This window comes from Spermophilus citellus, assembly GCF_964194105.1.
Source record: "Spermophilus citellus genome assembly, chromosome: 6".
Taxonomy (NCBI): domain Eukaryota; kingdom Metazoa; phylum Chordata; class Mammalia; order Rodentia; family Sciuridae; genus Spermophilus; species Spermophilus citellus.
The window spans coordinates 7,868,266-8,142,985 of record NC_138187.1 but is presented as its reverse complement, the minus strand read 5'-3'; the positions used below and the strand labels follow the sequence as shown (position 1 = coordinate 8,142,985).

General features: G+C 53.7%; 15 protein-coding genes across 35 annotated transcripts in view; 6 read left to right on the top strand and 9 right to left on the bottom strand.

The window, feature by feature from the left end:
* Nucleotides 1–13,998: 13,998 nt before the first annotated feature.
* LOC308651693 (serine protease 29-like) lies at nt 13,999–16,099 on the bottom strand. The gene is made up of 6 exons (XM_081299112.1): nt 16,078–16,099; nt 15,921–15,981; nt 15,586–15,766; nt 15,144–15,409; nt 14,485–14,651; nt 13,999–14,411 (listed from the first exon to the last, which is right to left on the bottom strand). The coding sequence occupies exons 2-6, from the start codon at nt 15,979–15,981 to the stop codon at nt 14,247–14,249; spliced, it is 840 nt and encodes a 279-aa protein (XP_081155238.1). The 5' UTR covers nt 16,078–16,099; the 3' UTR covers nt 13,999–14,246.
* Nucleotides 16,100–24,444: 8,345 nt separating this feature from the next.
* LOC308651939 (mastin-like) lies at nt 24,445–26,029 on the bottom strand. Its single transcript, XM_081299527.1, has 5 exons — nt 25,913–26,029; nt 25,585–25,765; nt 25,093–25,367; nt 24,833–24,996; nt 24,445–24,727 (listed from the first exon to the last, which is right to left on the bottom strand). Exons 1-5 carry the CDS (start codon nt 25,971–25,973, stop codon nt 24,557–24,559), a joined length of 852 nt encoding a protein of 283 aa, XP_081155653.1. The 5' UTR covers nt 25,974–26,029; the 3' UTR covers nt 24,445–24,556.
* Nucleotides 26,030–49,575: 23,546 nt separating this feature from the next.
* Nucleotides 49,576–62,945, top strand: UBE2I (ubiquitin conjugating enzyme E2 I). Of its 3 annotated transcripts, none has more exons than XM_081300575.1 (7): nt 49,576–49,651; nt 54,515–54,591; nt 54,762–54,845; nt 56,106–56,178; nt 59,549–59,658; nt 59,755–59,834; nt 62,337–62,945. In XM_081300575.1, exons 2-7 carry the CDS (start codon nt 54,526–54,528, stop codon nt 62,398–62,400), a joined length of 477 nt encoding a protein of 158 aa, XP_081156701.1. In that variant the 5' UTR covers nt 49,576–49,651; nt 54,515–54,525; the 3' UTR covers nt 62,401–62,945. The 3 variants fall into 3 exon arrangements, with proteins under 3 accessions (XP_081156701.1, XP_081156702.1, XP_081156703.1); XM_081300576.1 differs by lacking the exon at nt 49,576–49,651 and adding an exon at nt 50,203–50,417; XM_081300577.1 differs by lacking the exon at nt 49,576–49,651 and adding an exon at nt 50,580–50,735.
* Nucleotides 62,946–69,502: 6,557 nt separating this feature from the next.
* Nucleotides 69,503–83,169, top strand: BAIAP3 (BAI1 associated protein 3). Its single transcript, XM_081297568.1, has 34 exons — nt 69,503–69,609; nt 74,292–74,431; nt 74,615–74,702; nt 74,893–74,973; nt 75,213–75,320; nt 75,757–75,816; nt 75,942–76,008; nt 76,094–76,289; nt 76,621–76,665; nt 76,772–76,849; nt 76,949–77,051; nt 77,274–77,381; nt 77,470–77,565; nt 77,673–77,776; nt 77,875–77,995; nt 78,466–78,590; nt 78,667–78,757; nt 78,887–78,943; nt 79,018–79,115; nt 79,219–79,270; nt 79,389–79,519; nt 79,691–79,814; nt 79,892–80,035; nt 80,122–80,214; nt 80,301–80,492; nt 80,579–80,647; nt 80,744–80,823; nt 80,900–81,008; nt 81,326–81,397; nt 81,531–81,611; nt 81,680–81,800; nt 81,870–81,993; nt 82,075–82,280; nt 82,357–83,169. Exons 2-34 carry the CDS (start codon nt 74,301–74,303, stop codon nt 82,458–82,460), a joined length of 3,459 nt encoding a protein of 1,152 aa, XP_081153694.1. The 5' UTR covers nt 69,503–69,609; nt 74,292–74,300; the 3' UTR covers nt 82,461–83,169.
* Nucleotides 83,170–83,308: 139 nt separating this feature from the next.
* On the bottom strand, nt 83,309–85,557 carry TSR3 (TSR3 ribosome maturation factor). The gene is made up of 6 exons (XM_081297584.1): nt 85,397–85,557; nt 85,102–85,315; nt 84,692–84,885; nt 84,039–84,215; nt 83,849–83,912; nt 83,309–83,623 (listed from the first exon to the last, which is right to left on the bottom strand). Exons 1-6 carry the CDS (start codon nt 85,506–85,508, stop codon nt 83,458–83,460), a joined length of 927 nt encoding a protein of 308 aa, XP_081153710.1. The 5' UTR covers nt 85,509–85,557; the 3' UTR covers nt 83,309–83,457.
* On the top strand, nt 85,516–96,439 carry GNPTG (N-acetylglucosamine-1-phosphate transferase subunit gamma). 2 transcript variants are annotated; one of them, XM_081297582.1, is made up of 11 exons: nt 85,604–85,715; nt 85,786–85,843; nt 85,925–85,992; nt 95,128–95,182; nt 95,253–95,336; nt 95,413–95,506; nt 95,579–95,693; nt 95,765–95,847; nt 95,917–96,048; nt 96,126–96,207; nt 96,291–96,439. In XM_081297582.1, the coding sequence occupies exons 1-11, from the start codon at nt 85,649–85,651 to the stop codon at nt 96,386–96,388; spliced, it is 936 nt and encodes a 311-aa protein (XP_081153708.1). In that variant the 5' UTR covers nt 85,604–85,648; the 3' UTR covers nt 96,389–96,439. The 2 variants fall into 2 exon arrangements, with proteins under 2 accessions (XP_081153709.1, XP_081153708.1); XM_081297583.1 differs by lacking the exons at nt 95,579–95,693; nt 95,765–95,847 and having other exon boundaries at nt 85,516–85,715.
* A 2,450-nt stretch (nt 96,440–98,889) lies between these two features.
* On the bottom strand, nt 98,890–135,713 carry UNKL (unk like zinc finger). 12 transcript variants are annotated; one of them, XM_081297569.1, is made up of 15 exons: nt 135,576–135,713; nt 134,229–134,438; nt 125,042–125,218; nt 124,026–124,159; nt 121,616–121,751; nt 120,192–120,309; nt 118,871–118,955; nt 117,879–117,964; nt 116,261–116,323; nt 110,262–110,439; nt 101,638–101,730; nt 101,248–101,475; nt 100,165–100,361; nt 99,809–100,063; nt 98,890–99,057 (listed from the first exon to the last, which is right to left on the bottom strand). In XM_081297569.1, exons 1-15 carry the CDS (start codon nt 135,656–135,658, stop codon nt 98,902–98,904), a joined length of 2,199 nt encoding a protein of 732 aa, XP_081153695.1. In that variant the 5' UTR covers nt 135,659–135,713; the 3' UTR covers nt 98,890–98,901. The 12 variants fall into 12 exon arrangements, with proteins under 12 accessions (XP_081153695.1, XP_081153704.1, XP_081153702.1 ...); XM_081297578.1 differs by having other exon boundaries at nt 134,229–134,335; nt 135,576–135,594; XM_081297576.1 differs by lacking the exon at nt 135,576–135,713 and adding an exon at nt 134,439–134,457 and having other exon boundaries at nt 134,229–134,335.
* A 4,537-nt stretch (nt 135,714–140,250) lies between these two features.
* UQCC4 (ubiquinol-cytochrome c reductase complex assembly factor 4) lies at nt 140,251–141,958 on the bottom strand. Its single transcript, XM_081298258.1, has 2 exons — nt 141,729–141,958; nt 140,251–141,645 (listed from the first exon to the last, which is right to left on the bottom strand). Exons 1-2 carry the CDS (start codon nt 141,758–141,760, stop codon nt 141,282–141,284), a joined length of 396 nt encoding a protein of 131 aa, XP_081154384.1. The 5' UTR covers nt 141,761–141,958; the 3' UTR covers nt 140,251–141,281.
* Nucleotides 141,959–149,292: 7,334 nt separating this feature from the next.
* PERCC1 (proline and glutamate rich with coiled coil 1) lies at nt 149,293–150,838 on the top strand. The gene has a single exon (XM_081299592.1). It carries the CDS (start codon nt 149,364–149,366, stop codon nt 150,156–150,158), a length of 795 nt encoding a protein of 264 aa, XP_081155718.1. The 5' UTR covers nt 149,293–149,363; the 3' UTR covers nt 150,159–150,838.
* Nucleotides 150,839–150,970: 132 nt separating this feature from the next.
* Nucleotides 150,971–158,729, bottom strand: CCDC154 (coiled-coil domain containing 154; the record flags this gene model as incomplete). Its single annotated transcript, XM_081300055.1, has 17 exons — nt 150,971–151,269; nt 151,390–151,577; nt 151,814–151,900; nt 152,041–152,158; nt 152,419–152,495; nt 152,655–152,774; nt 153,764–153,901; nt 153,996–154,122; nt 154,436–154,560; nt 154,634–154,762; nt 154,845–154,946; nt 156,573–156,696; nt 156,996–157,091; nt 157,385–157,431; nt 157,603–157,792; nt 157,877–158,037; nt 158,721–158,729. The coding sequence occupies 17 exons, from the start codon at nt 158,727–158,729 to the stop codon at nt 151,188–151,190; spliced, it is 1,920 nt and encodes a 639-aa protein (XP_081156181.1). The 3' UTR covers nt 150,971–151,187.
* On the bottom strand, nt 158,035–182,406 carry CLCN7 (chloride voltage-gated channel 7). 7 transcript variants are annotated; one of them, XM_081299587.1, is made up of 27 exons: nt 182,008–182,145; nt 178,588–178,624; nt 177,667–177,842; nt 176,112–176,183; nt 173,695–173,766; nt 173,495–173,560; nt 172,885–173,017; nt 172,512–172,621; nt 171,653–171,733; nt 170,608–170,670; nt 170,430–170,513; nt 169,430–169,523; nt 169,204–169,268; nt 168,798–168,914; nt 168,386–168,440; nt 167,665–167,725; nt 167,005–167,140; nt 166,168–166,261; nt 164,614–164,783; nt 163,205–163,256; nt 162,617–162,744; nt 162,379–162,464; nt 161,875–162,004; nt 161,355–161,414; nt 161,103–161,279; nt 160,791–160,871; nt 158,035–160,534 (listed from the first exon to the last, which is right to left on the bottom strand). In XM_081299587.1, exons 4-27 carry the CDS (start codon nt 176,148–176,150, stop codon nt 160,448–160,450), a joined length of 2,241 nt encoding a protein of 746 aa, XP_081155713.1. In that variant the 5' UTR covers nt 176,151–176,183; nt 177,667–177,842; nt 178,588–178,624; nt 182,008–182,145; the 3' UTR covers nt 158,035–160,447. The 7 variants fall into 7 exon arrangements, with proteins under 7 accessions (XP_081155713.1, XP_081155712.1, XP_081155714.1 ...); XM_081299586.1 differs by lacking the exon at nt 177,667–177,842; XM_081299588.1 differs by lacking the exon at nt 177,667–177,842 and having other exon boundaries at nt 176,112–176,150.
* A 1,194-nt stretch (nt 182,407–183,600) lies between these two features.
* PTX4 (pentraxin 4) lies at nt 183,601–190,773 on the bottom strand. The gene is made up of 3 exons (XM_081299591.1): nt 190,562–190,773; nt 189,174–189,831; nt 183,601–188,341 (listed from the first exon to the last, which is right to left on the bottom strand). The coding sequence occupies exons 1-3, from the start codon at nt 190,700–190,702 to the stop codon at nt 187,701–187,703; spliced, it is 1,440 nt and encodes a 479-aa protein (XP_081155717.1). The 5' UTR covers nt 190,703–190,773; the 3' UTR covers nt 183,601–187,700.
* Nucleotides 190,774–192,945: 2,172 nt separating this feature from the next.
* Nucleotides 192,946–207,247, top strand: TELO2 (telomere maintenance 2). The gene is made up of 20 exons (XM_081298524.1): nt 192,946–193,484; nt 194,439–194,716; nt 195,360–195,428; nt 195,944–196,091; nt 197,864–197,966; nt 199,765–199,833; nt 200,003–200,144; nt 200,220–200,356; nt 201,004–201,083; nt 201,240–201,341; nt 201,631–201,719; nt 201,864–201,961; nt 202,196–202,312; nt 202,538–202,609; nt 203,478–203,660; nt 204,114–204,205; nt 204,741–204,840; nt 205,136–205,200; nt 205,406–205,521; nt 206,797–207,247. The coding sequence occupies exons 1-20, from the start codon at nt 193,150–193,152 to the stop codon at nt 206,898–206,900; spliced, it is 2,499 nt and encodes an 832-aa protein (XP_081154650.1). The 5' UTR covers nt 192,946–193,149; the 3' UTR covers nt 206,901–207,247.
* Nucleotides 207,248–207,396: 149 nt separating this feature from the next.
* IFT140 (intraflagellar transport 140) overlaps nt 207,397–274,720 on the bottom strand; it is a 75,802-nt gene continuing 8,478 nt past the window's right edge. The window contains exons 5-30 of the mRNA XM_081298535.1: nt 274,644–274,720; nt 272,625–272,800; nt 270,698–270,789; nt 269,625–269,731; nt 269,099–269,244; nt 267,262–267,465; nt 266,805–266,877; nt 265,566–265,657; nt 263,118–263,245; nt 260,473–260,590; nt 255,438–255,568; nt 251,859–252,027; nt 250,447–250,578; nt 246,343–246,533; nt 218,312–218,489; nt 217,287–217,477; nt 216,768–216,863; nt 216,368–216,500; nt 216,154–216,297; nt 214,815–214,943; nt 214,463–214,645; nt 212,287–212,493; nt 211,845–212,057; nt 211,601–211,767; nt 209,926–210,067; nt 207,397–208,038 (exon numbers count right to left, since the gene is read on the bottom strand). The exon at nt 274,644–274,720 is cut by the window's right edge and continues 66 nt beyond it. Of these exons, the coding sequence (XP_081154661.1) occupies nt 207,844–208,038; nt 209,926–210,067; nt 211,601–211,767; nt 211,845–212,057; nt 212,287–212,493; nt 214,463–214,645; nt 214,815–214,943; nt 216,154–216,297; nt 216,368–216,500; nt 216,768–216,863; nt 217,287–217,477; nt 218,312–218,489; nt 246,343–246,533; nt 250,447–250,578; nt 251,859–252,027; nt 255,438–255,568; nt 260,473–260,590; nt 263,118–263,245; nt 265,566–265,657; nt 266,805–266,877; nt 267,262–267,465; nt 269,099–269,244; nt 269,625–269,731; nt 270,698–270,789; nt 272,625–272,800; nt 274,644–274,720 (3,814 nt within the window). The 3' untranslated portion in view covers nt 207,397–207,843. The remainder of the gene's footprint in view (nt 208,039–209,925; nt 210,068–211,600; nt 211,768–211,844; nt 212,058–212,286; nt 212,494–214,462; nt 214,646–214,814; nt 214,944–216,153; nt 216,298–216,367; nt 216,501–216,767; nt 216,864–217,286; nt 217,478–218,311; nt 218,490–246,342; nt 246,534–250,446; nt 250,579–251,858; nt 252,028–255,437; nt 255,569–260,472; nt 260,591–263,117; nt 263,246–265,565; nt 265,658–266,804; nt 266,878–267,261; nt 267,466–269,098; nt 269,245–269,624; nt 269,732–270,697; nt 270,790–272,624; nt 272,801–274,643) is intronic.
* On the top strand, nt 223,961–244,536 carry TMEM204 (transmembrane protein 204). The gene is made up of 3 exons (XM_081298529.1): nt 223,961–224,875; nt 233,223–233,378; nt 243,744–244,536. Exons 1-3 carry the CDS (start codon nt 224,596–224,598, stop codon nt 243,986–243,988), a joined length of 681 nt encoding a protein of 226 aa, XP_081154655.1. The 5' UTR covers nt 223,961–224,595; the 3' UTR covers nt 243,989–244,536.

Genomic DNA, 274,720 nt, shown 5'->3' with positions numbered 1-274,720 from the left:
GACAAGATGGGTAGAAAGCCAGGTGGGGTGAGGGGGACAGGACAGCAGGACAAGTAGGGGTGAGAAACCCACACTGCCTCGGGACGTGCAGTCGAGAGAGACCCAGGATGCAGAATATGTGAGGCAGAAAGCCAGAGGAGAGAAAGGGGATAAATACGGGGGTGTTTGAGGAGCAAATGGCCACAACTTTACATATTTGATGAAACTATAAACAAACAGATCTAACACTCTCAATGAACACCAAATAGAATACAATTAAAGAAAAACAGGCTGAGGCACATCACATAGGGCTGGAAATCAATGAAAGTCTTCAGAAACTGGCAGTCAGCAGACGGTTGGAAGCCATCGTCAAAGGACTACTAGAAGGAAATGAATTGTTGGCTTGCTGAAAGACCTTTGCCAGCACCTCCCGTCACCAAATTGTCAAAAGAAGTTCTGCAGGAGAAAGAAAACAAGAGGTGACAATCTAGACTCACACCAAGGAAAGTCCTGGAAGTGGAAATATCTGTAAAGGTGAAAGACATATTTCTCTGTCAAAAACTTAGTGATGGTGGCATGGGAGGCTGAGGCAGGAGGATCGCAAATTCAAAGCCAGCCTCAGCAAAACCAAGGTGCTAAGCAACTCAGTGAGACCCTGTCTCTAAAGAAAATACAAAATAGGGCTGGGGATGGGGCTCAGTGGTTGAGTGACCCTGAGTTCAATCCCTGGTACCCCCACCCCAAAAAATACCTAGTTCATGAGGGGCTAGGTGTGTAGCTCAGTGATAAAGCACTTGCCTAGCATGTGCAAGGCTCTGGGTTTGATCCCCAGCAACTCTCTCCCCCCCAAAATATAAAGATAATTGACAACTTAAAGTAACAACAAAAACAGGATAATGTGCTGGTTTTATGCCTAGAATTTAATTTTTTAAAAAAAAATCTGATAGAAATGATATTGACTTTCAAGTTTTGATTGATTGATTGTGGTACTGTGGATTGATCCAGAGCCTCACTCTTGCTAGGGCTTCCAAGATCATTTTCCAGTTAGTAGTGGATAATATTCAGAACTACAGCATTTTGAACCTGATGCGATGGCAAGCCTATAATCCTAGCAGCTTGGGAGGCTGAGGCTGGGCAATCATGAGTTCAAAGCCAGCCTCAGCAACTCAGCGAGACCCTGCCTCTAAATTAAAAAAAAAAAAAAAAGGCTGAGGATATGGCTCAATGGTTAAGCGCCCCTGGCTTCAACCCCCGGTACCAAAATTTTTTTTAAAAAATTAAAAAGTACATGGTCTGGGGCTGGGGCTCAGTGTTAGGGCACTCGCCTAGCATGCGTGAGGCACTGGGTTTGATCCTTAGCACCACATAAAAATAAAATAATAAAATAAAGATATTGTGCCTACCTATAACTAAAAAATAAATATTAAAAAAATAAATTTAAAAGTACAGCATTTTGTATTTCGTTATGCTCCATAGCCTTGCCAATCAGTCTGCGCCAGCGTCTGTGAGACCCTTCGGATTTTATATGCGCCAATCATGAGATTCACAGTTTGTGGTTTCTTCCGGAGCGACGCAGTTCCACCTGTCTCCACCAGAGGGAGAGCCGGGCCGTCAACGCTGGGCACGCGCTGGACGCAGCTGCGCAGGTGCACCTTTAGGCTCCCCTGCCACGACCAAGTTATGCCACTGACCCAGGTCTTTTGGCCTCGGCGATGCTGGGGGCCTTCCAGGACTGCTAAAGGGCGTGCGGGGGTGGATGAGACTGAACAGAAAGCACCGGGGTCGGTGGACCCTCCTACCCAGACCTTGGCAAATAACTGCACCTTCTCAGCCTTCGTTTCCCTCCAGAAAGAAGGCATTATTGGGCAGGGACTGAACTGCTGACAGAGCCCGGACAGGCCTAGGATGTGGCCCTTGCTCTATCTTTGCTCTGCAGGGAGGAGGATGGGGGGGGGTCATGCAAACCGGGATCAGGGGTTAGTAGTGTGGGAACTTCAAGCCAGGTTCTGTGCAGCCAGCACTTGGCCACCAGGACGCAGGAGGCCAGCAGCAGCAGCAGAAAGACCGGCAGGAAGAGCCCAGCCAGGAGAGGGGGCCAGGGGAGCCCTAGAATTCCCAGCCCCAAGGCCTCCAATTCTGGGGTGAGGATCCAGTTCACATGGAAATGTGGCTGTAGGCCCCAGGCTGGTAAGGATGGACACAGCCTTGCCCCAGCTGACCACGCCAGCCTGCAACCAGGTCCCATCTACCTGGCAGGCCAGCAGGCCTCCAGTTATCCTGGAGGGCAAAGCAGGGTGAAGGCCAGGGTTGTTAGTGGGGAGTCTTGCTGGACTCCAGGCCCCAAGCCCTCCACTGTGCCCTAGGCCCACCTGGCAGATTTATGCCAGCCCCCAGCACACAGCATGTCTGGCCTGAAGGTGCTGCCATCCATGCTGGGGTAGGCCTGTGTCCACCATGGAGGCCTCTGCCTCCTACAGGGTGTATGGGGGCCACAGAGGCTCTGGGGAGGGGCAGGTTCAGGAGAAGCTGGCCACCCCTGTAGTGGCAGAGTGGGGGAGGGGATCACTCCCCTCAAATCCTGCTCCCTTGTGGCCGGGTCCCACACTGGCTCTGGGTCAGACATGTGATGTGAGATGACCGACTGTAAGGCTGCAGGGATTACAGAGTTGGTGTTTGGTTCGGGACCTACATATCAATGCAGCCAGCAATCAAGAGAGACCAGCACACACCACCAACTACGTTCCACAGAAGAAAAGGATATCTTTCAACAGACATGACCACATCTACATGTCTGCACAGGGGACAGAGTCTCAACTACTGGTTCCTCACACCATAATTCACAGAGGATCATAGACCTAAAGTAACAAGCAAAGTCACACAGCACAAAAGAGAACCTCCCCTGCCTTAAGCGCAGAAGGGACTCAAAGCAGGAACCTAAGAAAAGGCTTGATAGGTCGGGCCACACCCAACTTGAAAACTAGGAAAACCAGAGGCCATCTGCAGCCCAGGAGCAAGGTACCAGTCCTGTGGAGGACAAAGGACTTGCACCCTTTGTCCTGGGGCCTACAGCCACATTCCTAGGTGAACTGGATCCTCACTCCAGAAAGCAGGGCATGAAAGGAAGAGGAAAGAAGAACTCTACAGCTCTGTGACAGGCAGCAGATCCTGCGGAGGCACAGTGAGGGGCACAAGCAGCCACCAGAAAGGCATGAAGATACCCTTCTGCAGGGAGCTGCAGGGGAAGTCACCAAGGGGTCCTGTCATATACCACCAAAATGGCTAGAGCTGTAACAAAGGGGAAGCCCTGCCTGCTTCTCCTCCTAGCCCCTTTCCTTGGAGTCAGTCCTGAGCCTCAGGTCGGGCAGTCCAGGGGAGCCACAGGGCCCAGAGTGAGGTCAGAGTCTGAGCAGGAGAGCCCTGGGGGAGGCAGGACTGCTGCTCATGGGGGAAGAATTAGGTGGGGGGCTGCCCAGGATGGAGAGGGGGCAGACCTGATGAGCCATGGGATAGGACCACGGCCTCAGGCATGGGTGACAGAGAGCTCGTGGCTTCCTGTGCAGACACGGTGAGGAGGGAGTGTGGGAATGCACATGTGCACACCTGCATGACCCCATACATGTCCCCTGAGAAGACTGAGAGCAGAGACACTCCAAGAGCAATGAGAAATACCCAACCCCTAGATTTTGGTTTCTAAATACAATCTACCACTGAAAGGAACTGGGTTTCCTGCAGAAATGTCCAGATCAGAGGAAGTAAAAAAAGAGCCGAAAGTCATCTTGTACAAGGAAATACTCCAAGAGAAATTGAGACCTGTGAAAAAGACCTAGAAGCTGTGCATGGTGATACACGCTGCTAACCTAGCTACTCAGGAGGCTGAAACAGAAAGGTCACAAGTTCAAGACTGGACTCAGCTACTTAGTGATGCCCTATCCCAAAACTTAAAAGATTTTAAAAGAGTTGGGGATATACCTCAGAGGTAGAGCACCCCATGCTCAATGTCTAGCAGTGAATAAAAAAAAGAAAAAAGACATGGAAGCCAATTTGTATGAGCCCCCAGAATCCCCAGATCTGACTGGCATACCACATTATAATTGGGAAAAAGAAACAAATTAAGATTTGAATAAGATAGGATGTCTCATGAGTCTGTGTGGTCATAAATAAATTAATTAAAATTCTGATGAGAAATCAGCTACTTACATAGTCTTAAATCTCCCCATGAAGTATGTATTAGTTACTAAGGGGAAAACAGTAAGGGGCCTGGCAGTCCCCCCTTATCCAGCAGTGAAAGTGGACAGCAGGCTGGACACCCTCAACAAGACGCAGCACTCAGTCCTACCTGTGATATTCTTGCCAAAAGCATAGAACTTCAGTCTACTCGTGAGAAAGCGTCAGATGGCCCAGCATGAGGGTGCCCTGCAAGGTGCTGGCCTGAACTTCTTAGAAGCCAGGGCTCAGGAGAGTCCAGGAGACAAAGGGCCATCTCTGTCAGCCGAGGAGCCACCTGATGTGCCCTGGGTTTTAGCAGGTCCTCTGCTCCTGCTGCCCTGGGGCAATGGGTAGACTTCCAGTGACAGTCAGGAGCCACCAGGATGCCTGTGACTGTCTCAGGGTTCAGGGGGCTTGGGGTGGTGCTTTGGGCAGGTACCTCTCCTTTAAAACCCGCCTGTCACTGGAGTTCTCAAATGGTCCAGAACTATGTTCCCAGAGGAGCTTGCAGCAACCCCGAGTCTGAGATTGAACCAAAGCCTGACAGGACCAAGTGTCAGGAATCAAGGAATGGCCAAACTGCCAGGGAGAGGGTGAAGAAGGACCAATCTCTCTGGAAACCTCAACAGTCGTTTTTGTGTATAAGCGAGCTCCTTACGTGGAACAGTGGAACCAGTGAACCTGCCTTCCCGGTTAGACATTTGCTAATGAGGAGAAATCGGCATGGATGACACCTGTCATTCAGAGGGAACAAGTCCAAGGGTTTAGTGCATTCACCATGGTCTGCAGCCACCTCCAGGAAACTTGCAAACATTTCCACCACCACCCCCGCCAGAAAAAGCAGACCCCGTCTCCCCACTCTCCTTCAGTCTGCCATCTCTGTGGGTTGACCTGTTCTGCACAATTCCCATGAGTGGTACGTGCCTGGGAGGAACTCAGACAGTTCATGTCTGGCCTTAACAGAAGGCTCTCAAGGTTTATGCACCACCTGACAGGTGTCAGGTGAGTCCCAGGGGACTCATTCACCACCTCCAGGAATTAGCCAGCCCTGAGGGGCAGTCTCCCAAATGCCAGAGCATCAGGAATGTGGGAAAGGGCATAGAGGCAGCCCAGCACCTGTGTTCCACCTTCTGGCCATGTTGATTTCTAGGTGTTTTAACCTTTTGGATGCCATTGTAAGTGGAATTTTCCTATTTTGGTCTGTAACGACTTTTATTTTTTTCTTTTTTGCATTGCTGGGGATCAACCCCAGACTTCATGCATGCCAGTCAGGCACCTGCCACTGAGCGGCCTCCCCAGCCCCTGCAGCAGCTACACTTTCAGAAACGAAGTTTCCCTGTGACTCAGCCATTCCACCCTAGGGAATTACCCAAGAGAAATAAAAATGTAGCTCGGGGAGAAGACTTAATAATGTTCACTTCAGCTTTATTGTAACAACCCAAGCAGGAAACACCAAAGCCCACCAGAAGGACACAGGTGGGTGAACCATGGTACATGCCTGGGAGGAACTACAGCAGGGAGGGGGACACGGACTGCCCTAGACAGTGGGGGCATTGGCTTTGAGGCTGGGGGAGGACCAGGCACAGGGCCAGTGCTCCCTGGAGAAAGCCCTCACAGAGGTGCAGGTCAACAGCACCCAAGCTGTTACACAGGGTGCTAGGACTGATCTGTGGAGCACAGGAGGGCTGGTGTCTTGTAGCAAGCTCAGGGAGGGGCTGGCATGGCCCCTGAGGTGCTGGACCAGGGGAGACTCAGGACAGCATACAGAGGGAGTGCTGCTATAAATAGACACACATCTCCTTCCCATGTGGCACTGACTACCTGTGCTCTGGTGGCAGAAGGCCAAGAGGCAGTGACACCCCCTAGCAGCAGGGGCACGTGGCCCAGTCTCTGTTTCCAGTGCCTTTACCACTGAAGGGAACCAGGGGATGGCTGGCCCTGGGCACCTGGCAGGAGATGCACAAGAGCCACGGCGTCTCGCACCAGATGCAAGAGACACTTTAAGACCAATCGAGCCCCTGAAGACAGGCCAAAACAACCAAGGCCACAGATGAAGGACTGCTGGGCCCTGACCCAAAGCTCAACGTTCATGAGTCCAAACAGATACAAATGTGTAACTGAATTAATAATCAAATTGGGAGAAAGAGCTCAGTCTCCCTCAGAATTCCACAAAGGGATGCTTCTCCAGAGGTGAGGCATGGCCACGCCTCACGGCTTCCTTCTGCACAGCACTGACCAGACTCACCTGGGGAGGCGAGCCGGCTCAGTGGACACACCTGGGCACTCTCTCCACCAGGTGAGCAAGATGGACTTCCACGGCCACATGTGCCCCTGATGCAGCTGAGGAGCAGGGAACTCACCCCTGTGGTCCTCCCCCAGGACCCACAATACCCCTATGAGAGAAACAGCTGGCAAAATCCTGACAGAGGACCTTCTATAAACCCCGTGACTACACTCTGCAAAACCCTCTGGGGCCAAGAGCAGGGAAGTCAGAAGCTGTCCTGTCTGGAGAAGCCTGAGGACAGGAAAAGGATATTCAGGGAAAAGTAATGAAATCCAAATCAACTATGGACTTTTGTTAAATAGTGTATCATATCACCTCATTGATTATAACAAATGAATCATTCCAATGTATGGTGTTAGTAACCGCAGAAATCAGACGCAGGGAGTATGAGTACCTTTTTCTATCGTTATAATTTTTCTATGAATCTAAATCTTTTCTAAAATAGTGTATTTGGGGTGGAAGGGAGAAAGTGCTAAGGAGTGGTATTGGCTAAATTATATCATTACATTATGTATTATGTGCATGTACAAATATATAACAACAAATCCCACCAGTGCTTACAACTATAATGCACCCATAAAAAGTGGGAAAAATAAAAATGAATTGATTAAAATGGTGTATTTTTAAAAAAAAAGAAATATGAAAATGCAGTCCAAGGCTCAGACCAAGCCTGCCAGAGACAGCTCTGGCCCTCTGAGCAGTGACCCATGGAAACCCACACTCGGCAATCACCCTTTGGCCACATCCGTTGCAGGTCCCATGGTCAACTGCAGATAAGATGGGCACAGGAAAGGCCCTTCCCAACCGTCCTCTCTCTGCCTGGGGCCTGATGACCTAACAGATTAGGGGACCTGGGCAGCACCCAGAAGTACTGAGTAACTGGGATTACAGGTGTGTAATCACATTGAGCACTTCTTTTTTTTTAAGATAGAGTGAGAGAGGAGAGAGAGAGAGAGAAAGATAGAGAGAGAGAGAATTTTTTAATATTTATTTTTTAGTTATCGGCGGACACAACATCTTTGTTTGTATGTGTGCTGAGGATCAAACCCGGGCCGCACGCATGCCAGGCGAGTGCGCTACCACTTGAGCCACATCCCCAGCCCCGGCACATTGAGCACTTCTTAAATTTTATTTTTCCTCATCTATTGACTCATTTATACCAGATTAGCAGGAACAGAGATGGCTCAATGACCAATCTTATGTGGCAGACTGGATTGGATACTGCAGCAGAAAAGGGGCATGAAAAGAAAAAGCACATGGGATCTGAATAACCTGGCTTGTCATGGAGCAATGGGTTGGTCCCCACCATCCGCACACCCTGGTCTGGCAGACGGCAGCACTGGGGCTACCTTCAGGACCCCAGCAGTGCATCTAGAAAGCACCGTACACAATGCTGCAATCAGCTGCAGGATTTGGGGTTTTCATGCAAACTGAAATTGCAGGGCCCTGGTTCAGAAAACGAAGGTGGATTTCTGAGTGGCGACCACAGGGCAGTCACCCAAGTGCAGGTCCCCCTTTGAAACCTGGAGAACTGGCTTTCAAGTCAGGCTTGGCTCCAAAATAGTGGACTGGCTCAACCCATGTTCCATGGGCCTGAGAAGACCCTGCAAGGTGGGGGCATGGCCAAGGCAATGGCCGCCCCCTCCCTGAACTCCTCTGTCAGATGAGAGGAAGCAGCACCTGTCACAGGGGTGCCAAGGGGACCAATGGGATGATGTTTCACAATAGCAGGACTGGGATCCAGGGGTGTCAAGGGCTCCTCAGACAACAGTGTGAAGGGGGACAGGGTCCCCAAGGATGGAGCTGGGAAAGGTGAGGGCCCTGAAGTCCCCTCCTGGGGGTCAGGTCTCAGTGGATCTGGCTCCCTGAACACCCTGCACCCCACCCTCACTGGGCAATGTTGTGGGGAGCCATTCTGACACGTGATTGGGTGACTCCCGTTAAGGGCCTGAGGCGCTCTGGCTATGTCGGAGCTATCCCGACCCTTTCCTGATGAGAGAGCCCATCCGTGTGGGGGTGTGCGTGACCACTGACCCTGGAGACCCAATCACTGACCCTGACCTTGGAGTGCAGCCCCCCCTCAACCTTCATTGGATGGAATTCTCCCCTGAATCTCTTGTCCCCCAAATAAAAGGCTACTCCCAGGCGTGTTCACTCTCTCTCTCTCCTGCTAGCCCAGAGTAATCCTCGCTGCCCTGCTGGGCGGCTAGAGGCGGGAACCAGGGAGGCGAGCCATCTGGGACCTAGCAATGTAAAATAAGGTACTGGTTGTGTGTTTTATTTCGATCTCTTCTAACTAACTTAATGCCTAGAACCTCATTAATGAAACCACTGTGCAGGCCGCGTGGTAGACAATGTGAGGCTGCTGGGTCCTGGGTATGGCAGCCTGGGCTGGGCACATCTAGACCTCACCCTGCTTCCCTGTGCTGTGCTGACCAGGTAGGTCCCACCCCCCACCCCAACGGCCAACTCCCAGGTGTGGTCCATCTGAGGAAGGCTGGGCCCCACCCAGCACACTCCCTTCCTCGCCATCCCAGCTCAGACCCTTACCATGCAGGTAAGCCTCGGCCAGGACCAGGTGCTGGTATGAGGGGGGGTGGGCTTGGGCCTCGCAGAGCCACAGCCTGATGCCATCAGAGGACTGCCACCCTGCCTCGGTTTCCCCACTCCTAAGAGGGGTCCTGCCCTGGGGTTCTTGGTGGGGCCCTCCAACCCCAGCCTGTGCATGGGGCTGGGGAGGGGGTGGGAAAGTCTCAGGCTGGGCCCGTGGCCCCTAATCAGCTCAGTCATCAGGCCCCAGCCAGAGAGGAAGCCCTGCGTGGTCTGGGCAGTTGGAGGGCTTTGCCCATCTGATATGTGGTGGAGTCATGGGACTTGAGGACGGATGTGAGGACATCCTGGAGGGCAGGTTTTCACGGAGTCCTGAGCTGTCTCCCCCAGGCTTCTGGGCCTCAGGAGGAGAACCCCAGAGGCTGGGCTCCCAGAGGCTCTCTGGCGATGTGTGAGCTGCAGGATCCAGGGAGGGCTTCCTGGAGAAGGTGGCAAGGACTCCATCCACTGCCTGGGTTTGCAGGGATGGCCGGGTCCCATCCTGTCCCTGTGTGGTCTGTGTCACTAAGCTTGTTCCCAGGGCTGTAGTGTCCACATGGAGATACAGGAGCAGGTGGGGCCTTTGGTGGAGCCCTGTTCTCCTCCTCCTCACTCCCTGCCCAGGGCACAGGTGTGTGGTTGTCCCCCACCACCCTACAGGTCCAGGGCTCACTGCCCACTGTCCCTGCAGTGGGCAGACACTTGGGCCTCAGCTCATGGCTTCCTGCTTCAAACAGAGAGAAGGTCAGGTCCTTCAGGCCTTTCATCTCCTTGGTACCATTCCGCTTTATCATGCTCTGTACAATTAGATCTCAGTTCTTCATGGCACAGGGTTGAAAGCATTTTGAAGTGTATATAAATTTTATGAAATTATTAAAACATTAAACAGGGGGAAATATTTGAACATTCACTAAAGTTATATAAATAGAAGATATAAACACGTGGTAAAATGCACAATACTGTTGGCCATGGCAAAAATGCAAATTACAAACACATGAGCTGAGCATGTGTGGTCTGTGTCACTAAGCTTGTTCCCAGGGCTGTAATCCCAACAATTTAAGAGGCTGAGGCAGGAGGATCTCAAGTGTGACGCCAGCCTCAGCAACTCAACAGGACCTGTCTAAAAATAAAATCTGTAAAGGACAGGGGATGTAGCTCAGCGGTAAAACGCTCCTGGTTCATCTCCAGTCAAAAGAGAGAGAGAGAGAGAGAGAGAGAGAGAGAGAGAGAGAAGAAAGAAGAAAAAGAAAGAAAAACAAACGGGTGGGATACACTGCATTTCCCCCCGGAAGTCCTGAAGCCACAGAGATTGCAGATCCCAGGTGCTGGCAAGGACACTGATCCCATCCACCACGGAGAGGGATGCACTCTCCGCAGTGCCTTCAAGGATAATTCGGAAACCACATAAATGCAAACCTGCTGTATGCCTTCGCAATTCCATTCGGTGTTTACCCAAGATAATTAAAACTTATGTTCCCACAAAAATGTTTACGGAAACTTTATTCATAAGAGCCTGAAGTGGAAACAAGCCAGATGTTCATCAGCTTGTGAATGGATCAGCAAATCCTGGCGATCCTTTCGGTGGAACAGCACTCTGCCACAACCCAAGGGCCAGGAACTCCTGCACGAGGCGCACAAGCTCAGAAGCAGTGCGCAGGAGTGAAGCCCGCAAGCCAGTGGTGGCCCAGGGCTGCCCGTAGGCAGGGAACCGCATGCGGAGAGGCGGGAGTCCCACCTTCACAGGGGTCTCCGGGTCCTCCTCCGGGTCCGCATCTGCAGGAAGACAGGAGGGCGAGGAGACTGGTCACTGCGCGGGGCGCACCCTGAAGCTTGGCCCGGGGAACTGCCGGTCACGCCCCCTTAACGCCATAGGGCCTGCGGCCAATCGTGGGCGCCCCCGTTGATGCCACCAGCCAATCAAGAGCGGCCAGGTGTGCGCGGGTCGTGTGGGCCTCAGGTGGGTGGGGTCCGCCCCCGCTGACCGGTGCGCGCTGGCTGCCAGGGTGGTCCTGGAGACCCTGGGGCTGCGCGACCGCGCTCGGCGCTGTCGTGGAGTTCATGGTCATCTGTAAGTGAAGTTCCGCGGGTTGGCGATGTGTGTGTGTGTGTGTGGGGGGGTTGGGCATGGCTCCTCTGAGCTCCTCTCCCCACTGCCGCACCCACTCCCGCCCCCCGCACGGGGCACAAACTGGGGGAGTCCAGTGTCCAAGAATGATGGGCATTAAAATAGCAAAACACCACGGAAAGAGCTACCCCGAAGAGCCGGGGCAAGCCTGTTAGTCTCAGCTACTCCAGCTGCTCGGGAGGTTGTCCTGACTCAAAAAAATTTTTTTAAAAACGGGGGGAGGCAGCTTTTTGCCCTTTAAGGAGTGGCATGCAAATTTCTTAGCCCATCCTTCCTAGGGCAGCAGAGGCTTGAGGAGCGGGCCCAGTGTACACCAGACCAACAGCGCACCCCTCTGGTCCTGCAGCCCCTGCTCTCGATCCAGTGAACAGGCCAGAAGCGTTTCCCAAGCATGTACTCTTCTCAGAACCCCCAACTGTGCTTCCATTCTAGCCCAGCTCTTTGCTCAGCAGGAGTCCCACAAACTTTACTTTTCTGCCCTTTGCCCTAAAGCAGTCTACTGGCCACACAGGAAAGGAACGGTGGGGTCGACACCCAGCAGGACGGAGCAGAGAAGGAGCCCCAGAGATGAGAGGTGTGGGAAGTTTGGGAGGGATCAGCCCCCAGAGAAGTGGTGAGGCAGAAGCACACCGTGTGGACTCAGAGCAGGTAGGCAGTGACCTGGCATACACTCCAGGACACTGAGACTTGGCACATCCCTGGCTGAAGCTCAGCATCACCACCTGTGCCCTGCACCTGTCCCTGAGTCAACAGACCAGAGGTCCCCATCATCATCCTAGAAGAAGAATAAGGAAGAACAGGGCTCAGGTGAAGGCTACAGAATAAGGTGCTCTCAGACTGAGGCTGAGGTGGGTGGGGAGCCCGGAAGGCTGGATACCAGGGAATGTGATGCATGGGGACCCCTTTGGAGTTCCAGTTGTGTGTGATGAACAGGCCAGGTCTCTGTCCTTGCTTGGTGGTGTGTGCTACACCCTTTGGGAGTCACCCATGTTCCCCTGTACCTAGCAGCACCTCCTCACACTCCCCCACGGCTGGCTCGGAATTCTGGGTTCATCCTTATAGTACTTATGGATTCCAGCTGCAGTCAGACAGTCCTAGGCACCAGGTTACCAAGGTGACAGGCAGAGTCTGCACCCTCCCTGAGCCAGTCCACGCCCTCCCCCCCAGCTGAAAACTAAAGCCTCTCAGGTCCCTGAGGATTAGGAGATGGGCTTGGCCAACCATGGCAAAGGTTCATCACCAATTCTCTGCTTCCACATCCCCACTGGCCTTAAAGTTTCAGTGACTCTCCCTGGCCCCACTGTGGATTGGGGGCTCGGTGGGCAGGGGGCTGCCCTTGCAGAAGCCTTATGGCCATGGAAGTAGCTAGCACACAGCATCTCCTTGGCTATGGGCTCACAGACATAAGTCTACACCTGCAGGCAATGATGTGCACATCTACTTCCTACAGCCTGTGGGGCTCAGGCAGAGCCTCTACAGCACAGAGTCAGCATCACAGAAGCAACCAGAGCCTGCTTTGGGAAGCAGCTGGCTGTACCTTCCCAGTGGGTTGCCTCCCCAGGGACCTGCAGCTGAGGGTCCTGGTAAGGAGGATACTGAGGACTGGTAGCCTGGATTGGCTGGACGAGGACACTGGAGGAGTTCAGAACAGAGAGAAGGCTGGGGTGTTCTCTGCTTTACTTTGGGGTGCATCCCTCTGGCCCTAGCCCCTTGCCTCTCACCTACCATTCTGCCTGATGTCCCACAAACGTCATCCAGTAGGGGATGACCAAGGGGAAGAAAGACCCCCTCACGGCCAGAGCGGTGAGCATGCTGGTACAGGAGAAGAGCACAGGTGCCTAGCTCAACAGCACCACGGCCTCCGCCTGGGATGAGTCTCTGTTGTAAGATGGCTGCTGACAGTCACACAGAGGGAGCCCTGAGGACTGTGGCACAGGACAGACACTCCCAGCTGATTACACAGGTCTGGAAGTTGACTGGGCTGTAGAGGAGGCCAGGTCTTGGGGCAGTGAGGACAACAAAGCTGTGCAGGGAGAGGAGAGCTTACCCCAGAGCCTTCATCTACAGGAGACTGTATGCTGCCCAACCCACGGATAAGCGTCTATCACTGGAACATGGTGGGTCCATCTCATTTGGGAGCCTTGTCCATAAAGAACCCAATGTGGTCAAAGAGACAGACTTCCAAGCAGAGAGAGAGGGTGGAGGGGGTGGGCACCTGCACAGCTGCTATTCAGCCCACTGAGGGCACCACCTCAGGAAGATGGTCATTCTCTTTGCCCCACTTTCCTCAGCTGGAAAGTGGGGTGCTGGTGCCTCCCCAGGACGCCTACCCCTAGGGAGCCCCCAGGGATGGTGGTCACCATCTCTCGTCTACCAAGAACATACCACAAAGGATTTGGCACCAACAGGAGTGGGACAGGGTGAATCAGGTGGCTCTTGGGACGAGCCAGTTATGTATTCCTTATTGCTTCTGCTAAGGGAGGCTGGCAGTACAGCTCAGGCTGAGAATGGTCATCCTGGGCGTGGAGGGCCTCCAAGTAGAATTCACCTTTCAATTGGGATGTTTTTTCTCCTTTACCTTTCCAGTGTGTTCTAAGACATTTTGCTCTTTAAAGTTTTTACTAGTTTCAGTGATTATCCAATAATAAAATCTTCTTCCCTAATTCAGAGGACTTGGGCACTTCTCTTCTTGAGAAAGAGCTGGATTGGGATAACCAGAGAGAAAGGGAGACTTTTTGCACGCACAAAATCCAGAATACAAATTTTCATAGTATCTTTATTCATCATGGCCACAAAGCATAAACAGCTCGAATGTCCTTCAACTGCTAGACACTAATCAGAATGCTGGAGCACAAGCCCCTCCCCAGGTCCTCTCATTAGAGAGACTGCACAGCAAGGCCAGGCCCCATCCTACCCATCACCCTGCTTGCTGATAGGAGTCAGGGAGGACCTGGGCACCATAGACTCAGGGGTGGGGACTGAGGCCAAAGCAGCACACTTGGGAGGTAAGCTGGCTTCTCCTTGGCTAGCTTGGCTGACCAGCAGAAGGCCAGTGGTCTGCCCTCAGGCGTACCTCCTCATCTGCTGCTGGATCCATGGCGTGAAGGACTGGACCCGAGCATAGACCCCAGGAATGTCACGGAGGGCACAGCCTTTGCCCCAGCTGACCACTCCCACCAAGCTCCAGGAGCCTGTCACCTTGCACACCAGGGGCCCTCCAGAGTCACCCTAGGAGGAAAAGGAGTCACTGGGTATTGGCCCCAAAGGTGAAATGGGGGTGGGCAGGTGGAAAAGGACTTACATAGCAGGCACTGCGGCCCTCGCTGCCCGCACACAGCATGTCATCCAAGATGATTCTCTGGTCCCTGTATCCGTGCCTGCTGGCGTTGTGGTACTGTTGCTCGCAGACTGCATTCTCCACCACCTGCACCTCCACCTGCTGCAGGCGGAAGGGTGGGGGCAGGGAGCCTAGGGGAGAAAAGGGAGGCTAGCAGCACAGGTGTGGCTAGACCCTACCCTTGCCCAAGCTGACCTGCCACGGCCACCTCCCTTCTGCATCCCTGGCCTCAGTTCCCTCCTGTCACACACTGTGTGGAGACACAGCTCATAGGGACCATGTCCACCTGAACCCTGGCACTCCACACAGGCACTCTACAGGCCTGCAATTGGGGCACCAGAGAGACGATGAGCAACGTGTTCTTCTGGTGTTTCAAAACCAAATGTTTCCCTTCTCAGAGCACTGAGCTCTGGGCTCAGGCTTTCCCTGTGCAGGTGCTGAGGCTCCCATGGAGACCGCGGTGGGTGGGAAACGAGGTGGGAGTGCCCTGGGTTCCTCGGCCACTCCCTGGATTCCCTCTGAAGCTGCAACCCAGAAACCCAGCACCACCCGGCCTCCAACAGTTCTCAGAGCAAGTGTAGGTCCCACGCAGAAACCCTTCCAGCCACACCCTCTGTATGTACCAAACATGCTGATAGCGCCCCAGCCAGTCACCCAGCACTGGTCCCTTGGGGTGACACTATCAGACGGGGAGGAGAGCCTGACGGGCTTGATGTTGGCAGAACACACTGCAGGTTTCACCAGACGCAGCAGGGCCACGTCTGAGCCCAAGAAGGCATTCACATAGTCATGGTGGACGATGACCCGGTTCACATGCAGCAGCTTCGTGTCCCCGTAGAGGAAAACATTCCCAGCCTGGACCCGGTAGGCTGATGGGTCAGCATCTTTCCTGGAGTTGGAGAGAAACCATGGAGGCAACTCACTCTAGGTCCCTCGGGGCATTGCAGAAGGCCAGCAGGCCTAGGAAGACAAAGTGGCCCCACATGTGCAGCCCAGGCCTTGCCCATACCCCCTGACTTAGCACCCCCATCCAACCCAGAGCCGGGTAGAAGGGAGGAGACTCACCGGCCAATGCAGTGGGCAGCAGTCAGCACCCACTGTGGGTGGATGAGGGAACCCCCACAGATGTGCACCCATGCAGCCCAGTGATAGCTGTAGACCCTCAAGCTGATCTGCCATGGCCACCTCCCCTGGGGCGCATTGTGGCCACCCACGATGCCCACCAGGTCGTTCTGTGAAACAGGTGCTAGAAGCAACAAGTGAAGGTCAGGGAGCCTGGTGCACACAGGCCAAGATCCCCAATTCGGGCCCGAACAGGCCGTGCACACGTCCCCAGATCCTGGGGACAGTGCTCAAAGGCGCCTTGAGGAAGGGACAGGGTCAAATGGGTCAGGACTCACCCGGGGTCCCAGCACTGGAAGTCCCCACCAAGAGAAGGGTCACAAACCACAGGCTCAGCATCTGCAGAGGACAGACACAGAGGGTACTGGGCTACCTGAGGCCAGGGGTAGAGCGGGCCAGGGCCAGCCACAGCAGTCTGCAGGGACAGCACCCTACCTTGCCAGGGCTCCTGGGCTCCCTCCTCCCTGGGCCTCTCTATCCTTTATCCTCCAGCCACAGGAAGTGGGCAGGGGGCTTGTCCAGTGCTCTGCTTGGAGGAGGGGCAGAGAGGAAGTGGCATTTGGCCTGAGATGCAAAAGGGGCTGGTGACCTAAACACAGGGTTCTAGGTCCTTGCCAGGGTCTGGGTCAGCCAGAGTCAGGATTACTCGGACCTCACCATGATCTTGGAAGAATGTCCCTAGAGGCTGGGGTGGGAGAAGGGCTGGTTGGCTCAGGGTTGGTGCTGAAAGAAGGGCCAGCACCTCCTGAGGTTGTTCAGCACCCCGGCAGGGGACAGGGTAGGTCAGCAGCCTTCCCCAGACATGGTGGCCAAGCTCCCTGGGCTGGGAGCATCTGGTCACAGGAGCCACGTCCTGGGGAGCTGCTGCTCAGGCTCCTCTGCTGGACCTCTGTCTTCTGGCACCTCTGTGCCAGGCCAGGCTCTGCTCCTGTCTGGGCTAGTGCAGACCAATCTCTCACCACCAATCTTTCCTGCTGGCCACGGGAAAGCCCAGCAGGCACACTGCCCAAGGCCCCTGAGGGACAGCCCCACATTCAGGGTCAGTCCTGAGGCCCCCATGCACCATCCCCCTGCATACTCCATGACAGACTGGACCTCTCTCTGAGTGGAAAGTCCCACTCTGTGGGGAGCCAGCAAGCTGGCCACCTCCTCTCTGGCCATCTCACCCAAGCCCTCAGGCCTCTGCACCCAGCAGGAACCAGCTCCTCCTTGCTCCCCCAGGTGACTGGGACAGAGATTCCTGTCCCTCTCATGACTGGCTGGCCCTGAGCTCCAGATGCAGGCAGGCCTCTAGGGTGGCTGGTGATGCAGGTCACAGTGGCTGTGAGTGACAGGGCTGGCAGTACCTTGGGAACAGGGATAGCTGCAGAGGGGACCGTGGAGACCCATAGCTGGACCAAGGGTCACCTTAGCAGGAGGCAGAGGGCCCTGCACAGGACTGGGTGATCCCCGAGAGCCCCATGACCATGACCTGGGCCTGGGGGCTCTGGGTCTTGGCTTGCAGAGACCCAAACTGAGCACGGTAGAACCATGCTGTTTCCAGGCAGGGTCTCTGCTGGAATTGGGGCAATGGAGTCCTGGCATCGAGGAGGTGGGGCCCTGGGGTGTCCAGGGAGGCTGAGCCCCACAGGCTATCAGAACCAGCTGGCAAGAACAGAGGAGGGAGAGGGGCACATGTTGGGGCCTCAGGAGAGGCCTGGAGGGAGCACCCAGCCACCCAGGCCCTCCTAAGGGCAGCTGCCACCAGTGGAAAAGGAAGTAGGGCCAGGGCTGTGCCCTTGGTGCCCTCCTGGGACAGTGTGGCCCCCCTAAACAGTGACACCAGGGCCATCTCCCTCAGAGAAACACTACACATTCTGCTTCTATTCCAGGCATGGGGCCTGGGCCACTCAGCATGGAGGGGTCCACCTGCGGCCCCCACTACTTGATCAAGACAGTGGTTAAGAATCGAGGACTGGGACAGGATATCTGGTCACCCTGATAGGGTCAGGACCAGGCTACCATGAGCACATTCAGCGATAGCATCAGAGAAAAAACCAGGGACCCGGGGGCTCCGGTTGTGTGACTGTTAGGACTGGGGCCAGAGGGGCTGTGGCCAGGATGCCTGGGCTCAGGTGAAGGATGTGGCCACCCAGGCAGTGTCGCAAGAAGGCTGCTTGGGCAAAAGGCTGGGCAGAGGGATCCAGCACAGGGGCACCAGTGTCTCTGAGCCGAGGGCTCTGAAGGCCTAAGGTCATGGAACCCAGCGAGTAAGGGCCTGGAGCCCAGCCTTGGAGGCCAGTTCAACCCCATCAGGATAAACCAGCTTCCTTGGCTAGAGCTGGGGTTTCCCAGGACCCGAGAGACTGTCCCTAGTGTTTCTGGGGTCCTTGGGACCATTTCCTGTGGCACATGGCGTGACAAGTCAGGGTGGGTGGTGTCCACTGCCCCTCTGGTGCCCCTCAGATGGGGACGACAGGCAGGATGCAGGGAGCTGGGGGTGGCTGCAGGTGCTGGAGCTGGCGTAGAGATGCCGCCCAGGCTCTGAGGAGGCCCACCACAGACAGCAGGGCCAGGTGGGGAGTTAGTGAGAGGCCGGGACAGGGTGTCCTCTGACAGCCTGGGCCTCTCCCAGAGCCAGCCGGCTCCCTGGGTGCTGTAACTGCTGTGGAGCCAGGGCCTGTGCGCCTGTCACTCAGGGTTCTACTCTGTACAATCTCTGTGATCTGTGACTGTGGGCATTGTTTCCTTCTCTTGTACCCTGAACTTTTCATGAAAGCCAGCCTCATCCCTGGCAGAAGTACAGAGGGAGGCCACGCCTCCTTCCCCTGCCAATCTCATTGAACACTTGTGTTTGACGGGCCCCTTTCTCATCAGAGCCCTGCGGCTAGTGCACCCTGGGAAAGGAGGTTTCCACCTTCCTGCCTCCACAGGACAGAGGGTTAGGAGCCCCAAGTGGCTGGCGCTCTTCTCCTGTCGGCTGCTCCCTTATTGAATACCTGAACTCTTTATATATTCTGGACACTATGTTCCTTCCCATGTATGGCTCATCCCCACGTGAGTCTTTGTGTTTCAGTTTTAGACTTAAAGGTGGTTAAAACCACCAATTCTTTCCTTTTATCTGTTTTTTGTTTGTTTGTTTTTGTTTTTGTTTTTGTTTCTTTGGTACCAGGGATTGAACCCAGGGACCCTCGGCCACTGAGCCACATCCCCAGCCCTGTTTTGTTTTTTAGTTAGAGACAGGGACTCACTGCGTTGCTTAGGGCCTCGCCGCTGCTGTCCTTTTATCATTTTTGGTTTTTTAATTCTTTCATTTTAATTTATTTTTTATTTTCTTTCCAGTGCTGAAGATTGAACTCAGGATCTCACACATGCCAGGCAAATGCTCTACCACTAAGCCACCCCGCTGGCCTAGGTTTTGTGCTCTTTTTAAAACAATCTAGGGATGTAATTCAGCATTGCATTGCTTGCCTACCATGCGCAAGGTCTTGGGTCTGATCCCCAACACTGAAAACAAACCAAAAAAATTATTTTTTGTTTACATGAAAACGAAGATAATTCATAATATCCCCCTGTAATGTTTTTTTGTTTGTTTATTTTTGTTTTTGCTTCCTTTTACAAAATAAGACCTTCAGTGTGGGAAGCACTGGCGAGTGACACTGGCCAAACTCCATCTTCCTAGTGTGTCATGTACAAATATGTAACAACAAATCCCAAGAACACGTACAACTGCAATGCACCGATAAAAAAGAGAAACTCTCAAAAAAACAAGAAATTCAGCAGGACTGGAGCCTGTGGCAGTGGGTGAAAGGAGTCCCATGAGGCTGTTTGTCTTCCACCCAGCTAAGCTCTCTGCGGTGCTGCTGGGGAGATGTGCCACCTTCATACGCCCAAGCGCCGTTCCTCTGGGAATTGCTGATGGGTGGGCTGCCTTCCTGAAAGCCTTCCTCCAGACCACCCTGGGTATCAGGGCCTCTACCTCAGAGCCAAGGGGACTGGGAGTTGTGCTTTCCACTTCAAACTGACTTGAGCGCGGTGTTGAGTTTACTTCCACAGCTGGCCTAACTAGCCCAACAGCACAGATGGAAACGGCTGGAAACAGGGCTCATACAGAGAGGCTGTTTCTGCTGGTGAGGCTGCAGAGCAGGGCTGAGAGGACGGATGCTCATTTTCATGTGAGCAGATAGGTTTGATTTCTTTCTTTTTTTCTTCTTTCTATTGAGGATTGATCCCAGGGGTTCTCTGAGCTAAAGCCCCAGGCCTTTTTATTTTTTAAATTTTGAGACATAGTCTTGCTAAATTGCTCAGGCTGGCCTAGAGATTGCAATAATCCTCCTGCCTCAGCCTCCTGGGTCACTGTGATTACAGGTGTGCACCACTGTACCTGGCCATACATTTTATTTTTTATGACACATGTAAAATTTATAGATCTTATAATGTACAATTTACAAATGTAAATTTTACAGATTTGAGTGAGCAAAAGCAACTTTCTTTAACAAATAGGGGAACAAATCCCATTGGTGATGACATTGTAACCAGAGTCATGTAACCCTGTGATTGGTTATAATCCCGGTAGTCACAACAGACATGCCATGTGCTCCTTGATCTCCATTCCTCAGCCTGTGAGAGGGCTGTGAGTATAGGCAAACACGCAGTATAAACTGTAGTCCTTGCCTCATGACCTCTTCCTGTCCAGAAGACAGCCCAGTGTTCTCTATATAACTTCAGCAGGACTGAGCCTGTGGCAGAAAAAAAGAAACAGCGGCTAGGGATGTAGGTCAGTAGTAGAATGTTTGTCCAGCATGCTGGAATCCTTGGGTTTGATCCCCAGTACCACAAAAAATAACAAGGAGATGCAGAGCAGGGCCAGCCAAGCATTTTTAATTCCTAAAGTTTTCATGCCAACCAAATACAATTTATTCAAAAATTCTCTTATCAAATTGAGTCTTATAACCAAAGATTAATTTTCTTTTTTAAAAAATATGAACTAATTGTTTTTGTTTGTTTGTTTATAGTTGTAAATGGACAGCATGCCTTTATTTGTTTAGTTTTTTTATGCAGTGCTAAGGATCAAACATAGTGCCTCACACATGCTAGGCAAGCGCTCTGCCACTGTAAGCCCCAGCCCCAGCCAGATTAATTCTCTTTTAATCAACAGTTTGGTGTAACAGTCTACTTGCACAAAGCTGCCCTAAACATGTAAAGACTCAGCTGTCACACTTTAGGAATAATCGGTAGCGATCCCTAATATCAGTAGCCCGGGACGCTGAGTCTCCCTGTCCATGGCCACCCACATGGGGCATAGTTAGGCCAAGTTGTCTGGCTGGCTGGCTCCTCTGTGAACCCTCGCCTGCTCTGCCAGACTTTTTTCCAGGTGGCATGCAGTCTCCTAGTTGGGAAAGCACTGTCAGTCCCTCTGCAGTGTCCCAGGCACCCTGGGAGGTCTAGGAAGACTGCTGCTTGGTCCCTGGCAAGGACAGCCTGGCCCCTTCCTGGCCTGGCCTACACCTTCCCCTGGTTTCTCAGCTGGCCTATAGTTCCAGGTCACCTGCCCCACGTAGGGCAGAGGCAAGGAGGTGGCAGGCCCTGAGGGTCCCTGGCCCAGAGGAAGGGCTACCTGCATTTCACCATTAAGTGGAACATTTGCTGCAGGCTTTGGTGACATCCTGCAAATTTGTCAAGACCTTATCTTTATCCAAATATGTAGTTGAATGTGTCGACCAAAATATTCCAATCCTTTTCCTCATCTGTTGGGTATATCCTATGCCATTTGCCTCTGCTCTGTCCCTTGGTAAATTGCACAATCAGTTCTCTCCTGTAAACCCCATGGTTGGGATCTTGATGGCACTCAGGTGGCCCAGTTGATTCAGAATGCCACCTGCACTCACCAGTGGTTTCCCGGAAGCCTCCTACCCAGCCCCAAGGTGTCTCCTATGCTGGGCTTGGGGCTGGCAGCTGGGCAGCAGATGAAGCTCTCTCCCTTGGGGCTGGGGAGTTTCCCAGGTCAGAGGTGCCCAAAGAGGGAAGCATAGAGGACCTTGCTGGAGCCGTCCCTCCCCAGAGACCAGCAGGAGGCCCCAGGTTATGAAGGGACAGGAGGGACACAGAGGTGAGCCCCCACAGCTAGGCAAGGGCAGAGCACAGGCGGTGGCATCTTCAGTGGGGCTCAGCCATCCCCCAGCCTCTGCTTGCCCCCACTCCACAGACCCTCGCACCCTAGGAGGGGTGGACAGCGAGTCACTCCTGTTGCTCAGGCAGTAGCCAGTGCCCTCAGGGGCCGACGCAGGGTCCCCACACGTGTTCCCACTGGCAGTGATCTTTGTCGAAGATCCTGACCTGTCAGGGCCACTCTCCTGAAGGTCAAGACCCCACGATGCCCACAAACCCCAACACTGGGCCCTGCCCAGAGCTCACCACTGACAGCTGCCCTGGTGCCTCCCAGGACCCAGGGTGAGCCCGCCAGCCACATGTGGGGTCACCACTCCTCCCAAACCAGTGCAGGCCTGGGGATGGGGACAGGTCCCAGGACAGCGGGAACATTGAATGGGGCCAGGACCCACAGGCACGGAACCCCAGGTGCAGGAGAGACAAGGACACAGTGCAAGTGGGGCCTGGTACCAGCCCTGGAAGCCTGGACAGCGGCATCCTCCACACAGAGCCACCAACAACCCCAGCCCCAGAGAGCCCCAGGGCCCAGACGAGCCACAAGGAGCCCAGAACACCAGAGGACGTGGGAAACAGGGCCCCATAGTGAGAGAGCCAGGTCTGTGTGAGCTGGAGCCAGGGACCCACTTCCTACACTCTTCCTGCCTCTCCAGGGGCACTAGACAACTGCCCTTGGAAGAAGAGGGCTTCCTGTCCCTTCAGCTGTCTCCTGGGGCCTAGGCAGCAAGGGCTGGTGAGATGTGAGGTGGGGGCCTACGGTTTGGAAATAAGCTTGGGCAGGTCTGCTCCTCAGAGCCCCAGTGGGCTCCACGGCTCTGGGGACAGGTCCTTGCCAGACACTGAAAAGGAGCTGAGGAACAAGGGCACTGCTGGCTGGCACCAGGATTCCTTGGTAGCCCTGCCTCCCCTGGCGATCCCATTCTTGCCATCCTGGGCCCTCGCCCAATTGTGAATACCTCCACCCCCACCCCAGGAATCCTGCACACAAGGCTCCCCCATTGGCCATGTCAAGTCACTGACCCACAAGCCAGAAAGTCCCCACAGGGGGATTCCCCAAACTTAGCACCAGCATTCAGTACCATTCTGCGGCAGACCCTGCCTCCAGGGCAAGAGCCTTGGACACCCATGTGTCATGTCCAAGGGTCCAGGAGGCCCAGACCTAATTGTGGACTCAGGTGCTCAGCAGCTTCTAGGGACATGTGTCTAGTTTTGCAACCTTAGAAGAGCTGGGCCCAGACACAGTGGCACGGGCCTGCTGTCCTGGGAGGCTCAGGCAGGAAGATCACAAGTTCAAGGCCAGACCCTGTCCCAAATTAAAATTTAAAAATAAAAAGGACTGGAAATGTAGCTCAGTGGTAGAGTGCTTGCCGAATATGTGCAAGGTCCTAGGTTCAATCCCCAGCACCACAAAAAGAAGAAAAAGACGTGGGGGTGGGGGTGGGGGTGAAATGAAAACTGTGGACTTTTTAAAATTTATTTGTTTTTTTAGCAGCTTTATTGAGATAAGACTCACACCATCCACCCACTTAGTGTGTAATGCGATGGGTTTCAGCACATTCGCAGGGCTGTGCAGCATCTCCAGGACTGATTTTATAGCATTCACCCCCCCCAAAAAAAAATGCCTGTGCCCTCCAACCCCCCACTAATCCCTACCCCTGGCAGCCACCCTCACTGTCTCTGTGGGCTTTTGAGCATTGCCCCACAAGGTCTTCTGAGACCCACTTCACTCGCTTGCTGGAGATCTGTGGGCTTTTACCTGCGTGGTCCCCTCCCAGTCCCAGGAAGTAGGGGAGGTCCCCCAACCTGAAAGCCAGCTCCCAAGCTTGGAGTCACCTCCTGGCTGAGGCTGTCCCAACCCCTGCTGTGGTCTCAGTGGCTTACTAACTCTGGGTCAGGGTCCAGGTGTCTAAGGACATTCTAGCAAGGGCCCCTTCCTGGCTCATAGACAGCACCTTCTTCTCCCATGTCCTTTAACGAGCTTCCTGGGGCACTAATTCCCTCTCTCCCTCCCCAGTGCTACCACACTGGGACTAGGGCTTCAGAATTCACTATGAACTTTGCAGGACTCAGCCATCAACCATGGGAGAGGGTTCCTCCCAGATGTCAGTGGGGACCCGACCCTCCCACTGAATTCAGCTAGATGCTGCCCAATGCAGACTCTGGGTAGGAGGTTGTAGAGTACCACAGTGAAGTCAGCATTCCCATCTTTAGAACTGGAATGGCTGCTTGGGTATCTTGACACCACTGGGTGGGGACTGCAGTGCCGGGTCGGGTAGGTCCTCCAAAGCCAAGCTCTGCCCAAACAGCCAAGTGGATGTGCAGCCCAGGACTGTTCCCACTGTGGGTCTGCCTCCCTTTGAAGACCAAGGATCACAATGTGAATTGAGGCTACCAGAGCCTTCCTCTTGCCAGCATTGTGGCCTTGGGAACACTGACCAAGGACGGCCACTCTGCTGGCTCACCATTGTCCACCTCTGGGCTCCAAGTCCAAACAGAGATCACTTAGACAATGCACATTTTAATGGGAGACAGCGTGAGCAGGAGGCCTGGGTCCTGCCACCCATCCACACCCACCACACTTTAAGAGACACCAGCTCAGAGCCCCTCTCTCCCGGGATTCAGGGAAGTCCAGGAAACTCTGGGCCAGGAGGGCAGGGGTCTCAGTGCTGAGAAGAGTGAGAAGTTAGGGAGAATGTAGAACTGGGGAGAAGCAGGGGCATCACAAGGAAGACTGGGGTCGCAACCATCGTATAGCCCTGTCCTGGCCTGTCTAGCATCCAGGAAACTGGGGGACATGGTGATGGATCCAGGACACGTAGCTCATCACACGGGTGTAAACCCCAGGTAGGTCGGCATGACCACAACTGTGGCCCCAGCTCACCACCCCAACCTGGATCCAAGTGCAGTTCCACAAGCAGACGAGGGGTCCTCCAGAGTCACCCTGTGGAGAGGCCAGACTCAGTACCTCCAAGACCCCCTGCCTGGAGTGCCTGGGTCCCCACTTCATTGACCACTTGAGGACAGAGACAGGGTGGGTGAGCCTCACCTTGCAGGAGTCCCGGCCCCTGCTGCCTGCACATAGCATGTCCTCCTTGATGACCCTCTCAGAGATGTCTGGGAAGGACATGTTCTGGTACTTCCGGTCACATTCCTGGCTCCCCACTATGGGGACCTCCACCTCCTGCAGGTGGTAGGGCTCAGGCAGTGGTGCTGTGGGGAGGAGCCAGGTGAGCACCTGGGGCTGGGGGCTCCCACCTCACCCCAGCAATGGAGATAGAATGGACACAAGGCCTCCCTGATACCCACTGTAGTCCTTGATGTTGCCCCAGCCAGTCACCCAGCATCGCTTCCTCGAGGAGACCCTCAGGGAGGCAGCCGGAAGGATGACGGGGTGCACCTGCTCAGACAGAGCCATGGGGACCTCCAGCCGCAGCAGGGCGATGTCCCCACCTCCACTGACAGACAGGCTCTCATTGTACTTGGGGTGGCGGACAATCTCAGCCACCTTTGCCAGTTGGTCATCTTCGTAGAGCCTCAGCTGCCCCACCTGCACCCTGAAAGCACAAGCCTCCAGCTCCCCCCTGGGAGAGGGGAGCAGGAGCCCCTCAGGGAGGCTGGCCAGACCCTCAGGGAAGCCAAGCTCTGCAGCAGCCCAGGAATCTGGCCACACCCTCGGGGCCAAGGCTTCCCTGCAGCCCAGGGAGGGGCCCCAGAAATCCTGCCTCCCACCCCTGGCCCCTTGGCCCCCTCCTGGTGCCCACCTGCACCCAGCAAAAGAAATGGGTGGGGCCCACTCACGGCTCAACACAGTGGGCAGCTGTCAGCACCCACTGAGGGTGGATGAGGGAGCCTCCGCAGATATGCTCCCACAGTCTCCTCCCCATGTTGTAGAACCTCAAGCTGACCTGCCACGGGAACCTCCTGGTTGAGACAGGGCAGCCCCCGACGATGTCCACCAGCTCCAGTCCTGGGCGGGGGTCTGGGGAGGCACGTGGAGGGGCTGTCAGGGACCAGACAAGGGTCTCCCCAGGGCTCAGGAGGCAGCAAGGAATGGTCCTGTGAGCCCTGGGGGTGGGGACGGGTCCTGGGGCGGGAAGGCATGGAGTAGGGTGGGGTTAGGACTCACCAGGGGTCAGGGGAGTGGAGCCCCCCAGGCAGGGGAGAACCAGGAGCAGCAGCCACAGCATCCTAGGGACCAGAGAGCTCCTGGGCCAGGAGTATTGAGGATGGACTGGGATGGCTGGGGCGGTCCTGCTCCCTCCTTGGGTGTCCCCTCAGGCCCCATTTATCCCTCTGCCACAGGATGTGGGCACTGGCACACCAGCCCTGTGGGGGAGGGGGTTGGGGGAGTGCTGTGGCCAAGCACTTCTCCAGAAGCTGGGGCCAGGTGGGGCAAGCCCTGGCATATGCCCTGCTCCCCTTGTAGCTGAAGGACACAGAGTGTGGGAGTGTGGCATTGGAAAGGGAGAGAAATACCGTGAAGGACAAGTCAGAGGTTGGCTCCTCAGGCACTGCCCTTCTGTCCTCAGTGGGGCTGCAGAAGGACCAGGGATACCCCAGCTGTGGTTGTCTCCTCCATAGCCTGGAGGGACTCCTAGCCATAAGCTCAGACACGGGCTGGGGACCTCAGCTAAGGAAAGGCTGTTGGAAGGCCTCCTTGTTATCCGGAGGTCTGTGGAAGGGTCTGTGTGGGTGGGAGGCCCAGGAAGGTGGGCCCTGGCATGCTGACCTCACAGTGACCTCCACATGCAGGTGAAGATGGAGGAAGAGGGGCCCAAGCTCTGTTTGCCACCTCCTTGGGGGCCACCTGGGCAGGACACTGACTGCAGCCAGGACCGGGACCCCTACCCCCCCACCCCTACCCCCCTCTGGCTTCCAGCACAGCTGGGTCCCTCCTGTGGGCTGAGCCAGGTGGTGGACAGCACTTAGGCTGGGGAGGCAGGACAGAGACTACACAGGAGGAGAGAGGCTAGGCCTGCCGAGACCCTCGGGGCATTCCCCAAACTTGGAGGGCTCAGGCCTGGGCCCCCAAAGAGTGACAGTCGTCTCCGATGCCTGATGCCTTCCTCAGGCCTCTCTGTGTCCCTAGGCTAAGGACTGTGTATGGTGGGTGGGTCTCTGGGGGACTGCTATGTCATGGTTCCTGATCAGAAAAAGGGAGCTGTGGGGTCTCCTGGTCTCCCCTCCCATGAACCTTCTGTGATCCCAAAGCCCTTGCAACCCTGGCTTAAGACACCCTGAATCTGCTTCTACAAGAGTCTGGGAATATGAGGACTTCTTGCCAGGTGTGTGGGGGTGTGCATTTGAGAGAAGACAGACCCTGAGAGGAAGGGAGGACATCTCTCCTGGTTCCCCAGGAGGCCGTGGGCTCTTCAGGTCCAGCATGGAGTAGTTCCTTGTTATGGGCCAAATTTTGCCCCCTGCCATTGGAAGACAGAGACACTTGTCTGACAGGTCTCTCTGGAGCCCCCTCCCATGCCTGCAGGTGACCCTGGTCCACTAAAGCCACACATCAAGTGGCTTTCAGCCTAGAAGGATCCCTAAATGTGGCAGCAGAACAGATGCCCCCTGTCTGCACACAGTGCCATGCCCCTGCAGGCTCTGGATCTCCACAGCCCCCAGGAACACTGGGGCTTCAGGCTGAGGACCCAGGCCATCGCCCTGTCCCCCGGACCCTGCCTGCCTAGGTGGCCACTCCTCCTCTTGGGCCTCAGACACTAAAGGGCTGACCACAGCACCCTATGGAAGGGACACTGCCTCCCCACACTGCCCACAAATTTCCATACCCACGAAGAGACCTGCGATCGGCATGGGACACTTGCAACAGGGGATGTACACTGTTAGCAGAGCAGCTTCAAATGCTGAGGAAGACACTTAGAGCCTGGTCTGTGCCTCCCCAGAACAGCGGCTCAAGCAGGAGGCAGCGCATTCTCAGGCAAAGCCAGTGTCAGACCCATGAGACAGCCAAATGAAAGGACGGTTTCAGAAAATGTTGCAAGAGATACAGTCAGCAAAGGAAATCAATGATTAAGGCAAAGGCCACTGTTATCTTCAGAAAACAGGTAGCGCCCAAGAAAAAGAGAAAGCCCTGCCCAGTAACCCAGCACCAACAGTCTAGATGGTATCCGTGTGGTGGAGGGGGAGGTCCACGCATGTATCCCTCCAGCACAGAGGCAGGGAGGGAAGAAAGTAAACACAGAAAATAAGTGAATTCTACAAAAGAATAAGTCAAGGGGGTGGGAGCAGCCTCCGTGGGTCAGTGGCTCTAACACAGTCCAAATGCAGCCCACAGATGCATACAAGAGAGGACCCCAAGTGCACTGTTTAGAAAGGAGAGACAAGGACAGGTGTTCACCAAGAGAGCATAAAAATGTTCAGAAATTGATTAATTGATTAATTAAATTAAAAAACTTGCTCCCATCAAAAACCACTTTAGAAGGCTAAGTGGGTGTGTGCCAGGCCCTGGGCTCCATCCCCAGCACCAGAAAACAAAGGAGCAAACAAAAGCACTGAAAGAAACGAAAGGATGCCTCCAGCTGCCCATGGAGAGAAGCCTCTGCCTCCCAGTGGCAGCCTGAGAGGGCTCCCTGGAACCCCACACACCCACACAACAGGCAAATCCAGAGGTTCAAACCTTGGTGTCCACTTCAAGGACACCCAGGAAACCCACCAGGCCATCAAGGGTATGCAGGTCCAGAAAGCCACCAAGTGTCCAAAAGATGTGACTTTGAACACACCCAGGTTGAGTCCTACAGGATCCAGGTAAATTCGCCCCCACAGGAGTCCCCTGCAACATGCAGGTAGGTGGGTGATCCTCAGTGAAAAGGAACAAATTGTTCTTCAACCAGGAGAAAAAGATCCTGGAAGAAGCCAGAGAAACAAAAACAAAAATAATAAATTAAAAATAAATAAATAAAATAATTAAATAAGTTTAGCATAAAATAAATGCAAATAGGGCTGGGGATGTGGCTCAAGCGGTAGCGTGCTCGCCTGGCATGCGTGCGGCCCGGGTTCGATCCTCAGCACCACATACCAACAAAGATGTTGTGTCCGCCGAGAACTAAAAAATAAATAAATATTTAAAAAATTCTAAAAATAAATGCACATAAAAGTTTAAAAAAAAGTATTAGAATCCTTGTAAGAAACTCCAAAATTAGAAAACAAAGACTCAGTTAAAGAAATGGTGCCCGACACTTCCTACAAAAGAAGTCAGAAATTGGCAAAACAAACCCTGAGAGTTCTGAGCATCAGTAGTCATGATACTCCAAGTTACCAGTGATGAGTCCTGCTCCCTCACGTGCTGAAGAAGAACATTAGAGAAGCAAGCCGAGGCAAGCACATAAGGCAGGGTTTATTTAAAAGGGGTCACATAGACTTCTCCTGGGAGGGAGAAGGGGGCCATAGCTGGTATCCTGGTATCCTAAGAAGTGAGAGTGTTCCGTTCTTTTATAAGTCCTAGGCTTCCTTTGTTCTCCTGCTCTCTTCCCCTTATCTCTCCTTCCTGCAAACTGGTCTAGACCCCAGGAGATGCTTGGTGGGATGGCCAAAAGGTGAGAAGTAGATGGGCTGCAGGGGCCAAGGTGGAGTGATGGGGCAGGAAGTAGGCATAATTAAAAACTCCTTGTAGGGAGGGACAGTCCCTGGAACAGGTTACCTTAGCCAGGGGTTGGAGCCAGGGGCTGATTTTCTTGATAAGGGTGGAGGGAGGGCTCTGCAGGAATTAACATTTCAATCCCTCCATTCTTTGGATCAGACCCTAGCCTATCTGCCTGTCTAATTCTGGCTTCAGCCACAGGACAGAGAGTTGAAGTGGGCACAAGCCTGTTAAATTGGTGGGTTAAGAAGCTGGCAACCCAGCCGGGCACAGTGGCTTGGGAGGCTGAGGCAGGAAAATATCAAGTTCAAACCCAGCCTCAGCAACTTATCGAGGCCCTAAGCAACTCAGTGAGACCCTGTCTCTAAATGAGATACAAAATAGGGCAGGGGATGTGGCTCAGTGGTCAAGTGCCCCTGAGTTCAATCCCTGGTACCCAAAGGGGGGGAAAAAAGAAATCTTATAAAGATCTCAGTAAGTGTGAAAAATTAATCATCAATTCACTATGTAAAATATAAAACTCAGTGAAAAGGAAAGAAAAAAAATTATTTGCCTGGTAAAAGATAACTATAAAAATCAGTCCTGGGGCGAGAACTGTGTCCATGCCTGTAATTCCAGTGACTCAGGAGGCTGAAGCAGGAGGATAACAAGTTGGAGGCCAGCCTCAGCACACAGCAGGCCCTGTCTCAAAAAATTTTTTAAAAAAGGTCTAGGGATGTAGCTTAGTGGCAGAGCACTCACCTAGCATGGATGAGGCCCTGGCTTCAACTCCCAGCATCACAAAAACAAATACAAAAGATAAAACCCAAGCCAGGCACAGTGGCACATGCCTGTAATCCCAGTGATTTGGGAGGCTGAGTCAGGAGGATCATGAGTTCAAAGCCAGCCTCAGCAAAAGCAAGGTGCTGAGCAACTCAGTGAGACCTTGTTTCAAATAAAATACAAAATTTGGCTGGGGAGATGGCTCAGTGGTGCTGAGATAAATCCCTAGCACCAGAAAAAAAGATAAATCCTAGAGGAATCATTATCCCAAATGGAGGTTTGGAAGCATCCTTTAAAAAGACAAAAGAGAGGACTAGGGCTGTAGCTCAGTTGGTAGAGTACTTGCTTTGTGTGCACAAGGCCCTTGTTTCTAAGCCCCAGCACCAAAAACAAAAAAGACAACACAGAGTTCCGTCTCTACTTTATTCAATGTTTTTAGAGTCCTAACAAGGGTAATGAAAAGAGAAAAAGGAATAAAAAGATTAGATTTGGAAAGAAGATTTTTAAAAGGCTGTCATCATCTTCTTACAGAAATCATGTTCAGCAAGAGACCAAGCACTGGGCTGAGGCTGGGGCTCAGCGGTAGAGCACTCGCCTACCACGTGCGAGGTGCTAGGTTCAACCCTCAGCACCACATAAAAATAAATAAATGAAGTAAAGATATTAAAAAAGAGAGAGAGAGAGAGAGAGAGAGACCAAGCACTGTTGACAAAACCTCTGTCCTCGTCCCTGATGCCAATAAAATAACAAGGACATGGTTTTGAGGGAAAGGAAGGTTTATAGTTTTGCTGGCAAAGGAGAAACACAGGGGACTCCTGTCTCAGACACTGTGATTCTGCCCATCAGTGTGAACAGGGGGCTCTCAAAGAGGTGACTCAAAGGCTACATTCCACTGTTCTCTGTCTGGAGGTGTAATTCACTTGTTAATTTGGGAGATAGTCATTTCTGAGATATTCTGGCGCCAACCCCAAAGTCTGGTGAGTGTGTGCTCAGGGACAGATAAATCTACCTAGGATGGGGAAGAAAGGTAATACTAAATCCACTGCGATTAAGGACAGGGAGTGATTAGGGAGAAGCAGGGAGAGAGGAAGAGAAAGAAACATGTTCATTTTAAAAATAAATAAAAACCGATGTGATTCTGCAATCTGAATATGGGGTAAAAATAGGAGTTCATAATCCACTTGAATCAAATGTATGAAATATGATGTCAAGAGCTTTGTAATGTTTTGAACAATTAATAATAAAAATAAATAAAAATAAAAATAAATAAATAAATAAATTGCAGTGGTGCACGCCTGTAATCCCAGTGATACCGCTGTTGACCGGTGACGAGTCCTTGCTTCCCCCGATGTTGAAGAATAACACCAAAGAAGCACGCCGAGGCAAGGTCAGAGTAGAAATTAGAAGTTTATTAAAGGACAGCAGAAAAGACTTCTCCCGGAGGAAGAAGGGGACCCAAGAGGTGGAATCCGTGGCAGTGCAGTTGTTTCTCCTTCTTATAGTTTTGGGGATGGAATGTAGGTTGGAAGGCCCGAGGGGTGGGACACTTCTTTGTGATGGGCTATCTTTAAGTTTGCTGGGGGCTGTTCATTAACACTTCTTTGAGGTGGACTTTGGCCTAGGGCCTTTTCGGGACTTCGTCAACATTCCATGAATTGTCCTGTGTTTTCCCTGAGTCATTCCCAGCATGGCCTCCATTTTAGATTTCACTCGGTATTAGACCCGATTTACCTAACTACACTGACTACCTAACTTTAAATCTGGCTTCACCAGTGGCGCCTGTAATCCAGCGGCTCAGGAGGCTGAGTCAAGAGGATGAGAATTCAAAGCCAGCCTCAGCAAAAGCAAAGTGCTAAGCAACTCAGTAAGACCCTGTCTCTAAATAAAATACAAACTGGGGCTGGGATGTGGCTCAGTGGTTGAGTGCCCCTGAGTTCAATCCCCAGTACCCCCCAAAAAATCAGTTGTAGTAGCAGAGCAGCAAGGGCTGCATTCAGAGTAAAAAGTGGACCATTGTTACAGCCTCAGAGGGTGCAGTTGGACACTGGGCTCGCCAGAGCAGTGGGTGGACTGCAGATCCAATGGACCCTCTGAATGCTCTGCTCTGCTGAGGATCCCTTCCAAGTGCCATGAGCATGTACAGGTCCCCAGACACACTGGGATTGAATTTGGGACCAATCTGAAGTCCAGCTTCCTATGATGCAAAGAATACAGAGTGGTGTGACTGGATATGTGGCTACTCATGGGCTCCCCAGCACAAAACGGAGGCCACACAAGAGACGCTCATATTGAAACCAGAATTAGACAGTCAGTGTAGATAGGTAAATCGAGTCAGGTCGGATCCAGGAGGCCAATTTTGAGTGAGTCTGGGATGTGGGAGACAGTCCCCTGTGGGATCTTATCAAGAACCTGCCCCAGCTCCAACCGGTTGCCCAGGTAACCTGTCCCAGGAATTCCCCCTCCCAACAGAAGCCATAAGGTTGTTAATGTGTCCTTGCCTACTCCATCCTGCCCTTCCCCCTTCAGCCCACCTGTTTCCCACCTTTTGGCCCTCCCACCTAGCACTCCTGAACCTAGTCAAGTAGGCAGGAAGGAGAAAGATTAGGGGGAACAGACAGGAGAACAAAGGAAGCCTAGGACATATAAAAAGAGTGGAACACCTCACTTCTTGGGATAACGGGATACCAGCTATGGCCCCCTTCTCCCTCGTGGGAGAAGTCTATGTGACCCCTTTTTAAATAAACCCTGCTTCATATGCTTGCCTTGGTATGCTTCTCTAATGTTCAAACTTCAACATGTGGGAAAGCAGGTATCAATATCCTGTGCTGGGCCCACCGCGGCCATTGGCCCCATCCTATGCTCCCTGGCCCTGCTGAGCCCAGCCTTGCAAACACAGGTTAATCAGACAAACATCAACCATGGGCATCACCATCCTGAGCCCCAGCCCCAGGCCTCCTTTGTACCACAGCAGGCCAAGGAGCCACGATGACCAGGAGACAGTCTAAGGGTAAGGGCAAGGACCCAGGAACTGGCTCAGGACCAAGAGCAGAAGCCTGGCCTTTCTCCTCCTGTTCTGCTCTTCCATTCAGAAAGTTTGGGGACAGTTAAAGAGAAGCGCCAGGAAAACAAGTGGTACTGCCATTTACCAGTGACCAGTCCTGCTCCCTCACATGTTGAAGTATAACATTAGAGAAGCACGCTGAGGCAAGCATATAAAGCAGGGTTTATTTAAAAAGGGGTCACATAGGGGCTGGGATTGTGGCTCAGAGGTAGAGCGCTCACCTAGCATGCTTGGGGCCCTGGGTCCAATCCTCAGCACCACATAAAAATAAATGAATTAAATAAAGGTATTGGGTCCAACTACCACTAAAAAAATAAATAAATATTTAAAAAAAAAACGGGGCTGGGGATGTGGCTCAAGTGGTAGCGCGCTCGCCTAGCATGTGCAGGACGCTGGGTTCTATCCTCAGCACCACATAAAAATAAAATAAAGATGTTGTGTCCACCGAAAACTAAAAAAATAAATATTAAAAAAATTCTCTCTCTCTCTCTCTCTCTCTCTCTCTCTCAAAAAAAAAAAAAAGGGGGGGGGTCCATCACATAGACTTCTCCTGGGAGGGAGAAGGGGGCCATAGTTGGTATCCCAAGAAGTGAGAGCAGTCTGTCTTTTTAAAGTCCTAGGCTTCCTTGGTTCTCCTGTCTCTTCCCCTTATCTCTCTCCTTCCTGTGTACTAGGCCCCGGAGATGCTTAGAGGCATGGCCAAAAGGTGAGAAGCAGAAGCAGATGGGCTGCAGGGGCCAAGCAGGATGGGGGAACAGGGTGCATTAATTAACAACTTTTATAACTTCCTTGGGACAGGTTCTTAGCAACAGGTTGGAGCAGGGGAAGTCTTTCTTGATTAGGGTGGAGGAAGGGCTCTGAAGACATTAATATTTCAATCCCGCTCCAATTTCCCGGACCCTAATTGGCCTCCTTGCTCACTGGATTTGCCTACCTATATTGACGACCTCTTTTAATTCCGCTTCACTGAGACAAGTTGTAAACCGCCATGCCTCCCTGCCTTCTCCCCCACAGCCCAGCAGGCTGGCTTGGCTTGAAGCTTCTTGTCACTAAGGCCATCTCCAGACCCAGGCTTCCCAGCAGGGAGCCCCATAGGCCTCCTGGACCCACTGCTTTGGGTGACCAGTGGACAATGGCACAGGTGTAGCTGGACACAAAGCCTAGGCCAGCAAAGGGGTGTTGGCTGGACAGGTTGACTAAGTGAGGGCATGTGGGCTGTGGCTGCAGATCCCAGGCATGGCCTACCCACACTGCCCCTCTCTGGTGGGAAAAGGCCTGGCTCTGAAGGAATTCAGCCCCTGCTTCCCTGAGAGACGGCATTAGGCCTGAGGCAGGGGCTGAGGGTTCAGATCACACTGGGATGTGCACACCACCACAGGGGCGCAGGGCACTCATGCTCAGGACCACATGGGAGGTCTCCCGTGGATTGTAGGGGTAGGAGCCCTGAGCCAGGGTTTCAGACAGCGGTGGCAGAACCAAGCACCCCGCTACCCACCCTGGAGGCTCTGCTTCCTTCCAAGGTCAAGAGCCACTGCACATGGATCACAGGAGGAGAAGCTGCAGTTGGAGTCAAGACACTGGTCACCTGGACCCACTTGCTGAGCTGAGCGCATCCTTGTGGCCCCATCTCAGTTCTGGCCCAAAGAAGCCTGGCTTGCCATGGTCAGGAGTGTGTGCAGCCCTGCAAGCCCACCCAGGGCCTCACTCCAGGCCATCCCTCATCGGCACAGAAGTCTCTGCAAGCTGCGCTGTACCCAGGAAGTCTGTGGACCTGGCTCCTATCAGCCACCATGGGGGCTATTCCCTTACCCAGGAGTGGGCAGAGGGGAGGGGGCAGAAGGGAAGCCACCAGCCAGGCTGATCTTCAGCAGCTCCTTTCCCTAGTGGAGCCCTGGACCTCCAGACGGGAGCACACGGGCCCAGGGCATCCTTAGCCCCCCTCTCAGCTCCATTCTGCCTCCCTTAAAGGGCCTGAGCTGAAGGACCCCCAGAGGATGGCCCCACATGGACAAATACACTCAGCCACAGGAAGAAGGCTTTGCAGTTTAATGTGATCCAAGGAGAGCAGAAGGCAGGAGACCCTGCAAGTCCTTCCCGGACACCACCTTTGGGGCCTCCCCTGCCTCTCTCCTGAGCACAGGAAGTAGACGAGGCTGAAGACAGTGCTGACATGGAGCAGGGGTGGGAAGGACAGCTGGGTGCTGGCTGGAACATGAGTGGCCTGAAGGAGCATCACCACAGAAGGCTGGGTCTCCTCTGCTAGGCAGATCTGGCCCATTTAAGGCCCCAGGAAAGCAGGGAACAGGGTGGTGGATCCAGGGCACCTAGTACTTACCTCAGGGAGGTTGTCATGACCACAGAGGTTCCCCCCCAGCTCACCCCCCCACCTGGACTCAGGTGCAGTTCTATGTGCAGATGCGGGGCCCCCTGGAGTCACCCTGTGGGGAGTGAGTCTGATGGATCCCAATTCCTGGGCCAGGAGGGGACAGAAGAGAGAATCTGGGGTCTCACCTGGCGAGGGCCACAGACCTGGGTCCCAGCCGTTAGCCTGTCGTTTTTGATAAACTGGTGAGGAGTGTGAAGGGAAGGCAAAGCCACAGCTCAGACCACAGCTCTTGTTCCCCTTGACCTTCTCCTTCACTTCTGGCAAGTGGAAGGGCAAGGGCAGGGGCTCTGCTGGGAGAAGCAGGGTGGGTCCCAAGTGGGGAGGCAGATGGCCTTGCTAGAGGCCCACAGAGGGGATGTACAATTGGCTCAGAGCTGGGTCTCCCCCACCTTCATCTGGGGGCGGAAGAAGAGCCTGTGGGCCTCTGGAGCAGCATCCTCTGGAGACCACCCTCAGGAAGGGGGGAGTCACCTAGGGCTCTCCCTGGGGTGCACATGGGTGGGAATGGGGCCAGTCACACATTCCCACACATATTCACTGCTGGGGGTCTGGGGCAAAGGACAACCTTCCCGAGTTTGGGGTTCTTTTCTACAAAGTAAGCAGCAGTATCACCAAAATAAGGTTGTGGGGAGTGAATCAGAAACACATCAAGTGCCCATTGAGGGGTTAGCAGTGCCCCAGAAGACATGTCCTCCTTCTCAGCCACAGTACTGTGGTTGCCACTATTTGGAAATAGGGTCTTTTCAGATTTCATTATGTTAAGATGAGTCACACTGTGGGAGGGTGGGGGACACAGGCAAGCAGGGTCATCTTGATGGAGATCAGGGGGCCGCAAGCCTGTTGGCCCCTGGATTGCCAACAACACCAGGCCCCCCCACCCTCCCCAACCCCCAAACCCCGCCAGATGTGAGAGAGCATGCTTCTGTACCAGCTGCAGCCCAGGATGCCCAGAGGTCTGCAGCCCAGCTCTGTATGCTGCTGCCACAGAGAGGATCCCAAAGACACACTGAGGGGGGATTTCTACTACAGCTACCTATACCCATGTCCCAACTGCCATCCCCACCTAAGCATCTCTTACCTTTTACTTTAGATTCTGCTATTGCCCCAGCAGGTCACCCAGCACATTGTCCCCTGGGAGACTCTCAGGGAGGCAGCCAGGAGGATGACCAGGTGCATCTGCTGGTCATGGGGACCTCCAAACACAGCAGGGCGATGTCCCCACCTCCACTGACAGACAGGCTCTCATTGTACTTGGGGTGGCGGACAATCTCAGCCACCTTTGCCAGCTGGTCATCTTCATAGAACCTCAGCTGCCCCACCTGCACCCTGAAGGCACAGCCTCCAGTTGCCCCCTGGGAGAGGGGAGCAGGAGCCCCTCAGGGAGGCTGGCCAGACCCTCAGGGAGGCCAAGCTCTGCAGCAGCCCAGGAATCTGACCACACCCTCAGGGCCAAGGCTTCCCTGCAGCCCAGGGAGGGGCCCCCAAAATCCTGCCTCCCACCCTTGGTCCCTTGGCCCCCTCCAGGTGCCCATCTATACCCAGCAAAGGAAATGGGTGGGGCCCACTCATGGCTCAACACAGTGGGCAGTTGTCAGCACTCACTGAGGGTGGATGAGGGTGCCGCAGTCAGGCTGGGAAAAATAACGGGGAGGTGACAAGCAACTTGAAGGTTGAAGCGGGAACTGCTTTATTGTAGAGGAACTCAGCGGGAACTGAGCGGGAACTCAAGGTAGAGGGAACCCTAGTTAGCGGGAACCCAAGTTAGTGGGAACCCAAGGTAGCGGGAACCGCTTTATTGCGGAACAGCAGAGGTGTATATATACCTAACTGATTACACACAGCTTGACTCAATTAGCATCATCTAGATACAGCAGTCAACCAATAAGGAATCCCCACCATCTTAATGGTCCATGACGTTGCCTCACAAAACACTCCTGCTGGCAAACTGCCAGGCGCCATCTTGACTTGATTTGCGGTCCCCAACATCCCCCCCCTTTTGTTTTATTAAACAACAAGTGTGTGGTTTAGGGACCGTGCCTGTCTTAGGTTGTCCAATACTACATATGGTCCTTACCAGTCATTGGATGGTCTGACCTCAAATCGTCAGCCTCCTGGCTTAGGTTGGTACCATTGTAATTGGATCTTACCCGTCTTTGACTACCGGCCCAATATATTTAGCGACCATAGTGGTTTACCATAAACAACCTGCCACAAGCAGAAAGAGGAGGATACAAAATGCCACGATACCAAACCATTGATGGCTCCAAGTAAGAAGCCCTTGGAAAAATTGTACCACCGATGACACTGTCAGCAAAGATACCCTGGTACTATTACAATTTGTTGTATCAATAGATTAGTTCATAATGCATATAAGTGATACATAGTCCAGGCAAGTTCTGTAAGCAGCTTAAAGCAGAGGAATCCATTAATATGTCTATTTCTTCTTAAAGTAAATCGACTCTTTGAGCATTACTTGTTGAGTTACATTATTCATTGATGCATCAGTTTATACAGTTTGTGTGATAGCTATCGCAGAAACTGCAGCAGCAGCAGCAGCAGAAACAGCAACAGCTGTGATGATGGTAGCTATAATTCTGAAGTCTCATTTGATTTTCAGTAATACTGAAAATTCTTCTATTTTTGTCTTAAAGTAGGAATTCTGGCAATAATGGCTAAAGAAAATTGTGTAGCATTCCAGCAGGCACTAAGAAAACAATTTTCTGAACAATTTAGTACATTATCCTGAATAAAATTATTAAATATAATGAAAAGGAAAGGTGAAAGTAAACAAACAGATCTGTTAACCTCCTTTTTTGTTCACATTTTAAAGACATCTTTACTTTCATCTGTTTACCTAATTTAAATTAAACTGTTTAAATCACATGAATAAAAAATATTTGGATCCATTTTTTTAAATTTTCCATGAGTGTTCCTCATAAGTGATATATGGACATACAGACATACAACACATAACACGAGTGTGCACACATAACACAATAGTAGAGGCCTTGTAGCTTTTCACAGGTGAAATCTCCATTGCAATGTTTAAAAACTCCACAGTTGATCAAAAAATAGAACAGATCAGAAAAACATTAACCTAGGTCTGTATGAGCTCAAAAAATAAAATTGAAAAAAGCATCCTGGCTACCACCTGGGTTTGACTCTTCTTTGGATATCTCATCCTTCTTCCTGTAACTTGCATATGGGTTTAAAGGTATTCCCACAAGTAAGCTTCAAGGTTTTTTACATTTGAAATAGGCCTCAATGGTGCTCATTATTCATTAGCCTCCAGGTGTGGGAGAACCTTTGTTGCAGATGTAAGGATAGCTAAACTGGAGTTCTGGATATCAGCTGTTATGGATTTGAGCCAAATCATCTTCTTTTTGGTCTGTAGAAATCGCTCTAGTTAGTCTCTCTGGAATCCAAATCGGCTGCTGTTCTCCCTGTGGAAACACACAAACAGACCCCCGGCTCCAGACAATCACTGTGTCAGGACCTTTAATGATAATAACTGTAAGCTGATGCAGCTGTGGTGAAAGCTGTAAAATACCAAAGCATCTGAAGGTAAATGCTATCACCATAATTGAAAACTGGAGTTCTGGATATCAGCTGTTATGGATTTGAGATGTTGCTAACCCTGCATTTATAAAGCTCAGAAGGCTTGAGAATGGCAGGTTGTCCCCCCCCCCTTTTTTTTTTTTATAAAGCAGGGCCAATCCTGAAGTGGACCCTGGGGGGAATTTCCTTTGGAGGCTCTTTTCCACCCTCTCGAGGAGGAAGGTGACAAGATCCTTGGTAGCTGTCCCCTGGCAACCTACGGCCCCGCGGAGTGTCCCAGACTCGAACTGCCACCGGGCCGACCAGGCTTGGGCTCATGGCAGTGGTGTCCTGCTCCCCAGGTGGGGGGGTGGGGAAGGGCTGGTGACCACTGCTGGCTGGAAAGTCCCTGCTGCGCCTCCACCGGCTTGCGCACGCGGCATCCACCTCGCCACGCACTTCACACACCCTCTGGTGAGGAAAAGTGGTTAGTAGCAGCCTTTTGTTGTAACTCCTTCCCTGATAGTCCATCCTCTTCTGAGCTTTCTTCCTCTTTCTGACTAAAGTTCCTGGGCTTTTATCAACGTATGCCCTAACTGTTCTGTTTTACTGGGGTGCCTCCTTCCTTCAGCAATTTACTTAACACCCTTTCGGTTTGATTTTTACTAACTTCTGATCCCATATTTCCGTAACAACACAACACACTAAGATAAAATGAAACAAAATAAAACAAAAACACACTGTATCAATTTTTCTATTTTCTTGAAATGGCCAGCCATCTTCTCGCCCTGTTTCCTCAGGGGCAAGCAGCTTTCCTCCTGTCCTATCTATTTCTAGGGACGGGCAGCTTACCTTGTCATTTACCCCCGAGTTCCCCGTACGGGCCACCATTTGCTGGGCAAAATAACTTGGAGGTGACAAGCAACTTGAAGGTTGAAGCGGGAACTGCTTTATTGCGGAGGAACTCAGCGGGAACTGAGCGGGAACTCAAGGTAGTGGGAACCGCTTTATTGCGGAACAGCAGAGGTATATATACCTAAGTGATTACACACAGCTTGACTCAATTAGCATCATCTAGATACAGCAGTCAGCCAATAAGGAATCCCCACCATCTTAATGGCTCGGTGGCATTGCCTCACAAACCACTCCTCCTGGCAAACTGTCAGGCACCATCTTGACTTGATTTGCGGTCCCCAACATGAGGGATTCTCCTCAGACGTGCTCCCACAGTCTCCTCCCCATGTTGTAGAACCTCAAGCTGACCTACCACGGGAACCTCCTGGTTGAGACAGGGCAGCCCCCGCTGGGCATACCAGCTCCAGTCCTGGGCGGGGGTCTGGGAAGGTACGTGGAGGTGCTGTCAGGGACCAGACAAGGGTCTCCCCAGGGCTCAGGAGGCAGCAAGGCTCCTGGAGACTGGATAATGCCCATGCAACTCTAGGAATGGTCCTGTGAGCCCTGGGGGTAGGGACGAGTCCTGGGGCGGGAAGGCATGGGATGGGGGTGGTTTGGGGACTCAAGGGGCCAGAGGAATGGAGCTCCCCAGGAAGGGGGGAGCCAGGAGCAGCAACCACAGCATCCTGGGTGAAGGGCCAGGCTGGGGCCAGAGAAGCACTGGCTCCCAGGGTCTGGGGCCCTCAGAGTAGGGCTGCTTCCTCACTAGACTGGTCCTTCTGCCACCTCCTCCTGGCAGCTCTGGGAGACATTTGTTTTTCATCAAAGGAAGTAGATGGGTGGAGCAGCCCCGGGGGAGGGTACTTTGGGGAACAAAGACAGCTCTGTATGAAGGAGACTGGGGGCAGCTGGGCTGCGGAGGAACCTAAAGGTTCCTGGAGGAGCCCAGCCTGCAGCACAGAGGTGCCTGAGCCGGAGAAGGTGGAAAGACTTGAGGAGGGGCCCTGTGCTCAGGGCCAGCCACGTTGACAAGGACGGCTCCTCCTGGTTCTGGTTCCGGGCCAGGCCCCTCCACATGGCCTGAGGTGCCCACTGTTCTTGGGAATAAAGGGTTTGCACTGGGGACCTTGAATCCTCCATGTCCCCCCAGCTGGCTGAGGCTGGGGCTTGAGGGAGTGGGGCCACAGCAGGAATCAGAGGAGCAAGGAGCAGTGTGGGTGCTATATCCCCTCTCTGGGATCCTTCCTGCCCTGGGGGGTGGGAATGACTCAGCCTGAAGCTGTCTGCAGCCTGAGGAATGAGGGCTCCAGGTCTAGGTTAATGAGTCCAAGACCTTGAAGCCCTATGTGTTCCTGTTCACCAGGGGCCCTCTGCTCCCTGCACTGGTGTCCCCAGAATGTTAAAATGCCACTGGATTTGACATGACTGTACTGGGCCACCCTGTGGAGACCCATCCTCACCAGTCATCAGCTCCCTCCTGAAAAACCAGCCTCTATCTCAGAGCAAAACTGTCCAAGGAAGGGACATGGCCTTTGTCCTTGGAAAAACCCACAGAGCACTCCTAAGCACATTCCCACCCTGCTAAGTTATTTATCTACAAATAACAGAGAGATCTGCTGCGCCAGGTGTCCCTGACTCAGTCAGGCTAGGTGGGGACCCATAGTAGCCCCCTAGCAGCCACCAATCAGCATGAGTCAGGGAAATACCTGGGATGCCAGATGACCCTCCCAGTAGTTTATGGTGGTTGATAACATATTGGGAAACCATGTAGTTCAGCACGTACACCCCTCTTGGCTCAAACCAATCAGTTCAAACGAATACCCCTTTTGTACTGACCAATCAACCCTACCCAACTTGTTCCCGCCAGTGAATGTGCTAATCATGTTTTAGAGTTGTTATTTGATTTTCCCGTGGTGTGTGATGATTTGCTATGATGTATGTGAAGTCCCTGCCCTCTCCAAAGAATGTATAAAACTGCTGCAAACCCTGGGCTCGGGGCCTCTCAGCATCACCAGTTGCTGTGTGTGCGTGCGGAGGACCGAGCTAGCTTGCAATAAACACCTCTTTGCTGCTTACATCGATCTTGGGTCTCTGGTGGTCTTTGGGGTTCCCGAATTCGAGCATAACACTCCAATTCCCCTGGCCTTGTTGGGCACAGCCTTGCAAACAGGTTAATCAGACAACGGTCAACTGTGGTTGCCACCAACCTGAGCCCCAGCCTGAGTCCTCCTGCAGGAGCGACATTGCATCACTACAGGGACAAGGAGCCCACAACCCCCAGGGAGACACTGTGGGACCCTTGCAGCTCCAGAATACAGGAAGACAGGGGGCCTGACTTGACTAAAGTGGGAGCCTGACTTTCTCTCCCTGTTGGGTCTTTAGCACCCTCCCTGCAGGCCAGGTTAAAATGGGGAATTTGGGATCAGTTAAGAGACCAGCCCTGGGAAAGCAGGGGGATGGTATTAACACCCAGCTGCCTCCCTAGCAGGCTGGCCCAGTTCCCCATGATACCACCGGTTATCCGTGACAGTGAAGTCCTGCTTCCCCACATGTTGAAGTTTGAACATTAGAGAAGCATGCCGAGGCAAACATATAAAGCAGGGATGATTTTAAAAGGGGTGAGGAAGAAGAAGGGGGCCATAGCTGGTATTCTGGTATCCCAAGAAGCAAGGTGTTCTGCCTTTTTCATATGTCCTAGACTTCCTGTGTTCTTCTGCCCTTCCCCTGTCTTTCTACTTCCTGCATACAGGACTAGGCTAGGCCCAGGAATGCTCGCAGGGATGGCCAAAAGGTGGGAACCCGGTGGGCTGAGGGGGGAAGGGCAGGATGTTGCAACCCGGGACACATTAACAACCTTTTAACTCCTTGTAAGGAGGGGCAATTCCTAGGACAGGTTACCTTGGCAGCAGATTGAAGCAGAGGCAGGTTCGTGATATGGGTGGAGGAAGGGCTCTGAAGGAATTAACATTTCAATCCCTCAGGGGGCAGTCTTCCTGGACTCACTCAAAATTGACCTCCTAGATCTGACCTGACTTGATTTATCTATCTATACTGACTGCCTGTCTAATTCTGGCTTCACCTGCATACCATCACCAGGAATAAGTCTTCAGGGGCCCTCAACCATGAACAACCTGCAAGACACAGTCCTTTGTCCAATGGCTGCAACCTGGGGAATTTATTTCATAACTAAAATCTCCCTTCCTTTGCAGCCCCTGGTCAGTGCTGCTTAGACCACTAGGTCTGGGTGTTCCCATTAAGGTTCCAAGGACAATTTTGCTGCTTAGGTTTACAAATGAGAAAAAGACATCATACCAAGGAGGTGGGGATTGGAGTGCCAAGGAGGTTGTGAGCACTCTGGGCTTACCCACAACCTGGCTGTGCCATTTGGGAAAATCTGCCTTCTCTGACCCACTGGTACACAAGAAGTGACAAGAAAGCAGTGAAGTGGTGAACTCCTACACCCCTTCACAGAGTTAGTTCAGCTTGAAAAGGCCAATGTTGATTTTTAGGAACTTTTAATGGAGTTGTTAAACAGAAGCCATGAGTGCAAATTAAACCACATCAACTTATAATTAAAAACATTCAATTGAAAAAGAGGCAAAATGGGCTGGGGTTGTGGCTCAGCAGTGGAGTGCTTGCCTTGCACCTGCGAGACCCTGGGTTCAATCCTCCGCACCACATAAAAATAAGTGAAATAAAGGTATTGTGTCCAACTACAACTAAAAAATAAATGTTAAAAAAGAGGCAAAAATACAATAGATTTTTTTATTCATTTATTTTTTGGTACTGGACCACTGAGCCACATCCCCAGCCCTAGTTTGTATTTTACTTAGAGACAGGGTCTCACTGAGTTGCTTAGTGCCTTTCCATTGCTGAGGCTGGCTGTGAAATCTCAATCCTCTTGCCTCAGCCTCCCTAGCTGCTGAGATTACAGACATGTGCCACCACGCCAGCAATAGATGAAAATTTAAAGTCATAGGAAGAAATTAACAGCAGGATGACTGTAGCAAAAGAGAGATAAGCAAAAAGAAAGATATGGCAGCACTTCCTCCTGCCTGCTGGTGTCCAGAAGAGAGAAAAGAAAAAAAAAATTTAATTAATGGATTCTCCTGTCCTGTTTCATATTTTTTATTTCTCTGGGAACAGTGGTTGCAGGACCAGGGAGTTTCTCTTCCTGGGGAAACAGGGAGCTAAGTGTATAGTCCTGTGGGGCCACTATAAGGACCCAACAGAGCTGGTCAGGTTCCTTTACTGGGTAGCAGAGGCCCTACCCAGCTACCACTGGCGACTTTGAAACTGCCTGGTATCATAGACTACTCTGGTCACAAGGACTTCCCAGGCCAAAGGTAGCCTTTGTGCTTTGCCTCAAAATTAATAGGGGCCACCAAGAGACGAATGGCCCTGCCAATATGGCAGCACTTCCTCCTGCCTGCTGGTGTCTGACAAAGGGAACTCAAAGTGCCCAGTATCTCTTGCATGTCCTTCCAAGGCTGTGGGGATAGGAAATCCATATAATGTAAACTTGTTGGTTCCTAGATTAGGACATGGACATACTTTTGGACAGCCACTGTTCCCATGATAGTGGAATAGGTACCATCATTCTGCTTGTGGACAAAGAGGCACAGTCACCTGAAAGAGAATTTAGCCACACTTGTGGATGTCGGCTACATCAGGTTCTCACCTGGGAGCACAACAGAGGAGGGGAAGGCAGCTGAGCTGACTCAGTACCACTTTGGAATGTGAGAAATTCTGAGCACTGTATCTCAACACTGGGAGCCTTTCCCTGGCTCCTTCCCTCTGGGTCTTGGGTCAGGTGGGACTGAGACACCAGTGAACCACCTCTCTTCCAGTGCTCCCTCTGTCTGTCCACCAGGGGTCCCTCCCCTTCTTCCACAGCCCAGCTGGCTGCCCAGCTCCCACTTCCCTCTCCAGGGCTACTCTCACCCCTGTCCCCTGTGTGGGACAGAGAGACACTGCAATACTGGAGCCCAAGTGTACAGATGGGACCATGGCCTGAGTCTGTAAGGGTGGTGCAAAGGTGGAAATTCACTTTCCATATTCATAAACCCATTTCCATTTTCTTTTTTTTTTTTTTTTTTTTTTTTTAACACAATGCCTTTATTTTTATGTGGTGCAGAGAATCGAACCCGGGTCGCACCCGTGCTAGGGGAGTGCTCTACCGCTGAGCCACAATCCCAGCCCCACCATTACCATTTCCATTTTCATTTCAAGCTTCTGGTCTAATCCAACCAACTCAGTCCACCCATCTTCAGTTAATGTCCAGTGAGACACTGGCTGGAAATCATTACTGACCACCCAACACGTGCCAGCTACTGCTCCTGGAACTGAGAGTACATTAATGTCCCTGCTTTCCTGGAGCTGAGAAGAGCATGGCCCAGAGAGCTGAGCCACCTGTCCCTCCCAAGGTTAACAAATGATCCAGACAGACTGCACCCCCCAAAGGGGGCACTGAGCGAGCATGTGTGCACACACACACTTATTTATTTATTTATTTATTTTTAAAGAGAGAGAGAGAGAGAGAGAGAGAGAGAGAGAGAGAGAGAATTTTAATATTTTATTTTTTAGTTATCAGCGGACACAACATCTTTGTTTGTATGTGGTGCTGAGGATCGAACCCGGGCCGCACGCATGCCAGGCGAGCGCGCTACCGCTGGAGCCACAACCCCAGCCCCGGCACATTGAACACTTCTTAAATTTTATTTTTCCTCATCTATTGACTCATTTATACCAGATTAGCAGGAACAGAGATGGCTCAATGACCAATCTTATGTGGCAGACTGGATTGGATACTGCAGCATGCCAGGCGAGCGCGCTACCGCTGAGCCACATCCCCAGCCCCATGCACACACGCATTTATCTGTGCAAAAGTATAAGCCATTTCTGTAGTCTCTTAAGTCCACCTAAGAAGCTTAAGTTTAAAATGTCGGCCTTGCAGGGAATCTACAACGCCTATAAATCGCGAGCCCAGGGTTACCTGCACTGCATCAGGGGAATAGGTGCGACCTGCAGCCACGCCCCGGCCCCGCCCCTCCCCAGGGCTGTGGCACAGCGCCCCCGTGTGATCAAGAAAAATGACTGCAGGTCCATGGCCGTTCACTGGAAATATTAGCTACTGGTCAGTGCCCGCGGCCTGTCCTCCGCGTCCCAACACGACCACAGCCCACTCTGCAGGTGCGGCTCCGGTCTCAGACACCCGGTGTCCTTGGAGGGGTCTTCGCTGGCTCGGCGCAGAGCTCCCAAGGCCCTGTCGGCCCCGTCGTCCACTCCAGCCCCACCTAGCCCGGATGAGGCCACCGGGGGCGGCAGAGAGCGGAAGCTGCAAGCATCCTCTGAGCATGACACGTGGGTGGTCATCAGGCACTGCTTTGCTAGCCCTCCCCAGGAGCCCTTGCCCAACTGGTCATTCGGTCCTGGAAAATGCCTCAAGCGGTTCCTTTGACAAATCTCCGTGGTTTCCTTCCCCTTGAGAGTATGTCTGCTCCTTTGCAGGCTCCTCTGTTGGGCTCTGGGTGCCGTCTGAGAGCCAAACGGACTGGCTCCTGGATGTCCCTTCATCCAAGCCTGGGCACCTGCACTGCGAGCCCACCCAGGTCTATGCTGTCAGCAGTGTCTCTCAGCACCCAGAACCCAGTGTGCCCCAAAAGAGCTCTGACCCTGGCCCCTGCAGACCTCGTTACCTCCATCCTCCAATGGCCCCACTGTCTGCTTTCCACCAAAGTACGGAGCCACCAGGCTGTCATTTGAGTAAGGGAGGGCATGCAGGTGGAGGGGACAACACAAGCAAATTCGAGGAGGTAGGAGTGGGCAGAAGTGCAGGGACCTGGGAGTCATCTGAGGGCTGCAGGAAAGAGGCTGGGCCAAGGCTCTGGCAGGGTACAGGGCTGTGGATGTACAGGGAAGGGACACATGCTTAGCCTTCTCCCATTCTCCTGAAGGAGCGCTGGGCAGCAAACTGTCCTCACCCCTAAAAGAACACAAACCCGGGCTTCGCCTGAGCTCAGTACTTGGGCAGGGAATGAATGAAAGGCTGGCCAGGTAGGAGCAGACAGGGGGTCACACCCCACACACCAGGATGCTCTTGGTCAGCTGAGGAGGATGCAAAGACGCACAGCTCTGAACCAGACAAAATCAGTGCCCAGGGCCTCCTGCAAGGGAGTGGAGGACCTCCCAACTCTTGCAGGTGACCCCTTTTCCTCTGCCGTGCCCCAGCCAGCCAGCTGTTTCTCACTCCAGCTTCTCAGTTCTCTGTTAGCCAAGAATGAACAGAACTAGAGACATCTGTGGGGGACACAGAGTCCAAGGCAGGACCACAGCCAGGTTCTGAGCACCCAGCCTGATCCTCACCATTCTTTAGCAACACTGGCGATTTGGCAGTTTATTTATTTTTTTTTTTTAAGGGGGGGAGAGAGAGAGAGAGAGAGAGAGAGAGAATTTTAATATTTATTTATTTATTTTTAGTTCTCGGTGGACACAACATCTTTGTATGTATGTGGTGCTGAGGATCGAACCCGGGCCACACGCATGCCAGGCGAGCACGCTACCGCTTGAGCCACATCCCCAGCCCAATTTGGCAGTTTAATAGTGATGAGCATGGTTGGGGGTAGGAGGGGATTAGGGCACAGAGTCCAGGGCAAACCGAGGGCACTCTGGACATTGTACCTGCTCTCTGGGCCCAGTGATACTTGTGATGAATGGGGAGGTCACTTGTCTCTACATGGAAGTAAGGGGATATTGCACCTTCAGCCTGGCCAGCCTCCCTGCTTAGGATGTTACAAGGACAGAGATAGAGGGCCCAGCCCACTGGGGTTAGAGGCTTCCCTCTGAGAGTTTAGGAGGGTGGGAAGGCACCATAGGGCCAGGGTCATAACTACCTGTTATATCTTCTGAAAGTTGGCCTGGCCAGGTGGGGCTGCAGGACAGGGGTGTAGCCCTCATGGGAGCAGGAGGATCTGGATCTGGCGTGGAGAGGGGCAATGTTGTTCTTGTGGGGCTGCAGCTCTGTGCATGTTCTGGATATTAATGTGTTATCAGATGACAACAGGTTTGCAAATGGATCCTCTCTGCACCATGTTTCTCATGCACCCATTTTTCATTTTGTTGAAATCCAATGTATCTAGCTTTGCCTGTTGCCTGGGCTTTCAGTGCCACATCCAAGAAATCACTGTGAATTGGGCTTTCCCATCTTCTTCCACTTTGAGCTGGTTTTTCCGTGTGGTGTGAGGTAAGGGTCCAATTTCACTCTCCTGGGGCTGGGATTGTGGCTCAGTGGTAGTGTGCTCACCTAGCAAGGGTGGGACCCGGGTTTGATCCTCAGCACCACATAAAAAAAATAATAAAGGCATTGTGTTGTGTCCATCTACACCAAAAAATAAATATTAAAAAAAAATTTCACACTCCTGCATGTGGATCTTCTTTGTTGAAGCCAGACCCTGCTCAGAACCCTGTGGGTGGGTGCAAAGCCCTGTCCCAGCTGCCTGGGAAGAAACACCCAGGGGAGGGGGTCCTGCCCCTCTTCCAGGCAGCCCACACTCACTGTGCCCCTCCCAAGGGGATTAGGCCAAGGGCAGGTGCAGCAGCTAGAACCCTCCCCAGGACTTTACACCCACTGATTTTGCACAAACTCCTCACATACACACCCCACTGATGTTTCCCCCAGTCAAGTCCCTTGTCCTCTGAGAATGTGTGTGCAGGGTACAGGTGTTCACCAAAGGCTTCTGGGCTGAGGATCCCATATCTAAGGTGGCCCCCTGCCCTCCTCCAGCCCAACACCCCTTCCTCCCTCCCACCAGTCCCCACATCCCTTGCAACATGAGGGTCTTTGGGCCTCACACCATTGTCCATAAGGAAAAGAGTTCTCTATGCTGTCTGGAACTCAGTAACCAGAGCTGAGGGCCAGTATCTCTTCTATCCCCTTACCACACACAGAATAGGAACCAGAGCCTTGACTTGCTTCTCCTGCTCCATAACATTCTATAGCTCCTCATGGACCACAGGATCAGGTCTAGGCCCTCCACAATCACTCACCATGTCCAGTCTACCTCCCCAAACTACATCCCTCATGACCCCTCCAAACCAACCCTGCCCTCTCTTTGACTACAGTTGGTGCTGGACCCTCACTTTCCCTCCAGAAAGCCCCACAGACACTAGCCCAGGACAGGCTCAAATGTGGTGCATGTTAGAAATGCAGGTCCACTCAGGCCCAAGGGCCCAGAGACTGGATGGGGTGTTGCAGTCAACCTGCTGAAGGGACAGTCCCCAGGCCAGGCCCATCCAGGGACCTAGCTCAGTCTGGGAGAGACTTGGAAGCCTTCCATTTGTCGGGGAGGGCAGGGAGCAGCCCCAACTCTCCTTCCAGCCCGGCAGAGACCCACAAGATCTACAGGATGGCTGGGAGCACAGGGGAGCCCTGCACAGATGGCTCATGAGAGCGAGCACTGGGCCAGAGGTGAACCAGCGGACAAGGGACCCGTGGTCCATGCCCTGGGAACTCTGGGGAAGGACGGAGAGGGATAGGGAAGGAGACCACGGGGAGGGAGGGAGAAGGGACGGGGATAGAGAAAGGAGAAGGAGAAGAGCAAGGAGAGACGGAAGAAAGGAAGAGAGTGAGCGAGTAAGTTAAGAGGGAAGACAGCGGGGAGGAAGGAGGCGGGAGTGAATGGAAGCAGCGGAGGCAGCCGCTCTCCGCTGTCCGGGAGCACATCTCCGTCTCAGCCATCCCAGGAGTCTGGTGCCGAGCTGATCCTGGCGGGGCTCAGACACTTGTCCCTACGGGCGTCCTGCGCCCAGCCGACTCCCAGGGGCCGGGATGTCCCGCACGCGGCGGCCGCCCATTGGACGTGAGCGGCTGGTCAGCAGAGCCACGGAAGGCTCGGGCGGACTCGAGGCGCGGGGCGGGAAGGGTCCCTGTGGACGCGCCCCACCACCCAAGGCACCGAGCTGCGCCCCTCCCCCACCCGGGGCAGACAGCGGGTTAGGGACCGTTCACACGTCTCCGCCCGTCGGTGTGCGCTTGTTCGGGCTTTTGTACGGGCTCAGCTCATTGGGTGGATTAGCGGAATGCCCCACCCATCGCCCCGAGCTGGCCAATTGCAAGGCATGTCACAGGGCGCTGAGCTCCGGGGATCGTCACCGTCCTGCGACGATTCGGGGGATACTTAGGCCTCAGCGGTCGTTGTCCCCCGGGTCCGGGCCCTGACCACAAGGAGACCTCCGAGGCCCGTGCCCCGGGAGGTGCCCGCCGGGCATCCGGGCAGCCCTTGGGGGTCTCGGCCTTCAGCTCCTCCCACGGCTCGCCGGTGTGTCCTCGAGTGGACGCACGCACTCCGAAGGGGAGTTTGCAGACGCTCCCTCGCGCCGGGGACGCGGCTCCTTTAAGGGTACGGGCGTCCGTGGCGCCGCCTGCCGAGAGAGGCGGCCCCTGCGCGGACTCCCCGTGCGGCCCCGGACGGCGGGAGCGCGGCGGCGGGGCGCGGGCGACAAGAGACGCGCGACGACAAGGGCGGTGCGGGGCGCGGGGCGGCGGCGGTGGCGCGCGGGGCAGGCGCGCGGCGGGCAGCCCGGCTCAGGCCCCGCCCCGCCCCGCCCGCCGGGGTCCTGCGCTCGGGGCTGCGCGCGGCGGGCGCGGAGGGAAGTCCCGAGACAAAGGGAACGCCGCCGCCTCTGCCGCCGCGACGCGCCGGGCCGCGGCCGCCCAGGTGAGCGCCGCCCGGCCCTGCCGCTGCCGCCGGCCCGCGCCCCCGTCGGCCGCTGAGTGCCGAGCCCGCCGCGGCCTCCCCGTCGGCGAACTCCCTCCCGCCGGGGCCTCCCTGTCCGCCACCTCCTTTCCCCGGCGGTCTCTCTGCCTCTCGGTCCGCGAACTCCCGACGCGGCCTCCTTGCCTCCTCGTCCGCGATCTTCCTCCAGATGCGGCCTCCTTCCCCCAGGTTGCGGCCTCCCGCAGCCGCCGGGGTCACGGGCCGCTGCCTCTCCCCGCCCACGGCCTCCTTCCCGCCCGCCCCGCGGTTCTGGGCCACCCGGGTTTGCGTCGCGGTCCACGGGGTGTGCTCTGACCCGACGTCCCGACATCAGACGAGCTGTAGTTTCCCGGCATCCCCCTTAGTATCCGCGGGGCTGCTGGACGGAGGTGGACACTGGTAGTTGGGTGAGCGGGACTCTGGTAAGGCCGTGGTCAGTGGGCCGCGTCGACCTGCGCACCTGGCGTTACAGCAGCTGCCTTGGTTTGTATCCTTGGAGCCAAAGCTTAGTTCCTCCCTCTGGGGGATTGCCGAACCTGTCTTTAGGGTTTTGTTGGTCATTCCTGTGTACTTTAGAGGATTGGTGCTGTAGCGAACCAACAGGAAGCTGGCATAGAGCCGAAATTTACGATGTGCTTCCATAGAGGTCCTCTTTCTGGGGTCTGGAGTGATGGGTGTCTGGCTCCTCTCGGGTTTTGGAACCTTGCTCCAGAAATAGCTTGGGTCCTGGGACAGATCTGATGTGGCTGGGCCTGAGGGGAGAGTGCATGGTGCATGCAGAAGTGCGTCTGGATGGAGAGCCGCCGCCAGAGGTTTCTCCGTGCATGTCATAGTACTACGAGCCCTTGTTACACGCGGGCAGGTGGAGTCTGGGGGAGGTAAGCACCTTACTCAGCCTGTAAGTAGCTCTGCATTCCCCGCAGTCCACTGTGAGAGCTCCAGGAGAGGTGAGGGCAGAGCTCTCATCTCCCCACACTGCATGGGTTTTGTGCCTTGCTTGGTCTTTGATAGTTCTGGGTTATTTTTGTCTTTGTCTCAGAAAACTTTCCTGCTCTATATAGTTAATAACATTTGCTGGTCATCAAGTGATGCTGTTAATTAGGGGAGACAGGTCTGAGTTTAAGTGGGAGTTTGAATGAACAGATTTGCTCTGTGACAGATTGGGTGCTTTCTCCTGGACACCAGGAGGCCAGCAGGAATGGAACTCCCTGTCTTGGGAACCAGGCCTCATTTGGGTCAGTAACTCCCGTGGGCCCACCCCCTGATGTCAGGGTGCTCTGGGGCAGAGGACATTAAAGAGGCAGCCAGGCCTTGGGAAGAAGCACAGCCAATCTCATTGGACCACCCCTCAATGTCTTCACACCAAAGACTATCACAGTTGGGTACTGGGATAGGTGCCTCTGTGGGTTCCTTTGTCCTGTCCTGGGAGCCAGAGAGGTGTCCTGTGATGGAGTCCTGGCAGCTGTCAGACCCTTGATTTGCTCCCACCATCCCTGCTCCTCCTCTGTCCCTCATGCCCTCCTAAGCAGGCAGCTCCCTGCTCTCTGACAGGTGCTCTCCATCTGTGTCTGTCTCCCCTTTGCTTACAAGAATGCCACTGCCACCCCAATCCTGAGTGTCCTGAAGGGGGAAATGTTCCATTGAGGGGGTGGGGGGCCTTTATGGCAGACCTAGCATCCATGGTTGTTCATAGACAGTATTGTCCTGTTCTGGAGGGAGGAGTTGGCATACAAGCACTCTGTGGTGGTGAAGGACAGTTCTGATTTGGGTCTGAGCCTGGTGTGCCTATTATAGATTTAATCTTGAGGCCAGGAAAGGTAGGAGCCTTCAACTATATGCTCTGGGCTCAGGTGTTGGAGCCAGTGGCCACTGTGGCCTCCTCTTGCCCTAGTGGCCTACCCTTCTTTCTTATGAGACCCAAGTGCACATGACCACTAAAAAATGCCTGTGCCCTATTGGTAGTTTGTGGTGACCCTAACCAGCTTCCTGAACCCTGGGCTCTTGGAGTGATGCTGAAGGCCACCTGGTGGCCTCTGGTGGCTCCCAACCCCGCTTCTCTGCCTATATGGTTAGAGTGTCAGAAGTCATCTAAGAACTGGGCTCAGTGATGCACACCTGTGATCCCAGCAACTCTGGAGGCTGATGCAGGAGGATTCTAAGTTCAAGGCCAGCTTAGGCAACTTAGGGAAACCTTGTCTTAAAGTAAAATTTTTAAAAAGGGATGTGGATGTGGCTCAGTGGTGAAATACCCTTGGGTTTAAAGTCTTCAGCAGCCCTCTCCCAATGCCACCTAAGACCCCAGTGTAGAACTCCACCCAGAGCTCAGTGGGCTTGCTTTCCAGGTGGTACTGCTTGTGGGGCCACATTAAGAACAGCTGTGCTCCAAGGGTAGTGAGGGGCTCCTGGTTATGTTGCTGGTGCAGCCAGTGGGGTTTGTGGCAGTGTGAGTGATTTGGGGGAGGTGGGAGGCTGCCTGGGCTTGTGCTGGGCAAAGGGTTTGATTGCTAAGATATTTGTGGCCTTGTGGGCAAAGTGGGTGGCCTGAGTTGAGGGCATCAGAGGAGGAGAGTGGAAGGTGGGGGCCAGCCAGAGGCTGCAGTGGGAAGCTCCTACCACAAATCAGGCTGGTTTGAGTTGAGACTGTGCCTTGGGCAGGGGTCTGTATGTCCTTTCTCAGTGCTTCACAGCTATGTTGAAGCTGGGCCCAGCCACAAGGGGACTTTGGGGTTGGCTTAGAGGGAGATGGGTGTTTTCAGCCCAGCACAATCCCACGAGTGGGTTGCTAAGGGCCAAGGTTCATCTCAATGTGGGCCTTTTCTCTCTAGGACAGGGGAGGCTGCTCTCCACCCCACCCCATGACCCTTAGTGTGGGCCATTTCGGGGAAATGCTCTGGTCTTGTGAGAGCATCGCTTAATGCTTTGGTATGTTTGGAGTGTTGGGCTCCCAATGGCTTTGAAGACCTTAGGTTCTAGTGTTCTGGCAAGCTTGGCAGTAGCTGAGTCCTGACTTGCGTGGTAGAGGAAGCAGGTGGCAGCCAGGTGGGGTCAGGGCCTTGGAGGCCCTGTGTGTCCTGGTGTGCTGCAGGACAGATGCTGAGCAGTACAGGCAAGCCCTCCCTTGGGACCATCTGTTGCACAGGGTCCTGGGGCAGACTTCCAGACAGGTAGTCAGCACACTTTTGGCAGGCAAGGCTGCAGGAGGGCAGGTAGACTGGCATGCTAAAATGGCTTGTCCTCTTGGCCAGGTCTGAGCTAAGCTGGGGTCCCAGCAGCCCCCCACATCTAGTGCATCATGAGGAGAGGGCCCCATCTCTGTACCATGAGTCTTCAGGTGATACTGTGGGTATCCCTGCCAACCCTACCATTTTCCTGGGAGTCCCAAAGTGGAATGGGGGACAGAAGGCAGGACCGGTATGCTCTGTGTCTGCTGGGGAGTGTGTGTCCTGTGGGCAGAGCACAGCTATGGCCTTAGACCTCTGTCTCTTTCCAAAAGTGCCCTGGGGAAGGGGCACAGCAATATTGCCCCACTTGCCCACCTAGTAGTGTCCTGGTGAATATGGAGAGTGTGATGCTGAGTATATTGGGGGTAGCTTGCAGAGGAGACATCCTGCTGGACTGGGTCAGAGCCTTGGTCAGTTGCTCCTTGGACATGGCTTGCCGACTCTGGCCAGTGTGCTGGGAGGTGCAGAGGACCTGAGGTTTGCTTTTGCTAACCCTGTGGTGTGTCTCGTCTATTGCAGGGACTTTGAACATGTCGGGGATCGCCCTCAGCAGACTCGCCCAGGAGAGAAAAGCTTGGAGGAAGGACCATCCTTTTGTAAGGACTCTGTTTCTCTGCTGCCCAGGGCACGGTCCTCATTGCCCTGAGGTCCCTGCATGTGGTCTTGTGGCCTGCTTGTGGCCACTGGGTGGGGTTTTGCAGTTGGTTTTTGTGCTGATGAGAAGGGCTCATGGTGCTGACCTGGTTCTGTGGCTGTTTTCTCTCAGGGCTTTGTGGCTGTCCCAACTAAGAACCCAGACGGCACGATGAACCTGATGAACTGGGAATGTGCTATCCCAGGAAAGAAGGGGGTAAGAGCTGCTTGAGGACTTGGTCCTGGTTTTTAGCAGGAGCAGAACTACCAGAAGGGACTCAGGTTTAGGTGTTCACCCTCTGTGAGGGCCCACAGCCCTCAGCATTGTGGGCCTGCCAGTCATATCCATAGCTCTGGCCTGGCCTCAGTCCAGAGGGGACATGAAATCAGAAGGAAGTAGCCACTGGCTAGGTTTGGAGTGGGCATAGCTGTGGGGAATGGTCAGACCCATTGGGTTGTGGGGAGCACAAAGAACCTCCTAGGGCATCATGTTGGAGGGCAGGCCCGGGGGCCAGGCCAGGGCCCATGTGAGAGCATGGTGAGGAGCTTCTGGGAGCTGGCTGAGCACTGGGCTCTGGCCCGTCCCTCAGGATGTGGTGAGGTACATGGGACCCCAAGGGCAGGATGAGCCCATCTCATGCATGCACTCCTGGAGTGTTCCCTCGCATGCAGAACTTGGGTGGTGGCCTCGGCTCATCTGGGTGTCCCTGAGCTCATTGTCTGCCCTCATTGTGTGTCAGAAGGAGATCTGAGTGTGAGGGCCTCCCATGACTCTAATGGCCATCCACACACACAGCACTTGTGAACCCCTGAGGTACTTGGACTGTGCCGGGGGTTGGGGGTACTTACCACCCAGATTTCGTCCCCTTGAGTTGAGCAAAGCTATCTCTAGTAGGACTTTGTTTTCCCGAACAGAGATGTGTTTGGTCCATTTGTGTGTGGCTCTCTTGAGTGGAACAGGTGGAATCCCCAGCCTTTGTTGAGAATGTCCCTTGCCCGTTGCGTTGGGGTAGGAGGTATACCCTGGTGCTCCCCATGATTCCAGGTTGGGAGGGGTTTCTGGCTGTGGGTCAGCACTACTAGTCCCTGTCCAGGCCAGATGTAAGGCAGGTGGCTTGAAGCATCTGAGGTTGGGAATGCAAGCTGCTGGGCCCAGATTCTCAGGGCTCAACACTGGGGATACAGCCATGCCCCCAGCTGCTCTGCACATGTCCTGCAGTACCTGAGCTCTTTGATGTCCTAGAGCAGCCCATGAGCTGTGGATCCTGACTTCTCTGAGGGCCCCTGCCTTCTGTAGAGCCCAGCTGCTGCCCTTGCTCCTTTCCAGCTCTCCCACGGGTTCAGAGCAAGTCTCCACAATGCCACTGAGGGTGTTGGGTCTCTGGCCCCCGGGAGCTGGTGAGATGAGGAAACCAGCCCTCCTGGGTCTGCCTGCTGCACACAAGCGGCACACCTAATCACGATCACTTCCCCACAGACTCCGTGGGAAGGAGGCTTGTTCAAGCTGCGGATGCTCTTCAAAGATGATTATCCATCCTCACCACCGAAATGTGAGTTCCTACAGAGACCTGTGGTTGTCTTCAGAGTCTTGGGCTGCCCGAGCCATGGTGGCTGCCACCCCGCCCCGGTGCTGTGGTGCAGTGTGGGAGGTCAAAGCAGCTCTGGTCGAGTCAGCCTAAGTCTCCTGTGCAGGTTGTAGATTTGAGTCTGTCCAGTCCTGGGGTGGAAAGTGCGTATGATCGGCTTAGTCTCTGATCCCAGCTGATCAGTGGGGAAGCTCCCAGGCCCGGACTGCCTGCACCCTCTGTGGCTGTCAGCTTTGAGGATCTTCACTTTGTGCCTACAGGCACTCCAGCCCTGGTGGGGACAGGCATACAACAAGACCAGGGCTCAGAATCGCACCCTAACCCAGTCTGCTGCCACCCAGCTATTGTCTATTAGGGTTCATGTGGCTGTCTGCAGCCTGAGTGACAGAGCACTCAAACTGCTGCTCAGAGAAGCCTGAGCTGAGTTTAAAATGGTGGCCACTGGAAAATTATCTGGATGCAGTTAGGCAAGACCTGGGCGGGGAGGGGTCATCAGTCCTGCTCCTGTGGCTAGATACCCATGTATAGCATGGCCAGTGGGTGCTGGGAAGAGCCCTGGCCCAGAGGGGAAGCTCTAGGTGTGAACTTTGCTGAGAGAAGTCTTCTACATTCTCATAGCCCCACAGGAAAGCTTCAAAATTAACTATTAACAGAACAGAAGTGGAGACTTAACTTTGTTTTAGGTTGTCTTCAGCCATTTGGATTCCTTTTGTTGGGCACAGTTACTTTGTAATGACTTCTTTTAATTAAGAGGGGAAAATACCTAAAAATGAGACAGACATAGCCATTTCGTTTGATACCCTGCTGCACAATCCAAGCAAATGCATCAAGGTGGGAAAAGTCCCCTAGGAGACCTGGGAAGAAGCATCCAGGTCACCAGCTGCTTGGGAGGGTTGCTGCCAAACAATTAACCTGCTGAAACCTATTTCCGTAGAATTGCAGCTCATGAATGTGTAAAACTAAGCCATCTGCAATAGCATCTGATGCCTTGAAGTGAATCCCACCAGGTGTGGTGAGGTCTCTAGCTGGAAACCAAGGCCTTTCTGGAAGAAGCAAAAGACAGCTAGACAGTCAGCAGGCTCTGCTGTGTGGCCCAGAGGGCTCAACTCTGGGAATGCAGCCACATCCCTGGCTGCTCTGCACATGTCATGCAGTCCCCAGAGTCCAGCAGGCTCAAAGTGCATATGGAAATGCAGAGGGCAGGAATGGTCAGGGCTCGTGCAGTCCTGGGGATGTCATGAGACCCAGGTTGAGGCTCTCAGGGCAGAGGGTACCCAGACCTGTCAATGGATGGGTCAGATGCCATTCATCAGATACTGAGACTTGCCTCAGGGCATGGAAGTCTACACTGGGACAGGTGTGAGGACAGGCAGGCAGACCCACAGAAGAGTGGGTGGACCAGAAAGGCCGTGTAGTGTGTTTTAGGTGTAGTGGGTCTGGCCTCAGGGATGACCAGTGGATAAGAGAGCTGTCTCCTTTGTGGATGACCCTGCCTGCTTCACAGCGCCAGCAGAAGGGGAGGCAAGGAGGCACAGAGGCCGTCTTCTGATCAGGGATCAGCGAGAGCACCCAGGAAAGCACAGAACACTGGCCCTTGGGGATCAGCCAGCTGGACTGGCCTGAAGACTCTTCATCAGGAGATACAGGGAGAGGAGCAAACCCCAGAGAAGATGGGACAGGGCAGCTTGGTAGAGCTTGCCTAGCATGGTTGAGGCCCTGGGTTTCATCCCCATTGCTGCAAGGTCCTGTGAGAAAGAAAAGAGAAGAACTCTACAGGTCACAAAGAAGGCAAACCACCACGAGGTGGAGCAGGCCCTTCACAGAAGAGCTGTCCAGAGCTGTCTAGTTGGCCAGTCCATACAGGGAAATCCAGCTGCTCATCACCGGAGAGGAGAGGCAGCATCTTGGTTGGATGTTGCTGTCTTATAGAAAAGGGCAGATGCGGCAAGGTGCCGGGCAGTAAGATACCTCACGTGCTTGTTTGAGAGCTTCTCTTTGGAAGGCTGTCTGCCACGACCATTGGAGCTAAACCTGGATACTCCGTGTTGGAGGATACCCAGGAGCGTGTGTATTCACAGAGGGAGGCCTTAGGAGACCCAGGCAGTCCCATCTGTAATAACCAGAGCTGGAGATGGGCCAGGTGTGCATTGGTAGTGGCATGGAGGGGCTATTAACCTTGCACACAGGGCTATATCCTCTCTGTAGGATTCAACAACAGGCCCTGCTCCTTGTGAGTTAAAAGTCAGGAGGACAACTGCTGAGTTTGGAGGGAAGCCAACCAGGGGCAGGGGGCTGGTATTCGTGGTGTGCATTCTTTCTCCATGCAAGTTGTTGATAGAAGTAATGAGGTTGGTAAATCAGATTAAATTAAAATTAGGCATTTAGTTTGCAATAAGGTACATTAAAGGAGCAGGAAGGCAAGCCCACAGGGTTCCCAAGACATAGGGGTGAGGAAGGTCTGTGTCCAGAGTGTGTGAGGAGGTCCTGCCAGGCAGTGGGAGGTGGAACAAGAACTCAGGAGCAGCCAGCGAATGGCGACCCAAGAAAGGGGCTCTGCCTCTGCAGCTCAGGGGAGAGGCAAAGGGGCACCCAGAGGCCTGGTATTGGCAACTCCTGTTGGTGCTGCCCTGGCCCTGTGCACACCAGAGTTCACGCCCAGCACAGCAGCCTTACTCAGTGGAGCATCACAAACCTTCTCTGCAGCCTACCGCCTCCATAGCCCCACCTGCTCACGTGCACTGTGGCCGAAGGCAGAAGGCCCAGGAAGCCACCTGCAGGCAGGAGCAGCCTGGCTGGCGAGCAGCATTGGGAGGGTACCCGCTGCGTTCCTGGGTGCTGGTGGGTTGCTTCTCTCCAGCGACTGACCAGGCTGCACTTGCACTCTGGGTGTGGTCAAATCATAAAACACAGAAAACCAGAAGCAGGTTGCCCAGAGGAAAGATGAGACGCCCTGGAGCGCCACAACCAGCAGGCTTTCCTCTTCCCTGTTTTGGGGGTGTGGCGGGGGGTTGAAGAAAATGGGGAGAGCTCCAGCTGTCCACCCTCACCTGCTACTGCGCCTCTTCACTCCACACCTTCCCAAGTCCTCTCTGGAGGGGGCCCTGGGCTGAGCTGGCCTGGCCCGCTCCTGGCTGTCTGCTGTCCCTGGAGTTCCTGCCCTGGGAGAGATGTCACATTCTTCAGGCCCGGTTTCTGAGAAGGAAATGTGTGTGCTGCACTCCCGTCCTCTCCTGGCCTCGCTTCTCTCCCTGAAAGGCCCAGCACCAGGGAGGAGGGTGGTGGAGAAGCTAAGAGTTGCCTCTCAACAGTGATTCCTTCCTTCCCCCTCATCCAGGTAAATTTGAGCCACCGCTGTTTCACCCAAATGTGTACCCTTCTGGTACTGTGTGTCTGTCCATTCTGGAGGAGGACAAGGACTGGAGGCCAGCCATCACGATCAAGCAGGTATGTGGGCTGGCCGGGCCTGTTGGGCTCATCCTGGCAAAGACCACCTGTCTAGCCACTGAACGCACTGTGACCTCTTGTTTTTGTCTCGCACAGATCTTATTAGGAATACAGGAACTTCTAAATGAACCAAATATCCAAGACCCCGCTCAAGCAGAGGCCTACACGATTTACTGGTTAGTAGTAACTGGCCTGCTGGCTGCAGGCCTTCCCTGAAGTGCAGTCCAGGCCGTCTGTCGGAAGGAGAGCCAGGTGCTGCCGGCAGCCCAGGGTGGTGCCACAGAGGGGAGGATGGGATGGCCACTCGGGGTGGCTAGGTCTACGCGCAGGGTGTGGCATGTGTCCGTTGCCAGCCCTGTTGATGGCTGAGCTGCATGTGCAGGGGCCGTCGGGAGGGAGCACAGCAACCAGGGCTGGTGGGGCCAGGCACTGCTCGGCCTGGAGGCAGGCGCTAGAGTGGGGTGGCATGAGCTTCTGTGGGCCTGTGAGACAGTGTCTCCTAGCACAGCACACCCCGTCACTGTCGCAGCTCCTCTGGGGATTGTGTCCCAGCGCAGGGGAGCTGCTCAGTGACAGCCTCGCACAGTCCTGGCCTCCACCACGTTTTCCTGTGGTGCTGTCATGGTGGGGTCCCTGGGTCCTGCCTTGTCTGCTGAGGGTTCAGGGCCTGGTGTGATTGGGTCCGCCAGCAAGAAAGACCTTTGCCCTCAGCAGGGGCCACGTTTCTGGTGTCTAGGGCCCCCTGGCCCCTGAGGGCTCCATCCACAGTCTCAGACCCCCAGCTGGTCTAGCATGGGCACCCTCACCAAGGGGAACGGAGTGGAGGGCTTTCTGAGAGCAGCATCCCCCTGTGTCCCTCTTGCCTGGGACCCAGAGGGGCTCTGACCCCTATCACTAGTAGTCTGTTCCTTCCAAGGGTATTTCCTGAATTGGAGCTGGTCAGGAGGGGAAGGTGCTGGTTCTTGAGAAATGTGCTTCTCCCTGGGTGTATGGCCAGGTGCTATGTGTCTCCCTCCCTGGTGGCCTCCAGGCAGTGCCCTGGAGCCTCTGGGATGGCCTCTGTCAGTTTGTGCTGCCACTGTCAACAAGCCCAGCTGTCTGGCTGTAGCTGGCCTCTTGCTGGTGGAGGGTGCGTGCCTGTTGTGGGTGCGCTGCGTGTCCCTTCCATGGAGGCCTGCAGCTGTGCTGTGTGGCCCCGTGTCCTGTGTCCCTGGGGCTCGTGCTGCTGGCTTGCTGTGTGCGCTTTCTCTCACCTGAGCAAGGTCTCTGTGACACCGTCCACCCCAAAAGCACCTTTGGCGAAATGTCCTGAAAGTTTCAGGTCCCTTCCCAGGTTCCAGCAGGCTGGCTTGCTGGGCAGGGGCCTCATCACCCAGCCTCTCTTGGTGAACAGCAGAGCAGGTGAGGGCGCCTGGTGGGTCCTGCACTGCTGGGCTGCTGCCCTGGGCCCATCACCTTCCTATTGAACTGTTCCCCATCCCACACCCAGGACTGGCATGCACATCCTCATTTTCTGCCCTTGCCTGCGCTGGTGCTGGGCATTGGGCCTTTCTGGTTGGCCCTGCCGCGAGAGCCTGTCATCAACCCTGGGGATGTCTCAAAGCCTTGGGCCTGAACTGCGTGCAGGCTGGGGGCTGGCTCAGGCCAAGAGCAGGGCTGGGAAGAGCTCCAGACCTGTTTCTTGGGGAGCACCCTGGAAGCTCACTCACTCAGACACAGCTGGCGTGGCATGGGGTCTCAAATCAGCTCCCAGTGTTATGAGATTGCTAAGATCCCTGTCCCTAGGAGTCCAGCTTCACAAATGTCGCCAGGGTCACACTACTTCCTGATGTGGGGTTGTCTGCCTGGCCAGCCAGTTTTGCCCAAGTGGGTCATGCAGGATGGCCCGTGTCCTGGGCTGCTCCAGCACTCTGCACAAGGCTACCTCCTGCACCTTTGTCTGAGCCGAGAGCTACATGGAAAGCCCACCAGAAGCTCGTGTCTAGTTTTAGAAATGAGGAGCAAAAACTAGTGCTTAGCAGTCTCTTGACCACAATTTTTAATGCTATCTAATAATTGCAAACATCTGATTAAGGTACAGTGGAACTATAATCCCTGCTGCTTGGGAGGCCGAGGTGGGAGGATCACTTGGGCCTGGAGTTCAAGGCTATATGCAGTGTGCTCATCTGGTGTATGTAGTAAGCTCAGCATCAATGTGGTGATGTTCCCCAAGTGGGGGACCACCAGGCTGCCCATGCTGGTCAGTAATGGGGTTGCACTTGTGAGCAACTACTGCACTCTTCAGAAAAGGAAGAGAAAACTGAATTTGGCACAGATTACTATGTTGCAGGCCACCTGCCCCCACCCCTCCTGCAGCCCTCATTGCCTGTGGGGCCTCTCTGCCTACTGCATGGAGGTCCGGTTGGCTGTGGAGTCTCCACATGGAGGTTGCTGCTTCTCCCTTCTTGATGGCCTCCTTCCCTGCTCCCACCCTCCATCCAGGAGCTAGTGTGGGTTCCCCACCCAGCTCCCCTGCCTCTGCAGCCTTCCCGCCTTCTGCCACAAGGCTGCACCCCACTGCTGCCCTGCAGTGGCTTGGTGGGTGCTGGCTTCTCCAGGCAGCCTGAGTGGCCCTCCAGCCTGGGAGGTGGGCCACACTGTTGCCTTCTAACTTATCTCTTCTCTTTTGACCTCCTCAGCCAAAACAGAGTGGAATATGAGAAAAGGGTTCGAGCACAAGCCAAGAAGTTTGCACCCTCATAGACGGCGACCCTGTGGCACCGCAAAAGGAAGGGATTGGTTTGGCAAGAACTTGTTTACACCTTTTGCAAATCTCAAGTCACTCGTGCAGTTACCGGTCGCCTGGGAGGGTTGGGCGGGCGCCATCTTCCATTTCCGCCACTGGCATACAGTTCTCAATTCGCTGAATTGCCCCAGTTTTTCATACAGGGTCTCTTCCTTCAGTCTTTTGTATTTTTGATTGTTATGTAAAACTTGCTTTTATTTTAATATTGATGTCAGTATTTCAACTGCTGTAAAATTATAAACTTTTATACTTGGGTAAGCCCCTAGGAGCTAGTTCCTTTGCTCGGATGCAGGCATGCTTCACCGTTCAGAGCTGTCCCGGCCTCCAGCGGGCTGTGTGGAAGTCCCTGTCCCTCCCTCCCACACCCTTCTCTCAGAACCTGGCTGTTGCTAATGCGCCTCCTATCCAAAGTCAGCAGCGTCTCGACCCGCACCTCTTCCTTTGTGTTTATATGGCGTTTGTCTGTGTTGCTGTTTAGAGTAAATAAACTGTTTATATAAAGGCTCTGTTGCACTATCATCATTACAGGGAGAGGGCACCTGGTGTGCCCAGCCTCCCCAGCCAGTGGCTGCGCCCTTGCTCAGGCCCCTGGCACTATCTTGTCCTGTTGTTTGGATAGGACTATGTGGGGTCTGTCCAAGGTTCCATCCTCCTGTCCCTGGATCTTTGGGCCCTGGAGTGCAGACCTGGTGAAGTCGGAGTCGTGTCCAGACCCTTGTAAAGTGTTCCCACCCAAAGCTGGTGCCTGTGCAGCTGCAGCCAGCAAGGAGGACACAGTGGCTCAGTCCAGCTGCGATCAGCATCTGCCCTTCCCAACTGATTGTGACTGCTGTGGCCCCCCCAGGAGGCAGCCTCAAGCCATGGCCCTCCTGTGCCCCAGCTTGCATCTAGCCTGGCAGCCTGACGGGCCCTTGGCCTGGGTGTGTCTTGTCACAGGAAGCCCTGAGGTGCTGCTGTCCACTGATCCTACAGGAACTGGAGCCACCAGTGAGGAGGAGCTGCTCCCCAACCATGACCTTGAGCTGCCTGGCAGGGCTAGTCAAGCAAGCCCTTCAGGACAGGGAGATGCAGCAGGCAGAGATGGCCCATTGTCCTGCTCTGAGATCTGGCTGAGGCCTGCAGCCACTCTGCCCTCCCACCTGGAAGACCAAGTGCATCCACGAAGAGGGCAGGGCCAGTGCATTGGGGGACCCCCAGAACCTAAGGAACAGGTGAAAGGAGTGGGCCCTGGAACTGGAGTCCTCAGGTTGGCAGTTAATGAGACAGAGGGCCTTGCCAGGGGAATTCCGCTCCCTCATTTGTAGCCTGCTCCTGGAATGTCATTTTGTAACAACTGACTACATTTAGTTATAGTTACACATGTATATGGTTAATATATGGAAATTCAATATATTTTATAGTATTCTAAAGTAACTGATGTTTCTGGCAAATTGTAGTGACTTTGGCTATGAAATGTTCCTTCTGTACCACGGTCCTTGGCTTAACAAAGATGTGACGCGTAACATGAGAACATGCAATGTGATAACTGTGTTCACCTGAGGGAGGAGGGTGTTCCCAGCATGAGGCCCATGCTAGTAAGGAATCGTGGGCAACAGACTAACCACTGTATCCAAGAATCTTCGAATTAAAGCATTTCCACAAACTGTGGCCCTCTGATTGTCCTTTCCTGCCCTGACCCATCCCCTTGGGCTTTAAAGCCTCTTAGGCAGACTCTCCTCCTCCTCAGGGCCCTGTTCTGATCTTTCACCCTGCCCAGCAGGGCCCCCAACGGCCTCCAGCCCCCAGAATCAGACCTCAGCAGCCAGTGATGTCACTCAAGCCAAGGTGGATGCCCTGTGTCCCCATGTCTCTCCACACTGTTCTGGGCCCTGAGACCTAGAATTTTGAGCTGTTCCCCTGCTGCCTGGAGTGGGTCTCGGAGAGGGCACACCAAACTTTATAGGTTCCCATGTGTGCAGGGGAGAGCTCTCAGTTCAGACCATGACAGGGCTTCTGGGACTCTGGTGTGTCCAGGACTGGCCGTGCAAGGAGGGATTCCTGCAGGCAGGCCATTGTGAGTGCAGACAGAGCTGGCCCCCGGGCACTTCCTAGGGGAAACTGACCGTAGACAGGACAGGAATTTGGGCCATGGCATCCTGTTTGGACCTCCATCTCTAGCCCGTGGGACTTGGGGTCAGCCAGGCTATGGGAGGCACAGAGATCCTGACCACAGCACATGGCTGCTGCCCAGGACTTAGGTAGGGTCTGCTATGGTCCCCTTTGCCTTCTTTTTTTTTTTTTTTTTTAAGAGAGAGAGGGAGAGAGAGAAAGAGAATTTTAATATTTATTTTTTAGTTATCGGCGGACACAACATCTTTCTTTGTATGTGGTGCTGAGAATCGAACCCGGGCCGCACGCATGCCAGGTGAGCGCGCTACCGCTTGAGACACATCCCCAGCCCCCCCTTTGCCTTCTTGAGCTGTCTAACCGAAGCCTTGGTCCAGTTATCATGCCTGTCCCCATAGACATAGCCCCAGGCCACCTGGGCTCCCTCGGCAGCCTCTGAGCTGCTGACAGCAGGCCTCCAGCCCAGGGGTCTCCATGGCAACAAGCTGCCAGGTTGGAGGGCCCAGCACTGACTTGGACCTGCTGGAACCAGTCTGAGCCAGCCACAGCAGGGAGGGGCCTGAGAAGCTCTGGATTTGGGGACCTGTTCCCTGCAGCTGGTCCTCAGCTTGCCCCTGACACTGGGCGGGCTAGGGACTTCCACAGGGCAAGGAACCCCTCTGGAGGCCTCCAGATACTGCTGACCCCTCTGAGGAAGCCACCAGGCCATGGTGGTGACCCTGGCTTTGGACCATTGATGGGAAAGGACTGGAGCCAATGGCCCTATCCATTCTGCCTGTCTGCTGGCCTGACCCAAAGGTTGTTTGTCCAGAGGCTGCCATATCTGAGCTCTTGTGGGGAAGAGACAAGACTCCTGGATGCGTGGGATAGGCTTATCTCACGGGGCCTTGCCCTTCCAGGCCAAGCCATCTATGTCTTTCCTTCAGGATGCCCCCTCTGATGAAAGACAGGCTTCCACGCCCTTAAAAGGGTCCTCCCTTTGGGCAGGATAAAGGCTCCCGCAGCCCATGTTCTGCATAGGATGATGGGCATGGAGGAGCCCAGTGCACAGGTGCCATGTTCAGCTCTGTCTCCTGTCTCCTCATCCTCTGCCCCTTTGGGTCCCAATAAAGAGCTGAATGCAGGAATGAGCTCTTCCTGGGAAGCAGCACTGCTTGCAAGCAGGCACCAGGATCTCATGCTCCACAGGCCCTCTGCTGCAGGGCCTCACAGGCACTCTGTCCAGAAACACCCTTTGTTTTTCAGTTGACAGGGTCCTGTGCTGGTCTGCTTCTCTTCCCCCACCCAGGGCTCCTCACAAACTGCAGACCCACCGTGATACCAAGACCTGAGAATGCCCACTGAGCTTCTGATATGGACCCCGGTGACCCCCAGCCCAGGAGATAGCACCTTGGGCAAAAGGCCAGGACTGGGCCAGACCACCACACAGCCACCCCTTTTCTGCAATCTTCAGGATCCTCCAGCCCCACAACAGCTAGGGACCTCTGTCTATAACCCAAGGTTCTTGGTGCCCCACTTTCCCTGCCTCTGACCCTGAAGGGAGGGGACAGTGGAAGAAGCTTTAACTGTGGGAGCTGTGCCTGTAATTCCAAGGGATGCCACCAGAGGGTGTCCCTGTGATAATTAGCAGGTCACTTGGACTTTGAGAAGCCCTCATGGGTACCCTTCAGCATCCATGGAGCAGGCAGGTGAGCCTGGTGCTTTTTTTCCATGAGCCTGGTGCTTTTCTCACACTGCCTCAGCCTTTCCAGCCTGAGACACTGAGCGTGCACACAGCCAGGCTTGTAAGTGGTCTACAGGAGCAAACCTCGGCTTCTGCGAGGATTCTTGGGGCAGTAATGGCGTCTAGGCAGGGTGTGCCCCTTGGCCCAACACACCTGCATGGAGGCCGTCCTGCACCTGCATGGCCTCTCTCTGCCCCCCACCTCAGAGCACAGCAGCTGTAGGCACTGGTCTGAGAGCAGGAGAGCAGGGTCTGGGGCCCAGGCACAAGGAGAGTGGGGACTTGCCTTCCTGTCCTCTTTCTCAGCCACCAGACAACACAAGGATGAGCTTCCACCCCCAACCACAGAGTTGGGAACTGAGTGGGACTCTGCAGTTCCTATCCCACCTGCTGGGGGCGGGGAGACTCCAGCAGACACAGGCCTACCAAGATCCCCCAGTAGCCTCAGGGGTGTAGCTGTTAACTCTTTTTACAGACAAGGGTAACAGAGGCACCAGGCAGTGGAGAAGGTACTGGAGCAGGAGTATCAGGGCCAGGTCCATCTGACCTGGTCTCAGACCCCATCAGGGTAGAATGAAGGAATAGGTCACTGAATGGGATGTCACTTATCCATTCAACACCCTGCTAAACTAATCTGTGGAGGGAAGAGCCCTGGGGGTGATGATTATCACTTGCTTTTACATACGGGGGATTGAACCCTGGGACATTCTACCACTGAGTACATCCCTAGCCCTTTTGTCCCTTTTTAATTTTTTTTATTTTGAGACAGGTTCTCACTAAATTGCTTAGGGCTTCCAGAATTTATTTATTTATTTATTTTTTGGTGCAAGGGATTGAACCCAGGGGAGCTCAACTACTGAGCTGCATCTGCAGCCCTTTTTTGTATTAGAGACAGGGTCTAGCTAAGTTGCTGAAGCAGGTTTGAATTTGAAATTTGAAATCCTACTGCCTCAGCCTCTAGAGTCGCTAGGATTACAGGTATGCACCATCGCACCCAGCAATTCCTTTGGACATTTTTTGGGGAGGTACCAGGGATTGAACTCAGAAGCACTCAACTATTGAGCCATATCCCCAGCCCTATTTTGAATTTTATTTAGAGGCAGGGTCTCACTGAGTTGCTTAGTGCCTCACTAAATTGCTGAGGCTGGCTTTGAACTTGTGATCCTCCTGTCTCAGCCTCCTAAACCACTGGGATTACAGGAGTGTGCCACCGCACCTAGCTCCTTTGGATTTTTGATCCATTTGCCTCAGCCTCCGAGTTGGTGGTGTTACTGATGCACGATACTACTCCTGGTCTGGGGATTTATCTTATCCTGGGGGAACTGAGACCCAGCCCTGAGTTTGGGACCTCGCCTATTGTTGTGGCCTCAGAGAAACCCCTTCCTATGTCTGGACCTCAGTTTCCCTGTCTGTAGAAGAATGAGGTCTCCAAAGGTCCACCTAGCCCTGCAGAAAGGAGGTTAGTCTGAAGGGCTAGAGGCCCTGCAGTGGCCCTGCTAGGCCCCCTCCCTGGCAGTCGGTAGGTGCCCCCCCCAACTTCCTGTTTACAGCCACTGCAGTCTCATCCCTTCACCCCAAAGCCATTATGATCACCATGACAACCAGACCTGTTTGTTCCAACAAGTTAGCAGAAACTGACGTCAGACTGCAGGGGTGGGGGCACCAGTTCCAGATCCTGGGAGGGAGGTCAGTGCCCCCACACCAACTCCCTCCCCTGCTGAGGACCAGCTGGGGGCACAAGGCTCAGACCCCTCCCCTGCTCACCTGACATCCCTGACCCAAGCAGTTGGTGCATTTCCGAGTTCCCCTGCCATCCCCCATTTGCCTGGCTAGGCTGGGTAAGGATGGAGGCAGGGCCTGGGGCTAAGGGCCCTAAAGGAGAACCACCTTGCCATCCCTCAGACAGGCACAGAGGGCTGGGCACAGATGTGAGTTGGGATCCAGAAGTCCAGATAGATGGCAATGTCCCTAGACAAGGGGCAAAACCACCTATATCTTCCCTGGACTGGGGAACTGTAGCCAGGCTGACCTCTCCTCAGGAGCCCACTTCAGTGACCAGTTATGAGGACCATTGGACAGTCAGGTCAGGGAAGGCTCAGCTATCTGCAACTGTCCACCACTTGCCCCAAGGTCCATTCTGGAGGCCAGTCCCAGCCTTCCCTCAGCTTGGCCACCGCAGCCTTCCCAGAGGGGCCATCTTTGCGGATAGGTCTGAGCTGCACAGGCTCCAGCTCTGCCTCCCTGCTCCTCACCCTGCTGGAGGCCCGCTGTTGGGGACTGGCCCTTTGGTAAAAGCTGGACCCCCAGCAGTAAGTTTACCAGTGTCCTGCCAAGCTCAGGGCTAGGTCCCACAGGCCTCCTGTGCCCCTCCAAGTCCAAGCCCCTCTGGGCAGCTCCCTAACGTGACTCCTGGACCTACAGCATGAGGAAACTTATCAGACATGCAGACCCTCTTCCCCAGCAGTGAGCCAGAAGCCCTGGGCTGGTCCAGCAATGGAAGGAGCCCTCCAGGGATCATGTGTGGTGTGCTCAGGTTTGAGAACAGCTGTCTGGAGGCTGAGTGGGAAACCCTGCCCAGAGAGGGACCAGGAGGGTGGGCAGGGAAGAGCACATCAGGGTCCAGCAGGCCCTGATCACCAAGGCCTTCAACCTGGATCTCCCACCCGCACAGCAACCAGGTTTATCGCCTGCAGAGACCCCTTCCGCAGAGTGGACTACACCTCTGAGAAAGAGCGGTCCGGCCCGCAGTGGCGAGGTCCCCAGACCCAAGTCCACTAGGGGCCTGGGCTTGGGTGTGTGTGGGTAGGGCAGCACTAGGCTGGGAGTGTGCTTCTGGAGATGGCCATGCAGCCCTTCCAGAAAAGTCTGTGCTGTTCCTGGTGCGTCAGTTGGGTTTCTGCGACTCTGGCTTTCCTGGGGCCCAGGGAGGAGACCCTGCCGACAGCCCCCCTTTATGCTGCCAACCACCTGAGGGGAAGGCGAGGGCGGCCAAGCGGGTGTCCATACACAGCACGGAGCCGGCTTCTTCTCCGCACCCACCTGTGGGTTGATTGACAGCCCCGCACCCTGGGTAGGTCTCCCAAGCAGGCCTAGAGACACAGGGACCACAGCTCAGCCCCCAGGCGCGGGGGCGGGAGGGGCGGGCCTGGAGCAGCAAGCTAGGCTCCTGGTCAGGCCCCGCCCCCGCCCGCGCCCCCCGCCCGCGCTGCGCGTCCGCACCGCAGTGCTCAGTCTCCGGCGCGCACGGCTGTGAGCGGTCGCTGTGCCTCGCGGTCCCCAGCCCGTACGAGAGCAGTGTCCGCAGGAGCCTCCCCGCGGCCCTGCGCCCTGGCCCACGGTGAGTGCCACAGGCTCGCGCCCGGTGCCGTCGGGCTGCGGTCTGGGCTCAGCCCCACACACACCCTGGCGGGCAGACAGTCCGCCCCCTCGGGCACAGGGATCGCGCGGGGAGCCTCAGAGGCTGGGTCAACGGAAAGGTAGCAAAGAAGCGCCCTCGGCCCTGGGGACACTGAGGTCGAATATGTCGGAGGGGCGGGTCGCGGGGCAGTGTTTCTCCAGCTGCTAGCACGGGCCCTGCCATCGGAGCGCGCAGTCTGGGGCGCGGTGGCGGGGTCCGCACTGCGGTGCGCGGGGGAGGGGAGCAGCGCCGCACCTCCGGCTGGGGCACGGGAGCCCGCCACCTGCGGTCCCGCCTGCCAGTCCCCTGGCGACCCACTTCGACCCCGGGGGCCCCCTCCTCAGTGGAGGCCAAAGATGGGGGCGGGGCCGAGGACCCAGGAGATGTTTCGCACGTTTCCCAGCCACCCTCCCTTGCACGCTGCGCTCCCCAGCGCCTAGTCCCTCCCGCCCTGGGAATACCCTCGTGGGACCCATGCCCCCGAAAATCCCTTCCAGTGCCAGCTGCGCCCTACCCCTCCCTCGCCTCTAGGGAATTTCAGTCCCACAGCTGAGGGCTTTTGCCTGGATTGGGGTCTGCAGAACAGCTGGTAAAATATCACACACCACACCTGTCCCAAAGTCAGGCTCTGATTGCTCACTTTCCAGTAGAAGAGAGACCCCAATAGAACTGGGGAGCAGGGCTCCTACAGATACCCACACCCGGAACACCCCCCAAAAGTGAGGGAGACAGGTAAGTAAGAGGGGGCCTTAGAGAATAAGGAGGTGCCAGGTTCAGACTCTGCCGCTCATGTGGGAGTGCCCCAGCCCTGTTCTGCTGGTCTCAGGTCTAGCCCCTGCAGAGCTTGTTCAAGAGCAAACCCCTTCCAAGGATTAGATTGGGATAAGAACCCGGGAACAGCATTTGTAGCAGGCACTGCCTGGCCAGTGCAGGGAGACTGCTTAGGGACAGGGGGGACCCTGGAGACCCAGGAATCCATGGACACCTGGAGAGGGTCCAAGGAGGTCTGGAGAGGAAGATGGGAAACCAAGAGAGAAGACCAAGGTGGAGGGTGTGGTAAGTCAACACGTGAGACAGACATCTTTCTTCGTGACCCACACACACCAGCAAACACCCTGAACACTCTCCAGGGGGCCCAAATGTACTAAGAGTGCACCCCATCTCCTTCCAGTGCTCCTAAGGTGTTTATGATGTACTGGGGACCAGGAAGGCCTTTGGGGCTCAGCTGCCCCCACTCATGGCCTCATTGCCAATAGGCCCCAAATGGCCTAGCAAGGACAGGTTGGCCTCAGAGTCCTGGGTTTGAATCCTGTCTCTGGACAAGTTGCTGTAGCCCCAGCCCCGAGCTGTCACACAGACCAGTGCCACCCTGCAGTTCTCTCCTGCAGCCAGGGCTCAGTGTGGGCTGCTAGGGTTGGCACAGTCCAGAGCTGGGGTAGCAGAACCTTGGCCTCCCTGGCTTTGCTCACTGCCCTGGGGGCCAGTCATGGGCAAGGGATGTGGCCATGCTCGGCTCTGTGACGCTGTCCAAGCGGACATACAGTGAGATGGAGGTAGAGTCACATCTGGGCCTACCAGAGAGTTGGGGGTCCCTGCACCTGGCTTACCCTGCCAGGACTGACGGAGGCCCACAGGCAGCCAGTGCCTCTGGTGCTATCACCAAGGGGAGGCAGTCGCGTGCTCACTGGTCATGGCAGTGTGCATGAGGTCCCTCCCGGGGGGTGCGTGGTCACAGCCTCGTTGGCAGGTGGCTCCCAGGGCCTGGACGGCTGGGTCATCACGGTTACCAGCTGCCCAGTCAGGCAGCACAGGGTTGCCACCTTGCACGGACACTGATGCTGAGATTCTGCCCTGTTCTAGCAACAGGCTAGGCAGGAGGCAGCTGATCCTCAGCCTCAGGATATGCCAGCTTAGTGCTTGGATGCCTGAGCAAACCTCAGGCCTTCACCTGCTGTCTCTGGGACCTTGGGTGGGTTCCTAAGCCCCACACCTCAGACTGCCCATCTGAGACAAGGGAGACTTGGCACGCCTCTCTAGGCTGCCTGGAGTCTAAACAGGTAAGGTGTCCAGGGCCCAGTGTGGGAGGGGGCGTGTGACCCTCCTTTCTGCCCTGAATGTTTCTGTTCTCACCAGGATGCCCCTCGAGCCTGTGGCTCAGGCTGCTTGGCTCCTGCGTCATGTTTGTCTCTGGCCTGCAAGCCCCCAGTGCCTGTCACACAGCTGCTGCTGGCGGTTGCCCTGGCAACAGCTCAGGAAGCAGCAGCTCAGCTGGCTTTGGGGTTCAGGGGGGGCCATCTTCTCCACTCAATTGGAGAGGAAAGGGGCTGTGACTCACGGCCCCCTGGGGACCTCCAGACTAGCTGCAGGTGTGTCAGCTTTAGGAAGCGTCCTGCCTGAGCCCCCCAACATTTAGGGGAGGGCATCAGGGGGCACCAATAGGTTTGAAGGCAGTGAGGCCTCATTTCTGGCCCCCAAGTGCAGCCCCTTCATAGGGAACCCTGCTTGGAGTGTCAGGGAGCAGGATGAAGTGTGGTCGAGGGTGTTGGCCTGAGCTGGTGGGCACAGGCCAGGATGGAGCCTCCCACCAGAGGCAGCTCCATGGGCAGCAGGAACCTGTTGAGTGTGCAGCCAGGTGTGCTGGGCTGCTCCTGATTGAGCTTACCATTCTAAGGTGGAGCCAGCCTGAATGGGAGCTGGCCTGCACAGGCTGCCTGCCCCTGAGGTCTTGGGGAAAGAGTGAAACCCACTGGTCCATTTCTTGTTTTGTGAGATGGAAATTAAGGTCCCCCTTTGCAAGGGCTGACATGTCTGGGTTGATGAGTGAGCATCAGAGAGACCCAGACAGTAAGTGCAAAGGCCCAGTAGTGGACTGAGTGGGCCCCTGTAAACCTGAGGCCTTTGGGCTGGGACAGGGAGCCTGAGAGGGGGTTCTGTGGGATGGGGATGGCCTGGTAGAAAGACAGTTTTCCTTAGGGGAGAGGGGATCTCCCCGCAACTCTGTGGGGAAGACACAAGCCCTGACCCAGGACAGAGGTGGGCCCTGGGCTTGGGGGTGCAGTGGGAGGGGGCTCTGGGAGCCACAGTGCACCAGCTGCTGTCCTTACCTCTGACTTGGGGTCTGCAGGGGAAACAGCCCCCACCAAAAGGGAGATGCAGGTGTGACGTCAGCTGAGCCTTCCTCCCTGACACGGTGGGTGGGGCCTGTGTCCTCCAAGCACATGTGGTGGGATCCAGGGTGCGCCACCTGGAAGGGAGGGCATCCTTCCTAATTTCCTATCCTAGAGCCATGGTGTCCCCTTTGCATCCCAGCCCTAGGCAGATGTGCTCATGTGGTCCCCACCCTGGCCCAGCTTTGGAGTAGAGTGACAGGGAGTAGGCTGGGCTTTCCAGAGGGGACAGGACAGGATCTTCCTCCTGGGCCTAGGGCCACTCTTCCTCCTCTGAGCTGTTCCTGATGTCCATGTAGGATACAGTAGAGTGATTCAGTTGATAAGGACGGACAGAGAGGGGAGCGGAGGGGCCAGCACCCTGAAGCTTCTCCTGTCTGGTCTGCATGCAACGTGCTTTCATGGGATTGATTGACAGACTGCAGTATTGGAGATTGAATCCAACAGCACTCTTACCATGAGCTACATCCCCCACACCTTTTAAAATTAAAAAAAAAAAATCTTTAAAAATTTTTTTAGTTGTAGATGGATACATTACCTTTATTTTATTTATTTATTTTTACATGGTACTGAGAATTGAACCCAGTGCCTCACACATGCTAGGCAAGGGCTCTACCACTAAGCCACAACCCCAGCCCCTAAAATTTTAAAAATTTTCAGTCAAGGTCTAGCTAGGTTGTTGAGGCTGGCCTTGAACTTGTGATACTCCTGCCTTAGTCTCCAGGTAGCTGGGATTGCAGGGTGTGCCACCATGCCCATCTCTTGTTATTTTGACTGTGGGAAACAAGCTCCGCTTTGTGGGGATATTTCCCCCTCCGGTTTTCTAAGCAGCCTGGGGGAAGGATAGGGCATTTCCCTCTGCTATTCTTGATGGATAAGGAATCCCAAGCACCCCCTCCTGATCAACCCCCTCCTGTCCACCCCACCTTGGACTTGTGGGCAGAAGACCCAGGCTATAAGCCCCTTGGCTCTCCAGGCCCATCTCACCTGTGCTCTTCTGTGGCACCAGGGTGATTTTCTGGCCTCTGCAGAGGGCCTGGGTAACAGCTGTCTGCCTAGCCCTGAGTGGGGCTGGGGGAGCTTGGCATCACTCCGCTGTATCTCGGTCCTCTTGAGGAGACCCCAGAGACAAGGACCCCTGCCCTAGACATGGCTGTGCAGAACATCCCCTGTGAAGGTCCAGCAGCTCCAGATGGAACGCCAGTTCTGAGCTGGGCACCTCTACCACCTTTGATGGCATCTGCTCCCACATCCTCAGAGCCACCCTGCAGAGGACACAGACCTTAGTTGGTTACCTGGAAGGAGTCCATGAAGCCCTTGGGGCCCTACCAGACTCCAAAGTGGAGAGCAGGCTCCCAGGCCTCTGCCATCCCTTCTGTTCTCCTTCCCACGCCTCCCTTGGGTGACCTCTGTAAAGTGGATGACCTAGGACTGTGGCCACACTCTCTGCTGCAGGTCCCCACCATGTCAACCTTACTGGAGATCAAGAGCAGCGTGCTCAGGCAGGTGCAGGTGTGCCCGTCCTTCCGCCGCAAGACGGAACAGGAGCCCGCAAGCACCAGTGTGGACCTGCAGGAGCCTGCCACAGGGGCCTGGTGGGTGCCCAGGGACAGACCCCTGCCAAGGGCCTTCCCACCCGGGTGGGAAGCAGGGACACAGGAAGTCTGAAGTCGAGGCTGTGGGCATCACTAGGCCCCGTCCTCTGTGTGGGCCCCTTGAGTAGTGGGGCACAGGGCCAGCACCTCCTGGAGCCAAAGCTGACCTGGCCTTTCTCCCAGGAAACCTGGGGATGGCGTGGAGTTCTTTGCCCACATGCGTCTCATCCTGAAGAAGGGGGAAGGCAGACAGGGCCTGCCGTGCCCTGAGGTGAGGACACCCTCCTGTAGGGGCCTGGGTGCTGCAGCCCCGCCCAGCATGGGACCTCTGCTTCCTGTGCCCTGTCCACCTCTGGTCTCCACTCTCCTCTCACTCCTTCCTCTGGAGTACCCCTGTCCAGCAGTGGTGGTGGATGCAGGCCCTGCGTGCCCCCAGACCATCACCCATGCACCCCTCGCAGGTCCTCTTACGCAGTGGCTCACCAGCCCCAGCTGAGCCTGTGGACTCCAACCGTGGCCTGAGAGCCCTGACCCAGGAGGAGGTAAGGGAGTGCTGGTCCGGCCCCAGGGGGCTCTGACTCCTGTTCTTAGGTTAGAGCGCCCAGGGTTTCAGGACAGGCTGACAACAGAGATGGATGGGACGGACAGGTGAACAGAGGGGCCAGCAGGTACAAAAGTCCTGAGGAAGGGGCTCTGCTGGGCCAGTGGGAGGAGCTGCCTGGGGTGAGGGGCTGGGCTTACAGGGAGTGGACAGCAGGGCCTGAAGTTTAGCACTGTGCAGGTGGAGATGCTGTATGAGGAGGCCCTGTATACAGTCCTCCACCGGGCAGGCACCATGAGTCCTGACCAGGTGGATGATGAAGAAGTCCTTCTGGCCTACCTTCAGCAGGTGAGCCAGCTGCCCTGCCCCCACCCCACCCATCACCTGACTGTAGACAGAATGCACCCCACACCTGCATGAGCAAGCAGGTGTAATGGGCATGTGTGAGCAGACACACAGGCTGGCAGACCTACCCAGCAGGAGGGAGGGGCAGTCACAAAGAAGGTCAGATGGGACAGACAGATGCACAGAGGGTGAACCAATGGATGGACAGCACACCACAACTCTATTTCTTCCCCTGTCCTGGCCATACAGACCTCACTGCCACATGCCCACAGTGCTTCCTGTTAGGCGCCGGGACAGGGTGGGCAGGCCCACTCCCAACCCCTGCATTGTGAGGTGCAAGGTGGTCATTTCTGACTCTCACGCACCTGAGGCCCCAGAGTCGTAGCCAGCCTCTCCTCAGGGCTCACCTGGGCCCCTCCCACCTGTTTACCACCCACAGGTGTTTGGCACCAACCCAGATCAGCATGCTGAGGCCATTGAGCGTGTGAAAAAGGCCAAGGTAAGGCTGTGGCCTTCCTGGGTGGAATGACGAGCTGCTGCAGCCTGCGGCAGGCTCAGGGGCGGGTTGATGCTCACACTGGGCTGCCTAGCCCTTTGGGGCTCTCAGCGTCCCTCTGTCCACAGGCCCCCACGTATGCCCTGAAAGTTTCTGTCATGCGTGCCAAGAACCTTCTGGCCAAAGACCCCAACGGTGAGTTAGGGCCCCTAGCCATGCCCAGGTCTGCTTGAGCCACGGAGGGTGGGCACGGCACGGGGCTGAGCCTGCTGTGTCTCAGGCTTCAGCGACCCCTATTGCATGCTGGGCATCTTGCCGGCCTCGGGCACTCCTCGAGAGCAGAGTGGGCAGAAGGAGCAGCGCTTCAGCTTCCGTAAGGGCAGTAAGCGCAGCGGCCCGCTGCCAGCCAAGTGCATCCAGGTCACCGAGGTCAAGAGCAGCACTCTGAACCCCGTCTGGAAGGAGCACTTCCTGTTGTAAGGCCCCCACCCCACAGGTGGCCACGTGTCCTGAGGATGATGGCTCACATGGTCCCCATCTCAGTGCTGTCCCAGGCAATTCAAAGGGGTTGGGGTGCTGATTGCATGCCTCACATTCTGGTTACATTCCAGAGGAGGGAACACAGGCCCAGAGAGGGGCATCAAGCCCCCATGGCCACACAGCTAATAACAGTGCAGAGGCAGATTTGAGAAGCTGTTTGGAGAGCAGGACCTCGTGGCCACTCCCTGCTGCCCCTAAACTTGCCTTCAGTCCAGCTCTGGCAGAGGCTCACCCAGGACCCTCACCTGCATCTCTCTGTCCCCACAGTGAGATTGAGGATGTCAGCACTGACCAGCTGCACTTGGACATCTGGTACTGGGCCTGAGTCCTACAGGGGAGTGGGTGGCTCTGGTTGGGGAGGGAGTTGGGGGCTTCTGACCTGGGCTGGGAGTGCCAGACAAGCCATGCTGTCCTCCAGGGACCACGATGATGATGTGTCCCTGGCAGAAGCATGCAGGAAGCTGAATGAAGTAATTGGCCTGAAGGGCATGAGCAGGTATGGGATGGGGGCCTTGCACCCTTGAGTCACAGGTGGGACCTGCAGTGGGAACTGGCTCCTGGGGCCACTGGCCTGAGCCCACCCAGTCCTGCCCAGGTACTTCAAGCAGATTGTTAAGTCAGCCCGAGCGAATGGCACGGCAGGGCCCACCGAGGACCACACGGATGACTTCCTGGGGTGCCTCAACATCCCAGTGCGGGTACGAACACCTGCCACGTGCATGGGGGCTCTTGCAGTGGCCATGACCTTTGACCCCCAAGGGCTTCCCACTCTCCTTGGGCTGCAGGGAGGGGCTGCCTGAAGTGCCTCTTGCCTTTGGGCACCCCTGAGCCCTCCCACATTCTCCCCAGGGTTCCATGGGTCTGTGGGGGTGGGCATGGGGGAGAGTTCCCTAGGCCTGACACCCCCCCACACCCCATAGGAGGTGCCCGTGGCTGGAGCAGACCGCTGGTTCAAGCTGGAACCACGTTCCAGTGCCTCCCGTGTGCAGGGGGATTGTCACCTGGTCCTCAGGCTGATCACCACGCAGGTGGGGTCCCGAAGAAGCCCTGCCCTGCACCCCTGCCCCCTGCCCACCGGGCTGGGGCAGAGCTGGTGACAGGCAGGCTCTGTTCCAGAGGGATACCATCATGAGCCAGCGTGGGAGATTCGGCTTCTTGTCCTACCTGTTGCTGCTCAGCCGTGTGCTGCGGTTCGAGCATCGCGTGGAGGAGGTAGTGGACACCTCTGGGAGCCTGGGGCAGCTGGACCAGGTGTCAGAGCAGGGGATGGTGGTGGAGGGTATCTTGGGCCTCTGCCCACCCTCCACCTTTGCTCCCAGCCCAATTCAAGCAGCTGGCATGGCGAGCTCAGCGGGCCTGGGACCACCATGCTCTGTCTGCACGGAGCCCAGAGCAACCTGTCCCCCTTGCAGCTGGCTGTACTGTGAGTGGGCTCTGCAGGCCATGGGTGGGAGTGGGCGGGCGGGCTGTGAGTGGGCAGGGCTGGGCAGATGCCTCTGACTATGGGCTGGGCCCCTGCAGGCACTGGCAAGTCAGCAGCCGCCACCATCAGACCCGCACTCTCGACTACGGCTACCTTCTGGGGCTGCTGGAGGACATGCAGGCACACTGGGAGGAGGCACCCCTGCTACCCCAGGAGCAGGTGGGCACAGCAGGGGCCTGCTTACTGTTGGCCATGTCCGTGCTGGGGGCTAGTCCTGCTCTGCCCTCCTGAGCTTAAAGACAGAGGGACCAGGCCCTTGTGTGGGACAATGCACACTGTACACAGAGGAGGTGGCAGGCTGCACTGGAGTGACCTGGGAAGGAGGCTCCGGGGCAGACTGGGCTGTGGGCAACAGCAGGAGAGCATGGGCACTGGCAGGACAGGGCACAGGGGACAGCAGATGCAGGGGCCCAGGGGTCTTTGGTGTAGTGTGTGGGGTGCTGAGACCAGGACAGGCCAGCAGGGGAGACCACTCTGGGGGAGACCAATGGACAGCATTTCTAGGACAGAACCAGTAGGTGGGGGAACACTGCTGGCCAAGGCAGGGAAGGAGATCCCCAGCATCAGTGAGCAGGGCTACCAGCACTATTTCCAGCTTCTTTAGCTCTGAAGACACCCCCTTCCCCCAGGAGGAGAGTCTGGCCGACAGCTTTTCTGCTTTCTCTGAGTTCGGGCTGCGACTGCTGCGCCAGCTCCGGGATTACTTCCCTGCCACCAACAGCACAGCCGTCTACAGACTGGAGCTGCTGCTGAAGTGGGTGCAGCTGTGAGCAGGGGTGGGGTGGGGTGGGTGCTGGCTGGGCCCCCGTGAGTGTGCTGTCCTTGCCCAGGTGTCTGGACAAGCTGCAGCTCTTCCAGCCCTCCTTTGAGATCTGCCCCTTTGAGACGGAGCTGAACATGGACATCGCTGCTGCCCTGAAGGTGTGTTTGGACCTGCCTGGGCTCTCCATGGGCCCTGCCCAGCCCAGCCCTGCTTGGACTTGCTGGTCCATGGCCCCTTGCCATCTCCTTTCTCTCCAACCCATGCTGCCTTGCTGGCGACGCTTGCAGAGGGGCAACCGTGAGTGGTACGACAGGCTCCTGAGTGCCAAGAGTCCTCGAGAGCTGGTGAGGATCCAGGCGGCCTTGGTTGTGGTGGGCACAGGGGCTGGGAGATCAGTGCAAACCAGGCTTCTTTGCAGCCAGGACCACAGCGCCTGGCCGGGCTTGTCGAACTGGCAGACATCATCTATGAGGACCTGCAGGCCTGCTATGGCATCTACGCCAGCCTTTTCCATGGGTAGGCCCTGTCCTGAGTGCTGATACTGGCTGGGTACAGGGCAGGGTGGGGGCTGGCTGGCCCCGCTGGTGGGGAGCAGGTGACTGAGTTCTGTCCTTTGTAGCATCCTCAAGGTGGACTTCTTCACCCTTACTTTCCGGCAGCTGGAGCGTCTGGTGAGGAGGGTCCTCAACCCTGGGTGCCCACTGGCTGTGGGGAGTGGGGAGAGACCTCTGGCTGGGCAGGGCTCTAGTTTCCCTGATGGCAGAGGCATGATCCTGCCATCTTGGGCAGGTGGCCGAGGAGGCATGGGTGCTGACGGAGGAGCTGAGCCCCAAGATGACCCTACAAGTGGCCTCGGGGCTCTTTGAGCTCTACCTGACCCTGGCTGACATCCAGCACTTCTGGAGCTACATCCCCGGCCGGTGGGTGCCTCAACACCTGTGCCCCTGGCTCCTCTGGATAGGCTCTGGGACCTGAGATCAGGGCTCTGTGAAGGAGGCTCTCCCAGATGCCCACTTTGGGGCTCTGAACCTGGAACCTGCTGGGCTGGGGAGTCTGCATCAGGGCAAGTGCTGAGTGAGTTCCCACTGCAGAGACAGTCGCTCCCTGGCGCTGGCCGGCATCCACACCCCATTCCTGCCTGCTGTGAAGCTCTGGCTGCAGGTGCTGCGGGACCAGTCCAAGTGGCGCCTTCAGGGAGCTGTGGATGTGGACACGGTAAGTGTTTGCTCCACCAGAGCACACGGGGGCTCGTCCCATGTCCCCTGCCACTCAGCCCTCCTCCTGCCTTCCAGCTGGAGCCTGTGGATGCCTCGTCCAGGCACAGCAGCTCTGCAGCTACTGCCAGCCTCTGCTTCAGCCACATCCAGGAGCTCTGGGTCCGGCTGGCATGGCCTGACCCTGCCCAGGCCCAGGGGCTGGGCACCCAGCTTAGCCAGGTTTGTCTGCTGGGGTGAGGGGAGCAGGCTATGAGGATATCAGGGCAGAGGAGGGGTCCTGAGTGCCAGCCTGCCTCCCGTCCCAGGACCTGTGTGAGGCTGCCCTCTTCTACACTGAGCTGCTGCGGAAGAAGGTGGATGCCCAGCCTGGAGCTGCTGGCGAGGCTGTGAGTGAGCCGGTGAGTGGCTGGTGGGACAGGTGAGGCCCTGTGGTGGCTGGGTGGGGCCACCTACTGAAGCCACCTGCCTGGCCACTCCTCCCCAGCTCTGTGTGGTGCTCAACAACGTGGAGCTCGTGCGCAGGGCCTCAGGGCAGGCACTGAGGGGCCTGGCATGGCCCGAGGGGGCCTTGGGGCTGGAGGGGGTGCTTCCCCGCCCCCTGCTCAGCTGCATACAGGCCCTGGAGGAGGACCTGCATCGGGAGGCCCACACTGTGACGGCACACCTGACCTCCAAGGTGGGCAGCGTGGCAGAGCCTGGCATTGGGTGTGGAGGCTGTCCCTGGCATCCCCACCCTCATGCTGAGCATTGCCCTCCCCTCAGATGGTGGCTGACATTCGGAAGTACGTGCAACACATCAGCCTCTCCCCTGACTCTATTCAGAATGATGAGGTGCGTGCCAGCCTGGGCAGGAGGCTGTGAGTGTATGTGTGCTTGGGGTGGGTTAGGGTCCAGGCTCAGGCCAGCCCTGAGGACCCCTGCCCACAGGCTGTGGCTCCACTCATGAAGTACCTGGACGAGAAACTGGCCTTGCTGAATGCCTCGCTGGTGAAGGAGAACCTGAGCAGGTTTGCTGGGCAGGTGGGCAGGTTGGGCAGGTGGGATGGGGCATTCCAGGTACTCATCTAGGCTGTGTGCCTGCAGGGTGCTGGAGGCCCTCTGGGAGCTGCTGCTGCAGGCCATTCTGCAGGCGCTGGGCGCCAACAGTGATGTCTCTGCGGACTTCTACGGGCGCTTCCACTTCACATTGGAGGTAGGGCCATGAGGAGCTCCCCAGGGCCCTCCTCTGATTGGGCCCCTGCTGGGACACCCAGCCTCTGCCTGGCTTCTCCTGTTCCCCACTGGGCAGCACTTCTTCCCCACAGCCTAGCTGCCCAGCAGCACCTGGGCCACCTGTTACAACAGAGTCTGGCCTCAGATGCTGGCATTTTCCCTGGTCTCCTGGGACTTCTTGTCCATCCCAGGTGTGATGAGTGGCTCTGCCAAGGTGCCCAAGACCCACCTACTGGGGCTCCACACTCAATCAGGCCAGACCCCCTGATGTATCTCCCTCTTTTTTCTCTGCCTCAGGCTCTTGTCAGTTTTTTCCACGCTGAGGGCCAGGGCCTGCCCCTGGAGAGCCTGAGGGATGGAAGCTACAAGGTGAGGCCCAACCCCTCTGGGGGCCACCACATTCAGCCTACTGCCCCACGGTAGGCCCTGTCCTAGTGCATGAAGCCAGGGGGCCATGAGGGCAGTAGCCTATGTGGCCAGTCACCAGCACCCCTCCTCACAGAGGCTGGAGGAAGAGCTGCGTCTGCACAAGTGCTCCACCCGGGAATGCATTGAGCAGTTCTACCTGGACAAGCTCAAGCAGGTAGGATGGCGGCCATCTGTGTGGCCTTTGCCTGGCTCCCTAGCCCTGCTTACTGGCCTTTCCCGCAGAGGTCGCTGGAGCAGAACCGGTTTGGCCGCCTGAGTGTCCGCTGCCATTACGAGGCAGCCGAGCAGCGGCTGGCCGTGGAGGTGCTGCATGCTGCAGACCTGCTCCCCTTGGACGCTAATGGTCAGGTGCAGCGGTGGCTGGGGGGGGGGGGCCTGGGGCTGGGGGCTTGCTGACGGCTGTGCCCCACAGGCCTGAGCGACCCCTTCGTGATCGTGGAACTGGGCCCACCTCATCTCTTCCCACTGGTCCGCAGCCAGAGGACCCAGGTCAAGGCCCGGACATTGCACCCAGTGTTCGACGAGCTCTTCCACTTGTGAGTGCCCATCCTGTCCCTTGTGCCTATCCCAGCCTGGCCCACAGGTCCATGGCTGGCTCTTGACTGCCTCCTCTGCAGTTCTGTGCCCGCAGAAGCATGCCGCCACCGTGGGGCCTGTGTGCTGTTCACTGTCATGGACCATGACTGGCTATCCACCAATGACTTTGCTGGGGAGGCTGCCCTCAGCCTGGGCAGTGTCAGTGGCATTGCGAGGCCCCAGGTGGGAGCGGGCTCGAGGGCTGGGCAGCCCATCACCCTGCACCTGCGACGGCCCAGAGCCCAGGGTGAGTGAGCGTGGGGTGGTGGTGGGGACACAGGGCAGTGGGCCTGGCTCCCACATGCCCTCTTGTCCACTTGCAGTGAGGTCAGCACTGAGGATGCTGGAAGGTCGCACCAATAAGGAGGCACAAGAGTTCGTCAAGAAGCTCAAGGAACTGGAGAAGTGCATGGAGGCTGACCCCTGAACACTCCGCTGCCCCCCATATGCCACATTGTGCAGCCAGGCCTCACTGAGGCCCTCAACTGCCATAGCTGACTCTATATGGCTTCCATCTGCCCTGGCTATGTCCCTTTGGTGTGTGCTATGAACCCCTTGTGCCCCAGTACATCCCACCCTGAACACAAGCTAACTTGGAAGGACTGGCCAGCAGCTACATCCTGGATGCAGAGATTACAATGGGCCTGGTCATTAGGTGGGCAGCTCCCTAGTCTCAGTAGAACCTTGCTCCCCATGGCCATGAGGCAGTCTGGAGACACTCTAGGTAGTCAGAACTAGAAAAGACATACTAGTATGAGAGGGTGGGGGCCAGGGATGCTGCTCAATACCCTCCAGTGCACTCACTGGTCAGCCCCCAAACAAAGAATGGTCTGTCCCCAACTGGCATGGTGGGCTAGGGTCCAGGCTGACCCTAGCCTGGAGGGTCCTCTCAGAGGAAGGTCTACCCTATCTCTCCCAGGAAGAGTAAGGCCCCCACAGGTTGAGTCAAGTTTAGAGGACCCAAGCTTTGGAGGACAGTAGCTGCCAGGGCTGATAAGTAGAGGGTAGGGTGCCAGCCCTCACCCACAGATGAACAGAGAAGTCTGTGGAAAATCATGTGGGATTCCAGACCCCACCTGGCTCCTGGGCCTGGCAGGAGGTATATGTCACCAGTGATAGGAGGGTGACAGGGAAGTCAGGGGTTCTGCATCAGCTGGTCAGCTGTCCTTCCCTGCAACACATGCATGACCACATCACTTATCCCATGGCCCAGTCTCTCACAAGCAGTCCCCCAACCCCAGGCTAAGTGCGAAGAACCAGACTCACACCAGGGGCTACTTCTCAACCTGTAGTTTCATTGAGAGTATCTCAAGCAAGGTTATTCCCATGTGGAGAGGAGCACAACGCTGCCAGGCCTGGCTGTCCCCACATTCCTGGACTTTGTTATCACACAGCTTCAACAATGTATGTGGTATCTACAATTCTCAGTCTCTCTGCTGTTTCTTGATTTCTTTCCAAGTCTCAATTGGGGTCCTGGCCTCAGTCCTTGGTTCTGAAGTCTCCTCCTCTGGAGAGCAGCTACTGCCTCCTTCATCCTCAGCAGGCCCCTGGTCTTCAGACTCGCTGCTGTCATCTATATCTATGGGCAGCCTGGAAGGGAAGAATGTGTCCCCTCGTGGTGGCACCTAAGGCACTCCTCACTTAGCCCTCACCCTTCATGCACTCATCCCTGGGCTGAGGGCACATTTCTCTTAGGCCCTGCCCTCTCTAGGCCAGATCCTCCCCAGCAGACTTGCACTGTGTTCTGCAGTTATCACCCAGGGGTTGCTTAGGACACCATCCTCACATACAGGAGCAGTAGAGGTCAAGACCTACCGGGTGCTGGTCACAGGCCTGTTGAGGTTTGCAAACTCTCGCCCTGAGTCCACATCAAAGGGGTCTAAACCAAGGGAGGAAAGAAAAGAAAGTGACCTCTGAGTGAGCTCTTGAGACCCTAGGCTTTTCAGAAGAACGTGCAGGTCTGGAGGGCCTCCCGCAGAGGGCACCCACCTACGTCAGGCCTCACCAATTTCCTCCTCCTGGGGAGTATGCTTGGCACTGGCCAAGTACTCCTGCTCTGCCTGTAGCACCTCCTCTGGTCCACTGCAGGCTGCATATGTGTCCAGGAGTTGGCGGTTCAGGTCCAAGAAACCCTTGCCCCACTTAAACTTCTGCAGTAAGATGACGGCAAGATCTGAAAAGCCTAACAGCATAGGAAACAAGACCCAGAGATGTCAGCAATCCTTCTAGGGAATGTGTCCTCCTCACCCCAACTGCTGGGTGCAGCTGCCATCCCAGAGAGCTGATGGTTGCCAAACTACAGTCCTGACTGTCCCCCGCCCAATCTCCTTGCCTGTCCCTCTCCTGAGAAACATTCTCATCAATTCTGTCCCCAGGTCTCATGGGTCTCCATCTGGGCTTCTCCTTGGACCACAAATTCCCTGAGAATGCTGAGAAGAAAGTTTCTCAGGACAGTGCTGCCTGTGACAGTGAGGACACCTCACTTGCCTTCTGTTTAACTCCACAAGGCCAAGCCTCCAAGCCTGTTGGGGACTGAAACCCTGGGCTGTCCTAATGTCCTCCCTGTACACCCCTCACACTTCTCCAGGGGTCTGATGGGAGAAAATACCATTCTGGGAGCAGAGGCCACTAGGCTGTCAGGACAGGCCTGAAACTCACCCAGGATGCAGAAGGCAGCAGCAAAAGCTTCCACGCAGGAAAGTCTGCAGGGCCGGCCATAGTTTACAGGGTTGGCAGCCACCAGGTAGGGAAGCAGCCGCAAGTGGCTCCCTCGCATCTTCCCAAAGGGTGTCTCATCCAACCTGGCCCAGGAGCAGTCTACGACTGCAACCCCAGACTGTGCCACCAGCTGTCTGCCAGGAACAGTATAGGCTAAGTTCTGGGGGTTGGCACCACTTTGGTGATGGCCCCCTAAGTGAGGTATACCCCTGGAACTTGGCCTCCCAAGGGATAGGGAGCGTCCTTTCTTTACCCCAGACACTGGCAAAGGGCTACCTGGGCAAGCTTTTAAGGCAGTACCTGGAGAAAACTTATTTCCCCTCGCCAGTCCCCAGGTCTCCCCCGCTTACCTGTCTGCGGGGGACACATACTGGGTGCCCATGGGGCTGAGAACCAGGCCGCCGAACCTCTGGCCCAGGCGCAGACAGCGCACCAGGCCCAGCCGGGCCAGCTTGCGGCCGGTGCAACGCCGGGGGTCGCAGTGGCCCAGCTCCCACATAGCCAGTGCGCAGGGCAGCGCCGCCGGGCCCGCGCCGCCCTCGACCTCCTTGGGCTCCACGGACGCTGCGCAGGGAGAAGAGCGTCCCGGGCCTTAGCGCGGGCTCCAGGGCGCCCCGACCCCCTCTCCCTCCCCCTCGCACTCACCCCGCAAAGCCGCGTCCACCTCCTTGGCGAAGGCCTCCAGGGAGTGGCCCGGGCGACGCCGCGCGTGGGCGCCCTCGACCCCCGGTCCGCGAACCGCTTTCCTGCGCCCCATGACGGGTGCCGCGCCGACACCACCCGGCCCTGGGCAACTGCGCACGCGCCGGTGCCGCTTCGATCCGGTCGCTCTGGCGACGCCACTTCCGGCCCCGCCCCCACGCGGGCCGCCAGTGTCATGTGAAGCGCGGCGGAGCCATGGCGGCCGGAGTGGCCGGCGTGCTGCTGCTGTTGCTGCTGTTGCTCCTCGGGCTCGCGGCGCGCGGTCAGTGGTCCTCCGTCCCCGGCGGCCGCGCGCCCCGCCCCGCGCCCGCTCACTGCCTTCCTCCCCGCAGGGCCCGCGCCAGCGGCTGCGGCCAAGATGAAGGTGGTGGAGGAGCCCAACGCCTTCGGGTGAGCGCCCGGCGGGCGAGCGGGCGAGCGGGCGAGCGATGCGGGCGCGCGGCGGGCGGCCCTGACCTGCTATTCCCCTAGGCTCAACAATCCGTTCCTGCCCCAGACCAACCGCCTGCAGCCCAAGCGGGAGCCGTCGCCGCTCTCTGGTGAGTGCAGGGCGACGGGCGGCCTCGAACTCGGGCTCTGCGTCCGCTGGTCCAGAGCGTTCTTGCGCGGGGTTGGGTTCCCCGCTGGCCTCGTCCTTCCCCTCCCTTCCCTGGAGGCGGCGCTGTTAGCGCTTTGGTGTGTGTCTTTCCACAGGCGTCCCCGTGCCTTCATTCCGATAGTGCACACGTACAACTTTACGTAGTAAGGTTTTGCGATTTTGCTCTTTTTAAAGTCTTTTAACAGTAGTACTATAGGAGTATTTGGCTGATGTGTCGTGGTCGCCGTCACTCACTGTATGTCTTCATGGTGATGGGTATAAGTTTTCTTTTCACTTGCTGTTTGGGTAGTCTAAACCTTGGTAGGCTTGCAGGAATTCAGGTGGTTTACATTTTTGATCGTTAGAAATAGTCCCACGCAGAACTTCCTTGTCTCAGGACAGTGCTACCTGTGACAGTGAGGACATCTCACTTGCCTTCTGTTCAGCTCCACAAGGCCAAGCCTTCAAGCCAGTTGGGGACTGAAACCCTGGGCTGTTCTGATGGCCTCCTTGTACACTCCTCATACTTCTCCAGGGGTCTGCTGGGAGAAAACAGAAACCCAAGGATTTTGTTGTTGAACACCTGTGTGTGTCAGGACCTGTGCTGGGATAGCAGAAGTAAACAGCACATACCAGTGCTTGTTCTCATGGAGCTGGCCTTGCAAGTAGGGTGCAGGATGGGCAGTAGACAGGAAGTAAGAAAGACTGTATAGAATGGGCATGGAAAATGCCATGTGGGTGGGGAGCACTGTTTTAATCAGCGTTTTCTTCACTGTGACCAAAATGCCCTACAAGAACAACTTAGAGTAGAGAAAACTTATTTGGGGCTCATGGCTCCAGAGATCTTAGTCCATACATGGCTGACTCTAGCACTGTGGACCCTGGTGAGGTAGGACATAATGGGGGAAGTACCCAGTGGAAGAAAGCTGCTCAGCTAAGGTGAGGTCAGGAAGCAGAAGCAAGGTTGAAGAAAGATGCACCCTTCCAGGACATGCCCCCCAGGGGATTGAACTCAGGGCCTTGGGTGCTAGGCAAGAGCTACATTCGCAGCTTTATTATAACCACTTTTAAGTGAGCAGGTTCAGCAGCATTAGGTCCATCAGGTTGCTGTGTAGCCATAACCACCTCCATTTCCAGGACTTTCTCATACTCCCAGCCAGAAACTGCCCATCAAACACTAACTCCCCACCTAGCCCTGGCAGTCATTCTGCTGTCTGTGAATTTGATCACTGTAGGTACCTTGTGAGTGGTGGCATACCTGTAATTTGTGTCCTTTTATGTCTGACATATTGCATTCCAGCATCATGTTCTCAAGGTTTGTATTTTTAATTTTTCTATTGTTGTTTTTTTTTTGGTGCTGGGGAGAGAACCCAGGGCCTTACATATGCTAAACACATGCTCTACCACTGAGTTACATCCCCAGCCCCCCCCCTTTTTTTTTAAAGAGAAAGTGAGAGAGAGAGAGAGAATTTTAATATTTATTTTTTAGTTTTCGGTGGACACAACATCTTTGTTTGTATGTGGTGCTGAGGATCAAACCTGGGCCGCACGCATGCCAGGCAAGCGCGCTACCGCTTGAGCCACATCCCCAGTCCCCCAGCCCCTTTTTTATTTGTACATGGAATCATATTGAGCTGACCAGGCTGGCCACAGACTTGGGATCCTGCTGCCTCAGTCTCCCTTGTAATTGACATTAGAGGCATGTGTCACTGTGCACAGCTTGGTTTGCAAATCTTTTCTCCTGTTCTGTGGATTACCTTATATTTGGTTGTGGGGTGTTTTTATTTGTTTTGGTACTGGGGATGGAACCCAGAGACCCACTTATTCTAGCCTAGAGCTCTATCACTGAGCTACAGCCCCAGCATGAATTGCTTTTTTTCTCTGCTGAGTATTTTGCTGCCTTCTCCCTTTCTAACAAGCCATTGTATACCATAATTTTTCCCATGTTTCCAGAGGATGGCCTTTGGGGTTTGCGTGTAGACTGGTGCTGCAGGTTCTGCTGTAGTGGGGCTTGGTCTGTGCAGCTGCCTAGGTGTGCTCCAGAAGATGTTCTGGAGGCAAATTGCTGGCCCAAGAGTGCCTTCATGGAGCTTTTGCCGTGGATACACTGCCCTCCACAGAAGCTGTGCCATGTCCATACCCTCTAAAAGAGAGTGGCAACACTGTGCTCCACCTATACAACTCCCGGCCACAGGTTTGCCAGACAGCAGCCAGAAACACCATGGCTCTGTGTGCATGTGCAGACATGTGCACACAGTCATTCCATTTTGTTCTACTTGAGTTTCCATTAATTTAGTGTTTTCTGGGAATTCTGTGTTAGGGACTGTGCCACTTCATTTGGATGTAAGTTACATAATTTTTCCTAGTTCATCAATCTTTTCATTTTGTTATGTGGTGTTCTTTTTCCAGAATAGATTTTTCTGTAGCTGTGTAGTCAGATGTGTGCACTTTAATTTTTTCTTGCATTGACATTCCTTCAACATATGGCATGTGTGTGTGTTTTAATTGTTTTCTCTTTGACTATAAACCTAGAGCCAGTGCATTGGCAACATGGCACCCCACATACCCCCTTATGACTTATCTTATTAAAATAAACATATTTATTTTAGTTATAGGCTGACACAATACCTTTATTTTATTTTTATGTGGTGCTGAGGATTGAACCCAGTGCCTCATGCATGCTAGGTGAGAGCTCTACCTCTGAACCACAACTTCAGCCCAAGGAAGGAGAGAATTAGGCTGAAACGGAAATACATGTGGTCATTGCTGGTGGGCTTGGAGGTCTCAGAAGGAAAGCAGCAGGATATACTGAGGAGGAAGGGGACCCGGGAGCACAGGGGCCAGGGTCCCTACCAACTTTAGGAGCCTTGTGCCCCAGCTCAGCAACAAGATGGGCAGGGGCTGTTGAGGGGATGATCTGGAACTGCTGTGGTGTGGAGAGGCAGATGGGGCACAGCAGATGAGCATGACACTAAGGAATTTGCCTTGGTTTGGTGTTGGTGGGCAGGAGTGGGGGCTGGGAAAGATTAGGTGTTGGCAGGGCCTGACCTTGGATCTGGGGAGGGGGCAAGGCAGAAGCAAGTGGCTGGGAGGATGGCTGAAGGAGCCTTAGAAGTGGGGCCTCTCACTAGGATGGGGTGCCCAAGGCTGGGGGCCAGGCCATGAGCTTGGTTTTGCTCAGGGTGGGGGATATTCATGAAGGAGTTGTGAGTGGGTCCAGTGGGCAGAGTTGTTCAGGAATCCTCGGTGGGTAGGTGGTGGATGTGGGGGAAGTCCCAGCTATGGTTCTTGGAAGGGGGCTGTGGAGAGGAGGAGGAGATGGGTGCTCAGGTGTGGGCAGGCAGGTGTCAGCCAGGCCTGGTGCACTCGGGGGCGTCTTCAGACCGTTCATGCTGTGCACAAGTCAGTGCCCACTCCCTCGCAGCTCCACTGTCTGGACGAGCACCTTATGCTCTAGATGCCGGGGATACTGCTGCTGTGGACATAGTGTGCTGCCGTCCCAGCCTCTGCTTCCAGCCCCACCGCAGTGGATGTGCTGAATTCTGTGGTGACTGTTCAGCTTTCTGAAAGACTGCCAAACTTTTCAGCAGTTCCCACATGCAGCTCAGATGCCAGTTCCTCCACATGCTTACCAGCATTTGCTGCTAGCCGTCCTAACCCCAAAGTAGTTTCCCATTGGGGTGGGTTTTTGGTACTGGGGATTGAACCCAGAGGTGCTCTACCCCTGAGCTACATCTCCAGCTCCTTTTTTGAGCAAGGTCTTGCTAAGTTGTCAAGGTTGGCCTAGAACCTGGCTCTTCCTGCCTCAGCCTCCAGAGTGGGTGGTTAGAGGGGTGCACTGCTACCGGGGTTGCACATCCGCCTGGGTTTTAGTGGTGAGCACCTTCTCATGTGCCTGTGGGTAGTCTGTGTGGCTCCATCAGAGGAGTGGCTCTCCAGTCTTGCTGGTCTTTAAATTGGTGGTTTTATTGCTGTTATTCTTCATGTCAAGCTCTTGTCAGGTGGTTTGAAGGTGTCCCCTCCCACTCCATGGCTGGCCCTTCACGTTTCCTCATACCCTTCCCGTTGGGGCTGGTCAGAGCCCAGAGCCTAGCATGTGCCTGGTGCACGTCCGGACAGGCCCCCGATGCCCGCTTCTCCTTCTCGGGTCTGTTGGCCTGACTCTGCTGCTATCATCTGTTTTCAGTGCCAGGTCCAGGAAGTCCCTGTCGAGCGTCCCCATCTTCTTCCAGGAGCGTAGTTTTAACCTCGTGGATCCGTCTAGAGCTAGTGTCTATAGATGTTGTGAAGGTCCACCTTCATTTAGTGCATGGACACCTACCTTCCTAGTGTGCCTCAGAGGGCTTGTCCTTCCAGCTGAGTGGCCTTGGCCCCTTTTCAGACGATTTGGCTGTATGTCCAGGTCCCTTTCTGGCTTACCTGTTCCACACTGTCATATATATGGTTTGTGTGTGTATATATACACACACACACACACACACACACACACACACACACACATTTAGTTACACATAGACACAATCCTTATTTTGTTAACTTATTTTTAATGTGGTGCCTAGGATCAAACCCAGAGCCTCGCATGTGCTAGGTGAGTTCTCTGCCACTGAGCCATAGCCTCTCCACACTGTCTTGATGTCACTTAGGGGGAGGTCTTCCAACTTGGTTTTTCTTTCAAGATTTTTTTTTTTAAGATTCTATATGAATTTTAGAATGGATATTTCTGCAAAGAAGCCATTAGGATTTTGATAGGAATTACATTAAATCTATATTCTGTTTGAGTAGTGTCATTTTTATTTATTTTATTTTTTTTAGTTGTACCCAGACACAATACCTTTGTTTTACTTATTTTATGTGGTGCTGAGGATGGAACCCAGTGCCTTGCACGTGCTAGGTGAGTGCTCTACCACTGAGACCCAACCCCAGTAGTGTCATTTTAGAAACATTAAATCAGGCCAGGTACAGTTTCTGAGGCAGGAGGATGGTGAGTTTAAAAGTCAGCCCTCAGCAATATAGCAAGACCCTGTCTCTAAATAAAGTATAAAAAAGGTCTGGGCAGCTGGGGCTGTGGCTCAGTGGTGGAGAGCTCACCTAGCATGCATGAGGCTCGGGGTTCCATCCTCAGCACCACATAAAAATAAAATGTATCCACTTAAAACTAAAAAATAGCTCAGGAGTAGAGCACCAGTGTTTTCCATGCATGTCTTTAGTTTCTTTTAGCAACATTTTGCAATTTTGGGTATACTTTTTTTTTCCCCTCCTCTCCTGGAGGGTATTATTTCTGAATCCCTCCCCTGAATGTTTTGATGCTGTTATAAATGGACTTGGATGGCTCAGTGCAGCTTTGCTCATGTCCACCAGCCCTGGTCAGGCATGTTTGTTTTGGTTGAGGTTTTTGTGCAGTACTGGGATTAAGCCCAGGCATGCTCCACCATCAAGCTGTATCCCCAGCCCCTTTTTGAGACAGGGCATCTCTAAATTGTGCAGCCTGGACTCAAACTTGCCTCCTCCTGACTCAGCCTGTGAGCAGCTGGGAATACAGATGCATACCATTAGGCTGGCCGGGCAAGTTTTGCTGACACCTAAGGTTTCTTCCTGGAAGCTGTGGCATCTGCAAGCAGGACACTTCACCCCCGTCCTCCCTCCACTCAGCTGCTCTACTAAGGAGCACCAGGGTAGGGCAGTGCTCAGAGCTCCTCATTCTGCTCCTGGTCTTAAGGAGCTTTCAGCCCTTCACCCTGTCAGCTGGGGTGTGTGTCCCCGTCTTTCTCAGGAAGTTCCTTCCATTACCCCTATATTTTCAATTGGGAAAGCATATTAGATTTTGTTAAGTACTTTCACTGTATCAGTTTTAAGTCACGGTTTCCCTTCACTCTGTTAAATGTGGTATGTTACACTGATTTTCCCCGTGTTGAGAGGAAGGTGACTTCACAGTGTATAATCCTTTAACATACTGGATTCAGTTTGCCAGTGTCTTGTGTGGTGCTGAGGCATGACAAACCCAGCTGCACACATGAGGCACATGCTCTACCACTGACTTACATAGTTTTGAGACAGGTCTTGCTGTCTTGTCCAGTTGGCCCCAGACTCCTACCTTAGCCTCCCACATGGCTCAGACTACAGATGTGAGCCACTCTACCTGGCTGGTTTCCTAGGGCCCCCACACCCCCCAGGTTTTAGCGTAAGCATACATTCAACATGTTGTTTTGCAGTTTGACATTTGGCATGATGTTTGCTCTGGCTGGAAATACAGGCCGTGCAGAGGGTTAGGAACTGTTTTAGAAGTCTGGTCACCTATCTCCTTACCAGCCAGGGTGTCCCCAGTGCGGTCCCCTGGGTTGGTGTATGCTGCTGTGTTACTGTCTAGAGTATCCTCTCACACAACCCTGTTCTGTTTGTGCATTTGGTAGCATAGCTCAACTTCCACTTCTGGTTTGAAGGATTTGAGGCTTCCCTTTGTTTCATTCTAGCTAAAGCTTTGTCAATTTTGTTGACTTTTCCAAAAGAACTAACTTTTGGTTTATTTTTTGTATTTCACTTAGCTCTGCTTTGATCTTTATTATTTCCTTCCCTTTGCTTCCTTTTTTTTTTTTTTTAATATTTTTTCTTAGTTCTCGGCGGACACAACATCTTCGTTTGTATGTGGTGCTGAGGATCGAACCCGGGCCGCACGCACGCTAGGCGAGCGCGCTACCACTTAAGCTACATCCCCAGCCCCTCCCTTTGCTTCCTGAGGATTTAATTTGCTTTTCTTTTTCTAATTGCTCTAGGCATGTGAAGACAGTATGAGGGGTTTTTGTTTTGTTTTTGGTACCAGGGATTGAACCCAGGGTGTGCTCAGCCACTGAACCACATCCCCAGCCCTTTCCTATCTTTCCTTTATCTTATCCTTTCCTATCAGGGTCTCACTGAGTTGCTAAGGCTGGCTTTGAACTTGCAATCCTCCTGCGCCGCTGGGATCATAGGCCTGTGCCAATGTGCCTGGCTCACTTTGCTTTCTGGCCGAAGCTCTGCAGTTGTCTCTGACTTACTACTTCTGCCACATCCCATAGGTGCCTCCTGTAGGTTCTGGTGTCTTTGTTCATCTCATCTTCTGTGACCCACTGCATAAGAATGTGCTGACGGTTTTCAGTGGGGATAGCAAAGTGGTCTAGTGGGTGTCTAGCACATCTCAGGCAAACCCGGCACTGGAGAGGAAGCAGCGTTGACTGTCCAGCCTTCTGCTCTTGATTTCTAGTTGCAGTCCAAGTGGAATAGCGCTGGCTTTATGGTGGGACATGCAGCTTGTTCTTGAAAAACTGTGTGCACACAGCTGAGGTCCACTGGTTCACAGTGTGGTTCACGTCCCTTAGAAGTGGAATATTGCTGGGTGTTGTGCTACATGCCTGTCATCCCTTGGAAGGCTGGGGAAGGAGGATTGCAAATTCAAGGCCAACCTCAACAACTGTCTCAAAATAAGCAAAAGGACTGGGGCTACGTCACAGCTCCAAGGTCAGGGCCCAGTACCTCCCTGCAAGAAAAATAAAGGTAGAAGAATGGTGTCTCCAAGCCTGATGGTGGAACTCTGCCTCCCCATTGTCCCACCAGCCCCAGCGCCACAGCTTGGCGAGCTAACTCTGGGTCCACATGCAGTGTCGTTTAGCAGTTTCTGAGGTAGTCAGTGCAACCACCCAGCTCCATGTCTTCCCCATCCCTGCACTTTCAATCTATTTGTCTTTGGAGCTAAAAAAGTCTCTTAAGGCATCAAAGCTCCAGAATATATGCTTGAGTCCAATCTTCAGCACCCCACCAAAAGAGGGTGGGGACATTCCTAGAGAAGCAGCACCCTGGGGTTTTGTTATTAGTTGACCCACCTTAGCAGAAATGCCACATGGAACCTGTTGGCTGGAAGTAGAGGCCCTGGCCAGTAGCTGGTGAAGGCTGAAGTCCTCCACTAGAGGTAGGCACACGGGCAAACAGGCCCAGGCTGTCCTCTCTCTGGTTTGTATAATTAGAAAACAAATGCATAAAAACTAATTATACGTCTGTGAGCATAAGTCGAGACGTGAGCTGTAACATAGGTGGCTGAGCCGGGCCTGATGGACGTGTGCAAGAGTAGCTCCTGTTTGTAAGTAAGGTTGAGTTTGTGCAAATTCAAGTCAGATTTATAGCCGTATGTGGTGCACACCTATGATTCCAGTGACTTGGGAAACTGAGGCAAGAGGATTCTAAGTTTGAGGTTAGCCTCGGCAGCTTACAAAGACCCTGTGTCAAAATGAAAAATAAGTGCTGAGGATGTAGCTCAGTGATAGAGCACCTTTGGGTTTAATCCCCAGGACCAAAACAGTGGATGTGTATGACTCAAGGGTGTTCTATGTAGCCTCCATGGTAGTGATAAAATGTGTCGCTATAGGCTAACACAGTGGTGCACACACACATCCCTGCTGCTCTGGAGGCTGAGGCAGGAAGACCACTGGAGCCCAGGAGTGGGAGATCCTGTCTGGCGGGAGAGGCCACTGCTGCAGCACCTAAGAAATGAGGGACAGAAAGCCAGCTGTGCACCTTAGTTGCTTTCTCCTTTTTGGCAGCAACTTCTCGCCAAGATGCAGTTCCTTGTGCACAGAGGGAACCCAGGATGAAGGGGCACACACTACTACTTAGCCACACCCCAGCCCATTCCATTTTCTTCTGGTAGAATTTTCTGTTAGGTGGTCTTTTTCCTGTTTCTTTGTATGCCTCGTGATTTCTGTTGTTGAAAATTGGTCCTTTGAGAAAGCTCTGCCCATCTCTGTGGACTGGTCCTCCTATCTTCCTGAGCCTGCACCTGCCCTTCAAGTCCTGCACACCAAGGCTTGTTTCCCAGTCCTACCTGGTGTCTCTTTGGGCTGCCACGGGCGTACGGTCCCTGCTAAGAGTGGCGTTGGGCACAGCACAGCCCTGCTGTCTCTACAGGGATGTGGACACCACAGAACCTGTGTGGCGGGCCTAATGGTGCTTTTTGTTGGTGGCAACCTGGAGGCTGTCCCTGGCTCTATGGGGAAAGGAGATTGGTGCTTGCTGGTCCCCTGGCTTGGTGGGTGTCGGATCTGTGCTGGACTCACATAGCCCTCTCCTCTTCCAGGGCCTACGCATCTCTTCAGACTCTCTGGCAAGTGCTTCAGCCTGGTGGAGTCCACGTGAGTATGGGCAGGCCTGCAGGGGGTGGGTGTTGCAGACCCGAGGATCCCGAACCCCCTCTGCCCCCAGGTATAAGTATGAATTCTGCCCATTCCACAACGTGACCCAGCATGAGCAGACCTTCCGCTGGAACGCCTACAGTGGGATCCTCGGGTGAGCAAGGCAGAGGATGGGGGGGCTCTGCCCTGCCCTGTCCCCACCCCTGCCTCACATGCTCCCTCCTCCCCAGCATCTGGCAGGAGTGGGAGATCACCAACAACACCTTCACAGGCATGTGGATGCGGGACGGTGACTCCTGCCGCTCCCGGAGCCGGCAGAGCAAGGTGGGGCTTGAGTGGGTACCCCGGTAGAGGGCCTAGTTCTCCCTCAGCCACCCACTGAGGTTCCCTCCCCAGGTGGAGCTTACCTGTGGGAAGAGCAACCGACTGGCCCATGTGTCTGAGCCAAGCACCTGCATCTATGCGTTGACCTTTGAGACCCCCCTTGTCTGCCACCCCCATTCTTTGTTAGGTAGGACTCAGGATGGGGGCTGGGCTGGGGCATGGGGACTCGGCTGAGCCTGGCTTCTGTTGGGTTCTCAGTGTACCCGACCCTGCCAGAGGCCCTGCAGCAGCGGTGGGGACAGGTGGAGCAGGAACTGGCTGATGACCTGATCACCCCACAGGTGAGTGAGGCTCAGCGGGGCCCCCTGCTGGCCCCCAGTCGGTGCTCCATCTCTTTCCTCCACCTTCAGGGCTATGAGAAATCGCTGAGGGCACTTTTTGAGGATGCTGGCTACTTAAAGGGTCCAGGAGAAAAGGAACCCACCCAGCAAGAAGGAGGGACAACAGGCCTGGGGTTTGAGACCCTGGACAACTGCAAGAAGGTAGAGAGAAAGGGCAGGGTTCCTAGTCTTGGTGTCTCCCATGGGGGTCTCACCTGTTACTGGAACTCTTGTTCCAGGCACACTCAGAACTGTCAAAGGAGATAAAGAGGCTTGCCAGTCTGCTGAGCCAGCACCACATCCCCCACGCCAAGCCCACAGGTCAGCCAGGACCAGGGCCCCCAGCCTGACTCAGGTCTGCTGCCCGTGGGGCAGGACCTGACCTCCTGCCTGGTGTCTTGCAGAAACCTCCCACTCTGAGCACCTGGGCCAGCACTCTCCCACAGATGGGGTCTCAGAGCAGCTGAGAGGTGATCCAGGACTGCGTGGGAACACCTCCTGACCTGGGCAGCCACATGGGCAGGAGGAGACAGTGCAGAGCCTCTGTGTCCTGCAGCAGGCAGGCAGAGCCCTGGAGCCCACCTATGCAGGGAAGATGAGGCTCCCCTGGGCCTATCCACCAGGCAGAGGCACCCATGACGACCTGCTGGCCAGGCATTGTGCTCAGAAACACAGACAAAATAAAGATTCAAAGTTTTAATTAATTCCCATACTGATAAAAATAATTCCATGAGTTCTGTAAACCATTGCATATAGTGTAAAAAAATTTAAACAGATGTTAACAACTTTAAATGGTCCTCTACAAGTAAATGATCACACATTATAAATACGACCTTCTGGGTTAGGATAATCCGACTCAGCACATTCAGCTAAGTGCTGGACACACCACCCCATGGCTAGTCAGTCAGTGTGGGACACTGATTGAACACTAGAGGGTGACAGACATCAGGAACACCAGCACAGAGTCACCACAGGGCTTCAGCACCCCTAGCCCAGGACCCCACTGCCATCACCTGCCCACGGGACCCTGAGCCTCCCCAACTGCTGTGCTCTTGGGCGCCCAGAATAGATCAGTGGGTAGCATCCTGGGATCCTGCACTGCTGACCCACTCCTGGGCAATTCTTGTTGCATACCTATTTCCAGTGCCCTCCTGATTCCAGAAGAGCCAGTGCACAGAGGCCAGCACCATTGCTGTCCTAGCTGTTGCCTTGTGGCCCCTCACCTCTGCCACCATCCCAACCCCAGAAGCAGCACTGGAGACTCACTGGAACACTGGCCAAATTCCACAAAAAGAGCTGGCCGGAGTAGCTTATTACAGATAAACCATTAAAAACAGCTGAGTTTTAGGTCTATGATTTGAAAATGTTTAGGCTAGACACCAGTAATAAATTTTGTCCTGTTATCTCCAAAAAGACCAAAGGCCCAAAATGGAAACAAGTGCATAAATATTAACAAAAATAAACAGCAAAAACAGTAGCACAAAATATATGTAATGTCTAGGTACTGAGCTAACAGGTCATCACTGATAAGAAACAGGAGCGCCACTAACCCACGTCCATAGGTACCTTCTGTAGTGGACTAGCTGTGGGACGTCACGGATTCACTTCCTTTGAAATGACAATCTATTGGTTTGTCTTATATTAGAAATTGCTTTTTAAATAGTCTACTGTATTAAATACATTCTAATTTGGTCACTGATAAAAATGTTTACCTAGTCACTTTGCACTTTAGAAAATGCTACTTAAAGTCTTTGGCAAAGCCCTGGGAGGAGGCACCCAGCCCACAGTGCACCTGACAGATGTCCCTCTGCTCACCCAGGTGAGGTCTGCAAACATGGCAGACTTCTCTTCTCTCCCCAGGCACCTCAGACTGTTCTTAGCAGCATTCCTGCCACAGTCTGAGGCCAGGCTGCCTGGCACCACTGTGGCCCCAGGAGCTGATGAGCAGGGGCAGCATGGCAGAGCTGGGGCCCCGGGCCGCGGAGGCACCTTGCTGGTCACATGGATGAGCTCTAATCACAACTGACGTACAACTCAATTGACTGTCACCAATGCCATCACCCTGGCCACCATGCACTGCCATTGCAGTCTCTTGAATCAGGTCAGCAGGAGTTGCGGGCAGTTGCAGTGTGGGAGGTGCAGGTTTCCCAATTCAAGAAGAACCAGGGTGCCCCAGACATCTGAGAAGCTCCACGGGAACACAGCTGTCTACAGCATGGATCTGAGAGTCCTAACATCTACCCCTTCTGGTGCACACTCCTGAGACCACATTGGCCCTCAGAGCCTCCAGGAGAAGACAAAAACCAAAGGAACCGATTCCTTCACTTGTTGTGCAAGGCACAGGCACTTAAAGGGGCCCGAGTGCTTGGGGTCTATTCTGTGCCAGAACAAAGCCAGCTGCACATGCCCTGCACACTTCGGGAAAGAGCTCCTTAGGTAAAGTCGAGAACATCCAAACGCACATCTCAATAATTACTCTGCTTATAAATACTATGTTTGCACTGATTTGAAAATGTAAAATCCTAGGTTGGCGTTACTACTAGATAAATGTTCATTTCATAAGTAGTTCAGAATAAGAAATCTAATATATTCACCACACTATGAGTTGACAGCAACTGATGGGAAAGTTCAAGTTCACAGTACACATAAAGCTTCATGTTATCATATATTAAAAAACATGGACCTAGAAAGCAGCTTATAAGATTTAAAACTAAATTCCTCGGTTTACAAAGTGCTTTGAAGAGACCCCCCAGTGGCCTGACCACTGCAGCATCAGGACCGTGGCACCGAACCTGCTCTGTTCACCAGCCTCCACGGTGCTTACCACGGGGACAGGAAGTGGGTTCTGCGGTGCTTTAGGGTTTGGAGAATACCTTGAAGACGCCAGTGGGACGTGGTAGGTGATAAAAGTGCCACAAAGGCCACTGGTAGCAACAGGCATGGACTCGCGTCGTGACTGTGGCACTCTGCAGTCTCTGCACCCATGCCCTGGAGGGAACGAGGCCCCACCTCTGGTCACCAGGGAAGGGGCTGACCCTCACAGCAGGGGCACTCAGGCGCACTGGCTGCACACGGCTCGCACAGGACACGGTGCTGGCAGGGCCGTAAGACGGTGCTAGGGGCCTGCTCCTGGCAGGCCACACACTGCTTGGCCTGGAGCTGGAGGATCACCTGTGGAGAAGGCACGGCTGGTTCAGCCTAAGGCCACCTGCCCAGTGGGCCCAGGGTCTTCCAGGCAGAGGGCAGCATCCCAGGAAGACACAGCAGCTGCGGCTTCAGGATCAGAGGTGCCCAGAACATCAGGGCTGAGTGGACACCTGGCCAGGGGCCCCACAAAGGGGAGCCGCCAGCCGGTCCTGAGCCACTTACAGCTACAGGGGAGGGACTGGCTAGGACGACGACTGGGCCCAGGTGCAGCAGCTTGGTATTCAGTATGTGGGCCAAGCAGGACCCTTGACCAAGCGGGTGCAGCCAGACTGGTGCAAGCTGTGGCCTTGGCCACGGTTGGAGGGTGAGGGGAAAGCAGGGCTACAGAACCTGCCAGAGGCTCCACAAGATGACCTGGTGTGAAAGGGGCTTCCAGCCACGCTGAATGGGTGAGTTCTATGCTATGCCAAAAAGGCAGGATAAAAGGTGGGGCCCAGGGACCTGGTGTGATCACTCCTAGGAACGGCCCAGACAGTTCCCATTGCCCCGTGAGGTGGACAGGCCCACCTTCTCCATGGAGGGCACAGCCTCCTGCTTGCCGGCAGGAAGAAACAGGGGAAGAGCATGAAGGTGAAGGACAGGGGCCAGCCTGGCGGGAAAGGAGGTACCCAGGGCGGTGGGGGGGGAGGGACAGAAGTAGCACCAGACCCTCGCCAGGCAGGCCCCCATCCCTCCAAGAACACAGCTCCTGGCACTGCCACACCCCAGCACTCACCCCGTCAACAGCTTCCAAGTCCAGGCGCAGCTGGCTCTGCAGGGAGTGCAGCTTGGGCAGAGGGATGGCACCCACGTCACCACAGCCTCGCAGCCCGGGCAATGAGGACAGGCCCAGGCCCTCGAGCTCTTCCTGCAGCCGCTGGACCTGGGCCTCCACCTCCTCCTTCCTCCGCAGGGCCAGCTGCCGGTCGCTGTCCGCCATGCGAGCCCGCTCCTGAGCCTCCCGAGCCTCTCGCTGCCACGCGTCACAGGCCTGAAACCCAAGGATGGTTGGAGGCAGCAGGGTGAGCTCTGCCCAGGTGCCCACTGCCTCGCCCACATGGCTGGGCCCCGCCCAAGTGCCTACTGCCTCACCTGCTTCACCTGCTGCCATGACTCCTCCCACTGCCTGATCTTCCTCTTGGCCTCGTCCAGCTGCCGCCTGACCCGGGCCAGCTCCGCACTGTGTGGACTTGCACTTGAGGCAGGGACAGTGTTCAGGATGGGGGATGGACTGGGAGAGAAGCTGCCAGAGACAAAGTCCCAGATGCTCCCAGGAACACCATTCAGACCTGGTATGGAGACAATGGTGCTGTGCAGAGACCTGGGAGGTTCTGTGTGTGCTCCTGCCCTCATGGAGCCCAGTTCCAGGACTAGCTCCCCCAGGGGAGGTTCCACCAGCTCAGGATAGGTTCTGGAACTGGCACAGGCCACAGTGCTGGTCACACCAGGCCTTTCCAGCAGGCCTGCTTCCCAACCCCTTGGGGAGTCTTTTTGTGGAATTGGGGGTTGAACCCAGGGCCTTAGTATGCTCAGCAAGAGCTCTGCCACTGAGGCACAGCCCCATCCCTTGGGAGACGAGACAGGAAAGGAACTTAGTTCAGGGCTCCTGTGGACAGCATATGGGGCAGCCATTCTCCAAACACTCCATGTGCAGACCTGACCAAGGAGCTTCTATTTTCCTGGGCCACATATGCTACTCGTGTGACATCAGAAAGGGGGACCAAGCCACTTAGACACCCACGCTCTACTTTGAGACCCAGACAGGAGAATCCCGGAGGATGAGGCCAGCCTGAACAACATGGCGAGACCTCATCTCAAACTGTGTTCTTTTAAAATGTGGCAGTCCACAGGACACATCTCTCTTCATGGAGAGGCGAGGGGGTGCTGTTCCCAGGGCTGTTGTCAGGGACCCACCTCCTAGGGACTCAATCCCAGCTCTGCAGCAGACCTCCACCACCGGGGACAGCAGGTCCCTCCTGAGTGAGCCCACCCACTGGCACACAGCCCACGCAAGCAGCTACCAGCGCACCACGCTGGTTTACTCTCCTGCACGGTGTGGGTCGAGCATGGCACTGCCCCCTCCAGGCAGGTGAGGTGCCCTGTGGTCAAGAGCACCTGAGACATACTCCAAGCACCAGAGGCAGCGGGAGTGATGGTGGGGAAGGGGGCACTCACCTAAAGAGCTGTAGGACGAGGCTGCGGAGCCCAGCATGGCCGGCTCTGACCTGAGGGGCAGCGGCTGCTGGGGGGGCGTCATGGCCGAGGAGACAAGTGGCCCTGGCAGCGACTGGGAGAGTGAGCTGAGCGGGGAGGTGGACAGGGATGAGGATGACTGCAGGGATGGTGAGCGAGGTAGGGAGCCCGGGATGGTGACTGGTGCGGAGCCTGCCAGCGGCCTGGGACCTGACAAAGGAGGCCAAGTAAGCGCCAGGGAGGTGCTGCCCTGTCAGGAGGCTGTGACTGTGGCAAACCCCACCCTCACCCAGGCCCGCCAAAGGTCAGGAGGCCCCAAGCCAGGTGGATTCTGCAGGTGTGGCAAGGGCAGCTGCAGCTCAGTGTGCCCACCTGACAATCCAAGGTCACAGGGATCCTGCTCGTCCAGGTCTTTATCTAGAGAAGCGATGTTGACGTCACTGAGACGCAGGTCTAAGGCAGAACCTGTGAGACCAGACCACGTCACTCACAGAACCTTTGTGCCAATGCAGGGATTCACCCTGCCCGCCCTGGAGCAAGACCCAGAGCCCAAGGGCTGCTGGGGGCTGGGCGCCAGTGGCCAGCAGGGCTCATGCTCTCCTCCAGAGCCCAGGCCCTCAGGATAAGGATGCTCCAGCCCCCACACCCAGCTCCTGCCCTCCCGATCCTGCCTCAAATCTGACCAAGTAAAGATTCAACTTGGAGAGGATCTCCAGGAGGGGGAACTTAAGGCTGATGGCTGCGCGGTGGCCAGGACCCTACACAGGACTGTGGCAGACTGGTGTCCTAGGGGCAGAAGCTGCCCTTGCCACCAACCCAGCGGGCAGGGGCAAGGCTGTTAGCTGTCCTCCTCTGATGCTCCAAGGCCTGCCTGTTAATGGAACTGAGGCACCAACACTAGCAGGGTGTCTGGCCCTCTCCTGTAGGACGGAGTGCCCTGATGCAGGACCACTGACCCCAGAAACAGCCTGCCCTATGCCAGGGCTCAGCCCCTCCCTCCCTGCCTCCAGGGCTGTGGCCTCCTCCAAGGTCCAGCGGCTGCCTCAGTGGCTGGATCAGGTCACTGGCTGAGGTACCACATCTGACTCCCAAGACTGCAGCACATGCAGCACGAGTGGGTGCATCTGGAGGGCTGGCCCTGGGGTCTGACAGCCTTTGCTGCCACCAGAGGGGGCCACCAGGACACACCCACAGAGCAGCATCACTGTCCCAGCAGTCACAGCCAAGTCCACAGAAGAGGTCTGCAGGGAACAGGGCACACAGTGGTCTCGTGGGCACCTTCCTCCTGGTTTATTCTAGGGTCCTATGGGGCCTCGGCTGTGTGGCCCAACCTGTACCCCTGTTGGCTGCAGGACCCCTCAGTCCCCACTAACACCGAATCCCACTCTGCAGCCACAAGCCACCCCTAACTGCCTGCCCTGAAGGGCCCCCAACCCTCCTCTCCACAGTGAGGTGACAACCTGGGAACCCTCATCACACCTGCCTGTGGGCACCACTAGGGCAACACACGGCTCGTGGAGTCATCACCTCAGCCCACCCCTCCAGCGGCCTGGTGCAGGTGTCATCAAGTCCCCTGGGCGTGTCCAACAGTGACATCACATATTATACCCAGAGTAAACAGTGCCTGGTAGAGGACAAGAGGCGGCTACCAACCAACCACAACCCCAGGTCCCCAATGGGCCTGGATCCAACACAGAGCTGGATGGGCCCAAGTGTGGCCAGGATTCTTGGGGAGGCGTGTCCATTCAGAAGGGCCAGTAGATGCCTATTCTATGCACAGGGTCATCCCAAGAACCATGGGGGAGGTGAGCCCAAAACAAGGCTGGGAATGTCTAAAATGCTGGACTCAGGAGTCACATGGAAGACGGATGACCCACACAGGGACAGAATACCCACAGAATAAGAGATGCCATCCCCACCACCAGCAGGTGCTGCTGGAGTCCCAGCTGCACCCAAGACTGGGCATGGGCTCGGGGCAGGGAGACTTGGGGTCCATCCCTGAGGCAGCTCACTGTCCCTCTGTCATTGCTGGTATCCACTTCTCATCCCTCGGCACAGTGGGCACAGGTCAGCCCCCATGAGGCCCACATGAGCCAGCCACAGAGCACCCCTCACTTGATGCCTGGTACCCAGGAGCCCCACAAAGAGGTGGCCAAACGCTGCCAAGTCCAAGCAGCACACAGACCTTATGCCTCGACACTGGCCTGTGGCGGACCCAGCATGGCCAGAAGTTCCCTCCTGTGTTTGTGAACCTGTCTCTACATCCCTAAGCAGAGCACAGGGCTTGGCTCACACGCAGCCGTGCTGCAAGAAACTGTTCCCTTGGATTCTGCTTTGAGAACTGTCAGGGCACTGAGGCATAGCTCAGTCACCTGGAAGAAAACTGTCCTCACCACCCTACCACAATGCCAATGAGCCAGAACTATGGTGATCAGGGACCTCATGTCTCAGGGAGGCCTTGTGAGTGGAGGCAGAGGCTGGCCTCCAGCCAAGACCCGGCCACTCTCATGGGAGGGCCACTGGCAGGACAGGTCTAGGACTTCGAATGTCTCATCCAGAGATGGAGGGGCAAGATGCAGGAGGGGCAATGCAGCCCGGGCTTCCACCTTGCTGCCCTGAGGGCCACAGCAGAGGACAGGCATGTTGAGACAGACTGCCTGCAGAGGCCAGAGTAGGGCATGGAGGGCACTGGCCAGAGGCAGCTCCAGGGCGCCACACATCTCCCTGATCAACAGGTCTGTTGCCTCCTGGACGTTTCCCTATGGTGGATACACCTCTGAGCTGTGTTTCTGGGGTTCTTCTGCTCTACAGGGAAAAAGGGCTATTGGTGTCCCGGCCTCAGGTGAGCAGAGGGCCACATACAGGGCTCCCAGCCACAGGAACATGACCTCCCACAGTCCAGAGGCCGCCAGTCCAAAGTCAAGGTGTGGGCGAAGTCTGGGGGTAGGGCTCCTCCTACCTCTTCAGCTCCTGAGGGCTTAGGTAGTCCTGGGCTTATGGCCACAGAGCTCCAGTCTCTGCTCCACCCCCAGCCTCTCCTGAATGTCTGCACCCACATATCCTCTAAGGATGCTAGTGACCATGTCAGGGTCCCCTCTAGTCTCTTTTCTTGAACTCCGACATCTGCAAAACCCCATTTCTAAATTATGCCACACTCACAGGCACTGGGGCTTAGGACTGGCCATGTCTTTTTGGGAGTCACAACCCAACCTTTACTTGGTGACACTGCTCAACTATGTTCTCCTTCACAGACCCCAGCCCAACGCTCCCTCCACCCACGGATCTCTCTCTGTCCCATGCTGTGAGCTCACACCAGGACCAGCTGAACCCCACAGATCCTTCTGCGCTTCCTTGACCAGGCCACCCCAGTCTTCCCTGAGCCTCTCTGTTCATTTCTGCCCCCCAACTGCTCCCCGCCCTGCAGCCATGTGCAGTGGCCCCTTTACACTGCCACCAGGGCCTAATCCTCCTGCCCACCTCTGGCAAGAGCAACCCCCTCTGCAGAGCTTCCTCACCCCGAGGGCCCACCTCCACATTTCCACCCTCTCCTGCAGCCTGGTCCACACCCAACACAGTGGCTTCTCTAGCCCTAACCCCCAACGCCCTGGACAGTCCCCAGCATGGGTGGGGGCTCCTACCAGGTAAGGCCTGGGGTCTCTGCAGCACCACTGCCATGACTCCTCAGGGGTCTCCAGAGAGCGGGTGCACTGCAGGTCCTAAGGGCTATACCAGCCCAGCCCTGTGGGAATCCTGAGGCACTCCTCCCTCCACCCAAACCAGCCAGGCCAGACTTCACATGGTCAGCTCTGCAGCTGCTCCGAGCCTGCAACCCACAGGGTGACTTGACTTGTTTTTGGTACTGGGGACCAAACCCTGGAGCACTTTACCACTGAACTACATTCCATCCCTTCTTACTTCGAGACACGGTCTTGCCCAGGCTGGCCTCAAACTTGGGATCCTTCTAGATCAGTCTCCTAAGTGGGATCACAGGCGTGCACGACCATGCCCAGCTCTGGGATGACCTTTCTGTGGTGAAACCCATCACATCCCAGAGTCCCAACTTTCTAGAAAGAACAGAGCCTGAGCCTAAGCCCCTTAGTGTGTTGGTCCAGGCATTCCATGGCCCCTCCCTTGATTTTCCACCCTGCTCCCTGTTGAGGGCAGCACCAAACTCAGCTTTACTTAGGAAGAACCACCCCCTAGTCCTAGATCTGCTCAGCATCCAAAACTGCATGGGATGCCCTTGCTTCCATTTCTGCATGCAGCCCACAACAGCACTGGCTGGAGTGGGCAGGTAGAGGACAAGTGCCCGATCCTTCACAGAGCACACCTGCCTGCCCCCATCTCTCATACCCCAGATGCTGGTAGCCTGGTGGTAGCTTCTGCACCTGAAATCCTGAGATGAGGTGAAAGAGGTCCTGTTGCCCACCCCCATGCTTTACACACCCCCACCCCACCCCCACAGAATTCCAGAAACTTTGATGAACTAAGGCACAAAGGAATGGATGGGGGCTTTCTTCCCCATGAATGATTGAATTGGCCCGGCCCCTCCATGACTCAGCAGGAGGGTGCTGGGCCCCCAGCTCTCAGCAGGTAACAGAAGAGCCAAACTGGGACAGCCCTCAGCTGCAGTCTAGCTTAGGGAAAGGGTCACCAGCTGACCGGACAGATCCCAGGGGGCCTGTTCAATCCATGGCCTCCACTGCTTCTTGGAAACTGCTCAGAGCAGCTTGGAGGACACTACCTGGCTAGCGTCCTCAGCAGTCCCACTCTTGCCTTGCCTCTGCTCCCAAGGTCAGACCCACATGGAACATTCTTAAGAACTGACTTTTAAAGACACTGGAACTCCAGGTGAACCTGATGGCAGAAGCCCTGTGAAGCCTGTGTGAGCCACCTGACCCAGAACCAACCTGCTAAACCGCCAGGAGCCGCCTGGGTGCAAGAAGAAGTCAGCAGAAAGCTGCTGAGTAATGGCTCTGGCACCGGCTGTTCCAGAGATGACACAGCATTCACAAGGCACTGCGGGGGGCCCCCCAGGGGCAGGGACAACAGGGACGAGCCACTTAGACCACGCAGTGCTAAAGGCAGAAGGGGGAACCTCCGAAGCTCCAGGTTGCTCCCAGCACCATCTTGGTTAAGCGCAGGCGGCAGACATTTCCGACTAAGGGATGAAGGAGCCCCAGGCAAGCGCTCACCTGCAGCTGAGCTGCAGCGCAGAGCAACGCGCAGCAGGTCAGGCACGCCTGGGAGAAGGGGTGCAGGCTGGTCCCGGGAGGGCGGAAGGACCCCGGGGACGCGGCCCCTACAGAAGCATCCCAGCAGAGACAGGCTTCCGAAGTGGAGACACATGTGTGTACCTCGTCACGCAGCCCCAGGGAAACCTGGCCCTGACCTCGCGGCTCACTCCTGGTCCAGAGACGTGGACCCTACGAGGTGCACCAGGGTGGGGATGCGCACCTGAGAGATACGCCCGTGGAGAAGGGGACGCACCTGGGAAGGAAAGCGCGTCCCGAGAGGAGGAAACGCGCGGGGGGGGGATGGTGGCCGGGGAGAAGGACGGGCACGCGGTGGCGAAGAGGGGGACGCGCACCTGGGGAGACGAGGAGCAGCAGCCTGACGGTGCGGAGACGACGGGCACCCGAGGTCCGCCGCCGATGCTGACTCACCGTCCACGGTCGCCCCGCGCCGCCGCCGCCGCCCATTCAAACCCGGCCCGCGCCCCGCCCCGCGCCCACGTGATGGCCCCGCCCCCACGGCGACCCTGCGCCCACGTGACGGCCCGCCCCCACTCGCTCCGCAGCACCTGGCGAGCAGGTGCGCGTGAACGGGCGCTCGCGGGGCACGCCCCGTTCTGCGGAGGCCGCGGAGGCCACGGCGGCCTGGGAGCCCAGCGCCTGCCCCGGGGTACACCTGGCCCGCGCGAACCCCACGGGCCGCCCGTCCTTGCTCCTCGCTCCCGGTGCACTGCCTGCTCTCAGCGGTTCTGATCCGAGGCCTATTCATGCGGAGAGTGAAATCTACCCGGCGGCAGGGCCAGCGCCAGACCCCAAACAGGCCATCTGAAAGCAGCAGTCACTCCATAGCTCCTCGTTCCTTTCCCTTTCCTTAACGCGCCACGTGCTTTGAATGAAACCGCCACGGGAAAAAGCCATCCAGCCCACGCTCTTGGTCCCCAAACCCTCGAGAGCAGCGACCGGTACCACCGAACACAGGAAGGGTCTCAGCGTTTTGGGCAGGGGCAGCCTCTCCTGGGCCAAGGCAGCTGAGGATTGGCTACCTTCCAAGACTAGCTCTTGTCAAGGTGCAGCAGCACTGAGACCTGGGGTGGTGGTCAGAGGAACAGTGGAAGCGGCACTGGGGAGTAAAAGCTCACTGTAGAGCAAGCACCAAAACGGCGCCAGAGTCAAGATGGGCCTTGAGGAAACACTATCTGCCTCCTTACCTGTGGGTGGTGATTCAGAGACCCTGTGCCAACCTGAGGCCACTACAGGGGTGATGAGGTGGAGCAGACTGAGGCTGAACCCAATGACCAAAAACACACACCTGCCAATCCAAAGTGCTCAGTAGGGCCACCTCTCTGCCCTTTGAAAGTACATGGACACTGGTGCCATTTTTTACTCAGGTGATCAGCCTCATATGTGGCCTCCATCATCTGGGAGGGAGGATTTAATTTTCCCAAATATTTGCTGTTTTGGTCAAATTTTACCATTACTCCTTTTACACTGGGGATCATAGACTTTATTTTTAAAATGGAATTTGTGCTTATCTATTTTTAAAATCCCTGAAACATGCCACTTACGCCAATAGGTTTTTGGCTAGTTTTTTAAGTGGGGGAAAAGAACCCCCACATGCATGTGCCCCGCATCCTCTTCTAGACAAAGAAATCTAATTTCCTTGACATGACTGCCCACACTGAACAGCCCACTGTCTCAGGAGTCTCAGGAGTGTGGAGCAGGAACACTCAACGCAGACTGCTCCTCTTGAACTACTTGGCTCCCTCGAAGGGGAAAGGCTGTGTCAGGAGCCAGAGCCTCCTGGGACCTCAGCCTGTGTTGTGTTCTGTCATCTTGCAGATTTTGACCTCCTGCCTCATGGCTGACCTCCCAACTTCTGATGGGGACATGTACAGTGAGGGTGCAGCTCAAGGAAGCCCCGGGTCGTGTACCATGGCAACTCCACATGAACCATGATGTGAGCATCTTCGTGGTTCAAGAGCAACATGTTTGACCCCAAGATGGAGGTCAAAAGCAAACACAGGTGGGTTTGCTTCTGCTCAGAAGAAAACACTTGGCTGCCACCAGAGGTAACACAGCTCTAAGGAATGCCCGCTGACTGGAGCTTACTGTTGCATGGAGGGCCCAGGAGTACAGGGTTCCACACCCCTGGTCTGACCAGTGGGGGCAGAAGCCATTCCTGGCCTTGGAGCTGTGCAATCCACAGGGCACTGGGCCAGCCTGCTGGGGCCCTCACGGAAGGCAACATTGTAGCAGGCCCTCCCAGAACCAGTCCAGAGCATGCTACCTGCTGAGGATGCTAGGCCTGGGAGCCTCTGCCTCCTGCCCAGACTCAGCAGCAGGGGCTGCTGCCTGTGGCTTCATGGGGCTGGGATGAGTCCTGAATTCCAGAAGGTTCTTCAGCAGATGAAGCCAACCCACAACAGAGACCACATAGGATTACCAGGGTTGCTGGGATGATGTGCTGGCCACAGGACATCCTGGTGACATGGAAAAGGGACCCTTGGAAGGGCCAGACCCTACCCCAAGTGAATGCAGGGTGGGAAGGCCCAGCCTCTGTGAGGCAGTGCAGGTTCCAAGAAACTGGGGTGCCCAGCAGAGCCGCGTGGGCCCGAGGACAGGGGGCTTAGCAGGACACTTGCCAGCAGGCTTCCCCTGTGGGCACCATGCAAGGCAGGATCGTCTCCACTGTGCCTCTGGGGTCCACGGTCTGTGACCCAAGTGGCAGTTGGAAGGTTCCCTCTTTGTTGCCATGAGGGCATCATCCCTAATCTTCCCACCAAATGGAGCCACAGTGGGGCTGGTGTTTACGGGGGTGGTAACTGAAACGCTTCGGCCATAGTGACTGCTGTCCCTCTGGGTAAGACACATCTCAGGGCAGGCCACCTGGCCAGCCTGTGCATCCACGTGGGACCTCAACACAGGCACACAAGTGGTCTAGCTCTGCTTCCCCAGCGGGTCTGTGCTGGCCCATGCTCAAGGGTTGGTGTCCTCCCAGTGCCAAGCCCTCCTCCCTCCTAGCCTGATAGGAAAGGAGGGTCTGGCATGCTCCAGATCCCCCACCATGGCTTGGGCTGGGCCTGCGCCAGAGCCAACCAGGGACAGAGGACTCAGATCACCACAATCACCATCCTTCCCTCTGTCCCTCACTGTTGGGACAAAGACATAGGCTGGAGCCAGTTGGGCACTGGACATCATGAGAAGCAGGGACTCAGAGCATCCCAGTGTCACTCTCCATGGATGCACCACAGTCCATTCAACCAGCCCTGGCCCCAACCAGCCCTGGCCCCGACCCTGGGCAACAGCTCACCCTCTGGCTCTGCACCCTGTGTCCAGGCTCTGGGCTCCGGTTGGGCCTCTGACATTCACCCATTCACTTCCACCACATCAGCCATCAGTCCCCAGACCCCAGTGCTTCAGTTGGCCACGACCTCCCCCAAGCTGGGGCTGAGGCACTGGGAGCTTGTGTGCTGGCTGCAGACCTTGTCCTGGCTCCCCTCCCTACTACTGGCACTGCCCGCCTCAGCTGCCCTCCTAGCCACATGCCAGTGCTCATTTCTCTGCAATCTGCAGCAGCCCAGGGCTGGAAGGCACCGTCTGCTCTGGCCCTTTGGTGGCCGCTGGGGCTGAGGTGATGGGCTCCTCCAAAGCCCACAGCACCTCAGCCTCAGGGAGCTGGGGGCCTCTACAGAGAGGCTCCCTGGCCTGTGGACGAGGTGCTGGGCGAGGGGCCTGGAGAGAAGAGCAAAGGTCTGCACTTACCTAGGACTGCCTCCACGGTGCTGCCGGCGGGGTCCAGCGGGAGGGCGCGGGCAGGGAGGGCGGGCACAGCGGTGGGGGAAGAGCTACCTGAGCCAGTGCTGGATGCCAGGCTGGACGCCACACTGGAGCTTACGCTGGGGGCCAGCGGGTGAACCACTGCAAACACAGCGAGGTGGTTCTGTTCAAAAACACACAAACAACATGAGCAGGAGCCGCACGTGACATCAGACAGCCTCGGTGCACTCCTCTTGCCAGAGCGAGAAGTGAGGGGTGGGCTCTTCCAGCTGTGCACTGTGCACCCCAGTGTTCCCCGCAGGCAGCAAACACACCCAGAGCATGTCTGCTGACTCCTCTGCAGGAAATGATGCTTCAAAGAAGCCTACAGGTGGGCCTAGCTCCAGCAGGTGCAGAAGCAGTGGAGGCCAGGCTGGGGGGCCACCCCTCCCCACTCTCATGGCCTGGGCCTGCATGCATGCAGGATAATGCCTGGGGATGTAAATAGAGAGCCATGTGCACCATCCTGTGACCTCTTCCCCTGAGAAAGGGAGACCCAGCCAAGCCACAGCCATTAGATGGGTAGAAGGTAAAAAGCACACCACCAGGCACCTGGCCACACAGAGAACACTCCACGTAAGACAAGACGCCATGATGAGGACCAAGCAGAGTGCAAGGCTGTGTCCACTACAGTGGCCACAGACCCCGGCCACGTCAGGGCCAGTCACACCGACCCTCTGCAGTTAGAACCCAATGCAGCCGGGACTTTGCTTCAAAATAGCAGGAAAAGTTACCAGGTGGTGGTGCAACAGCTCAGATCACAGGGGGTTTCATTAGCTAAGACAAGCCTGCTAGGTGCAGTGGCCAGCTGTAATCCCAGTGACTTGGGAAGCTGAGGCAGGAGAATCACAAGTTCAAGGCCAGCCTCAGCAACTTAGCGGGACCTGGTCTCGAAATTACAAAATAACAATAATAATAAAGGGCTGGGGATGTGGCTTCGTGGTTATGCACAACTGGGTTCCATCCCTCCCTCGTTATGTAAGAAAGAGAGAAAAGTAAAAGAAAAACCACAAAGGCTGGGGGCAGCTGCGCGGTAGAACACTTGCCCCACTTGAGGGGCCCAAGAGGCCCATGTTGCTGAGCCTGCTGGGAGCAGGGAAGTACCTGCTGACTCCAAGCCCTGCGAGATGCCAGGAGACCGCCCCACCCACAAGAACACCCACACCTGTCCTCTTCCCAAAGCAGCAGTGTCAAGGGCAGGGTCCCCTCAACAGGACTCAACAGCAGGCTGGGGCCAGGGAGTAGCTGCCAAGGGATCCCTCCTCCTCACATGGGCTTTATCTGCTGGTTTTTTGTTTGTTTTTTGTGGTGCAATACACACAGTGCAAGATCTGCCACCCTGACTGTTCCACATGCACCCTGTGGTGGTGTCACTGCACTGCTGAGCACCCTGCACACCCCCGCCCAGCTGCAGCTCGCCCCCAAAACCCTGACTGGGGTTCCCATCGCCCACCTCCCCTCTTCTTCCTGCCCCCAGGCACAGCTGCCCGAAGACCTCAGGTTCCAAGGCTGACTTATTTCACTCAGCATGACGTCCTTCTGAGACTGAGGTGTCCACCCAAATTCCCTGTGGACACCCCCAAGGCAACTACTAGCCTGTGAAGAGTAGCTAGGTGAGATGAGGGTATGGGGCGCCCCTGCACAACTGTCCTGATGAGAGAGGCAGGGCCTCAGGATGCACACACAATGGAGATGGGATCTTGGACTTCAGAGCAGTAAGGAAATTAACATCTGTCATCTAAAGCAACCTGTGTGGGCTGGGGATGTGGCTCAAGTGGTAGCGCGCTCGCCTGGCATGCATGCATGCGGCCCGGGTTCGATCCTCAGCACCACATACAAACAAAGATGTTGTGTCCACCGATAACTAAAAAATAAATATTAAAAATTCTCTCTCTCTCTCTCTCTCTAAAAAAAAAAAAAAGATTTTCTCTTAAAATAAACATAAAAAAAAATAAAGCAACCCGTGTGTTGTATTTTGTTATGACAGGCCAAGCTAATTCCATCTCTCAACTTCATCCATATTTCCTCCCTTTTGAAGGCTGAATAATATTCCACTGTATGGACAGACCACATTTTACTCATCCACCAGCAGATGCTGGAGTCATCTCCACATCTTGGTCCATGTGGACAGTGCTGCTGTGGACGTGGGTGTGGATGCCATGCCAGCCCTGCTCTTGCTCTTCTGGGTGCATGCTCATGGGGAACTGCAGCTCATGCATCTCCACCTTTAATATCTGAGGACCCTGTGCCATTTCCCAGTGGCTGCACCATAGCACACCCCCAGTCCCCCCGAGTCCCTGACCCCACAAGGCTGAGCACCTTGCCACATGCTTCCAGGCCAGTGTCTTTCCTGGGGAAACATATGCTCAGGTCCTTGGCTGACATGTTACTCAGGCTGTTGTTTCTGTTGCTGTGAAGCTGCTTCCTGTGGCCCTCATCCAGTCCACATCTGGGGATGTGCCCTGCCCCTGGGGTTGCTTTCTGGTGGACAGTCCTTTTGTGCACAAAAGCTCTTCCACTCTGATGACACCTACACCACTCTGTGCTCACTGGTGCTTCTGGGGTCACATCTGAGGAGCCACTCTTAACCCCAGGGTTGGAAGCTTCTCCATTCACTTCTGGGTCCTGTCAGGCTACAGAGGAGCAATGCCCACCGGGGCTGAGCTGGATGGTGACTTGAGGTGACTCTCTGAAGAGCCTGCATGTTAGCTAGGAAACGAGTCTGTGAGGAGCTTAGGGTCGCAAGCCTGACGTGTGTGCTGCCTCCCAGGGCTGCGGAGACGGCGTGCAGGCTCAGCCCCCACCACAGAGATGCAGACCCCACAGCCTCTGGGATACGAATCTGAGTCCCCAAGTGGGTCCTGGCACATCACTGGCAGTATCTCAGAAGTCTGCATGGAATGTCAGCAGAGGCCCTGTGGATGCAGCTGCTGGGTGGTCACACCTTGATTCCACAGTGACACCAGGTCATTGTGCTCTGTGCATCCTGCATGCCAGCATGGCTACAGTACAGGCCCATGGACAAGGGGTTTTTGAGGCTGCAGGTGGCACTGCCCAGGCAAGGAGGTGTCAGGAAGGGGGATGGCAACTGGGGAGTGGGCTGGACAAAGAGCTCCCCTGAGCCCTACCCAAACAGATGGCTGAGGCCCCAGAAACTGATGGGGGCAGGGACATAAGGACTTGCATGAAACACAGAGGAGACAGGGGTCACAGGGAGGAAAACGCCTTCCCAGCCGTGGCAGGGCTGATGTGGACAGGCATCCAGGGAGCCACAGTCCATGCTGTCCACCTGAGAGTCTCAGAGGCTGACCTAGGGGCCATTGACACTCTAGCCTTTCTGTGACCAGAGGCCCCACAACAGCTTAGAGACTGCCATGCTGCCTGAGGCCCCTGTGGGAACCCCCTCCTGTCTGGCAGCTCTGGGCAGGCACAGAGTGGGACTCTGGGTGCAGGTGAGAGATGGCACAGGGGCACCCATGCCACACAGCTGTCCAGGCCAGGCCGCTGGGCCCAAACAAGCAGGAAGAGCCGCTGGGCCCTGCCCGCTTCCGACGACACAGCCCAGAGAGCGGCAGCTGGACCCAGAGCAGTGACCTTGAGGGTCTTCCTGCCCAAGCCTGGGGCTGGTGTGAGAGCTGGCCCCAGCCCGGCTCCCCCAGGACCTAAGATAGAGGAGTGTGGGCTTGTTGACTGCATTTACTGGCAACATTTCACATTTCAGATTCTTAATGCCATGTTGATTTTACTCTGCTTTTTAAAAAATCACAATATAACTAAATTAAGTCGTATTTTACTTTCAACTGTCCTGCTAATTTTTGTAAATGTGGTTCAGAGCTTCCCTTTAGCTAGTAAGTAATGAAGCACAGGGGACCTCAGAGATCCAAACACTGTGTGCTGAGCTCCAGATGCCGCTATGAAGCAAAGTCCCAGAAAGGCCCCAAGTCACGGCGAAGTCACAGGAAATTTTGTTTCCCCAGCGCACATATAGTTATGTTTATGCTGTACTGGAGTCCACTGAATATATGATGGACATATAAAAAACACCATGGTTGGGGGCTGTGGCTGTGGCTCAGTGGTAGAGTGCTCACCTGGCATGCTGAAGCCCCTGGATTTAAACCTCAGCACCACATAAAAATAAATAAATTAAATAAAGGTATTCTGTCCATCTATATCTAAAACATATACATTAAAACAAAACAAAACACTATAGCCGGGCACAGTGGCACATGCCTGTCATCCCAGCAACTTGGGAGGCTGAGGCTGGAGAATTGTGAGTTCAAGGCTAGCCTCAGCGATTTATTGAGATACTGTCTCAGAGTAAGAAATAAAAAGGGCTGGGGATGTGGTTCCCGGTTAAGTACCCTAGGTTCAACCCTGAGAGCAAAAACAAAAACAAAAACAAAAAAAAAAAACAACCAACAAATGAATCAAGGTATTTACTTTCATTCAAAAAAATATCCAAAGAGGAAAAAGGAATAGAAGGTGGGGGGGGTGAATCTCATGAAAATCAAAGGGAGATCAGCAGAGGAAAGGGACCAAGAGGTGGAGGGAGGAGGGAGGGTGAGTGCTGGGGAGTGGTACTGCCAAACTGTTACATTGTGTCCCATGTGCATGTAGGAACATGCAACAACAAATCCCAGCAGTATACACAGAACCTGCGCAACAAGGCTGGAGGGGTGGGGGGCGCAGAGACCCATGCCTGCCAGCCAGGTCCTCCAGGCCGAGGCAGAGGATCACGAGTCCCAGGCCAGCCTGGTTTAGAAAGACCATCTCAAAATAAAAGTGCCGGGATGTGGCTCAGTGCTAAAGCACCCAACTTCAACTCTCAGTATCCCCAAGAAAAAGAAAAATACCTGATGGCTAAAAAATGCTCGCGGTCCATCTGAGCTGTGGGAAGAGGGTGCCGGCCAGCCACTGCACAGGAGTGCAGGCAGCGGGCCAGCGTGCACCTCCCACGGCTGCTTCAGAGGGCATCAGGGCCAAGGAGGAAGACATGCCTCGCTGAGGACCAAGCCAAGGCACACAGGCAGGAAACGGAGCGGCCACCAGCTGCCCTGGGCCACAAAGAACTCAGAGGCCAGGCTACCCTAGAACCCCCCCACAGCGCCCACTGCTATCTCACAGTAAAGGAGACCACGTCCCTGAGTCCTCAGGAGGTGGTGTCAGGAAATGTCCCTTCAGCACAAGCAACTGGGTCTGAACCAACGTCAGCTGTGCAGGAGAGGCCTGGGGCTAAGGACACCAAGGCCCGCCACAGCCTCCCGAGGAGGGCGAGAGGAACTTCAGGGGACACACTGACAGGTGCCCCAGGCGGAAAAGTCCCTAGGAGGGGCCCAGGTCTGCTCCCAGGGACCAAGCCAGGCCTGTGAGGGCAGAGCGTGGCTGAATGGCGAACCCCAGCTCCATACTCAGGAGTCCTAGCTCCCAGGAATCTGCACGTGACCTGCTAACAGGGTCATTATTAGGGTAAGGTGAAGCCATATGGGGGGCCCTAGTCCTCATGTATTGGGGTTCTAATGAGAGAGGATCAGGAAACAGGCACACACAGAGGGTCAAGTGCACGAGGACATGGACAGTGTCCCCAAGCCCAGGAAGAGGGCTCAGCAGGAAGCAGCCAGCCCGTGCCTTGCCCTCGGACTCAAGCCTCCAGCCTTCAGCTTCCAGGACTGAGAGTCCTAAAGTTCTGTAGCATGGGCTGCTCCATCTGTGGTGCTCTGTCACTTTGTCACATGCTGCAACTGACTGATACCAAGGGGCTCTGATGGCACCTGATTCCCCCAACAGAAAATGTCAGGGGGTTTGGTGGTGGTGTTTTCAAGCTACCATACAAATGTTTTTAAACAGCAAATCAAAGGCCACATAGAGACAGATAAGAAGAAAATTCTAGAACAGACATTAACCAGTGAGCAAACAAACTGACTGCCGCGTGCACCCTCAGGCTGTACCTGCTTGCTCTCGGGCTCCCCGGCTTTCTGACTGCCTTCGGTAAGCAGGTCTCTGCGCTTTGGCTGCAACAGAAAAGCCCTGGTGTGGGAAAGGCAGGGAGGGAGCAAGGACTGAAACAGACACAAATGTAAGATTCACTGGGGGTTTGAAAATGCCAGCTCTCAAAGCCTGGTGGGGCAGAAAGGCTCTCTGGAACCCCAGGGACTCCAAGGGCTAGGCCACAGAGCTGTGCCGTAAAGGGCCGAGTTTTTACAGCCCCAAATGAAGAACAGGGGCTGGGGGTGGAGCTCAGGGATACGGCGCCCCTCGGTTCCATTCCCTGCACTGGTGGTAGGAGGAGAAAGATGCTGTGGTGCTGGACCCCAAGACCTTTGGGGTCTGCCTCGTGCAAGGGGTGCTGGGTCTGACCCTACACAGGAGGATAGGTGTTGACCACGATCAGCCCAGCTATGCTTCCGGAGGGCACCTGTGGTGGGCATTTGAGGCAGCCCTGCAGAGGCCTGCCATGGCCACTGTCTCTGGGGGGAGGGCTTCACAGCACCATGACATAGCTAAAGTAAGGCCATATGTATGGGAGTGCTGGTAGCAGCCCAGGCCCCAAAGCACAGACCATGCAGGAGACACTGACTTCCAACCCTCCTTGCAGGTGGAGATCCCTGCTGCCCAAGATGGGTGCTTACACTCCAGGGAGGGGCCCCAGGTCCTCCCTCAATGTGCGCGACCTGTAGACCCCAGTGCAGGAGAAGGTACTAGAGGCCATGATGGAGGGTGACCCCCAAGCTCACCCACAGACCCCTCTGCAGCTCAGCTCAGGGGGAAGTCGTAGTACCTGCGGGGTAGACATCGCTAGGATGGGGTGTGGCGCAGGGCTTGCAGAGGATCAGGCACCCAGGGTCCACCCACATTCCGCACTCTGGAAAGCCGGCCACTCATGTGTGCCAAGCAGAGCAGCGTAACTGAGCGAGCTGGGGGGTTCCCACATCCCAGCAGGTCTCGGAAGCCAGCGGCAGGTTTTGCTCTATTTTTTTTTAATGCAGTGCTAGGGACAGAACCCAGGCCCTCCACGGGCTAGGCCAGCCTCTATCTGAGCTGTACCTGGATCATCTTCACTGTTTTTTTTTGGTGCTAAGAACTGAACCCAGAGCTTCATGCATGCTAGGCAAGAGCCCTACTGCTGAGCCACTCCCAGGCCTTTCTGCTCTATTTATGAGACTGGGTTTTAATCCTGTACTGACTGTAGGTGGCCACCACGGGGTCTGTCCTCCACAGACTGCAGCGGTTTCTCTCTAGGTAGAAGACCCCCTTCATACAACACCCAGGACACTGCGGTGATGGGGCGAGATGCCACCCCAGACCACACAGTTTGCTAAAGATCTCCCCCCACCCAGGCTCCTGATGGCACCCATGGGGCTACGCAGAGACCAGAGAGGGTGGGCCTGCTAAGGACGGCCACAGCCAGGCGGCTTGCCCTGCCAGCCCAGGCGAGCGTGTGGGCAGGAGAAGCCACCAACTCCCTGGGCTTTCAGCCACATGGCCCAGATATCATGTCCATCTCTATCCCCAACAGTTCAATTGCACCCAACGACATGAGGCCTTCTCCCAGTGCCATCCACTTACATTTCCAGGCTGGCCACTGTGGGCCAAGGTGCTGTGGGTGGAGTTGAGATCGCGGCAGCCCCAGCCGCTTGCGGTCCCAAGGGTCTCTGCCAAGAAAGAGGAGCAGCGGGCACTGAGGAGCTGCTGGCTGCACACTCCACACACATGGGGTGATGGGCTCCCGTGAGGTAAGGCTGAATGCACACTGGTCAGTAGCAACCATCCTCCTACAGGATGGACAGCAAGACAGCAACAGGCCCTGCCCTCGGGCCTCAGGCCTTTAAGGATGTTAACACCAAAGGAACAGGTGGGAACAGGGGTGGAAGGGGCTCAGTGGCAGGTGCCTGGGTTGAGCCCAGAAACGTAGAGACACAGACACAACTGGGCTCCTGTACAGCGTTGCTGCCCCACCTTATGCCAATCACCTTAAGTGTCACTAAATCTTTAGAAAAACTAAACCAGGCGAGCTGGAGATGTAGCTCTGTGACAGAGCACTTGCCTAGCATGCTGGAGGCCTGCGTTCAACCCCGAGAACCGCAGAAAACAACACACAAGAGCGAACAAGAAGAGCTGCCAAGCCCAGGGTCTCCTGAGGTTGGGGTGGACAGACACCCTTTCCACAAGGACACAGCCACTGAGCCCCAGCAGCACGGTAGGCTCAGGGCAAGGTGCAGGGAAGCGGTGAACAGCAGTGCATGGTAAAAGGACCTGGCTCCCCAGGAGGCAGCTGGGGGCCCAGCAGGCCTGGAGACGGGGAACCTCCTGGGCTTCTCATAGTGCCCACCAGCAGCAGCGCAGAAGACAGGGTGCTGGGCTCACACAGTGCTGACTGGCTTCCACCCTGGGAACCTGAGTGGGCGCCTCCACATGCCCCCAGCCCCCGACCCAGTGCTGAGCCCCGCTTTGCTTCTGCAGGCCTCGAGCTTGCTCTGGAAGGCCTGAAACTCCAGCAAGGCCCCGGGAGCCTTGGCACGTGCGTGTGCAGCCCCAGCTGTCCTCAGCTGTGTACTCACTGTCAACGTGTGCAAAAGCGCAGAAAGGACCCCTTGGGCAATAGCCGGTCTGGCGCATGTCATTGCATTTGGTAGATTTGTAGATCTAGAAAACAAAGCATTGAGGCTGGACTAGATCTGGGCTTCCGTGAGACCAGAGCTGACACCATCACAGCACAAAGGAGACTCCAGATCACACCATGACGATGCCCAGGGCAGGTGTGGATGCCCGGCTATGTTTTAGATCTGGAATTTCCCCAAGGCCACATGTTAGAAGGTGTGGTCCCCAGAGAGGTGCTGCTGGCAGGAGGTAGAACCTGGGACGGGGTCTGGTGGGAGGTCCTCAGCTCCCCCCACTTGGCCTCTGGGTGAGTGGTTTTGCTTGGCCATGGCTCCCATTGGCATGCTGCCCACTACTGGGCCCCGATTAGGCTACATCTCCAAAGCTGACAGAATAAACCTTTCCTCTCTAGTGACAGAAGCTGACATCCTTGGTCCTGAAGCCCCTCCTCCTTGAGAGCTTTCACAGGGGTGTGTGCCTGCAAGGCCTTTCTTGTGACCCTGTCTGCTAAATCTCAGGCAGATGGCACTGCACTTGATGTGTCCTGTGAGGGACCCAAGCTCAGTTCCTGGAAGGCAGTAGGTGTTTCCACTCCAGACCCATGGCCGCCTCGCTCAGCTGAGTCTCACCCTCAGGGCTGGGGGCAACACAGGGTCCTATGCTGCTGCTCAGGGAAGGAAAGGGACTGGCAATGCCCACCCATTGCCCTTTTGCTCCCCAGCCTGCCTGCACTCCCAGTTTCAGGGCCCTGAAGGGTTCTTCTTAACACAGACGCAAGTGTGCTCTGCTTGGCAACGGGGCAGCAAGGGTGAATCAGCAGGCCAGGGCCAAACACCCCTGAGGGACTCCAAAGGCCATGTCCTGCCCACTTAGGTGACCTCCACATCCCTGGGGATGGGCCGAGCTGGGCAGGTCACTCACCCAGGATTCAGGGTGCAGCCGTGGGCCTGTGGGCCCTGTGGATCTTTCTTGACTGATTTTAATTTATTTTTTTTAACATCTTTATTTATTTTTATGTGGTGCTGAGTATCAAACCCCGTGCCTCACACATGCAAGGCGGGCGCTCTACCACTGAGCTACAGCTCCAGCCCCTTAATCCGTGTTCTTAAGAAGCATACTGTGGACCAACAGGCTCTCTGAGTCTTGGGCCCTTCCAGTGAGTCACAAACCCAAGGGTAGTCTCAGGGACCCCAGAGGCAGCCAGAGGGGAGTCGCCCCACCTCTCCCTTCCCAGGCCATGGATGACCCTAGCCAGGGGGCAGGCCCTGCCCTGGCACCTACCTCCGGGTGGAACTGCTGCTCCGTGCGGGAATGGCAATACTGGCAGCTGTCCCCACCATCGCACCGTGAGGGCTCCCCCCACTCGTCCCCATGCTTGACACTGGGGCAGGGTGTGGACCTGGAGACAAGGGCAGTCACTGGAGGACATGTCTCCTGGGCGGAGGGCAGAGTGTCCCTGCAATGCTTCTGCCCTGCTTTGGGACAGAGGAAATCAGGAAAAGTACCAACCTGAAGCCAGTAAGGAGGACGGGAGCCTGTCCACTCCCCACGGAATCCCACCAAGCCAGCATGAAAGGCCCGGGAAGTTGCTGGGCCAGCTCATGCCGCTGCTCCAGAGTGGAGTCTCAGAATTTTATATATATATATATATTTTTTTTTTCTAGTTGTTGATAGACCTTTATTTTATATATTTATATGAGGTGCTGAGAATCAAACCCAGTGCCTCACACATGCTGGGCAAGTGCTCTGCCATGAGCTACAACCCCAGCCCCCGAGTCTTGAGAATTTTGATCCCTCCACTTGAAAATCCTAAGCAAACAGCTAAGGTACCAGGGCCTCGCCCCCTGGAGCGCCCTCTGGTCAGCGCACCTCACTGCTACTTACTTGGACTTAATGGAAAACTCCCACCGGAGACCTTTCCTTTTTTCTTTCATGACCTCCACCCCTCCCACGAGGGGATGCACAGTTTCTCAGGAGGGCAGGCGGCCAAAGCTTAGGATGGCCGCTCTGTGGCTCTATGTTCAAGTCCCTCTCTGAGCTACTGGGGAAGAGCAACGAACCATAAGCCAACCCCCTCTCTCTCCTGGGCATGCAGGGGCACCGACTATCACCAGAGGGCACTCTGCAGAAAGAGGCTGAACATGGGCAATGGGGCTGGAGGCAGGCCCAGGAAGGTTCAGCGGCCCAGACGCCCGTGGGGCCAGGAGTGGGGAAGGCACTGGGAGGGCGGCTGGAAGAAGGCAGCCTGGCCTGGAAAGACAGTAGGGCCGCCCGGTGCCCAGGTCCAGGTGGGACCCAAGCTCACAGGCAGGCCAGGGCAGGGGGGCGCTAGGCCAGCCTCAAGGACCCAGCGCTCTGACTGCCAGCCCTGAGGCAGAACCCACCTCCTGGGCCTCCATCCTGCCTCCAACGAGCCCCACCTCAAGACATCTTCCTCTCCCAAGGGCTGAAGCTGCTGCACGCACCCTCACTGCAGGCACTCCCAGAGTGGGAGCAGTGAGGAGGCAACCCACCCCCCACAGAGCAACAGGTGACAGCAGGGACAGAGAGGATCGGCCACATGCCCCTGTACCTGCGCAGGGTGGCGAGGGGCCCAGACACTGGGAGCAGCTGGGCTTGACACAGGATGCACGTGCACCTGAAGGGCCCCAACAGGTGCGACACCTGCAAAACAGGCCAGCGTCCTTGGGCCTGGCCTGGCTCACCTGTACTGGAACCTCCTGGGGTTCCGCCGGCGGTCCCTGCTGTTGTGGTAATGTGGGCAGGCATAGCCCTGGCGGCACAGGCGTGGTGGCTTAGGGCACTGCTCAGTCTTGTAGCTGCCCAGCACAAAGTTGGTGTCTGAAACACAGACGCACAGATCCCTGGCCCCACGTGCCCACAGCAACACGAGCACAACAGCAAGGTAGCCAAGTGGCCCATGTGTCCATCCACGTGACGGAACATCACTCAGCCACAAGGAGCCAGACACCGACACCCATGCAAGGAGAATGTCCAAGGACACGGAGGGGGAGAAGCCAGCTGTGGGGCCACACTGAGACCCCATGCATAAAGGTGCACAGAACAGGGAAACGCAGAGGCAGACACATGACCGGCTGCCCCAGCTAGGGAGGGCAGGAGGGTCTGTAGCAGGCCTAGGATTCCAAGTGAGGGGAATTGTTCAAAGCGGACAGAAGTGATGGTCATGGGAATGTGCTAAGAACAACTGACGTGGGCCCTTTGAAATGCTGCTGTTAGCCCTAACACGAACCCAGCTCAGGTGCCAGGATGTGCTGGCCTGTGGGTATGGCGGCCGTGGGAGGCGATCCACTCTGCGGCCGGCAGTTGGGCAGGGAGCACAGGGAAAATGTGGACCTAAAACTGCTCTAAGAAATAACATGTACTTTTTTAAAAAAACGATCGAGTTTATGGCATGCAAATTTTATCTCAAAGGAAAAAAAAAAAGCCAGGAGTCATTTAAAAGCAGTAAGTGCTGGGTGAAGGTTTCTGGAAGCCACCTCCTCTCTCTCCTTCCTCCTGCTTAGCCTGAGTCTCTCCCACTGGAGTCCAGCCTATCCAACAGCCATGTGGGGCCCATCACCTCCCACCCAAGGGACTAGACTAGGTGTCCACTTGGAGTTGGAGTCAGGGTTCTGCCCACAGGGCAGCTGACAGCAGAACACAAAAGGAACCAGGCAAGCAGACCCAGGCATGGCTTCAGGCCACAGCCTGGCCCCCAGAGCTCAGTTCCAGCATCCATCTCTGATCTGGGGACAGACTTGTGCAGGAATACCTTTGGGACACAGAGGAGGGTCTCTGGGATGCAGAGCAGGTATCCCTGCTCCCTGCCCAATATCCTCAATGTGCCCTGAGGCCACAGCCTGTCAGCACTGCCCTTGAATTAAAGAGGGAGCTGAACCCACAAAGTCCAGGGGGAGGGAAGCTACAGGGAGGAGGCAGAGTTGGGAGGGGATCAGGAAAAGCCTCCACAATACAGTTACTGATTTACCCCTGGACTCACAGCAGCGAGCCACTTGCTCCTCCAGGGAAGAAATGCATGTGGAGGAAGAGAACCCGCACTGCAGCTCCAGAGCATCAGCCACGCACAGGAAGCTTCGGCTGCGCAAGGGGGAGGACTGTCAGAACTCAAGGAGACTCGGCTGCCAGCAGGAGCAAGGCATGCCTGTCATCCCAACTATTCAGAGGCTGAGGCAAGAGGATCACAAATTCAGGGCAGCCTCAGCTGGCCTGTGGGTATGGCGGCAAGGCCCTGTCTCAAAATAAAATAAAAATGGCTGCAGGGAGACTGAGGCTGTGGCTCAGTGGTAGAGCGCTTGCTGGGCACGTCTGAGGCACTGGGTTCAATCCTCAGCACCATATAAAAATAAATAAATTAATTAAAAGTATTATGTCCACCTACAACTAAAAAAAAAAGAAAAGAAAAGAAAAAAGGGCTGAGAGTGTAGCACCATGGTAGCGTGCTCCTGGGTTCCATCTCTAGTGCCAAAATAAATGGAGGAACTTCACTACCCATATTACATGTTGGAACAGGCAGACCCTGGGAGAGAGAGGTGCAGGCTGGTGGTGCCAGGGCTGGAGGCGGCAGGCTCATGGGCATGCACCTCCAGGTGACGAGAACATCCTGGAACTAAAGGGTAGTGGCACAACACTGTGAGTGCACTAAATGCCACTTTATTTTTTTAATTATTTTTTGTGGCTCTGAGGATGGAAACGGCCTCACACATGCTAGGTAAACACCCTGCCACTGAGCTGCAGCCCAGCCCTGAACTGCTCACTTTCAAATGGTGAGGTGGAGCTCCAGTCCTGCGTTCTCAATCCTTATCCTATGTGGATTCTAGGTCTGAGGCAGAGCATGAGTAAGAAGAGCCTGGGGTACAGCATCAGAAAGCAATGAAGATACCAATGTTCAAAGTGTTGTGTTAAAGACGTCAGGAGAAATTGAACAAGCTCCCACTGGCCAAAATTGGGGCAATCTGCATATTAATAAAGATAACTAATCAGACTGAAATGCATTATAAAAAATTATATATATATGTATAATTCACCCTGTATGTCACCTTACAAACACAAATGAACCAAGCAGGTCCCAAGTGGAAGGCAGCAGCAAGGGCTTACCTTGCCACCGGGGGTCCTCTCCCAGGATCTTTTCAATCATGGCCTGGCTGGCCAAGACCCCAGGCTGCAGATCAGGCACGCCATCCCCACTGCCAGGCTGACCATTCTGCAGGGCTTCCTGGGCCTGCAGCTCCCTGTAACCAACAGCACAGTGGTCACAGCTCTGCAGCATCCCAAGCCCTTTCATGGGGAGAGGAAGGCAAGAGAATGCTCAGCTCCAGAATCACTGGGCTGCCACTCCATGCATTCTGCCTCTGGACCATTCAGGATGGGGTCGCCACAGCCTTGGGGCTGCTCTCTCCTGGGATGACAATAGTCCCAACCCAAATCCTAACCACACAAAGGCTGTGCTTTGTTTAGGAAGGACTTGCCAGCAACTCAGGAGGCTGAGGCAGGAGGATTGCTAGTTTGAGGCCAGCCTGGGCAACTTACCAAGACCCTGTCTCACAATAAAAAACAAGGGCTGGGGTTGTGCCTCAGTGATAGAGCACTTGCCTAGCATGTGTGAGGCCCTGAGTTTGATTCTCTTTTTTTTAAATTTTATTTATTTATTCATTTTAGTTATTGATGGACCTTGATTTTTTTTTATTTATATATGGTGCTGAGAATCGAACCCAGTGCCTCACACATTCGAGGCAAGCGCTTTACCACTGAGCCACAACCCCAGCCCCTGGGTTTGATTCTCAATACCACATATAAATAAATAAAGATCCACTGACAACTAAAAAAATTTTTTTTTAAATAAAAAAAACAAAATGGGCTGGAGATGCAGCTCAGAGCATTCCTGGGTTCAATCCCTAGTACCAAAGGGATTACTAACAAAGGGAGGACTGGCTTTCCTGCAGCAGCCCACACACAAGTGTGAGTTTACGACCTGTCTGCTGAGCACCATGGGATACAGAGGGAAACACCAAGTCTGAAGAGAAGAGCAATTTTCTCATAAACTGGGCTTCAGAAAGAGAGGCTTTGGGCCAGTGATGCTGGAAGCAACAGAAAGGTGAGCTGGTCTCACTCACCTGATGTCACACACGGGCGGCCGCAGGTCCAGGGGGCCATGTGCAAAAGCACAATGCAACCCGTTTTTCACACAGTGGCCGCGCGCGTCCGTCTCGTGGATACATGTGCCCGTCTTGTAGTAGCGCAGGTGGTACTTGCGTTCTGTGTCCCCCGTTGTTCTATGCAGGTAAGGACACCTGGAAGCAGAGGGGCAAGCACTCCGTGTGGCTCCTGTGGGCTGGAGACAACCTGAGCCTCGCTGCCACCTTGTTCAACACCTGGGAGCAGCTGACTCCGTTCTCCTCCAGGCAGACATCTGGTCTGACTGCAAGGAGCTGTGTTCTGGAATGAGCACCTGCTTTCCTATTTTGGGATCCTTCCCTTCAGCACTCCCTTGTGGCAAAACCCTTGGTTATGCACAGAAGAGCAAGTTGAATTTCCATGAAAAGCATCCTTCTTAGTTTTTTTTTTTGTTTTTTGTTTTTGTACTGGGGATTGAACTCAGGGGCACTCGACTACTGAACCACATCCCCAGCCTTATTTTCTATTTTCTTTAGAGATAGGGTCTCACTGAGTTGCTTACTGCCTCGCCATTGCTGAGGCTGATTCTGAACTCTCTATCCTCCTGCCTCAGCCTCCCGAGCTGATGGGATGACAGGCGTGTGCCACCACGTCCGGCTCCTTCTTAGCTTTTAGATGAATTCTTTACACTTGAGTTTGCACCTTGCACTCAGGTCATGTCATTTCCCTGACCAGTCATACTGAGAATGGTGGTGGCCTGTGTCCCGGCTCCTGTGCCTTTGGGACTCCAAGATGGAGAGAGGAAAGGGGCCTAGGGAGAAACACAGGGCCCAGCACATGGCAGGGAAGAGGCTCCATGGGAGCCAGGCTGGGAGGGAAGCAGGGGAGTGCAGATGGGGTGATGCCATACATCCCTCATGGCCACACAGCAGGTCTGGGACTACATGCAACAGGCAGCTCCTGCAGCAGGACAGGGTGTGGGAATGGGGTTCACACTGAAGGGGTGGAGCAGGAGCAGAGATGATCTGGAAGGTTCCAGCATTTGTGACGCACAGGGGCTTTGGGCACCTCCAGGTTGGTCCCACCAGAACAGCTTTGCAAACAGGAGAGGAGAGGGAACATGCGAAGGACCTGCTTCCCTCCCAGCCTGGCTCCCGCGGGGCCTTCCCTGACATGACTAGGCCCTGTGCTTCTCCCCAGTGGCCTGAGGAGCAAGGCAGAGAAAGCAGGGGTCCTCATCACAAGCACCCAAATTTAAGGACAAGGATTTTCACCTCTCACTATTGTCCATGTCTACCTTGCCAGGGACAGAGCTGCAGGCCTGAGTGTGGCAGGGGACACCTTGTCTAACCCTCTATGCTACAGGATGAGAAATGGCAGCTTGGCGTTCATGTGCTGCTGCAGGCCCGAGGTGGGGGGCGGCCAGCCCTGCTGTGCCGATGGCAGCAGGCCAGGCACAGCATCAGCCTGCAGTGTGAGCTGGCACCACACCAGCCACACCCCTTCCTGGTTCTCATAGGTCACTGCTCAGGGCACTGTTTCTGCACCACACCATTGCTATGGCAACCACAGCACTGGCTGAGGCCTCCCCTCCCCAGCACAGAGGGGCTCCCACTACCTGGCACTACCCTCTGCTGGGCCAGCACCTCTGCTCCTTGCACCACTTCAAAGCTTGAGCTGACCTTAAGGGTTGTTTTGTGTTTTTTTGGTTTTGGTACTGGAGATTAAACCCAGGAGTGCTCCACCTCTGAACTACATATTGAAACAAGTTGCTGCTGAATTGCCAAGGCTGGCCTCAAATTTGAGTCCTCCTGCCTCAACCTCCCAAGTTGTTGGGATACAGGCCTGTGCTACTTTGCCTAACTTGAGCTTAAGCTTATTTATTTATTTATTTTAAGTGGTTTTACTTATTTATTTTTGTGGTGCTGGGGACTGAACCCAGGTCCTTGTGTATATGAGGCAAGCATTCTACCAACTGAGCTGTATCCCCATCTGACCTTTATTTTTTTTTTTAAAGAGAGAGAGAGAGAGGAGAGAGAGTGAGAGATAATTTTTTTTTAATATTTATTTTTTAGTTCTCGGTGGACACAACATCTTTGTTTGTATGTGGTGCTGAGGATCGAACCCGGGCCGCACGCATGCGAGGCGAGCGCGCTACCGCTTGAGCCACATCCCCAGCCCCCCATCTGACCTTTAATGTAAAGAAAATACCTTGGCCCCAGGGATATCTAAGAAGCAAGAAGGGGGTTGGGGCTGAGGGGGCTGGGGCTGGGGCGGCTTAGTGGCAGTGCACTTGCCTAGCATGTGTGAAGCATTGGGTTCGATCCTCAGCACCACATAAATAATAAAGGTCCACTGACACCTAAAAAATATTAAAAAACAACAACCACCACAAAAAGATGGAAGAGTGGCCCCCTGCTCCCTGGACAACCAGGGAGGAGAAGGAGGGAGCCCCTGGTGTCCTGGTGACAGGTGTGATCTCAATCCCACTCAAAATTGACCAGACTGTGGTTAAAACAGCTGCTGATGTCATGGCACTGTGGTGCCACCAGACATAGCTCAGCCACCATGCTCTGGACCATGATCCAGCTCAGGAGGAACAGGGACTCCAGCCAAGTCTCCAGGAGCACAGCAAACAGCCCACTTCCTTCAAAAAACTCTCACCTAGAACAAGGGTGGGTTCCCGGACCCACCCAGCGAGTCTGATCAAGCACAGGGAGGCTTCAGCTCAAGCCAGTGTGTGCCACACTCCCCAGAGGGCCCGCCAATCAGAACTTCCCAGGAACTGTGCGAGAGAGCCACCGGGCTTTGAGGGACCCGGTGAAGTACGGTGCCCCAGCCTTTAGGAGCACAAGCACAGCTGGCAGCTAAAACACAGCACACAACACCAAGGGGCAGTGGCAAGAAAAGCAGAGGCACAGACAGGAGGAGGAATGGCCTCCCAGCAGCTGCCGAAGGCAAGCCTTGGGAGAGCTGGGGCATCTCAGACCTGCCCTTCCTCTCGAACGCTGGGCAACAGGGTCCTGGGATAAGCCCATGCCCCACACTCCCCCAGCCTCCAGCTTCCAGGGGCTGCTCTTCTCAGTGGGTCAGGGACCTCTCACCAGCCACAGCCCTGCAGCAAGCCCACCTTTGCCCCAGATCCCACAGATCTGATTAGGGAAGGATGTTCCCCCCCACCCCTCACATTTTTGTGTGGGTTCTTTGGACCTAGGAACCCAATTAAAATAAGAGCCGATTAACCAGAGAAAAGCATATGAGTTTTATTAATGTGTACACGGGATCTTCACAGGAGAGGCTAGTCTGAAAAAATTGCCAGAACACATGCTTCTGCATTTTTCAGACAGAAAATGCATGCATGGAGGAAAGAGAGCACAAATGGGTCTCTGGATGGGGTGGGAAAACTCTAGGGATGCTACTGAGGGACACAGGGTATGGAAGCTCCTGGAAGGTGGGGGCTACTTTGAGCGTGTTTATTCAGAACCATCGAAGCAGGACCCTGACCTTTGGTCTCCAGTGCTCAAGGCAGTTTTCTGGCTTTGGCATGAGAAGGACACCCCTCACCAGCATGTCTTTATGGCAGTGTAGTTAGGAAAGACAGTCCTAACAGTCTTTTCTGGTCACTGTGGCTCAAGAGACTTTAGCTCCAATCAACCAACCTAACATCAACTGGGCATGTCCTGAGATGGCACCACCTTACCTCCCCAGCACCCTCTCTGCACCTGCCATGCTGAGCCCCAGCTTCCTCCAGCTCTGCTCCACTCAGGGTAGGAGGAACTGGAGCACTGTCACTCAGAGGCTCCACACTTCAGCCTCAGGAGCTTTATTACAGATCCCAGCTAAGGTGGCTCCTTGTAATTCCCTTAAGCCAAAGGACTGTGTTTCTTCTCTTAAACATTACATTTATGGTTGGGCCTGCCCTTGGCTTCCTCATTTACACAACCATGGCTCATAGTCACCTGCAGGGCATGCAGCTCTCATCTAAGCCTCAGGTCCTGTGACTTGTCACATGAAACACAAAAAGGTCTCTCCATAGAAACACTAGGTGCAAGACAAGTATGGTAAGAGCCCCAATAGTAGGTCTTTCTTAGAAACTCAGAAAGTAGCAAGGACCTCTCACCAGTTCCTGTAAAATTACACGTGTGAATTCCAGTCTACTCAGAGCCAAGGCTCACCTAGACAAGGCACCCCTGTTCCAGATCCCCAAAAGTCAAACCAGGGGAGCCTGGGGAGGGCTACACTGCAGGGCGAGTGAGAAGAGAAGGCCACTCCACTGCAGGAGCCCCCAAACAGGAGGCAGACCTGTGTGCCAACAGCAAAAGTTGAGCTCCACTGGCTGGTTGAGCCCAATTTTTATTGAAAACAGGAAAAACTGAAGGTGCTCTAGTGGTCCACACCCCTAGGGACAATGGCAAGAGAAAGGTTAACAAAAGGAAGAGGGTTACTTTGTACCTTGCAATAGCTGGGGACTATCTGAGTTTTTTCAAACTACAATGGATCTCTGGAGGAGCCCCTCAGTTCCTTTGCTAATTATATAGATCAGAACCAAAAATTATTCAAAAGCAAAAAACAAAGCTGGGACTGTGGCTCAGTGGCAGAGCACTTGCCTAGCATGCATGAGGCACTGGGTTCGATCCTCAGCACCACATAAACATAAACAAATAAAACAAAGGCATTCTGTCCATCTACAATTACAAAAAAAAAAAAAAAAGATAAAAAAGCAAAAAGCAAAAAAAGCCAGGAATAGTAGCACTGCCCTTTAATATCAGTGAGTTGGAAGGCTGAAGCAGGAAAATGGCAAGTTCCATGAAGCCAGTGGTGGCAACTTGGTGAGACCCTCTGTTAAAAAATAAAAAGGACTGGGGATAGCTGGGCACTGTGGCACACACCTGTAATCCCAGCACCTGGAGAGGCTGAGACAGGAGGATCATGAGTTCAAAGCCAGCCTCAGCAACTTTGCAAGGCACTTATCAACTCAGCGAGAAGCTGTCTCTAATAAAATATTTTAAAAGAGCAAGGGATGTGGCTAAGTGGTAGAGAGCTTGCCTAGCATGCACGAGGCACTGGGTTCTATCCCAGCGCCACATACAAAAACTAAATAAACAAAATAAAGGTATTGTGTCCATATACAAATAAAAATATATTTAAAAAATAATTAAAAAAAAAGGACTAGGGATGTGGCTCAGTTGTAGAATGTAGTTCAATCTTCAGTATGGTAAAAAATAAAAAATGCACCCGCCATTCACCGAAGCGTGCCCACGTGTTCTCGTGCAGGTAGGAGGTGCCAACCACCGTGGGCTCCAGTGTGAAAACCCGCGTGCGGAGTAGAAGCAGCTCGGGACTGGGGGCCAGGCGCTTGGGCCAAGGCCCAGCTTGCCGGCTGTAGCTGTGGCCAGACCCCAGAAACTTCCGCAAAAGAGGCGTTTTCCTTATAGTCCGCGCAACACCTGTACATGGGGGCGCGCGGTGGGAACGCAGACCCCTCGCCAGAACTCGCGCCCCACGGTTCCCGGCCCCACAGCCCACGCGGTCCTCGCGCCACTGGGAGGCTGGTTCCCACGGGGGTGGGGCGTCAGTACACGTGACCCGGGACGGCCAACCATGGCCCGCGCAGGGAAAGGGGCGTGTCCGCCAGAACAAAGGGGATGTAGACCTTTCAGAGGGGCTGCAGGGTCAAAAGCAGGCTGGTGCTGGGTGGTGACTGTGGGAGAGCCCAAGGGTGGTCCCTATGAAGAGGGTCGTGAGAAGAGAGGCGACAATAAGGGAGTGACTGGTGACAGCAGGAGTGACGGAGGTGGGTGCCCACGAGGGGTATGTGGAAGGACACTCCAGGCACCATTGAGGGATGACAGGGAGGAGTAAAAGAGGGTGACCACTGAGAAAAGGGGGTGATGGTGGAGGTGATGGTGGGAGTGCCAAAAGAGGAGGGATAACTGAGAAGTGACAGCAGAACTGCCAATCAAGTGACAACTGGAGTGCCAGCCCTCCTGGGGTTCCCATCCCTCTCTTGCCCCAAGGTGTGCTCAGACAGTGTCAAGAACACTTACTTTGCCTGACACGAGCTGAGGGGTCTTTGCTTTTTGATGCATATTCATGTTTTTAAAATAATAGGTTGGGTGGGGCACAGTGTCCGAGCACTTGTAATCCCAGCGACTCAAGAGGCAGGATGATCAAAAGTTCGAGGCCAGCCTCAGCAACCTAGCAGGACCCTCGGCAACTTGGCAAGATCCTGTCTCAAAATAAAAAATGAGAAACAGCTGGGGATGTAGTTCAGTGGTAAAGTGCCCCTGAGTTCAGTCCCCAGTACTGAAAAAAGTAATAGGTTAGTAATACATATGCCCAAGATAGAAATTTCAAGAACTAATGATCTGAAATAAAAGAAAAGCCCCACCCTTTCTCTGAAAGGTACTATCTATTTACAATTTCCATGGCAACCTTATGAAACCAGAATATGTAATTCAGTGAGATAAACTGTCTATTCCATGTGTGCAGGGATGAGAAAGTCCCTCTGCTGTGGATGGAGCAGTAATTACTAAGGAGAGAGTCCCAGGGGAGGCAGCCTGTCAAACACTCTGGAAGGGATAAAGCAAGTCATTTCATGTACTCAACAAAAATTAGAAACAAAACCTTTAATAAAACACACAGAATGCATCCAACACATCAAACCAGCATCCTAGTCCCACTTCTGTGTCTCAGTGATAAACTTCAAGCCATTTCAGTTGAATATTAATGCATCTGCAATAAGTGCATGTCATCAAATTACTCTTTGAGCACAGCTAATGTTGACAACTTCTTGATAGGTGTCCACTGCAGCACTGTTCATTCCAGTAAGAACTAGACACCACCCAAATGCCCAGAAAAAGACTGAATTAACACTAAGATATCCAAGATCTGGAAACCAAAACTGCTGGTAAAAGGGCACTCTGGGATGGGGATGTAACTCAGTAATACAGCACTTGCCTAGTGTGCACAAGTACCTCAGTAGCGCACACATACCACACATACATATACACACAAAGGGGGGCTTTTTTACATTAAAACCATCACCAGGAAATAAAATCAAGGAGTTCCCAGGCCTGATTTTTGGATGGAGTCAGACAAGCCAGGTACTGACCTGGTCTTTGCACTCCAGTAGATACCAGTTCCAGGCTCAGGCATTAGCGCCCCAAAGAGACCAGGAGAGCTGGGCAATTAGAAACTGAGCCTAGGCCTTAGACAGAAAGTCACCTATTTTCTAAAGGCATATTTGCAGGAAGCAGCTGCTCAAAAAGCAATTAAATAAAACAGTTCTAGAAGAACACCATCTAAACTAGGTGGAGCCAGATACTCTAGCAGGTTAACAGCAACTGTTTAATGACCTGGTGTTCCACTAAAAAACATTCAGCCAGTGTTAAAGAATTTATGAGGGCTGGGATGTGGCTCAGTGGTGGAGCACTTGCCTGGCACGTGTGAGGCACTGGGTTTAATCCTCAGCTTCACATTAAATGAATAAATAAATGGTATTGTATCCATCTACAACTAAAAATATTTTTTTAAAAAAGTTTATGAGGGCTGGTGATATAGCTTAGTTGGTAGAATGCTTACCTCGCATGCACAAGGCCCTGGGTTCAATCCCCAGCACCACACACACACACACACACACAAAAAAAAAAAAAAAAAAAAAAAAAAACAGTTTATGAGATGATCACCATATATCAAGTTTACTCTCTAGGTGGGTGAGGGGGCACACACCTGTAATCCCAGCAGAGGGAGGCAGGAGGATTGAAGGTTAGAGGCCAGCCTCAGCAATTTAGTGAGACCCTACCTCAAAATAAAAATAAAAAAATAAATAAGGCTAGGGATGTACCTCAATGGTAAAGTGCCCCTGGGTTCAATCCCCAGTTAATTTTTTTTTTAACTTCCTGGAGCCTGGTGCTGTAGTACACACCTTAATCCCAGCAATTCAGAAGGCTGAGGCAGGATGATTCTGGGGTCTGGAAATGTGGTTCAGTGGTAGAATGCCTAATGTGAGACCCTGGGTTAGTTCCCCAGCACTTGGCGGGAGCAGGGAGTGTTCCTAGGCAGCTTAGCCAGATCCTGTCTCAAAATAAAATTTTAAGAAAGGGTTTGCCTAGCATGTGCAAGGCCCTGGGTTCAAGTCCCAGTATAACGCACACTGAAGTTTACTTTCTAGTCACTGGAAGTAACTATTTTTTTTTTAAATAAAGGGAAACAGATAACACATGGGTCTCTGTGTTGTACCATGAGAGCTATCATCAAAAGAGGGGCACCCCAAAAATCAAAACCCTTCAAAGGGTCAGGAGATGCAGTCTTCAAGACTGACTGTCACCTCACCTACAGTCAGGAATGGACCACCCCTTGCCTTCCCCAAACAAAAGAAGGCCACACCTTCTAATACCACCTTAAACCCTCATGGGAACATACCACCTGGCTTGGACTTTCCCTATTTCCCTATTTCAAAATAAAGACATTTGTTAATAACACCATTAGGAAAGGCATTAAAAAAATCAATCCAAACAAACTCTGATTTCTTTAACTTTCAAACTGTTACATAAACAACAGTCTGCAAATAAAATAATTTCCTATTAACTTTTTAAAAATTAAAGTACCCATGTAACCATGTGATACAAGCCTGTATCCTAAGGACTCAAGAGGCTGAGGCAGGAGGATCCCAAATTGGAGGGCAGCCTCAGCAACTTGGTGAGACCCAGCCTCAAAATAAAATAAAAAGGTCTGGGGAGGTAGCTCAGTGATAGAGCACCTGGGTTCAATCCTTAGCACCATTTAGGCACATACAAAAACTAAGCATGTAAAAGGTAAGAAAGGAAACATTCCCCACACCTTCTACAGTGTGAGCAAACATTCTGACACACTCTGACCTAAAGCAACTACTCAAAATGATCCCAAACCTCAAAGCCACATCTACTGTGGGGTGATCCTAAGGAAGGAATGTGGAGAATGGGGAGGAAATCAAGAAGGAGAAGTGAAGCGGATTCAGTTTGAACTATATGAGTCATACCTAAAATGCGCAGGATGCCTCCCCAACTGACCCAAACCCACCCCAACACTGGAAGACTTCAGGGTAAACTCCTCCAAAGGTACCAGGCGCTGAACAGAACCTGGGTGCCTGCTGACAGCACGTCCAGGCCATGTCCAGGCCCGCAGTGCCCACGTGGGCCCACTTACTCGTCACCGTCGGGGCACAGGCCGGTGGCCTCGTCATACTTCGAGCAGTACACATCAGGGCTGTAGTTGAAGGTGCCATCGCGCCTGCGGAGTGGTCTGCGCCGACGCTGATTTAGGAAATGCCAATGGAAACAGGTGAACGGCCTGTGCTGGCCACACTTGTGCTGTACAAACAGGGAGCACTGCTCCGTCCTAAACTCCTTTAGATACCTGGAAAGACAAACAGCGTTGCGGTCGCCGGTGGGCGGCCCCACGGACTCGTGGACAGGGGCAGGTTCCTTGCCTGGTTGGGGGTGGTGCCACGACCCTCACTGGGCGCCCAGATTCCCACCACGTCTCAGAGCTCAGATGATCCCAGGCGGCCCAACCCGCCTGGGCGCGAACTCTCCGACCCCAGGCACAACTCGCAGATGCAACAGAGAGGATCCCCGCATCCCCATCCAGCTCGGTTCTGAACCCGAGGTGCAGTGGTCCATCCCAGTCACAACACGCCCCACACCCATTCCCCGCCCCCCAGGCCTATATGACTCCAGGTGACTGAACACGGGGGGGGGGGGGGGGGGGGCGTTCCCGGGCCCCAGGCGCCAACTCCCAAACCCCAAACGCGGTTCCAATCCCAGGCGCAAAGCCCCTGACTCGTAGCCCAGCTGACCCCAGAGAAGCGTACCCTAGCCCCGCCTGGGAAGGTTCTCCAGTCCCAGGCACGGTCCCCAGAACACAGGCGCGACTTCCCAGACCCACACACAGTCCTCCATCCTCAACCCTAGGCACGCCTCCCCGTTCAGATTCCAGATGGCCCCCAGGCGCTACTCCCCAGACACCAGGCGAAGCTGCCCATCACTAGTGCAGATGCGACCTTCAGCATTAGGTGCCACACGGCGATCTCAGAGCCGAGATGCCCACTGCGACCCCAGGCGCGGCCTTCAGCCAACAATCCAGGGACCACCCCAAATCCTGGGCGCCGCCTCTCGATTTCTGTCAGCGGCAGCCTGCGTGCAGACAGTCGTGCGCCCATCCAGAGCCCTGGAGCGCCTCAGCACCCTAACCCAGGCCCTATTCCCCGATCCCCAGCCAGCGACGCGTGGACCCCGAGCGCAGGCGTGCGCCCCCGCCCCGGCCAGGGACCACCCCAGGCCCCGGGCGCCGCCTCTCCTCTCGGGCGCCGGCGCTCGAGTGTGGACCGCCGCAGTCCCTTAGTTCAATGCCGCCGGCCAGGCGGCGGGGGCGCGGGCGGCGGGCGCACCTCGGTGGCGACACCCAGGCCCGGCCGGGCGCGCGCGGACCGCTCCCTGCGCCTCGGCGGCGCGCCAGCATCCAGACGGCGCGGGCGGGGGCCTGGGCACTGACCTGTAGTGGGTCGGCTTCTCGGTCTGCGGGGGGGACCCGCTCAGCGCCGCCGCCGCCGCCGCCGCTTTCGAAACCGACGGCATTTTCAGTCAAAACAATGCAGAGCGCATGCGCCGCGCCGGCGCCCCCGCCCCCGGATCTCCCCCCCGCACTGAGCCCCCCGCGCCCCCAGCCGTGCCGGCCCCGCCCAGGCCCCGCCCCGGTCCGCCCGCAGCGGGTCGCGCCCCCGCACACCGACCCCTGCACGCGCACGCAGCTGTGGCGGTACCTGAGATCTCACCGTCGGTCGGGGCAGATCCGGGGCTTGGCTGGGGCGCCAGGGGAGCGACGGGGACGCGGGGACTGCTCGCGGACATGGCTCCTTTTAGCAGGAAAAGGTTTAAAACCACAGCGTGGCGATGGTCGCCCCTGCGACATACTGGAGATTTTGGAATTGTGTACTTTAAATGGATGAACTGAATCATACATGAATTTCATCTCAGTAGAGCTGCTTCCTAAAACAGGAATGCAAGAAGCTGGCAATCAAGGGGCAGATGCGCACAGGATGAGCAGGGATGCATCGGCGGCGGGTCAGAGGGCCCAGGTGGGAGAGTTCAGGAGGGAGAGCCCAGGGTTGCGATACATTGATTCGTAAATACACGTCGTGAGACATTTTATATGCAAGATAAAACAGGGAAGCACCCTTGGCAGGTGGGTCGCTTGGGTTTCTTACTGAACAGCAAACTCTATGCTGGCGACTTGTCCAGAAAGGAAATAGCTCGAGGGCAAAGGGTCCTGACCCTCTGGAAACTAATGTACTCCATTTCTGGGAACAGTGATCTATATGTAAACAACATCAGAATCAGACACCGAATAACATACAAATATAATTTGTCCAAGTATGTAAGTTATTTTTTGAAATGCTAATAACACAGTAAATTAAAATTTATCACATGCTGGTAACTTTTTTCTTTTGGTACCAGGTATGGAACTCAGAGGCACTGAACCACTCAGCCACATCCCCAGCCCTATTTTGTATTTTATTTAAAGACAGGGTCTCACTCTCACTGAGTTGCTTAGTGCCTCACTGTTGCTGAGGCTGGTTCTGAACTTCCGATCCTCCTGTCTCAGCCTTCCCGGTCGTTGGGATTACAGGTATGTGCCACTGCACCGGGCAATATCTTTTTTTTTTTTTTTATATATATTTATTTTGGGGGCTGGGGATGTGGCTCAAGTGGTAGCGCACTCACCTGGCATGCGTGCGGCCCGGGTTCGATCCTCAGCACCACATACCAACAAAGATGTTGTGTCCCCCGAGAACTAAAAAATAAATATTAAAAATTCTCTCTCTCTCTCCTCTCTCACTCTCTCTTTAAAAAAAATATATATATATATATATTTTTTTTTTGGGGGGGGGCTGGGGATGTGGCTCAAGTGGTAGCGCGCTCGCCTGGCATGCTGCGTGCGCCCGGGTTTGATCCTCAGCACCACATACAAACAAAGATGTTGTGTCCGCCAAAAACTGAAAAATAAATATCAAAAGTTCTCTCTCTCTCTCTCTCCTCTCTCTTTAAAAAAAAAATGTTAAATATTTATTTTTGGGCTGGGGATGTGGCTCAAGCGGTAGCGCTCTCACCTGGCATGCGTCCGGCCTGGGTTCCATCCTCAGCACCACATACAAACAAAGATGTTGTGTCCGCCGAAAACTAAAATAAATAAATAAATAAATATCAAAAATTCTCTCTCTCAAAAAAAAAAAAATGCTTTAATATTTATTTTTATGTGGTGCTGAGGATTGAACCCAGTGCCGCTAGGTGAGTACTCTACCACTGGGCCACAAACTCAGACCAAGAAAACTTTTTTTTTTTTTTTAGTTTTTTGCAGACACAACATATCTATTTGTATGTGGTGCTGAGGATCGAACCCAGGCCGCACTCATGCCAGGCAAGCGAGATAACCGCTTGAGCCACATCCCCAGCCCAAGAAAACTTTTTTATATGTTCACTTTTCTAAATGAATTATTAACTCTACAAACTTTACATATAAAGTTTAATCTTGAATGAAATTAAGTGGTTTAAAAAAATCAAGAACACATGTTAAAAGCAAATCAAGGCAGGTACGGTGGCGCTTGCCTGTAATCCAAGAGTCTTAGGACCTATCAGCAGTTTTGTGAGGCCCTGCCTCTAAATAAAAATATTTAAAAAGGGCTGGGGATGTGGCTTAGTGGTAAGTGCCCCTGGTTTCAATCCTTAGTACAAAAAAAAAAAAAAAAAAGTAAGTCAAGCAGAATGAAGCATGCAAGGCCCAAGGATTCCTCAGAGGAACAAACATCTTGCAGTTTGTGAACATGCACAGATGAAAATATCTGGGGTAACTCTAAGCCCTCAAACTTAAGGGCAAAACCTGAGGAGCCTAGGAAGGTAAACTAAGAAGCACACATACAGCCAGAAAAAGGAACTTTGTTGAATGAAGGTCCCTCCTGGAGAAGACATCTTCTTGAAAGACATCAAAGAAAATTGATAGGTTACAACACCAATAGTATTTCCCATGCTTTTGAAGAATATTCTTTAAAATCTGGGATGGTGACATATTTACACATAAAGTAACACTAGGGGTTTTTGAGACAGAATCTTGCTAAATTACTGAGGCTGAATTTGCAATTCTCCTGCCTCAGCCTCTGGAGTTTCTGGAATTACAGATGTGCATCACCATGCCCAGCCACCAGGGTTTTATTGTGAATGTAGTATCCCTTTTTTTTTTTTTTTTTTTTTTGCGATGGGGAGGGGAGCAAATGCACAGCACTACCAGGATTTTCCAACATTACTTATTGCCTAGCAGCTTACATGACGTGGCCATTTAGTCAACCTCCTCTCCCTTGAAAATAAAACTTTTTCCAGGAATGGGAATTGAACCCAAGGCCCTCTGCATACAAGGCAAGTACTCCCACTACTGAGCTACAGTCCCAGCCGTTTCTTTTTCTTTCTTTCTTTATTTATTTATTTCACATTTGTGGGACAGTTTTTTATTACTTTATTTTTATGTGGTGCCAAGGATCGAACCCAGTGCCTCATGCATGCCAGGTAAGCACACTACCACTTGAGCCACATCTCCAGCCTCCCAGCCCTTTCTTTCTCCGACAGTTTCCTCCTCCTTCTACCCTGCAGCTCAGTTTACACATCCCTGATGTTGCCTCTGTACTATGGTGCTCTTCCTTGCAGATGCCCACTGGGCACTCACCTGGGGATGCCAACCTGCCAGTACTCTTCCTGGAGGTTGGCATCCAGGCCAGGAGGGCAAGGAATAAGGGAATAAGACAAGCACTCTACAAAAAATAGTTAAATAAAAGATTTAACTAGCTGTGCATCCATTACCCTACTCAGTTGTCACCCCTTGGAAACTTCAGGTGTGTCCACTGTCCCTGACTGGTCAAGGGATCCTCCTTTACTCATGACAGTGTCATGAGTAAAGGAGGATCCCTTGACCAGTGTGAAGCCAACAGCCTGGATGCACTCAGGATGTGCTACAGGGTGAGTCCTGTCATTAAAAACAATCCCACATTGTTGGGCACGGTGGCACACACCTGTAATCCCAGCAGCTCTGGAGGCTGAGGCAGGAGGACCATGAGTTCAAAGCCAGCCTCAGCAAAAGGGAGGCACTAAACAAGTCAGAGAGACCCTGTCTCTAAATAAAATACAAATTAGGGCTGGGGGTGTGACTCAGTGGTCCAGTGCCAGAGTTCAATCCCCAGTACAAAAAAAAAAAAAAAAAAAAAATCCCACAGGAGCTGGAGGTGCAGGTCAGTGTGGAAGAGCACTTGCCTAGCATGCTGAAGGCTGTGGGCTCCATTCCTAGCACTGTAAAACAAAACAAAACAAAACAAACCAACCCACTGTGTCTTTGAAAAACAATATTATAGTTACACAAAAAACTAAATGATGAAATATTCAAAGTGGTTACATTTGGTGCTTCTGGTTCTCTTTTGCTTACTATCTTTTCTAGAAAAGAATATATATTGCTTTGTTATATGGAAATTACTTTAAGCCAGGTGTGGTGGCACATATCTATAATCCCAACTACACAGGAGGCTGAGGCAGGAGGATCCCAAGTTCAAGATCAGCTTGGGCAACTTAATAAGGCCCTATTTCAAACTAAAACTAAAAAGGGCTGGACGTGGTATAGAGTGCTGGCCTGGCATGCACAAGACCCTGGGTTCAATCCCCAGCACTTCAAAACAAAAGATAAAAGCTTTTTGTTAACACAAAAGTTCTTAAAGATAGAGTAAAAGTAAGAGTTCTGGTTTGAATGACTGCTCTCAAACAAAATGCTAAACAGGTTACAAACACCCCAAGCAAAGAGAAAGCACCTTAGTTCTTTGCCCCCTCTAGGACCAGGCCAGGGGAGTTAAGCCTAGGCAGTCTTTCCTAGGCCTCAGGCTCAGTCCTTCAACAATGAGTATGCTGGTACACACCCCAGTTCCTGGTAGTCTATGAAGGTGGCAGATCCTCAGCAACTTCTGCAGAGAGGTCCTTGTAAGAAGGTGTACACTGCTACACCTAGTGGCCCAAAACTTGTTTTTCAAACATGCATGGGGGGTGGAGGGAAGGGGCGGGGACGGTGGGGACAGTACCTTCAGCACCACACAGGATAATAAAGCCTTCCAGCTGAAGTCCAAGTAAATGAAAGCTACTTATATATAATATTTTGTATTTAATTCAAATTAAGCAAGTTTGTTCTTACATAACACTTGGAAAACTATATTCAGGTAATCCAAAATAGTGATTGCAATTTGTGAAAATAAATACTTATTGGGCTGGGGCTGTAGTTCAGTGGTAGAGCACTTGCGTCCCACGTGTGAGGCACTGGGTTCAATCCTTAGCACCATATAAAAATAAACAAAGAGGGCTGAGGTTGTGGCTCAGTGGTGGAGCGCTTGCCTAGCATGTGTGAGGCACTGGGTTCAATCCTCAGCACTTCATAAAAATAATAAAATAAAGGTATTGTGTCCATTTATATCTGAAAAAAAAAAACTTTAAAAAGTGAAGACATTGTGTCCATCTACAAAAGAAATACTTATTAGTTGTTTCCTACAACAGAAAGTTGTTGACATGTTAAAAATAAAGTTCTGCACAGCCAGGTGCAGTAGTGCAGCCTGTAATCCCAGCAATTTCAGATGAAATTGTATCACAAGTTTGAGGCCAGCCTCGGCATTTGAGAGACTTGTCTCAAAATAAATGGCTAGGGTCCCTGGGTTCAATCCCCAGCACCACAATGAACAAACAAACTACAGTTTTTAAAAAGGTGGTTGTTGGCCTACTAAAATACTTTTTCAATTAGATGTAACAAAAGGAAAAAAATCACCTGAATCGCCTTAGTGCATCATTGTATTAAAATGTATTTTCAATTTGTTAGTAGTATACAAAACTAACACCAACAGATGTTCTTTACGAATAGCACGTTCTAACACTCATGTCAGTTATAGTGTTTCAGAAAGCACATGGTCTGCAAAGTAACACTGGATTGCAAGTATCCGCCAGGACTGCTTTGGCGACATGACTAGGCTGTACAAAGACATCCCAAATCCAGCGGCACACAATGCGGCCAACACCTTCCCCGTGGATCTGAGAAGTCTTTAGGACGAAATCACTGCGCAACGGTGTTAGACAAGGAGCAGGCTCCTGCCGACCTCCCGCTGCCTTCACGCGTGTCAGCGCCACGAGCGCCAGTCCTTCAGCCGGCACCCGAGGCTCTCGCCGGGCGCGCGCCGGGCTCCTCGGGGGCGTCTCCGAGCTCAGGCCCCTCTATTTCCAGCACGCGTCTCAACCACTGGTCCGCGCCGTTCTCCTGCCTCAGGAAGCACCAGGAGACCAGAGCCAGGAGGGAGAGGCTGAGGGGTAGCACCTTCCACCAGGGCCGCTGCTGCTCCTTCCCCAGGGAATGCATCACGGTCCAGCGGGACGGTCTGGCTTTGCTGGAGGAAAACCGAAGGGGGCGTTCGGGGTCCTCCTCATCGTCCGCGGGCTGGGCCCGGCCAGCCGGCGGCGAGTGCAGGTTCCGTGGAGCCAAGCCCGCAAGCCTGAGTGCCCGTATGGCCCTACAAAGGAGATAGCAGTGAATGGGCCGCCTGGCCTTGGCCTGGGCCCCGGCCATGGCCCATCAAGACGGCAAGGTCCTCACCCTGCGGTGGGCGCACAAAGGACGCGGCTCATCGCGACCTCCTCCCGGCGGCGCGCCGCTTGCGTCACTTCCGTCGCCAGGATCGGAAGCCGCCGCAATACCTGGCCTCACGACTACGGAACGTGAGCCCAGCCGCGCCGCGGAAATGACGTACTCCTCCGAGCACTTCCGCTTTAGGTCCCGCCCCCAGATACCGCGCGGCCTACTGGGAAGTGTAGTTATCCGTCCGGCCTGGGCAGCGGTACTGGGACCAGCCGAGCACGCACCGACCTCCTTCCCGCTGTTGTAGGTCGTTTGCTCTCCGCACGCCCCCTCTTGGCGCTCGATGTCGGGCGAAAGCTATCGTCTGCTCTGGGGTGCCGCCACTCACGCTTCAGCCTTTTCATCTTGGTTTCTTTCACTTAGAAATACACATTTAAGATTTCTTCCGGGAGCCATAATCTGCTCTGGGGATGGCACAAAATCAGATCCAAAAGCTACCTCGTGACCTGGAACGTGTGATGTCTTTCTGTGCCTGCTTCCCGGCGAGGGAAGCACTTGGCTCAGATATTCCTGGCCGGAGATGCTGTCACAGCATTAGGTCGGGAGAGCCTAGAGTTGTTCCAGCCAAGGACACCTGGGCGTCCCCGCCCCCCTCCTAACAGCAGGCCCAGCCCAGGATGCATTCAGAGCTGCTGTGTCAACAGAGGCACCTGTTGCCAGCTCCATGGGCCCGCCCCACCTGTTCCAGCTCAGAGCCCCACCAGAATCACAGGCACACCAACTTTCCCTGCAGGGACCTGGGAGCACCCAGTGTGCATGGGAGGGGGGCGATTGAAGTGTGGATAGTGGGTGGTCTAGAGAGCTTCCTGGAGGAAGAGGTCAAGGGTCTGCAGGCTTGAATGGAGCTGCAGAGGGGCCACCGGCTCAGACTGGTGCTGTTTCAGGTTGAGATGCTTCATGGTGGCTAAGCACAAACTGCCCAGGCCAGCCATGCAGGGTTTGGGTGAGAAGGCAGTGCAGGGACTGGGGCTTCACCCAGGACAGAACAGGATAGGGCGCCCATCCCAGTCTTGATGACTGTCATGGATCAGAAACAGAAATGAGACCTTAGAGGGTAACTTGATCCTCTGAGCCCCCTTGAGCTTCCTAGCTACTGCTGATAATGGAAGATACTGTATTGAGCCTGTAGTTCCCCCTCAGAAAACAAAAGAGTATGGCAGTTTTTGGAAACAGGGTCTTTGCAGATGTTGTTAAACTGAGGTCATGCTACATCAGAGTGGGCTAACCAGTGACACATGTCCTTACAAGAAGAAAAGACAGATGTACAGAAGGGAGAAGGTCAAATAACCACACAGGCAGAGGTTGAAATGGTGTGTCTGCTGGCTGAGACTGCACTGACAGGCGTGAGACCTGGCACAATCTCCCCAGTTGTCACTGGGAGTATCCCTGGTTTGGGACTTCTGGTCTCCAAGGCTGTGAGGTAAAGAAGCCCTGTTGTTTTTGTTTGTTTTGTGGTTTTGGGGTGGAACCCAGCACCTCACACATGCTAGGTAAGTGCTATACCGCTGAACCACGTTACCAGCCCCTTTTTTAAAAATTTTGAGGCAGAGTTACACTACATTGCTCTGGCTGGCCTCGAACTTGGAGCCCTCCTGCCTCAGCCTCCCAAGTGGCAGGGATTATATGTGTGTGTCACTGTGCCGGCTCCTCTATTGTTTTAAGTTGTCCAGTGTGTAGTGCTTACTTACAGTGGCCCCACCATAGCATCAACCCAGCATCCAACCCAGGGCAAAGCTCTGCTTCCCAGGACCCTCTGGCAGTTGCTAGCCTCACTGAGCCCTGCAGTCCTTCCTCACATCCTGCTGCTGAGGTGCCTCACCTCCCAGGCATGCTGGTTCCCAGTGGCCTGGCTGGGAACCCTGAGAGGAAAAGGCCACAACTCCAAGTCACCCTCCCCTCCCTGGGGATATAAACCAACACCTCAGCCTGCATTATCTCAAAGCACACAGAGAAATTTCAAGGGAGGCCTAATGTCCCACTAATGGGGGGGGGGGAGCGGAGGCTACGGCCCTTGTGTGCTTAATGGCAGGGTAATTTATTGTAGCGCCACTTGAGAGTTGACATATTGGAGCTATTGATTTTCCTGGGAAGATCAATATGGGGTGCCTGGGGACAGGCAGAGCTTGCCTCTGGAGGGACAGAGCTGTTCTTCCAGGGCCTGAGACCTGACAACAGGTGGGGGTGGGGGCTGGTGAAGGCATTGGGCTGAGAGCTGTGCAGGACCAGCACTGCCCACAGTGAGAGCCAGGCAGGTGCTGGGACATATGTTGAGGCACCAGCTTCCTCTAGGGGCCCAGATGGTTGGCAGGGGGCTGGGGGACACAAAGCTGCTTGGTCTGGGCCTGGCTACCCACCCAACACCAGCTAGACATGTACAGGCAATGACTCCTGGCAAGTGAGTCTCTCTACTGACCCAAGATTCCCTGTTAGGCTGTCACTCACTAACCTAGCTTCACCAGAAACAAAAGCCAGAGACACCTGGTCTACCTTGAACTTGGCCTAAAGCTCAGGTGGAGTGAGGAAGGGGATGACTTGTTGAACTCCCGCTGGATTGCAGAACTGCTCCTTAAGTTGCCTGGTCTCCTCCATCATCATGCCTCAGTCCACACTGTGGGACCCTGGTACCTCCCTCTCTAGTCTCAGGTGTTGTCCCCAAGGCCTTGCCAAGCTCCTGTTCCCAAACTCCTACCCTAGCTGCTCCAGCATCTTCTCTACTCTAGAAGTTTGCATCGCAGGCTTGGGTTTCCTCCTTGATTTCTTTTCAGGCAGAGAAAAACGTCAGGATCATTCTAGGCCAGGACAAAGGTCTGACTGTTAGTAGACAGCCCTCTCTCAGCAACATGATGGGCATCTCTGCATTTGTTCGTTGTAGGATCCAAACCCCTGTTGCAGCCCCAGTCCTGCTGTCCAGATGCCTCAATCAAAGGATGGGAAAGAAGAAGGTGTGTGGGGGTAAAAGCCAGGCCCTGGGGGTCAGGACCCCTCATGCCTTCCTCCTACAGCAGCTGGACAGATCACTTCACACAGATCTTCTCTTCCATTGTAGAGGGATGAGCTGAGGTCCAGTGTTCATGGCCTCACCTGGGACTTGAGTTCACCTAGGCTGGCTTCTCCCTGTGGCTGGGGGGATCTGAGCTCCACAGCTGCCATGAGGCCTTGCACACGCGCTGCCCGCTACCGGTTGAGGCTGCCTATGCTGGAACCAGCAACAGCTGCGAGGTTTAAACACACACACACACACACACACACACACACACACACACACACACACACGGAGCTCCAAGTGGGCCTCACTGGCCTGGAATCCAGTCAGCAGGCCACACTCTGAAGCCTGCGGGGACCTGCTTTCTTGCATTTTCCAGCTTCTTAGGCCCCTGCACCCCTTGCCTTGTCACCCTTGCCATCTTCAAAGCCGTTAGCACAGCATTGTCCATTCTGTCTGCCTTGGACCTGCTGCCTCCACTTCACAAGGACCCAGTGAACCCCAGAGGTTCCCAGCTCTGCAGCAGCACCTGGGTCTGCTCAGGCTCTGTCCTCAGTTGGAATACTCTGCCTTCCTGCAGCTTACCCCCAAAGCCCCTCCTCTGGACACACAGGCGGGACATTTTCAAGGGCACGGCAGTGTGTCTTCCCTCACAGCAGTGCCCCGCCCTGGGGCCACACAGGCCAGGGCTGCTCTGAGGGAACTGGTTACTGCCTGTGCTCACAGCACCTGCACAGCCTCTACCAACATGCCTCCTGGGTCCTCTGGCAGGTTCCCAAGTTCCCTTGACTGCCTGCTCTGCTGCTTACCTCCAAGGTGGAAGTGGGCAGCACACAGACTTCAGCCTATTCTCAGCCCCTTCCCTGGGCCCATCCTTCCAAGAGCAAGCAGCATGGGGCACTATGGTTCTAAGCAGAAGCAGATGTGCCCCACTCTCTGCCCTGGTCCAGCTCTGGGGTTCTGGGAAGATCAGAGCAGGAGCCCCTGGGCCATCAAGAGGGCAAGGGGCTGAATATGGTCACAAAGCAGGACCTATGTGCCCCAGCAGCCTGTAACTCGGAGCCTGCGCCTCCTGAAGATCTGGTCTGACAGCTGAGTTGCACTGGGTCAGAGAGGAGCCTGCTGAGGCAGGACCACCCCACAGCCAGGATGGGGCCTGTGTCTTTGGATCCTGAAGTCTCAAACTTGGTCAAAACTGAGGTCAGGGGACTGGAGATGTGGCTCAAGCGGTAGTGCGCTAGCCTGGCATGCGTGCGGCCCGGGTTCGATCCTCAGCACCACATACCAACAAAGATGTTGTGTCCGCCGAGAACTAAAAAATAAATATTAAAAATTCTCTCTGGGCTGGGGATGTGGCTCAAGCGGTAGCGCGCTCGCCTGGCATGCGTGCGGCCCGGGTTTGATCCTCAGCACCACATACCAACAAAGATGTTGTGTCCGCCAAAAACCAAGATAAATAAATAAATAAATATTTAAAAAAAATTCTCTCTCTCTCTCTCTCCTCTCTCTAAAAAAAAAAAAAAAAAAAAAACTGAGGTCAGGCTGGGTGTGGTGGCACATGCCAGTAATCCCAGCAAGTTGGGAGGCTGAGGCAGAAGGATCATGAGTTTGAGGCCAACCTCAGCAACTAAGTGAGGCCCTAAAAATCTTAGTGAGACCCTGTCTCAAAAAGGGCTTGGGATGTGGCTCAGTGGATAAGTACCCTAAGTTCAATCTCATGTACAAAAAAGAAAAACCTCCTGAGGTCAGTCTATGGGGACAGAGATCCCCAAGCAGTCTGGATGCTCAGGATTGAACCTGGTCAGATGCCCCTCATCCCAGGACATTGGCATTACCTGGACATGGTCTCGCCTGGGTCACCCTGCCGCAGTCTTGGCTGGGCACAGAATCACGAGCCACCACACAGCTTTGTAGATTCAAACAGCAATTCTTTATTCCCGAACTCACACAGGCCTCCACACACTTTCTTGGGCAATCCCAGTTCTCCAGCCACCCAATTCACCTACTACAGGAGGCTTTTTTTCCCAAAATGCTCTCTGAATCTCACGAGAACTCAAAAGGAGCTCAGGTAGCAGGAACGCCCTATTTCCAGCAGCAATAATCCTCAACATCGAACTTCCCTAAAACCCAAGGTCTTAAACTGGGAACGCCCTTAACCCAAGGAGCGGGATACTTCTTCAAACTGCAGGATACACCCTAATCCTGGATCCACCCTCGTCCTTGAGTAGGGTCATCTTTCTCAAACACACATGCAAGGTCACAGCAAATTTAACATGGGGTACGCTGGCAAGGAAATCGATGCGTCATTCCTACTTGGTAATGGCCCTCAGCATCACCCCCTGGGTTTCCTTCCAGGGACAAGGTAGTGATAAATGGCAGCTGGTTGCTGTGATGATGCCATTACCCTCCTACAGCCTGAAGTCTCTCTCTGGACATGCAGATGACCTGCCCCTTGCCATTCTACTACAGCTCAAACAGCCTCACTGTGAGATGTGAGCAGCTCCCAAGCTGCAGGGCTCCTGAAGCTTTCTGCCCTCCAGCTGAGGAAAGGACTGCAGTAACCAGCAGGGATCCAGCTGCAGGGAAGGCCAGGTCCATTGTGCTGAGATGGCAGAGGGTGGGAGGTGCCGCCCCCCCACCTGGAGGGGGAGCAACTGGGAAAGGGGAGGTGGTGTCCATGTGCCTCTTGGAGATCAGGAGCTGGAAACAAGAACAGCAAGCATTGTGAGGCCTTTGATGGCCCAAGCCAAGCTGGGCAGGACCAGTCCTACCAGCAGCAGTGGGATTCGGGCAAGTTGGCTGGAGTCAGAGTCTCTCAACTCCACTTTGGGGTGGCTTCAGCCAGGAGGAGGCCTGGAATGGGAGGTGGGGAGCCATCTCAGTCTGGCCCCTGGGGAAGCCCAGGCCAGCAGTAGGTTCACTGGGTGATTGCAACTCTGTGTAGGTGGGAGGGGCAGCCTTGCTGGGCAGGGTCTTCATCATGGCCCCATCTGGGCTGGTAGAGACTGGGCACAAATGCCCAGAACCCTTTCCCCCCACTGCATGGCTGGAGGGGGCTAGGCCAGGAGCCACCTGCATTAGCCCATCCTAGTGGCCTTGTGGTCTCTGTGCCTCCTGCTGGCCCAGGGCCCTGCTGCCAGTGAAGCACTGTCTGTGCAGCACACTGCAGAGGCAGGATGTCCTCTAAAGAGGCCTACTCAAGAACTCAAAATAGCATGAAATTTAATTTTCCGCCTATTTGACAAGGCTTGGACCAGGCCCAATGAGCAGCAGAGATAAGGGTCCTCGGGTCCAGGGTGTGGGCCAGCTGGGCTTGCAGCAAACACTCCACGGTCCCCTGGCAGGATGCGTGCAGGTGAGGCTGGTCTTCGGACGCTCCCCCCGCGGGGCCCTGGTTGCCGGGCGCTAAAGCAAACGGGCTCTATTTGTCCAGTCTGCGATGACAATGCTGTCGCCAAATATTTGCCAGCCTCAGGCGGCTGCAGAGCCCAGCTATAAATGCTTGCATCCAGGTGGAGGTGGGCCTGCCGAGCAAGAGGTGCAGCAGAGGCCAGGTAGGACCCAGGGCCTGGTGGTGAGTGGGGAGGGCCATGGCTCCGTGGGGCTTCCTCCCAGGTCCTCTGTGGGACTGCTCTCCCTGTGGGAAGGTGTCTTGTCTTGCTCTCCGTGAGCAGTCATCCCCAGAGGCCTGGACATCCCGACAGTACAGGGCCCTGCACCTTGAGCAAGTGAGGTCACACAGTGGCTTCCAGGTGGGGGAGACTGTGTACAGCTACCTCTGTTTCCCCAGGGGAGGGACAAGTGCCTAAGTCATCCTGACCCTGAGGAGTGCATGTCCAAGGGCCTTGGCTACCCACACCCAGGCCCCCACAGAGACAGGTGTTGTTTCCTGATGAGCTGGGTCCTGGGCTTCTGGGCCTTCAGCTCTGCTTTCTTCCTCCCTCTCACTGGGGTGCACCCACTTGGCTTTCCCGTGCAGATGCAGACAAGGTTCCTGGACCCCACTTTTCCCAGATTCTTCCACATCATCCTCCCAGCAGGAGGTGCCTAGGTCATATCCACCCAGGTATCCTTACCTCATCAGAAGTCAACCAGAACCTGGGTCTGAGGCTGGATGCAATGGGCTGGGCTGGACCCTCATGCCTACCCCCACCACCCCCCATGGCAACTGCAAGGACTCTAGGAAGGGTTTGGGAGGCCATAGCAACCCAGGGAGGGACTCTGGAAGCCCTGGGCAAGGCTGACCCCCTGGGACTTCTCTCCCTCTGCTTTCCCTGGTCCAGGAGTGGCCATGATTTTAGTGATTGTAGTGGCTTAATCCCACCCCCACATCCTCCCTGCACCCAAAACTTCCCTACCTAAAAGATGGGATCTAACTGCTCCTGCTAATGGCCCACCGCACCCCTGGGCCCACCCTCTGCAGTTTCTGCCAACCTCACCCCTGCTGAGCTGGGCCAGGGAAGCTGGGAGCTGTGGGAGGAAAGAGCCGGGGAGCCCTCTCTGGGTTGCACATGTGGCTCTGAGCTCTGACTGCTCACCTGCCCGCTATCTCCCTCTCCAGTCACTGCCTGCAGTCACAGAGGCCCCAGGAGTTCCAGTGACTTCAGGACATGGCTGCTGGCGTGATCCGGCCTCTCTGTGGCTTCCGGCTGCCCCTGCAGTCCCACCAGCCCTTCCTGAGCTCAGACCCAGAGCCCCTTGAAACTTCAGAGGAGGAGGAGGAAGAAGAGGAAGATGAGGACAATGAGGACAGGGAGGGCGAGGAGCTAGAGGGCAAGGGGTCCCCTCAGAACTCAGGGGTGGCTCCCCAAGGTCCCAACAGTCCAGAGACTCCGCTGCGGCTGCTGCGCTTCTCAGAGCTCATCAGTGGTGACATCCAGCGGTACTTTGGTCCTAAGGACAAGGGGCAGGACCCGGATGCCTGTGATGTCTATGAGGATAGCCACTTGGCCAGCCACTCAGCCCGAGAGCTGTACTATGCTGACCTGGTGCGCCTGGCTCAGGGCGGGGCCCCAGAGGACGAGGAGGCCACTGAGCCTGAGGTCCACTTGTCCAGGGGATCTGAGGTGCAGGCACACAGGTCAGGCTTCAGCAAGGATGGGACACTGCCACTGGGACCCCTGGCTGAGCTCTTTGACTATGGGCTGCGGCAGTTCCTGGGGCCCAGGGCATCAGCCGGCCACAGACTGAGGCTGGAGCGGAAATACAGCCACATCACCCCCATGACCCAGAGGAAGCTGCCCCCATCCTTCTGGAAGGAGCCGGCGCCCAGTCCCCTGGGCCTTCTCCACCCTGGCACACCAGACTTCAGTGACCTGCTGGCCAGCTGGTCATCTGAGGCCAGCCCTGAGCTGCAGGGTGGGGGTGCTCAGGCATTGGAGGGGACACAACTGACCGAAGCCTAGAGACTGGGTCAAGGCTGTGCTGGGGGCAGCAAAGGCCGCCCTTCCTAGGGTGCCCAGACTCTTCCTCGTGCTCCCTGAATTTCTTCCTTCCAGATAGCCGTGACCTGGCTGCCCACCTCAGGCAAGGCCTTTCCAGGCCCCAAAGGAGGTTCTGGTCTTGTCCTGCAGCCTATGGCTGCTACTGCCAGGGGTCACCAGGACTGGCAAGGGTGCAAGACTAGTGAGGGTGTCCAGGCTGAGCCAGCCCCTGGCCTCAGCCTCTAGAAGCACCCCACTCTGCACAGGGGCCCCCAGGGCTCTGCCCACAGGAGGGAGAACCTGGGCAGGAGCTTTGGCTCCCTGAGGTCATGGGCTAGGGGTGTTTGCCTACACACGTACCCCTCTAGGGGAGGCCCCATCGCTGCCAGGCCATCCCCTATGACTCAGGTCAGTGGCAAGGGCCAGCCCACCCGCAGCCCCACAGGGCCAGTGCTGATTGTCCCTGGTACAGCCCCTGGTGTAGCATAGGCAGGCAGCAAGGCCAGGACACAGATGAGCCTGGGTTTTCTTAAGAGGCAGAAAGAGGCGCCTGACTTGAGTAAACATGGGTGTTTATTCCCTGGATGAGTGCTGAGAAGTGGCTTCCTCGGGCAGCACTCTGGATGACAGGTCAGCTGGCAGGGCTGGGCCCAGCCTGAGGTGGTCAGCCACAAGCCTGCAGCCCCAGTGTCTTCATTCCTGCTGGGGGGTTCGCGTAGGTCCTGGCAGCAGTAGGCCTAGGTGCCTCTGGACAGGCCAAGACCCTTTCTCCTGGGGATGTGGGGCTCCTGAGTTGCGGGGGAGAGATTGGGCAGGACAGGAAGGACCCTAGGGATTGGGGAATTTGGTCTCCTGGTCTTGGTCCTTCCCGCTGCCCAACCTGTGTGTCAGTCACACAGGCCCTTGGGGAGGATTTCACTGGCAGGTATCAGGGAGTAATGGCCCCATGTGGTACAAGAGCTAGCACATTTATTTCTGGGAAAGGGACAAGGACGTGTGCTGGGGTGCAGGCTACTGGTAGGATGTCTTCAAGACTACGCCTTGCCTCTGCCGGACCACCAGGTTCATGAGGACGGTCTTCCACTGCAGCCACCTGCCCAGGGACCCGGATCATGGCATGCACCTCTCACCACCTTCCCTCCCTGTGGGGACCTCCCTGTCCTACCCCAGACCTGGAACCTGAGGGGCTGCCGCCAAGCTCCCTGCTGCCCACCTCACAGTCTGATACACGCCCCAGCAGTTCACGGAGACCAGCTCTCCAGGAGCCACGTCCTTGATGAAGAACCGCTGCCTCACCAGGGACATGAGAACCCGCCTGCTGCCCAGTGTCAATGGCCAAGGGCCCTCCTCACTCCAGAGGCGCAGCACACTCTCCCGCAGGGTTGCAATCTCCTCTGTGCGCTGCAGGACACAGGGGCCCCTGGTGTTACCCAGGAGCCACGGGGTGGGGGGGGAGCAGAACAACGGAGGATCACACAACATGGGAGAAGACGACAGGGGTGGGGGCAGCCCAGACCAGAGGCCCTCATCTTCAGGAAAAGGCTGCTGGGTACCAGCTGGGCTGCTGGGCAGAGTGCAGGGCTAGAGGGAGCAGGGCCAGGCTTGCCCCAGCCCTGGGAGCCCCCAGCCCCTCTCACCAGCTTGGTCTCTGTGTTGAACTTAAGGTTCTGGATGGTCTTGTGGGCCTGCATGCTGCTCTCCAGTTTTATCATTTGCTTCTGAAACTAAACATAGCCCCTGTCATGGGCAAGACACAGGTGGCCTTCTGGTGTCCAGCCAGCCCCAGGGCCCAACCTGGAATCCCTGAGCACTGGGAGCTCTGGCAAGTGTCCAGGCATGGTGGTCTCCCTGGGCCCCAAGGTACCGTGGCCAGCTGTCCCTGGATCTCAGCGATCTTCCTCCCGGGGCTCTCCTCCTTGAGCAGCTGCATAGAGGACAACAGGGTAGCCAGCTCCTGCCTCATGGCACCAACTTCGAACTCTCTGTGGGCACCGAGGGCAGCTATGGAGTCCAGGCGAGACAGATAGGTGCCTCCCCTAGCTGCCATAGGTCAAAGGGAGCCCAAGAGGACTTGGCCTTGCCCCCTTCCAGTGCAGAAAGTGGGGATTCCCAGTGGGTGGCAGGGGGGAAGCTGCACCAGAGGAGAGGTGAGCCCAGAGTAGGACTGGCCAGGCCAGGGAGGGGACGGGGCTGCCATGGGCACCTGGCAGAGCTTCTGCCCATTTCTCAGGGGCACCCTCACCTGACCCTGCCCTCGGCTGAGATCTTCAGGTCTGTGTCGCTCTTGTGGAAGATACACTTGTCTGAGACGCCTTCTATCTGAAATAGAGGCCGCGGACAACCTGGGGGGTGACCCTGAGCACAGCCAGCTTGGGGAGCCCCGGGCCGTCCAGGCCCAGCAAGGAAGGCAGGAGAGGGGAGGGGTGGGAGAAGCCCTCCAGCTCCCTAGGCTGGCAGAGCCTGGACAGCTAGGCCCACCTGCCGCGGGAGGCCGTCCACCTTCTCCTGCACCTCCCGCAGGTGAGTTGAGACTGTCTTCTGCCACCGGGCCAGGTCTTCCAGGGACTTCCTCTCCACACCCTCCCACTCAGTCTTCACCTGAGATTCAGACACAGAGAAGGCTGGGTCCCAGATAAGAGTTCAGGCAGGCAGAAGGACAGGGCTATGAGCCAGGACATGGAGAGGCCCAGGAGGCTGGGAAGAAGCTCCTGAAGGCCACATGCCCACATCCACCTCTGACTCTGAGCAGTCTGTGCCCAGGCCTGCTGCAGCCACCTAGGGGGACAGCCATGCCCAGAGCCCAGTCAAGTGGGCTGCCAGGCTCAGCACAGATGCACCCTGAGAAGAAGGGCACAGATCTTCTACCACCAAGAGCTGAAAGGGACAGGGACGAAGAGCAGGCCTGTCACCTGCAGGAGAGGGCCTGTCATGAGCTGTTCTGACCAGTGTGTGCCCAGAGGGGCTGCAGGGATGACCTGGGGGTTCCAGCCCCAAGATCAAAGGGTAGACCCTCATGGTCATGGCAGTATGATTCCCCAAAGCCAAAAATAACAACAGCCCACACGTCCCTCAGCAGGCATGTGTGCAAACAAAAGGTGGCCTGCTCACACCAGGGGATGTCACCCTGCCAGGAGGATACACTGTGAGGGCCTGGCCCAGTGAGCAGCCAGAAACAGCAGCCACATGTGTGTGACTTCACTGACATCAAAGGTCCTGTGGGCAAGGCCACAAGCACAGAGATGGATCTGAGGGGCCAGGGGCTGGGGTGTTGGGGAGACTTGATGGGTGGTCTGGGGTTTCCATTTGTGGTGATGAAAAATTCTGGAATCAACAGGGCTCCCAGCTCTGAAGGAACTGGAACCCACTGAGTCGCACACCTGAGGGGATGGCCCGGTCTACAGGTTATAGCTCAGCGATGATGCAGGAGAAAAAGGGAAATGAACGCCAGGGCCATGGGTGGCTACCACCTTTGTTCATCCCACCCCTAGGGACAGCCTCAGGTCTCACCAGTGGAGCTGGACTAGTCAGACCTTTGCCCTCAGGGCCCAGGCCTTCCAGAATGTGCCTTACTGCCCTTTGGTGCTTACCTCAGATAGTTTCAGGCCCAATGTCTGTTCCTGAAGGTCCAGCCTCCAGCTCACAGCCAGACAGTGGTCACTCAGGTCCTTCAATTGCCTGGCCAGCTGGGCCACTGACCCCTCTAGGACCTGACTCTTCTCTTGGAGCTGCAGGGGACAGGAGGAGGTCAGGGAGGCCTCAGCTGAGTGACCATGGTCATGTGCAGGGTGTGTTCTGCCCCTCTCCCTGGGCACCCCTCACCAGCTCCAGAGCACCCTGCATCTCCTGCCGGGTCAGCTCGCCAGCCAGCTGCACGGCCTCCAGGTTCTCTTGCATGAAGGAGGCCAGTTCCCCAGCCTGGCTCTCCTCCAGGCACACCTTGGTATCCCTGTGGGTTGACAACACTGACACTGTTTCTCAGCTGAGGCTGGCCTGCCCCTCAGCATCAGGCCAGGGAAGAGGACACGGCTGCTAGCTCGCTCTGGAATCTCCCAGGAGAGCCCATGGATCAGAGGACAGGATGTTCTCATGGGTGCCACCAAGAGAGTTAGGTTTAGGGAAGGGACAGGGCCCAGCTAGAGGGTCACTATTCTGTCCCAGTGGACAAGTCCTAGTGCTCTGCTAGTGCCTTCTAGGGGAGGTAGATGACTTCTGGGTGGCCTGCCTGGGCAGGCAGCTCCCCGTGGCCAGAGGACACCCACCGGGCCTTCTGCTCAGCCAGCAGGATGCGGTTCACTGACACCTGGTTCTGCCGTACGAACTTTGTCAGCTGGACCACGGCCGCGTCGAGGCCCCGACACTGCTCCAGCAGGTGGCCCTCCTCCTCCTGTCCCAGAGGAGGTGGCCCTGAGCTGGTGCTCTCCCAGACTGCCCTGGCCACGCCCACCCACCAGGCCCACCTGGTGCTGAGCCCCCAGGGCCTGCACACGCTCCTCCGTCAGCTCCTGCAGCCTCTGCCAGCGACCCTCCAGCTCCTCCCGCAGGCTGCCCTCGGCTTGCAGCCGTGTGCTCTCAGAAGCCTTCATTCTCTGCAGGAACACCACTGTCTGCCAGGCCCCTGCCTGGCCTGGGTACATGGGCGAGGGTGCCCGGCCTGGCCCAGGATCCTACCTGCTCCAGGGCCAGGAAGCTCTTCTGCAGGAAGCTGCACAGCTTGGCCTCCCTCTTCAGGAAACGGAGGCTCACCTCCTCGCCTAACTTGGTCACCTGGGCCTGGGGAGAGGCCCAGTGTCACCCTCAGCCTCCCTGCTGGACATCCCATCCCACCCAGCCCCAGGTCACATCCCCCTTGCTGTCCCTGGGACTTGCAGAACTGGATCTACTGTATCCTGAGTGGAAAGAAAGGCAGGGGCCACTATCCCTAGGAGACCAGGCTCAGGGAAGATGAAGGGCCAGATACTAGCCAGAGCTGGGGCTGGGGCAGGGCAGTAGGTGCACTTGAGACAACTCCCCCACACATGGGGACAGCCCATTGCAGAGGGCAGGCAGGGCCACGGCACCCCTGCTACACCAAGGGTGTGAAAGTGCGGGGGCGGGAGGGGGATGAAGCCCAGCCCAGTGTGCTCCCCTCCATCTCACAGGGTCCAGACATCAGGCACCTTCTTCACAGCCACAAAGCTCTTCTACCAGTAGCCCCAGCACTCAGGCCCTGCCCATGGTTGGGTGGGGGCCTCGGGGAAGCCCTCACTCTGCCTAGGCCCCTAGGGGAGGGAGGCACAAGGAGGGTGCCCTAGAGCAAGGTCCACAGACTTTCCCATACAGCCCCACAGTAAATGTTTCAGGCTCACAGGACTTTTGCTGAAACCTTTCAACACTGTGGTTGTGACCTCAAAGTAGCCATTGACAGTACTAAATGTGCTTTACTGGCTTTGTGCTGATAAAACTTTATTTACAAACTAGGCAGTGGGTACAGTGGGTACACCTGAAACCCCAGCAAATCAAGAGGCTGAGGCAAGAGGGTCACTAATTGGAGGCCAGCTTCAGCAACTTAGCAAAACTCTCAGCAACTTAGTGACCCAGTCTCAATGCAAAAAGGGCTAGGGAGATAGCTCAGTGAACCTGGGTTGAATTGCCAATTCAAAAAACAAATGAATAAACAAACAAATAAAATTAGACCATGGGCCATAGTGTGCTGACCCTGGCCCTAAAGTCCTCAGACATTCTGGGGCTCAGAGGAAAAGGCAGGTGCCCCAGGAGGGGCAGCTCCCCTACATCCAGTGTCAGGAGCCCTCAGCCCTCTGCCCTCACCTTGGCACCAGCATATCAGCTTCCCAGCGGCAGTGGGAAGGGGCCACATGGGAGCAGTGGGATGAGCCCTGCCTTGGAGTTGCCTGGGTGTGTGGGGCACAGGCTGCAGTCCAGGGATCTGTCTGCAGAGCCAAGGAGCTGGTCACTCCTGGGGGTCCTGAGTGGGAGGCAGCATGGGGGCCTGGAATTCCTGCTTCACAGAGGAAGGCTCAGGCTGCCAACAGCTGGGAGGGGGCTCTGGCTCCACTGCTCCCCTCCCTGACCCAGGCTGTGGCAGCCAGAGATGTCCACTCCAATGGGCTTTTGTGAGGAGGACCCCAGACTTGCACCACTGGCCACCTGTGGCTGCTGGCATTTGAAAGGCGGCTTACATGGCCTAGGAACCAAGTTGAGTTTTTATAATTGTAACTGATCTCAATGGGCAGGGCCACTGGGGTAAGAGGTCACCATGGGGGACAGTGCAGGATGAGAGGTCCTCCCCAAGTTCCATCAGCAGGGAGGGAAGAGCCACCTCTGGCCAGGGCACAGGCTGAGGATGCTGGGGCCCTCCAGGGGCCCCTGCCAGGGCCGGGCCTGGCCTCCCTGTGGTACCTGCATCTTGGCCACCTCGTGGTCCACCCTCTGGCTGGCATCCTCTTGGCTCTTGTGCAGTGCACTGCAGGCCGCCTCCCGGCCTTGCTCCTCCTGCCTCAGCAAGCCGGTCAGCTTAGTCAGCCTAGGGAAAGCGGGTGCACACGCCAGCTAAGCTAGCTAGAGGACTGGACTGGGGAGCCAAAGAGGCTGGTGGAACCATGGGACAGTCTTTCTCAGCTAGGGCAACGTGGGAGTGGAGACAGACCTCAGAGTCCCAGCAAGGGACCCAGGGAGGGAGGGCAGGGCCCCAGCCCCTACGAGGTCCACCATGGGTCTGTGGTCCCCAGCATCCAGTGGCTCAGCACCGAGGCAGGGGATGCCCTGCTGGTAGTGCTGGGGGCACAGGGTGGGTCCAAGCCAGCCTGGGGAGGTGGCGCCCACCTGAGGTTGGCCTCTTGCTGGGCACCCTTCCGCTGCACGTCCTGCAGGGCCTGCCTCCTCCTGACCTGGGACAAGGCTTCCCGGACCTCCACCAGCCTGGCACACAAGGAGCGCCTCTGCAGGCCCAGAGCAGCTGGGCAGCCTCTGGGACTGGGGATTTGGCCATGGGGCCCTATCATCAGCCCCCCTGCCTTCTCGGGGTCTCAAGCTATCCAGGGGCATTGAGACCCGAGCTTTCTGAGTTGGATCGCATACCGGTACTGCTTACCCTAACAAGACAGTTTACTGGGGAAACAGAATCCTGAGCGAATCCCCATGGGCCCTGGTGCCAGCCACTGCCTGAGCCTCTCCCACCTGCTGAAGCCCATGCCCACAGGAGTGTAAGGTACCTTTTGTCCAGAGCCTGCATCTGATTCTGGTTCTGGGGTCCAGGGAACTGCAAAGCGGAAGGTGTGGGGCTGGGCAGGCTGGAGCGCAGGCCCAGTGGGCGTGCCCTGGAGCCATGGCTTAGGGATGAGCAACAGGGGTGGCACTGGGCTTAGGACTAACCCCTGAGAGAGGGGGAGATTGACTGGGGTGGGGCACTGACGCCTCTGCCATAGCTCACCTCCAATGCCTCCTTCTCAGGGGCCTGAGCCACCTGCTGCATTTCCTGCCGCAGCTGCCGGAGCTCTGAGGCCTGAAGCTGCACGTGGGCCCGCATCTGCAGCAGCTCCCGCAGCAGGCTCAGGGTGGCGTGCTCACAGCGCTCCTTATGTCCGCGCAGGCACGCCACCTCAGCCTGCAGGTCACCCACCCTGGCCAGGGTTGGAGAAGGTGGTCACCAGGGCAGCCTCCTCATGGTCCTCCCTGGTCCTCTTGCCTTATGCTGCAGGGCTCACCACTGCTCCAGCTTCTCCCAGCGCTTGGAGGTGCTTGGCTCGGGGACACAGGCATTGGACGCCAGGTGGCTGGACTCTGAGTTCTCCTGACTCAAGGGCTCAGGGCTGGTCAGGCCTTCGGCCAGGAGGAGCTCCAGGTCCTCCAGCGAGACGGTGCTCCGCTGAGAGTGGGGCGAAACCCCTGACAGGGAGCTGTCAGCTAACTCTGCAAGGAAGTGCTTTGGGAGTGCACCCCCAGACAGCAGCTCCTGCTGGAGCCCACAGGCACCCCAACATTGCTGGCAATACCCACCAGCCACCCGAGCACAGCCTGTCTACTGTTGCTAGGCACCACCCAAACCAGGTAGGGGCTTGGCTCAGAGAGCTGCAAGAACCTGCCAGAGAACACACAGTACTGGGTAGCAGACACAAGACAGCACCACCCTGAGTAGCTCTGGCAGTAGCCACGGGGAGAGCTGAGCTGTCTTGTGTGGTCCTCCCGGTACCTTGCTCCTCCCACTGCAGACTGCACACCCCACATCTGGCTCACCTGACATGGCTTCACCAGCTGTCCCCCCTGTAGCTTTGACGCTGGGCCTAGTGTCCCGGTGGCTGCCCAGAGCTGGATGCTAGGCCAGGGCTGATGGGGACTTAGGGTGCGGCAGGGAAGTGGGGCTAGAAGGCTAGGAGGCCTCAGGAAGCGGGAGGGCTGCAACTCGAAAAGCCATCCTTACATCCTGCCTTCTTCCCAGAGGGTCCCACAGGAGGCAGGAGCAACTGGGCAACAGAGCTATTCTGGAACTTTTCTTTCCTCACCAGAACCCTGTGGGTCATGGACCAACTGCCAGTGGACCTGAGCCCTCACCTGTCCCATCCTGATGGCCTCCAACTGCCAGCTTCTAGAAGGTTCTGAGGGGCACTGGGCAGCTTCATCTTGCAAAGGGGCTTATTCCAGGGGCAGCAGGGAGGGAAACCAAGCCAACCAGTCTTGACCACAGCCCAGGCCAGAGACCCAGGGGCAAGCTGCAGGAGGTGCCCACCACTCAGGGCTGCTGGCACCTCTGGCTCTCCCATCAGCCATGAAGGAGGCCAGGACGACAGGAGTTACGACAATTTGTTTTATTTGACTTAATATTTCCAAAATGTCATTCCAACATGTGACCAACACAAAACAATGTGTACAGAGATTGCACGTGCGTTTTTGGTACGCCTCTGGGGCCTGGCAGTTTCTCACGCCCTGAGGACCAACTCAGATGCAGCCCCTCCAGAGCTCTTCTTGCCTTGTTTCCCAGGCCCACCTGCCAGGGCCTCCTGTGGAGTAAAGGGTCCTGGGGGAGGGACTCCCCAGTATCCTGGCTCGCCCAGGAGTGGGGCTTCCTGGCCTAGAGAGCAGGGGTGGTAGAAATGGCTGCGAGCTGCTTGGAGGAGGAGGGCAGGGCCCCAGTGAGGGCGGATGGCTATCTGCCAGACCTGACCTGTCTGCAGCTCCCCAGGTTGCAGGGTGGGAGGCCATGGTGCTCACAGGAAGGCTTGGTGCCACACACCAGTCACCACCACCTCAGCGCCCAACCCCTGGCCCCGCAAGTGCCAGTGGGCTGAACAGGGAGGCTGGCACTGGCTGGTCCTTTATTTCTCACACTCAGGGCCCATGGAGAGCAGAGGAGGAAGCACAGCCTGGGGCCACATAGGAGGACTCATGTGGCTTTCAAGACATATGCCAGGGACATAGAGATCCCACAGGAGGGGCCCTGCAGCCACAGGGACACCACATCTAGTCATCTGTCTGAAGGTGGCTGCCCAGCTGGTGGGTGGGAAGGTAGGAGCTTCTTGGCTGATTCTCAATGGTCTATCCCAGAGCCACTAAGACAGCCTGGAAGTCCTGAGGCCAGCAGGAGGCTACCTCTAGTGGCATCTGCTGCTGTCAGAAAAGATGTATCAGCCGGTACCAAGGCCCCTGGGTGCTAATGGGAAGGCTGACCTCTGGCTGCTGTACACATGTGGGGTGACCCCAGCTCTGGAGTACTTAGGGTGATAGGCAGGACCTGGGAGTCAGGCACTAAGATGATCCACAGCTACCAGACCCTGGGACAGAGCCCATCTGCCACGTCCTCTGGACCTGGGGTTGCCCAAGTTGGGTGTAAACCCAGGGGTGCACATGGGGCTCCCTGTTGGAGCTGCCCTGGAGCCACATAGCTCCCAGGCCCTGGCCACTGAGGCTCAGGCTGGGCCTTGCTCAGGCCCAGGGGCCCTATGCTGTGGGCTCTCAGCAAGTGAGACTGAGCTTGTGGCCGGGAGTGGTAGACCAGCTCCTGAGTGGTCAGCAGGAGCTGGTCTCCCACAGGAACCACAGAAGCCACTATAGGCAGGATGTGGCACATCTACCTCATGTGCACGCCAGCCCCTCCCCTCGGTCCCAGGGAAGGTGCTGCTGCACACGTGACCCTGGAGGCAGGAAGTGGGGGGTGGACCTGCACAGCAAAGGACTGGCCCAGTCTGGGGAAGCCTGCTCCCAGTGCCACACCCCCAGAGGACAGGGACCCTAGTAGGTGCAAGGGGCTGGGAGTGCCACCGCCCAAGGCGGGGCGCCGGGCCTCAGGTCTGGGCCAGTGAGAGCTCCTCCAGGCCTCCCTTTCCCAGGCGGTACCTGGCCAGATCCTTCCTGGTCACCAGCCCGACGACCTACAGAAGCAACACCAGGTCACACAGTCCATGGGCCAGCACCCCACCTGTCCCACACGTGGCTGGTGCCAGGGGAGCCTTTAGAGCTTGGACAGACTCTGAGGCTGGCACGTGGCAGAGTAAGGGGTACAGCTGTTGTGCCAGCACTGATGCAGGAACAGGCCAGGCTGGGTCTCACACCCATGTACCTGCATGGGAGCAAGAGCAAGTGCCCATGACCTGGCCAGCCCATCAGGACACAGACTACCAGACCCACCTGATTGCGGTTGTCCACGACCACCAGGTGCCTCAGGCCCAGAGCCCGGAACAGCTTGAAAACCCGAGGGAGAGATGCATCCTGCAAAGGCACAGCATTCAGTGGGCCCACCCTGGCCGGGATTGCACCCTGACCCAGGAAGGTCTGCCAGTCTACTCTTGTCCGTCTGGGCCCGACCCCCAGTATGGTGCCTTGGGGACTCCCCCCAACAGACCCTCCCTGAGTAGCAACAGGGGCCCCCACTCTCCCTGCCTCTGTGTCCATCAGAGGTGGCCACTCTACAATGTCCTAGGAGGCCCTGAGCTCTGGTACCTGGGGCACTGTGTAGGGCGAGGGGTTCATGAACTCTGAGAGGTCCATGGTGCACTCCCGCTCATCCTGGGACACGTGGATGGACTGGATCGGGGGGAAGCGTGGGTAGGCATCGCGGAAGTCCTTCAGCTTCAGCCGCCGCTGTACCAGGCCCATGTTGGATCTCTCCACAAACACCTGCGGGCAGTGGCCAGTCAGGTACTCACATAGGGGCCGCACCCCAGGCCCTCCCCACTGGGCTGCCTGACGCACCTTGTGCTTAAGGAGCACGATGAGCTGGGAGCGCAAGATCAAGCCCTGGAGCCTGGCTGGCTGCAAGAAACGTGGGCTCAGAGGCAGCCCTGCCTGCCCGGCTGCAGCACCATCACAGCTCCTCCAAGCACTGGCCTTGCCACAGGCATTTCACTGCACAGGGCCCTTGAGCCCCAAGACCAGGGACAGGGCAGCCTGGCCTGAGCCACGCCCCCATGCGGGGCTCGCGGGTGAGGTGTCAAGAGAGGGCAGCTTTGGCTGGAGAGGACATGCATCCCCAAACTAATCCCCTCCACCAAAGTCCACGTCTTATGACCCCATCAGGAGAGGGGATATGGCAGCAGCTCATGTCCAGCCTTTGCCTCCTGACAAGGTGAGAGCCACTGTCACACTGACTACCCCATTGGGTCAGGACCATGAGCCTCGGGCATGGCTCTCCTGTAGACCGGGTGACTCTGGTCATCTCCTTCTATGGGTACCAAGGTCCTGCTGCACACCCAGTGCAAGGCAGGCCTAGTACCTGGGTGCCGTCCACACCCTCCACCACAGGGAAGCCGTTGTGGTTGGATGCAGAGTCGCTGAGGACGTCCACAATGGTGCCGACCTTCTCCCTCATCCTCAAGCAGGTCACGGGAGTGCTCATCACCTCTCTGCCAGGGAAGCCACCCCCAAGGCCGCCTGTCACTGGGGCACCAGCACAGACTGGACTCAGCCCTCCTGTCACAAGGTGTCCTCAATAGCCATCGGTGTGCCACGCTGATGCTCAATGGCACAAGGCTGTCACACTAAGAAACTGGAGCCCAGGGGCCTCCCACCCCCCCCACCCCCCAAGACTCTGCTGGAATCGGGAGCCTAGCCCAGTGCTGGGGCATCTTCCCCCCCAGGAATGCAGCCTCCTCCCTGCCCACCTGCCACCCAGAGCGTCCAGCATGAAGCACCATACTCCCTGACCTGTGGCCCTGCAGCCCATGGGGCGGGGGGGGGGGGGGGGGGGGAGACTGAGTGGCAGCTTGGCCGGCCATACCTGGCGGTGAGTGAGTGTGAGGTAACTGGGGCTTCCCAATGCAGGAAGGGCACACTCTGCAGCTGGATGTGCATGTCATATAGGCCCTGGGGGACAGGCATCACAATAACACAGTGCTTCCCCAAGGGCCCCCCACCATGCTAGCCCCCGAGGCAGGGCGCCAGACACACTGTGCCTGCCTCTACAGGTGGCTTCACAGGGACCCTTCCCTGTATATCTAGTTATATGGCCCACATACCTCGATGAAGACATCACCCACGATCTTGGCAGTCATCAACACCAGCATGATGGGGAAGCCGTAGGTCACATTGCTGGTGGCCTCCATCATGATGACCGTCAGGCTCAGGGTCATCCTCACAATCCCTCCTGTAGGAAGTGCATGTGAGCCCTATCCTCCTGACAGCGGGGCCCAGCTCAGCAGGGCCCAGCTCCCAGGAGACTGCTGGTGTGGTCATGCCCCAGGGGTGGTGCCAACTTCTGCCTCAGGCCTATTTCCCAGGCTTCTGATTTTGTTCTGTTTTTGGTACTGGGGATTGAATCCAGGGACGCTTAACCACTGAGCCACAGCCCTAATTATTTTTCATTTTGGGATTGTCTAAGTTGCTGAGGCTGGTCTTGAATTTGTGATTCTCCTGCCTCAGCCTCCCAAGCTGCTGAGATTACAGGCCTGTGCCACTGCCCCAGCCTAAGCTGTTCTTTTAAACCGAGTGCCGACTGGATGTGCAAGGCCAGCTCTGGCTGTGCTCACCACAGGTGGGTTACTGAGAATGAGCCCTGCTGACCTCATGGGGCCCACCCTGTCAACCAGGCAGGACCCAGGACTCACCGAGCTGGGCCGCAGCACCCATGAGGGCGTACTTGCCAGGGTCCGCCCAGATCTGTGGGAGGCAACCCAGGGAGAAGTCCATGTGGCAGTAGCTCCCACCAAACCCACCAGGAGGCACCCAGGAGGGCCTGGCCACCCCATGGTGTCACACACCCTCTGTGTAGCCACTCTATAACTGACCCAGGGGCACCTTACCACAGGCGGGGGAGCAGACTGCACTAGCTGGTCATGCTAGTGAGCTGGGCAGACAAGGCTTCGCCCAGGCCCAGGTGCTCTGAGTGCAGGCCTAGACACCAAAGAACAGTGCCCAGCCGGCGGGGATTCTAGCAGGCCCCAGCACACAGGGGCCACACACTGTGACCCACTGATGGGAAGTGTCCAAGACAGGCAAATGCAGAGGGCAGGGAGGAGAAATGGGCTCCCTGCCAGATGGAGAAGACTCTGTGCCACAGGACGCTGAGCAGGGTGCTGAGCTGGCATTCACAACCACGGCGCTGTGCCTCTCCAAAGGCAGAATTTTATGCCATGTGAATGTGTCTCAGTTTGAGACACGATGGCCATGCATGTGATCCCAGGACTCGGGAGGCTGAGGCAGGAGGATGGCAAGTTTGAGGCTAATGAGGGCAACTTAGTGAGAATCTGTCTCAACATACAAAATAAAAAGAGCTGTTGATGTGGCTCAGTGGTAGGACACTCCTGGGTTCAATCCCTGGTACTGAGGGTGGCAGGTAAAGGAAAAGCCAAACCGAAATAAACCATGCCAGAGAGGCCAGAGGGCACTGAGGGCACCGAGGGCACTGAGAGCACCGAGAGCCCCGAGCGAGCCTGGGCAGCGAAGTGGGGCAGGTACGGACTCCTTACTGCAGCCTCCCCTTTTCTGTTGTGCTGGGACTACACCCAGGCACTCTATCCATGAGACACATCACCAGCCCCTGTATTTTATTTAAAAGTTTGAGAAAGGCTCGAGCTAAGTTGCTGAGGCTGACCTTGAACTTGCAACCCTCCTGCCTCAGCCTCCCAGAGTACCTGGGATGACAGGCGTGCACCAGCACCCAATCACTGTGACCTGTCTGGTGATGTTTTAATCTTATTGGATAACTGAAAAGTTGAACAGACCCAAAACACAAAGCAAAAACCAAAACCCAGAGCACTGTAGAGGCAGGCAAGAGGAGGGAGGGGCTGGAAGGCCCTGCTGGGCGGGGCCTGACCCAGCTTGTCCCTTAGCCCTGGGCTCCCTACTCTTGCTATGTCCCCGCAGTCTGCAGCGTGCACAGTACAGCAGCATAGCCCACCTGCTGCTGCCCACCTGTCCTGGGCGCCCTGCTGTCTCTGGCAGTGGCCCCTAGACAAGGGATTAAGGGGAATCTCAACTTCAGGGCCCCAGCCTCCCTCCTCCAGTTCCCACTCACCGCTGCCCCCGTGAGGTAGGACAGGGAGATGCCAAAGAGCCGGCCCCAGGCAGCCCCGATGAGCAGGGACGGGATGAAGATGCCTGCAGACACAGTAAGTCCGTAGGTCCAGCAGGCCAGGAAGAAGTAGACCAGGGTGAACAGGCCCAGGGTCACGGGGTTGTAGGAGCCTGGGGGAGCAAGACCACTGACTGCCCACCTGACTCATGCCTGTGTGCACTGCCCCACCTGGTCCATGTGGCCATACCCAGGGAGCCAGGCCCCCTGAGACCCAAGACAAGAGGCTCCGTGAAGGCTCGGTACTCTCCACCTCCCTGGGGAAAAGAAGGGACTGGTGAACCAGAAGGGGAAGTGGTGGTGACAGTGACCTCAAGCCAGCAGAGCAGATGCGGAGCCCAGGGTGACAGCCTAGATCCCACATCCGTGGCCCATCCATGATCCCCAAAAAGCCTGTACCCAGGCGACTGTCATTGGGATGGGGAGTCACATAGGCTGCTGAGGAAGCATCTGGGCTCCCAGCCCTGCTAGACTTGTCCTCAGTCTGACTTCAAACTGACCAGCTGAACTAGGAGGTGTCTTTCCTCCAAGTCTGAGCACAGCTCAACTTCGGAGGACAGGCCCTGTGGTCCAAAATGGCCAGAGTTACAGAGCCTGTCCTCCGAAGTTGTCCTCCTGGTTGCATTCTGGGAAGATGTCACATCTGGGAGGGTGGACAGTAGCCAGGGCAGGAGCCACTCTTGGCAACTGGCTGAGCCAAGTCCCAGGAGGCAGCTTCTTTTTGGACAAGGTGCTAAGAGGTCAGGTTTGGAAGACTGGGCTAAGTGGAGAGGGAACAACCAAGGTGGCCAGAACATGGAGATCTGAAGGCTGAGGACCAGGAGGGCAAGGGGGTGGGATAGGGAGGTGTTGCCTACACCCCGGCAAAGAGTGCTATAGTACAGGCCAGCAGGACCGGAAAGGAGTAGGCCAGGGAAGGCAGAGGTCTGTGGGGAAGGCACAGTCCACACCAAGCAACCGCCTGCAGGAGACATGGCCAGACACTACTGGAACCATAGCCGGTTGCAAGACCCTGGTGTGCACACAGGGGACCCAGGCCTACCTTGCTCCACACTTAAAAGGGTTTCTGCTAAATCTAACCCTCACACACACATACACACACATAGACCCAGAATCAAGGACAGATGTCCTCACTGGCCTTGTGATAGGCCAGGAGGGAGCAGAGCTTGAGACAGGCACCAGAAAGCTCAGCTCTGTGTGGCCCAGTGTGCAGAGCCTGGCTCTGGGCACCTGCTGCACCGCTGTCAGACAGCCTGGCACTCAGAAGGCTAGGTTTCCTGACGGAATCCAGTGGGAGGTGAGCCAGAGGCAGCCCTAGGCCACCCCAGAAAGGAAGAGGATGGCATGGCCATTGGACACCTGGCTGGCCGCCCTCCAGGTGCTTGGCCACAAGGTGACCTCTGCAACCCGGGCACACTGCACCACGCAGGACGACCCTTCCAGCCCAGGACAAGGACCGCTGGGCTGAGACCCTGCCCGCTGCCCCAGCAGGCACACCTGGCGGGTCGTGGAACAGGCTCACCACGCTCCTTTCGGGGGTGTTGAAGAAGGCTGCAGCCATGGAGTTGTACTCGCCATCTGCACAGAAGAGCTGCAGGGTCGGAAGGGAACAAGCTGGAAGGCAGCTGGCCCTGGGGCTATGTTCGGGCCCACCCTGCCCCTGCTGCCTGGGGAAATGGGCAGCCAGGGGCCCTGTGAGCACACTGCCAGAGCCAGCGGCCAGATGCCAGCCACTGCAAGCCCCAGGCCCAGGCCTGCCCCTCCTGGGCTAAGGCAGAGCTGGGCTGCAGCAAAGCTGGCTTGTCCACTGTGACCCTGACTACCTTTGCAAGTCTGTTCCCATCTGTCTCCACCAGAACTCATTCCCCCTCTGCCCCCACCCTGGGAAGGGGCTACTCATCCTCATCCTACCTCCAAGGGGAATTGCAAAGGCCCTGTGTCTGGCCTCTCACCAAGCACATTTTTAAGGCTCATCTGGGCCACAGCTAGCTTCCTGCTGTGGAAGGGCACTTCACTCTGCTAGTGGATGGACATGTGGGCAGCTGCCACTTTGGGCTACTACAAATAAGCGGCCAAGAACATCCCCATGAGGCTCCTCTGTGGCTGGGAGATTGTGTTCCTTGAGCCTAGAGCTCAAGCCCCATCTGGAGCACTCAAACTAGTCTGGGAAGAGGATCACAGTGAAAGCAGCCAGCACCATGCCACCCCAGACAGGACAGGTCTGCAGTGCACCAGCCAGCTGGCTCTGGAGCTCCTCTTGCAGGGAGCAGCATACAAGCCAGGCTGGAGGCTGGCCCCCAGGACTGCACCTGCCCATCTGGGCCCCAAGCCTACCTGCAGCGGATAGGACATGGAGTTCTGCAGGGGCTGGCAGTCCCGGGACGAGTAAATCAACACGAAGGCAACGGTGGCAGTGACAGCAGCCACGAGCACGGCTTCAATTACCTGGAGACACGGCCGGTGGATGTACCTGGAGCCAAGAGCCAGGGGCGATCACTGCAGGGACACCCTCGGCGGCTACCATGGCAACCTGACCAGGCCATCTACTAGGAGGGCCGGGAGGCTTAATAATCAATCTGCCCAGTCTCCAGGGCGTCCTAGCTATCTTCCTCCCTGCAGTGACTAAGGCTTCCCAGCAGCAAGACTCCCCCACCTCTGCTGTGGGAAGTGCTCCCACCAGCTCTCCTGCTCCACTGGTAGCTGTCACTGGAGCCAGAACAGGGTGGGGGTGGGGGTGGGTGAGTGCTTCTGCAAGCCCAGAGCTGCTCCCTACAGGCTGACCATGTGCAGGAAGGACAATGGTGTCTAAGTCAGAGCTACCAGACCTACCCTGGCTGACCCTTGGGTGAGGAGCCCTCATACTCTCTCTGGAGGCTCTCCAACCTCAGGCCTGGGGTCCCCCTCCCCAGTTAAGCCAGTGTAGACCACCCACTTCACAGGCCCCATGTAACCACAGCTATCAACATGGCATCCAAGACAGAGGCTCTTTCTCACCTGATTCGAAACATCGTCACCCAATAATTCAAGGCATTGAACACGGCTCCAAGAATGCCACCTACAACCAGGAGGCAAACTCCCGTCAGTCACACAGGGAGGAAAGGGTCCCGGCAACAGAGTAGCCGGGACCCTGGTACAGAGGACCAACACACTCTATAGGCTCTGCCTTCTTTTCACAGAGCAGCACTGCTCACGTGCTCCTCACCACAAAATTGAAACCCAAATTCCTAAGTACAGACAAGACCCACAGAAGGAAGACTCCACATCCTCACGGCAGGTTACAACCTAAGGCAGGTACTATAAGAACTCCTAGGTAGCCCCCTGTGCACAAGCAGCAGGGGACAGAGGACCTCTGTGTTGAAACATGGTCTCTTCCCCAAAGTATCTAATCATGAACATGAAAATGTACTAGAATTCAAAACAAAAATCCAAACTCGGAATCACTGCTGGTCCTTAGCAGTGATTGGATAGGGGACCTTCACCATGGAGGCCATTGGGCCCACTCTGCTCCAGGGGATCCCATCACTGCCCCTGCAACTTCCAAGGGAGAGAAAACTGCAGAATGCAAAAATCTGGGACATTCCTGAGCCCTCCACTTCCAGTGGCCCCTCTAGAGGAACCTGGAGGAGAAGGGCCCCGTGGCGGGGTGGACAGTCCTCCCTTACCCACCACGCCCCAGCACAGGTTTCCAGCCATCTGTCCTAGGGTAGGGCCTTACCCACCACGCCCATGACGATGAAGACGGGGATCTCGTGGATGGTGTATGCCATCTTCTGTGGCACAGAGGGGACAAAGCGAGACATGCCTGGTCATGACACCTGCCCACGTGTGTGGCACTTCCCACACCTGCACACAGGGCCGTAGAGCTCCCCCCGGTAGAAACGTGAGTGCTCTACGCAGGTCTGTCCCAGCTGTCAGTCTAGCTAGTCTGGGCAGCTCATGCAGCCCAGCGTCAGCGCCTGCACAGGGGCGCCAAGGCTCTGCTGGGCAGGTCTCCACACATACCCTGAGCACCCACAGGGCCCTGAGGCTGGGAAGAGCTCAGTTCCCCAGGCTGCATTCCCACCCTAGCCTTAATGAAGGGCCATCCATCCTGGCACCGGAACAGCAGGATAGGGCGGGGTGGGTACCTCCGAGTCGAATCTCCCGAAGTTGATGAGGCCTGGGCTGGACAGGTCCCACATGTTTCCGTGGTAGATGCTCAGAACAAAATTCAGAGTGAAGGTGGAAACCATGGAAGCAAAGAACTGTGGGACAGAAAGGCCAACAGTTCAGCCACCGGCACCCCGGGGATACCTTGAGCCAGGCTGGGAGGCTGAGGCTCCTGTCATTCAAGAGGGCCCTGGACTGAGCAGGCTGAACCTACTGCACAACCGTGGACAGCACTGGAGACAAGCTAGCAGAGGACGTGAGGGAAGGCAAAGGCCAGTCCCCTGGAGCCGCCTAGGTGGACAAGGCTCAACACAGAGGGTGAGATGTCCACTCTGCCCTGCTGCCTCTCCTCAGGAGACCTAGCGGGGTGTCAAAGGCACTCACGATCCTCCATGTCAGGAACTGGTTCCAGAAGGAAGCACCTTCCTCCAAGCTGAACAGGACTCCACCTGGAAGGCAGTGGCCACTCTTGACATGCACCTGAGGGGCAAGGGCACTGTACCCTGGCACCGCCCACCCCAGGCCCCAGGAAGAGGGATCTCTGACGAGGTCCGAAGGCCAGAGTCTCCTTTCCCTCAAGTGGCAGCGGGTGGGGAGGATCCCTGCTCACCCACAGGGGCTCCAAAAGCAGCTGACACCCCAGCTGCTGCTCCTGCAGAGACGAAGTCTCGCTTCTCTGTGTCTCTGCGGAAGTACTCAAAGATCTGAAACGGGAAGAGGCCGAGGGCCCTGTGGCAGGTGCTCCAGAGCACACCTTTCAGAAGGAAAGGAGGCCTGAGAGACCAGAGCAGGGAGGGCTCTGCTTCACAACGCCACCGCCTGACCCAGCCACCACAAGTGACCATGCAGGCTGCTAGCACATGGGCCCTGGCCAAGCCTGTCTGCAACAGTGCACACAGGAAGCCTGTCAGGAGTCTGTTGCACAACCAAGAGATCCAAAAAAAACCAAGAGAGCAGAAAACCGGAACTACCCTTGATCTTGAAAAAGGATTGTTTTCTGGCTGGCACAGTGGCTACACCTGTGATCCCTGGTCCTTGGGAGGCTGAGGCAGGAGGATGGTAAATTCAAGGCCAGCCTCAGCAACTTAGTGAGACCCTGTTCCAAATAACAAACAAGAGCAGTTGGGGTATAGCTCAGCAGTAAAGCACCCCTGGGTTCAACACACAATACCAAAAACAAAGGACCATGTACTATAGAAATGTTCATTCTCTCTTAACTCACATAAAAATTCAGTGCAATACCCATCAAAACGCCAGGGACCTTGCAGGCAGATGGCAGGAAGCCATCCCAGAACGTCTCAGAAGCAAGCGTCGTGGATATACATGAAGACTGAGCCACTGCAGGCGGCCAGGGCAGAGCCACAGACCCTGTCCACATAATTGCACACCCCACACAGCACCAAAACCATAGGGCAAGTCAGAGAGGCCACTGGGTGGGAGTGGAGGAACGGTGTCTGCCTTATCTGGCCAGGCCAGGTGTCCCTCGGGCAGAGACAGGTGAGGACAGGCTATTTGCCCTGCTGGAGCCAAGACATAGGTCTCAGTGGGACTCCGCATGGGGCAGTGATGGCTGAGGAACAGTCATACACAGGTCTATGTGGGGGGCTCACCTTGAAATCTCGCTTCAGTGATGTTGACCTCCCCTGGGAAATTCCCGCGGCAATCACAGACCCAGAATGGATCATCGGACCTTCCTGGAAGCACAGTGAGCAGCACTCAGGGACACCCATGGGCCTCGGTGACTTACAGGGATGGGACACAGGCTGGGGCAGCATCCATAGTAGTTACCTTTCCCACGGCCAGGCCCCCCACCACAGACAGAATCACGCCGGACACCTTGATCACCAACGTCTGGAACACAAGGGAAAGCACAGCCTCTAAGCCAAGGGCAGAACTCCCGGCACCTGAGCAGCAAGGCCACGGGCACAGGAGGCACCACAGCCACAAAGCCACATGGGCTTGCCGCTGCCCACAGCCCTATCCTTGGTGGAGGGTTTCCTCCTGGTCCTCCTACTACCGCACATGCAGGGGGCAGCTGTGCTCCCACTCAGCACACATGCAGGGGATGCACGCCCTCTGTCGGCCCAAGCACTCCCCAGGCAAGGGGGTGGGTCTGTCCTCCCTCCCTGCCCCCTCCTACAGACTCATCAGAGGTGACTCCTGCATGGATATACAGCCTCCCACGCCCATCTGAAGGCATTCATGCCGGGGCAGGAGCCAGGGCAGAGCAACCCTCTGGAAGGTTCCAGTCACCCTGGGTGGGAATCAGGTCAGAGGCCATCTCCAGCAGCTCCAGGTCCATCGTACTCTATAAAAGTGCAGGACTCTCCCAGCTGCCAGCTCCCTGGAGTATGGCCACACTGATTTGCCCTGGCCATAGAGCACAGGCCCTGCAGGGCGCTGCTTGCCTACCCACTCCTGGGATGGGGACAGGAAGCAGCCCCTGGCCATCTCGAGCTAGGAAGAGTGACTACGCAAATGTTAACAGCTGGGGGCCCAGCCCCCATGGAACTGGGATGCTACTGAGGATACTGAGCATGAAGAACACCAAAGAAAGCATTGAAGAAAGGGGAAGGGTGGGCCAAGGCCAGCGCTCTCGCCTGGCCGCTCAGCTTCTCAAACACTGCCCACCACAGTCCTTGGTCACAGACACACTCCCTGTGGCTGCAGTCACATACACGCAGGCTCAGCCTCTCTGCACCACGTAAGAGATACCAAGACCAGTCCCTGCCATTGGGCTAGGTCTGGAGGGGTAATGGACAAGATAAGCCTTTGAATTCCACAGTCCCTGGAGGAGCACCTGTTGCACCCGGGGTCCCCACATGTGCCTCACCTTGAGCCGCACCACGTGGGGAATCTTCACCCCATTGAGGAAACACTTGATCTGGGGGATGCCACTGCCGGCAGCGACTGGCTGGAAGAAGAGGAAGGTGCCACTGGGCCAGTGGAAGGAGTGGGGCAGCCCCGAGGCAGGAGGCCCGGCCTGGCGAAGGCTGGCCTCGGGTACAGGTTCTTGCCCCCTTGCCCAGAACCACCTCCCAGATAACCCTGCAGATGTGGAAGGGACTGCTGGCAGAGCCAGAAGATCCCTATGGATGGGGGCCTGCCCCAGGAAGGACAGGACATCATCATGCACCAAGCAAGCACAGCTTCCTCTGCATGGGGCACCGCTCTATACTCAGCAGAAGGCTCTGGGTACTGGCATCTCTTTCCTCTAGCACCCCACAGTGAGGACAAGAAGCAAAGGAGCCCATGAGAGGGACGATGCCTTAGGATGAAGGGATGCCTCGGGTGGATGACACCTCAGGTGGGCGTGTGCAGTGCCCAGGGAAGGCTGGTCCTGCTTCCACCTCTACCCGGGTCTCTGGGCAGTTAGCCCTGTCCCCGAGACCCGGGCCCTAGAGCGCCTGTGTCCAGCTGTGACGATGCCAGGGCAAGGTGCCGGGCCTGTGTGGTAGGTGGGATGAGGTGGGGTGTGCGTAGGCCTGTGCTGCTGGGGCAGCAGTGGCTCTGCCCAGCCTGGGATGAGGAGACCCCGACGTGTTTTCTGCCTTCATTGAGTGGTTTTCCACAGGCACCACCTGATTCTCACTAATAGAAAGCAGTAGTCACCAGCCAAGGGGCTCCATTCACTCACTAAGACCCAGGTCATGCTGGTCTAAAGTACCCAGGACTTCCAGCAGCAGGTGTACCTCTACGAAGGCCACAATCACGGAGCCCAGGAACACAAAGGCGGCATTCAGGGTGGCCCACAGCAGCAGGGAGAAGGACAGCCCGCCTTTCTCCGTGAACTTGTCAATATCTGGTGGCTTGTCAGGGACGGGGCGCTGCATCACTGAGCCCACACCCGCCAACCCTACCCCACTCCTGCAGTCAGACTGGGGCAGAGTGCACCTGCACAGAGGCCGCTGGCTGCCAGCACGGCGATGGTACTCACTGGACGGCTCAGACTTCTCATGGCAGGAGCTGGCCATGTCTTGCAGGGCTGGCCACTGCACCACTTGACCACTCCACCACCGAGCCCCAGCTCCCACCCTCACTCTGTGTAGGCAGCTGAAAGGATACTGTCCTTGATGACCCTGTATTTGAGACCAGCCAAGTTCTCTACCACAATGTCAATGAAGCAGGCCACAAGGCCTGTGAGGATCCCAATGAGAGCACAGATGACCCAGCGCTTGATCTCCACTGTCCGGAAGGCCTGCTTTGAGGAAGGTATGGTCAGAAGTGGGTGGCAGCCAGATGCCCTGGTGCAGGTGGCTCTGGTACCAGCATGAGGGGCTCCTGGGAGTCAGGTCCCCACCTTGCACAGTGGACCATGCTCAGGGACCCAAGTCCTCCCAAGGGCAGCCTCTGACCAATGTCTCAGTCTTTAAACAACATTTCAGTGACTACAGAGCACTTCGGGGTCCAACAAGTTTCCAATCAGCTATGGATGTCCTGGAGCCACACTTGATATTTCAAGAACATCCTCCTGGTGAGGACAACAACACTCCTGCCATTTTGAGTATGTGCTATCAAGGGTCACAAGCTTAGGGCTCCCCCAAGGACAAACCAGAGGGACAGAGAGTGGCTCCAAAACCCAGACTCTTGGGGACAAGGAGGAAGGGAGATGAGCAGAAGCACTGTCCAGCCTGAGGACAGGGCCCAGCTGGAGGGTAGGGACCCACCCACTCACCGTGTGGTTGATCCTCCGCTCTTCCTCCAGGAACAGCTGATTCTCACTGTTGTCATAGTCCAGGCTCTGCGGAACAAGGCAGCAGGGGCTGCAATTGCTGATCAGTTACTGAAGGGGAGATAGATGCAAGTGCAGCCAGGCTGGGGTGGGAGGCTCGAGAGGGCAGGGTCTGAAGCCAGTAACAGAAGAGGGGGACCCACCTCATATGTGAGGGACAAGAGCTTTTCATTGTGTGGGATCTCCTTAGGGAAGGGGTGGGACGAGTCCCTTTCCTGTGGAAGAAAAAGGCAAAGGTACACGCTCTTTGGGAACAAGGTACAAGGGGCCACATCTCAACCTGTCCCAGAGCCAGCCTCATCCTAATGCCAAAGGTGGGCCAGATACCATAAGGGACCTGCAGCCCAACATTCCCTTTGAACACAGATACAGAAACCCTCAATCAGATCTGTGCACCAGGAGCCCAGCCACACCACCAAGGTGGACTGTTCCAGAAGGCAAGGTAGGTCTGGCACCCACAGTCACCTCTCCCAGATTGTGCAGGAAACTGTGCTGACGGAAGCCCAAAGGCTATGGGGCCATTGGGACAGGCAGAAATCCAGCATCTTCTTGATTAAACATCAATACAGCAGAAGGCAGGCCAACATCTCAACCTGCTGGAAGCCCCAAGAAAGCCCACAGGCAGTACCCCACCACAAGTGAGCAGCAGGGATACGCCCAGCCAGGATGAAGAGTGGGCTCTCACCACTCGTAATCACCTCTAAGTTGAAGGTTCCTGCCAGAATTTCTCACATATAGAAAGCTACTACAATGAGTAAATACATTCAGTCAGATTAAAGGGTACAAAATGAACTGTCTTCCTCTACATTTGCAGCAAATAACCACAAACAAAAGAGTCAATTCTGTTTATAACAGTGTCTAAAGTAGAATGCAGCTGGGCATAGTGGTGCTGGCCTGTGATTCCAGCCTGGGGCAGCTTAGACAGACCCTGTCTCAAAGTAAAGGGCCAGAGATGAATTCAATCCCCAATACCACAGAAAATGACTGACAAGTCTCCAGGACCTTGGCTCCGGCGGAGGCTTCTCAATCACCATACCCAATGCACAAGTAGTGCAAAGCAGGTAACTGGGACTTCATCAAAATAAACACATGTGTGCATCGAAGAACACCAAGACAGCAAAAAGAAAACCCACTGAGTGGGAGAAAGTATTTACCAGTCACTTATCTAGTAGAATATTTGTGTCCAGAATATAGAAAGAACATCTATGGGCTAGGGGTATGGCTCAGTGGTGGAGAGCTTACTAGTGTTCTAGGGCCTTGGGCTCTATCCCAAACACTGCAAAAAATAAAGAAAGAACGAACGAAAGAACGAACGAACGAACGAACTCCCATAACTCAGTTATTGAAAAGCAAATAACGGGGGCTGGAGTTGTGGCTCAGTGGTAGAGCACTTGCCTAGCATGTGTGAGACCTGGGTTTGATCCTCAGTACCACATAAAAATAAATAAATAAAACAAAGGTATTGGGCTGGGGCTGGGGCCTAGTGGCAGAGCATTTGCCTAGCATGTGTGAGGCACTGGGTTCAATTCTTAGCACCTTGTAAAAATAAATAAAATAAAAGCATTCTGTTCATCTACAACTATAAAAAACAAACAAAAGTATTGTGTCTGTCTACAACTAAAAATAAAAAGAGAACCATGAGTTCAAGGCCAGCATCCATAACTTAGTGAGGTCCTAAGCAACTTAGCAAGACCCTGTCTTAAAATAAAAAATAAAAAGGATTGGGAATGTAGCACAGTGGTAAAGCACCCCTGAGTTCAATCCCCAGCCACTCACGCTCCCCCAAAATAATTTCTCTTAGCTGGGGATAGTGGTACCTGCCTACAGTCCCAGCTACTCTGGAGGCTGATGTACGAGGATCATAAATTTGAGGTCAGCCTGGGAAAGTTTGCCAAACCCTATCTCAAAATTTCAAAAAGTTCTGGCAATATAGCTCAGTAGTAGACTGCTTGCCTAACATGCTTGAAGCCCTGGGTTTAACACTCAAAACCAGCTGAACAAATAAAAATCCCCTCAAAACAAGAATAATCCAATTAAAAATGTGCACAGACTCCACACAGGCATTTCTCCACAGTCGTGGATGAGGACACTTGGCATCGCTAGCCATCAGGGACAAATCTTTTTTTTTTTTTTTTTTTTTAAAGAGAGAGAGAGAGAGAGAGAGAGAGAATTTTTTAATATTTATTTTTTAGTTCTCGGTGGACACAACATCTTTGTTTGTATGTGGTGCTGAGGATCGAACCCGGGCCGCATGCATGCCAGGCGAGCGCGCTACCGCTTGAGCCACATCCCCAGCCCAGGGACAAATCTAAACCACAACAGGTACCACAAGGCAGGGTGCAAGCGGCCAGCTGGTGGGGGTGCAGGAAATGTTCCCATGGCAACTGCTGGACAGGGCGCCCCACGCCTGGCTCACTCTGCTGGGCCTCGGGCTCCAAGGCCCTCCTCCTCCTCTGCTTAACTGCAGCAGGCAGCCCCGGCACAGTGGGGTGCGAGCCCTCTGCCTGCTGGTAGGACGCAGCTCTGCAGGGGTAGGAAAGGGTGCACAGCCACCACTCACCGGGTCCAGGAGCTCATCGTCCAGCTCCACATTGCTCATCTGTCCAATTCGGAAAGACACGGAGTGAGGCGACTAGGAGCAGAACAGAGGTTGTGAGCACGCGAACGTGCCATGCACCCACCCCTGCCCAGCTGGCACCACCCTCCTCCCGCGGGAGACAGGCCTGCTCCTGACCCCCACGGCCCACCGGGAAGCCCAGTGCCCATCTCTTGTTTTAGGATGGATATGGAGCGCTCACCACCTGCCAGGATGAAGGGCTGGAGATACTCCTAGACCAGCCAGTGTCCGTGCTGAGGAGCCCCACCCTCCCCACTCACCCAGATCCCGAGGGGCCCACTGCCTACCACCTCCTCAGCACTGCGTCCAGAATGGCCTCTCTGCCCCACGCCTAGATTTGAGTATGTGCACATCTCCCAAAAGGCCTGTGGCACAGAACTGGGTGGGTCCTGCCCCACTGAGTCTCCAGGGTGGTGCAGCTCAGCTCGCGCAGCAATGCCCTTTGTTGTGACTCTCCCCTGACTCTGGGGGCCCTGACCCACTCAGGAACACCTCCTGGCTGTACCCAGACCTGCCCAGCCCATCCTCCTCTGTCCGGAGACCATCTGATTAGCTGCTCCCAACCATGTCCCAGACCTTCACAAAAGGGCTGGGGTGGGAAGACAGAGGGGCCAGCTTCTCGGCTGAGGGAGAGCCATGTGTGGGCAGTCTGCTGCCTGTGTTAGAAAGCAAACATGCCCATGAGGGGAAAGAAGTACCTGGAAGTGAGGAGACTCCATGCCATGTCTAGGCCACCCAGAGCTGTCTCCACCCAGACAGCAGCAGCCATCCTGGTGGCCAGCATTTCCACCAACTCCTCTCCCTGTACCTTTCTTGCTCTCAGGACCAGCCCTCCCCTACAAAGGCTCTGTGGAGGCAGGGAGAGGTACAGAGTCCTGCAGCAGGGCTCCATCTGTTTCCACCCCACCCCATCCCAGCTGGTGATTAGCCAACAGGCGAGGAAACCAGAGCAGAAAAGGAACTTATAGGCCAGAGGTCTCTGAAGGCTGGTGTGCATGGGGAACCTGACACTCTGGAGAGCTTGCCCCAAGCCACATCCCAACTAGTTGCCAGAACTTGACCTTCCCAGCCCAGTGCTCTCAGGGCCCCTGGAGCTCCTGTCTCTCTCTGCAGGCCCCAGTCCTCATAGGACCTGGCATGGCAGACAGGCAGGCGGATTCCAAGTCAGTCCCCCACAGACACATAGCCAAAGGTTCCTCCTCCCATCGCTACAGGGAGCTCCCAGGACCCCTCTTCTGTGAAGCTGGCCCCATTCCTCAGGAGCAGAAGCTAGGCTAGGCCGAGACTCTCAGGTGTCCCCACATCCTCGTGCAGATGTGCGCCAGCCTACCATATGGTCCTGGGCCTGAGAGTATGCAAGGTGAGCAGAAATACAGTCTTCAAGGGCATTGCCTGGCAATAGGAGGCAAAGCCCCAAACATGAAGGACCGGGAGGCTAACAGGAAGGCACAACAGCAGGACCACCAAGAGGCCCCCACCGCCCCCATTGCTGAGCTACCTTGGCAGACTGGAGTGGGAGCTGCGGGAGCCAGCAGAGGAGAGCTTGGGGATGGGCGTGACCTCGAGGAGGTCGGACAAGGGTGAGTTTGGGTAACTGATGTATTAAGGCAGGGCTCACAAGGATCTGCTGCAGGGCACTATAGCAGTTCCTGGCTTCCACACCAGCTGCAGGACCTGGGGGCAGACCAGGTAGGGTCTGCCCTACACTAGCACTGCAACCTTCCACTGAGCCCTAATTATTTGAAAGTCACATCAAAGATTTCTACGGTCAAAGGAAACATCAACAGAGTGAAAAGGCAACTTCCAAAACAGGAGGAGATCTGTGCAAATCATGGCATCTGGCAAGGGACTGACAGGCAGAACATAGAAAGGAGTCCTGCGAATCACCTGCGAAAACCAAGCAACTCACCCCAACAAGAGCCAAGCCCCAAAACAGACTTCTCTCCAGAGAAGACACACCAGCACCCACTGGCTGGTAAGCACACCCAGGGGTGCCCCAGGCCCCAGTGAGCTGCCATCACACACCTACCAGGAGGGCACCGCAGAGGAGACGGGAAGCAACAGGGCCAGCAGGGCAGGGAGCTGCTTCAGGTGTAAAATGGAGCAGCCAATGACATGGAGCACAGTCTAGTGGCTCCTCAGAAAAAGCCAGAACACTGCCCTACAAACCACCAACTCCACGTCCAGGTTAGCTACTCTAAGAACTAGAAGCCAGGTCTCGAAGGAACTGCAGCATCACTTGCAATAGCTCAAGTACCCACCACCAGGCAGACAAAAGGCCTGCCCAGGCAGTGGCTTCCATCAGCCACAGGAGGAAAGAACACTGCCATGCACCACCCCCCAGGGCTTGCAATGCGATACTGGGGAACTGAGCCAGTCACAACAGCAGAGACACTGCACGTCCACCCATACACCATACCAGGTCACATCCAGAGACAGGAAATAGAGTGCACTGCCTGGGAAAGGAAGAGTTATTTAGTGGGAACAAAGTTTTAGTTTTGCAAGATAAAAAGTTCTAGAGATTGATTGCACAACAAGAATATACTAGACACTAGTGAATTATGTTCTTAAAAAGAAAAAGTGCTAAATTTTGTTATATGCTTTTTACTACAATTTTAAAAACATTTTTTGAAAATCAGTTGCCGGTAGGTGCTGTCCACCATGTATCCCAAGATCCCAGGCACAGCTGCCACTTGCCAAGCTCCACACTGAGCACTGAGGACACAAGCCGGGAACTTGAAAGGACACCAGGTCACACACAAAGCTGAGCACACACAGTCAGAGGCAAGCGACAAGAGCAAAAGGTCTGCTTTAGACACAGTGGCCAAGGGCCTCTGGAGCAGAAGGCATCTAGGCTGACCTGGCGGATGCAAGGAGTCAAAGCCCAAGACCAGAAGAGCAGCTAGAATGCAGCGAGTGCAGGGACAGTGGAAGCAGTCCTGGCTGTGGGGACTGTGCACTATGGCCCCTGGGGGTTTCCTGGGGCCCTCCAACCAGGTCCAGGCCCAGCTGAATCCCTCAACTCTGCTCCCTGTTGGGCCATGGACCATACCTGTGTCCTAGGCTGATTTTAGCCCACCTAAGCTTCTGGGGCGGAGCTGCTGACCCTAAGCAAAGTGGGGCTGGGGCTAGGTAGAGGGCAAGGGAACGCCAAGGACTTTCTAGGAGGGGCTGAGAACAAACAGTGCTTGCTAGAAGAGAACAGAGTTCAAGGGGATGACCAGAGGACCCTCCCCACCACTTCACTACACCCTAGGTCTCCTCAACAGTGCCCTCAGATCCCGTGATCTGTAGCTCTGGGTTGCCAAGGCAGGACACAGTCCCACACCAACCTGAGAGCCTCCTCTGCTGGGACTCTTGGTTTCCCTGCGTTTGTAGGTATGTCCTGGATTTACCAACACTGCAGTGTGCCCCGCCCCCACCCTGCCCTGCCTCCACTCTTCCTGGCTCAGACTTCCCTCAAAAAGCTCTCAAAATGCTGTTCTTCCAACTGTCCACACACATGACCATGACCGGCTTGGTGACCTCATCCTTCTCCTCTCCCACTGTCACCCTGTGCTTGGCACAATGGGTCTGGGAACAGGAACAGATTCTGAAGGGACCAAGCTTTCCATAGGGGTCCAGGCATGAACAGGCCACTCTCCAGTCTGCCCTGTCCATGGCAGCAATCTCATGGTGCTCAGACACCTGTGCCCTAGCCAAGATAGCAACCATGCCACCGTCCAATCATGGGACTCCTGCAACAAACCCCGAAGGGCCAAGAGACAGGCAGAGCAAGCTCTTGTGTCTGCTCACCAGAACTCTCCACAGCAGCTGTGGGCCTGGGTTGGTACAAGGGCCCTGGACCTAGGAAAACTTTCAAAAGCCCTGTCTGCTGCAGCACTGGGGTGCCACTGAACCTACCCATGAGCCTGCCCACCCAGAGGAGACCCCCCCTGACAAAAAATGCTGTTAAGGGCATCACGCACTAATGCATTTGCAAAGACAAGTCACTCTTGAGTTGCTGCATTACATTACTAGGAACAACTGAGGCTCATTCAAAACATGTTTTCTGAGAGGCTCCATGCTCAGGGCTATCCATGCATTAACTATTTTGCAGATAACAAAACTGAGGCACCGGCAGGGAAAAGACCATGCTCAAGACCCGCTCGGCTGGTCACATGTTCCTGTGCAAAGGTCTTTCAGGACGCCTAGCCTCCAGATTATGCTTGTGCAGTGTGGTGAAGCAGACAGGATCCTAGCACTGCAGGCCCCAGCCTCCTTCTGGCCTCCACCAGAGCTGAGTTAAACTCAAAGCCAACTCAAGCTCACTGGTCTGACCTTCCTACCCCACAGTGTAATCCACACTGTTGCGGGGTCCCAGACACACATCCCCTTTGTCTACTGCTGTTGTTCCTGCCTGAGGATCCTGTGCTAGTGGGGTGCCTTGCACAGTCCTCCCAGGGTGTTGGGCCTATTTGTAGTGGGACAGAAGCTGATTAATGCACTATGGTGTCCCAGGCAAACCACATGGTTTAAATTGTTTGAGAGCAGCTAATCAATACTAACTACAAATAAAATAGCCTGTAATGACACTTAAAGGAAGAAATCAACACCTCTTTAAACACACACACACACACACACACACAAACTCCTGTATCTATTTGCAAAGAAAAACAGGAAACCCCATGCCTGTTCATTTCTAGAATAAACCCAAACTCCACCTCTGCCAAAGTTCCATTTTTTTTAACCTATCAGCCCAGTTTTCTTCTTTCTTCTGTTTTATTAACTTCAGATTACTTTACTTTGAAACAGAGAAAACACATAAACCCCAGAAACATCCCAAGAGGAAAAGAGCTAATCACACAGTCCAACCACTCTAACCACTTCAGATCATGGGTTGCAAGCAGCTGTCACTTCAAGGGAGTTGAGCTGCTTCCTACCAGCAACCATCAGACTTTGATTCTCATTGTTTGATACATCTCCCAGGCAGTGCAAAAGCCTTCATATAAGTTTACAAAAATAGCTTGGTTTTTTTGCCCTTCCCAATCTTTAAACACTGTGTGTTTGCCAGACATATCTAAAACAGAAGAAAAGGTGAAAGATAATTACAAAGACCAAGCCATCAACACAAGTAATTCACTTGACTCAAAGTTAATGCAATCCGCACAGGCAGACAGACCCAGGGGTAAATAAGCAAAACAGTAATCCTTCTCCCAACCTTGATGCTTTTAAAGACGCAAGCTGTGATGACAGCTGAACCCGTTCTCACCCACTCACGCGATGCTTACTGCATTGGATGCACATTCCAAATCCAATTTCGTGCTGAGACTAGTAGACAGGAGTTATGGCCAAGCACCTGCTGAGTGGGGCTGGAGGTGTGGCTCAGCGGTAGAGTATTTGCCTGGCATGTGTGAAGCCCAGGGTTCCACCCCCAGTACCGAAAAAAGGAAAAAAAACCAACAACAAAAAAACCCGCCCAAAGTCAGGACTAATCTCCACAGAAAGGTTCTCAGCCACTCTCACAGAAATATCAAACCCTGCCATCTAACTTGTTAAAATATCCTGGGATTCAAAAAGCAGTAAATAAAATCACAGTTTGAGAAAGCCGGAAGGACACGGTGGCCATCATGCCAGTGGTTCAGGAGGCCGAGGCAGGAGACCCGCAAGCCTGGGCAACTTGGTGAGACCCTGCCTCAAAATAAAAAGGGCTGGGGGTGCAGTTCGGTGTGGAGCGCACCTGGGCTCAATGCCCCGCACCACGAAAAAGCAGCAGCAGCGAGCCGGCGGGCGGGTGCCCAGCGCGGGCTCCGGCTCCGGCTCCACTGAGAGGCGCCGCCGCGAGCCCCCGCAGCCTTACCTGTCGCGCGGCGCCGTTCAGCAGCGGCGTCCCTTCGCCCGGCCGCGCTGTCCTCCGTAGCAGCGGCGCCGCCTCCTCGTCGTCGCGGTCGCGGCCGGACCACGACACCTTCTTGGAGACATTGGCCATGGCCCGCGGAGCCGGGACTCGGCAGCAAGCTGCCGCGGCCTGGGAGCGTTCTCGTGACCCGCTCCGGCGCCACGTGACCTGCCCGCGTTCACGTGACGGGAGACGGCGGCCGCGGAGAGCCACGCCGAGACGTCTCCCAGAGCCCTTGCGGGCCGGGGCGCCCCAGCCGAGGCAAGTTTCTTCCGCTCGCCGGCGTCGTGAGACCCCGGGGAGGCTGAAGGCTAAAGGCGGCCCGGGGCCTGGCGCTGCGGACAGTTGGCGAACAGTCGGTGTCACCTGCTAGATGGCAGTGTCACCGAAGGGGCTGTTTCCTAGTGTGACAGTCCCACGCTAGCTCTCGGGAGCTGCGACTGGTCGCGCCCCCCGGTGGCCACAGTGTGCAGCTCCCCGTAGGACAAGAAGCGAGGCGCTGTCAAGTCCTTGCAGGTGGCCTTTGGCACTTAGCCAGGACAGAGGCAGTGCAAAACGGGGCGACCAAACCGAGACTAACCGTGGCGCGCTCTCTGGAGAGCGCAGTGGTAGGGCAATTGCTTGGCGAGTGCGAGCCTGGGTGCCCTTGCCAGCGCTGCCGCGGGAGCCCGAGGGGAGGATGCTTGGAAAAACCACTACTCACAAGGACTCAAAGAGCCCAAACTTACCATCCCGAAGGGCCATGTTTTTGAAGTGAGACTTGCCCAATGTTGGAGCTGCATTTAAAAAATTCAAAAAAAGTTCAGGTCAAAACCTGCCTGCTTGGGGCTGGGGTTGTGGTGGCTCAGTGGCAGAGCACTTACCTGGAACATGTGAGGCACTGGGTTCGATTCTCAGCACCGCATAAAAATAAACGAACAAAATAAAGATTTGAAGAAGAAGGAAAAAAAAAACTGCCTGCCTGACTTTACTCAAGACAGCTGTGCTCACCGTCCATTCCAAAAATGGCAGACCATTGTTGAAGCTCATGTGGATGTCAAGACTATTAATGGGGTAGGGGATGCAGCTGAAGAAGAGTGCTTGCCTAGTATGTGTGACCTCGTGGTTCAGTCCCCAGCAATGAGAGGGGGGAAAATGCTTATTTACTTCATTTGTTCTTTGTTGGTTTTACTAAAAAAAAAAATGCAATAATCAGATTGTAGATTGATCATGTTTGGCACCAAATCTGCCAGATCCAGAAGATGAAAATCATGATTCCAAAGGCTCTGGCAGGAGGATCACAAGTTTGAGATGAGCCCTGGCAACTTAGTGAGCCCCTGTCTCAAAATACAAAATAAAAAGAGCTGAAGACTCCTGGGTTCAATACCTAGTACTAGGAGGGGAAAAGTGATCAATAAATCAATCCTAGAGAGCATTGGGAAAGATGCAGAAAAGGTATCATCTCCATGATGTCCACGTGGAAATGTAAACATGCTGAAGGAAGCCCAGGGTCGTGTTGGGAAGCAACTAGAGCTTCATGGTGAAGGTCTGACCCATCACAGGTAAGACAGGGTCTACACTGGAACAGGCAGGTGACAGTGAACCCCCAGTCCAGGAATCCATGTGAAATACAGACTTTAAGTGGTGACAAAAAAAGATCACTCTAGGGTACATGTATATGGTGTGCAAAGTATTAGTCTTACAACTTTTTTTTAGGTTTTAAAAGTTTTTTTGAGTCTCCAAGGCTGAGAAGATAATAGAACATCTCCTTCCCCAAAATAATTCTAAATAGAAACTAAACCCAGAATAAGAGGAAGGAAGTCCAACGGGGTTTTGAATTTTCCCCATGATTACTGTTTTGTTTCTTAGGTTGAACCCACTTATATTTTTTGAGACAGGTGTAAGGAAAGTGGCACAGAACACACTGAAAATCACCCAGACACATTGAAGCCAAGCAGAAGCAAGTTTATTGTTATTGTCAGAAAACCAGATAAGGCTGTCTCTGCGCAGAAAGAAAGCAGCAGACCTCGGCAGAGCCTGGGTTGTACATTGGGGGGTGGGCTTAGCCCTTGCTATTGCAGGTGGAGAGCAAGCTTCAAAACCTCTAGAACCACAAAGGGGGAGGGGCATGAGGAGAAGGCACATTGCCACCAGCTCCTGGAATTGGCAGGCCCCTGCCTGGGAGCACTATGGTCAGGGTGCAGGTGGGTGGAGGTGTCAGCCTCTGGGTGAGTGGACTCTTGCAGGAAGGGGGAATAGGAGGGGGAGCAGGGTGAGGTGTCTGGCCAGAATAGAGTTAGCTTGACTTAACTTTCTTAATTAACACATAGTTATGTTAACAGCCTAACAACAGAGTATCACTAAGTTGTTGAGGCTGGCCTCAAACTTGTAATTCTCCTGCCTCAGCTGCCCCAGTAGCTGGAATGACAGGCATACACTGATCCCTGATTGCTCTGCAGTGCTTTTTGTGAAGTTACAAAAACAATTTTCTTTCTTTTTCATTTTCGTTCCTGGGATTGATTGAGCCCAGGGGCATTTAACCACAGTCATGTCCCTAGCCCTTTGTATTTATTAATTTGAGACAGGGTATCACTAAGTTGCTTAGGTCTTTGTTAAGTTGCTGAGGCTGTCTTTGAACTTGGGATCCTTCTGCCTCAGCTCCTCCATCCCCGAGCTGCTGGGATTACAGGTGTGTGCCGTGGTGCCTGGCTCCCCATGCCCCTTGGGAGCAGGGATCTGCCACCTGACTACAGGACTGCAATGAGTTGCCATTCAGTGGAGGTCACGGGCTTAGGTCTTCTAGGCGAGTAGGGTTTGGGGGAAGGTGGTGGGTAGGCAGAAGAGTTAAGCAGAATAGTGGCATGGACATGGCAGGTCATGATAAGACTAGTTCCTAGGGTTCAGGGTAGTACCAGGGAGGGTGGACCATCTCTGTGGAGGGTGGAGCTGTTTTCCAAAGACAGTCCCTTCTGGGGACTGGACCCAGAAACTTGCAGGGTGAATGCTCTGCCACTGAGCTAGCCCCTCCCCCCATGTGTCATCTTAGGGACAGATGTGTGTGTCAGAAAACAGATGGGCTGGGCTGAGTGGCTGTGGGAGAAAAGAAACCAGCCCGTGGCTCTTTGTTGGAACTCACTTCCTGGAACCATTTGGGGTCATTTTGTTTTCCTTACCCAGGAATGGAATAGATTTGGGTTAAAGGAAGAGTCTGGAGGCATTAGAGGGGGATGTGGTTTATGCCTGAGAGTGTATAGGTGACTTTATTTCTGCCTCCAGTAGGAATGGTGAGTCCTGTTGGATACATGTTCAGACTGCCTGGCTCCTAAACCAGGCTGGCTTCCCAGATCTGCCTGCTCCCAATTCCCCCCGTCCCTGGGCTCCTACCATGCTGTCTGACACTGCCTGTGACCCTGCTCACTTGCCCCAACTCCAAACTCTTGCTCCAGTGTCTTGCCCAGCTGGAGCCCCCACCCCAACAAGCATCCTGAACATATTCACTCTCAGTGACACCCACCTCTGCAGAATGCAAGGAGCTCCAAGTCTGGGGACTTGACCAAACACTGCTGTGACTACTGTGACATCTTTGTTCCTCAGGGTGTGGTAAGAACCTGAAAGTGGGGGAGTGGGTGGAAATAACACCCTGTGGGTCTTCTGCCCTGGCTCTGCACTGGGTGAAGGAAGCTACCTGTTGTCTTTGGCTGAGGATGATCAAGAGTTTTGAAATCAAACCGTGAGAGGCTCAACTTCTGCCAGCTCCTAAGGTCTTGTGCAAGATGGCTATGCTGGGACCTAGCATTCTGTTCCTCCAAAAACAGTGACCAATCAGATTGCCAGTCTTTCCAAAAGAAAGATGTTAAATGAGAAATGAAATGGCAGGATGAGGTGTATGAGAAGGAGGGCTCTTAGCAAGAACAGGGGTGCACACCTGTGGTCCCAGCGCTTGGGTGCCTGAAGCAGGGAATTGCTTGAGCCCAGAGTTCAGAGCCAGGCTGGCCAGGCTGGCCCCCATCTAAGAACTAATCAGAGAAGATGGGTTCTTCATCAAGTTTTACTGCCCTGGAGAAGCAGAAGCCAGTGATTCAGGGGAGTGTCACATGGGCGCTCATGGGGATTTCCAGTATGAAAATACCTCCCTGACCTTGACTCATGAACAGGCAGTGTTGGGGGAGGCCAGAAGTGTGGGGTCCACTGAGATTGGAGAGATGCTGGTGAGACTGCAGTGCTAATTTGGGGCACTGTCCCCCCAGAAGTGTGTGCCTGTTGGCTAGCTGTCTTCCCATGGGTAAAGGTGGATAGCTACCCAAGGCCTCTACAGAACTGAAATCACCATACATGAGGTTCAGAGGGCCTTAGTCCTCCAGCGGTCCTCCAGGGTTCTTCCAGGCCTAGGCATGGGCCTTCTCTAATCTGCTTTTGCACTTTTAAAATGGGAAGGCGTGATGGTGCACACCTGTAATCCCAGTGATTCTGGAGGCTGAGGCAGGAGGATTTCAAGTTCAAGGCCAGCCTCACCAACTTAGGGAAGCCTGACTTAAAATAAAACAAAAGATCTGGATGTAGCTCTGTAGTATACCATCCCCAGTACCACCCCCACTCCCATTTCATCCCCTCACAAAAAAAAAAAATAAAGAAAAATGAATAGGGAAAAAATGTCTAGATGAATTTACATTATGGCATTCACTCTTTGGGACTTGTCCAAAATAAACAAAATTGTGTCCACTCAGGGTTGGGGTGAGGCTTGATGGCAGAGTGCTTCCCTGCCACACATAAGGTCAATCCTCAGCACCACGAAACAAAAGAAGTCTAAAGATCTGTAGGAGAATGCACATAGCAGCTTTACTCATAGGACCTAAAAGCTGGAAACAACCCACATGCCCATCGGCTGGGGAATGATGGACAAAATGTGGTCCATTCACACTATGGGGTGGCACTCAGCCACCATGTGCTGTGTGAGTCCACCTCGGAGATGAACAGGACAGGCAAATCCATGCAGAAGAGGGTCACCAGTGCTGGGGCAGGTGTGGTCACTACAGGGGCAGTGCTGAGCAGCAACTGAAATACTCAAAAACTACATCATGTGGATGGTTGCACAGGTCAGTATTCTTGCTAAAAATCTTTGAAGTATACACTTAAATTGGTGCACTTTATAATGTGAAAATGATACCTCGTGAAGCTGATGAAGCAGCACAGCTGGTCTATCCTCGATGTCATCAGCCACCAAGCATGAGAGAACAGGACTGACCAGTTGGCCTCAAAGGCCCCCAGTGTGCTTGGGGAGGGACTGTGGTCTTGAGGGCCAGGAAGCACACGCTGAAGCCTTTCCACAGGGATGCGGGAACAGCTCTCACCCATAGGAACCTTTCCCAACTGCCCTGAGAGGTGGCAGTGACATGCAGATGCTGTCTTTGCTGTCTTGAGGAAGGGGAACCCCCAGAAACAAGACTTCTGTTGGCCTTTCATCACTTCAAGGCCACTCAGGGTGACCTGAGGCTTTGAAGGCGCAGCACAAAAGAACACCACAGCCTGGGAAGAGGCAGCTCTGGTCTCCAGCAATTCCACCCACCCCACCCCATGCAGGAATGCCCTGGACAGCACACAGGGGCCCTGTGGAATGGGTGGAGGCTTGCTCCTCCTGCTAACCCAGAACATGACCACAGCCCCAGTAGGGTGAGGCCTTATGGACAAAGCTCCAGGCAGGTGCAGTTGGCCCTCTGCACAAACTTGCCTACCCATGAGGCATTGGCCAGTGTCAGGATGGCACCAGTAGGGAGCTCCTTCCCGATGGCGAGGTTCGCAACCTCTCCAGGGACCAGTGCCCGGTCCCAGATGGCCAAGCCAGACATGCTCCCCACAAAGGCCTCAGATCTGTCAAACCCTCCACCAACACTGTCTTGCTCCTGGCCCAGCACAAGGGACCCTCCAGGAGGGATCTCATAGCCCTCCCTAAAGTGGGAGCCAGTGGCCACTAGCCTGCGGTCCACATGGAGCCAGTACTTGCCCTGGACAGATGTCCAGATGATACAAATGTGGTGCCACTGGCCATCTAGCAGCAGCTGCAGAGGCAGCTCCCTGAAGGCTGGGTCTCCGATCACAAAATGGAGGGACCCGGGGACCAGTGAGTCTCGGCCATGCAGTACCACCTTGTTGTCATTCTCTTCAGTGGCGTAGGAGAGGAGGGTGCCCAGGTGGCCAGAGGATGTGCGGACCCAGCTGCAGAAGGACAGAGCTCGTAGGGCTGTGAGGAAGCTGGGGCTGAGGAAGATCACGTTCTCAGGGGAGGCATCCGGGAATGTGAACACGGGACCCAGGTTGCAAACTAGAAACAGAGGGAGGGGGAGTCAGCCCTGCAGCAGGAGCCCCAGAAATGGTCCTCACTCTGGAGGGTGGACTTGGGGGGGCCCTGCAGCCACACCTCCTGGAGGACAGCTTGAGCTGGGAAGGCTGAGGGCTCCTCTAGTTCCTCTTGCTTGCCCTCAGGATGTGCCACCCCCAGGCAGGAGCTAAGAATGAGGTTAGCCTTCCCAGGGAGCCTTCAGTCCCTAGTTAAGCCTGAGCAGTCTCCTAAGAAGGGGAGCAGATGACCATTAGCACCAGGGCACCTCTGGCTGCTGTAACAAATTGCTACAAATTTAGTGTCTTTAAACAGCCTAGGCTTACTATTTTGTGTTTTTGGAGGCTGGAAGCCTGATGCAAGTCATAAAGAGCCCAAATCAAGGTATTTCAGGACCAGCTCCTTCTGGAGGCTCCAGAGAGACATAATCTCCTGCCCTTCCCAGCTACTGGAGGCACTAGCCATCCTTCCTGTCTTCAGAGTGCATCCCACCAATCTGTCTCTGTCCTCATGACCCCTTCTCTGACCCTCCCACCCCCCTCTCTGAGCCCTGTGTTTATACAGGGCCATCCAGTAATTCAGGACCTAACCAGCTCTGCAAGAGGTGCTTCTTCAACGTGAGGAACAGGGGGCCCAAACTGCTGGGACCCGCAGATAGGAGACCACCTGGATGAGGAGAAGGGAGTGTGGAGTGTGAAGTCAATGTCCTCTCCTCATGGGGAGAAAGCCTGTGGAGGTGGCAGGAGCACCACGGGTTCAGGAGGAGCTACAGGAATCTTGTAAGCCATGGGGAGGGGGCCAGGCCTGTGGCACTTACCTTCTCCTGGTCCCTGAGGAGGATCCCTTGGGACTGTAGCAGCCCCACCAGGTGCCCAATGGCTGCTTGGGGCTGGGGGCTTCTGTGTGCCCAGGAGATGGGCAGTGAAGTCCTGGGACTCCGTTGGGTGAGGAGCAAGGTCCTGCCTGTCTGTCAGCAGCATCAGTGGGCCCGGGTGCACAGGCTGATCTGGAGTTGGGGCTGGGGTCCACCCTGGGGCTGCAGTGCCAGGGCTGGTCATCTGTAGTTGACCCTCGAGAGCAGCCAGCCTGGCACCCTGGCTGTGGACCTGGTGTGTCAGGCTGACCAGTGCATCCTGCAGGGCCTGTGTGTCCAGGGCCAGGCCTGAAATGACATCCCTCTGTGTCTTCTGCTCCTTCCCTGCCTGTACCCACTGCCTGGTTTTCTCAGTCAGGGCCAAGTCCAAGGCCTGCAGTCGCATGTCCACCTTCCGGCTTCGGTGCTGAGTCTTCCTCACCCAGGCCTTCAGGTGGGCCAGGTCCCCCTGGATGGCGGCCTGTGACCTGTTGACTGTCAGAGCCACAGCCTGGCTCTCCTCTGCCAGGCTGTGTAACTGGGCATCAATGTCATAGGACATGTTGTAGTTGTTGGCAATGCCCTGCAGCTGTGTTAAGGTCACTTCTTGGAACCTCCGAAACTGTAAAGAGGACACAGAAGTTATGAGGGGTCAGGATGGGCAGGGATAAGGCCTTCCTGCTCACACCTCAGAAGAACCTCTGTGTGCTGGGCTCCTGGTCAGCACTGCATAGTGACCCTTGCCATGACACTAGGAGATGCAGGTAGGGGGCCAAGTTCAGAGGGGGCGATGGAGCTCAGACCCCACTGCAGCATTGGGGAGCATGGGTTCACCTTGCAGTGTCTGATCCTGCCCCACATCCCAGGTTCTAAATGGCCACTGCTAGTTGCTTCAGTTGCAGGCAGGCTGGGCTGGGCTGCATGTGTGCTTGACTGGGCTCAAAGCAGAAACTTGTGGTGCTGGGGCACTGTCTGCAGACCCCACACAGGAGTTTGGGGGCCACCCATGCCTTCTGCTTTGAGATAGACTGGGGACCTCATGGCTCCCACACCCAGTGTTTGTGCCCAGCACCATCGATTCCCTAGATCCCACAGCTGTGCTCCTTAGGCCTTCCAGAGCCTCCATACAGTCTCTTGTCCCTTGCCAACCACACATCACTCCCCTTATTTTCAGAGTAGAGCCGGGCAAACCCTCCCTGGTTTTCAGTTGTAGGGTAGGGCACTGCTAACTGCTAGCAAGAACCACAAACTACTTGGATGCTTGGCTCACAGTTCACACCTGCCGCTACAATTGTTCAACATCCAACCTTCATTTGTTGCCAATTTTAAAAATCCAAGAGCGGTACACCTACCTGCTCTTCTAGTCTACGGAGCCTCTCAAAAAATGGTTTTCTTTGCCCTGCTGATCCAGCTTTCTGCAGTGAAGCCCCATGTAGATACATGGGCACCAAAACCAGGAGGAGAGACAGGGTCATCCTCCCTGGCCAACCCATGCTGAGAGAAGAGGGGGCTCCAGCAATCTCTTCAGGATACAGGAGGTGGCCGAGGCCCCAGTGTCTGCCTCGTCCCCCACTCCTCCTGGCTCTCCAGTTGAGCGGTTTTCCTTCCGTGGCCCTGGCTGGGGGTCAGGCACTTCCTGCCATCTTAGGGAAAGGCATCTGCCTTCAAGCCTACTGGCTCTGTGGGTCCCAGGTTCCCAGGGAAACAAGCTGAAAACAGATGCAAACAGCTTTTCTGGAAAGCTACTCTGCTGGGGCAAGGACTTGTCTTGTGAGCTCAGAGGTGGGCGAGCACTGATGGCTTTAGCAGAAGCACATAGACTCATGTTACCACCAAGAAGTTGAAGAAGGACAGGGAACCCAGCAGGGGCCTGGAAGTCACTGGAGTCAGGTCTGTGTTGGTGCCAGCATCCCAGCCATGCCCAGCCACATCCTGTGAGGCTTTCTCTCCCTTGGAAAGGGAACTGAAATGTGATTAGCCATCACCTTATTTTTTCTCAGGACTGGGTGATTTTAATTATTATGTATTTATTGTCTGTTTTTTCTTTTATGGTGCAGGGATTTGAACTTACGGGCACTCTACCACTGAGCTTCATCATCAGCTCTTTTCTTATTTTGAGACATGGTCTTGCCAAGTTGCCCAGGTCCTCCTACCTCAGCCTCCCAAGTTGCTGGGATTATGGGAGAGCACGATGGTGCCCAGCTTGATTATTTTTTATTTTGTCCTTAGACAGGGTCTCACTCTGCTGCCAAGGCTGATTAAAGCAATGCTCCTGTCTCAGCCTTCCAAGTTGTTGTTTCTTCCTCTTCTTCCTCTTCTTCTTCTTGGTACCAGGAATTGAACCAGGGTTGCTTAACCAGAGTCATGCCCTCAGTCACACCCTATATATTTTGAGACAGGGTCTGGCTGAGTTGCTTAGGGCCTTGCTAAATTGTGGAGGCTGACTTTGAACTTGCAAGACCCTTTCTCAAGATAAAAAACATAAAGGGCTGGGGATGTGGCTCAGTGGTTAAGTGCCCCTGCCCAAGAAGGATGCTTTTATGTTTGTGGAATGAATATATGTTCCCAGATTTCCCCCCACATTCACCTCTGCTGAAATGTCACCCCTTCCCAAAGGGGAAGCCTACCTATTCTCCAGGGAAGTCATTAGAACATTCTAGTTTTTTAATTTTCCATCCTGGGGACAAACCCTGGACTTCATGCACTACCAGCAAGGGTTCTACTACTGTATTACCACTTTGCCTCAAGGGGGTGCTCTGATAAACCCAGCCTAATTCCCTCTTAAGATTGGGAGCCGGGCTGGGGATGTGGCTCAAGCGGTAGTGCGTGCGGCCCAGGTTCGATCCTCAGCACCACATACAAACAAAGATGTTGTGTCCACTGAAAACTGAAAAATAAATATTAAAATTCTCTCTCTCTCTCTCTCCCCCTCTCACTTAAAAAAAAAAAAAAAAGATTGGGAGCCGTCTCCTCACAAGGCATGAAAAGTTAATTTTGGCTTTACTATATATTACTGCGATTTCTAAATCTATATATTACTGCGATTTCTAAATGCCTGCCGGTGCCTTGAACTCACCCATGCCTGGCTTTCCCTGGCCAGATAACGACCCTCTCTGAAACTAGTGGCGCCTCATAAATTCTGATGTTGGGATCTAAATTTACTCCCTAAGTGCTGGACCATTAACCTGCCTTTGTGTTATGCTTGTTAAAATCCTGTTATCTGTAAGTTCTCAAGACCCCCCCCCCCACACACACACACACTTTTTGCACTTTCTGAGCTATAAAGGTGCCCTCCTAGAGAGCTGCGGGGCTGTCTTCTGTCCCCACTGGTTTCGGGAGAGACAGCCTCAGCCGGTAGGAATTACAAACTTGCTTTATTTTGATTTAAATTGGAGTTGGTGGTCTTTTCTTTGAGTGGTGGTTAATAGTTCCACGCCCAGGATGTCCAGGAGGTTGGCCGCCGGCCCTAGGACCTAGGGAGCCCTCGACACGTGGCTAGAGCAACTGTGGAACGGAACCTGATGCTTCACCTCTTTAGTTTACACAGCACCTTCCCAGCGGCTACCAGATCCCATCAATCGCCTCTGCTGCGTGCAGCCTGCACTCAAAGCATTTGAACTCAAGCGCGGTGGGGAGCACAGCCGCTGGGGAGCGCACGCACAGCCCACAGTCACGTGGCCGCGGGTCCCCGCCCCATCAGGAGCACACCCGCCTCCCTCAATCGGACCCGCCCTGCCGCGCAGACGCACACGCGCGGTGCCGCCTGCCTTTGCAGATTCGCGGAACCCAGCGGGGAGCGGCGGGGGCTTTGAAGGCCGAAGTCACGCCTCACGCGGGGACCGGAGCTCGCGGCCGCCCGCCGGTTGAGGCCGGGCCAGGCCGGGTAGCCGGTGCGCTCAGGGAGGGATCCCGCTGTCCCGGGCGCCCGGCTGCCGGCAGCATGGAGCCCGCGCGCTGTGCAGTCGGACTCAGCGTCCGGGAAGCGGTGCACATCCTCCAGTCTTCTGAGGACGGTGGCCGCGTCCTCTCCGCCCTGGAGTCCCTGCAGCGCTATCTGCGAGGAACCGCGGAGCCCGCGCTGCCCGGAGAGCAGGAGGAGTTCGCCGCCAAGCACTTCGCTGCCGTGCTGCGCTGTCTGGTCGGCAGGCTGAGCCCCCGCTGGCTGCAGCTGTCGCCCGGCGACCGGCTGGAGCAGCTCTGGGACAGCTTCTTCCTGGAGGGCCCTGCTGACCAGGCCTTCCTAGCGCTGATGGAGGCCATCGAGGGCACTGCCGGGTGAGTGAGGCTGGGGGCTTGTGCAGCGGCCTGTGACTTGGAAGCACAGAAGGGCCTGGGGAATTGCGAACTGCAGGGTTCATCCTGGAAGGTGCCAGGGAGAGAACAGAGCCTGCGACCTGCCCCCCCCCCCACCCCAACTGATAGTGGCTGTGTTCTCTAAGATGGGGAGGACCTGCCGGCATCTCGACCTTGCAGCCCGGCGGGAGGAGGGGTGTTCACATCACAGCAGCCCCAGCCAGCTCCCCTAGGCAGTTAGCATTGCTGCTTCGTGGTCCCAGCCCTGCAGTGAGGCTTTCTGGGCACAGTGGCAGCTCTCAAGGCCTCTTGGGACATTTTCAGGTTTTCCAGGGAAGCACAGCTTTTTTTTTTTTTTTTTTTTTTAAAGAGAGAGTGAGAGAGGAGAGAGAGAGAGAGAGAGAGAGAGAGAGAGAGAGAGAATTTTTAATATTTATTTTTAGTTCTCGGCGGACACAACATCTTTGTTGGTATGTGGTGCTGAGGATCGAACCCGGGCCGCACGCATGCGAGGCGAGCGCGCTACCGCTTGAGCCACATCCCCAGCCCGAAGCACAGCTTTTTTGACACGTGCCTGCCATGAACCCCCCAGCCCCAGGCAGTTCCCACGTTCAGCATCAGATCACACACAGATCAGTCCTTGTGAGGACTCTGAGGAGTCTTTGAGAAGCTGGGTTTTTAGAAGTTGCTGTGATTAAAAGCATGTACTCTGTGAAAATCCACGGAGAGCAAGTGAGGAGGTGGTAGGGCCCAGCTGCACTCACCCCACTTGTATCTGATTCAGGAGTGGAGTACAAAGCATGTTCTTTCAGCTTATGAGTTAAGACAAAATGTTACTGGAGCTCTTGGGACTACCTGTCTAAGGGGGAGCTGTGGAGACTCCCTTGGCCTGGAGCAGGCTTAGGGGCTCTGCCTGATACACCTGTCCTTGTTCAGCCCCAGCTTCCGTCTGATGAAGATGGCAGAGCTGCTGGCCAGGTTTCTGAGTGAGGGCAGGGTAGCGGCCCTGATGGAGGAGCAGTGCAGGCCGCAGATGAAGCCTGGCTTTCCCCTGCTCCAGGAGACACTACTCAGCAAGGTGGTGAGCCTGCCTGACCACCTGGGCAACCATCTGCAGCAGGATAACCTGGCCCAGTTCTTCCCCCAGAACTACTTCCCACTGCTGGGTGAGGAGGCCATGCGGGCGCTGCAGTCAGTGGTGGATTCTCTCCGAGGTGAGTGCTGTGTCTCCCTGCCCCTCTTCTCAGCTGTCATCCCCTCCTTCTCCATCCACTTCCCCTGCCAACTTGGGTTTGTCTCATATGCCTTTGGCAATGGCATTTCAGGCTCCCATGGCAAGGTGAAGGTGCTGGGAGGTCTTTGGGTCTGGAGGCAAGTGCTGCTGGTGGCTTGCTCACAGAGCACTAGGTATTACCCTGTGTGCTGTTTGGGGCTGGCTCTGCCTCTTCTGGGCCTCACAGGCATGGCTTCCAGTTTCAAGAGAAAGGAGTGTCTGGGGCAGTGTGATTCCATGGGTCAGTGGCCTGTAAAGCAAGGCCAGTGGGTGGATTTGCCTCTTCCTGCAGTATGGCCCCTCCCTTCTTATTTCTATCATGGGCTCACTCAGGCCTGAGCTGCACCTCAGCTCAGCTTGTTTAACTCTGATTGCTTAACTCAATCTCCTTGTGGTGCTGAGTTCCCACTGTGGTTCACTGTCCTTCCATGTGCTCAGGCCCAACACCCTAAGTCCCCTGTGACCTACACCTCTGTGGGACTCAGAGCCCAGGAGGAATCTGGCACCCTCAAGTCTCTGCAGGTCTGTCCACTTGGTCAGGTGTTGTGTGTGTTGTCCCATGACCTCCTTGCTTTCTCTCCCAGGTGGCCTACACTGTTCTGTCTCCTTTGTGTCTCGAGTCCTTGGGAAAGTGTGCATCCAGGGGAGACACAGTGAGTAGGGCCTGCCTTGGGGGAAGCAGCACCTGTCTCTCCCATTCAGCCCTTGGGAGAGGTTGAGAATCACTGCAAGCCCCTCAGCAGCAGTGGGAGCTGGTCCCAGCCTTCTTTGGGGTCTCTATGCTAGCCCTGGGTCCACAGAGGTTTGTCTTAGGGCTTAGTTGTGCTCTGTGGGGTCCCCTTGCTAGCCCTAGGCCCACTGAGGTTGGCTCTGGGGCTCAGTTGTGCTCTGGGGGGGTCCCCTTGCTAACCCTGGGTCCACTGAGGTTGGCTCTGGGGCTCAGTTGTGCTCTGGGGGGTCCCCTTGCTAACCCTGGGTCCACTGAGGTTGGCTCTGGGGCTCAGTTGTGCTTTGGGGGGTCCCCTTGCTAGCCCTGGGTCCACTGAGGGCTCAGAGCTCTGGGGCTCAGTTGTGCTGGCTGGTGAGCCGTGGTGCTGTGTACACTGGACCAGTGGTCCCCTGGCTGAGTGCAGCTCCTGAGGCTCATGTCCTCTCTGTGTCTCCTCAGAGGAGATCTTGGGCAGGTTGGTGCCCCAACTGACAGCACTCACCCAGGGCAGCTGCTTGTGGCAGCGGGTCTGCTGGCGCCTAGTGGAGCAAGTGCCGGACGCGGCCATGGAGGCTGTGCTCATAGGGTTGGTGGAGGCCACTCTGGGGTAAGCAGCACAGCACTCTTTCCAGTCAGTGCATCTCTGGGGGTGGGGAGTGGGGAGTGGGCTTTGTGGCAGCTGCCATTCCCTGTGCTGCTTTTCCTGGTGGCCCTGCTGTAGCCGGTTGTCCTGTTGTACTCCCTGGGTGTGGTGGCTGGTGCTGCCTTAGTATTGCTGATTTAGGCTGGCCACTGGTTGTGCAAATGCACACACTGATGGTGCCCACCTTCATCATTGCCAGTGGAGCCTCCACATGTGTCCACGGCTTAGTACAGAAGGTCTCCTGCCCGGTGGGTTCCCCAAGTCCACACACTGGGGGAACCATAATCTCTGCTGAGGCAACAGCTCTTTTCAGACTTAGGGATCCTGTTTCTTTCTCGTGAAAACAGTGTAGGTGTTCTCCCAAGCCCTATTGGACAGGAGGACTGTGTGAGAAGCAGCCCGCAGATGTTTCGTCGCCCTGCACACTGTGTGTTGTCCTTCTGTCATGGTGTTGCCCTGCACTGTAGCTCACTCCTCCTGCCTCACCCCTGACTCACCATTCCTTACATGTGGTTTTGTGCTGTGGGTGTCATCTCTGACTTGGGTGTGGCAATGCCCTTTTGATCCTTCCTCGTGTGTGTGTGTGTGTGTGTGTGTGTGTGTGTGTGTGTGTGTGTGTGCGCGCTGCAGCTGGCACTCTTAAAAGCAGCCTTGTTGGGCCCTAGGGATGCTCACGCACCTTGCCCTCACCTGCTTCCCAGGTCTGCCCCAGGGCTGTGGTGGTTGGGCAGGGGAGAGCAGGCTTTGTGGTCTTTGATTCCAGATGTGTGTGGACTCCTTCCCTGCATCCTTCACCATCTGCATGTTTGGTTCCTGGTATATGTTGTGGAAGTTCCCCTGCAGGTTCTGGGCTCTTTCCTGTGAGCTGTTGGGCTTAGGATGGTGAAGATGCATTGCTGCTGTCACGGATACTTCAGTGGGGGTCTTGCTCGGTCTTTGGAACCTTCTCTGGTATCTGGCTTGTCTCCAGCTTAACCTTTTTTGTTTTTTTTGTTTTTATTGTACCCACCTCTTCTTTTTCTTTCCAGCTTTTATGTCTATGTGTGGGATTTTATGTGATGAGTGAAGGTGAATCCAGCCTGTCTCTCCACACTGGCTGGGGGCTTGTTGGGCTTTTGCTTGCTGAAGGAAGCAGGGTCCCATACTCTAGATCTGATGCTTGCACACTATTGTTCTTGGGCCATATCTGGCTCATTTGGTGTTTTTTTGTAAATAAAATTTTACTGGCGCCCACCGTGGTGCTGTGTGCCTGTAATCCCAGCTATTTGGAAGGCTGAGGCAGGAGGATCTTTTTCTCTTAGGTGCGCACTCACACACACAATTTTATTGGCATGCAGCCATACTAACTCATTTAAATATTTGCCTGTGGCTGCTTTCAGTCACAACTGCTATGTTGAGTGTTTGGTATAGAGACTGGCCTATGAATCTTAAAGCATGTGCCCTCTGGCCCTGTGCAGCAAAGGCTTGCTGCCCTGCTCTAGAAGAAGTATGCACCCTGGACCTGGCAGAGCAGGGAGGGACTCCCTCCTATGTTGACCCTCTTAGCTCAGGAGTGGGACCCAGTCTCTACATTCAGGCCTGGGGGAGGGAAGTTAAGGACCCATTGAGGTTATCCAAGGCCCACAGTGAGCAAGTGGCAGGGCCAGGCTGTTGGTGCCATCAGAGGGTGAGCTTTCCCAGCCTGCCACCCACCTCCTAGGCACTCATGACTGGCTTCTTCTGACCCTGCCTTATAGGCCTGAGGTCCTGTCACGACTACTGGGGAATCTGGTGGTGAAGAATAAGAAAGCCCAGTTTGTGATGACCCGGAAGCTTCTGTTCATGCAGTACCGGTGCACGGTGAGAATGTAGGGCAGGGCTTATGAAGGCCACCCTTGGTTATAAGAAGAATCACTATTAAAAGTAGAGGCTAACTCAGTGGAAGAATGTGTACCCAGCATGCACAAAGCCCTGGATTTGATTCCCAGCCACAGAAAACAGGTAGAGCAGTCACCTGGGAATTGTCAGTGAAGCAGCAGCACTGCCCTGCCGGGCTGCAGGCCCTGCTGCACAACACCGAGCAAGCCCAAGGGGGTTAGTGCCTTGGGACTTGGTTGCTGAGTGCTTCCCAGACATGGTGCAGCTGTCCCTGTGGCCTGGAGTGTAGGCTGTGACTGGAGGGCTGTGGTGGTTGGGCAGGGGAGAGCAAGAGCAGATGTCTTGGCCTGAGGAGGGACCAGCAGTGCACTGATGCCCACAGTATGCCCAGCTCTGTCCCAGGTGGACAGAAGAGCCGTAGTCTCTCCTTGAGGAACTCACGTTATAGGCAGGGAGACAGTGCTACCTGCATAAACCATGGTATGTAATTCATAGCATGGCACATTTGGCACTGTGGGACCTAGGAGGCAGCCTCAGTGCTGCAGGGCTCTGCAAAGACCTCTCTGAGGGGATCTGGCAGGTGCAGAGCCATGGTCCTGATAGAAGTCTGGCCAGGAGGACTGTGTGGCTGGCTTCTGAACACTGGTCCCAGCAAGCCGGCTGGCAGTGGGCCCTGTGCCCCAGAGAGCAGGAGGTGTGGCAAGGGTGGGCTGCTTCAGGTTGGGGTGGGCAGCTGAGGTTTAAGCAGAGGCATCCAGACCTGACTGTGTTACCCAGACCTACCCTGGCCTCTGTGCAGAGGATGGGTGGGGGCCAAAGTGGAGGTAGAGCCAACTCGCCCTGGGTGCATGGGGGTGAAGCAGGCAGGAGGCCTGGCAGCCTCTTGAACCCTGGCTTCATGCCCTTGGTGGGGTTCAGAGAGGCAGGTGGACAGTGCAGTCCAGGCAAACAGAGAGCCAGAGATGGCCCCCAATCCCTGTCCTATAGGGCATTTGAGGCCCCCAGAATATAGCCAACCAATGGGATAAACCCAAGTACTGGCGTGAACATCTGGCTGTCATTCCGGGTGATGGGGCTGCTGGACCAGAAATGAGTAGCAATAGAGAATAACGGTGCTACAGCATAGTGCTAGATAAAGTGACCCAAGCCCCACACAACAAACATGATGGCACCACCAGCTGCCGTGATGCATGCCTATGAGCCCAGCTACTTGGGAAACTGAGGCTGGAGAATCACAAGTTTAAAGCCAGCCTGGCCAACTTAGTGAGGCCCTGTCTCAAAATAAAAAGTAAAAGGACTAGGGATGTAGCTCAGCAAGAGAGCTTTCAAAAGGGAAGAAAACAAAGAACAAAGAGAAAGTTGAACAGCAGAGCAGGCAGTGCTGAGGTGGAAGTTGCACCTGGGCTGAGTAGAAAAATCCAGGACCTTTGAAATGTAGCAGCTTGATGGCGACTGGTTTTCAAACATGGATGAGATAGAAAATTTCCTTAGAAAAGTGTATGTGCCCAAGCTGACGAGTGCTGCGCTGGGGTATGGCCCAGCAGGAGAGCACTTTCCTAGAGTGCTTGAAGCCCTGGGTTTGATTTCCAGCACTGAGGAAAAAACAAAAACAAAACTGACAAATGCAGAAGCAGAGGGTACTGAGGAGCAGTAGGAGGTGGAGGGCGGCACTTACCATACTAGTCCTCAGCCTGGACTCCTGGGCATGACACGCTCACCCTCAGGAGCCTCATGCAGGAAGGCAGCCTCTGCCTCATTAAGGACACCACTCTCGTTGTAGACACCCATGCTGCAGAGCCTGCTGGGGTACCTGGCCATGGACAGCCAGCGGCGTCCACTCCTCATACAGGTAAGTGCTACCTGCCTCTGACCCTGTGGTGACCCCAAGAGAAGGGAAGGCTGGGGGTCCCAACTTTGCTCCTGTTGGAGCCTTTGGGGTGGCTGTGGACACTAGCACCACATGATCCTGGGCCATGGCAGAACTGCTGCCTGACAGGCTGGTGCTGTGCTGCCTGCAGGCGCTAAAGGAGCTGCTGGAGACCTGGGGCAGCAGCAGTGCTGTCCGACACACGCCCCTGGCTCAGCAGCGCTACATCAGCATGGCGGTACTCATCTGCCTGGCACACCTTGGGGAGCCAGAGCTGCGGGACAGCCGGGAAGGTGAGCAGGTGGTGAGGGCACACCCTCGCCCCAGGCATGTGAGAACCCCTCAGGATGCATGTTTGGTGCTTCCAGAGTTGCTGGCCAGCATGATGGCAGGTGTGAAGTGCCGCCTGGACAGCAGCCTGCCTGCCGTGCGCCGCCTAGGCATGATCGTGGCCGAGGTCATCAGCGCCCGGATCCACCCTGAGGGCCCTCCATTGAAATTCCAGGTGAACAGGCTCCGGATCTCCCTGTTACTCCAGCTCAGTAGGTACCTCCCCTCCTGGGGCCCAGGCCCATGGAGTGTCCCACATTGGCTACACTGAGGGCTGAGGCCTAGGAGTGGTGGGTGTCAACCTCAGCTCCTGGTGATCACAAGGATTAGGGCTGAACGCACCAGCACGTGTTCCTCAGGACACAATCCCTGGAGGTGGAACTCTAGAGAGGTTGGGGTGAGGGAAGCTGTTGCCCTGGGGCTGGTCTGCCACAGGCTGCTCTGGGCAGGCAGAACAGTGACTGTCCTCTCTGCTGCCTGCTTCCTGGTGTGAATGCCACTTGTGTGGCCAGCATGTTTCTCTGACTGCTGGGCCCTGCCCGGCTTTATGGCAGACATCCCCTCCTCCCTGGGACGTCTTCAGGGGATCAGTCTCCTGGGGAGCCCCAGTTCCTTCATGAGGAAGTGACTCTGTAGCCTTGGCACACTGAGTACCACCCTCAAGTCAGGGTGCACACTTGGAATTTGCTCTAGAAAAGGACAGGCTACTAAACAGGATCCAGATGTTTTTAGAGGAGGCCTGGCTCCAACTGTGTCTGACTGCAGTGAAGTGGTGTCTGAAGTCTGGTGGGTGTCAATGACTGGTATGTTTTGTATTTACAGTATGAAGATGATGAGCTGAGCCGTGAGATGCTGGCCTTGGCCACTCCCCGGCCTGTGGGAGACAGCCCCTTGGAGGCAAGGTGAGGGTCTTCACATCCCTCATCCCCACCCTGTGTGTGTGCACACCTTGTCATTCTGGATTCCATTCACAGGACAGGAGTTAGGGAAGCAGTGGGTGGAGGTGCTGGGAGTGTCCCCACAGGCAATCCTGAATGCTTGTTCCTCTTGCTTCCCAGAGGCTCATCACTGGATCCAGTTGTGGCAGAGACCCCTGCAGAGACCATGGAGGGTAGTGTGCCCCCAGCTCAGCTGCAGGGCTCTGATTCGGAGCTGGACAGGTAGGGCTGGGCTTCTGTGCTTGAGGGGTGGCACTGGCTGCACAGCAGAGCTGAGCTGTGCAGGTCACCAGCACAGTGGGGTGCACGCTGTGGGGTGGCTGTGCCCACCCCCCAATGCCTCCTTCTGGTCTGCAGCAGTGCTGTGGCTTTTCAAGGCTCTGGGGACTTGGGGAGTGAGTTTCAGCATTTTCAGGACTTGCCCTTGAGGAGGGGTACATAAGTGGCACCGGAGTCTGAGTTTTCTCACTAAGAGTGGGCAGTTCCATTGTCTGTTTTGTCTCATTTACAGTGATGATGATTTCATCCCCTACGACATGTCAGGGGACAAAGAGCTGAAGAGCAGCAAGGCACCTCAGTATGTGCGGGACTGCATGGAAGGTGAGCCTTGGTGGGGTCACACTGTAGGTCTCACCTCACAGCTATTTCCTCTGAGGTCTTCCCACCCTGCCCCGACACGCTGGGTCCATCAGGGTTGTTCAGGGTTGGGGCTGAGATGACTGAGGCCTTCTGTGTTCTGTGTAGCACTGACCACATTTGAGGATAAGGATGTGGAGCGCTGGGAGGCCGCCCTGAAGGCCCTGGAAGGCCTAGTCCGCAGGAACCCTGAGGCCACACGGGAGGTGAGCAAGAAGAGGGTGTTAGAGCAAAGGGGGAGGTTGCTAAGTACTCTGGTGGCAGGTCCCCTACGATGGCAGCTCTTCTTGTGCCATCTGCATCCTGGGTCATGGAGAGAGGGGACATCTTGCTGGCTTCTGCGCGTCTCCAGGAGACCTGGAGCCTCTGCTAGGTGGGCAGCAGGTGGGTGGCCCAGGCTCTGAGGTGCATGTAACATACTGACTGCAGTCCTCATGTAGGTGAGTGTGGAGCTGGCCAGGGTACTGTTGCACCTGGAGGAGAGGACCTGTGTGGCGGGATTTGAGGAACTGCGCCAGAGAGCCCTGGTGGCTGTTACAGTCACAGACCCAGCCCAGGTAAGTCCCAGTGTGGGTGGCCCCACAGTGGGGAGCACTCTGACAGCTTTCTTTACTAGGTTGGGTGTGGTGTCTAGAGGGTGTGCCCTGTGGCCTGGTCCTCAGTGGCCTCTCTGCCTGGCTCAGGCAGTTGAGTAACTGACCTCGTGCAGGGTTGACTGGTGCCTGGAAAGTGTGTCTATGGCCTGGGCCTGGCCCTCATTGGCCTCTCTCTGCATGGCTTAGGTAGCTGAGCACCTGACCTCACAGTTCTATGCCCTGAACTACAGCCTCCGGCAGCGCATGGACATCCTGGATGTGAGTGCTTCTGGATCCCTCTCCCTGTAGTCAGTTCCAAGCTGCCCTACTGTGGGGAGGTGAAAACCTATGTGGACAGTGACCAAAGCCTCCCCAAGTCACTTTGTTGATCTGAGAAGGCCAGGTGACTTCTGTCTCCTGTTTGAGTGTAGCCAAGTATGCAGGTTCACCACTGTGGGGACCAGGAGCTCTGGCAGCTGAGTTCCTTTGTTTTAAATAACAAAATGCACCACTTAAATATAAACAAAATGTGGTGTCCCCATGGCTGAGTATTATCCAACTATGAAAAAGAATGAACCAGTGCATGAGACGTGTGGGAGGAGCTCGATGCCTGCTAGGCCCTTGGCGAAGGACCGCCTGTGGCAGGACTGCCAGGAATGGTGGCCTCAGAGCAGGGCTGGGCTCCTAGTGCTTAGTGAGGAGCATGGTCTCTTAACATCATAGAATAGGCAGCGTGGGCCGTCACCCTCATCCCGAGGCTCTGCCTGTTGTGGGTGTTCCGTGTATATAGCAGCAGCAGTAGCAGCGAGTCTGCTCTCCTGAGACTGGCTCGCTTGCTGAGCATGCTTTTGGTCATCCTTTAAGGCTGCCTTCTCCAGAGGAGTGGCTCTGTGTGGAGGCCAGGGAGCCTCAGGGAGAGGTGGCGGTTGGGTTGGGGTGCCCCACCTTCTTGCCTGCCCTCCCAGCAAGGCGCAGAGACCCACTAGCACTGGAGATGACTTTCTCTGTGGCTTCCAGAACACCTGCCTTGTCAAAAGACTGTGAGGGCTATTGGGTGCTGTTGCTGGTCTGGGGCTCTGTGGGGCTTGGTTTAAAGACTGTCCTTCCCCAGAGCCACAGCACTCCCCTGGTTGCTCCTCTCCTCTAGGTCCTGACTCTGGCTGCCCAGGAGCTGTCTCGGCCAGGGCGCCTTGGGCGGTCTCCCCAACACAGTTCCGTGGGTCCCGGCACCCAGTGCTCACCTGCCTCTCAGTCTGGCAGTGTCATGGTTCCTGACTGGAGGGTGGTTGTAGAAAATCGGATCAGAAGCAAGACCCGGCACTTCTCCAAGGTCAGTTAGGGCTTTGGTCAGGTCCTTATAGGGAAAGGGCACTCTGGGTGGTAGGATAAACAATTACATTCCTCCAGTGTTATCTGTGCCAAGGGGGTGGCAGGAGCCTAGGGCAGGGATGGCACCAACACTGGTGCTCCTTGAAGTGAGTTTATGGTACAGATCAAAGGTAGTCAGACCAGTGTGGATTTAACACGTGAATACAAATGCAGAAGTGAGAAGTCCCAGAATCATGAGGGGTTTTCACCCAGGGTTGGCCCTGCTTTCCCTGGGATGTCTGGTGATGAGAAACTGTCATGGGGTGGTGGGGGTGGAGGCCAGGAAGCTTACATCCCAGTGCCCAAGGGTTGCTGTACCATGAGGCCTGTCCAGCTCTGAATGTATTGCACACAGGGTTGGGACATGAGGCCAGGCACCTCATGCAGGTTGGGGTGTTGTGCTTGTGTTTGGCAGGGCTCTCCCTGGCAGGAGCCAGCAGGTGGCCCCAATGAATTCGCCTCCGTGGCTGGCTGTTTCTTTTTCCCCCTCATTCATCATTTTGACAGGTGAGTGGATTTCTGCAGTCTGGACACACTTGCTGGCTGGAGAAAGCATCACAGCATGGGGCCTGAGTGGGACTTTGGGCAGGAACATGTTTGGTTGTTCTTAAGTTAATGTGAAGTTTTCTGGAAGCGTCCCTCTGCCATTAAGCTTTGCAGTGTGTCAGTCACTGCTGTGTCCGTCCACTCCTGGTCTCAGGGTTATGGATGGACTGGTAGTACCCTGCATGCTCTCCACCCCGACTGCCACTTGCTCACCTCCTTCTGCCTTGGTCAGCACTGAGCTCCCACCCACCATCAGGTGTGGCCCTCAGGCAAGAGTGGAGAAGCTGTGCTTCTTTCTCACTGAGCCCAGCATATGTTCTGGGCCTCTGGGAACACCTTCTCCCTGGTTCTACTGGAGCCTCGTGGGGTTGGGTGGTGACTAGAGCAAGAAGGCTCTGCAGAGCCTCTGGACCCAGGCTCTCCCTCTGTATCCCTGGGGCTAGACAGCCAGCCTTGAGGTGCCATGGCTCTGCCACTACTGGATTCTGTGTTGCAGGCCTCTAGTGACCTTTGACCTTTTGGGAGATGACCAGTTGGTTCTTGGAAGACTGACCCATACTTTGGGGGCCTTGATGTATCTGGCAGTCAACACCACAGTGAGTTGGAAAGTGGGAATTTCAGGTCCTGCCACATCTTGTCCACCGCTGCAGAGTGTGGGCTTCACCCAAGTGTTCGCGTTGATGGCACAAGTGCTGTGTGGCCCTACCTGTGGGAGGGGGTGATGGCCACGGTCACGGGCCTGGAGCACTGCGTACCTGACATTCTCCCTTTACCATGGCCCTGAGGACAGGCCTGTGTGAAGCTGCACAGGGGCATCAGATGTGTTTTTTGGGTGCTGGGTAAGGGGAGTGGCATGCTGAACATGGTACCCATACTTCTGCTGGTTTTCAGGTGGCTGTACGCATGGGTAAGGCCCTGCTGGAATTTGTGTGGGCCCTTCGCTTCCATGTGGACACGTGAGTGGGCTGTGGGCTGTGGGCGTGGAGTCTCTGGCAGCAAGGTGTGGGCTATGTGGTGGGAGGTAGCCTGATCAGGCCCAATGCGCAGTGTTGCGGATTGATCTGCTGGACTCAGGGAAGTGTCCCTGCAGTTCTGGCAGTGCTGTTTAGGGGCTCTGGCCACAGAGTTGCACCTCACCTTCTCTGCCTTCTTGCTTGGTAGCTACGTGCGCCGGGGCTTGCTTTCTGCGGTCTCCTCTGTCCTCCTCAGCGTACCTGCAGAGCGATTACTAGAGGATCTGCCAGATGAGCTGCTGGAAACCAGGTCCTGGCTGGCAGGTGAGTAGCCCTGGCTGTAGCGGCCAAGCAGGCAGGACATCTGGGCATGTCCCTCCCTGTTGTGCTGAGAAATATGGTTAACCTAGCATGGGGCACAAGGGGGAGAGGACAGTCATGGCTGTGGTTGCTTTGGGGAATCCACTGAGGTTCCTGATAGAAGGCTATGTAGGTAGTGGAAGTGCTGGGAGCCTGCACCCAGACTTAGAGGTGTAGTGTCCGCCGTGCTTTGTCCCTTCCTCCCAGCTCCAGACACTGAACACCCCCCAGGCTCCTGAGCTGGACCCATGGACAGGCCCTCCAGCTGCCCTGGGATGCTCTGTGATGTCTTTTTCTTTCCATTTGACCCCAATATAGGGTCCAGCTGAGGCTCCCACGTGATTCATAGCTGCCCTGCCTCTTGGGCTTCTGGCCGGGCATCTTCTGTTGCTGTGGTTATCCTGCTGAAGCCATGTGGCTTGTGGAAGGCCCCCCTCATTAGGCCCAAGTTCCACCTGCTTGTCAGGCATCTGGGCCAGGCAGGGTCCCTCTTTACATGCTGCAGGTGCCCCAGGTGGGCGACTCTGGGGAGGATCATTGTAGGAAGACTGCCTTCCCATTGGTGATAGTGAGGACTTTATTGGTGTCTGTTCCATCCTAGCTGTGGGCTTCTTCCCTGCCTAGCTCCTGCCATGGCACAGTCCTAGTTTGAATGGGCATTGTCCACAGGAAGTGGAACAGATGAATCACTGGGTGCCAGGAAGAGCCAAGAGCAGGCTTGGTGGCTGTGGAGAGGGTCAGCCATCATCTGACCTCTCCCTAGCACCTGGGCTTGGGGTGCCAGGTCCCAGGAGCATGGCTTACCACCAGAGTTTGTGTCTCAGAGAAGCAGAGGGCTTTATCTCCCTTGAAGGGAAGTGAGGGATGCCCAGAGCCCCTGCCTCCTTTGTCCTTGTCTCCCTGTGGCCTTTGGGAAAGTCCCAGGCTTCTATTCAGGACCTGGCCCCTCTCTCTGTGTCAGTCCTGGTGGGGTGGAAGCACCAGCTCTGTCTCCTCACATGCAGTCTGGAAGAACTGCAGGAGCTCAGGGCTCATCTCCTCAGGCTGGTTTTAACCCAGGTTGGTGCTCAGGATAGCTGAGCTATGTGACTGGACTGTGGCCTGGATCCCTCCCTCCCAGTGGAGGTGTCTCCATCACCTGTTCCATGGTAGAGAGCCCTTTGCCAAGTGAGTGAGGTAGGTTGTCGGGAACAGGAATGACTGGCCCTGCAATGTACTTGTGTTGTTTTTACCTGGCAGATGTGGCTGAGAAGGATGTTGATGAGAACTGCAGGGAGCTGGCCGTGAGAGCGCTGCTGCTTCTGGAGCGACTCAGAGACAGACTCCTCTCCCTTCCCTCCTAGTCCCTGATGGACCCTAGGCATTCCTGCTGGGTGGGAGGAAGGCTTCAAAGAGTGGACCCCTGTAACATCTGAGTTTGCAGTTTGACCAGGTCTGGAGGGCCATCCGGTCCCAGTGCGTGCATGTAGGAAGGGTGTGTTCAGCTAAAAATATGGAGGGCCTCGCCCTGGCCTCCACAGGCAGAGCAACCCAAGTGCTGGCCTGCAGCTCCCAGTGGGCCCTGTGGTCAGGGAATGCCAGAAGCAGGAAGGAAGCAGCTGCTCAGAGCCCAGTAGCAGAGCAGGCTTGGCCCTTGGCCCTGTGGCTCAGTGCTGTACCAGGAGAATAAATAGGGCAGGAGGTATCACAAGTCTTCCTTTGTGGTTTTCAGTGAGCAGGGACTTCAGTTCCCAGAGGACTATGAGATGCAGCCATGAAAATGGAGTGCAGTGTGAGGCAAAGAGGGGTGGAAGGGGCCTAGGCCTCTGAGAAAGTAGGCTTTATTGGAGTTGTAGGAGTGTCAACATCTGGTGGTAGGTGTGACCGACAGGACTCGGGCCTGGCCACAGTGGTCCCTGCTGAACCATTCTGGAGCCATCTGGGTGTGGGTGTGATTAGCAGTGATGGGCATCTCCAAGACCCAGGTGCAGCCTCAGTGCACCAAGTTCCACAAGTTCCTTCCACTCCACAACTGGTAGTCAGGAGAACCTGGGAAAGCTGAATCCACTGAATCCAGCTCCTTTAAAAGGAATTAAACTAAAACACCACGGAAGCTGCCAAGTGCTCTGAGGCAGGAACGCTGAGGGAAGGCTTAGGGATACAGGCAGTCCTCTGCACACTGTGGGCTGGGCCCTGCTTACTTGTTATGATATGAATAAGTTTTTTTTCCCCCCTACAAAAAAGAGATGACTAGAGACTGGAAATTCCAGAAGGAGATCTCAGCAGCAGGACAATGGCCAAGGCCCATCAGGGGCCATTCTCTACCTCCTCCACCACCTCATCATGGTCCTCGATGCTGTTGTGGCAGATCTGCTCAGGCACCACACGTGTCAGAGGGAGTCCCAGGCCCTGATGCACGGCATCCACTGTCTGCTGGTCCACGTAGTAGGACATGTTGGCAGAAGGAAGTCTCTTGCGCATCTCCTCGAGGTACCTGTAGGCCTAGGGCAGAGGGAACAGCTGTTACTTAAAGGCCCAGTGGACACCTCAGCATATGAGAGCCAAGGGAGCCATCTTGTCTGTTCACTGTAATAAGGTCACCTCAACATGAAGTACCCACTCTGTCCCAGGGGTTGTAAGCAGGGAAGCATGCCTTTTGAGGTTTCTGGTATTTACAAGGGGACATGGGTCCCAGGGCAAGGTATGTTTCAGGCTGTGGCCAGTATGAACAACTGAAAACCAGAACCCCAGAGAGTGCTCTGGCAACCCAGAGCAAGAATGTGGTTCGAGTTCCAGAATTGTATTCCCTCTAAAACTGCTCCCTGGATGGTGGTGGACCTGCTGCGGGAGGGTGGAAGGGCAGGCATTGTTTATTTCAGCTTAGTATAAGATTTATCCCAATTCTATCGCATCTCCTGTGTGAATGGTCCTTGATCCTAGGCCTGTAAACTGGAAATGTCAATGGGTTTCCTGTGTGATTTCATCTGGTCTTGCCAGGGGGACATGTGGAAGGGCACAGTGGTGACACTCATGATGGAGCTCCAGGGCCAAGGCAGGATGGGCCTTAGCCTCAGAGCACTATTCTTAAGGTCTCTTCATCCTCAGGGAGGGACACATACAAATGGGGGAGGATATATGGGGCTTTATGCTGCTTCTAGGGCTCACTCCCATGGGGCACATGAATTCAGAATGTGATCAAAATTTTTTTAGCAGCTTTTAAATTGTTAATGAGAAATAACAATTTGATCTTAGTATTTAAGGCTTAAAGATAGTGAAATACTTGGAACAATTTTATTTTGGATAGATAAAGCTAGTAAGCACAGAGAAGAATATGATCATGCAAGTAAAGGTAAAAATCTGCTTTCTGGAAGGGTCACTGACACTCTCATGCAATCAGCCTATATGCAGAGACTTGCTAGGGGTGGGAGGCAGCCCAGTGGAATGGAAGAGTGTTCTCCTGGGTGTTCACAAATCACCTTACATCAGGAGCCATGCTGAGTGTGTGGGACAAGGTGAGTGGGGCGGGAGTAGAGCCTGGCCACAGCAGGACTCAACCAACACAAGAGGAGGGAAGAGTGAGGAGCTGAAAGAGCCTGGAGTCGAGGTTGCACAGCCAGGTCCAGTGGGCGTGCTTATTCAGTTGAAGATTAGACTGTTGGGATGAAAACAATGTCTGAGATGAAAAGTTTAGGTGGGATTAACATTGGTGGACATGACAGAAGGAGAGATGATGAAGCCGGAGCAATAGCAACTTCCCAGAATGAAACACGGAAAATACTGGGTGAGTGGACAGAAGAGTGAGTAGAGCCAGAGGACAGTAGGCCCAAGTGGCTAGAGCAGAGGAGAGAAGGAACAGAACCTTCAGTCTGGGAGGAGACTTACAAAAAGGTGTGTTTGATAAAGGAAACGTATCTAGAAGACAGAGAAGGTGACCCAACAATAAGAAGGCAAGAACCAAGTACAGTGACCACGAATTGAGAAGTACATGAGAAGATGCCCAGCATGGCTGACTGAGGACCAATGACAAGTTGTGGTCAACACGTGCTGGTTCACATGTGGGTGTGTTGTTGACAGCTTCCTCAAGAATGAACAAAGCTGGGCCCAATGATGCACACCTCTGATCCAGGTACTTGGAAGGCTGAGGCAGGAGGATCACAAGTTCAAGGCCAGTCTCAAAAAATAGAAGGGCTGAGGATGTTACCTAGTGGTAGAATGCTTGCACAGCATGTGCAAGGCCCTGGGTTACAATTCTCATCTTGTGAGCTGAGGCAGTAGCTCAGTGGTAGAGTGTGTACCTAAAGTGTACAAGGCCCTGGGTTCAGTCCCCACTGCCCATGATAAAGACTGAAAACCACATCTGAGCTGAGCACCAGGACCTGGGTGCCTCACCATCTGGAACTCCTCCCCCTGCACGTAGTGTTCCACCAGGAAGCTGCAGACGTCCCCAATGCGGACAGTGCTGTCTAGGTCGGGCTCCTCCAGGAGCAGCTCGCACTGCCTGATGGACTCCTGGGGGTCCTCCGTGTAGGTCCTGCCCAGAGAAAGGGGATGCCTGAGTCCTGAACCCAGAATCTGCTGTGTGCCAGGGGGCAGTTCAGTATATGTCTTATAGTGGTAGCTCTGGGAATGGTGGGGGGAGGGCAAATTTTTTGTGAAGGTAATTTCTGTGAATTAAGTTCATTAATTCCTTAGGTTGTTCATAAGTTCAGTACTCCCTGCTCACAAGTGTGTGGTGTCCTATGGTTGGACACCAAGATCAGGGGCTTGTAATCCTCTTGCTGCCCTAGAATCTAGAGGGAACAGAAGCTTCTAGGCTACAACTGATGTGGGGGTTGCTTAGTGTCACATGGAAGGGGGGTGGCAAGGGATGTGCCACCTTGCCCAAGGCAGAAGGGTTGGCTTAAACACAGGTTGGCAGAGACCAGGGAGGGGACCTGGCAGGATGTAACCTGGTTCAGGGCAGGCAACTGCAGCCATTAGGGTCCAGGATCCTTCCAGCCATGCTGACTGTGCCACTATGGACAGCTGAGCCCTAACAGGCTACTCCTACCCCCTATTCATTTCCTCTTCATTCATACATACCCCGTCCTGTGGCTAAGACTACATCTTACCCATCCTTCACTCCTGACCCCTGCAGCCCAGGTTGGGAGACCTAGGTCAGAGACCTAGGTCATAAGGCCACACAGGCAGCAACCTCCGAGGAGTCTGCTTAGTGCACATTGTTTAATAGTGCCTGGGAGCACACAGATGTTTGTTTACATGGTGGCAGAGTGAGTCTGAAAAGTTCAATTACCTACCAAGAGATAAAAACTAAGGCGATCCACCAAATACTTAGACCCTATGTGCTGCCTGCCTGGGCCTCCTCTCCACCTGATGGGACTACCTTGTGCAGCACAACCGCCCCTCCCTCAGCATAACCCCACCAGGGTGGCTGCATTCCCTGACCAGGGCTCCCTGGGACACACCTTTTCTTGACCAGACCAGACCTGTGTGTCTAGGGATTGAACCCAAGGATACTTAACCATGGGGTGCTTAGTCTTACTAAGTTGCTGATTCTCCTGCCTCAGCCTCCCAAGCTGCTGGGATTACAGGCGTGGCCACTGTGCCCAGCTCTGATGGTTTTTGGAGCAGCCTTCCCAAGGTAGTGCCTAGCTCTGAGGGGGCCTCCTAGAGGAGCTCAGCAGAACTCCTCTAAGAGTATCTATCAGAAACAAAAGCTTGGTCTGGTCTGATCTTTTGCAGTCAGTCCAAACTCTCCCTGTAAAGGTGGTAGGCAAGTCATGGGTTGCAGCTGGGTGTGCTGGTGCATGCCTGGAATCCCAGTGGCTTAGGAGGCTGAGGCAGGAGGAGTGCAAATCCAAGGCCAGCCTCAACAACTTAGCAAGACCCCGTCTCAAAAATAAAAAGGCTTGGGGATGTAGCTCAGTGGTTGAGTGCCTCTGGGTTCAATCACTGGTATTAAAAAAAAAAAAAAAGTCATGGGGTACAAACCAAGAGCACATGGCACATGAGGGTTCAGGGCCAGCTGTCTGTGTTTCCTGCCCCATTTCCTGTGGGGACACACCTGCGGGCCTGGATGAACCTCTTCACCAATGCCATCTTGCTCTGCAGCTGGGCCAACTTGGTCTCCTGGTCCAGGGGGCTCTTGGCCTTGGCCTTGGATAGGCACTTGTAGGCCTCAGTCAGTGCCCCGTGGGCCTTCTCGTAGTTCTGGTACTCATCAATCTCCACCTGCATGAGGAGATGTGTCAGGACCAGGGGCTTCCCAACCCTCCCTAAACCTGTGGGGATCCCAGGAGGATCTGTACCTGGGCACAGGCATCATAGAAGCCAGCTAGGAGGTCCAGGGCCCGCCCCTTTGTATAGAAGCTGATGATATTCTTCATGATCTCCGGCTCCTTCTGCCAGTCCAGGGACTGCAGGTAGTTGGCAGCCATGATGTAGATTTCCTTCTGCCTGGAGACGCCTGCAAAGAACACGATCTTCTCCGTGTCTCCAGACTTGAGCAGTGCTCTCATGGCCTAGGCAGAGGAAGACCAGGGTTCGGGTGATTGGGGCTGGCAGTTTCCATTCGCTGCTAATCAGAGGATGAGCTTCGTGTTGGACGTAGGACAGGTTAATAGGCCTTACATATCACGATCCCCAAAGGACTCCTTCAAAGCCCTGGCCAGAAAAGTTCATCCCCTGCTCGGGAAAACCAGAGAATGGAGAACCATGCCAAAGGCACAGCAGTGGCCCAGCTGGCCTCACCTTCAGCTTGCTCCCGGCCTGTGTGTACTTCTTGGTGGCCAGGTGGTAGTTGCCCTGACGCATGCAGCAGTTGGCTATCTGCTCCAGCAGCTCGCGCCGGGACTCCTCAGACAGGTCCTTAGAGTCCTTGGACACAGTCATCTTCTCAGCCATCTCTTCAGTGATGATCATATTTTGTTCTAGGCACAGCTGCAGAGCCTCATGATACTGTGAGAGCGCCAAAGAAATAAGGGGCTGTTACCTGGAGCTGCTGAGGAGGCCTGAGGGCCTGGGTGGCCCTCACATCTATCACTCTTAGAGGAAGCCAGGCCCTGTGACTCCACAGTGACCACTGTCTGCAGCTGAGGGATAAGAGGAAGGGACAAGGGTACTTCAAACACACCAACCTAAAGGACATAGGCTTACTCATGTTATTTTCTCTCATGCTATTAACATTCTAGAGCTTTCTGAAAATATACTGTTTTCTTCTTTTTTTTGGAATGAAATATTTGATATGGGAAAAAAAGGAATAATTATTTTCTTTTTTGGTACTGGGGATTGAACCCAGGGGCACCTAACCACTGAGCCACACCCCCAGCCCTTCTTTATATTTTATTTAGAGACAAGGTCTCACTGAGTTGCTTGGGGCCTTACTAAGTTGCTGAGGCTGGCTTTGAACTCATGATCCTACCTCCTCAATCCCCAGAGCTGCTGGGGTCTCAGGCATGTGCTACTGTGCCCAGCTATAATTTCTTTTTTTCCTTGGTACTGGGGGCTGAACCCAGGATTAGGGATAATTCTTCTTTTTTGGTACTGGGGACTGAACTTAGGGGCATTTAAGTGCTGAGATAAGTCGCCGGCCATTTTTATTTTTGAGACTGTGTTACTAAGTTGCTGAGGTTAGTCTTGAATGATTCTCTTGTCCCAGCCTCCCGAGTCCTATGCCCAGCTGGTTTTTGAGTTTTCTAAAACTCCCCCTGATCTGGATGCTTGTTCATGTACAAGACCCCAATCCTTTTAGATCTCATGTGGTATCTTTTATAATCTGGGAGCTTCAATTGCCTCTTATTAGTCTTCTTTTCCAGATTTCACTGGTTATTTTGACTTGTCCAAGTTTTCACTGTGAGGCTTGCAGAGTCAACTTCTGTAGTTAGGAAATCCTCTGGCCCCCCCCTTGGGGCTGCAGCGCTTGCAGACTTCCTCAAGAAAGATCTCCACATGGATTCATCAGGTCTTTCTGACCAAGAAAATGGCATGTGCCTTCTCACTTGGGCAAGAATTCTTTTATTGCTAAGTAGCAAGAAACAAAACTGCACATCTAACTCTTGCTTCAGGAAGAAAGAGCTTTCAATATGAACAGGCTAAAATTTTGGATAATTTACAGTTTTCTATGTATCCATCAGGTTTCTATTGAGAGCAATTTTTTTGCTTAAAAAAGATGAATGAAAGGGCTGGGGTTGTGGCTCAGTGGTAGTGCTTTCCTAGGATGGGCAAGGCCCTGGGTTCAATCCTCAGCACCACATAAAACAAAATAAACAACAACAAACAAACAAATAAAAATGAGTGAAGGGGCTGTGGCTGTGGCTCAGAAGTAGAGTGCTTGCCTAGCACTGGGACCTAGAGGACAAGAGGCTGTGCCAACAGTAGCCAGATATGAAAACCAAATACTGTTTGATTCCATTTATCTGAAGCTCCCGGAGGAGCCAAAATCATAAATACAGAAAGTGGAAGAGGGATTGCCAGGTGTTGGACAGGAGTGAGGAGTTGTTCAAGGGGCAAGACACGAATGTTATGGAGATTGGTTGGGTAATTACATGAATGTACTCAGCACTCTGGCACTGTACCCTTAAAGAATGACTAAATTGGGTGGGTGATGCACACCAGTAGTCCCAGTTACTCAGGCAGGAGGGCCTGAGTTGGAGGCCAGCCTGGGCAAGATAGACCCTGTCTCAAAAAATAAATAAATGAAAGGTAAGATGTGCAACTCCATGTGGTGTGCTGTGAACACACACACAGGCGTGCTGACTCCCTGGCTGACCTGGAGACACAGTAAGCAGGAGGCAAGGGTGCCCTCTTGTTCTCAGAGCCCTTTGTCTCTAGCACAGGGAGCAGCCACAGTCCAAGAGGGAGTGGAGCTATTCCCTTCCTGAAGCTTGGGCACCTGGTGGGCAGGGTCCCACACCCACCAATCCTGCACCTTCTTGGCAGCCAGCAGCAGTTCCACGGCTTTCTCAAACTGCCTGTGTTCAATGCAGAAGTCAGAGCATCGGGCCAGGAGGGCGGGGTCTGAATTCTCATCCAGGTCCTCTGCTATGAGCTGCAGGGCTGCAAACTGCTGGGTGGTGAAGGCCAACTCCAGGGCCTTGGAGAAGTGGCCAGCCTGTGGACAGTGGTGGAGCTCTGAGTGCCTGCTCAGGGTCAGGGGACCCCAAACCTTACCCAGCTGGGTCGCTTGGAGCCCTGCAAAGACAAGTGTCCCTGGTCTCTGCAGGAGCCTGTCACCTTCCCCCTCAGGTCCCGTGGGTCCCCAACTGGGGTTGACCCTTTACCTTGTGGTACAGCATGACTGCCCTGTCCATCTGCTTGCCCTTCTCCTCATAGTAACGAGCTGCCTCAATCATGTCCTCCGGAGAGCTCAACAGGGCCAAGTTCATGAGCTGGTCATCCAAGCCATTCTCCTGTTGGGTGGGGGCAGGGTTAAGTGGGCAGTTCCTGTTCAGCACGCTCAAACCCACTTAGGTTTGTGAATATGGTCAGTTGAGTGTCTGCTTCCATTCAGTTTGGCATTGCCAGGTGATTTATGCCTTCTTCTTCTTCTTCTTTTTTTTTTTTTTTTGGTAGCACCATAAAAGCCTCATAAAGTGCTACGCAAGCCTCTGTACTCAGTTGCACTTCCAGCCCTCCATCATGATTTTTAGCCAGCACCATGCCTCAATGGGTCTGTGTACCAGGACTTGCAGTGTTTCATTTTACAAAGCACTGCAAGATACTTGACATGAGGGATCTTTCCAGAAGCGAGACCCTGGGCTGGGACATTCAAAATTTTTTTTTAGTTTTGTTTTTTAGTTGTTGATAGACCTTTATTTATTTATATTTGGTGCTGAGAATTGAACCCAATGCCTTACACATGCTAAGCAAGTGCACTACCGCTGAGCCTCAGCCCCAGCCCCCATTTTTTAAAATATATATTTTTAGTTGTAGGTGGATACAATACCTTTATTTTATTTTTATGTGGTGCTGAGGATCGAACCCAGTGCCTCGTGTGTGCCAGGCAAGTGCTCTACCATTGAGCCACAGCCCTAGCTCCCCTGGGCTGGGACATTTTTATGGATGCAGAATGTCCAACAGCTTCTGATGAGGTAGGTGCCTGCCTGTCCATGAGGCTACACTCAGCCTGCCCCCTACTGGCTCAGGAGTACTGGATGCCAGAGCACCCAGCAGCCATTCAGTGCTTCACCACATCAGAGGGAGGGAGCGAGATGGGAGGAAGCCAGGCAGAGCCAAGAGGATGTGGAAAACAGTGGCAGGGTACGGGGGTGTGCACCATGATTTTTTCCACCCTTGCCACTGAAACACTTTTTTTTTTTTTTTCCATTTTTTGGAGTACCCGGGATTGAACTTGGGCACTTGACCACTAAGCCACATCCCCAGCCCTAGTTTGTATTTTATTTAGAGACAGGGAATCACTGAGTTGCTTAGCACCTCACCTTTGGTAGAGGCTGGCTTTGAACTCGTGAGCCTCCTGCCTCAGCCTCCCGAGCTGCTGGGGTAACACCCAGTGGTTTTAGCGCCGGGCTAAAACACCCAGAATAAAACCTTGAAAACGGCAATGCTGCACTGTCTGGCCTCTGCCCAGGAGAAGCCACCAGAGGCTGTCCTCTCTGTTACCTTGCATAGGCGGATGGCATTGTTGAAGGCCTGTGCCCGCGTGTAGAAATGCACCGCCTGCTTCACCTCCTCCTGACTCTCATACTGCCGGGCGAGGTGATAAGACGCTGCCCAGTTTCCAGTCTCGTTGGCTATTTCGGCAGCCTAGAAAGACCCAAAGAATCCAGTAGTCTCACACTCCCTGAGCAGGCCAGCTCCTCCCGGACACACTCACCTTCTGGATGTTGCCCTGGAAGCAGTGGATGCGGACCAGGGAGAAGTAGTCCTGTGCCAGTTCGTAGTAGCGCAGGGCAGCATCCATCTCTGCCTGGCTCTCCAAGTACTGGGCCCACCACCTCCACAGCGTCCTACAGAGCAGCCCCCAGGGCCACGGGGCTTCCGTTAAGTCCTGTTCTCCCCAGTAGGACCATTTTCCCATGCCACACTCAGACCAGCTAGGGAAAAACAGGTCTCCACAGGAGACCAGAAGGGAGAGGCCCAGGGACAGAAGGGGTCTTTGTATCCCAGGACTAGCACTGGGAACCAAGAGGACACTCCTATACTCCCACAAGAAGCAAGGGCCCCTAAGCAGTACTCTGCTGGACGACTTGAGTGCTGCCCGCTGGGACACTGACTTGTCCTTCATCTTATTAATGTAGAGCTCCAAGGACTGCAGGTCTTCAGAGAGCATCCTGGGCACCTCGAAGCGGTGGGTGTCAGACTTCTCGTAGCTATGGAGGGAGAGATGGATGGTCCCTTTGGTCTTGGCCCCATGATCTGAGGCCATGTCAGAAACAGGTCAGGGCAGTGGTCTGCGTGGTGCCTGGCCTGCAGCCCTGGGGCCTGTGTGCTGTGTTCAGGGACAATGGAGTGTCCTAAGCTGTGTGGATTCAAGAGGCCAGTCATAGCTCAGGGCTCCTCACATAAGTTCCAGATTATGGAAGAGAATCTAAGTATAGTGGCTAACACCACAGTCTTATCATCTTCCTTGGACATAGAGGCCAGCATGTGAGGAAAGTGGCCCGGGTCTCTAGGGCTCTCCTACTGACAGGGGACCTGTGCTGTCCTTGACAGTCCCCCCCCAGGAGGGTGCTGGCCACCTGGAGGCAGGCCTTTCCTTTGGGAGCTGCTGTGGCCCAGGCAACCCCACTCACTAGCTGAGGGCCAGGCCGCGGTCAGCGCTGGCCTCCAGGTGCTTGGCGTAGTTGTAGCAGGTGGTGCGCAGGTGGATGCGGTCGTGCAGCTCAGCCACAGCCACGGCGTTCTGCCACTGGCCAGAGGCCTGATAGAGCCTGTTCAGGAGATCGTAGCGCTGGCACTCCTTATACAGCTGCTCGGCCTCCTCCTGGAGAAGAGAGAGCACTATCACCGCCATGGTCTGGCACCCTGGAGAGACTGTTCCAGGAGATAAGGTGGTGGTCACTATGTCCTGTGTGGAGCTCACTGCACAGGGAGGGCACAGGGTGGCAGCTGCCACCAACAGGCTCCTGAGAAAGATGCAGCGCACACTAAGGGAGGACGGACACTGCACATGTGGACATAAGGCATGGGCCAACATATATGAGACAAGCACTGCTCACCCCCAGCACCTTTTTTGTGCCCACCTGAGCATTGCCAAGGGAAGAACTGGCTCTACTGCCCTCCTGCCCTTGCCATGCCCCAGGGGAACCCCTGTGCACTCCTGCAAAAGAGCAAGCCCTGTGGCACAGTGCTGTCATCCCCCACTACTGACACGTGGGTGGGCAGCCTGCCCCCTGCCCATGTGTGCAGCAAGTCATCTGATGCTATGGCAGGGCTCTAGCCTATGTCTGGGGGTGCCATCTTCTGGCTGCTCTGGGAGAGCTGGTGTATAATGAGCTCTGACAGAGAGCAGATAGGGAGTAGGCAAAGACCAGAGGTTAGCTCGAGGGGCTTCCATTTGTGAACATGTGGCCCGACAAGTATACCCACCACCTCCCCTCTGTCTGCCATGTAGGGTCCTGAGAAATCTAGCAACTGGCCTCTGCCCTGCCTGTCAGCCTACCCAATTCTCCTGGGGTCCAAACCCCAGTGAGGAGGGTCTGTGTGGGCAACCTCTGCCCTCTTTATTGCAGGCTCAGCTCAGGTGTGTGGCCTTCCTTGGTTTGCCTTCCAGGGTGGTGTCTGCCTGTCCATCCCAGGAGGACTATGGTTCACTCACCAGCATGCCCAGTTGTATGGCCAGCATGGCCACTCTAGCCTCCAGCTCTGGTTCCCGTTCAGCCTCCCGCAATGCTCGGGCCCCACGGGCATGGCCCATGTTTCCCAGGCACACCTTGGCGACGTCCAGCCGCTGGGTCTTCACACACATGCGTGCCATGTTCTCCCATACAGTCTCGCTGTGGGCAGAGGAGACAAGGTCCTGCTAGCTTTCCTCGCTCAGCAGCCTGTCAACGTGCATGGCTCTCAGGCATGTGCTCCGCATAGCAAGACTGCAGACTAGGCTCTACTGCCCATCGCCCAAAAAGAAGGAAGGTGAGATGTGTCCTGAGCCCCAAGGCTGGTGCTTCTGGGGTGGCAGCCAGACATGCATGGCGTGACATCCCTGATCCCAAAGGTCTTGGGGGCGGGGTGGGGACAGGGCCCCATTAACAGGTGTCCTTCTGTGTAGGTCATCATCTCTTACTTCTTCACAGCTCTGCTGCTGGTTCGGTAGCACTGCTCTTCTTTGTCACAAACACATACCAAGTTGGGTCTAAGACAGAGCCTTCTGCTGCAACAGAGCAGGAGACCTGGCACAACCTCTCATAAACCACCTCCCAGTGCCAGGAGCCTGGTGGGGAGAAAGGGCAGCAATGGCTTCGCCCCAGCTCCCATCAGCTGGGCAGGGGAAGTGAGATGAGGGGTCTGGGTGGCAGACACTTCCTGGTCCCTCATATGGGTGGTCCACTGTGAGCCTCAACCTTCCTCAACCATTCAGACCTGTCCATGATGTTGCCTGGACTGTCTTCAGATCTGAAATTGGGCCTGAGGTCTCAGACACAGAGGTCCACAGAAAATTTGGGACACTCAGTAGAAGAAAGGCAAAGGGAAGAAGTTCACTTACTGCATTGTCTGCTACACGCAGGCCTTCCTATTCTAAGACTACGGCAGTGTGGCAGCACACATGCACATACATGTAAGCACACACGTACTCTCATGCACATACAGACGTGTATGCAGCGAACCCAGGGAGGGAGGGGGGCTGTGGAGCCTGTGGACATGTGGGTGGTAGCATCCTTCCCAGATCCACCTATCACGTTTCAGCTGCTCCCTCCAGATACAGCCCTGACCACAATGAGAGCCGGTCTGTTCCCTCTCAGCCTCACTGACTCAGAAGCACGCACAGAGAGACTTGGAGGGCAGCTGTCCTGGTGAGGGAGGCTACTCAGGGTGGGCAAATCGAATGTTCTGGGCCCTTATGGCCTGCCCCAGGCGGAAGGACGGAAGGGGGGCTTCTTGAGAGAGTAGTTTGGTCAGGACTGGTCCCACTGTGGGTACTTCTGTGGCAAATGGGTGACTAGGTCTCAGAGTCCCTGACTTGGACAGAAATGGAGTGAAAGCTGCTCTCAAGATGGAAGCACCAGTGGTGTCAGCTCATGTGCACCCAGGGCAGGGGTCTGTCCACTGGGATGGCCATTGTTGTGGGGGTCTGTGGCTATGACTCTGCACACCCAGGAGCCCTTTCCTGCAAGCCAGTGAATACTGCCTTGGCTCTGCACGGGGCTTGTAGAACTTTGGTTGATTGAATAGCTATGTATTAACGAGTGACAGAAGGGCAGGCATGCCTTATGTATGCTGGCAGCAAGGTCCCTGGCAGCCAATGGGTGTGAGGTAAGGCCTGACTAAAAGCTGAACTGAATGATGTGGCAACATAAAGCCATGGTGCTGTGCTGGGGAAGGCTTCTTCCGCCCTTTCATCCAGGACTTCTGGAAAAGTTCACCTTCCTTTACCCAACACTGGGTTCATCCTTTGATTAATTCTCTTGGGACTTGTCATACACTGGTCAGCAATTTCTGGGATGCTCCAAAGTGCTGCCTCTCTGGAGGACCAGGTTGCTGGGCAACATCTTTGGTTTACTTTCTCAGGAAGTGTCCTTGCTACCCTAACCCTTTTGCTTCAGAATCCAAATGGCTAACAGCACCTGTGAGGCAGCAGATGCCACAGACACCTGCTCAGCACAGTGTAGCTGGAGCCCAGGGTTCCTCCCTGCAGGAGCTGCTGCTGCAGCCAGTTCTGTACCAGGTGTCAGAGACTGTGTACTACCTGGTTGTCAAGGGACAGCAGGCAAAATGTCTTACCATTCAAACTCCTTCCCTTACATACACAGGAGACTTGCCTTTCTTTTCCATCCTGAGGTGATGAATGGATGCGCCACAGGTGCAAGCCAGGTGTTTGGGATGGGGTGTGGTTCAATGGTACAGCACTTGCCTAGCATGTGAGAGGCCCTGGGTTCCATCCCCAGCACCACAAAAAAAGAAAAACCAGTTGTCTCTAAATGGCCCAGGCGAAGTCAACCTTTATGGGGTTCTCAGGGCCCCACCCCAAGGCCCTATGGGATACCTACCAACCAGGTGGATGAGAGCTCTCCAAGACAATTACAGGTTCCAGAAATACCAGCTAGGGACAGTATGTGGGATACAGTGTTCAAGTCTAGAATCTCAAAGTACCTGGTCACAACACAGCTCTAACAAGTTGTATAGAACTTCTGTGTTCACATACAGGCTGGACAAGAGCCCTCCCAGGCCTGCTGTACAAACTGAGTGGGTAAAGTATATGGACCTGTTTCATCAAATGCAAGATGCTATTTAGACACAAGCCTTTCTTTATCTTCCTATATCAATGACCTTTTAAACATCCTGTTTATTCTTCACTGTTTCCTGAGGCCCAGCATCCTTATACCTGGACAGAGTGAACTATGGTTCTTTGCTGCCTCTACTCGCCAGGGTAGCTCCCTTTCCTCTGCCTTGTCATTGGAAAGCAAATGGCTCCTGTCTGTGTTTAATCAGTGGAAAACCATCTAAGCAAGCAGAGCCTAGGTAGTGGGGTGGGCAGAGTCAGCTGATGTCTGCTCCAAGGCCCCTCCTCTTTGGCAGGCAGGCTGTGCTCACTGCCTCTTATGATAGGACAGAGACATAGAGAGTTGTCCATGACAAAGGCCTGGCTGTTTCACACTGCCCTGGTCCCAGGAGCAGTCTCTATCAAGTGGGAACTCTGAAAAGTGCATGCTGAAGTGCAGACCCACCCAGGCAGACAGCAGCTGGGAAGGCCCCTTGCAGGCCTGAACAGGGCCTCCCTGCTGGGCTGAGGTCATTGTGCACAAGCCTTGGAGAGGGCAGGGCCCCTTCCCAGCCAAATACAGACTTGCTGCAAGAGCCTAGACCCTAAGAGATGGCTGCAAACTTCCCCTACAAAATTCTTGACATTCTCTGCACACAACTTGTTGAAGATGGGGATGGCCGACTCCAGCGCAGAGTTCTGGGATTTTTTAATCTGACATAAATTCAAAGAAGTAAACACCCCCCAACCCCCAGTCCTGTGTCCAGGTCTTGAGAATTTCCTGTTGTCCAAGCCAGTCTGTGGTGAGTAACCACATCTGCACCTCATCAAGCTCCCAGGCATCTAAAATGAGAAGCAGATGGGGCCAGGGATGGGGCTGGCCTTAAGATGGTCCTAGTTTCTGGAAGACCGTGCTCTTAGAAGTTCATCTGGACTTGTCCTGAGTCAGGACAATGGGCTGCTAGGGGGCCTGTGGCATTCCTGTCTCCCCAAAGCTTCTCTATTCTTCCTGATGCTCCCTGCTGTTCTGAGAGCAAGAGGAACAAGCAGCACATGTGGGAGCTGCAGGCAGACTGAGGGAAAGAAATGACCACAGACAGCAGCAAAACAGGGAGGTGCCCTCACAGTAGCCAGGGAGCCTCTTGCCTGCCTCTGGGTCCCCTGAGGATACCTAACTTGAACCCTGTTCCTGGGCTCATTGCCTGTCCATGCCCAATCTCACACTGCCAGCTAGAGAGTTGGATGGCTGAATGGACCTAGAGGGTTGACAGGAGCCCCTAAACAAGCAGGGAAGGCAAGAGGCAGCTGATGTGGAGGCTGTACAACAGGACTTCCAGGGTCTTGCTGCCCTCTAGTTGAGAACCTCCAGGTGCCCTTGTGGGAGGAAGCCAGGCCTTGCAGTCCTTCTTACCCAGCTCCAGAAAAAGATGGACGGAGCTAGCCCAAGGGCAATAGCTGGGATAATCAGAACATGTCTTCTAGCATGGTGGCGCAGCTACTCAAGGGACAGAGGCAAGTTCACGACCTGCTGGGCAATTTAGTGAGATGCTGTCTCAAAAAAATAAAAAAGACCTGGGGATGTGACTCAGAGGTAGAGGGTCCCTGGGCTCAATCTCCAGTACTGGGGGGAAAAAAAAGTTTCTGGGTTTTGGACCTATTGCTTTCTCCTCACTGGAAATTAACCATTTAAAGACTACTTAAAAATAAGTGATTTAATTAATCATGGAGGGAAACCAAATCCTTCCCAACTTTTGGGAAAATGCCCTCTTCACAAACACCTACTGCACTGTGTGCTTAGGAATGCCGAGTGCTGGAGACAACGTGCCCTAAACCTGCCCTTGCTCCTGGACACGCAGGTGGCAGCTACTGTGTTCACTGCCGGCTCCAGAGAGAACAATCCTGTGAACACCCTTGGGGAAATGAGGGACCAGTGCTTCTCAGGACCAACACCTGGCCATAGGCTGGGCAGAGGCAGTTTCAGCCTGTGCGCGAAGTCAGGCTTTTTTATGAAGTCACATTCCATCATGTGACCAAAGACTCCAGTCCCAGGAAACAGGAGTCTGGTGTCAGGAAAATGCCACCCAGGACCTGGCTGGCAATGCACTCGGGTAGGAAACAGCCAAGAGGCTGCTCTCCTACACCTGGGCCTTGCAGGTAATAGGACTCTGCACACAAATGATGTACTGTGCTTTCCCCCCAAGGTGGGTTCAGGTGAAACATGGCACCTGCATCTGTGTTCATCCCTGCAACTCCCAAGCCCTGGAGGATGGGCCCCAGTGCTGGGCTGAGGTTTCTGCAGATGGAAGGGTATATTAGACCCTTCTGCTGTGTTTGTCCATTGATGCGGATGGGTTCGAAACAAAGGAGCCTTCCCAACTCCCTGGCAGCATGATAGCATGCCAAGTCACCAGTCTCATTCTGTGTCTGGCCTTGAGGCAACGACAGTCACATCAGCATTGTGCACAGATGGCTAAAATCCACATTTTCTGTCCCAGGCTCTGCACCATGCCCCACCTCTACATGTCCACAATCTCACCTTGTCTGGCCACCTCAGGGACCACCTCAGCAGGAGGTTCTCTTTGTGGGGCCTACCCCTTCAGCTTTTCCCTTGAGGTATATGGCCTCTGCCAGCAGACAGCAGCCTATCTAAGGGGTGTCTCTCCCTCTGTTCCCTCCCAGTGTGTGTCCCTACTCAAGGGCAGGCTCTGGTGCTTTGTGGCCTATAGTGCCTATTATGCAGGGAGACACCTGGAAGACTGGGTGCTGTACCCTGAGGACCTGTTCTATAGTGTCCCTAGACCCTTGGCCCAGCACAAGAGCTGCTGCCTCTGCAGCTGGCCAGGCTCAAATGTGACAGGTGATTAGAGTATGTGGGCTAGCATCCCTGGCCTCTCTTTGGGACAGGAGGGGGAGGGGCAGTGGCAGGGGGACAGCTGGAGCAGTTAAGTCTCCCCAGGCCTTTCCCGTCAGGAAATACATCCTGTTGGTGTCTGGCTCTGTGGTAGGGCTGCTATTTGTTGCAGTTGGCTACGCCTCCCGCTCACCAAAAACACCTCACAAACAACCATTTCCTCTCTGCAAGAGACGGGGAAACTCGAGCTTGCACACACACGCGCGCGCACACACACTTCCTTGCAGCAGGCTCTGCTTTCCAGGACCTGCCATTTGAGGCGGAGGCACTGGGACAGGGCTCAGACAGCAGAGGCGGCTGAACTCTCACTGCACCCGCAGCCCTGCTGGGAGCTGGTTCTGAGGAGAGTGCCCAGGCTGACTACCCCACGGCGCCTGCCTCTTGAGTCACATTCTGCTTTCTGCTGCTGCAGGCAAGAAGAGGTGCTGTGGACACGGCCTCCTGGCCTCTGGTTCCCAGGAAGACGGCACACTCACAACTCTGGATTCTTGCTGGTGCTCCTGTTTCCTGCCTAGGATGGGCCTCATGGCGACCGGCTTCAGCACAGGCCTGGCCTTGCTCCAGGTGCAGGAGGGAGGATAAGGCAGGGCCGTGAGTGGCTCACCTGGACCTGTTCCATGGGCCTCTCCCCACATACCCCTCTCCTGTGCCTGGCTGGAGAATGAGTGGCGACGTCCTCTAGCTGCCCCAAGTAGTACCTTAGCTCTCCCTGGGCACGCAGCACCTGAAGGGGACTTGGCATCCTCTCTGCTCTAACAGACAGTGCCGGCCAGTGATGGCCATCCAGAAGCTTGTGGCCACAGCTGTGCTGGTGGCCCTCGTCTCCCTCATTCTCAACAACGCAGCAGCCTTTACCCCCAACTGGGTCTACCAGACGCTGGAGGACGGACGCAAGCGCAGCGTGGGGCTGTGGAAGTCCTGTTGGCTGGTGGACAAGGGCCGGGGTGGCCCAAGCCCTGGGGCCAGAGCTGGGCAGGAGGACACACAGGACTGTGAGGCGCTGGGCTGGGGCTCTGAGACAGCAGGCTTCCAGGAATCTCGAGGAACCGTGAAATGTGAGTCTGCTTATTTTTGTGTCACCTTCAGAAGGGCTGGGTGAGGGAAGGCTGTGCCCAGGCCACTGGGAGAGGGAAACTGGGCCTATGCCCACCCTCACTTGGTGAGCAAGGTCACAAGACTTGCTCCTGCTTGGTCCATCCTCTGCCTCTCACTCTTTCTGCAGGGAATTCACCTTATACAAGTGGGGGCTTTCTCTGCCATTACGCATGGCTGAAGGACAGGTACAGTAATCCAGTCAATGAAAGACATTTTTCCTTGGCTGAAAAAAATTTTGTTGGGCTAGGGATGTAGCTGAGTGGCAGAGCTCTTGCCTAGTACATGTGAGGCCCTGGGTTCGATCCCCAGTACCAAAAAAAAAAAAAAAAAAAAAAAAAAAAAAAAAGTAAAATAAACAAGAAGTTTAAGAATACATGGCTGAGTTCTGACTTAATTTCCACACTAGTCAACTAGTCAGGACCTTTAGGGCTGTGAGTAGCAGCAAGGGGAGACTCCTGGGGCCTGACTTCGGCTGGGATATGTGGAAGGAGGCCAAGGAGGCTCTATGATGGCAGAAGGCAGAGTGTTGTTCTGCCTTCAGGCTCCCCACTCTTGTCCAAAGGCCTATCTGCTGCCCTGGAAGTTGGGAACCTCACTCTGAAAGTGCAAGGCATGGTGCCTGGATCTGGCTCTGAATAGACACTTGCTACAGAACATGTAATCTACAAGAGTCACTCTGCTGAGATTCATGTTCTCCCCAGATCGTGGATGACCCCTTAGAACTGCTGACTGGGGGGGGGGGTCTCAATCGCAGACCCCAATGTCTCAAAGTTGGATCTTGCCTGTTTTGGAAGCAACACTAGCCTGAAAGACAATGTGAGGCATAGGTGAGGTGCCTGCTCAGTGCTCTGAGTTGTTCCTGGAAGTCCACGAGCAACACTGAGTGCAACAGTCAGTTCAGGGCCCTGACCTGCTATGAGCCTGGGAGCCCAGACTGGGGACATCCCCACTTCACAGGTGGAGAAGCTGGTAAAAAGGATGGTCTGTGTATCCTCCTTCATCCTTCACAAGCAGGGAACAACAGCCTTTTCTTGTTTTTGGTACTGGGGATTTACCACTGAGCCACATCCCCAGCCCCACCTCCTTTTCTCATATTTTTATTTTGAGACAGGGTCTCACTAATTTGCTTAGGGCTTCTCTTAGTTGCTAAGGCTGGCTTTGAAATTGTGATCCTCCTGCCTCAGCCTCCTGAGCCAGTGGGATTACAAGTGTTCGCCATGGTGCCCAACAACAGCCTTCCTTTGAAAAAGATCAAAGCACATGGACATTTTCAAAAATCTCTACCAGCTCCCAGAACTCAGGTGTCTTGTGGGAAACCACATAAACACAGCTGAACTTGCGTCTCTGTGTGACCTGTTGGCAGAGAGCCTTCACTTTGGATTCTATGGTCATTCTAAGAAGGAAATCGAGCAACTCATAGCTCTGTGCCTGCCTTTTATGTGGGCTGTAACAACACACATAGACCTGGAGGCCTTGGACCTCCTGGCTTGGGGCTGGGACACAGGTAGGGTTTCTAGTCCCAGGGCTTTCACTATTCTTTGGGACCAGCACTGGCCCACCTAGCAGGTGGGAACCTCCACCAGCCCCCGGCCTCTGCCCTGGGCCTCAAGGCTTCTCAATGGCCCAGGTGCCCCAAGTAGCTAGAAGCAGGCTGCCCCCACTGCCTCCTGCATTTGCAGTCTTGGGGCAGGAGGAGCAGGGTGTGTAGCTGCCCTGATTCCCCTGCTGACCACTTGCTGAGGCCTGTTGCCTCAGACTAGCTGAACCCTTGGTCCCTCAAGGCCCATTCCTGTCTGTTCCTTCTGAGTGCTAGCCCCACTGCCGGTCCTCAGGGCTCCCACTTCCCTGAGACTGAATGCATGCTCTGTCCAAACACTTGACAAACTTGTCGCACGATCTTTAAATACTTCTCCTCAGTTAACGTGGCACTTGCAGGTAGCTGACCCCAATGAATCTGAGCAGTGATTATTGGTTCAAACAATGGAAATGGTCCAAGTTTCTCAGGAAGGACTGAGAAGACCAAATTAGGAAAACAGGCTGAACAGGTAATTTTGGTTGCCAATAAAACTTCTAACACATATTGAGACTGAAACATGATAGGAACAAAGCAGACCTAAGTCAGCATTTCCTGAAGGGAAACTACAGATCCTAACTCATGGGCTTGAGCCACTGGCAAGGGGGCAGCATGGCGCCACACCCAGCGGTGTGCAGGTGGAGATGATGGTGTTGGCTCCTCTTCCTGACTCCTCCCATCAATGAAGCCTAAAAGCAGCCTCACTTGTTCCTCTCCCTACCAGCAGGCCCCTCTATCCACATAGCCCATAACAAACTCACCACTCCAACTCGTGTGCACCTGTGTGCCCAGGCTGATGGACAGTTGCTGCCTAAGCCCGGCCTCAAAATGCTCCTGTTAAACCCCACACCTCAGTCCATAGGGGTCTAGAATCAGCACTCTGATGGAGGGGCAGCCATGAAGGGCACTGCCTGGACAGGTGGAGTCAGTTTAGGGCCGACATCCTCCTTCAGGCTGATTTTCCCCATGGACAGGCTGGTGGCCAGTGTCATGGGGCTGACATGGTGGTTTCCTCAGTGCCACCCTGAGAACCAGCCCAGGACCGAGGTGAGGTCAAGACAGGTCACAGAACCCACACTGCAACCCCATGAGCACAGGCACATCTGCCAGCTCTGCACCCTGAGGTCCTGCCTGGAGAATACTGAGCCAGAACCACTCAGCATGCCTCCCTTGCAAGTACCCCAAGGGCTGGCCCAAGAGACAGGAAAAGGGGCTACCCCATGACACTCTGCCCTGTGCTGCTGGGTGTCCTGAGCCAGCAGGCTCAGGGGCCATGAGGGCCTGTCCTATGCTTATGCAGGTCCAGGCCCCTGTGTAGCACCTTTGTCACACTGGGACCTTGGATTTTCCCATCAGCTGGCTGTTTTGTTCCTATGGTGCCCATACTTTTATTAGTGATCAGGGTCTCTCTTCCCTGTGAGGAGCCAGGGGTCTGGAGACCTGCGAGTCCCTCTGACTACCTGACTTCAGGGCTGGCTTCATTTTTCACATTTATTCTGCTTCCTGTAGTTCATGCATTCCGTCAGGCTCCCTAAGTCTGAGGCTACCCGTGAACAGATGAACATATAACTGAACCTAGGGGCGGACCAGCTGGACCCAGTGTTCCCAAAAGGAGAGTCCCACCTCCGTTCTCAGGAGGCTCATGAGCATCATGCTGGACATCACACACTCCTGACTCGATAGGCTGGCTGGCTACCTGTGCTGACACCCTGCTTGGCCAGGCACATTTGTGCCATGCTTTCTAGGGGATCATCTCAGGCTGTGAACACAGGCAGCATCAGGACCGGTGACATATTAGACATGGTGGATCCTACAGGTGGATGGCCATGGGAACGAATTTCATCAGGAGTTCTTCCTTCTCAGATGGAGTGTGGCTTTGTGAGTGCTCCCTGTGGTGAGGCCATTGGGACCCACACTCATGCAGAGGCCTGCATGGTGGCTTATGAGGTGGGTGGCCTCACAGAATCTTTGTCACAGTGCTGCTAGGAAGACGCAAGAGCCAGCTGAGGAGCAGGACAGTGGGAGGGCAGGGCTGTGGGTGGAAGACAGGCCAGAGGTCAGTGCATGCTCCCTTCTTGGCTCTGGGAATGGTGGTCTTCTGGCCTCACGGCAGCGACATATCCAGCCACAAGAGCCTCTCAGGCCACTCTTCTGCAGCCAGCAGTGGTCAGCCCCATTCACTCAGAGGTCTTTCCTGGCCTTCCAGGCGGAGCTTGGGACACCACTGGGCCATTCCTATACTATTAATAGTCGTGCCACAGTTCAATACCTCCCCAGTTCTACCATCTTAAAGTAGAGAGGTCTACCATCTTAAAGTAGAGAGGTCTACCATCTTAAAGTAGAGAGGTCTACCATCTTAAAGTAGAGAGGTTACGGGTTGGTCATAAATGGCAAAAGTAACTACAGAGTAAGTTAAGTGTATAGATGACAGAGCATTATGAAGAATGGCAAATTCCACAGATAGTCACAGATGGTTTTCCAGATCAGACTGGAAAGGAGCCTCAGGAGCACATATTGTCCTACACATGGAGACGGCACCTTACAGAAACATGCAGGTACAGCAAGAAAACGACCAAAAATGTGGAGAGAGAGCCTACAGAATGGGAGAGTCTTTGCAGCTGTTCTTCTGAGGATTAATATTCGGGATATAAAAAAGAACTCAAAAACTTACCCCCCCCCAACAACAATTAATAAATGGGCAAATGAACTAGACAGATACTTATAAAACGGCCAAAAATATATGAAAAAATGTTCACCACCCCTAGCAACCAGGGAAATGCAAATCAAAACTGCACTGAGATTTCATCTCACTCCAGTCAGAATGGTAGTCATCAAGAATACTAATAAAGGTTGGTGAGGATGTGTGGAGGGGGAAGGAACACTTTTACACTGTTGGTAGGATTATAAATTAGTACAACCACTATGGAAATCATATGGAGGCTCCTCAAAAGACTAGGCCTGGAACCACCAAATGACCCAGCTACACCACTCCTTGGTACCTAACCCTTTTAAAGAATTTAAAGTCATCATGCTACAGTAATACACGAATACCCATGTTTACAGCAGCATAATTCACAATAGCCAAACTATGGAAACTACCTTGGTATCTGTCAATGGATGAATGGATAAAGAAAATGTGGTATATACACACAGTGGAGTTTTATTCAGTCATTTGCCGGAAACTGGATGGAAACTGAGAGCATTATATTAAGTGAATTAGCTTAATACAAAAACTCAAGGGTCATATGTTTTCTCTCATATATGAAAGATAAAGAAAAAAAAAGGTGGTGGGGAGTATTATGAAAATAGATGGGAGATTAGCAGAAGAAAGGAACTGGGGAGACACCTGTTAGAGCTGACAGTGGAAGGTTCTGCAGTCAGGAAGGTTCTGGCAAGTTGACCTGGGCCACCTGCCTCAGCCAAAGGGTTTGGTCCCTCAGTCTGGGGAATTGAGAATAGCTAAGTCCTGGTTCCTCCTAGGCCTTGAGCCTCAGCAAACAACATGGTGTTATCCCTGATTCCCACACTCCAGGCCACCAAACCAGGGCTCAACTCCCTTGGGGGTTCTAGCTCCTCAAATGCTACTTCTCTCTCCACATCATTCTGGAACCCACATCTACCCACTCTCTTCCTCTCCAAGTTGTGCCTGAACACGGTGGAGGACTGCCCCAATGCTGAGCCCCTAAACCAACAAGTGGGGCTCCCTTTAACCCATTGTGCATCTCCCGAGTCATGTTCTGTGGTTATTCTGAGGGTTAAAGAACATAAACTCTTCAGGCACCTCTATTTGCTCTCTGGCAGCACACTAGTTGAGTAACTGCATGTGGGATGCTCTGATTGTCCAGCAGACCAGGGGCTTCGTGCGTCTGTGAGGCTCTTTATATATGCAGTGTGCATGAGGCCTACTAGCGTCAGAGCTAGCTGCACTACCTCCAGGTTGAAGCGCAACACTGGAAAAAGCCTGGGATCTGGGAAGGGCTGCTCAAACTCCAAATGACAGGAGGGGACGCCATGGAGGAAACAGCTCAAAACACAATGGGCAGGACAGGCTGATCCTTGGTGGCGGGAAGTGGCACAGAGCCCCTGAAGACTCTGTGACTCCACAGCCTAAATATAGATGCAGCCCACAAGGAGCATGAATCACAGACACCATCCTGGCCTGAAGATGGGGTGGGGCACACATGGGGCCCTGAACAGATGGTTTGTGGCACAGGGCCCCATAAATAGATCTGTGTTCTACTCATGTGCTGAAGGGGCTTCTTTCACACTGCCTTAGTGGTTCAGAAGGACCAACAGGAAAGGGGTCTCGCTTCACGGTGGACAGCATGGGTTTTTTTTTTTTTAATATTTATTTTTTATTTTTTGGTGGACACAACATCTTTGTTTGTATGTGGTGCTGAGGATCGAACCCGGGCCGCACGCATGCCAGGCAAGCGTGCTACTGCTTGAGCCACATCCCCAGCCCAGCATGGGGGTTTTAAATAGATGTTCAGGACCACACCAGCACATGGCAAAAATAATTTCTTTTCAGTACTGGGGATTGAACCCAGGGGTGCTCTGCCACTGAGCTACATCCCCATTATTATTTTTGAGACATGGTCTTGCTATGTTGCCCAGCCTGGCCTAGAACTTACAATCCTCCTGTCTCAGCCTCACCAGTCGCTGGGATTACAGGTGTGCATCACCACGGGAAGGTCATTTCTCAGCCAGGATCTCTCAGTGACACTGCTGCTTACCCTTCCCCGTGTGGAGGTTATCCCTGGGCACAGTCAGTACTAAAGGCACAACTGTGGGCCAGGAAGTATGCAGAAGACTCCTGACAGTTGAATTTCCAAGGCCTGTGGACTCACCTCAAGGACTGCATATCTTCAATGCAGCTTTACCCAACTCTGATGGTCACCCACCTGCCTGGGTCACAAGACTGGAGTGAGAGGAGGGAGCCTGGGGGCGGTCTGCCTTTGGTGTGCAGATAAGGGGAGCAGGGGAAGTTGGGGCTTTGGGGATGGGACAGAGGATGGCAGAGGAACAGAAACAGAGAGTGGCTAATGGATGCCCATCATTTGTGCTAGGGTGCAGAGCCCAGCATGTGATGGGAGGAAAGGTGCTACTGAGCCAGAGTGCTTTGAGCTATTCCCTGAACCTACTTTTTTCAACAAACACTGAGACTAAGCTATATGTAACTGCTCACGTTGGCAGTTTGAAACTGTCCTTCAACTATGTAAAGGCTCACAAAGAGGCTGGGGATGTGGCTCAAGCGGTAGCGCGCTCGCCTTGCATGCGTGCGGCCCGGGTTCGATCCTCAGCACCACATACCAACAAAGATGTTGTGTCCGCTGAGAACTAAAAAATAAATATTAAAAATTCTCTCTCTCTCACTCTCTCTTTAAAAAAAAAAAAAAAAAAAAAAAAAAAAAGGCTCACAAAGACTAAGCACCCTCCCGCCCTGTAAGCCTCTGCTGAGGCACAAGGACAGGACACCCTCCATCCTCTGTGAGGCGTGGGCAGAGGGACTGACAAGTCTTCAGAATAGGTTGCATGTGCTGGCTACGCTCACTTACACAATCAGGCCACCCTGTCCAGTGCACAAGCCTCCCCACCTTCCTTGTCCTCATCTGGGCCATGAAGAGTGACAATGCAGTGGTCATCGGGAAGATGACAGCTCTCGGAGATTCTATTCTCTTGCTTGGTTCTTGCATTTCTGATTATGACATTTTCGGTGACCCAATTCTGAAAACCAATTGTCTATTCTCTCTCAACTCTTGGAAGAGCACCTTAAAGCTCCAGCGCATGCCTTTTAAAAACGTGCTATCTGCAGCAACTTAACTTTGTGATTCAGAACCTCCTAACTACTGTTCCATCACAAGAAGACATGGAAATGCCAAAGACTGGGGCTAAGTGAGCTGCTGCTGTCATGCACAGTCCCTCTATTCTAACCATGTTCATTGACAGACCCACTGTTGGCTTTGGAATAACCTGGAGCCTGGAAGTGACAGCATGGTGGGAAGACACCATCACCAGAATCCCATGGAGGCTTCTGCATGAGGTTTTACTTGGGAGAGGCAAAGCTTCTCTTTCAAAGACATGCAACCAGCCCTCCCTGCTGCCCACCCTTCCTCATCAGTTCACTTACAGAGGGTTGGTCCTCCTGTCTACTCTCCTGGGACCAGGGTGTAGGGTAGAAAGCAGAATTGGAAGCAGGGTACAAGATGATGGAAGAAAGGAGTCAGTGGGGGCTCTTGATGTTGCAGACTCAGGTTTGGCTCCTGCTCTGCCCCTTGCTGGTTGTGACAAGTTACTTAATGTCATAGGCTCAAGTCCCTCACGAATGAGGAGGGAGGGGTAACAGCATGAAAAGCTGACTGCTAAAGCAGAGGGGGAAGGCTGGGCCCCTGCCACGGCATGGGGGGCAGGGACCCTGAGCATTATCAGTGCAGGCTTCCTTTTCCACTTTCAACCCACCGTGTGGCGTCTTTATGGAATAGTTGCTGCAATAAGACAAAAACCAGAGAAGGGCCATCTGAGGTGGGACAAGACCACTAGTACTGTGATGAGCCCTTAGTGGCCAGGGAGAGGCACGGGCAGGACCAGGGTCAGAGGTGGGTGGACAAGTTACTGTCTTTTTAAAGGCCTAGCAGAGACCCAGGAAGGATGAGTGCAGCCAGTGCACCTGATTCAGCTCCTCTCCAAGCTGCTTCCTGTGCTAACCACATGTCCCTCTCCTTCTTGATCCGTAGTGCAGTTCGACATGATGCGTGCCTGCAATATGGTGGCCACAGCAGCGCTCGCCATGGGTCAGCTCACCTTCGTCCTGGGGCTTACAGGCTTGCCTTTAATGTCACCTGATTCCCAGTGCTGGGAGGAGGCTATGGCTGCTGCATTCCAGCTGGCAAGTAAGTACTCTGGGCAGGCAGAGTGACCATGCCATAGCCCCATCAGACTGGCCAATTTGCTAGGGCCTCCTGATGTCATGGGGGTACCCCAGGGCCTTGGGTGACATGGGGGACAGGCTGCACCTCTGAACCTGGCCAAAGATGGCCCCCATGTTCATCCCTCCCTTACTGTGGGCAAAAGCAAGACAGACATGTGCACTCAGGGGTGAGGAGTACTGAGAACCTGGTCACCTGGCCTTGTGTCTCTTCAACCTTTTTCCTATTAAAAGCAGTGCTAGATTACTGGGGTGATGTGCTTTTCCCAGTCTATGGGATCTGTACCTGCCCTGCCCTTCTGAAACCCACATAGGGGCAACTGAGACTCATGTTCCTGCTGTCTGCTCAAGCAGCCAGGGAAGAACTGGTTTGTACTGGATAGACAGGAGAACCCAAACCTGACTCTGGCCTCCTGCTGCCCCAGCTCACAGGCATAGGCACAAGAAAGGCCAGACACATGTTCTATTGTCAACGCTGCTTCCCCTCCTTCCCTCAGTGTAACCCCTTCTTACGAGCAAACTAAGACACAGGACATGCCAGTGTGTCCCATGCTGCCCAAAGACAGAGGAGGTTCATATATGTGTGCACACAGAGCTTTTTTCTGGCTGTCACAGATGCAAGCCATGACCTGCCTCCCTCACCCCTGTGCAATTGTGTGGTAGGGCCCCATGTGAGGTCAGGATTCTTGGTTTGATATGGCTCTGGGCCATTGGAAAATGAGCCTGTTTGGAACACTGGACCTGCCATCTGGGCTCATCTGGGCCCTAATGGGCAAGGTGGGACAGGGCATGAGAACACCTTGCTGTTTTTAAAGGGCAAGACCATGAGCACTGTCAATGATCCAGAGAATTATTCTGGTGGTTCTGGACAAATGTCTGTAACCACCCCTACCCCCAACGACCTCTGCTCTAGCCTGTGGACTCAAAAGAGTTTTAAGGATCCTGGCCAACCCAGGGAAGTTCAAGTTTCTTGCTACTCACTTGAGACAAGTCAGCTCATCAGAAACACAAGGCTCCTGTCTGCAGGGCTAGAGCATGTGGTACTTTCCTTCTTAGTGTATAACCGCAGCCTTTCCCAGTGTCAAATGTACAGTCCCAACAGAGGAAACTGTGGGAAGTCTGAGGTGAATCATTCTAGGAATAATGGATCTTGGATCCTTATCTTTCTTGAGAAATGCAATTTCCAGAATGAGGCCAGCCGGCATTCTGGGCTAGAACGGGCTGGAGTATAGTAAGGAAACTGGGCTGAGTGCTATGAATAGCTGAGCAACATAGTCCTGGGAAAGTCACTTCCCTGTGGCTGAGTCAGAGCAGGAAGGCAGGATCATGATGTCCCAGTGGAAGAACACAAGGCTCAGTAGCAAGAGACAAGGAATTGCATCTTGGTGTCCATGGCTATCATTGTGAACTTGGGAGAATTGCTGAGCCAACTGCAGTTTACCTAGTGCCCAGCCCCAACTGGTTATGAGAATAAATGAAGTAGGTAGAATGAAATCAAGGATCAATTCTGCCTCTTTTCCTACTCCATGACTGAGGATAAAAACACAGAATTCCAAATTATGAGACATATTTAGGAAAGTTATCTGCTTTGCCTTCTGCTGACCTAAAGGCCACAAAACAGGAAAAGTTTTCCTTGTTCTTACTAAAGCCAGACCTCCATCATGTGTGACCCTCTGGAATTCCATCCCTTCAAGAAGGAAATGGAAGATTTTGAAAACATGATTGGAAAAATTGGGCTATAAAAAGATATTTTAGAAAGAGAACAAACCCAGAAACAAAAACTAAGATTTCTGGAAGCACAACACTGAATAGATGCCATAGAAAGTGCTATGTCTGGAAATAAATGGAAAAAGATTATTTTAGTGACATAAAATAAATGCAAGTAACAGTTCTAGATTCTGATCTCCTACCTCCTAGCAGGGTAATCAAACTGATTGCTGTCTTTCTTACTGTCTTCCTCCGAAGACTCCTATTTGGAATTATTAGAACTACTTGGGGCCTAGCACATCAGACTGAGAGCTTGTCTCCTGAAAACTCTGGTTTCAGAAGGCAGTGTTGCTTCCAAATAATACATTTTAAAATACCAAAATGGGGAAAAGTCTCACATTAACTAAAACTGAGCTGTTTTGCAGCAGTCCTGGAGATGTGCCAAAGGCCTCCAGGGGCCCTGTCCTGGTGTGTGAAGGGTGTCAGTGGTTACTGCAACCCCTGAATATTTCTAGGCCAGCACAACTTCTGAAAGGGCTGGACAGACTCTTCAAAAATCATCAGACAGGTGGAGGCCAGCAGAAAAAGCCAGAACACTGGGCGGCAGCAGCCCTGGGCATTTTGGGTGGCTTTTCAAGCCTCCACAGGCTGCCAAACCCCTCCTGCATGACTCTCCTAACAGGTCCGCTTTGCCCCAAAAGGAAATGCATTTGGTCTGTTTAGACTCATTTCATTGACAAACAGTACAGAGAACAGTTATGGGCCTTTCTTCTATCATGCTGCTAATTTTAGCGCTGGGTTTTTTCCTGTGCTCTGGTCTGTTTTAAAGCCAGGGAGAGACTACAGGGCGCCAGGATGTCCTGTCACAGGACGAGGAAACGCCTGCTGTTACCTGTTGTCAAGCAAACCTCAATCCTAGAGCTGGGGTGAGGTGGGCAGGGAGGGGAGAGGAGATGCTAATGCACAGAAGGAGGAAAGCAACTAACTCCAGGAGGAGGCTGGAGAAACCTGGAAACCAGCAAAAACACGATGTGCTGAAGGGAAGCTCCCGATTTATCCCAGAGAGACAAGGGTCTGGGCTTTTGTCTACCCGACTCCACAGCTGGTTCTGGACACCAGGGCCACACTCCGCCTGGCCCTGGGTTGGAAAAGGACCTTCCTTGCATCCCACAGGTCTTCACGTCAGGAATGTGCATATCAGCTGTCTGGTGGTTTAGGCTCATAAGTTCTGCCTAACATGTGCCATGGTGCTGGCATCTGCACTTGATTTTCTAAGTATGGTTTCATTTTACCTTAAAGTTGAAAACATTCCTTTCTGTCCATGCACTGGATACCTGTGGAAACCTGCATTTTCCCTGTAATGGATCACTCCGCATGTCAGACAGGCCTGTGACATCAAGGTCCATGCAGCTAGGTCTGCCAAGGTCCTTAGGAGACAAGACAGGCCAAGGCTCTTGGTACTCTAGTTGTCACAGGCAAGTTCACTCTACCTCCCTGCTCTGTCCTTCACCAGATGCTTTCTTCTTCGCCCTTTCTGGTTTCTTTGTATAACAGGCATGGCAGGCACAAAATGCCAGTGTTTTCCTGTCCTCTCCTTCCTGAGGCCCCTTTAGGGCACAGTTCCTATACCAACTGATCCATCAGCTCATTCAGATACAATACACAGAAGCCCTCCCAGAAGCACCAAGCAACAAGAGTGATGATAGGCTCCTTGCCTGTGTGCTTGTGACCCCAGGGGAGGGAGGGCTGAGATGAGCAGCTGCTGCCCAGCTTGCTCTGTGGTCCTTTTCCCACGTCTGTTCTTTTACTTACTTTCTGATGGTCTCTTCTCTTCTCTCCCCTGCACCTTTCCCTTGGTTTGTGGTCTTGCCAGCTGTGTAGGCAGGCACAGGTGGAAGAGGGCCAGGCCCATAGCCTACAAAGTGGTGAGCTTGTTCTGGCCTCTGCCTATGCGAGCCAAGCCGCACGCAGCATATGACAGGGAACTAGGGGCTTGCAGAAGTGCAGTTCGGGAGGCTCCTCAGCTCTGCACTGGAGAATGGTCCCAGTCTTCCCAGGTGTGTCCTGGCTAGTGCTCCAGCTGGGGACCAGTGCTCTATCTATACAGGCAGACGTGGAACCCAGCTCCTGGGTCCCACACCTGCCTGTATCCTTGTTGCTATGTATCCTGGGATGAGTTCCTCCACCCTGTGCCATCTGCTTATGTGGAGGGACGTATGACCCTGCCCACAGGAGTGGGTTTTCAGGAGGATGCTGGTGGTGTCCTGCTAACTTTCCCCTGGAGTCCTGTTGGGTGACCCCCACACAGGGAGCTGCCATCCTCAAACTGCTTCCACTATGCCCGCACATGCAGAACTTGGGCTCTTGCATTGTACACCCTGGGAAGGCCAGCTGTCCTTTGTGGAGGCACCAATCTCTTCCTCTCCAACAACAAATGTTTATGGAAGCCAGCTGTCAGGCCTTGGGCCACATGCTGAGTTTTCTCTCACATTGACGAACTTGCCTGTGTCCATTTCTGCCTGCTCACACCTTTATCTCCATAGTTCAGAGCCCATCTGCAAATCTAAACTCATCGGTGCTACCCAGACCACTTCTGACACTGGGTTTTGGTTGTCTCCCATACAGCCAGTGCAGAATGCTGGTAAAGAAAGCTGCCATAAGCCTTCCCTGGCTCCACATCCACAGCTCCCTTTCTGGAAATCACAACTTTCTTATGATGGCAAACTCACCATATACTCAGGGTCACTTAGCTCATCCCCAGGGACGCTGACTAGATCCACCCTTGAAAGGATAAACATTGTTGAAAAGCTCACATCGTGAGCTGGTTGGGAATTTTGCTGTTTTCTGGGGGTTGTTATGGGAAAATAGTTAGTCTTTGTTTATTCTGAATAATTCACTTCTCTGTCTTCTGTACCATCCCAGCTGCATGTCATCATCTCTCCATTCCTTCTTGCAACTGAGAATACCCAAGAACCTCAGGCTCCTGTGGAAGTACATGATCCCCCTCCCCAGAACCATGTGGATCACCATCATCTTGCTGCACACAAATGCTGGGCATGCCAACCCCAGCGGTGCCTGGATGGTCTTATTCAGCATTCTCTCTGGAAGCCAGTGGTGTTAGATCTGAAGGACAGGCGTCTCATTTGCTGGGAGCGTCAGGGGTTAGCCCCAGGGTCTTTCCTCTGATGCCACCTGTGTGTATATTAGACAGTCGTTCTGAAAGGAAGGCCTTGTGACAGAAGCCGAGGCCCTGGGAAGCAGGCAGGAAGGAAGGGAGAGAGGAAAGGGATGCTCTGGCTGCGTTGTAACTCACACTGACTGTGGCCAGCCAGTGCACAGGAAGAGGCTGTTTGCTTTGGCAACGTGACTTCATGGAGATGAAATCAACCCCATGTGCAGAACTGAGTGTTTGCTGAAGCTCTTCCCTTAGATGTGTTTCTGGACAAACTGATTACATCACTAAAATGTTTTGGGAGCAGAATCTTCAGGGTGAAAGGATACGAAGGAGAAAGGGAATCTTGTTTTAGAGGCAGTGACAGTGGGAAGCTTCAATGAAGGCCAGGCTCAGCTCAAGTTCATCTCCTTCCAGTCCTTCCTGCCTCTCCCAGCAGAGAAGGTCCCGAAAGTGAAAGCTAACTTTTAGAATAATGCCTGAAGTGCAGTGTGACAGACCAGCCAACTCTAAACATCTCTTTACCCACCTTAGGTGGCCCAGATTGGCAACATGGTGCATAGCCATATGTACAATGTACATCTGCTTTCTTCTTTTTGTTTGCTTTCTACTACTGGTTATAAAAAGGACAAACCCTTGTTCTACATGTCTGCATGGTCCATAAAGTCCCTTCTGTGTGGGCTCAGAGCAGGATATGGACAATGGCCAACCACAGGAGCTGACTGATGCTAACAGCTGTGCCCTTGTGCCTGTCCTTGCATGCAGGGATGAGGGCAGGGTCCCCTCTTTGCAGTACAAGTGTCCCTGTGCTGGCCTCATCTGCCCCTCCCTGTGCTCAGGTTTCTCAGGGTTTAGGCCCAGCCATGTTCTGAGAACTGTCAGCCTCAGCAACTTAGAGAGGCCCTCAGTAACTCAGCGAGACCCAGTCTCTAAATAAAATATATAAAAAGGCTGGGGATATGGTCAGCAGCCCCCCCCCCCAAAAAAAAAAGTATGTGCTCTAAGCTGCACAAAAACAACATCCAAGCTTGGGCTTCATGCAGGTGAGTGTTTTGAGTCACCTTTGCAGCAGGCCACAGTCCTAGGCTTTCCTTTGTACTGTTCTGGAGAAGGTAGATGAGGTATAGACCCTGAATCACACTCCTGTTAGAGAAGTGAGACACCTGGAACTCTGGGAAATCAGCCCAGTGCTGCCTGCTGCTGGGTTCCCAAGCATGGTTTTCAAGACAGGTGGTGAGAGAGGTGGAGACTTGGCTTGTTCGCCATACTTGCTCCATCATCTCTCTCACTCTTCCAACTTGTATTTTTAGGTCACAGGTGGCTATGTCCAGACTGTTTGTGCCCCTGTGAAGTCTCATTTCTTTGATCAATTTATCTACACACTGAGTGTTCTTTAAACTAATACATGAAAAATCGTGTTTGTAGAAGCAGTTACATGTTCTGAAGCCTTTGTACATGGTAAGCAATATGGATAACTCTGGGGAAGCAATAAAGAGACTAAAATGGTTAAAACGGTCTGCCTATTTAAAAAAAACATACTATGCTGATCTTAAGAAAATAGCAAGGGCTCAGGGTAAAGCTCAATGGAAGAGTGCTTATCTGGCATACACAAAGCTCTGAGTTCAATCCCTAGCAAAGCAAAAAGGAAAAAAGGGAGAGGGAGGAGAAAGAAGCAGACAATAAAGTACTATGGCTGTGGCTCTCAGTCCAATGCTGCTGAGTGCCAGGCAGGCAGAGGGAGCTGCTCTCCATTCCTTCCCAGTGGGCTCCTGAGGGACAGGGCCTGTCTGGGCTGGGCCAGGCCTCCATCTTGTGCTACAAGGGGGAGCCGCCTGGGGCAGGAGGTGGTACTGCTGCTTTGCCCACTCTGCATCTGCTCCAGGATATCAGGCTTCCCATTTGTTTATAGAGTTGATGCCTATGCCTACTGGGATGGTAGGACCTCACCAAATGCCACTCCCTGGGAGAGGTCCTAGCCCTTGCTTCCCAGCTCCTCTGGATATAGTGTTTAATTTCACCTTCACCCAAGAACACCAGTTCTTCAAAGGAAAACCCTAGGCCTCAGCCATTTGAGATCACTAGTGATGGTACTTTATGTGGTCCCTAGCTTGGCAGTGAGTCTCACAGGTCAGCTTAATACAGGCTATGCACAAAGACGCTGAAGGGCACCAGCTCCAATGTGTCTTCTTGACAGTGGTCAGTGGGGAACTGTCCCCCTGATAAGTGCTGGTCACTAAAAAAAAGCCTAGGGTGATATTCCCTTCATCTCCCTTTCCACACTGTAGCCCATTTCCTTTCACACCTACTGTGATTTGTCTTCAATTATATACTCAGCAAGTAACTGCTGAAACCATGGGGAACGGGCGTGGGAGCATATGGTCAATGAGTGGAACAAGCTCTAGGAGTGACAGGCGAGGAGGCCAAATGACTCTAAACTGAGCTTGGAATGACTGGGGACAGGAGCCACTCCTTCTCAGCGCTGGTCAACTAAAGGGAGTGCAGCATGAGGAAAAGTCCAGATCAGATGGATGTGGCATTTTGGAGAAGCAAAAAAGGGCTGTGTGGCTGCAGGGAAGCTATGGGTAGTGGGGAGGAAATGGGAGGCCATGCAGGTCTGCCAGGCTGCAGTGCAGTCACCTTCTAAGGCAATGAGAAGTCTTGAGTCTTTAACCATAGGCTGAGATGAGAGGGCTGGGGTGGCTCAGGGGTATAGTACCTGGCTGGCCTGCACCAGGCCCTGGGTTAGATACCCAGCATGGCAAAATAGTAACAGCAAAACTCAGATGGTGGGGGAGACAGGAGGAGTGCTTTCTGACGGCTGTGTGGGGCTGTGGGAGGAGTGTCAGATGGGCTGACAAAGTCTGTGAGCATAGCTGTGAACCTGGATATGTGCTGCTTGCCATGTGCCCAGCTTCAGTGAGGCAGAATCTAAAGAGTGGCACTTGGAACATGATAGAAGGGCCCTCAGAGGTCCTTCCCCCACCCAGAGACTCAGCCATACCCAGGTATTCTGCTAGCTTTATTCCTGCGCCTATGTTTGGACTGTACATGCAGGAACTGTCCTGTGTGTCCTCTGTGATATTTCCTGGGCTACATCTGAGGTATCCTGGTGAAATGCTTGCTCATACTCTCACTGAATTCCCCTGCTGGGCTGTTTACCATGGATGCGCATTTCAGAGGCACTTGATTTGGGGCCATGACTGTGAATTTCCTTGAGTGAGACTACAGCTCCCAGGGATACATGGTGCTATTCCCACAAGGCTGGGTCCCTGAGGGCAGGGCAGGTTCCCCTCTGCTTGCATGTGACAGTGCTTGGTGTCTGCTTCCCTGTTAACTTTTCCATTCTGGTAAGCATGTCAGTCCTTTCCAGAAGGTTCAAGGTCAGCTCTTTCAATCAAGTTCTTGTAGCTTACAAGTCTCTAGATAAGGTCTCTTGCCAGCAATTACTTGCAGACAAACCCTTTCTTTTTTGCATCAGTGATATAAACCGACCTGACCTCAGACAAGGGAGCTGTGCGAGGTGTGAGGTGGGGTCAGCCCTCCAGGTAGTGCCCCTTGATGGTACGGAGAGAAAAGTGAAGGATGCTATGGGATTAGATCTGAGACCACATACCAAATTTTTAAAATGCTGCTGTAGCATGCACAAACTGAAGGGAAGCTCAGGAAAAGGAGCACAGCATTTGTCATGACAGGGGTGGGTGGACCCCTGGCAGCACCAGCTGCTGTTCTGCGGGCAAATTCCTTCTACTTGCATTATGTTGCTGGCTACTGTCTTCAGTCCTCATGCCCTGCCCTGCTTACACTGCCTCTCATCTCAGACACAAGGTGGCACCCTCTGTACCCACCCTACCTCAATCCCAAGCATGACAAACTATTGGTTGGCAAAACACACCCAAAGACATCATGAAAATGAAGGGACACATACTGAAAGTGTTTTCACTTTCGTAATACGAAACACTGGTATAATTGCTTTACTCCACTAATGCAAATGCTGATATCATACTCTCTGCTGGTAGAGAGGAATGCCAGCAGTTCCTGGCAGGCAGAGTGCACCATGGGTGGAAAACAAGCACCCAGAAGCCCTCCACACATAAACTTACAGAGCACCACACAAACATCCACAGCATGGTGGGTACTACTGCTACACAGGACAAAAGAGAGGCAGGTAATGTTCACTCATACTTTCCAGAAGCAATGTCATTGCACTGAAGTCATTGCTTGTGTTTTAGATGAGTCAAAGCCTATGATCACCCCATTCCTCATCTGTATGTCTTGTTCCTCATCTGTATGTCTCGGTCTCTCCCTGTGCCTATGGATACTGCTCTTTCCTTTGAGGCCACATAGGGCCACAATTTGGTTTTCTGAGGAAAGCTGGGGCTCTGTGAGTGGAAGGCCATTGCTAGCAGACACACAGGTCAGCCTGCAGGCCAATGGTGGGATAGTAGTGGGGGTTCAGCTTGGCAAAGCCCAGAAAGGGGATATGATCTGATCCAGCCCAGGTAATGGAAAGTTTGGTAATTTATGTATGAGAAAGACTCACCCAGGTCACCTGGTCCATGGAGGGTGCTGCTACTGGGGACGAGTGGGACTGGCCTACTGTGTGATAGGAAAGGCAGCAACAGTAGAGCTACAGGGCTTTTTGTTTTTTGGACCAGGAACACTTAACCATTGAGTAACAACCCCAGCCCTTTTTTTATCTGGAGACAGGGTCTCATTAAATTGCTTAGAGCCTTGCTAAGTTGGTAAAGCCAGCTTGGAACTCTTGACCCTACTGCCTACTGGTTAGGATTACAAGTGTGGGCCACTTGCCCGGCATAGCTGCAGGTCTTAACTATTGGGAAACCCAGATGGTGGGGTGGGAGGGAAGAGAGGCCTGGTGCTGCTGCCCAGAAGCTGGTCCAGGTGATTCTACCCCATCCATGTAGCTGGCAGGTCAAAGTGAGAGCAGGGCAGAAGCAGAGAACTGTGTTAGATCCACCTGGGTGGGCCACCCTCCTTAGGTCCCTAATCTCCACTCTCCACTCTCACCCTTTCTCTCTTCTTTGGGTGCACAGACTCTAGGCCATCTTGAGAAGAAGAGAATCTTTACTTCCTCTGAAAGCAAAGTCATGAACAAGATGACACACAAGAACAGGAATTTGGACTTTCTAGATAAGATTAAGGAAACACCTATTTTTGCTTTGAACTAAGCATTTATAAAAGTCAGAGGTCGATTTAACACAAAGTTATTGCTAGGTCTGGCTGAGATTCATCCAAGAAGGGAGATGCTATGAGCAGGGAAAGGCCCACACCTGGAAGATTCCAGGACCCACTGCAGCTACCAGAGTTGTGCCCCACCCAAAGCCCCAGGTCCAGGGGCTGGGGAAAGGGGTGTAGCTTGCCTTCTGGGGAGCTCTGGACCAAGTTCTGGCTCAGAACAGGACTTTCTGAGTACTTCTCTTCTGTCTGCAGGCTTCGTGCTGGTCATTGGGTTGGTGACATTCTACAGAATTGGCCCCTACACCAACCTGTCCTGGTCTTGCTACCTAAACATCGGTGCCTGCCTTCTGGCCACACTGGCAGCTGCCATGCTCATCTGGAACATTCTTCACCGAAGGGAGGACTGCATGGCACCCCGGGTGATTGTCATCAGCCGCTCCCTAACAGCACGGTTCCGCCGTGGGCTAGACAATGACTACGTGGAATCTCCATGCTGAGAGGCCCTTCTCAGGACTTTACCTATGAATATCCACTATAACAGAATAGTTTAGAAATGGAGGGACTCTTCCATGTCTGCTTGTGTAGAGGTATGGGATAAGTCTGGTAATCCATAATATAAATCTGTACGATAACTTGTATATATTTACTCTGTTACATACAAATATACCCTATGTCTTATATGTCTTATACGTCACGTGGACCACCTGCTCCTCCAGTACGATTTCCCTTGGCCAGTGCAGCATGGCTTCATGCCATGTGTTTCAAGGGCGAAGACGAGAAACTGAGACAGGGAAGAGGTGATGTGGCACCCTGCTCTCTACCTGCCTTTGGGATTAATTCATTCTGTATCTGTTGAGAGGGCATCCCTGGTAATATTTCCTTTCACAAAGCAGAACACCCAGGAAGTTTTTCATGAAGTGTCCATGATATTCCTTGAGTGAATCAGAATTTATAACAGATGGTTTTATGCCATAATCAGATTAGTAGTATGCATTTTGCTTGACTATTTTTCTAAGTTAAAATAAATGCAATCCTCTTAACTTTATCTAAAAACTGTGTCTACCGTATCCATACTGCCAAAAGGGGAATTTCTTTAATGCTGATGTTATGAGGGGAGAAAGGATCTCCCTGAAGATCTGGTGGGAGTACATGGCCTTTATCCATGGTTCTGTGCAATGAAGTCTCTATGGACTCTGAAAACCATGGCCTTGGGATGGCAGATCAACAAGACATGGAGGAGAAAGAACTCTGCTGGTTCTCCCCAGGGGGACCTCTAGCCTCTCCGGAGGTTCTGTGGGTGTGGCGTGCCTGTAGAACCAGGCTGCCTTCAGCTAAGCCTGTCCCTCAGTCTGCAACTCCCTAGGTTGGGCAGGAAACACCTCAGGTCTGGGTCTGCAATTCAGGGATCAGAACTGGCCCCCAAACTCAGGGCTGTCAATCCATGCATATAACTATAGTCCTGGTGGTTGGCTGGCTGGGCCTCTGCTTGACCAGGGTCACCAGGAGGCAGAAGAGGAGCCTAACATTGCACCTGACACTGGAGGCAATATGTAAGCTGGCCTCCTGGCTGCCCCAGAGCTTCCAAATGTTTACTGTGCTCAACCTTCCAGTGAAAAGAAGGTAATCAGTTTGGATTCTGAAGCCCATGTTGTGCCAGGAATCTGTTGCTAGCCGGAACAAATGGTAAAATGGCACACATTTTAACCCACATAAAATGACTCATAATGAATGAAAAACAATTATGGACTAACCATCTACGACATACTCATCCCACAGTATATAGAAATGACCAGACTCATGCTTGCAACTGAGCACGTTGATGTAAGCATTCAGTTCTTGCCTTCTTCCACTTGGCTCCTTTCCTAGCAGTTGTTAGCACTATATGGATGACTATGTAAAAGCTCACTGAGGTTTAAAGTTGGCTATGGCATTTGTTCTGGCTGATCATGCTCATTGGAAATGAAAGTAATCCAAGAGAGGCTGGGCTAACCATTCGGTCTCTGCATGTCACCTCCAAACCAAAGGCCCTCTTTTCTACATGGCCAATGTGGACAAAGGCCCTTCCAGCTATATAGTAAAGGCCTGGCCACACTGGTCTGAGACAGGGAGTGAGGATCTCAGGGTGCTTCCCGCACCACAGTCATCACAGCATACAACACCTGCTTCAAGCAACCGAGTTTCACACCTTTCCATATTTTTCTACCCGTTCAAAATTAAAATCCATCAAATGCTCTTGTGAAGGATTTCCAAGTTCCCTAGGTAATGGAGACGAGGTCCAGGCCCTGACTGTAATAGTTACAGCAACTCTAACTGCATTTTCACCTTGGTGTTTTTAGGGTTTAGTTATCAAAAATTTTCAGCAAGACTTATCAACTGCAGAACTTTCTACTATTAAGTATCCTGAACACTCAAAATATATGAAAACAGCTGGGTATGGTAGGGTGCACCCATGATCCAAGAAACTTGGGAGGCTGAGGTTGGAAGATCACAAGTTCAAGGCCAGCCTCAGCAACTTTGCAAGATTTATAAAAATAAAAGTGGCTAGGGATGCAGCTCAGAGGTAGAGAACACCTGGGTTCAAACCCCAGTGCCAAACCGCCCCCCACCCCCAAACAAAACAAAACAAAACCACCATTAAAAACATCTGAGAGGCTCTAGTACCACAGATGCCAGAACCAGGCTCACAGCTTTGCCACACTGTGCACCACCTGAGGCTGGCTAGGCACGTCTGGGTACCCAAGCTCAGTGGCAATTCATTGAGAGAAAATACCATTCAATATATCATGACACTTGATATTTTAAAATCCAGTCAAGAAGGATAGCAAGGAGAAAGGAAACTGTGTCACCTCACCTTTTAATGAGCTTGATAGACTTGAAAGCTTCATCCATGTCTCCAACAGTGATAAAGAAGCTGAAGTTGAGCATGGCATCCCGAGTGGGCTTGTCACAGTCCTCCAACCCCACAAAGTCTCGCAGGGGTCTCTTGGCCACCATCTGGGGGACATGGTGGTGCCCAGAATTCACCCTGTCTTCTTCACCAGGCTGAAGGACAAAGGCCCCATGTGTCTGTTAGTTCACATATAAAGGTAATGCCTACACTTAATTCTTTTGGAGAAAATCTACCCAAAGACAGGCACCCTGCTCTGCTCAGCCACAGGCCAAGTGATTTCTTTAGGATCATCGGGAATCATTCAGGCTTGGGGTTACAGATAACAGGCCAACAAAAGCTGTCCAGGCGTGATCTTGTTTTCAGCCTCTAACTCACTGAAGTCAGATTCTCACATTTAAAATGTCTATGACTGTTCTCATTTTCTGTTATGTTTCATTAAATACTTTTTACCAGCTTGAGATCACCAAGTCAGATACAAACATATATCTTTGTGAGGTCTCTGAAAGTTATAAGAACAGTAGTCTGACTTCAGGAAAAATTTTCCAAAATGATAACCTGGATGACTCACTGGAATTTTCTGGAAGAACTGTCAACCTAGTGCCGTATTCCCCAAACAAGCACCCAGAGAAGGAGAGATGTTCCTACAGGGCACAATGTACAATGTGCAGGCCAACTTCCTCACCTGGGCACCTTCCTCCAACCAGGACCCCAAACTCAAGCTATTGAGACTCCTGCTGTCCCCACCACAGTCCCTTCTGCTGCTAACTGCTCTTCTGTACCCATGACCCACTTACTCTCTTGTAGGGTGTCTCTCCAACCTGTACAAGCATTTCCTATACTATGGAGATTGTGACACACCCTCCTGGGACCTGCTTCTCTACAAGTCTTGATCTGCTAACACCTGTGACTTCTTTTTTTAGTTGTTGATGAACTTTTATTTTATTTATTTATATGTGGTGCTGAGAATCAAACTCAGGGCCTTACACATGCCAGGCAAGTGCGATACTGCTGAGCCCCAGCCCCAGCCCACCTGTGACTTCTTAAAGGGTAACTCTGGCCACCTTCCTCTCCAGCTCAGTTTCCACGAGCTCCTGACCTGTAGCCCCAGGGACCAGGTCTTATGGAGGAGAAACACTCAACCTGGACCTTCTCAGGCCTACTGTGGCTGTGGAGGCCCTTCTAAGCACAGCACAGACCATAACAAGGGCTCTGTTCAGAGCAGCTTGAGTGTAGGGGTCATACATGGGTCAGATCAGGCAGAAGGCTGAACGTTTGGGCAGCTTCTGCATCCAGTGGAAATTAAAAAAATGTACACAAAACAACAAGGAGTTTCTGCCTGCCTGGTGTAATGAACTGCAAGGAGGCAGCCAAACTTCCCCTGGATAACACCATCAGCTCTGGTGTGGGTCTGATGAGAACCCAATTTGCTGTGTGAATACACTAGGAAATTCTCATAATTCACCATGCCCTGTATGCTCACAGGAGCTCTTGTTTTGGTTCCTCATCACAACTCTGTGAGGCAGGGATTGTTTATCCCATGTGACAGGAGACTGGAGCAACAAGACAAGGTCACACAGTGTAGGTTCAGGGACCAAGGGCCTTTGTACTTTCTCCCCAACTACCTCTGAATGTGTGAGCACTGGAAAAATGGGAGAAATGAAGCATTTTGCAAATAATCAGAAGGGCAGTTTTTAAAGGAGCAAAATACATCTCACAGGTTGCAAACGCAGGTCAACTATACATTTTCTGTATGCAAATATCAGGTGAAGTGGCTGGTGTGTGCCACAGGTCCAGGCCAGGCCCAGCCCAGAGCTGAGAAATCCTGCCAAGCCTTGATTGGTAACGCTAGATGAGCTGGCACTGGAATCTCGGCTGCCCGGCAGAGGTCCTCAGGTGGGCATGCAGCTAGGTGGGAAGAGTGGGAACACACTAACACAGTTCATGACTTGAAGCAAAGAGTCTTGAGTAGACAACAGAGTCAAGATGACCAATCCTAACCTGAGGCTCTGCATTGAGATTGCATCATACACACCTCTTCTCTGGAACAACTATAACCATATAAAGAGAGATGAGAATGAGAAAGAAAGATGCATGACATGTGGAAGAAACGAAAACCTACAATGAGAAAATTATGGGGGAAACTTTTTTTTTTTAAAGAGAGAGAATTTTTAATATTTATTTGTTTATTTATTGTTTAGTTCTCCGCAGACACAACATCTTTGTTTGTATGTGGTGCTGAGGATCGAACCTGGGCTGCACGCATGCCAAGCGAGCACGCTACCGCTTGAGCCACATCCCCAGCCCATATGGGGGAAACTTTAGAGAGAGAATTTAAAAGAACTTTCCCAACTTTAAGTTCTCAAAGAAAAATTAAAGCATATAAGGAAACAAAATGAGATTGGAATTCGGAGAAACACCAGTCTAGTGCTGATTTACTTAAGGTAAATCAACTAAGGACGCCTACAAAGAATCCTTGTGTTTGACAAGACACATCCATACTTTTCTGACCAACTCTATCTTAATGCACGTGGAAGTATAACCAATGGTCAGGCCAACTTTGTGCGGCTGTGAGATACTGCTCTATGCCATACCTTGGAGAGCCGCGGCCAGGTTCACTCTTGCTTCCAGTGCATGTGTAACTATCCACAGGTCTAGCCAGCCCATAACCAGAGACAGGCAATGTGTGCTCAAGGAACTCTCACAAATCAAGGGCCAGTACCCTTCTTGCCTCAGATCTTTTATGCCACCTCCTTTGAAAGTGAGCCCCAACCCCAGCAAGAGCCCTGGTAGGTTCTCACGCTGCTGGGGACTGCCTGGCAGCCCATGCAATACAGTCTCATTGGTTCACTTGGTTGTACAGAGGGGCTGTGCCCACAACACTCAGGTCCTTCATCTGCTCTGCGTGTCCCTCTGTGGTCTATCACCTACCCCCAAGCTTTGGCTGCAGAATTAACAGATGCTATCTGCACAAAATTAGAAAAGAACAGGATCTTATTTTTAAGATCCATTTAAACCAGGTAAAAGTTGACACTTTTTAGTCATCCTAACATGACAAAAAAAGGGAGATGGCAGAGGGGTGGTCTATGTGTCTATGGAAGGCGTGGACCCTGTAGGAGAGCGCTTCCTTCTTTTAGGAGATCAAAACTCCTAGCAGCTGCCATACCCTAGCTCTGAAGGGAAGCGGTAGCCCCTACACCCTGTAGGACAACCTGGGCTCACTGACAGCACCAGCCCAGGCAGAATTCTGAGCTGGCAGGTCCCTTGGGCTCCTGGGTGAAAAAGCCTCTCAAGCAACTCTGGAGGCCCCAGGGCTAGAGAACAACCGGGTGATGAGGCCACTAAAAGGAGCCACTCACAGGCTGCCAGTCCTCCTGGATGAAGGATGCTCTTGGGCAGACATGCCAGGCACCCTTTATTCAGCATGTCATTTCAGAACCAGAGACAGATTTGATTTTAGGTCTACAAGGGACCTGGCTATAAGGAGACTATGTCTCAAGGAAGGTAAAGAATTTGTTCAAAATCAGCTAGTTAGGTATGTGTTCATGTGCGCAGAAAACGACCCCATTCTATGAAACCTCTGGAAAGGAGGCACTACCCTGTTCACAGCAACTGCCTCTACACTTGGGTTATAGAGATTTTTGACTATGGTTTTTACTTCTTTAATTATAGTTCCTAAATTTCCTATAGTGAATACAGGAATATATAATTTCCAAAAAACAGCTAGAATAAAAATGAAAAGATAGAAGAGCTGAAAGGTAACATGACTTTAGGAGAAAACCCAAAAGGGAAGCGCTTGGAGTCCTAGCCCGAGTCAGAACAAGGGGACAACGTGCTCAGCATGACTTCTGCCCATCCTAACAGCAAAGTCACTTTTTGGAATTTTTCCTAGTCCAGGAGACATCAGTGTGTGCAGATTTTCATGTAATAAATTACAGTGGATGGCTAAAGTGGCTTAAGGAGAGGTGAAATTGGGGAATCTGGAAGACTAACATGCACCTCAGTGCCTCATGAGGCTTACAAGAATCACACCAGCCGGGGAGGGCAGAGGAGCCCGCAGAGCCACACCTTTCTTGTGAAGTAATAATGGGGCACTTCCATCCCCACCAGCACTTGGTAGGCGGGAGGCCGGGGGAAACTCTCATATAGCAGGAAGCTATGCTCTTCGGAAATGAAGAAGGACAGAACCAAGACGTCCTCCTGGAAAGAAAGGATAACACTGTTTTTAGTGGAAATATCATTTTCTGTTTTCCTTCTCATTTCCATTTACACTGCCAGGAAGTTCACATAACCCAGAGAAAACAGGAGAGTCAACTCTTCTCAGAGCATGTGGCCCCTGTTTCCACTAGGGCTTCTCAACTGCTATCTGCCTCCGTTGGAAGGACCCAACCCACCTAGGTTGTGACGACCATCAGTGATTCGTCACTTCTATCTGAGCTGGTGGCATAACAAAAAGGCTCTCTCTGTGTTTTAGATACCCCTTGGATATCTTTACTCTGGGTGTGGTGGTGCGTGCCTATAATCCCAGTGACTGGGGAGGTTGAGGCAAGAGGATCCCTAGTTTGAGGCTGGCCTGGGCAACTTAGTGAGTTCCTGTCTCAAGATTTAAAATGAAAATGAGAGGGCACGGTGGCGCACACCTATAATCCCAGCAGCTTGGGAGATTGAGGTAGGAGGATCGTCAGTTCAAAGCCAGCCTCCAAAAGTGGGACTCTAAGCAACTCAGTGAGACCTCTCTCTAAATAAAATACAAAATAGGGCTGGGGGTGTGGCTCAGGCCCACTTCTCACTGTCTTGGTGAGGCAAGTCCTGAAGTTTCAGGGTGGGCTGCCCTTTGCTTAGTTATCTGAGAGCCCACACAGATTCCTCTGAGAATGAGGTGGGTTAGAAGGAGGCTCACAATGTCTGATGTCCTGCAAGACAAAGAGCTGGACATTGTCAGAGGCCCCAGGTACAACTCAGGCACCCTGGGGCACATGGCATGGAGGTAGGAGGCTCTGTAGAGGAAGGACTTGGGTGGTCGGCCTTGTTGGAGGGTGATGGATGTGGTAGAATAGATGGAGCAGGGCCAGGCTGCCTCAGGTCCGACTGCAGCATGGGCTAACGTTGGGGTTAGTCCACCTGAGCTGCTTCAACACGTTTCCCAACTCAGAGGGAGAATAACATAACAGTTGAGATAACAAGAGAACCTGGAGACAAAAAGGGTAGAGTAGCAACTGTACCAAGCCCAAAGAAGAGAGAGGCACCACACACCAAAGGCTTCCTAGGTTCAAGAAAGGTTGTGTGCCACCGACCCAGAGAAACAGTTCTGAATGGCAACCACGCCTTCAAATGGCGGGAAGCATGAGGCAGATGCTCCCCTCCACATGAATGCATTTCCTTACTAACTCTCCCATAAGCCCAGTAACCAAGACCCTGTGCTTGCCACACAGCCATCATCTGTGTTTCTACAAACACTATGTGGCAAAGTAGTCATGTACCGTGGGGCTGGCGTTGTCCTGAGTGAGGGGCTGCTTGTCTGCAGCCTGTGGTTGGGGTCCCAGCACCTCCTGCACAACCTCACACACGAAAAGCCTGGGCTCGCTCTGATCCCAGAAATGACTCACGGGAACATGATTTGTCAGCCTTTCATCTGCAAAAATGTGGCTCCTAGAACAGAAGAGAAGAGCCATCTCCAAATGAGAAGAGCATTCCTGTTACCATGCCCCACACCACTTGTCCCATCCAGTCATCAGGCTGCAGTCTCCATATGCAGGTGAGTGTCCTATACTGCCATGCACCTTGTCAGGGCACGCTCAAGAGTTTGAGAAACTGGTTGAAGGGTCCTGGTAAGGTGTAGTATGAGGGATGCAGAACATGATGCTTGGGCTCTGGAGGTCTTGTAGAGGGTCCAGGACTCTCCCCAGAAGGCCCTTTGCCAGGACTAGTGGGATGGTGCCCCCTGCTAGGTAGCACAGATGCCAAGGCTTATAAATGCAGACCTGGGTTCCAGCCTTGGAGGTGACTATGTGATGATTCCTATTTTATCATGGTTCCTCTCATCTCTGAAATTTCATGGTTTATTGTCCCTGAACTCCACAAAGTACTACAGGAAGACCAAAAGGAACTGGTTTAAAGAATGAAAAAGATTTAGGGGCTGGGGTTGTGGCTCAGTGGTAGAGCATTTGCCTAGCACACGTGAGGCACTGGGTTTGATCCTCAGCACCACATAAAGATGAAATAAAGATATTGTGTCCACCTACAACTAAAAAGTAAATATTAAAACAAGAGAAAAGAATGGAAAAGATTTCAAAAGAGGAAAGGCACCTGAGTTGAGAGAGAGACAGTGACTCTCATCTGCCTCCTCTAGAGGTGCATGGTCAACCCAGGGGTGGGGTCGGGGGGTTTGCTGGCTCATCAGCCCATTCTGGCTATGTAGCAGGGTAGGACCCAGTCCTACAGAAAAAGAACATTCCTCATGGATGCTCCTGGCACCAGAGCTGGAGATGTGCCCATGGGCCACACCCTTCTCTAGCACTGCAGATGTGATGTGCACAGTGTTTTGGACAGAGCATTTCCTGAGTGCCAGACACAGTGGTTCCTTAGGTATGAGACTGGCCTGGCAAGGGCTGAAGAATGGACAGAAAGAAGACTGCCATCCCTTCACGGGAAGCCATGAACTGCGAAAGAGAGAAAAGTGAGAACTCAAAGACATTTTACAGGGAAAACTGGGGACTTGGGTCACAGCAGAGTTTGAAGAAGAGGTTAGTTCTGAAGTTTTAAATATGGGTGGCCAAGAGGAGGGTGCTGTGGTGAGAACTGGACCTCTGGAGAGGGTGCTGTGGTAAGAACTGGACCTCTGGGAAGTGGGCTCTGACTATCCCAGAGGGGTAAGATGCTCAAAGGCAGGTGTTCTGAAGCAGGAGAACTGGGGCTGGATTAGGAGAGAAGTAAAGATGGGAATGTTAAACTGGGGGAGCAGCAGGGGTGCAAGCTAGAGCATTTCAGGTCAATAGGTCAATAGGGCTCCACAGAAGGGTCTGATGAGGCAGGTATCACTCAAGAAAGGCAAGGGGACAAGGCAGGGGGACTCAGAGGCTGGACAAGAGAAGGTGTGTTAGAAAGTTAAAACTAGTGAAAGTGGGGCTGAGGATGTAACTCAGTAGTAGAGCACTTGTTTAGCATGTGCCAAACCCTGAGTTTTACCCTCAGCATAGGAAAACAAACAAAAAACCAAAAATGAAAAAACCTACCCAAAGTAGTGAGCAGAATAAAAAGGATGCTAGAACAAGCACTGAGCCACCACTCAGTTCCTTTGCTCTTCCAGCATTGGGGCAGCTCTGCATCCTGTATTGCCATGCACCCTCAAGAGTTTGAGAAACTGGTTGAAGGGTCTTGGTGAGGACCCTGGTGAGGTGCAGTCTGAGGGATGTACTGATCCATGCCTAAAGATTCCCATGGCATTTTTTTTTCTTCTTTTGGTACCAGGGATCAAACCTGGGCGCTTAACTCCTGAGTCACATCTCCAGCCACCCCTCACACCCCCCTTCTTTTAAATATTTTTAATTGTCAATGGACTGACTTTATTTATATGCAGTGATGAGAATTAAACCTAGTGCCTCATACACACTAGGCAAGTGCTCTACACTGAGCCACAAACCCAGCCCCCCACCCACTTTTTTTTTTTTTTAATATTTATTTTTTAGTTTTCAGGCGGACACAACATCTTTGTTTGTATGTGGTGCTGAGGATTGAACCCGGCCCGCACGCATGCCAGGCGAGCGCGCTACCGCTTGAGCCACATCCCCAGCCCCCCACCCCACTTTTTAACAAAATATTTTTAGGTATAGTTGGATACAATACCTTTACTTTTATTTATGTGGTGCTAAGGATCAAACCTAGTGCCTCACATGTGCAAGGTAAGTGCTCTACCCATGAGCTACAACCCCAGCCTCTCTCCAGCCCATTTTATATTTTATATTGGGACAGGATCTTGCTAAGTTGCTCAGGGCCTTGCTAAGTTACTGAGGCTAGCCTTGAACCCTCAATTCTCCTGCCTCAGCCTCCTGAGCCACTGAGATCACAGGCGTGGCCACGGCTCCTAGCCCACGGCATGCTTTCCTGTTGGCACTCACCTCGCTGCTTATGCATCCACTTCTGATGTTAACTATGCTTCTATGCCACTGACACGGGGAGACTCGACCCCACCGCTCTCGGCTTGCTTTCCTGCCTAAATTCATGCAGAATCAATGTGGATGAAGGTGACCCATTCTAAGCACTTGAGGTCCGTCCTGAGAATGTGTTCTCAGTGGCAGAAATAACTACACATGTATGTTCCATTAACCTCTGAAGAAAGACAAATATATTCTTCACAAAGACAGTACCCTCCCTTCTGCTGGAGACAGCAATGGGTGTGAGGCTCACTCTACTGCCTCTTTTCTGTGACTCCTAGGCCATTTCTACAGACCCTATGGCCAGAGCCCCTCCAAAGTTCAAGTTCCATTTTCTTTCTTTCCTTTTTTGGTACCAGGGATTGAACCTGGGACACCTAACCACTTAGCCACACCCTCAGCCCTATTTTTTTTTTTAATATTTTTTTTTTAGTTGTAGTTGGACACAATACCTTTATTTTATTTATTCTTATGTGGTGCTGAGGATCGAACCCAGCGTCTTACACATACTAGGTGAGTGCTCTACCACTGAGCCACAACCCTAGCCCTATTTTGTATTTTATTTAGAGACAGGGTCTCACTGAGTTGCTCAGTGACTCACTTTTGCTGAGGCTGGCTTTGAACTCACAATCCTCCTGTCTCAGCCTCCTGAGCCACTGGGATTACAGACAAAGTTCAAGTTTGTACTCAACCAACTCCAGAACCTTAGCTATGGAGGACAGAGACCAAGGTCTTGAATCCACTACAACTGCACAAATTTCTGTTATATATCCTGTTCTTACTACTAGTAAATGCTGTGAAGTTTACTACTAGTAAACTTCTGAAGCTTGAAACATAACTTAGGAACAAGTGAAATAGGCAAATTCTGTTTTCAACATTCTTCAACAAAATCCCCAACCATAATCTTACTTGTTAGTCTCTTGTCCATTAAAGGACAGCGACTCTCTCTGATCAATCTGTCTGGCCTTGAAGTCGAAGACAGTCACTGTGTCCATTTCAACATCATAGAAGCAGATTTTGGAATCGGGGCTGTTGTCAACCTGGGGAGAGAAGATGGGACAACTCAGGGACATGCCTGGACCAGTGCTGTGTGGGCCACGCTTTCAGAACTTACGCTCTGAGATCCAGCTTGCTTTTGTCCCACTGCTGCAGTCTCCAAGTGACTGCTTGATGTTGTCAGAGAACAGAAAACAAATTCTGAAAGACTGTTTAGCTGCTCTTAGTATGGAATGGAGATATTTTCCTAGCTGAAGTTGATCAACTCAGGAAATCAGTAGGAATCTGAATTCTGACAGAGCAACATGCCGGGTAAAAATGAAATAAACTTCACAAAATGGAGGCTGGAGCTGCGTGTTCCCAGCAACTCAGGAGGCTGAGGTATGAGGATTGCAAGTTCAAGGCCAGCCTGGACAACTAATGAGACCATCTCTTAAAATAAAAAACAAAGGGGGAAGGACAGGATATAGCTCGGTGGTGAACTCGGCCTGGATTCAATCCCCAGTACCCACCTCTGCTGCACTACCACCACCACCACTTGGAGGCTGGCTACACCAGGGAGTAAGTACTGTCCACCATAGGCCAGGAGTGGAAGCATCACAAGGCTCACCACACCCACTATCCTGAGCAAGCCCACACTACTCGCGCTCAGCCTGCTGTCCAGGGTGGCCTGGGAAACTTTCTAAAATGACTGCTCCACTCACAAGTTCACAGCAGCACTACTCATGAGCAAGGGGAGACAGCAAGTGTGCAAAGACGGATGAATGGTCAGCAAAATGTGGTCCACCCTACCAAGGAGTAGTACTCAGCTATAAGAAAGATCTGAAGCCCTGGATGAGCTATGGAAGCAAGCTCAGTGAGAGGCAGGCAGGCAGGCACACAGGTTACTGCATCACTGTTACATTTGTATACAGTGGCTAGAAGAGGCAAACACAGACAGCAAGCAACTAGTGGTTGCAGGGAGCTGAGGAGATAGGGGAATGGGGCCAGACTGCCAAGGGTGATGGCATTTTCTTTCTTTCTCTCTCCTTCAACCCCCCAAGTCTGTCTTTCTCCTTCCTTCTTTCCTTCCCTCCCTCCCTCCCTCCCTTTCTTTCTTTCTGGTGTTAGGTATTGAACTCAGGGATGATTTACCACTAAGCTACATTCCAGCTCTTTTTATTTTGTTGCTGAGGCTGGCCTTGAACTTATGATCCGCCTGCTCCAGCCATGCACAACTGCACCACCATGCCCAGCTGCTATGGCATTTGGATTGATGAAGACATTTTAGAACTAGACAGAAGTGGAATCTGTACAATAATGTGACTGTACTCAGTGCCACTGAATAGAATAGTTCAATTTAAATTGCTCATTTTGTGTTATGTGAATTATACCTCAGCTTTTTAGAGACCCTCCTCCATCTTCAATTATGGAGGAAAACAGTGGGCAAATACTGATCTAAACCCCAGAAGCGTTAGCAGTGGCAGCCTTTTCTGAAGATCCTTCATGTACCCTGAAAACTGTATCTAGAACACTGCCTTTCCTGTTGAAAGCACTCCTAAATGCCTGTGGAGGTGACAGAGCACAGAGCAGATCCTGGCTTCCACCCAGAGGTTCTGACATGGCTGCCTTGGGTGATTCTGGGTGAGGAGCTCTTCTGCACCTGCTTTTGTGGGCTGCACCAACACACAGCTGTCCTCGGGGCAGAGGCTGTCCTCTTCCTAGAGACTGTCCTGAGGTTCTAGTCTCCCTGTTTTTCTTCAGCTGGCCTCTCTCCATAAGCTCATGATGCCTCCATCTCTTGCACTTCTCTCTCACATTCTTTCTTCCCTGGACCTAGCCAAGCTATCAAAGTAAGGGCTGTGGGAATGAATCTTGGTTCAACACGTGCTGGGCTGCTCTTCAGATAAGGGACTCATATCAGAATCATCAATAACAGGATCAGGGAGTCAGGTGTGGTGGCACACGCCTGTAATCCCAGTAGTTTGGGATGCTGAAGCAGGAGGAATGCAAGTTCAAGGCCAGCTTCAGCAATTTGTGGAGGCCGTAAGCAACTTAACAAGATCCTGTCTCAAAATAAAAAACAAAATATACCCCTGGGTTCAATCTCCAGTACTAGGGGGGAAAAAAGTCAAGACCAGGGAATTAGCAGGTACAAAATGCAACTGATAATGTCACCATGTCACTAGTTCTACTAGCTAATCATTTATTTCCCTTTTTTTTTTTTTAATGGTGCCGGGGATTGAACCCAGGGCCTTTGTGCATGCGAGGCAAGCACTCTACCAACTGAGCTCAGCCCTTATTTCTATTTATTTATTTATATTTCTTACATACATGACAATAGTGTAATGCATTACAATCATATTATCCATTCACAGCATAATTTTTTGTAACTCTGTATACAAAGTATGTTCACGCCAAATTATGCCAATTATATATGAGCTCTCTTTTTATTATTATTATTATTATTTTTGCATTACAAGCCTCTGGGTTGTGCAGTTCATACACATCATTCTTAAACAAAACTCTGGTCAGTGGACATGATTCAGATGCCAGCCCTGGGCTTTGCAAACCCACAGACCAGTGCTAGGGGAACACATGTCCAGAACTTAAGGAGACTGTGGGAAACTTTATTCCAGCAGATATTAGAGCAGGAAATGGGATGTGAGTACTTTCGAAAGGAAAACTAAGGAAATGAATATTCGACAAAAGTTTTTTAAAAATATTTATTCATTTACTTTTTAGTTTCGGCGGACACAACATCTTTGTATGTGGTGCTGAGGATCGAACCCGGGCCGCACACATGCCAGGCAAGCGCGCTACCGCTTAAGCCACATCCCCAGCCCCTTGCCAAAAGTTTAAACAGAAGATACTGTAAGCTTAAGAGCCAGAGAAGAAATCTCAAACTGGAACCATTAATAGGTTTGACTACATAGAAACATCAGTTTCTCAACATCTTCATAAATGCAATACATAAAGTGAAAGCACTGAGGGGAAAGCACCTGCAACACAGCTCTCATGCTCAATGCCATGGGTCTGGAGCCCCTCTCATCCTGCCTCCCTCTCTCCAGGACCATGAGAAGGCTCTATCCTGGCCATGTTGGCTGCCATGGGGGCCTGTGGGACTGGGGATGCCGCCCTTCACTGCCAGTTCTGCTGTTCTAGTTGAGGTTAGGCTTTATACTCATTTCTTGCTTTTGTTACATGGACGAGCATTGTTGAAGAGATGCAGAGACAGCAAGGGCCAGCTCCTGCTCCACTCTGCCCTCTTCTATCCCCCTTCCCCCAGGACCTTCCTCTCTGTTTTAAGAATCTTCGAAGCAGTACAAACCTCCCTCAGCTTTACCTGCAACCTCATTTCTGCCCCTTTGGAGTAAGCAGTCCCTGTGTACTGTCCCTACTCAGTACCACGGCCTCTCTGGAGCCTCAAGGGCTTCCAGTGGTACTAGATTGCACACAAGGTCCCTGGCCTCTGCTTTCATTTCCTGGCATGCACAACTCAGCATTGCCCAGCTGCTGAAGGAAAGATGGGAATGGTCTACCTCCTCTGGGCCCTAAGCTGCCACCTTGCACTCAGCAGCCCACCTCCCTGGCCAAACCTATTTATGTGGTTTTCTCAGGGCCCAACTGGGTTCTTGGGGGCTAGCAGCACCTGCTTCATTTCCTCCTGAAGCATCTCCTTTGGGCACAAGCCAATGCCTGTCCCTTTATCCTCATCTCCAGCCAGCCCTCTCTTGAGATCCAAGTTTGCTGCTAGTAGGTATGGAACTGTACATATGCTGCCCCCAACCCGACACACAACCTTCCCTCCCCACCCCCAACTAGACATGCCCACTTCTCTGCCCCCTCCACCACTGGACATGACTTCAGTCCTTGCCCCTAACTTAACAAACCTACCTATCCTGCCCCACAACTTGACATGCCCACCTCCCCCCCCAAATGCTATGTGGGTTGAAAACGGGGGAGATATCTCAACAGCAGCTGTCCTCCCAAACAGGACAACAGGTTACCAAGCCCAGTGGCTACCACTCCCATTTCATGGCCAGTCCCTCTAGGACATTGGTGATGGATGCCAGGGTAACCTTTGCATCTGCCTTGCCTCTCTTAATCCAGTTTAAAACCACCCTCAACACTGACGCCATGCTTCTCTCTGCACCAAAGCCAACACTGGCCAGGTGACCACACAAGCCTTGCTGTTCCTTTCACCATTGAGGCTGCCCTTTGGGGAGGCCACACTCTGCCTGCTGTGCTTTCACCTCTGATGGCTCCTATCTTAGTTCTACTGACACCTCCTCAAGCTGCTCAGGGCTGTTGACACAACCCACCTCCTCATAGTCGCCACAGCATGAAAACTCCATGGTAACTTTTGTCTGCTTACCCATAGGGGAGGTTGAGTCCTTGCATTTCAGTAACTTGCTCAGTTCCTGCCCCACTGAGGGCAGCCAGCAATTAACCCCTGAATGAACACAGGAGCAGGGCTGGTGGAGGCAGATCCCTTCTTCACACCACATCCTACTTCACCAAGTAAGATGCTTTAAAGGCTCATCTGCAACAGTCCTTATTATCCCTTCGTGTGCCAACGAGAACTTAGTCATTGAGTGAGAAAAACATGCAAAACAGAGAAGGGGTGAAGGGCTCTCTGTAGAAACAATTATTTCTGATGAAATAGAAAGGCAGGAAAAGGGACTGGGGATGTGGTTCAAGCGGTAGCGCGCTCGCCTGGCATGTGTGTGGCACGGGTTTGATCCTCAGTACCACATACCAAAAAAAAAAAAAAAATGTTGTGTCCGCCGAAAACTAAAAAATAAATATAAAAAAAAAAAAAAGGCAGGAAAAGATCGAAAGTGGGCAGGCAGGTGTGCAGTAAGAAATGGAGGGCATGGGAGGATGGGACCCTGCAGGAGAGGTCCCAGTGGACACTGAGACCCATGAGGCATGGTGGGGTCACCAGCAGGGATATGAGCCTCACCTTGCTGAGGAGGATACTGATCTTGTTCCCGCTGGCGTTGCACCTGAGAGAAGCGATGGCCCCCACCCCAGGGATCACTTCGGCCAGATTTTTGCAGCTGCAGTAGGCTTTTGCCTCTCTGTAGGAAAAAAGGGAGAATCTAGTGCAAGTCAGAGATCCCTGTTATGGGTAGGTCATAGAAAGGGCCTGTTTCTTTGTCTCAGGCCTCAGCTTGGGGTGAGTTCTGCTTGGCAACTCACTGCTTCTCACCCTGCTACCACATGTGCACATGGCACAAGTCAAGCTCAGAATGCAGTGAGCTTTTAAACCTCATCTATTGGTTATTTCTTGTTTTTTGAAATAGGGTCTCATTATGTTGCCCAGGCTGGCCTCAAACTTGAGCTCCCCCTGACCCAGCATCTCAAGAAATGGGGATTACTGGTATGTGCCAATGGGCCCAACTAAAACTGCATATACTGTTACAATCAAATACAAATCCATGTTCTTAATGCCCCTCCTCTGCTCACACACAAGTAGCTCCTAAGAATACTGCTCTGCACCTCATGTTTTCCCTTCACTCAGGCCTTGGGGATCTCCTGTGGCACAATGGGCCAATTATCCTATAGCTATCTGGGACCAGCTCCCTGCCAGAGGCCTTCAGCTATATCTAGCTTGCTGCCAATATCATAGTACTATGTATACAGCATAGCTTATGCCCTTTTCCACTTTATTCACCTTTCCTTGTTTCCCCTAATGTTTTTTTTTTTGTCCCAGGAGTCCATTCTGAACCCATCTGATACATCATTTGTCTCCTCAGGCTCTTCTTGGCTGGGTTGTGATAAGCCTGACAGCTGTGCAGTTCCACGCAGGTGTGGGGTAGGATGCTCCTCTACTGGGATCTCTCTATTGGAGTGGTGTTGTGAGCTTTTGGAGGAAAACCAGAGGTGAGGTGCCTGCTCCTTGCACCACATCCAGGCCATCTCTTGGTATGGACCTTGGATGTCGGGTTTCTCTACTGTGAAGTGCCTCCCCTTCTACGCTGTGCTCTCTGGACAGAACTCAGTGCAGCCCAGTCTGAAGGAGTGATGAGTGGCTCCATCAATTCTTTAGTAAGGAATGTTTGTCTCTTCTCCCCATTGTTGACTGACTTGGTCATTCACATCAGTATGAACTTTATTATTTTGTTGCTCATATTGTTTCAACTTTGGGCTGGGGTTGTGGCTCAGTGGCAGAGTGCTTGCCTAGCGTAGCACGTGAGAGGTCCTGGGTGCAATAAATAAATAAATAAAAGTATTGTGTCCAAATAAAAAATAAATATTTAAAAAAATTGTTTCAACTTTGCCTATTGGGCTCTTTCAGTTGGTTCCTGTCTCTGACCTACCCCTGTCATTGTGAGATCTTCTTTATTTATTTTGTTTCTAGCAGTTCCTTACTTTCTGGTATAAGATGGTACAATTCATCTTATTTTTTTGCCCCAGACCTAGAATCAGCTATTTCTCCAGAGCCCTGGTTCCTTTTATTGTAGAAGGTGTTAGAAATCAAGATCTGGGTAGTAGTTATGCTTGTTGCTACTGGGGTGTTGCTGCTTCTAGGCCCAGTCAGCTGATAGCACAGAAACATGTGTACACCAATGAGTGCAGAGACATATCTGCGACTGTCAGCTTAAGTGGTATTTACATCCATGTTAGGTAAACCATGGGCTTATCCTGACATCTTCAGGCCTAAACCACCATCCCATGGATCATTCTGGCTCCTGCCCACTTTCAGCGGACAGAACCTCGGTTCTTATCATCCATCATCCACTTATTTCACATTAGGTTAAGTTCCATTTATGTGAGCAACAGCAGTAGACTTCTGGGTCTGTTGAGGGAGAGACCTCTCAACCAGAGAGCAGTGTTCTGCATGTTCCTCCTGCCCTTGAATTAAGATCTTTGCCAACATCCAGGCTCACTGGAACAGCACCTTTTCCCACTCCCTTCACTGAGGTCGTTTCAAACATCTGAATACACCTGGACTGAGCAGAAAGCACCTTCTCTATTCTGTTCTGGGATCGCCCAATGTTTCAATGATTTTTATTTTTTCCCTGTGCTAAGGTTCACACTTGGGCATGAAGTCCTACAGTTCTGACAAATGAAGTATCATGTACCTGTCACACAGGAATGCTTCACACCAGAACATGTCCATACTTCACCTTACTATGTGAAGATTAAGAATTCAGGCCAGACACATGGCATATCAAAAAGTGAGGTGGAGCTGAGTGTGGTAGCACACACCTGTATCTCCGTGGCTCAGGAGACCAAGGCAGGAGGATCACAATTTCAAAGCCAGTCTCAGCAACTTAGTGAGACTCTGTCTCAAAATAAATAAAAAGAGCTGGGGATGTGGTTCAGTGGCAAAGCATCCCCTAGGTTCAGTTCCTGGTACCAAAAAATCATATAAAAAAAAGTGAGATGAAGGCCTGGGGGTATAGCTCAGCAGTAGAGGTAGACTGCTTGCCCAATACATGCAAGGGCCTGAGTTCAATCCCTGACAACACACACACATACAGTGGTATGTTAATGTTGAAATAAGAACTTGAGATTTCTGGAATCCATTCCATTTTCTACTTACCATATTGTCTCTTAACTCAAAAAATGTAATACTTTGTTTCAGGAAAAAAACTGTACCTTCGGGAAAGATCAAAGCTTTTAAAGTGAGCGGAGTCTGTCCCTACAATCAGGAAATTGCCACAGATGTCCAGGAGGCACGGGTTTCCCTCTGTTTCAGAGAACAGCAGGAGTTGTTTGACAGTCCCCTAAGGAAAAGAGGAGGAGCTGAGGCAGTGGCTCAGTCATAGCATTTCCTCTGTCACTCAATATTACCCACAGCAATTCATGTGCCCAGCACTATGCACAATTGAGTTTTACAGGGGAAAGATGGGGCCCTTCCAAGAAAGCCCTGGTGCCTACTGCTATAGGCGAGACAGAGAGCAGTCAGGCTGACAGGAGGAATTTCGGGTAAGAAGCACCTGAGGGTAAGTGCAGGATGCAGAAGGTACGCAGGGGAGGGTGGATTCTACCTATGTGGGTTGGTCTGGGAGCCTTGTCTGTAGAAAGTGCTGTGTTAAAGCTCCAGTGATACTTGTTACACTGTTGGTGTCATGTGCATGATTCCCTTGGGTGGGGAGGCTGGGAGAGGAAGGAGCTCTACCAGGATGCTAGTCATATCTTGGGTACATTCCATTTGTGGAAATTACTGAGCTGAGTACAAAGCTTGACACATCTATGTCTTCTATGTGTATCTCATAATTCAATCAAGTGTTTAAGAGATACAAGTCTTGTCTGGGGTGATGTTTTAAAGGAGGCAAAGACAGAAAGGAAGGGGCTAGCTATTTGGAGACCCCAGGGTGGCATTCCAGGGAAGATGAGACACACTGAAGTAGAGCATGGGGTTGGTATCTCAGACCCACACAGTAGGCAGGAGAGAGCAATGGTGGGAGCGGCCTGCTTGGAGGGTGAACAGTAGCTATGTGGGCAGCATTACCGCAGGTCCAGGGAAGTCAGATTTTACTCTAAGTGAAACAAAAGACTCTGCAGGGTTTGGGGCTGGGAAATGATTTCACATCATCTATATTTTTAGAAAGTCACTTTCACCATCCCTGAATTTTGGAGAACATGCCACAATCCTGCCTGAGCAGGCCTGGTGTTCTGTGGAGTGCCTTTTATATAGACAGACCCTGGTCCTCTGAGTCTCACTCCCACCATGGTAGTCCTTGTTTCTTCTGGCTTTGGCTTTCTTATCACCATCTTGTTTACTTCTTGACCACCAACTAAAAATGACAACTCCATTAAAGAGGCCTGCATGAGCAGAAGTTGAGGTGTGAGGTCACAGATGTGGCAGCCCTAAGTAATCACTGAGTTCCAAGAAAGAGCTCAAAGCTGGATAAAAACCATATGGCTAAACCAGGGCTGTGGCCAAGGCTCTCCACAATCACAGAATGTTGCTACATATAGTGGATTTAACTATGGCATCCCCAAAAGGTATGACTGCTCAAGTCAGTGGATATGATCGCTTTATTTATTTATTCATCCACTTATTTATTTTTTTATTGTTGTCAGACACAATACCTTTATTTATTTATTTTTATGTGGTACTGAGGATCGAACCCAGGGCCTTACACACGCTAGGCAAGTGCTCTACTGTTGAGCCACAACCCCAGCCCCTGGATATGATCTTATTTGGGAAAAGGGTCTTTGCAGATGTGATTAAGCCCAGGATTCTGAAATGAGATCATTCTAGCTTAGGGTGGGCCATAAACCCAGTGACAAGTTTTCTGGGGGTTCCTGGGGACTGAACCCAGGCCCTCCTGCAGGCCAAGTGCATGCTCTACCACTGAGCTACATCCCTAGGGAGACTGTTTTATAAGACTCAGAAGAGTAGACACAGATGCAAGGGAGCAGGCATATAAAGACAAGACGGAGTGAGGAATTCCACAACTCAAGGAACAGCAAAGATCACCGGTACCACCAAAAGCAGGAAGAGACCTAACCCTCCTCCCACAAAGGAACCTGCCCTGCTGACACTTGAATTTCAGACTTCTGGCTTCCAGAGCTGTGAGAGAATATATTTCTGTTGTTTTAAGCTACCCAGTTGTGGTAATTTGTTACAGCGGCCGCAGGAAGCTAACAGCATGTCAGTCCCAGGTTCCAACAAACGTCTGGGATGTGGACAGGGCATGGGTATCTGGCTTCACACTGACAAAGAGGAAAAAGATGGTGTGCTGGAGGCCTGTGACTCTGCAGGCAGACTTCACTCCCACATGGCCTACCCTAAGACACAGCAGATATCATATCCTGAACTGAATGCCACTCAGCCTCTGGGAAGCTCACTAAGCCCAAGAAGTGTTTCCTCCTACTTCCTACCCATGGCTTTCTAGGTTCAACAAAGTCTTGCCCTGTTCTCCGATTTCAGAGGTCACAGCAATCATAGGTGCAGCAGCTGTTTCAGGACCCGTTTCTTCTCCACCCAGTAGGGAGACATGAACAAAGCCAGGTGAGGTCAACACCAGGCTTGGGCTCCCAAGACAGTGTCTGTCTTCACAACCACAGTCCACTTGTTAAGTAGCAGCTACCTACCTGCCAGGTCCGAACCTGAACTCGATTTGGCTCCACTGTATAAACGCTGTCCTCATACATGGCGACCACTGGGGACTCACACAGGAAGGCCCCTGAAATCAAGGATGAGTATCAGAACAATAGCAGCCCACTGTCCCAGACTTCCACAGAGCTGAAAAAGCATCTCACAAAGAGCCCCTAAGCGTCTCGGCCCTTATAGCCGATTCATGAGCAACCCATTATCTGATCTTGCACATGAGCCAAAAGAAGCCAAAATGAAAAAGGAATAAAAAATGGAAACAAAAATGAGAAAAAAATTAAAATAAAAATTAAAAGAAAGTCAGCAAAATAAATAAACAAAATATAAAAAGGGAAAAAAGAATTAAAAAAAATGGGAGCTGAGGGGGCTAGAGTTGTGTGGCTCAGTAGTAGAGCAGTCGTGGGGCCCTGGTTTCGATTCTCAGCACCACATAAAAATAAATAAAATAAAGGTCTTGTGTCCAACTACAACAACAACAAGGGAGCCAAGGCTCTGAGCATAGAGACTGACAGCTCCTGAGGAACCGGGCCTGCCTTGGGGACTCACAGCTGGACATTCTCCTAGCAGCACAGCTCAGTGGTCATGCAGGTGGAACTCTGGAAGCCACATGTTCTAGTCTGGTGCTAATAGCAAGCTACTTGTTTGGTCAGGGAGACAATGACACCTCAAAACTAGAAAGACCTCAGTATCTGCTGTGTGGGGTATAACGGGGGTGAGGAGCTCATCCTCATTTTTTGGGAGTCTGCAGAAAAAAAGGGGAGAAGGCCAGTGAATTATCTATGTAATAACGTGAATAATGCCAGAGAAATTTAGGCAACAAAGTGTTGGGGGAGACAAAGAATAGTGTGAACTTGGTTTGGCTCCACTATATAAACGCTGTCCTCATACATGGAGGACTCACACAGGAAGGCCCCTGAAATCAAGGAAACACATGAGGGAGCAGGGAACATTTCCAGAGAAGCAGGAGATAACCACCCCTAGGACAGCATAATGACAAGTCTCCTGAGTTAAGAGAGCCCAGAGGTCAGCAGGATGAAGGGAAGCATGGTGTAGAAGGATGGCAAACTGAGAGAGCACATCCTGATGGCCTGCAGCACTGGCTTCGGAAACACAGGCACAGGTTTAAGAGCTGACATGGGTTCTCGTCAACCACCATGTCAGCCCTGACCACTCCCCTCTCTTTAGGTGGTGGTCCCCTCTGTGGGAGTGAGGATTCCCACCTGCATTCCGTAACACGGCTCCAGAAGGCTCAAAGATCACCACCTGCTTTCCATTCCAGACAGCCACAGCATCCTAAAGAGAATGTGGGTATCCAAAAGCAAAGGTCAGGGGACGGAGGTGTAGATGCTGTGACACTTCCCCAAGCCTGGCCTCTTCCTCCTCCTCCTCTATCGCTGAGGGTTGCCAGGCTGTCAGCCTATCATCAGTTCACCGAATCCTCCACATACATGGCTTAGAACTGACTTTCATGTTATGGAAAATACCTGAGTTTTTACTTTTTTCTTAAATGATGAACATGAAGATTCAGGAAATAAGATAATCCAGGATGGAATTGGGGATGGTCCAAGCTGCCATCCAGGATCCTTGCTATCTTGATTACCCCAACAACTCAGCACATTTTTCGTCTACACTGAAGACCCCTCATGACAGACACTGTGGGTCAATCTCAGCAGTCACCTTGGTGGTGAACACTCCACTGATGTGCATGTCTGTGTGCAGGCTGTGTGTTGCCCCAGTGGATAGGAAAGACACATTGACTGAGGTTGGAGAGACTTGAATGGCAGCCACTTGCTGATGGAAGTGCGATGACATGGCCTGCTCACTGAGGATTGCCACAGAGCTGACATTGTTCACTGCCAGCAGGTTCTTCCTGGAGCCCCACTTCAGTCCCGTGTTAGAAGAAAAAGAACAGATGTGTGAATAAAGCAGAGATACACCAGAGGAACATATAAACATTCCATACAAGGATCTGCAAACCATTTTCCGAGAACCTTTTCTTATTCTTTAAAAAATAACTTAAGGGGCTGGGGTTGTAGCTTAGTGGTATAATGCTCGTCTAGCACGTGCAAAGCCCTGGGTTTGATCCTCAGCACCACATAAAGGTATTGTGTCCAACTACAACTAAAAAAATAAATATTAAAAAAACTTAAAATTTTTTCACAAGGATTAAATATGTATTCTGTAGAAAAATTTCAAAGTACTGATTTGCTGAGCAGTGAGACAGCAGGTAGACATCTGAGTGGCTCTTCTAGCTTGTGTCTCCACTTCTGTGTAGCAGGGCATCTTTAGAAATTTGCTTTTCTGATTATGACATAGGGATATTTATTTTCTATGAATTGATAAGAATTTCACCTTTCCTCTGGTGATGTGAAATGTCAGTTTCCTAACTTCATATTAAGCTTTCAAATCTATCTAAAATGTTCAGTTTTCAACAAAAAATTAAGAACCACTGAAGAAAAGAATATAACTCATATATAAGGAAAAAAAGAACTGTGAGTGGTTCAGATGTTGGGCTTGGGAAGATTGCAAAGTAGTTGCCACAATACATGTGCTGCCATGAGTCATGCCTGTAAAGAACAGGAAGGTGCAAGGGTCACGTCTTAGCAAACAGAGAACATCAAATGAACAATGGTGATTTTTAAAAAGAAACAAATGCCCATAAGAAATGAAAGCCATGCAGACATTCTCAGCAGCATTACTTACAGCAGCCCCCAGTGCCCACAAGCTGATGAAAAGCTAAGCTGGCCCATCCACACAGCACAATACTACTCAGCACTAAAGGGAGGGAGTACCGACGCCTGCTTCAGTGCAGATGAACCTGGAAAGCCTGGTGCTCAGTGAGCAAAACCAGTCACAAGAGACCTCATGTTATATGATTCCACTTTGAAGAACTGTCTCAAAGAGGAAAACCCAGAGACAGAAAGTGGATCACTCATCAGGTGTGGTGGCCATGGCTATAATTCCAGCTACTCAGGAGGCCAAGGCAGGAGGATCACAAACTTCAAAGCCAGCCTGGGCAACTTAGTGGGACCTTATCTCAAAATAAATTGGGCTGAGACCCTGGATTTAATCTCCAGCAGCAGCAGCACCACCACCAAAAAAAAAAAAAAAAAAAAAAGTCTAATACTAGGGCTGGAAGAAGGGGAAACAGGCAATGTACATGAGTTTCTTTTTAGGGTGATAAAATGTTTTAAGATTCATTGTGATGGCTGCAGAACTCTGTGAATATACTAAAAATAATTTGATTATGCAAATTATGTTTCAGTAAAGCTCTTTTTAACATATAGGTATATATGTATGTAAAGACAGAAGGATAGGTGGATAGGTATAAACATAGGTCCACAATCTCTTATCTGCAATTCTGAAATCCAAAAGCTCTTTAAATTTTTTTTGTTATTGCTATTTTTATGTAGTTTTAACTCATGTAACTGATGAAACTAGGTTCAAAGCTGATTGCTCCCTCCATTTCTGTGCAGCAGAGAATGAGTGCATAAAATCCTCCTGCAGAGCTTACCTTTATCTGTGTGATGCTTCCCTCAAGCTCAGTAGGGGTTTGAAGGGTCCACATGTCCTTGCCCTCTACCCCTCGGCTGCTCCAGGAGCCTGGTACTTTTCTCCACATGGCTACTCGCCCTTTATCAGTACCAGCTGCCAGAAGACCTACAAGTGAGAATAAGGTGAATGCTGAGAAGCATTCCAGATTCCAACCCTCTTCTCTGAGGCATCAGCCTCTCCCTGGGTCCAGTGGCTCCCAGATTCTTTGCTCCAACACTGGTAAGCACCAGAAGGCATGGACCAAACATCACCGTGGCTCACCTCCCATCCCTTCTGTGTGTGTGTGTGTGCGCACACACAGTCCTGTCTCATGGGGCTCAGGAGGGAACACGTGCATGCAGTCAGTTTGTCACTTGCTGATCCTTTACTGATGATATTTAGGACTGGTTTACTATTCTGTGAATAGCCCCCTGAATTTCACCATAATTAGCTTGCAGACTGAGCATCATGTTGGGAGCTGTTCTATTTCTTCCAGGAAGCCTCACCTTTGGCTTTACAGTAACACACACAATTTATATTCTCTCCTTTTTCAAAGCCAAACTTCTCCTCTGGACACAGTATGTAATTCTCTCCTCGTTCCAAGTCCCAGAATCTACAATAGAAATAAGATAGCCCATAGAGGGGCCTTGTTAGTAGCTTCTGCCTCTGCTCTCAGGGCTGCTGAACCTGTGCAGAACACTTAAGATCAGGAAAGAGGTGCATTCTTCAGAATCTGGTATAGAGAGCTAATGTTACTTTTAGGACTATCTTACACTCTGTTTATAATTAAAGAGAGCAATTTGTTAGTGTATGACATTAGCTCAAAAAGAACACAGAACCCAAACTACATGTGGCAACATGAGAAAGGCTCTGAACATCATGTTGGTTAAAATGGCAAGACAAAGGAGACCAAAAATGCATAATTCCATTTATGCCAAGCTAAATAAGACAGGGCCGAGGTAGGAGGACTGCTTGAACACAGGAGTTGAAGATTAGCCTGGGCCACACAATGAGATCCTGACTCAATAAAACAAAATAATTAGTGATGCCCTGAGCAACTTAGTGAGACCTTGTCTCAAAATAAAAAATAAAAAAGGGCTAGGGATGTGGCTCAGTGGTTAAGCACCCCCGGTTCAAACAAACAACAAACCCAAACATCTGAGCAGGGGCAGACATTGGGGCTGTACTACCTACTAGGGTGGAAACTGCAGGGAGAACAGTGATGGCTGGTGGGGACTTCTGGGGCCACTATAACATGTATATTTTCTTTCTTTCTATTTTTTGGTACTAGGAATTGAACCCAGGGGTGCTTAACCATTGAGCAACATCCCTAGCCCTTTTTATATATCTTATTTAGATACAGGGTCTCACTACATTGCAAGTGCCTCGATGTTGCAGAAGCTGGATTTGAATTTGCAATCTTCCTATCTCATCCTCCCGAGTTGCTGGGATTATAGGCATGCATGACTGTGCCCAGCTAAATTTTCTTTATGTATTCTTCTCTCCAGGAAAAGTCTACTTAAAAGTCTGTTCCTGACAGGATTTTCCAGAAGTGCGCACAGAAAAGACAAGCTCTCACCTGAGAACTGCTTCCCCTGTGGCTATCACGAGAAGACTGCCCTCAATCAAAGCGACGTCTGCCTGGCGACCCCTTTTCCCACTTAGCTTCACCTGTACAAGAAAAAAAGCAACCAGAGAAAAGCACATGGCTCCTGCTGAGACCCTGTTAGGTTAGAATCTGGTCTTCAGTGATTTCATGGAGACTCACTCAGTGGATGAAACACAGGGCAAATGATGACAACTGAGAGGTATCTTTGGTTTTTAGTATGGAGAGGCTAAAGCAAACAATGACTCATCTGTGAAATGATGGCCACCTAATGCATACTGCATGGCAGGAATCTCTTCCCTGCTCAGTCTCAACCACACCTTTCTGGCTAGTCTTACTATCCCCATTTTGCAGAGACAAACTAGTTCAGGGCCTGCCAGCCAGTTCAGCAGCTGAGCAGGGCACCTGAAGCCAGGTGCTAAGACTGAATTCTCTCTCCCTAAAGTTCACATGCTGGAGCCCTAAACACCAATGTGACTCTATCTGCAGACAGAGCCTTTAGGAAGCATTAATGTTGGACACCTTAGGGTGGGTGGGGCAATCGGGGCCTCATCTAATAGGACTGTGGTGCTCACCCTAACCTCCAACATGCTCTCTATCCTGCTCTGCCCTGCCTCCATGTGAGGGTCAAGTAAGAGAGGGCTGTCTGCAAGCCAGGACATGAGTTGACTACATCCTTGATCTGGGACTTCCAACCCAGAACTGGCCTAGACTACAAATGAGAAATATCTGACATTAAGCCATAAAATTTGTGGTTGGATGTTAGGGTGGCCCTGGCTGACTAAGACCCCACATCCACATGACTTAGTAACCACATTCTCAGCTGCTGTTACAGCATGACCAAACTCAGATTGACTTACAAAATAATTAACTCTGTAATCTACAGGAATATGTTTAGAGTTCAGTGTTATCCAAGGAGGATGAGTTTCTACAGTCTAAGTCAACAAACTACCAGGAGGATGGTAGGCAACAGCACCCTCAGTGAGCTGCACTGGGTGGTTGAGCAACCTTAAACAGAAGCACATGAAAGCTGCTACCTTTGCCTGCAGGGATGACTCCAGAGCTAGCATCCCATGCTCTGTCCTTCATGGATACAATGGTGTCTTTCAGGAACCACATAAAAATACTCCTCCCCAAGTAACACATACACATTGGGTAAACCAACGCCTGGGCAAACCACAGATGTGAAAGACTGTGGTATAGAGCACAGTCCACATATACCAGGTGATAACCATCTGGTCTTTCAGACATTGAGCAAGTCTCCTCAAAGCTCTTTTCCTGGACATGGATGGAAAATGAGGGCAATATCCCATGTCCCACCTAACTATTGTAGAAGTTGAATGAGGTGCTACAAGGTGAGTGGTATTATTCTTGCCATACCTGAAGTCCATGGGCTTTGAGTTAACCACTTCAGAGGGGCAGCCTGGCCTGGCACAGTGGCCACACTGTAATCCCAGTGGCTTAGGAGGCTGAGGCAGGAGGATTGTAAGTTCGAAGGCAGCCTCAGCAACTTAGCAAGGTCCTAAGCAACTCAGAGAGACCCTGTCTCTATATAAAATATATAATAGAGCAGGGGACATGGCTCAGTGGTTAAGCGCCCCTGGGTTCAATCCCTGGTACCAGGGGAACAACAAAAAAAGGGCATAGCCTGGGCTCCCGCAACCGTCCCCACATATGCCCAGAAGTATCAGAAAACTTTCCATTTCCCTCACCAAAGTGCAAACTGTCCTATGATGATAAAAAGTGACATGAAATAGTTTAGCTGCCCCAGAACCAAGATGACAGCTGTTTCAGTCTTGCTAACCAAGAAAGAAAGGGCAGAGTAGGCAGGAGAATCCAGACCCCAGCTCCTCAACATGGCAGGCAGTCAGGTGCCCCAGGACCCTGCTTTCCCACCTACCTTCATCACCTCATCAGCTTCGCCCTCAGGTGTCACCATGAACAGGAACAACAGAAGGTTCTCTGTGACCACTGCCAGTGCCTCCCTCTTCTCAATGTAGAACAGCATCTGGATGGAGCTGTCTGTGGATGCCACCTGGGAGGTCTTGCCTTTCTCATCCACGTAGTGAACTGTCCCTAGGGACAGAGGTGAGTCACTATGCTGGGACTTCTGATGAGTCTATTTCCACGACCCTCATGAGCAGCCATTTCTATCTACTTAAGAATATTTCAAAATAAAACAACTTCAATATAAGAATTTAAAATAAAGCATTTGTACATAATCTTGTGGCTACCATCTCAGAAAGTCTCCGTACTACTGGTTCAAGCCTATCTAGATCAGGACTGTCCTTGGTCCTCTGCTGAATCAGGTCTGCTTGAGCTGGGCTGTCAATCTTCTTCACCACTCTCTTGGGGTATTTTTAGCATCTGCATTGCTGATCCCTCTGATTCTGCAGGCTCCTAAATCTTTTATCATCTTGTTCACTATCTTGAGATGCACCTGCATCCTCTAAACCAAGGCCCTAAATGACGACCCTTCTCCCTGTCCTTCCAGGCCTGCAGTGCTGATGTGCTGTCTGCTGTCTTACTGGGCGCTGGTCTCATCCTCCTCAATTCTTTCTGTCAGCTAAACCACAGTGCCCCCTTTTCCCCACCTGGACTTCCCCTGCTCTGGCCCTGCCATGGCTTCTGCACCAACACTGGCCAGCTTATCCATGTGCCTCTTCTCCTCTGTTCCCTCTTGGGTATCTGAGCTTGGTGGGAGAGGTCCCTTGAGAGCACACAGGGCTCTCTGGCTCAGTTTTGCTGAGAGCATTCTTATCCTCCTGGTCTCTTACCTCACTCCAAATAGATGACTTGGGTTCTCACTGCACTAAAGAGTTCAAGGTCATCTAGGCTAATGGTAACAATGACTAGTATTGAGAGACACGTGTATGGTAGGCTTGATGTTATGCACTGTTACAGGTAATCATGAGATAAAAATTAATGTAATCACCATCTGCCATTCAGGGAAGTAGAGGTCCATGGAATAACACAGCTCCTGGTGGACAGGTGGGAATCTGCATCCCTCCAGAGATAGGCTCTTTCTGAGCTTGGCAGGCTTCCACTTCCAAGTGACCAGCATATATTTCCCTTGATGTGCCTTGTCCCACTCCACTTCTAGACTCTTCTTCCTGAGGGACCCTTACCCTCATGCACCCCCTCAGGTATCCCCTCCCTGCCATCTCACTGTGCTGTGCCCACTCAGATGTCCCTTCTAAGACTTCTTTGATTTCCCCTCTCCATCAGCTCCATCTCTTTACCTTCTAAGTTTACAAACCCCACAGTCCTGTCCACAGCCACCTGCCCTCTTATTCACATCATGGTCAGGCTATTTGGTGAAATTAATTAACATATTCCCTCCCCCTCAAATCAGTCAACCTGTGTATCTCTCATCTCCTGGGCCTCTTCCAACAACAAAAACAGGTGTGACTCTCAGACTCTTTCCCCTTTAGGCTTCAGTCTTGGCTGAGATGGCTATATCCTTGCTCACACTGAGGAGGAGTTGTATTGGAATCAATAGATGGTGCTTAACACTGACCACCCATGAGGTCTGGCTGTGGCTGCCAGACGGAAGCAAAGCCCAGCTCTGTTCTGGTCAGGCCTCACCCTAGCTCCTAGCAAGGTGCTTGGTAACTATGTAGACTGAATAACAGACAGCATTTAAAAACCACAATAGTATTTTCAAAACCAATGCCTCTGGTGCTGTGCAGAAACTGTTGATTAAAAGCTTATGAAAACCCTTCAACACAAATTAAGCTTGTTTTATCTCTTCCAGAACAGAGCAGTGTTCTCAGAGAATCAACTGGTGCAATGCAGCGCCCCAAGACAGGTGTGCCCACCTTTCATTATTTCACCCCAAAGTACCACCATCAGCTTACAATCCTTGCCAGACACCCCTAAAACATTGAATCCTAGAATTACAATTGCAGTTTCTCACCATCCATCAGACTGACAAAGAACGACAGGCCCTCTTGAGACCCCATCTTCAGGAAACTTCCAAAGCCGCTTTTTCTC

What these genes read in the sequence shown, in the direction of transcription:
- PERCC1 (XM_081299592.1), top strand. Translation starts at nt 149,364, where the DNA reads ATGGCTGCTGGCGTGATCCGGCCTCTCTGTGGCTTCCGGCTGCCCCTG.
- LOC308651939 (XM_081299527.1), bottom strand. Translation starts at nt 25,973, where the DNA reads ATGCTGTGGCTGCTGCTCCTGGTTCTCCCCTGCCTGGGGGGCTCCACT. An exon ending in CTCCACTCCCCTGACCCCTG is followed by an intron (nt 25,766 to 25,912) that starts GTGAGTCCTAAC and finishes GTGCCTCCCCAG; the next exon opens with ACCCCCGCCCAGGACTGGAG. An exon ending in GGGGCCGGGACTCCTGCAAG is followed by an intron (nt 24,728 to 24,832) that starts GTGAGGCTCACC and finishes GCCTCTCCACAG; the next exon opens with GGTGACTCTGGAGGACCCCT.
- TELO2 (XM_081298524.1), top strand. Translation starts at nt 193,150, where the DNA reads ATGGAGCCCGCGCGCTGTGCAGTCGGACTCAGCGTCCGGGAAGCGGTG. An exon ending in GCCATCGAGGGCACTGCCGG is followed by an intron (nt 193,485 to 194,438) that starts GTGAGTGAGGCT and finishes GTCCTTGTTCAG; the next exon opens with CCCCAGCTTCCGTCTGATGA. An exon ending in TCTGATTCGGAGCTGGACAG is followed by an intron (nt 201,342 to 201,630) that starts GTAGGGCTGGGC and finishes TCTCATTTACAG; the next exon opens with TGATGATGATTTCATCCCCT.
- UBE2I (XM_081300575.1), top strand. Translation starts at nt 54,526, where the DNA reads ATGTCGGGGATCGCCCTCAGCAGACTCGCCCAGGAGAGAAAAGCTTGG. An exon ending in CTATCCCAGGAAAGAAGGGG is followed by an intron (nt 54,846 to 56,105) that starts GTAAGAGCTGCT and finishes ACTTCCCCACAG; the next exon opens with ACTCCGTGGGAAGGAGGCTT. An exon ending in CAGCCATCACGATCAAGCAG is followed by an intron (nt 59,659 to 59,754) that starts GTATGTGGGCTG and finishes TGTCTCGCACAG; the next exon opens with ATCTTATTAGGAATACAGGA.
- TSR3 (XM_081297584.1), bottom strand. Translation starts at nt 85,508, where the DNA reads ATGGGGCGCAGGAAAGCGGTTCGCGGACCGGGGGTCGAGGGCGCCCAC. An exon ending in GGTGGACGCGGCTTTGCGGG is followed by an intron (nt 85,316 to 85,396) that starts GTGAGTGCGAGG and finishes CTCCCTGCGCAG; the next exon opens with CGTCCGTGGAGCCCAAGGAG. An exon ending in TCCCCAGGAGGAGGAAATTG is followed by an intron (nt 83,913 to 84,038) that starts GTGAGGCCTGAC and finishes CCCTTGGTTTAG; the next exon opens with ACCCCTTTGATGTGGACTCA.
- CLCN7 (XM_081299590.1), bottom strand. Translation starts at nt 182,136, where the DNA reads ATGGCCAATGTCTCCAAGAAGGTGTCGTGGTCCGGCCGCGACCGCGAC. An exon ending in TCTTGTCCCTCACATATGAG is followed by an intron (nt 173,561 to 173,694) that starts GTGGGTCCCCCT and finishes CTTGTTCCGCAG; the next exon opens with AGCCTGGACTATGACAACAG. An exon ending in CGCCCTACACAGTGCCCCAG is followed by an intron (nt 160,872 to 161,102) that starts GTACCAGAGCTC and finishes GTGCCTTTGCAG; the next exon opens with GATGCATCTCTCCCTCGGGT.
- GNPTG (XM_081297582.1), top strand. Translation starts at nt 85,649, where the DNA reads ATGGCGGCCGGAGTGGCCGGCGTGCTGCTGCTGTTGCTGCTGTTGCTC. An exon ending in ATGACCTGATCACCCCACAG is followed by an intron (nt 95,848 to 95,916) that starts GTGAGTGAGGCT and finishes CTCCACCTTCAG; the next exon opens with GGCTATGAGAAATCGCTGAG. An exon ending in CCCTGGACAACTGCAAGAAG is followed by an intron (nt 96,049 to 96,125) that starts GTAGAGAGAAAG and finishes CTCTTGTTCCAG; the next exon opens with GCACACTCAGAACTGTCAAA.
- TMEM204 (XM_081298529.1), top strand. Translation starts at nt 224,596, where the DNA reads ATGGCCATCCAGAAGCTTGTGGCCACAGCTGTGCTGGTGGCCCTCGTC. An exon ending in ATCTCGAGGAACCGTGAAAT is followed by an intron (nt 224,876 to 233,222) that starts GTGAGTCTGCTT and finishes CTTGATCCGTAG; the next exon opens with TGCAGTTCGACATGATGCGT. An exon ending in TGCTGCATTCCAGCTGGCAA is followed by an intron (nt 233,379 to 243,743) that starts GTAAGTACTCTG and finishes TTCTGTCTGCAG; the next exon opens with GCTTCGTGCTGGTCATTGGG.
- UNKL (XM_081297569.1), bottom strand. Translation starts at nt 135,658, where the DNA reads ATGCCGTCGGTTTCGAAAGCGGCGGCGGCGGCGGCGGCGCTGAGCGGG. An exon ending in GAGAAGCCGACCCACTACAG is followed by an intron (nt 134,439 to 135,575) that starts GTCAGTGCCCAG and finishes TTGTCTTTCCAG; the next exon opens with GTATCTAAAGGAGTTTAGGA. An exon ending in ACTTGGAAGCTGTTGACGGG is followed by an intron (nt 99,058 to 99,808) that starts GTGAGTGCTGGG and finishes CCTTCTCCACAG; the next exon opens with GTGATCCTCCAGCTCCAGGC.
- UQCC4 (XM_081298258.1), bottom strand. Translation starts at nt 141,760, where the DNA reads ATGAGCCGCGTCCTTTGTGCGCCCACCGCAGG. An exon ending in CTTTGTGCGCCCACCGCAGG is followed by an intron (nt 141,646 to 141,728) that starts GTGAGGACCTTG and finishes TCTCCTTTGTAG; the next exon opens with GGCCATACGGGCACTCAGGC.
- LOC308651693 (XM_081299112.1), bottom strand. Translation starts at nt 15,981, where the DNA reads ATGCTGAGCCTGTGGTTTGTGACCCTTCTCTTGGTGGGGACTTCCAGT. An exon ending in GGGCGCTATCAGCATGTTTG is followed by an intron (nt 14,652 to 15,143) that starts GTACATACAGAG and finishes TTTCTCCCCTAG; the next exon opens with GCTCCCTGCCCCCACCCTTC. An exon ending in AGGGCCGCAGTGCCTGCTAT is followed by an intron (nt 14,412 to 14,484) that starts GTAAGTCCTTTT and finishes TTTTCCTCCTAG; the next exon opens with GGTGACTCTGGAGGGCCCCT.
- BAIAP3 (XM_081297568.1), top strand. Translation starts at nt 74,301, where the DNA reads ATGTCAACCTTACTGGAGATCAAGAGCAGCGTGCTCAGGCAGGTGCAG. An exon ending in AGACTGGAGCTGCTGCTGAA is followed by an intron (nt 78,591 to 78,666) that starts GTGGGTGCAGCT and finishes GTCCTTGCCCAG; the next exon opens with GTGTCTGGACAAGCTGCAGC. An exon ending in TACGCCAGCCTTTTCCATGG is followed by an intron (nt 79,116 to 79,218) that starts GTAGGCCCTGTC and finishes TGTCCTTTGTAG; the next exon opens with CATCCTCAAGGTGGACTTCT.
- PTX4 (XM_081299591.1), bottom strand. Translation starts at nt 190,702, where the DNA reads ATGGGTTGGCCAGGGAGGATGACCCTGTCTCTCCTCCTGGTTTTGGTG. An exon ending in TCCGTAGACTAGAAGAGCAG is followed by an intron (nt 189,832 to 190,561) that starts GTAGGTGTACCG and finishes TCCTCTTTACAG; the next exon opens with TTTCGGAGGTTCCAAGAAGT. An exon ending in TCCTCAGGGACCAGGAGAAG is followed by an intron (nt 188,342 to 189,173) that starts GTAAGTGCCACA and finishes CTCTGTTTCTAG; the next exon opens with TTTGCAACCTGGGTCCCGTG.